Source organism: Dunckerocampus dactyliophorus, chromosome 6 (genome assembly GCF_027744805.1).
Source record: "Dunckerocampus dactyliophorus isolate RoL2022-P2 chromosome 6, RoL_Ddac_1.1, whole genome shotgun sequence".
NCBI classification, from domain to species: domain Eukaryota; kingdom Metazoa; phylum Chordata; class Actinopteri; order Syngnathiformes; family Syngnathidae; genus Dunckerocampus; species Dunckerocampus dactyliophorus.
Genome location: NC_072824.1, coordinates 20016908 through 20234569, shown reverse-complemented (window position 1 = coordinate 20234569; position 217662 = coordinate 20016908). Strand labels below are relative to the sequence as shown.

General features: G+C 40.6%; 13 protein-coding genes across 29 annotated transcripts; 6 read left to right on the top strand and 7 right to left on the bottom strand.

Annotated features, from left to right (window-relative positions):
- Positions 1-2182: 2182 nt before the first annotated feature.
- kdm4c (lysine (K)-specific demethylase 4C) lies at positions 2183-46418 on the bottom strand. Of its 9 annotated transcripts, none has more exons than XM_054778185.1 (22): positions 46273-46418; positions 42062-42228; positions 41808-41983; positions 35447-35561; positions 34950-35143; positions 30720-30769; positions 30383-30486; positions 30006-30143; positions 29588-29781; positions 29220-29452; positions 27313-29141; positions 27117-27228; positions 26009-26193; positions 24170-24413; positions 19260-19336; positions 18892-18947; positions 18665-18773; positions 8767-8961; positions 8043-8213; positions 6816-6935; positions 3804-3896; positions 2183-3171 (listed from the first exon to the last, which is right to left on the bottom strand). In XM_054778185.1, the coding sequence occupies exons 2-22, from the start codon at positions 42203-42205 to the stop codon at positions 2998-3000; spliced, it is 4713 nt and encodes a 1570-aa protein (XP_054634160.1). In that variant the 5' UTR covers positions 42206-42228; positions 46273-46418; the 3' UTR covers positions 2183-2997. The 9 variants fall into 9 exon arrangements, with proteins under 9 accessions (XP_054634160.1, XP_054634162.1, XP_054634161.1 ...); XM_054778187.1 differs by having other exon boundaries at positions 27117-27207; XM_054778186.1 differs by having other exon boundaries at positions 29220-29449.
- Positions 46419-47742: 1324 nt separating this feature from the next.
- On the top strand, positions 47743-72181 carry ecpas (Ecm29 proteasome adaptor and scaffold). 2 transcript variants are annotated; one of them, XM_054779789.1, is made up of 48 exons: positions 47743-47832; positions 48524-48654; positions 49439-49555; positions 49653-49771; positions 50352-50501; positions 50626-50803; positions 50874-51013; positions 51149-51227; positions 51299-51418; positions 51508-51593; positions 51696-51771; positions 52761-52810; positions 52902-52968; positions 53050-53172; positions 55616-55719; positions 55801-55924; positions 56029-56109; positions 56177-56393; positions 56485-56576; positions 56674-56808; positions 56891-57059; positions 57471-57643; positions 57790-57891; positions 58022-58145; positions 58961-59106; positions 59234-59288; positions 59391-59505; positions 59579-59647; positions 59717-59834; positions 60007-60174; positions 60256-60335; positions 60440-60545; positions 60765-60812; positions 60899-61017; positions 62002-62218; positions 62382-62471; positions 63762-63828; positions 63916-64007; positions 64448-64514; positions 64596-64793; positions 64875-65086; positions 65167-65210; positions 65602-65794; positions 65890-66037; positions 67899-68004; positions 68067-68155; positions 68253-68324; positions 71641-72181. In XM_054779789.1, the coding sequence occupies exons 1-48, from the start codon at positions 47811-47813 to the stop codon at positions 71778-71780; spliced, it is 5538 nt and encodes a 1845-aa protein (XP_054635764.1). In that variant the 5' UTR covers positions 47743-47810; the 3' UTR covers positions 71781-72181. The 2 variants fall into 2 exon arrangements, with proteins under 2 accessions (XP_054635764.1, XP_054635763.1); XM_054779788.1 differs by lacking the exon at positions 47743-47832 and adding an exon at positions 47969-48087.
- Positions 72182-73099: 918 nt separating this feature from the next.
- smc2 (structural maintenance of chromosomes 2) lies at positions 73100-86624 on the bottom strand. Its single transcript, XM_054779170.1, has 25 exons — positions 86299-86624; positions 86064-86213; positions 85130-85252; positions 85007-85045; positions 84278-84388; positions 83748-83792; positions 82660-82893; positions 81354-81503; positions 81025-81258; positions 80769-80928; positions 80574-80691; positions 78526-78664; positions 78328-78447; positions 77377-77581; positions 76909-77044; positions 76712-76836; positions 76437-76630; positions 76149-76292; positions 75359-75433; positions 75159-75278; positions 74889-75089; positions 74522-74638; positions 73772-73932; positions 73562-73709; positions 73100-73482 (listed from the first exon to the last, which is right to left on the bottom strand). The coding sequence occupies exons 1-25, from the start codon at positions 86464-86466 to the stop codon at positions 73309-73311; spliced, it is 3591 nt and encodes a 1196-aa protein (XP_054635145.1). The 5' UTR covers positions 86467-86624; the 3' UTR covers positions 73100-73308.
- An 896-nt stretch (positions 86625-87520) lies between these two features.
- Positions 87521-95825, bottom strand: exoc1l (exocyst complex component 1 like). The gene is made up of 4 exons (XM_054779613.1): positions 95768-95825; positions 90986-91148; positions 90481-90662; positions 87521-87790 (listed from the first exon to the last, which is right to left on the bottom strand). The coding sequence occupies exons 1-4, from the start codon at positions 95771-95773 to the stop codon at positions 87521-87523; spliced, it is 621 nt and encodes a 206-aa protein (XP_054635588.1). The 5' UTR covers positions 95774-95825.
- A 2316-nt stretch (positions 95826-98141) lies between these two features.
- LOC129182479 (circadian locomoter output cycles protein kaput-like) lies at positions 98142-121634 on the top strand. Of its 3 annotated transcripts, none has more exons than XM_054778658.1 (24): positions 98142-98305; positions 102059-102139; positions 102498-102633; positions 103620-103708; positions 105287-105346; positions 105450-105598; positions 105998-106089; positions 106173-106262; positions 106606-106726; positions 108698-108811; positions 110486-110604; positions 110680-110762; positions 110836-110942; positions 111052-111199; positions 111355-111430; positions 111748-111886; positions 112687-112784; positions 112890-113060; positions 113203-113361; positions 115198-115377; positions 116763-116956; positions 117041-117170; positions 117312-117449; positions 118414-121634. In XM_054778658.1, the coding sequence occupies exons 4-24, from the start codon at positions 103692-103694 to the stop codon at positions 118681-118683; spliced, it is 2655 nt and encodes an 884-aa protein (XP_054634633.1). In that variant the 5' UTR covers positions 98142-98305; positions 102059-102139; positions 102498-102633; positions 103620-103691; the 3' UTR covers positions 118684-121634. The 3 variants fall into 3 exon arrangements, with proteins under 3 accessions (XP_054634633.1, XP_054634632.1, XP_054634634.1); XM_054778657.1 differs by having other exon boundaries at positions 102059-102147; XM_054778659.1 differs by lacking the exon at positions 102059-102139.
- kitb (KIT proto-oncogene, receptor tyrosine kinase b) lies at positions 121121-140390 on the bottom strand. Of its 2 annotated transcripts, none has more exons than XM_054778655.1 (21): positions 140203-140390; positions 137837-138112; positions 137474-137758; positions 136170-136309; positions 135182-135350; positions 133735-133924; positions 133541-133656; positions 133354-133468; positions 132684-132871; positions 132231-132337; positions 130966-131092; positions 130759-130863; positions 130568-130678; positions 129911-130049; positions 129752-129819; positions 129569-129660; positions 129278-129400; positions 127715-127826; positions 127507-127606; positions 127252-127357; positions 121121-124182 (listed from the first exon to the last, which is right to left on the bottom strand). In XM_054778655.1, exons 1-21 carry the CDS (start codon positions 140270-140272, stop codon positions 124039-124041), a joined length of 2883 nt encoding a protein of 960 aa, XP_054634630.1. In that variant the 5' UTR covers positions 140273-140390; the 3' UTR covers positions 121121-124038. The 2 variants fall into 2 exon arrangements, with proteins under 2 accessions (XP_054634630.1, XP_054634631.1); XM_054778656.1 differs by having other exon boundaries at positions 129752-129816.
- Positions 140391-151330: 10940 nt separating this feature from the next.
- fip1l1b (FIP1 like 1b (S. cerevisiae)) lies at positions 151331-161979 on the top strand. 4 transcript variants are annotated; one of them, XM_054779649.1, is made up of 16 exons: positions 151332-151605; positions 151909-151960; positions 152274-152388; positions 152460-152578; positions 152751-152815; positions 152908-153018; positions 154905-155035; positions 155173-155291; positions 155544-155597; positions 156098-156197; positions 156275-156431; positions 156542-156623; positions 158918-158970; positions 159092-159293; positions 159864-160010; positions 160220-161978. In XM_054779649.1, exons 1-16 carry the CDS (start codon positions 151527-151529, stop codon positions 160359-160361), a joined length of 1728 nt encoding a protein of 575 aa, XP_054635624.1. In that variant the 5' UTR covers positions 151332-151526; the 3' UTR covers positions 160362-161978. The 4 variants fall into 4 exon arrangements, with proteins under 4 accessions (XP_054635626.1, XP_054635624.1, XP_054635623.1 ...); XM_054779648.1 differs by having other exon boundaries at positions 160217-161977; XM_054779651.1 differs by lacking the exon at positions 155544-155597 and having other exon boundaries at positions 151331-151605; positions 160220-161979.
- Positions 161980-169476: 7497 nt separating this feature from the next.
- Positions 169477-172312, top strand: LOC129182958 (uncharacterized). The gene is made up of 6 exons (XM_054779652.1): positions 169477-169684; positions 169756-169901; positions 170270-170331; positions 170445-170558; positions 171802-171900; positions 172060-172312. Exons 1-6 carry the CDS (start codon positions 169577-169579, stop codon positions 172221-172223), a joined length of 693 nt encoding a protein of 230 aa, XP_054635627.1. The 5' UTR covers positions 169477-169576; the 3' UTR covers positions 172224-172312.
- A 5748-nt stretch (positions 172313-178060) lies between these two features.
- On the bottom strand, positions 178061-186560 carry chic2 (cysteine-rich hydrophobic domain 2). Its single transcript, XM_054780267.1, has 6 exons — positions 186203-186560; positions 184572-184626; positions 183454-183609; positions 183313-183369; positions 183052-183111; positions 178061-181349 (listed from the first exon to the last, which is right to left on the bottom strand). Exons 1-6 carry the CDS (start codon positions 186334-186336, stop codon positions 181299-181301), a joined length of 513 nt encoding a protein of 170 aa, XP_054636242.1. The 5' UTR covers positions 186337-186560; the 3' UTR covers positions 178061-181298.
- rhbdd2 (rhomboid domain containing 2) lies at positions 186362-190882 on the top strand. The gene is made up of 3 exons (XM_054779022.1): positions 186362-186445; positions 187404-187449; positions 187790-190882. The coding sequence occupies exons 1-3, from the start codon at positions 186362-186364 to the stop codon at positions 188632-188634; spliced, it is 975 nt and encodes a 324-aa protein (XP_054634997.1). The 3' UTR covers positions 188635-190882.
- LOC129183147 (OCIA domain-containing protein 1) lies at positions 190125-193205 on the bottom strand. Its single transcript, XM_054780064.1, has 8 exons — positions 193013-193205; positions 192770-192854; positions 192595-192648; positions 192462-192509; positions 192190-192319; positions 191948-192105; positions 190387-190548; positions 190125-190300 (listed from the first exon to the last, which is right to left on the bottom strand). Exons 1-8 carry the CDS (start codon positions 193064-193066, stop codon positions 190263-190265), a joined length of 729 nt encoding a protein of 242 aa, XP_054636039.1. The 5' UTR covers positions 193067-193205; the 3' UTR covers positions 190125-190262.
- Positions 193206-194807: 1602 nt separating this feature from the next.
- Positions 194808-206715, top strand: LOC129183146 (sodium-dependent phosphate transport protein 2B-like). 2 transcript variants are annotated; one of them, XM_054780062.1, is made up of 13 exons: positions 194808-195085; positions 196973-197009; positions 197119-197187; positions 199544-199672; positions 199747-199890; positions 199967-200078; positions 200343-200535; positions 204241-204336; positions 204405-204525; positions 204589-204756; positions 204841-204957; positions 205595-205719; positions 205796-206715. In XM_054780062.1, exons 1-13 carry the CDS (start codon positions 195053-195055, stop codon positions 206318-206320), a joined length of 1869 nt encoding a protein of 622 aa, XP_054636037.1. In that variant the 5' UTR covers positions 194808-195052; the 3' UTR covers positions 206321-206715. The 2 variants fall into 2 exon arrangements, with proteins under 2 accessions (XP_054636037.1, XP_054636036.1); XM_054780061.1 differs by having other exon boundaries at positions 197077-197187.
- A 5019-nt stretch (positions 206716-211734) lies between these two features.
- bglapl (bone gamma-carboxyglutamate (gla) protein, like) lies at positions 211735-213754 on the bottom strand. Its single transcript, XM_054779550.1, has 4 exons — positions 213601-213754; positions 212649-212972; positions 212262-212355; positions 211735-212183 (listed from the first exon to the last, which is right to left on the bottom strand). The coding sequence occupies exons 1-4, from the start codon at positions 213659-213661 to the stop codon at positions 212081-212083; spliced, it is 582 nt and encodes a 193-aa protein (XP_054635525.1). The 5' UTR covers positions 213662-213754; the 3' UTR covers positions 211735-212080.
- Positions 213755-217662: the final 3908 nt, after the last annotated feature.

Sequence of the window (217662 nt, the reverse complement as noted above, 5' to 3'; positions counted from 1 at the left end):
TCCACGCCATTCCACCACTTACTTTCACTTTTTTACTTTCAGAGTTCAGGATCAGACTCAGAGTTTGGTGAAGCTTCCACCTGCAATACCCCCCCTGACAATAAGGGATCAAAGCTTTCAAAGCTAAAGCGACATCTACAAACCAATCATCCTGCGTGGGGGCGTATTTGGTCATTTGGCGGCCCAGGGCAAACGTGAGTATGTAAATGTGAGTATGTAATTTAGGCCAGCCATCTTGTGTTCGCACAAATCTCCCGGGGGGTGTCGTACATTATAGCGATCTAATTTATCTTATCTGTTATGGATTGTGTAAAACTAAGACATGAATAACATCAAATTAAAAGCACAAAATGAATGCCGACCCACCATCCACCAGTTCAAGTTCCAGCCAAGTTTTTCCAGAGAGATTATTACATCGCTGTTTGACGTGTGATAACAGGCAGTGTGCTAGCATGAATTAACTTGAGACAAATGTGCACATTAGCACTCAATAAGTCATCAAAACTTACCTTTATGCATTCCCACATAGTATTAGCATTTGACACCAAATATGAGGTGAAAGAAAAATGGTAAAAATACAGTAGTAGTCTATCTGTGTGGCAAGAGATAAAGTTAGCACACACACAATGGACAAGCGTCAAGTGAGATGGATGTAACAGAGAAAATCCGGCCACTTTTCAAAATAAAACATTAAAAAAAAATGAAATAATGGAAATTATTTGTTCTTTCTGTGCGGCCCGGTACCAAATGATCGTTGGGTTGGGGATCACTGATTTAGGCCACTGTTTTCCTGCTTTTGAAATCGTTTACAGTTGTCTGCAAGCTTAAGTTCAAGCGGCAGCGTGTGCTCTTGAAAGGATGCAGTAGATGGCAAACGTCCTGCTTAGCAACATCAGATATTGACATTAAAACGCAAGTCCCCACTAGCAAACAAGCCTGGGGGAGACTTCTGTCGTTTTTGTGGGTGAATCAATTTGTTAGCAGGCAATTTTCTGGTTCACTGGAATGAAAGAGTGATTTATTGAACAGATGGGTCGCTCCCATTTGCATTCCGGGGTAGCTTTACCTCAAAATGAAATGGGGTTTTGCTTGGCTTATGTTTCATCCCTCATAAAGTTTGGTGGAATTCAACTGTATAGTTTTGGCTTAGAACTTATGTTTAAGCAAATAAGAAAACCCAACAATTCTGATAAAACTTAAGAGTGACCATACATCAGGGCATACGCTGTAACCTGTAATTGTTTCATTTTATCCACGACGCACGGTGGCCTAGTAGTTGGCATGTTGGTCGCACAGTCAGAAGACCGGGCATCTCTTTGCGGAGTTTGCATGCTCCCTCCATGCATGGGTTTTCTCCGGGTACACTTCCTCCCACATTCCAAAAACATGCATGTTAGGCTAATTGGCCACAGGTATGAATGTGAGTGTGAATGGTTTGTCTACAGGTATATGTGCCCTACGATTGGCTGGCGACCAGTCCAGGGTGCACACCGCCTCTTGCCCAAAAGTCAGCTGGGAAAGGCTCCAGCATACCCCCGTGACCCTCGTGAGGACAAGCTGCATAGAAAATGGATGTTTTATCTGTATAAGCGTCAAACAATCTACTATATGTGCTTGGGTGCCTTTTTTAGCGAGTAAACACTGGGAATGAATACAAATAAAGGAAGTGGTATAAAATATTGACTATGAACGATAATAAAGAGCATGCGAACATCCTTCCTTTTTTACATCCCAGACAGTGCAGTGGGTAGGTTAACTTGTGTGTCACATACTGTGAGCACTGACTTGCCATCATGGGTGAGGTAGTTGTCTGGATTACTGGATTATTGTCTCAGGTGGACTCTGACTACTTACAAGACATGTGCCAGCTTGTATGTTAAAAGTTTCTATTAAATACTTTGGAAGCATCTGGCGGGCGGATACGGCCCCCGGCCTGCAATTTGCCCACCCCTGCCAAGGCTGCCATCCGTCCACTTTTCCATTATTTGAAAATAATTGTGGACTTCACGGACTGTCTTGTGGGTCATTCATGACCGCAGCACCACTAAACGGTTGTGATGTCACTCAGTTTGTGTGTGTATTGATCTGTAGTTCAACACAATCCACAAAATTATGTTTTTCTTATAAAAAAAACCCCAAAACAAAAAGCTCCCACACTTTGGAGACACATGTTCTTAAAAAAAAAAAAAAAAAAGTCATTGGCAATTAAAAAAACATTTTATTTTCCTTACAGCAGTTAGCAATAATTCAACTATAGCAAGCACAAAAATAAATACAAATTTTAAATAATTTCATTCAACAGAGTAGCGTTCCACTTTTTAATTGGGCGCATGCAGCCATGGCTTCCTGTCTTGCCTCTTTGTCATTTGGAAGTCATTAGCAGTTATTGGTTTTCGTTCTCTGTCACGATCAAATCGGAAAAGAAACCCGATTCATATTTAATAAGTGGCAGACGAGAGGATCGGAGAGGAAGCCATGGTGGTGCGCTTGGAGAAGCAGCTAAGCGACAGTGTTAAACATGCGGGGAGAGATGCGGTGACACATGAGGAAAATACCAAAAGCAAGGTGCATTCATGTTCAAAATCAAAAATCATTGCAACTACCATGGGGGGGAAAATACATCTCTCATGTAAAAAGAAAACAGCGTGACAAATGGAAAGTCACAGTTTGTTGTTTTCTCCCTGATGGATGTAAAAGCACGAGGCAACAGAGGAGACAGTGTCCTCTGTGAACCTTTTCTCTGTAAAGTCCAGCTGTCCAATCAAAATCCACAAAATCACTGATGTAGAATTTACAAATGCATTAGAACCTCCAGCTAGAGCCAAAGCACCCTCCCGCTGCCTTGTTGCTGGTCACAGGGAAATAGTTTACAGCCCAAAAAATATATATTCCCAAGCACACACACACACACACACACACACACACACACACACACACAACTTCGCATCGACTGTGACTTCAGTGCATTCATTTGTCTCTGTCAGGCTACCATCACTTTTATTTCCCTTTGTGGGGGCATTCTTTGTGCTCCCATGTGCTTTTGGCTGTCGTACGGAGGTCCGGCAGGGCCACATAGTCTTTCTGGAAGCGGGAATTGGGCGTTCGCTGCCGTTTCCTCTCCCCTTGCGTGGTGAAGAAGGCGTCTTGGAAACGCATGCTAGACGCTGTGGACTGGCAGTGAGAGAAAGGTTTAAGTCACTTGGCATGTCTTTGGAGATAAAAGTAGAGCAGAATCTCTAACATGGAACACAAGCCCACTTTCAATTTGTTTGCATTTTAAATTGTCCCCATAGAAAATAATAGAGGTGTTTTAAAAGTGTACAAAATATGTTCATCACTGTTAGTATTAAGATATAAAAGCAATATAAGACTCAAGTGTTAAGAACCTTTAATTACAAAGGTACAATGTGAAGGCAATTTGCTGCACATATGCGCCTTCCACATCGCACTTTTTAAAACTCTTACTTGTGTAAAAAGAAGCTAACCAATGTTAAACATAAAAACAACAAAACTCAGATACCTTTGACACTGGAGTCTTACTGCTTTGAATGCAAGTCAATTTACTTCATATCGTTTCTGGTGTATATTATTTACTGTCCCTTCTTTGGGAGTATGTGTTGCAACAAGCCAAAGAAAAAGCAAAACACACACCCTGAATGAATTCTTTCATGCCTGCAGGACTGAAATGACTATGACAACTGAAGCGGCATATTGTTCCCTCTAAACTTCGGTCACATTGCACAAGCGCATTTGACTTCCACTGTTCCACTGTATTTTTTTTGCGCTCTAAATGTAATACTTACAAGTCTACGCTTCACCTTTTTAGGCAGGTCTTCGTCCAACGTATAGATATCGTCTCTCTTTGCTAGCACCTGAGAGCCATCCTCAAACTCCACCTGAGACATACACACACGCCCACAGTGGTCATTTAGGGGTGAAAAAAATGCACTAAACTCCAAGGTGGAAAGATGGTGGTCTGCATATCAACACAAAGGATGCCACACTTCAAAACTATTTCATTTCAAAGTCCAAATGGATTCATTTATTAACAAGTATACACTGCACTGCACTACTCAGCATGTTTACTTGTGCCATCACTATTTTACTGCAGCTTCCATGGCCATTATAGTACAGTAGTACCTCGCATAACATAAACCTCCTTTTATATAAATTCCACTGACCATAAAGAATTTATGTAAAGTTTTTGCTTCGTATTACAGAAGAAATTCCATATAACATAATGCCTCAAGTCATGCAAGTTCAGACTAACACTTGGTGACGCCTTCTGACACATCACGCTCTCATTAGCTGATTTTTGGGGCACCGCCTACACTCTCATCTCATTGGCTGAGTTATACAGCACGTACGTGAGTTTGTGTATCCCTTCAAACTCCTTCCTCTTCGTAGTCCCCCTGAAACTAACTTAAACAATTAAGTTAAGTTACAAATTAAAATTTTGCACACAGCATTATCGTGTAGTGCGTGTGCGTTTGACTGTGAGACCAGCTGACTCTTAGACTCTTTGAGTCGCGTTTCGACTCAGGCTTCCTCCTCCTTCCTGCCTCCACTTGTGCTCCTGATCAAGACATCTCGTGAACGGTAAGACTGTTTCTGTTTTTTCAGTTTTATTCATTTACAGTAATCTTATTTATTACCTTATTTTATATTGGAATGTTACTCTACTATGTTTATGCTAACATTTTCTTATATTTTCCCACCATATTTGGTGGACTTTGAATATTTCGAAGTGCCAAAGGGGTGAGTTTGGGAAGATCTTGGAACAGATTAGGCTATTTACATGTATTTTACGCTTCGTATAACATAAAAACCCTATAACATAAAGGTTCTCGGAACGGATTATTTACGTTGTAGGGGCGTCTACTGTACTTCAGAACACTGCGTCAACCTTACTGCATAACCCAACTTTACTTCAGCTTTCATGGCCATCACTTCATAACACAATTTTACTGCAGCTTCCATGGCCATCACTTCATAATACTACTTTACTAAAGCTTTCAAGGCCATTACATTATTTCATAACACTGCATCCACCTTACTGCTGCTCTCATGGCCATACCATCATAACATTACCTTATTGCAGCTTTCATGGCCATCACTTCATAACCCAACTTTACTGCAGCTTTCATGGCCATCACTTCATAACCCAACTTTACTGCACCTTCCATGGCCATCACTTAATTACACTACTTTACTGCAACTTTCATGGCCATTACAGTACTTAACACTGAATCAACCTTACTGCAGCTTTCATGACCATCACTTCATAACACTACTTTACTGCAGCTTGCAAGGCCATTACACTATTTCATAACACTGCATCCACCTAACTGCTGCTCTCATGGCCATACCATCATAACACTACCTTATTGCAGCTTTCATGGCCATCACTTCATAACACTATTTTACTGCAGCTTTCATGGCCATCACTTCATAACACTGCTTTACTGCAGCTTTCAGGGCCATCACTTCATAACACTACTTTACTGCAGCTTTCATGGCCAACACTTCATTACACTACTTTACTGCAGCTTTCATGGCCATCACTTCATAACACAATTTTACTGCAGCTTCCATGGCCATCACTTCAAAACACTATTTTACTGCAGCTTCTATGGCTATTATAGTACTTCAGAACACTGCATCAACCTTATTGCAGCTTTCATGGCCATCACTTCATAACACTACTTTACTGCAGCTTTCATGGCCATTACAGTACTTAACACTGCATCAACCTTACTGCAGCTGTTATGGTCATCACTTCATAACACTACTTTACTGCAGCTTTCAAGGTCATTACTTCATAACACTGCATCAACCTTACTGCAGCTTTCATAACCATCACTTTATAACCCAGCTTTCAAGGCCATTGCTTCATAATACTACATTACTGCATCTTTCAGGGGCATCACTTCACTACACTACAATACTGTAGCTTTCATGGCCGTCACTTCATAAGACTACATTAATGCAACTTTCCTGACTTTGACGGTGGATTGCCTCTTGTTCTTGTGTATGTTTAGTGTTCAAAGTGGCATTGTCATTATTAAGTAGCGGTATGAGTGCTCATATTGATTATGCAAGTCCGGGTCCTAGGGGCGGGAACAGGTAACAAGAGAAAATACTTTTGTCTATGCACATTTTTATTTCCATTTGCACTAAAAGTTAATGGGTTTTTTTGCTTAAGCATATGCGCCATCTATCCACAAAATTTCATTTAAAACCTTGCCATAGTTTTTGCATTATTGTACTTACAAAGTAACCATCAGGGGTTATAACAGTCACCACAAAACAGATTAAACGGTCTATGTCACTGATGTTTTAAAAAGTCCTTGAATGAACTCCTTTAAAAGAACCTCAACTTATGTGAGCAAGTACGTCACAGATGCATTAGTGCATAAGTAATGGTTGACGCCCGGCTCGACTAAATAAAGCTTTAAGTGGAGGCTGCATGACTCTGAGCTTGGTGAATATTTCAGAGAGTTTGAATAATGCACATGGTCACATCCTTCTCTCATTCGCGCATCTCGCTCTCTTCCCATCAGCTCTCACTCAGCGCTCACGGCCACCACAACTTCAGCACTTCCCTTTCATATCTAGCTGGTGTCTTTTCTCTCCTGCAGCCATTCTCATATGGACCTGAAAACTGTTGACAGTCACGATGGTTCGGATGTCGAGGGAGTTCAGCAACTTTGCAGCCACCGCCTTGCTTTTACGCGGACACAACTTTTGCATTTAGCCTACATTTGCAAAGAACAGGAAACTGTGTCAGTGGGTCACCTGTGTGGGCATCATACCTGGTACATGTAGGACACGTTGGATCCCAAATATTTGGCACCGTAAAAAAGTCCATCGGGCCACTTCACTTGAACAGCTTCCCCAACTTCTGGAGGACCCATGTTGACACAATCTCTGCTCTATGAATACAAACAATAATAATAGTGAGTCTGTGGGAATGCAGAGAATAAGTGTTGCCGGTTTTTGACAGTTGTCCCTCTCCAATTTGCGGTTCAAAATTCCACGGCTTCACTCTGTCACGGTTCTTCAAAATAAACAAATTAATATCAATCACTCTTTCATGGTTGAATATGGCTTATTATTGGTAAAACAAAAATAAAATAATAAGGCATACACTGGTCACTCGGTGTCAGTAATGTTACTGTAGCGATGGGTGTACAGTCGTCCCTCGTTTATCACGGTTATTTGGTTCCTGACCCAACCGCTATAAGTGAATGGGAGGAGAACTTTTTTCCACTATGCCATGTTGAACATGCCATTGCTGACTCCATTCAGTGTGAAGGTAATCTAATGTAATGTAATGTAATGTAATGTCTCATCAACGTAACATTATTAATGCCTGGTGACCAGAATACTACATATAACTTGGCTTTTAATGTTAAATATTGTTTTACTAATAATAGTCCACAGTCAAGCACAAACAGCAGCCATTTATTAATTAATTTTAGAAAAAAACGCGATACAGTGAGGGAGCCTTTAAACCACAATGAAGCTACGACTGTATTGTGTAGTTCTGAGCTGCTGTTTAGAGTGTGGGCTACAGAGGGCAGTGACATTCTGCATGCTGGGTTAGAGCTAGCTTTTACGAAATACAGTGTACAGTAAGTCTTGTAAGATATAGTGTCCTGTGTACATTTCAAATAAAAAGGCTCCTTAAGTCATTTTTACACTCATATCGCCGTTAAGACTGGGCCCGTGAGCGTTTATGGTGGCAAAAGTTGGTCCCTTAAATGCATTATTTCTATTTCCTTTATTTTTGGGGGGGAAAGGTGATTGAAAACTGTTGGTCAACCAGCATTCTGAAACAGATGTGTTTGACATTGGAGGTTCCATTGCATTAGCAAAGGCACATTTTGGACTAGCCTGTGATTATGTCCCCTCACAGGGCTGTACCTACACATAACCAAAAATGTTCTGGCTTCCTCACTTTTTTTTTAGCCTCCCATAGATTTACTAGAAGAGAGAGGCGACCTTTCCATTGTGGCCTTAATTAAACACATCCTCACCACTATATCCTCGGGGTAGGTATCATTGGAGAAGGAGCCATCATCAAACATGACCTCGTAGAACATCTGGGAGGTGATCTGTGTGACCTTGGAGCTGTAGTAGCGCAGGTTCTTGTGCTTGGAGATGACCGTCTGACCAAGTGAGATGGGTGCTTGAGACGCCCGCTGCTTCTAATGAAAGACAAAGAGCAAAGAGCAGCAATTAGATGTGAATAAAAGGTGATTACACTATGTAATCTAAATGCCTCTGCTACTCTACACTTCTTTTGCATTTGACGGGTTAATTTGAGGTCTCATACTAATTTAAGCCTCAGGGCAAATAACCAAAAACAGTAGTTTGTTGGACCTAGTGAGATAAATTCCTATGAAAATGACTTTATCAGCGCATTAAATAAACTTCCCTAACTCAAGTTCAACTGTTAGACCTGCACAGAGAAGCTCCATATTCTCTTACAGTATCACACCCCTCACATTTCAGCAGTCATTAATATATGTTCTCAGAGGACAATTCTTCAGCTTGTATTATACTGTTACTGTAAAATGGTTGCTGAAATGTGAGGTGTATTCACTTATTAGAGATACCGTACACTCTTTTTGGTAGCATGGTCATGTGCCCCAATACTTTTGTCCAAATGCAATTCACATTACTACTATGGTGCATTACCACGTCCATGCTGAATGAGCACAAGACAGCTGCAGGAAACACCACAGGCCTATAACTTACAGCCGAAGAGCTCCGCGACTGGTGTCTATGGCAGGTGATTGACACCACATACGGCCAATCATCAGGCTCCATGACAACCCCGGCAGCATGGCCACAGGTCACATGAAAAGAGGTGGGGCACCGGCCGCACGAGCATTGGATGCACGCACCCGCCTGCCGCTTGCCTGCCCAGCGCTTACGACAATAGATGCACTTCTGTGAACACACACAGACCACAACATTGACTGACATGGAGCAGCTCACTCCACTAATTATTTACCTTGAAATGTCACTATGCAATAAAATTATGCATTGGGTCTGCCAAACAGAATTTTTCTAGTTCGGGCCCCAGCCTTCAGTACAATGCAGCAGTCATTTTGACAAATTAAAACAGTATATACACTCCTGATCTAAATTTTAAGACCGGCTGGAAAAAATGCGACAATTTACATTTTGCATTGTTGGATCGTAAGGCGGTTCTAAGTAGAGCTTCAAAATGCAAAAAGAAGAAATGGGAGTAAGACAAAAAAAATCAGAATAAATAAATAGGCTGTTCATCAGCTGATCAAAAGTTTAAGACAAGAGATTTAAAAAAAAAAAAACGAAACCCCGCTAAAATAGAAATAAAATTCTCAAAAGAGAACTCAGTAATGAGCAGCTGTTCCATACTTGTTAATCGCCTCAAAAATTTGATTTGGGCATGCTTGATGTTCCCAGGAGGATAGTGGGAATGTTGCTTCAGGTGGTGAAGATGGCTTCAAGGACGGCATACACTGTCTGCAACTGATGTCCATTTTTGTAAACTTCCCTTGCCATCCATCCCCAAATGTTCTCAACTGGATTTAGATCAGAGGAACACACAGGATGGTCCAAAAGAGTGACGTTATTCCTCTGGAAGAAGTCCTTTGTCAGGCGGATATTGTGAACTGGAGCATTACCCTGTTGAAAAACCCAGTCATTACCACACAGACGAGGGCCTTCAGTCATGAGGGATACCCCCGCAACATCTCCACATAGCCAGATGCCGTTTCACGCCCCTGCACCACCTGACGCTCCATTGTTCCACTGAAGGAAAAAACACCCCAGATCATGATGGCACCCCCCTCCACTGTGTGGAAAACATCTCAGGTGGGATCTCCTTGTCATGCCAAACTTTAGAAAGCCATCACGACCGTCGAGCTTACTTTTTTTTTTGCATCAGAGAACAAAACTTTCTTCCACCTTTCAATGTCCCTTCGAGAGGCCTTGCTTATGCAGCTCAAAGGGAAAGCTTTTTTGCCTTTGCCATCAAGGGATCATGACAGTGTGCATACCTGACAGACAATGACATTGAATTCCCATTTTTGCCAAGATTTTGGCTATTTAAGGTTGTGGTCTTAAACTTTTGATCAGCTGATGAACAGCCTATTTTAGTTCAATGGTTGTTAATAAGTTGCTTACTCAAGACTTGTTGTCTCATTCCCATTTCTTGCTTTTGCATTTCGAAGCTCTACTTAGAACCTTTTTAATCAGAAGTGTAGTGGGGCAGGTACTGATTTCCATGAAACTTTATACGGGGGTGGTGCGTGGCCTTAAAAAGAACATACTATATTTTGGTGAGGACTGGGATAGAAGGTGAAGATAAGCGTAATTAGACAGCCTTTCAGTTGAGAAGCAATCACTCTCTCCCACATAAACTACCACCGAACTTGCTCTCATAAATTTTAAAGAATGGCTTTTTTTCATTATTTTCTTAATTTTGACAAAAAGTTCCATGTCTGAAATAACTTCACTTACATGCATATCCAGTGTTCAAAATTTATAGTTATTAGAATTAGTTATTAGAATGTTATGCTAGAAGTCACCACCATCCTTTAGAATTGTAGAAAAGATTACATTTCCCTAAACTTGTCTGGTATAAATCATTCAATGTAAAAAAAAAAAAAAAAAAAAAAAAAAAAAAAAAAAGAACATACACAACTTCTTACAGACTTTTGTCACTTTCTTGTCATTTAAGACAACCATTCAACTATAAAAATTCACAGAAACAAAAAATTGGCGTATGAATAGAGTTTAGTATGAATAGTCCGTTCGTTATAGTATTGCTATCACAAAAAAATCTCCAGGAGGACTAAGACTTTTGCACAGTGCTATGTTTGCATCATTCAATATAAAAAAAAAATGCTGAAATATATATTGTTTTTCAAGGCAAAATGTAATTGCATATATGGACATAATAGTTTGGGTTAAACTATTATGTTAAACTTAGCTAAACTTCAACCAAACAGAACATGGAATGGGGAAGGAATGTTTTCATGTAATGTTAGTATCCTCAAAGTATGAAATCTGTTCAGACCTGATAAACATTAAAACAGCCAAGTAAGTCTTCCAACAATTCACGGTTTTGACAGTTCATGTTGTTTTCCACAAACGTGATTAACAACCAAGTTTGCAGTGACGGGGTTAGTACTATTTTAATTTATTTGAGTTTACAAAGCAAAAAAGCATCTTTTCATTCCTATCTTAAAACTCACTGTTTTGGAGTCCTTCGGTTGCACCTAAACATCATCAACTGTGTGGTCTTTGGAATGGGGTAAAAGCCTGCTCTGCATTTCCATGTGGGAGTGCTCGATTATGAGTTTAAGAAAAAAAACAAATTAAAACACAATAAAGTGAGTCAGCCTGTGGTCAAGCCTCGGATGTCTAACGTCATTTAAAACCACAGTGTACATAAACAAATGGAGGAGCAGGACAGATCCAAGCAGCAGCGTTGTCCACACACAAACATCTTGTTCCAGTGCTATGATACTAGAAGGAAGGCCCCAAATATGCCCAATCAGATGACATCATCTGAGGTTTTGGCACTGCAGTGTTTATGTTGTGGACGGACATGTCCTGCGCACAAACGCTACCACCATGCATCCAAGCGCAAACACACACAGTGTGGTGCACTAAACAGTCCATCAAGTCCAAAAACATCATTGTGGCGTTTCCGCTCTTGTCAAATCATTTACTCTCCCACTAAAAGGGGAAAAATGATGACATCCTTCCATTATAACCCCCACTATCTGCCTCCGTTAGCATGCCTCCCATCAAAGTCCATTTCCTTCAGAAGCATCTACACTGTGTCTTTAGCTGCACTCTCATATCACTTGGAATGCGACATACTCACTAATTCATTTCTAGGGAATCCTTATATAAATATCCATGAGTTTCGACAGTAAAGAATTAAAGACATTCTATACAGACTCGAAAGCATTTGGCGGTAGATTAACCCCAATGGGAATTAGATGGGTGGTAATTATGTAAATGATACGTCACATCATGTTATTAAAATCATGGAGCTACATGATCAGTGTGCATACAAAAGTAAGAGATATTAGAATACGAAAAAGGACAAGAATGCAATACTGTAATAATGATTTGTTTCAACGTTTAAACAACATTGGAGCTACACAGGCAGTATTTTCAGCAGCGTAACAATTGTAAAACACTCAGCCCTTAAAGGAAAACTGCACTTTTTTTGGAATTTTGCCCATCATCCACAAGCCTCATGTGAACTGTGAGCACACGTCTTTCCCTTTTCTGCGCATTCTAAAGAGAGAAAAACAGCTAACCTGAGAGAGTTAACAATGCACCTCATGGGACACACCTATTTCAACTACAAAGCCCTCTAAAACTACAACAACATTGTATGGTTTTATATGCATGCTGTGACAATGCAGTAATCGGTACATTCACAATAATATGTAATACTTACAGTATTTTTCCATATTTTTTTCATTTTAAACATTACTGGAACTTCTTTCCTGGCTGCATTGATTTCACATAGCCCATAGGAACTAGCGCTACTTCCGTCAACAGCAGCGTGTCAAGTGCGTGTTTGTTTGCGACTACTAATCATGGCAGACTTCTTGAGGGCAGCCACTGACAACTTCTTTTGAACAAATGAGGATCCAGAACCTGATCTTTTTGAGCCTGAATATGCGAGCTACAGGTTTAAGAAGCTGAGCTCGCAAGAAGAGAGTGAAACTTCGTAGCAGATGGGGGGCAAGTCATTACACCGGCATGACTTGGTGGTGTACTTTAATTGTGGAGCTTGCCAAGCCATGCCAACAGAAATTGAGGGTTTCTGCTGCACTGAGTGGCATACAATGATACCATCAATGGAAAGGCTTTGTGTATATATGATGAGGAGGACATTGACATATGTAAATAGAACATTGTTGCTGTTTTTTGGAGAGGTTTTTAGGGCTTTATTGTCGAAATAGGTGTGTCCTGTTACATGCATTGTGAGCTCTCACATGCTAGCTATTTTTAGCTGTTTCTCTCTCTTTAGACTGTGCAGAAAAGAGAAAGACCTGTGTGGTCATGTTTCATATAAAGATTGTGGATGATGGGCAAATTTTCTTTTTAAAAAGTGCAGTTTTCCTTTAATGATAAAAGATGATTGTTAGTTGAAAAGTTTGTTGAAAGTGATTGTCATACAAGTGTAAAACAAAGTCAAGAACTCAAGTGGCAATGTTCGTCTTTGAATGGGAGTCAAGAAACATCTTGTGTATGTTCTTCTCTTTAACCTCTTCATTTGGAAGAATTGTACAATAAAAGGTCTCAAAAAGCGACATGTGCAGAATAAATCCTGTGACGTTTACTAAACTGTGGTAAGTGTAAGCCTTCGGCAATATCTTGCATGAGGATGGTTCAAAAGTCAAGATGCTTTAGAGACCTATTTTTGATATTTGATTCATGTGAAAAGGTATATATTAAACTTTCTGCAAAGGCTCTGAAATGCCTGCTGTGTCTATTTAAATAAATCAGTTGACTGATGCTTTTACTTTTAAAAGACTGTATAAATTTGAAAGCATCAGCTCTGCCTATTTATTGCAGTACAAACAGTATTGTGTCTTACTTTTTGTAACGGTAGCCCAAAAAGTTATATAAATGCTTCATTCCAAATGCTCAACGTTTTTCTTATTAATGCAGCCTCCTTAGCTTTGCACATGTATTTCTGATCTGAGACGTCCGCTGCCTGCGTGCTTGATGACTAACTTGGCCTACATTTCCTCAAGCCTTTTCCCACACCTCCTCTATTATGGACGTCCGTGTGCTGACGTGCCGGCCAGACTGTCTCGTCTACCTATTGAGGCCAGCGTGACAAGATTCTGACTGGCATGCAAACCAATCATGTGTCTGCAAGAGGGCCGTGTTTTGTGTTTGTGTACGTGCAGAAGTGTATCAGCGTGAAGTAATTGTTGGAAAAACAATCTGCATGAGACCACGAATAGTGTGAGAACATTAACATACTTTTATGTTTTAGCGTCCATATAGGAACCTAAGCCTCTTCTCGCAATGCTCGTGCCCTCTCTGGGGTGTGTTCGGGCGCCCGTGTTGAGCCATGCGTTAAGAACATTCCCACCGTAAATTATGGATGTGTGCGCGCCTGTGTGAGTGTGTGTTGTGGTAAAAAGTCAATTATGAATGTAGTGGGCCGCTGCAGGGGCAACGGGTCCAGTGCTGGCCTGAAAGCACGTGGCTTGTGGAGGATGTTGAGGAGGAGGATGTAGAGGAGAATGTAGAAGCTGAACAAAGGAAAGGTATAACATCCATAGATACACACACACACACACACAATAAATGAACAGCTTCATGTTGATGATGCACTGGCTTGTAATGAGGACAACAGCATCTGCCTCATTGCCATGGCAACATTACTTTTTGTGTTCAATAGCGATGGTGAACAATTTCCCTAATTATATTTGTACCAGTGCTTCTTTTTGTGTTTGTGTGTTATTCCTGAACTAGCATCAGCGCTAACATTATGTTCTGTGCTTCAACGCCACGAGCTTCAACGATCAAAGAAAGTTTATTTAAAGACATAATGTGATGACATTAAAATGTTTTACAGAACAGAGAGGGGATAAGTAAAAAGGCCTAAGATTTTAAGTGACATTTGCACAAAGCTAAAGCACAGGAAGATACACAAAATAAAGCCCAATAAACATGATCAGGACAACAAATACACTGTAAAAAAAAAAAAACATATTATAAGAAATACTTTCTGCATAATTAATTTTTCTCATTCATTTTTGTATATTTTATGTGTATTATATATATCAGTATCAGGGTTTCCGCTACATGCAATTGATCGTGGCGCACCGCGACGACAAAATAAAAGTCGCCACACCTTAATTTGTTTTAAACTTGAAAACAATGTTAAGTAATATATTGTATGAATGGATATACAGAGGTGTGAAAAAGTGTTTTGCCCCCTTCCTGATTTTTTTTGCATGTTTGTCACAGCTACATGTTTCAGAACAAGCAAATTTAAATATTAGTCAATGACAATACAACTGAACACAAAACGCAGTTTTTAAATGAACCTTTTTATTATTAAGGCAGAAAAAAAATCCAAACCTACATGGCCCTGTGTAAAAAAGTGATTACCCCCTAAACATAATAACTGGTTGAGCCACCCTTAGCAGCAACAGCAGCAACAACTGCAATCAAGCATTTGTTATAACTTGCAATGAGTCTCTTACAGCGCTGTGGAGGAATTTTGGCACACTCACCTTTGCTAATTTGTTGTAATTCAGCCACATTTGAGGGTTTTCCAGCATGAATCGCCTTTAAGGTCATGGCACAGCATCTCAATAGGATTCAGGTCAGGACAAAGTCACTCCAAAGTCTTTTTTTTTCCGCCAGATGGACTTGCTGGTGTGTTTTGGATCATTGTCCTGCTGCAGAACCCAAGTTGGTTTCAGCTTGAGGTCACGAACAGATGGCCGGACATTCTCCTTCAGGATTTTTTGGTAGACAGCAGAATTCATGGTTCCATTTATCACAGCAAGACTTCCAGGTCCTGAAGCAGCAAAACCGCCTGAGACCATCACACTACCACCACCATATTTTACTGTTGGTATGTTGTTCTTTTTCTGAAATGTGGCGTTACTTTTACACCAGATGTAACGGGACACACACCTTCCAAAAAGTTTAACTTTTGTCTCGTCAGACCACAGAATATTTTTCCGAACGTCTTGGGGATCATCAAGATATTTTCTGGCAAAATTGAGATGAGCCGTAATGTTATTTATGTTCAGTAGTGATTTTCATCATGGAACTCTGCCATGCAGGCTGTTTTTGCCCAGTGTCTTTCTTACGGTGGAGTCAAGAACACTGACCTTAACTGAGGCAAGTGAGACCTGCCGTTGTTTGGATGTTGTTGTGGCGTCTTTTGTGACCTCTTGGATGAGTTGTCGCTACGCTCTCAGGGATAATTTTGGTTGGCCGGCCAATCCTGGGAAGGTTCACCTGTGCTCCATGTTTTCGCCATTTATGGATAATTGCTCTCACTGTGGTTCGCTGGAGTCCCAAAGCTTTACAAATGGCTTACAAACCTTTTCCAGACTGATGGATCTCCATTAATCTCAGTTATGTTTTAATAATTATTTTCCACACAGGGCCATGTAGGTTTGGATTTTTTTCTCCCGTAACAATAAGTTTATTTTAAAAACTGCATTTTATGTTCAGTTATGTTGCTCTTAAATAATATTTGTTTGATGATCAGAATCATTTCATATTATGCAAAAAAATAAATCAGGATGGGGGCAAACACTTTCACACCACTGTATATGCTATATACAATCATGGAAAAAAACAATTATTAGACCACCCTTGTTTCTTCAGTTTGTTGTTCATTTTAATGCCTGATACAACTGAAGGTACATTTGTTTGGACAAACATAACAATGACAACAAAAATAGCTCGTAAGTGGTACATTTTTTGGCAGTACAATGCTATAGCTGTTCATGTAAGAACTGAAGTGATTTTGGTTATTATTAAGAAAACCATGGAAGTTGTTAGATATCAGCTCTTAAATTAAACTCTCATGAGCTATATTTGTTATCATCATTATGTTTGTCCAAACAAATGTACCTTTAGGCATTAAAATGGATCAATAAACTGAAGGAAAAAGGGTGGTCTAATCATTTTTTCCATGACTGTAGATACATAGTCAAACCTGTCTATAGCGGCCACTAAAGGGAAACGGCAAAAGTGGCCGCTATAGGCAGGTGGCCGTTATAGACAGGTTGGCGGCCATTTTGAATTTGTGCGCGCACATATTAACATGTCTGTGATTAGAAGCTTGTTGTGTTTGCAGATACATATAATTATACTGTTACATGTTGACCAGTAGAGGGCACTGTAGGACTGCGGATAAAAGAACAAATAGGCTTGTTATTGTTCTACACCACCCACAGAACAAAGCTGTGCTACTATATATACAGCAGAGTGTCATTACAGCTTTAGTTCATCAGGAAGTGACAGGAAGTGACTGGAAGTGACGGTGCAACGTCACGAGCAGGAGAGCTAGGCTGAGTGCTAGCTGTGAGTGTCGAGAGAGTTGGGAAGTGTGTGGATGTTGGCGTGGATGTAAAGTCCTGCAGTGTTCTCCGCTGTTAATAAAGCGATTAAAGTGCATCTGCGACATGAGTCTCTCCTTCCCCACAATAAGGGGCATTACAGTATTGACCAGCGTACATTGTCTCACACCAGGAAATAAACGGTGTCACTGTCTGCAACAAGCTCCAAAGAAAACGGCTTTTTTTTAATGTCGAACAACTGACAGTTTGTGTGGATCTTGTGAATGATTGTGACTGAGCTAGGTCTCAGTAATTAAAGTCTACACACGATGGCTTCATTGATTAAAAAACAAAACTTTTTAGTGCATGAAGCTTCTGTTTGAGTCGGTATTTTGGCCGCTATATGCGGTCAGATATTGACCAAGGGATACAAAATGGGTGGCCACTGGCCGCATTAGACAGGTGACCGCTATACACAGGGTCTATAACACGTAAATTTTCTGTGGGGATTTTTCAGTGGCCACTATGGGCAGGTGGCTGTTATATACAGGTGGCCGCTAAGACAGGTTTGACTGTATATAGCTTAGAATTTACTCACGTATTGACCACTATTAATTTGAATAAGTAAGTGATAAACAAAATTATTTATCATAATTTTAAAAAATTGCAGACGCAGCAGCGGTACGACCATGCAGCCCACTACACAGCTTCAAAATATCCTAGGGGAAACCCTGAATATTTAATGGTATGACATTTATTATTTATTTTATTATGTCCTGTTAGAAGTTATTTAACAGCAACGCATGTCCAACAGTGTTATTCCCTTACATGAGTGGATGTCATGTTCTGACAGACAATATACTGTAAGTGCTGAATTTAAATATACAGTACTTAGTGAACATTTAGCTAACAAACATCTCATCTCTTATTATATTGAACAGAGAGATCAGTGCACGTTCAAAGAGGCTGCTGTTGCTTTTTCAGGCTTCTGATTGGCTAAACAGCACTTGATAGCCCGTAAATGCATTTTTATGTATTTGTTATGTATTTATCTATTATTAAATTGTTATACCCCAAGCACTTAAGTTTGTTTGCTTTATGTTTGTATACAATAATAGTTATTTGTGAGACTATAATGCAAGCTGAAACGAGCAGGCAGGGTTCATCTTGCTTATCGACTTGAGTTAGTAAGTACCTCACCACTACTTTGCTTTGTGCTGAGCAATCATGGTGCCTAAAGCATAGTGCTAACTATGGTGCTAATATGTCAGGTCTTCTGAGACACACTCAGGCTCTCTCATTAACCAAACACACACATACATACGCACGCACACCAGATGCACAGATGCATGCTCTCACACACACATTTGCACATGGGCAACTTCACACACAAACCCTTCTCGCACCCACCAGTGTTTAATTATCTCGCTTTGATGCGGGCATGTTCATCTCACGTCGTTAATTGGAGCTGTGAACACTTCATTAATTATACGGAGCCTGTCCTTAAGGAGCTGGGGAATCGTGGCACTGGATGCGGGTATGTGGCACCGGATGTGGGTATGTGAGTAAGAGCTGCTCACCAGTTTGTAGCGCTGCATGGGGATCATACTGGTGTCAATGGGACCCCGCTTGGCTTCGTTGCTGAACCTCGCCTCTGGCAGTGCTACTGCACACATGATGTGAGCCCACCTAAACACACACACATATATACACTGACATGACTAAGACACTCAAACATTTGTCCATGCTCTGGGGATCACAGATGACTTTTCCGAGCTAATCACGGAACAAAAAGATGTGTTCTCACTTGTCATTTTGAGTTTTCTTCAGTGCCCCGCCTCTGAGGTTACACAAACAGCATTCCTGAGAAAATATTAAGAGAGACGAGAAAGTAAATGAAGGTTTTAACGAGGCTGCTTTCATGTGTATCTCTGGGTCTGGTTCATAGGAAAATTATTTTTGCACTGATGGAGTCACTTTCAAAAGGCTTAAAGAGTTACTGTTTTTGCTCAGCGCATATCAAAAAAGGAGCACTCGCTGTGATTTACGGCTTATAATGTCAGGTAGCACACGGTATAAACAACTAGCAACATCTTTGTAACAGGAACAGCAACCGGTATTACAGTCTTAAAAATTGCTATTGCAAATAACTCACAAAGAAATAAGTGTGCTTACCGCTGTGGAGATGCCCTCTGCACAGCGATCACAGGACCACTGTTCACTGGCGTCGTCTGCAGCAACACCATAGCAACCTAAAAGGAAGTTGCAATTGTTAAAATTACAAAATACAGGCTGGGCAAAAGTGCAGATCGGTTTCGGAGTGTTTTGGCAAGGTTTGTGGAATGCTGCGGTGTTGAAGGAGGATATTTCAATCATTTACAATATTAAACTGCCTTCAATAAATTTTATTGAAATAAATAATGGTAAATATAATAAAATTTAAACTTTTTAAAGTGTATCATCCCTGTATAAAAAAACCTGCATCATATTTTATGACTCACATTTGCTCTGAAGGGCTCTTCAAACTAGTAATATATCATTTCAGGGGACTTTTTGTAGCCAGTTTTTTGTAGTTTTGTAGTTTTTTGTACAATTTGTAGCCAGTTAAGGACAATAATGTGCCTCAAAGTTGACTATAATACTCCCATAAAGCGAAATTCTCTCAAATGGCTTTAAAACATGAAGTGATAACTCAAAATAGTGTACCTTCAAATTCCCTGTGACCCTTTCAGTGTATGCATTTCTGTTTTGGAGCGGAAATCGGCATAAATGGAGTTGTGTGTTTTATAAACACTTGATAGTAAGGATGCCCCAATCCAAACTTCAGGATCGGCTGCCGATCCGCTGTATTTTGAAGGTCAGATAATATCGGCTTCCGCCGCGAGATTGGGCTGATCCGGCTGCCGTGTCACATTCGTAACTCTGAGCCACACTCCAACGTGGCAGGTGCAGTAATGCGCCTCAAAGCTGGTTGCCACTCGACTCCCGCCACCCGCAAGAAGAAGAAAACGCAACACCACCATGCAGACATGTCCACGGAGTACCATGGTGAAGTTAGTTTCACGTTTGAACATTCGGCTCTGTAGCTACAGCGGTAGTTCCCCCTCACTGTGTCCGGGCTGCGGTGTCATTGTACAGGGATCTCGCACGCAGTGGCAGAGCTACGTGGTGGCCACCCTTTGGTCACTCTCCGGCCACCGCACTGGCCATCTAGATATTTCAGGTATAAATTAATTATTGCCACCACTATGTAAGTAATGGTTTCACCTTGGCCCAGTGGCAGAGCTCTCTGGCTACCCCAGTGGCAACCCCCACGGCTGGGGAGCAATTTTGACAAACGCGGCTCTGTGGTGCAGAACATTAGATCAGCCTAACCGCCGTCCCGCTTGGATGCATTTCACTACAGCACACAACATTCTGTGTGGAGGAGCTGTCGATAAAACCGCGTCCTGCATGAACTGCAAGCGGTAAGTTTTCCATGATTACTTTGGTCGTTCCGGTCCAGTTTTCTCACTATATTAACTTTGACTTAAATTCTGAAGTCTGATTCAGCACACAAATCTGTTAATAATGGAAGCTCTCTGTAGCAGCATGAGTGGGCATGTAAACCAAGGAGTCAGTGTTAAAACAGGAGTACTGATCGGCATATACTTCCGTATTATGCCCTGCGTGGGTTTGGCCGCCATGATGGGGAGCAGAATGCAGAAACTATGCATTGAAAACATGTCCTAGGCACACTGCTCAGCTATTAATTGCACTAATAGACGGTCCAAAAGCAGTGGCGGAGCTACAGGGTGGCCAGAGGTGGCCATGGCCACTAGTGGTCACTCTCCGGCCACCCCACTGGCCATCTAGACAATTCAAATATCAATTTATTGCCACCCATATGTGAGTAATGGTCTCACATTGGCCACCCCCAATGAAAAATTCCTGGCTCCGCTGCTGCTCGCACGAGAAGTGCTGCTCTAACCGCTGGTTGTTTACACTACGGACCGTCAATAAATTACTATTGCGCTAAAGAAAGTTTGTTGAAAAATGTCATATTCTAAATCACATCACAAATTGATCTATAACCATGTCAAATGACCAGTCCTGCCCTATAGGTTTTTTGCACGCCCATTTTTTCCAAGTTTATCCTTTATTGGATGGACTTTATTTTATTAGATGTACCTTTTCTTGGATTAGGCACCTGACTCAGAGTTGTTTGTTTTTTTTGTTTGTTACAAAAGCCAACCAATATTATTGGTCATGCTGTGTAACAAAAAAGTAAATTCGGCAATACTTTGGTTGCATTATTTTTCATGCCTTGAAGAGCTATTTTCAGAAACATTTTCAATTCCACAAATTCATGTTTGTAACAAAAGCTTATTATTTTTTTAAAAAGGGTCGGTACCAGATCGGATCGGATAGGCAAGGCATTAAAAAGAAATCAAATCACAAGCCAAATAATGTGGATCGGGACATCCTTACTTGATAGCAAGTAGAAATTCAACTGCCAGACACAAAGGCTGAACAAAATACACATTGTTTCCACAGATATTGCACATGAAATGTCTTCATTCTATGCAATGAAAGCAGCCCTTAGAGGAACTATGGATCAATGACATCACTCTTGTACTGTATACTTAAAAGCAGCAATGTGATAATTTGGCCTTAAAAAGCCTTGTTTGTAATCATTACTAAATGTCTCATGATCAAGTAATTTAAGTCTCTGATAATATTAGTGGACCAACCTGGACACCTTTCGTGTTATGATAGCGCTTGTGTCAATGCTAATGTTGCTGACTTGTGTGTACTGCTCTGTACAAACGTTGCTACACACAAAAACGCTAACAAGTTGCTTTATCAGAGAGTACAGTATCTGAAAAATGAGTACAGACGGCGGTTGATGGATTGTGTCAAAGTTGTGAAATGTCCGGAGGTTATATCCCTTCTCTCCCGTACTTCGTTATTTTCAGTAAATGCGTATTTGGTAGTGCAGTCGGTGTTAAAAGTCAAAAATAATTTTTTTTCAACAGTCGCCATATTTGCTTAAATATGAGCCCTCTTCTTAATTTTTTTTCGACAGTCGCCATATTTGCTTAAATATGAGCCCTCTTCTTCTACTGCTGAGTCATTGTGATGACACCCCTGCCGAGTGGAGGATGTAGTGCATGAACAGGCATTTCTCTAGTTTAACTCAATGGTTTATATTATTTGAGTGATGTTTGGAGGGTCAAATGAAAAGCTCTGGCGGACCAAATGCGGCACACAGGCCGCCTATTAAAGACCACTGCTGTAGAGCGTTTTATTGCTTTAATGTTTTACATTTTATTAATGGTTGTATGAGGGGCATCTGCAACCCTCCCTTAAATCTTCACTGTTGTTACAGAGATTGTTTTATTAAGGTATAAATATTGCAGTGGTTAACTTTTATACTTGCTTTGCTATCAAGAATGTTAAACCATTACTTGCCATGCACACGAGTCAGACAGTTTGACCCTGGAACTAATACAGTTTTCTATTTCCATCACTTTTAAATGGGAAAGTTTGTTTTGAAAGCCAAACAGTTCAGTTAAACCTTAAAGGTTCTTCCATCACAGCATATTTTACCACCAATGATTTGTAAATTACACATCTTGCTAAATGAGGATTCATGGGGCTTAAAAAATAGCAGCCTTGACTGGAAATTTATACAAAAATGCCAAGAACAAAAGCTGGGAATAACTGAGCCTCGATATGTTTTTCTTTGTCTGATGTGTTTGCAATCTACATATCAAAGCACTCTTTGCGTGACAAACCCCAAATGCCCCCCAAACTCATTGCTGCCACAGTATGCTGGGACAATATGCTTCCATTCATGCAGCTAGGCCTTTGTAACCCATATGGCATGGCTGACTGACACAGCAAAAACATAAACAGTATGAAAGCAGCCACTTTGTGTGAATGTTGTTTTCTTTTGTTTTGATAAATGTCCTTGGTTAGACATAACAGAACAAATGTGTCATGAAGATGGTGGTCTCTAAAAAGAAAAACTATTTGTGATATAAAAGTTAGGCAAACGTGATCTCATTCAAAGCAAGCCGCAGATTACAATTTAACCACCAGAGACATAAAAAATATGGGAGGGAGGTTTTTTATTTGATTTGCATCAAACACAACTTTGTGTACAACTGCTCATCTCTGCTCTTTTCTGCTGTTATCCATCACCAAACCATATGTCCAATCCCACCTGCCATTCCTTCCTGGAGTTCACATAACAGGCGTGAGAGAGAAAGCAGCATCAACATGTGCTTACAGATGGCCTCTACAAGCAAACTTGTGGTTTTGTCATCAGTGTCAGATGACACAGACTACAGTCCTACTCTGCAACCTCGCACGCATGGAGCAACTACACATGTGTAGAATACATACAGTGTGCAGCGGGTAGGTTCACCTACACACTGCATAAATAACACTTACAACACCCTCTAGAATAAAACATGAAGTGTGATCAACCCTAGTGGCACAGCAAGGATTGAAAGCGACTTAAGGATAAGCTATGTCATTTTTGAAGCGGGGGATTCTGAGCCAAGGACGAACATTTAGGGATCTTAAAAGTGTGCGCGTGTGCGTTTACCAAATAAGGGCTTAAGATTTTTTTTTAATGTGTGTGGATTTGGGGAAGAATTAGATGGCAGTTTATGTGTGTGAATGAGGGATTTTAATGTACTGTGCCTTGTCTCTGTGTTACGACAAGGGTTATAGAAAGACTGCGCAGGTCTCTCACAGTGCGTGTGAAGGCTTCTGGAAAAGACTTGGAGCTATTGGGCAGGAGGTATGTGAGGCATGCACAGAGGATGCACCCTCGTTTCGTTGACGAGGGAAATAAACTTTAAATCCACAGAGAAAGGGGGTGGAACTTTGAGAAGAAAGGATTCAGAGCTTAAACCCACTGACCCTCTAAGAAGTAAGCATAAGATGGAGAAAGCAAATAATGTGTCTCAGTGGAGTCAGTGTCAAACAAACGCTATAAAGTCTTGAAATGATTAACTGTATTTTCAGCACCACTTTCTTTCTGAAATGAAACAATGTTATAAACAGTACCCGACTTGGAACATACGTACTCGCATGTACTTGAAGGCAGCATCCCTGGCAGTAGAGCAGGGGGGAGGTGCCATCTTCCTGCAGCAGAGGGTTGGTGGGAGTTGGAGGACAGTTTTGCTCACGAAAAGAAAAACAGATCTCCGGTATCAGGGGCTTGGTTTTCCTTGGACCCAGGTAACAATGTGCAGGGCCTTTGTTAGGAGACAAGGACTCTGACGTGTCCTCTGCTGTATTGGGCCTACTGTCCTCTGCTTTGTCTTCCCCCTTGAAGAGGAAATTAAATTGTGATTTTCTGGTTTTCCACAGAAGGGAGTAGTGAATGAAAAAAATGATTACCCTCCATCATTGCAATAAAATGTTATTTTAGCAGGTGCCAAATAATGGTAATGGTTCTTCAATGAAATAATTACAAGAGCTAAACAATGTGATGATCATCACTGATGAAAAAATATAATTCGCTGTCCATTTGATTTGTGGCTTATTATCTGGAAATCTCATAATGCATTAATTTAGCATCAATATAAAGACTGTACAAAGAACCCATTTAAAATCGGTATGATTCCTCTAAGTAAGCCATCTTGGTTAGTGAAGCCTCACTGTGTAGAGAGCTGATGAACTACATTAACATTAACTACAGCTTAGTTTCAGCTTAAACAGTAAATACAATATCTTTTTTAAATCCGTTCCCTAACTTCACGTTCGGCCCTGCATCAGTTATTGTTGTATCGCCAGTTGTCAAAAGTACAATGTTGTAAGCTTTTCTCTGATTTGTTTATGATTTCATTTTTACAAATGAATTGTTGGATTCTTTATCATTTGTTTTTATATATCCCATATCTTCTTAAAAAGTAGGCTATGCTCCAATTGACGCCATGCCTCAATAAATCACCAGGTACATTGTCCACTTGATCCAATATTCACATTTCCCTGAATTTAGACTACAGTATAAAGACTTAATCTATTCTATTAATGCTTAGCCTCAAATAAAAGCCTCCAAATAAAAACCTCCAAATTAAAAAATTATATATCCATTTATAAGATTATTAGCAATCATTTTAAAAATACATGTTTAGAGATAAAGACCTCCTCTATGATAAACACCTTATCACAACAACAAAAGAACACCATGCCATTATTTAAGCACATATGCTATGTAATGCATACGTTATGGCAATTCAGGAACTATCCATTCATCCATCCATCCATCCATTTTCGATGTCGCTTATCCTCATTGGGTCGCGGGTATGCTGGAGGCGAGAGGTGAGGTACAACCTGGACTGGTCGCCAGCCAATCGTAGGGCACATAGAGATATACATTTTGGAATGAAACCCAGACATGGGGAGAACATGCATCATGCAAACTCCACACAGAGATTCGAACCTTTCTCAATCTTGGTGTGGCCAACATGCAAACCACTAGGCCACCGTGCGGCCCCAATTCAGGAACTGGCAGGAACCAAATATTAGGTTTAGGTCACAAAGTGAAAAGATTTAAGTAAACCTGCAGTACTGCATTATAACCTTTACAATTTTTATTCTAATAAGCAGTGTATTAGATACCTATGAATGTCATTTTTACAATGTCCATGCATGCTTCAGTGCCGACTAAAGGTTATATCCAACTTACTGTGCCAAATAAATCCTGTCTGTAAGGGGCTTTAGAGGTAAAACTATTAAGTCAGACACAAAGTGATGTGTCTGTGTGTATTGATTTCTCTATTATCAGCTAAGTGACTAAAGCTGACTAAAGCACACCAGCTATATTTAAGATGTGTTACTGCATGGTGGCCATCTTGCAATCAATTCACACATTAACGGATACACACAAGGTCATATTTTTAGGCAGACCTCCAGCTCACCTGATAGTAGGGCATGAAGAGTGTGCATACAGCACAATGTGGCTGCACGGTGGCAGCGTGGGCGTTGTACTCCCTCTCGTCTGTGAAGCAACTCTTCCTGTTCTGCCACAGGTAGATCAGCGGCTTTGCCCACGCCTCCATCTCTGGCTCCTCCTCTTCCTCCTCGAGGCTTGCTTCAGGGGGCTCTAGGTGTGGGCATAATAACATCAACATCATCATGCTGCGGCTATTTATTCAGTTTGAGCGTGTGAGTTTGTATAAAAACAACTTGCTGCTAAATCGCATCTAATCCATCACAGGAGATGACAAATCTTGTCAGTGCAATGGCAAACATTTACAGAAAAAGACAAAATAGCCTAAAACGATAGCGAGCTTGTCACTGTCGTCATAAAAAAAGCTTCTCAGTCATGGTGATTTCATGGTTAAAAAAGTGAAGATGGTGGCTGAGTGATTGATCCTTCAACACTAATGTGGAGATGAAGGATGTGATTGTGCGCCTCCACACTCGATCATCTAAGGCCCTCCGGCTTGTAAACCATAAAAACAAATGGAGTATCTATCACTATGGTATTTTATTATAATGGCCAGAGAGGTAAATCTTTTTCACTTAATGTGCACATTGACGTCAAAAGAATCATTTGGGGGGAACATAAAACGTGAAAAATGAGAAGCAGTGAGCAGTGAAATGGTTCAGCGGTTGTAAAAAGCAACACAAATGCTACCTGACATTGCTTTGGTTTCTTGTTCTGTATATTTTGACAAAGTCACTTTAGTTCAATACACAACTCATGTAATTTTCTTCATAGCCTCACTACCTAAACAGAGAAAATGGCGTGTGCTATTATGTCTGTGATGTTGAATAATGATTTCTGGTCATCAAATCCAACTTGTCTTCCGGTTCACTGTCACACATGAAAGAAAGGCAAATGATCATGGTTTCGGGCTTGGTGCTACCCGCTATGCAACACAAACCATACTTTATTTTGTTTTTATGCTGAATGAGAATAGCCCTTGGCTTGCATGTCACTGTTTGTCTCTCGTAAATGCTAAACCCCAACAGTATCTCTTGATGAACTGTGATTGAGTGAGTGTGTGAGTGTGTACTGACCATCATCACTGGCAGCCTGGTGTTTCACCGCAGTGGGTACAGCCCTGGCAGTAGGTTTCCTGAGTGGGAGACGCCAGCTCTTAGTGGGCCTCTTTACAGACAGAGCAGGGTACTGACATGAACAGGAAGGTAGATGAGTGCAAATGCATACTTTGTATAGGAGGACTTGAAGACGACACTTTGATAGAACACTCACAGCACAAACCTCCCCTGGTTCCAAGCTTGAGTAATCACACTCAAAGCTACTTGGATCACTTTGCTCCTCATCAGACGAGTCACTGTTGCTTTCCCCGTTGGCACTACTTGGGTTCTCGTCCCCTTCAATGTCTGACTCCCCTTCCTCCATATGAGAAACCCCATCCCGTTCTCCCTCCATGAGCAGAGGTGAAACAACACCATCAGAGGACACAATGTCACCTGTCTGCACCCGTCGTCCCACTTCACTGCTTGGAAAATCTTCACCAAACTCCACATCCTCAGCAGCACCGACTGAAGCTAGTGAAGTGGGCTTTAGCTGAGCCCAGGTGAGAGGTCCACCATCCCCCTTTTGGCTCTCATGAAGGTCTTCACCTGGGTCGTCCAGATGTGTGACCTTTTTGCACTGGGATTCGGCCCACAAAGTGTAAGGTATGGGGACATGGGTGAAGACGGAAGGTTGATCTGAATGGAGACTTTGGGTGAGAACAGCAGGATTCTGTGAGTTGAAGTTATTCCAAATGCTGCTGGGGTCATCTTTGAGCTCTGTGTGTGGGCTAGGGGGTGTACAGTAAGAAGGACAGTCGGGTTGTTGTAATTCAGAGCGATTGTGCTGTGGACGCGATGGGTTATTTGACATATCAGTCAAAAGAGGGCCAACACTGCTTTGGCTGGATGCAATTTCAGCTTGCACTGGCTTGTGATCATTAGTTGCTACCTCCGTTAAAATGGAATGCTGCTCTATTTGGGGTTCAACGCTCTGAGCTAGCTGATAAGAGGTGCCAATTTCTCCAAAATTCACCACCGTGTGCTTTTTTGCATCAGTTTGTGACATGAACTGACTTTCACTGACACCACCAGTTGTTTTGAGGGTGTCATTGCTACATAGATTACTTTCAAACCTTGAAACTGCTATGCTTTCTAATCTGCCTGCAGAGTCGGAATGCCAGTTGTTGGTATGTTCTTTACAATTCCGTGAAACAGTTTCTTCCTGCTGGGCTTCATGGGAGGAAGGACAGCCTTCTGATGTCTCCCGCTGCAGCACAGGTGCAAACCGGTGGGTGCACGTGCTTGATTTTGCGACATCAGGTAGCCCGTCGTCAGCTGGTGTGAGGGAGGGCATCTCTTGGGTCAATATTGGCGGTAGAGGGCTGATACCAAACGTATCTGCTGGCTCTGGAGTGAGGTGGGGCATTTCCACTGCACTCCTTTGTAGCAATGGAGGACAAACGTCCTCCTCTGTGTTTTCTAACACACAGTCCTGTCCTAAAGAGGAGGAAAAGACATGTGATGCAGAAGTGTCTGCCTCTACTAGTTTAGGGTCTACTTCTGTAGTGCATTGCGGATGGATATGTTTTTGGCCAAAGGTGTGTGATTTTTCTGACGCTTTGTCAATGCTGCTGTTAGTGTTTGGTTCTAGGCTACTTAAGGGGTTTGATATCTGAACATCAGACTCAAGGGGACACAAGCCCATTCCTGTTTCAGTGGAGGTACTTGAGGAGGTGAGTTCAGTGTTCTCCAGGGGAGGGTCCCTAGTAGAACGGTCCTGAGAAATTAAGAGGTCTTGAGGTTCAGGAGGGCAACATGTCGACTTGTTAATTCCTTTGGGAATTTGAGTTGGCTCTGACCAATCTCCAAGTCCTTCAAGAGACCTATCCTCCGAACTTGAGAGGTGTTGAGTGTCACTGTCTGTGTCAGTCTCTGCCTTCAAGTCCTGTTTTGCTGAGGAAGTAGGGCTGGACTGAGCTTTTTGGGGGTCCATAGTAGAAAAGCCCAAACTGTTGCTCTCTACTCTGTTTACCTTGACGACACACATCTGCCTGCAGCGACCTGTGGATGGAACAGGTTGAATAAAATTCAAATATATCAAACTAAAACATATTGTGGTATAAAGAGTTGGTGTTTTACCAGGAAGCTGAAAAGAGTTGTGGCAGTGTTTTGTCTTCCTTCCTCCATTTTTCTCATCCTCCTCCTCTGACTTTTCTGACAGGCAAGCTGTTTCTTCGACAGACCGTCGCAGTTTGGGCCCAGGTGGACCACAAAGGCCTTTCCTCTTGCTGCTGCACAAAGAACTGTCATCCAGGGCAACGGGCTCCTCTGTAGTTCGCAGTCGCTTTGAACGCATTCGAAAGTGGCAGCTGCTGTATGAGAAATGAAAACAATAAAACATGACAATTCAACTCAGGGTCCAATCATTCATTTAAATGAATACAAACCCCAAAATTGTCCGCTGCAATCTAACAAAATAACAAACAAATACGAGAATAGGACAATACCTTTTATTGGAGGATTTTGTCCTGCAGCGCCTCTGCAACCAACTCTGCAGCTCAGGTGTTGTACTGGGAGTGGCTCGTGTGTGGTCAATGGCTGTTGAATCTTTGCCCAGCATCCAGCTGGCATAGCGGTCTGGCTGAAAACGCTTTACAAATGGCTCCATGGATATTTTGACCATATCCTTACTGCAAGTACACTTGAACGGGAAAAACAGGGACTTTGACTGAAGTGATGTAAAACTAGCATATTTATTTAAATAAATATATATTAAATAAATTGTCAGGTGCATAAAAACACCATATAGCCAATAGACACCTAGTACTCTCTGCAGCTGAGTAAATAATCACTTCCAGCTATTATAAGCGGAAATAATAATTTTGAAACATGAATCATAAAAACTTCAAAACCGTTGATTGATACCTGTGTAGCATTTTTGCCATAGTCTATCCAGCGTACAGTTGCAAAGTTTGTCGACTCAGCACAGTTGAAACCATGATTGAAGCCAGCGTGGTAGCCATAAGGGAAGGTGACCATGAATTCTCCAGCCTCCTGCGTAATCTGAAGGTTTGAGAAACAGGGATATAAGAAAACACTGCTCTGTGTCTTTTTAATGACAAATGAAAGAAAAGAAATGCATGACGGAAAATAAGACATTGCTGCATTCTGTCAAAATAGGCGTGGCTCGTGTCAGTGGGATGGAAAGCTGTTTTCTTAAAGTTCATAAATAATACAAATTTAAATGGCAAGAAGAGGAGCACAGAGTATTTTTGTTTCAACAAAGGAGGTGAAGGGCCCACCTTATCAAAAGGAATGCCATACTTCTTCAGCACAGAGGGAGAGATTAGAGTCATCTTGTGACGGAGAAAAGCCTCACATCCCTTGAAGCTATTAGGAAAGAAACCTGATAAAACACACACAACAATTAAAAGGACAATTTCAAAAAAGAATGCATTACCACTTAAAATATAAAAAAGACAAGTGGGTTACATCACAGTAGGTAACTATCACTATCACAGTAGTAGTAGCATTCAAATTAGTATTTTTCTTTCTTTTACGTACATATTAAAACTGTTCTTCAATATTTACTTTCCCTACTTAATTTATAAAGACCATACATTTGAAATGACAATTTACCAGTAGCTAAGCGTTCCAGTCTTTTCCCATGCTCTGGGGGAATGGCATACCTGTTAGGCAAAAGAGAGACGTTAAGCCACTGTTAAATCACTTTTACTGGACAGCCATTATTACTTGTATACCTTACGTGTGGCTCAGGCAGCTAACCCAAGACTGCCATCTAGTGGAAGGTACAGTAAATGAATACATGCAGTAACAATTGCCTCGCTTTATCCTGCTTTTTTTTGGTTGGAAAAAAAATCCCTTAATGTATAAAGTCACACCCGTTTTAGATGTGTGGGATATCCATCATCATATCCCTTGTCAGCTTAACAGAACAGTGAGTGACAGGTTAGAAGCTGAGGTGACCTCAGTAAATGCACCATGCAGAGATGGTGTAAACTGTAAAGGATTCTGCACTGGTGAGAGCGTATATCTTTAAGCTGCTTCCATCCAGGGATGATGCACTGTACCTCCCTCTGTGTGTGTGTGTGTGTGTGTGTGTGTATCACTGTCTGGCTGTGACACTGATCCCTGCAGGGTTGGAGAGCCTACCCTGCTCTAATGAGAAGAACTTCCTCCCAGGCACAGACTGAGAGAAATGGAGCAACAATGCTGACAAAGAAAAACTTATTTTTCCTCAACCACCTGCAATCCTGTTATTTCACTTAATCATTTGAAACTTTGCTTCTTTAAACCCTGCTTCTCCTATTAATCATACACCTATGCACTCTGCTCCCTCTGAACTTGAGGATACATCATCAGTTGAAAAAATGTAATACCTGACTGACTTGTTATTATTATATAAAAGCAACTTTAGGCACACCTGAAAGTCTAATAAAATAGTTTCAACTGTATAGCCGTGCAATAATTGTACAGTATAAACCAATGAGTCGGGAAAAGCTACTACCCCACAGTATTTGGATGACTAACACTCCAACAAATGCCTCTATTCAATTGATCACTAGGTCACCTATAGTTACCTTGTGCTGGGTCAACAAAAGCAAATAACCTCCAGGATCTGTAATTAGCGCTGGGGTCTGTAGGCAACCTCCTGATGTTTTTTTTCTCCCATCAAGTCCTGGAAGGAGCTACATTTGAAGTATCACGAGTTATCGGCATCCAGCAGCTTTATCTACCTCCGCAGGTGCTTTAAAATGCTGGTTGTGCTACTCAGCTGTTGGTGTGAAACTCGTGCATCTTACACACAACGTACTGTTATTTACAGTATAATGATCTGATTAGCAATATTATTGCTGCCTGAGCAGTTTGCTTCTTACCGCTATTACAAAATCAATTATGTGCTGTTGTGTTGTGCAGTAAACTTAATAAATGACCATGTGTTCAAAAAGCACTACAGTTTGTTTTCCTTTTCAGTTTCTTATACACTCCGAGTCATTATTAAAGTTTTAAAAAATAAAAAATATATACAGGTGGTCCTTGTTTTTCAATGTTCTGTGTTGCGATGTTTCGGGGTTACGAATGTACTGCCATAATTTATTAATACTGTTCAAAAAGAAAAAGAGAATGAGTTCTGTGTGCACAGCGGAAGAATACATACGCAGAGTAATACATAGGCGGAGTGTAGGCCTGTCATGATACTCAGTAAATCAATTAACCACATGATAAATAAAAAGTAACTTGATAATTGTGCCAGCCTCAATATATTGACATATGCACTCCTCTCTATCTGCCAAACAGGCTGAATGACAAGAGGGTTTACTCTGACCATCTATCTCAACACCTGGGCGCGTTGGTTCTATAGCGGAATAAACAGAATGGATGAACCCTCCGGTCAGTCATTCAGTCTCTTTGTCCCAGTGAATGGAGGCGGGGCTGCTGGCGAGTGCACACACAGTGGTGCAAGTGAGGCGTAAAGCCGCGTTGACACTTCCACGCATTTTGCCTTTGCATTGTCCCGTAATTTGCCGGGGCAATGCGTGTCATTTATTTATGTATTTATGGCACACCTGAAAAGCGTGAAGACCAGTTTCCAAACAGTTTGCATTCTGTTTACAAAATTTGTGACCGAAAATGGTGCGCATTGGCACAAAAAGACGATGCGGCCGCATGACTTATTTACACCTTGTCAAGTATTTACATCCACTGCACAACGCGCATTGTTGCAGCATGGGTATGCATCGTCACCGCCACTTCCCGTATGCGTGCAGCAGTCCTGGCAATATTTGGTCCCACTGTGTATCCTGTGTGACACCACGCAACAGCAGGCATGACCTCTATAGCTTCATTAATTTGCGTTCCTGTTAAGGAATAGTACCCAATGTTCAGTATTTACTGAAGTGCGAAGCCGCACGGTGGTCAAGTGGTTAGCATGTTAGCCACACATTCACAGTCTGGAGATCGGGAAGACCTGGGTTCGAATCTCCTTTGGGCATTTTCTGTGTGGAGTTTGCATGTTCTCCCTGTGCGTGCGTGGGTTTTCTCCGGGTACTTCGGTTTCCACCCACATTCCAAAAACATGCATGTTAGGTTAATTGGCGACTCTAAATTGTCCATAGGTATGAATGTGAGTGTGAATGGTTGTTTGTCTATATGTGCCCTGCAATTGGCTGGCGAACAGTCCAGGGTGTACCCCGCCTGTCGCCCGAAGTCGGGCGGTATGCTGGGGGTATGCTGGAGCCTATCCAGCATACCCCCGTGACCCTAATGAGGAGAAGCTGTACAGAAAATGGATGGATGGAGACTTGATCCTCCGTTTTATTTATTGTTTTTATTGTTGTGAGTGGCTTTTATTGGAGTGGGTTTTATTTCCGTCTATTTTTTGTGCAATTTCAAGTGCAATTTCTGCTAAAAGAGACAGAGTCCATTGTATTTTCATTGGGGGGTTTTGTCTGTTTAATTTATTATGTTGTTTGTTTCATTTATTTTATTTAAAAGCTCTTGACATTCCAATTGCAGTGTTAAACACTCTTGAGAAATTAAAGTTTATTGCTTTTGATATCGTGTACCCGCATTATTATGCAATATATTATCACTACATTATTTTAAAAATTGTTTAAAATAATGTTGACAATAATATCGTTTAGCTGCAATAATTTTTAAGACAATTATCGTCCAGCAAAATTTGTTATCGTGACAGGCCTAGTGGAGTGATATGCAGTCGCGCTCGCTACACTGAGGAAGGACAACTTCACTTTTGTTCTTTTTAGGTAACTTTTTAACTTTAACTTCCATTATGTCTCCCAAGCGTGAGGAAGACTCTTCTGGGGGCAGCAAACCAAAGAAAAGGAAAGTGGAAAGTGAAGTGACATTAGGCATTGTAAAATGCTCAGTGTAGAGGTGGAGATATCAACATTGGTTGCATGCCCGGTCCAAGCCCCTAAAACGCAGCGAGCGTCATCAACGACAAAGACGGTATTCTTGAACATACAGTATGAAAGGTTCTTCTAATCATTATTACTTCCTCCTCCCAGTAAGCCTGTGTATCCCTATCTTGGAAAGCCCTTTTGAGGGTGCAAGAAAACCACAGGAATTAAAGTAAGCTGTGTTCTTTTTTTTGTTTTGTTTTACTGTTTTGTTTAATTCTTAGATTGAATCTTTTTATTACTTAGGCGTTAACTTATCTATAAGTTCCGACTTACCGTACACTAAGACTCAATTTACATCAAAGTGGTAGGAACAGAACTCGTTCATAGATCGAAGACCAGCTTTATAATGAGTTTTCACATTTAAAGTTTACAAACTAATCACCATCTTTTAATTAACACTTCATCCTCTTTGCGGTTCAGGTAACTAGTGCATTTAAGGTACATTAAAATAATGACTTCAGCTGAACTGATGAATAAAGCGCAATGCCACTCCACAACCAATGTAATTTCACCAGTTTTCCTTGATCCACTGGTCTTACAAACAGAAATGTGATACAACAGCAGCAATCTGATCAATAGTTATAGTGTTTATCAAAACTACAATGGCTAGCCTCTTTATTTTGACTAACAAATCTCTTTGAATGCAATGACCTTAGTTTATTTATTTCTATTATGTACCCCGAATTGTAATCCAAGTCCAATAATTGCCTTGACTGGTCAATAATGAAAACAAGCACTGTGGCTTGCCCTGGGCTAAGTCCTTATGTGAGAGTATTTAAGTGGGGAACACTTTGTTGTTATGCTCACTTTGTTGGAAAAGGGTTGTTGGTAAAGTATATTTGTGGTATTTCTGCCGAGGGGGTTGTAAAAAAAAAAAAAATTTTAAATTGTCCATCCACTGCACATAAACAGCGATACTAACCAGGATTTTGGCTCGCCAAAGTGAAGGTAGTTGATGCTGTAGAGGTCCATATCCTCCGTGTGCCAGGAGAAGGTGGTTTTCCACATGCCAAAGTACAGATATGGAGTGTTGACACCTTGGATCGACACACCACAGTCCTCTTCAATGACATCCAAGATCGAGTTCAGGTGGCCAATGTTCCATTCCTCCACATCCTAAATGTTGAAACATAGGGAGATTGGCATTGGAAATGGAATGCAATAAAAATGTTGCCTACTACAATAATGCCTCATGCTGCATAGGTCACACAATTGGCAATGCAAACAAAATACTTGGGAACGATATGCTCCCTAAAATAGGACGAAACATCAGAGTTCGAACTGCTGCATTAAGCAAGACACAGAGCAGGCATTGGCAAGGAGCAATAAAGATGCAGCATTTTAAACTGAACAAGGCATCAGATGAGAAGAAATTGCACCAAGAAAAAAAAACAATATGATAATTAAAAAGAAGCTTACCTCATCGTAGAGGCTGCCGCCAACATCAGCACCATATATGGGTGAAACAAATGTGAGGTTCTTCCAGTATTTACGCTCCAGATCTTCGTAATTTAAGTAGCGAGGTGTGCAGTACCTGTGCAGTTAAAAGAATACACCTTCATGAATCTGGACCTGGCCCCTGGATAGTTAATGACTGATGTCAGTGTTTGGGGGGGCTTGTTATGGCCGCGGAGCTCTAAGCAGCCGCTTAAGTCATATACTGTATAGCAGCGATCCACAACTTTTCTCATCGACCCAAGGGCAGGTGGGGAGTACAAAAATACATATATATACATACATATACACACACACACATATACATATACATATATATACACACACACACACAACCATATTTACTGTATATATATATATATATATATATATATATATATATATATATATATATATATATATATATATATATATACTGTACATATATATACATACATACATACATACATACATACATACATACATACATATACACACCTGATCAAAATCTTAAGACCAGATGAAAAACTACTAGAATTTGCATTTTGCACATTTGGATCTTAATGAGGTTTTAAGTACAGTTACAATATGCAAAAACAAGAAGGGGGAGTGAGACAAAAAGCACTTTGCAAAAGTCATCCATCCCCAAATGTTCTCTATGGGATTTAAATGAGGGGAACATGCAGGATGGTCCAAAAGAGTGATGTTATTCTCCCTGAAGAAGTCCTTGGTCTAAACAGGCAGTTTTGTGGCGTCGAAGGAGAGGAGGTCTTTGAATACCTTTTTTGTTTTTTAAACCCTTTTCCCGCAGATGCCGTCTGATGGTTACTGTGCTGCCGTCGGCACCAGTAAGGGCCTTAATGTGAGTCGAAGACCGCCTTGTGTCTTGATGGACAGCCAATCGAATCCTCCGGCTCAGCACAGGTGTGATTTTTTTGGTCTACCACTTGGCTTTTTTGTTCTATAATGCTCAGGATCTTTTCAAAAAACTTAAACAAAAAACTGATTTACTGCACCCAACCTCAGCAGCAATGGCACGCTGCGAGAGGCCTTGCTGATGCAGCTTGACAATCCGTCAACGTTCAAAAAGAGAAAGCTTCTCAGTTTTAGGCATCAGGAGGGCATGACAGTGTGAATGCCTGACAGAAAATGACAATTTGGAGCAGATTTAGGCTTTTATAGCCTGTGGTCTTAAACTTTTGATCAGGGGATAAACAGTCTATTTCAGTTTAATTGTTGTTTTCGAAAAATTACTTTTTCAAAATGGAGGAAAAGGCTTCTTGAGACGTCATCTGTACTTCTGTGTAGAAGGTGTCGGACGTTTCGCTCCTCATCCGAAGAGCTTCGTCAGCAAACTAATAAGTGCTGGTAGCTTAGGCCTTAAATACAGTAAGAGTGGGCGGAATTGGTGTGCCAACACCCTCCTCCTATTGGTTCGTTACACTAAGCCTGCATTCCTCATCTTTACAGTGGTATAATCCTATCCTGTTATTCACACCTACGATAAAAGGGAAGTGTCGCTCCCTGAATTGGGTATGAACGACTCTGATACTGGCTTGTTAGCATCTATTGTTCTGGCTCGGCCCTGCCTTCACCTCATTTGCAAGACTAAGAGCTGTGGGTTTTGGTCTCAGTAACCTGCTGAACACAGGGTCCAAATTGAACCTCAAACCACCATTCCGATTCAATGATGGGTTCTGTTGTTTGACAAAAATAGCTTCCTTTACTCCTCTTTCAAACCATCTGTTTTCTTTGGCCAAAATCTTTACCTCGCTGTCCTGAAAAGAGTGATTGGTAGCTTTCAGGTGTAGATGTACTGCTGATTGAGGACCACTAGCATTGTCCCTGCGATGTTGATAAAGCCTTTTTTGGAGCATTTGCTTAGTTTCCCCAATGTAGTGCTCTTTGCATTCCTCATCTTTACAGTGGATGGAATAGACCACATTGCTCTGTTTCTGGTTTGGAGCCTTGTCTTTAGGATGCACTAATTTTTGTCTCAGGGTATTTACTGGTTTGAAATAGGTAGGAATTTTGTGTTGCCATAAGATCCTCTGGAGTTTTTCGGAGACCCCCGCTACATAAGGGACTACCACTCCTCTCCTTTTAGCTTCTGTGGGCTTTTGGGTTTCTTTCCCTACTCTCTTCTTTTGACATTTGTTAAAAGCCCACCGTGGGTACCCACAGGTTGAGAGCGCTCTCTGGACATGTTGTGTCTCCTTTTTCTTTCCCTCAGCACTAGTTGGTATTTGTTCCGCTCTATGTTGGAGGGTCCTAATAACCCCTAGTTTATGTTGTAGTGGATGGTTTGATTCAAAAAGCAGGTATTGGTCAGTGTGTGTGGCCTTTCTAAAGACCTCTGTAAGTAGCTGTCTGTCCTTTCCTATAATTACCTTGCAGTCTAAGAAGGCTAGTTGGTTTTCTTTAGTGTCCTCGCGAGTAAATTTGATATTGGTGTCCACCGCATTGATGTGATCTGTGAAAGACTGAATTTCTTGTTTTTTGATTATGACAAAGGTGTCATCCACGTATCTAAACCAGTGCCTTGGTTTTGTCCCTGAGAAGGATGTGAGAGCCTGTTTCTCCATCTCTTCCATGTACAGATTCGCCACTATGGGTGAGACTGGTGAGCCCATAGCACAACCATGAATTTGTCTGTAGAATTTCCCTCTAAACTGAAAATATGTGGTGTTAAGGCAAATTTCCAGTAATTGGCAGATGTGGTCAGCACTAAGTTTTGTTCTCCGATGCAGAGTTGAGTCCTCGAGCAGTCTCTTCCTCACCACCGAGACTGCTGCTGAGGTGGGGACAGATGTGAAAAGTGAAGTCACATCATAAGACACCAAAGTTTCCTCTGGCTCCAATCTGAGGTCTTTGATGCTCGCCACAAACCCTTTTGTGTTCTCTATATGATGATCAGTGTTGCCTACCAATGGGGATAAGACTGTTTTTACATATTTCGCTACATTGTACGTGGTAGAGTCAATGCTACAGACAATGGGTCTGAGGGGAAACCCTTCCTTGTGGATTTTTGGAAGGCCATAGATACATGGTGTAGCCTCCCCAGGGTATAACCTATGATACATCTGTCTGTCAATTAGTTCTTCCTTCTCTAACTTTTGGAGACAGTGTATGATTTCTTTCTTATACCTGCTGGATGGGTCCCTTTTAAGTTGCTCATATGTGCTGGCATCACTAATTAGACTTGTTATTTTTTCTTCGTAGTCCAATGTGTTGAGAACCACTGTGCATCTGCCCTTATCAGCTGGTAAGATGGTGATGCTCTCATCTTTCTGCAGAGCCGCTAATGCTTTCCTCTCACCTAACGTGATATTGGACGGTGGTGGTTTGGCACTACTGAGAAGGGCCGATATTCTCAGACGAAGGTCCCCTGCCTCTGTTCTAGAAAGGTTATTGTTCCTGATGGCCGATTCAGCTGCTGTGATATAGTCTACTGTGGGTATCGTTTTAGGAGTCACTGAGAAGTTGAGACCCTTGGTTAATACTGCCTTCTCTGTCTCCGAGAGGCTTCTGTCTGACAGATTTTTGATCCAATTTTCTTTAGTATTGGTCTGATTCCCCCCATCCTTAGTGTTTACGACAAGCTGTGGTCGATTTTCCAATAGAAGTTTCTGGAATTTTCCTTTATGCCTTTCTTTGGTTTTGCTATGGTGCTTCATATAACCTGATTTGGTAAATTCACAAACCTCCTGATAGGTTTCGTGCGTAAGCTTGGTTTGCAATCTCTGATAGAAGGTTTCTACTTCAGACTGTTTATTTTTTATCTCTATGTTAAGTCTCCTAATTCTCAAATTCTGTATTTTTCTGATGTAGTTTTGTTGCATTTTCCTTGCCAAGTGTCCTTGCTCAAGGGACGCTTGCCTCATGCATTTGGGGATTAACCTACTCTGCCTGCATCTAAGATTGAATCTGAGGTGGTTCCTTAAATCTTTCTTTCAAAATGCTTTTTGCCTCACTTCCTCTTCTTGTTTTTGCATATTGTAGAGCTACTTAATACATCATTATGATGCAAATGTGCAAAATGCAAATTCTAGCCATATATATATATATATATATATATATATATATATATATATATATATATATACACATACACACACACACACACACACACACACACACACACACACACACATACAGTATACTCATGTATACATATACACACACACACACATATATATATATACAGTATATATATACACTGTACATACATATACATACATATATATATATACACTGTATATATATATATATATACACTGTATATATATATATATATATATATATATATATACATATATACACACACACACACACACACACACACACACACACACACACACACACACACACACAGGTATTACGGCTGTCAAATGATTACAAATTTTAATCAGATTTAATCAATTCATTCATTTTCAAATGATTAATCACCATGTCACACTTATATTGTATGTATGTATGTATATGTTACCTTATATTACCTTATCGTATTACCTTTTATAGTCCAATGTATTTTAAACTAGCAAAGAGTACATTTGGAACACAGGAAGTAAACAAATGTATTGCAACTTATGTGAAAAGGGTTGGGGGTACGATTAAATAAACTTTGCTTCTTCCTACTCCTTTTTGGACATGTGGAACTGTGAATTGTACGATGTGATTTATTCCAATGTAACTTGTATGCATGTTCAAAATAAATTAATTAAACCATTACCGTGACCATTACCATGTCTGAAATATGCCCATTTTTACTGTATTTTATTGAAAGAAAGATAAATGACGGGGCAGGATTATATACAGTATATTTGCATGTATTAACAGCGCCAGATTAACTTCAAAGACACCACGCCATTTACCGTAAGTTGAATTCACACGTTTTAAGTGAATTTTCTGGGATTTCCGAGCACACTTAAATGCAGAAAATTGTACTTCTGCATAAATAGTTACAAAGTGAGTGATAAGAATATCCACTTACTGATTTCCATTGCATTTCCCCATACATGCATAACAAAGGCATTGTTGTGATGTTCGCAGTGTGAGTGAACGCATCTCGTGGTCTGCCTCGTGACATTGAGGAAGTGTTGTTGTAATGAATTGACTAGAGACGTGTTAGTTTGGAGTTGGAGACACATATATGGTGTTGGAATTGTGCTGCTGTTGATGTGTTAAGGTGAGAATATTGTATAATGTTATAAAAGAGCGTCAGACACTGTGTGACTCTGTGGGGAGCTACAATGTACCACCGTCTGCCGTCATAATAGAGAGCCGTGGCTTGCCATGATGCGTGTGCATTAATTACACAAAAAAAGTTAAAATAATTAACTAAATATATTAGTTACTGCCGTTCATGCACTATTTTTGACAGCCCTAATACATATGCATACATGCATATAGATACATAAATAGGCCAACATACTATAGATATACACACCCGCCCAGTCGTCCCTTGCCACATCGTGATTCCAATTATAAATCACTAAATAAATCATGCAGTTTCATAGTTATATCACAGCCTATTATTAGTCAAAAACATGCATTTTGAAGCAAATGTTACATATTTTTTGCTTAAATTAATCATTTTTAAAGATAAAAATGGTTAAATTCGCTGAAATACAAAAACAAGGAATTCAGAAGTTTTTATTCATGTCTTAAATGGCTTATTTTCTCTGATAATATCTACTATATTGGGTAATACGAGTGTAAAGGTGACTATATGGGTGTTATTTAATGTATAGAAGGCTCTCATAATGTTAAAAACCATATTTAGAAGATTGCAAACAGCTTTACTATGGCATAACTACAAAAATGTTCCATTTATAAATAAGGAATCTTACTTTGCGGAAATTCACTTTTCACAATCGGGTGTGGAACCAATTAACCGCGATAAATGAGGGATATAATGTATTTTATTGGACGGACAATATTTCTCTTTATCTTCAGGAATGTAAACAACATATTTGTAATTACATTTTAAAATTTGTATTTTTTTAGTATTTATTTAGTTTATGTCAGTGTTGTTTTATGTTTTACATACTTTTTTTATTCTGCAGCCATTTGCCATAATTATTTTGATGTTTGATCTATTTGTTGATCTGGGTAAGTTGCCTGCCACACGTTTGATTGATGATAACAGTATGAACTTTTTCTAAACGTGTGGCTACCCCACCTAGTGGGGAAGTTGGAGAAATGCAGTTTCAACAATCAAAAATGTCTTATGCAGAAAAATAATTAACATTTTTAGCACTTATTGAGATACATTACTTCATACTGTGAGTACTTGTAAGATGTTGTCACTAGTATACAATTGTCTCTACTGTACTGTACTTACATGTCACTGTTAGCTAGTCGCCTGAACTCCTGCACGCTGAGTGGCTTCTTTTGAATATTGTACTGAGTGAAGAGCCCTGACTGGCCGGCCACCATCTGCTGGATGGGCGCGTCAATCATCAAGTCATCTATGTCGTCATAGGTACGGCGAGGCTTCCAGCCTTTTGGAGGAATCACCTGAGGGACAAAAGAGAGGAATAAGGCACTGCTGATTTTAGGAAAAGTCAAGATGCAGACAAAGTAAGGGATTCCTACCTTAGCCAGACCTGCACGGTGTGCGCCCTGAGATTCCATATAAACTAGGTACTTGTTGAAGTCCTTGAACTCCTCCATGGTAGGCCTGAAAGTCATGATCTTGCAGGTGGGGTTTGCAGGGGTGCACACCTCTGCTTCCGCCATCCTGTCGCCTCATCAGACAGAGCCTGTAAAAGAATAAGAAAAAGGAATCATTTGTATTTTGCATTCTTTTCTGAATGTAAAACTATAATTTTTTTTTTTTTTTAAATGTTTTTGTTCATATTTTTGTTTGTCTGGAACACATCCATTGGATTTACATTATTTCCCATGGGAAACATTGTTTCGGTTTTCGAATGTTTTGGCTTTCGTCTGACCTTTTGGAACAAATTTGTGAGCTATATAATCTGAAGCGAAGTATAAAAATGTTAAAACTTTAAGTGTAAACTTAATGTTAACACTTTAAGATACCTCAGAGTTATTGGCGTGAGTCTGGAACCTGATGCTAATTTCCTTATTATCTGCCAAACCCTATTAAACTGGCAGCCTAACTTTCCAGGTTTCACTGACGTTGCAAGATGTTGAGCCGTACTAAAGTGACTGAGTGACACCAAGTCATTCAAGTCCCCGAAGACAAATGCAAAAGACCTAAGGATAATGGGGTATAATGGGTATACGGTGTTCTCTCATTTATGGCGGGGGATATGTTCCCAAATAGGCCGCAATAAGTAAAATCCGCAAAGTAGCCAACTTTATTTTTTTTTTACAATTATTACATACATATGTTTTAAGGCTGTAAAACCCCTCACCGTACACTTTAAACACTTTTCTCAGACAGGCATTAACATTTTCTTACATTTTAATTTTATTGCTCAACCTACAAAATTGGACAAAAGAAATTAAGTGACTCACGCGTATTTCAGTCCTCTGAACGTGCCTCTTCGTCCTGGCGCCGCTCGCTGAAGCGTTTTTTTGTATCTTTGTTAAAACATGTTGTGGCTGTATCCCTGTCCTCCTGAAACCGAAGTTTCATTTACAGTATTCCGTAATGGCGCTCTACAGCCGCGTAAGGTCTACCTTTGTTCAGCATGTCCACAAGTCCAACTTTTTTGTGCGATGGTTAGCATCTTCCTCAGCTTTTTGGGTGCAGAATGTTTCATCGACATTGTGTGTTTTGTCGGGGAGAAAACAGAGTTTGCAGCTGTTTGCTAGCGATCAGACAACAGAAAACACAATGACAATGGGCGGGTTCTGCCTTAGCCAGTAAGGACACAGAACACAATGGACGGGTTCTCCCTTGGCCAATCAGGACGCAGAACACTGCTTGTTCATACACTGCAAAAAAATAAAGAACTAAAATTGCACCAAAAAAAACGCGAAAGGTGAACCGCAATGGAGCGAGGGAACACTAATCAGCTGAGGACTGCAGTGGGAATAGCTCGGCAGCTCAGCGCTAAACAGGGTAAGGATCTGTCCCATCATAGTGTCTTTACTTCTAGGGGCATTTAAACTGAAAGCCCACTCTTCAGTGACCAAACCTCTCACTCACAGAAAGAATCAAAAGGCAATGTTTGCTGAGAAGCATGTTGTGAAGAGAACTGGTCCAAATTTCACTTCAGTAATGAAAGCAAGTTGAATTTATTTGGGTCTGATTGAAACCATCATGCTCTGTAGCAGGAGCAGGGCCTCTTATACAGCTACATGGCAGAGTGAATGCAAATGTTCATCAGAAACTTTTCAACCATATGTGGTACACGATCAGCCAGCAATTTTCATGAAGGACAAAGCCCCCATCACACAGCATAACAGTAAAAGCCGTTCCTTGAAACTGAAAGCTATGACATAATGAAAGTGCCAGCCCGGAGTCCTGCTCTAAACCCAATAAAAAACCTCTGACAAATCCTTGATGACAAAGCTATGGCCAAGAAGCCCACTACAGTTACTAAACTGTGAAAGAGACTGGAAGAAGAGCGGACAAAAATCACACCAGTGCTATGTGAGAGACGAATAATGTCCTGTCACACTAGATGCGCTGAAATCACTCAAGGCAAATGCCTATAACCCTTTCCAACTCATAGTTTCATTTCATTGTCATAACCCTTACAAAATGTAGTTGATATTTTTCCTTGCTGCAGTTATTAAGGTCCTTGAGTTTCTGAAAAATATATTTTTTTGTTGAAATGCCTAAGTTATTTTGTAAAACACTGTTTGCGTAGCATGGTATAATACAGCCAAGACAAAAATCCCTCAAATGTTGAGAAATGACGATAAATGACGAAAAAAAATGAGTACAGGAATCCCTCGTTTATCATGGTCAATTGATTCCAGACCCGTGATAAGTGAATTTACGCAAAGTAGGATTCCTTACTTATAAATGGAATATTTTCGTAGTTAGAGCATAGACCTGTTAACAACCTTCTAAATACGATTTTAACATCATGAGAGCCCTCTAGTCATGAAATAGCACCCCTATGGTCACCTTTACACTTGCATTACCCAATATAGTAAGCATAATAAGAATATATATGACATTTAAGGCTTGTGTGTGCCGCAGTAAATGTGCGGAGTTGAAGTGAGCTTTAGCGTTGAGTTTCATCTTGCTGTGGGTTACGGCCGCAACAGTAGCCCATGTTTTTATTAGGCGTTATTGTGCCTCTTCTGAGATATAATTCAAACCTGCAATAAAAACCCTTTTGTTCTGGCGATCAAGTCTGGTGATTTATATGCCACTCATCCTCATTAGAGTCGCGGGGTATGCTGGAGCCTATCCCAGCTGACTTTGGGTGAGACGCAGAGCACATATAGACAAGCATTCACACTCACATTCATACCAATGGACAATTTAGAGTCGCCAAATTAACCTGAAATGCATGTTATTGGAATGTGGGAGGAAACCTGAGAAACCGGAGACAACCCACACACGCACAGAACATGCAAACACAGAGATGCCAAGCGGAGATTTGAACTCAGGTCTTCTCAAGCTCCTGCCTGTACGGCCAACATGCTAACCAGTTGGCCAGAGCCCAGCCCAGAAATATATGTGTGTGTGTGTGTGTGTGTGTGTGTGTGTGTGTGTGTGTATATATATATATATATATATATTTTTTTTTTTATTATTTACATCACATCGTATCCTTTATCATATTGGCAGCCATAAATATAGCTATAAACATCACCCGCACCATCAGCTTTGTATTATTACCAAGTGGGCTTTCATAGAATGTAGTTCACGTTTTGACCACTAGGTAGCGATAGAGATCCCCATAAAATGGATTTGATGCCACACAATCCTTTCACGATGCCATGAAGAACCCTTCTTGATGTGCCCCATGGGCCCATCCCACTCCAAAATCTGACTTTACTTTCCGTACAAACAAAGAAACACAATGCCCCATTGCAACTTGTGTGATTTTAAACCGTGTGGCCGTTCTTGTCGCGCCGTAATGGCGTGAGACGTGATTATGTAACACATCTACAAGCTAATCCAAGATGTTATTTGAGCAAGAGCATCTGTTTTTTATACTTTTGGTTTACATCACTCGCCATTGTACTGTTAATGACTTGAAAAAATTAACTCGCGTTAGTCGAAACGCCATTCATGAAAATAGAAGACAAATACTAGATAACACATAAATGGCGTCTGTCACAAAACTTGGCTTTTAACATTGCATGAATGTGAGCGACACGGCTCGTCATTGTTGTCTAGCTAACTAGCCTACGTTTTGTTGTGATGCTAAGTAATGTCCGCGCAAATAGCTCTGCTCGCTAGCTCATTAAACACACGTTAGCGTTATTTTAAATGTGTGTTTATTGGAGGTTACTCAACAGTATTGCGGTGGCTGTTAAAGACGATTTCTAAAAACACAGCTAACTACTTAGCTAGCCACTCATGTTGCTAACTTCTGAATGCACACTGGGTTTAAATGTCCCAAGCAAGGTGGCCACACAAATAGGCCCACAAAAAACACTCTCTGTGTGGTTAAGTGCATTGCAAGTGATTACATTTTAAATCACCAGTGCATAAATACTTGTGTAGTCCAGTCGTGAATTAATAAACACAATGCAATTTGCCCACTGGCATTAGCCAACTTATCTAGCTTGCAATGCTAGCTGTTAGCTGTTGATGGAAGCGCAGGGAAATGCACAAGCCTGTGCAATTGTCTGCTCAAAGACCATGCAGAATAATCACAAGTGTGGAATATTTGGAGTTTCAAAAACAAGCGGTGCATTACCTTGATTTAGAAAGAATGAACCGTGTTGTTGTTGTTGTCCCTTTCCTTCCTTGTGCAGGCCAGCTGATTCACATAACTGCTGTTGGTACTGGTGGTGCTCGTCCACGATGTCCCGTGTTACGCCGACGTGACTACAGAGAAATGCAGACCCCTCTCGGGAGCGCGCATAAACACGAATCGTCACTATTTTTGGTTTGTTTTGAGAAAATTATTATTTTCACCATATAGCTGGAATCTCTTGAATCTTGAATCTTGAATTAAATGATTTCTTCAACACAACACAACGAAAAGACTAGAAGATTAAGTTGGACTAAAATTAATATATATATTTTTTCGGATTAATTTATTTCTAATTAGGTGATTCAGTTGTTTTGTTTTTGAAGCCACAAATTGGGTAGGGTTTTTTTTTCTTCATCAATAGTTTGTGGTTTGGTAACATACAGTTGGTTTTAAGATACTGAAAACAACACATATATGCAACAAATGCATGTGTGTAACCAGAAGGAGAAAAATTGCCACATTTTTAATAACCACATTTTTTGACAAACAAAATGTGGGATATTGTTTTCACACAAGTTAATTATTTAATGTTTTTCTCCGAGTCTCAGGAGGATATATTAGATATTAGAGGTGTTTCGGGACACTCAGTTCACGAGACAAGACAATACACAAGATTGGGTCTACAAGGACGAGACGAGATGAGATTTTAACATGACTTTTCAGAAAAGTACAAAAAAATCTATAAAAAATATATGACAATCTACTAATTTAATTTCTACTATGTTATACATTTGTCTGAACTCTGTGTGTATGCTATCAGCCCCGCCTCCACCCACCGAGGCAAAGAGACTGTTTGACTGACAAAAGGGCTCACTCCGTTCATGCAGTTGTTCTCTGGTACAAATGGTGCTGAAACCAATGCAGAGTGAAGCCTCTTCCTGTCTGTTTGGAGGTGAGGGACGAGGAAAACAGACATGCATGCACATGGCAATATATTGAGGCCAGCAAAATTGCCTAGTGTCCACGAGACATTTTTCTTCTGAATGAGAACTCTTTTCACATTTAAATCTCGCTATATTTTGTGACACGAGATCTTTTGACACCCCTATTAAATATACACAGAAAGCATACCAAACAATGTATCATAATGTAATACATTTGTATTATTTGTAATTATATGTATATATACAGGTTTCTTCATATATACAGATAAATATGCTCAGTTTTGAATACTTATATATATATTTTAATTACAGATATTATAAACTGTACTAACTTACATTAAAAGATGTTTTTCTGTTATATTACTATTATTATCATTGTAATACTTGTAGTAGAAACAAAATGGTGCGGTGCAGTTGTACTGACGCAATAATAAAATCAATACATCTAACCTGAGTGTTATTATTTAAGGTACCAAATGTGTGCAAATAAAAATGATTTCTGTGTATTTTTATTTTATTTGCGCACTAGTAGTGTTGTGGTGAGTGCAGTGACTCTTGGTGATCTGTAGGGGTCGCTAATGACTCCATGCAAACATGGCTGCCCAGGATGAACTCAGTAAGTTTCTGTCTGCCTTAACAGTGATTCACATCTCCTTTTATTTGTATTTTATGCTATTCTAACATGTATGTAAGTGTAAAAACGCTTCACGATAACCTCCGGTGTATTTAATTCGATTCAAATAATGGCAGGTGTAAAGATAAAAGCACAACTGCTAGCTTGCTAATTAGCCCTAGCTAGCTTACTGTCGTCACAAGGCCGTTTGCCCAGTCATGGTCAAACTGAATGAACCACAAACATCCATTAAGGAAGGTAACGGAGTGTGACTTTAACGAATGACAATATGTGAGACTTGGGATTGCATGTCGTGTTTGTTAGCTTTGACGTTTACAAGAGAAATACGGGAATTGGGTGGTTAGTTTGAGCTGTAGCTTGTCGGGGAGCTACGCCAAGCAACAGCAGGCATGGTTGGGAAATGGCTTTAGATATATACAGTACAGCAAATGATATCACCTAATGACAACACAAACTTGATTCCAATGTTGAATTTCTGGCTTACTTCACTGGCCTATTTGTTTTTATTTTCGTCGGATGAATCTGAAGGTCGTACAAACCTTTTTTTTTTTTGCATGTGGGTGGTTACACCCAGTGGCTCATAGAAGTGATGTGCTGATGTCAACTGAATATGATCCCCCTACTTTTCTGATGGCATCTAGAAAATGAGTTCTAATCTTTTGTTTTTTGACAGATCAACTGGAGCGCGTATTCCTGCGTCTGGGCCATGCAGAAACAGATGATCAGCTCCAGGATATCATCTCCAAATTTCTCCCCCCAGTTCTGCTTAAACTCTCCAGTGTGCAAGAGGGTGTGCGGAAGAAAGTAAGAAGTGTTTGGGTTTTTTTTTTATGCGTTTAGTCTAAATCGATTGCTATGTAATTTATTCCAGAAAAACATCTGAAACATGGCATTCCACCGTATAAACCACCTGCATAATCCAAACAGAATTTTCTCATAGGAAATAATGAAAACAGAAATATTCTGTTACAGGGTCAAACTGTCACCTTTGGGTTATGTATACACAATGTTTTAAGTAACATTTTAACGTTCTTAACTGTCATACAAGTCGAAACAAAAAACAATACACACATCTGTAGTTTATCATTGAATTATGGTTCCTGTGCTGAGGTCTGTGGACATTTGCTGACTACTCATGCGACAATATACATTATGAATTTTTTTAAATATTTTGCCCAAACTTTTTGGTGGAATTCCGAATTACACTGTCGAGCGGTTGCTCTCAACCTTTTTATGGGACGCCTATTAAGAATTTGATGAAAGCAATGGACCTCCTTCCCCAGAAATATTCACATAAACACAACTTTTCATGTTATTTATTGAGATATCATTGTCTCATATAAATAAAAGCAAGACTCTGTTATGCAAAGTTAGGGCCACTTATTATAAACCTTGACATTTTCATTTGATCCTCACGAAACCCATCACTGGACCTCTGCTCTAGAGGAACCTCAATTGAGTGCATGCTAAAACAGTCCACATTTCAATGAACACCACATTGTAGACCTCATAATACTCACTTTGTGCCATATGCTTTAAGTTTAGTAAGTAAATACATATTGATGACATTCAGTATCGCTCCTGCTAGGTAATGGAGCTTCTGGTCCACTTGAACAAGAGGATAAAAAGCCGACCTAAGATTCAGCTACCGGTAGAAACTCTACTGGTTCAGTACCAAGACCCTGCAGCAGCCTCATTTGTGACGGTATGGGCCTCATTTTAAACCATGTGGCTGTAGATATTACATTCTGATATTTAAAAGTGGCCGTTTGATTTTTTTTTTTGCCCTCTTTTCCACCCAGAATTTTACCATCATCTACATTAAAATGGGCTACCCACGCCTGGAGGTTGGAAAGCAATGTGAGTTGGCTCCCACTCTGCTGACTGCAATGGAAGGCAAGCCTCAACCGCAGCAGGACAGGTAAGGGGATTTTCAATTTTTTTAATGCTTTCCTGATACAGTGGAACCTCTAAGATGAAAAACACAGGGCATAGCTTGATCTCCTTTGCTGTCCAGTGTCAAACCATTGCACCAACACACTTAAATATTCGGATAGATGCTCACTGAGGTAAAGTCTTCAACCTGAGTGATTGGTTCACACCAACAGCTGAGTAGTGCCATCAACATTTTAAAGTGTAAGCAGAGATACAGTAGATAAAGCTGCTGGATGCCGACTACTCATTATACTTCAAATGCAGCTACTCCCATTTTATGGAGGTAATACAAAATAAATTAGGGGGTTTCCTAGATCCGCTGCTGTTAGTGCTTTTTTAGACCACACACCCGGCAATGATGGGTGACTCAGTGTTTAATTGAATTTAGTATTCACAGTATTTCATGGACATAGCAACCTTAGAGGTTCTGCTCTATATGCATGAAATTGTTCACCTAATCATGAACTGCACCGCTTGTGTCAATACTTTTTATTTGACCTTGAACCTTTTTTCCTTCCTCTTTTGACTGAATTATTATTTTGCATCTCTTCTCCATCCTCTCTTAGCCTAATGCACCTGCTGATTCCTACTCTTTACCATATGAAATATCCAGCAGAGGTCTCCAAGATTGCATCTCCTTTTAACTTAACTGAGCGGCCAAAGACAATACAGCTTCTGCTAGAGTTCATGTTGGACGTCTTGCTGATGCCTTACGGGTGAGTTGCAGCTGCAATTTTGGCAAGGATCCTGGTCTTGACTTTGAAAATGTGGCTTATTTATTCTCCTTCTTTTGTAATCCTTTAGTTAATAATCAAAGGTATGGACTTGCTATCTCTCTAGGTTTGTGCTGAATGAATCTCCCACTCGTCCTGCACCGTCTTCCTCCCAGGGAGGTTCTGCTGATGGGTCGTCAGGTTCATCTGGGCAGAGTCTTCCCCAGGCTCCCCCAGGGATGAATATTTACGCTGCTAAGAGGGTCATTGGAGAGGCCCAGTGGACTTCAGAGCAGCTAGAGCAGGTACAGTTGCTGTACTAGTCGTGATGCTCATCTTTTGTAGGAGGCTTCATTGTGTATTTGGCCTCTACAGTGTAAGCTGGGCGTAGTGAAGTTCATTGAGGCAAAGCAAGTGCCAGAAGTGGAAACGGTCGTTCACCTAGTGGTGGCATCCAGCGACACACGACATAGTGTGGCTACTGCTGCTGATCTGGAGCTGAAGAGCAAACAGAGGTCGGTGGTAACAGTCCAGATTAGCATTTTTTAAGCTACGAATGTGGATCAATACATTTGTCATGAGGCTGGATGTTCCTGACAGAATGCTGCGAATTTGCTGATTGTTTTTGTGCTTGTTTTGCTATCTTCCAGCATTATCGATTGGAACAATCCCTTGATAATCAACAAAATGTACAAAGTGTATTTGGGGGATGTTCCTCTCAAAACTAAGGTTTGTAAACACACTGCTGTGCTTGCCAGAGATGCTTCTGCATAAACATAATACTCTGACATGTTTTCTAGGGTGGCACTATGAAGCATGAGCTCAAACACGAACCTGTCAGCACGAGAGTCAAGTTAAAGATCCTGCCGCATCTTTTACGCTCGCGCCTTGCTGCAGAGTGTTTCCCGGCTAATATCCAAGTGGGTTTTACTGAGGAGCTCTTTCTAAATTGTATTTAGTTTTGCTTACAATTATTCTCCAATTACCTCCTCTTTCCTATGTTTTATAGGTTGTATATGATGGTTTGTTTGGAGCCAACACCAACAACAAACTGCTGTCTCTCACGTTGCAGTTTGTCCATCACATCTGCATGGTGTAAGAAACACACTCCTCTGTTATGTCACATTATATTTATTACAATTTTATATATAAATGTGCAAATTGAAATTTATTTTTTTTATTTTTCATTTGTTCCAGGTGCCCTGACACTAATAAGCCCTTAGGACTGATGCTGCTGAATGGACTTACTAAGCTTATTAATGAATACAAAGAGGTAAAACTATAAGCAGTTACATTCAGTCAGGAGGCTCTTTCACACATACCCCTTTTCCACCATAGCAAACTTTGGTGCTAGTGCCGGGCTAGGTCGGAGCCAGAGCCAAGGCGGTCCTAGATGGCTCTGGCTGTAAACTGATGCTACACCATTTTCACTTTCCATGTCCTATGGGAGCCGGGTCATTACATCATGGGTTATACCGCCAATCAGGAAACAACAAAAGACAGATCAGTGGGACCTGCGCAGTTAATTAATGTGTATTTATTTGGTCGAATAAAAGGACGAAAAGCAATAGGTTTTCTGGGGTGGGGGGATCATTGATAATAAACCCTCACCGCTATTATTGTGTGGATCGTTTGAGTAAAGAATAAATTTAATGTAAGGCCACATTTCTTGTCTCGTGAACGGAACTATAAAGCGGTGACCAAACATGTAGCAACAGAGCTCTGTTGCAGAGTTGAAATACTTGCTGCCCTCTAAAACCACCGGTATGTGAGAAAAACATAATGTCAATGTTATACGAGTGTGGATGAAAGGAATAAATATGGAATAAAATTAGAGTTTAGGAAGTTGCCGTCAGTTTGTGATTGAAGGTGTTTATTTTTCTCTTGTGTTGTTTTATGCACAAACGTGCAACCAAAATTTCATTTTTGATCATACGCCACATCGTTCACTACATTTGATGGACATTGTGGTCGGCAGTGCAGAATATGTTCGGACATTTGTGATATTGGACGGTAAAAACCTGGCATTTTCCATCTAACTGCAGCTGCTTGGGCTGTTAGTTTATAGGAAAAATCACATAAGGTTGAAATGCAGGGGACATGCAGCCAGATGGGGAGGTAATCCTGCTCCCACTTCATTATGCAGAAATTGTCAGGCCGACTTCATTACCCCATTCCGTGTCAATATAGTTTGTATGAAGGGGGCTATTTTCCTTTACTACTTTTTTACTCATCCTAAAGTATGTGCAATGTGTCTGGCAGGATCCAAAATTACTTTGTGTTGCATATTCTGCTGTTGGAAAGCTTTCAAGGTATGTTTAACACAATTTTGGTGCTTTTTTTTACTGAAACTTGGTTTGCCGTCTTGGTGTGCAATTTTACAATTGTTTGGGTTTTTTCTAGCCGTATGCCGCAGCTCTTCACAAAGGATATTGCTCTCGTGCAGCAGTTTTTTGAGTCCATGTGCAAGGTGGGTCAGAGTGTATACTACCCAACGATGCATAGGGCAGCACATAGTGGTGTCTAATGCTTGCTTGCTTTTACTCTTCAGGAGGAGCCTGATGTTCGCCTTGCCATCCAGGAGGCTTTGTCTATGATGGTTGGAGCGTATGCCAACCTACAGGGGGCACTACTGAACTTGATGGAGGCCTTGGTGGCTGCGTATATTGTGAAGGTGAATTTATCACATATCTTTGTTCCCTCAAAAGTCGAACCTGATCTGTTCCCTGTTGCTGGTTGACTTCCAAGTTGTTCTACTTACAAAACAATTTGATTTGGCAATTAATAGGTATTGGTGGTATTAAGGCTTGTGTGGTGTTGTCTAGTTATGATGGCATCTGTTTGGTAAAATCAATTTGTGTAATTTACTATTTATTAAACTATTGGTAATAATTTACTGAGCAGCCAGGTACATTTTATTAGTTTAATTTATTATATGTTTAACAGGGATTTTTACAAAACGATGAGATGCTTTACACCAGGTTTACTGTGGCCTGTTTTCTATGGCTACATTAGCGGTGAGGGATGCCGTCAAGTTGAGAAAGGAGTCCTATAGGGCCTTTTTGGCTCATGGAACTCCGGAGGCAGCTGACAGGTACCGCCAGCAGGCCAAGCGGTTTGCGGCTGTTGCTGTCGCCCAAGCAAAAACTCAGATGTGGGTGGAGTTTGGGGAAGCCATGGGGAAGAGCTTCTGAACTGCTTCAAAGAGATTCTGGACCACCATCTGCCGTCTCGGGAGATGGGAGCAGTACACTGTCAACACTGTGTATGGTGGGGATGGTGTACTGCTGACCTCGACTCAAGATGTTGTGGACAGGTGGAAAAAATACTTCCGAAAACCTCCTCACTCCTACCGACATCTTCCCATAAGGTAGCAGTGCCTGGGGACTCCACGGTGGAATCTCTTATGTTTGGGGTTGAGGTTGAGGCATCAGGGCCGGTGCCTCTGGATTGGCAAACCAGGGTGCTGATATGCCCCCGACCCTGGAGGGGATTGTGGCATCACACTCCTTAGTCGTCCTGGTAAGGTCTATTTAGGGGTTCTGGAGAGGAGGATCCACCAGATAGTTGAATCTTGAATTCAGGAGGAGCAATGTGGTGTTTGTCCTGGTCGTGGAACTGTGAACCAACTCTACACTCTTGGCACGGATCTTGAGGGTGCATGGGAGTTTGCCCAGTCAGTCCACATGTGTTTTGTGGACTTGGAGAAGGCATTTGACCGTGTTCCTCGAGGAATCCTGTGGGGACTACTCCAGGAGTATGGGATACCTACCGGACCACCTATTTCAGGTGGTTCACTCCCTGTATGATTGGTGTCAGAGCCTGGTCTGCCTTGCCGGCACTAAGTCGGACCTGTTTCCAGTGAGGGTTGGCATCCGCCAGGGCTGCCGTTTTGTCACCGATTGTGTTCCTAACTTTTATGGACAGAATGTCTGTGCGTAGCCACGGCAGTGGGGGGTGGCTGTTTGGTGGCTGCAGGATTGGGTCTCTACTTTTTGTTGATGATGTGGTCCTGTTGGCTTTATCGGGCCATGATCTTCAACTCTCGCTGGATCAGTTCGCACCGCAGTGTGAAGCGACTGGGTTGAGAATCAGCACCTCAAAGCCCGAGTCCATGGTTCTTGCCTGGAAAAGGGTGGAGTTCCATCTCGTGGTCAGGGATGATAACCTGCCCCAAGTGGAGGAGTTTAAGTACCACGGGTTCTTGCTCACGAGTGGGGAACGGATGGAACGCAAGATCAACAGGCGGATTGTATCTGCAGTGATAGTGACTCTGCATCGCCGTGTTGTGGTCAAGAGGGAGCTGAGCCAAAAGGCAAAGCTCTCAATTTACTGGTTAAAGTAGCCAGGGAGAGGGAAGTCTGGGCTAAGGCTGCTGCCCCCTCGACCCGACCGTAGATAAGTGGAAGAAGATGGATGAATAAATGGCGGGGCATTAAATGCACGTCTGAGTACATGGTTAAATTGCCAAAACGGATCTGACAATGATGCCTTAAAGGCATTTTGTCTAATATTTTTAAAGCCAGATTATAGCGTGATTTTAGTTTTAATGTTGTCATTTGCTTGGGACTAAGAAGAGAGACATTAATAAATATGATAATTTAATCATTGAATTAAAATAAAAAATGTGTGCAGGGTCATAAATGATAATATTCTAATGTGTTTGAAATGCTGTATATAATTCACAGTATTACACTTTCCAAAATCCCAATGTTGTGTTGTTGTTGTTGTTTTGTATGGTTATCACATTTTTCTTCTCTACCATCACTGGTACCCCCTCTGTGGTGGCTCACAAAAAGCAAAATACTTGGGATTTGCTGACGTGTCGTGATGTCATGCATGATGATAATTTGACTTTTGCAGCATAATTTACCCACAGCATTTTTGTCAAAATCCAAACTGTATGACTACTGGGTCATTTGACTTTGGAGGATTTCACTGTCTGCGATTGGCTGGCAACCAGTCCAGGGTATACCCTGCCTCTCGCCCAAAGTAAGCTGGGGTAGGCTCCAGCATACCCCTGGGACCCTACTGTGGACAAGCGGCATAGTGGATGGATGGATGGATTCCACTGTAGTGTTAAGAAACACATATTTTTCTTTATTATTGTTGTAAAGCCTGAGGTCCAAGTTCGCCAGGTCGCTATGAAGTTTGCCAGCACAGTGTTTGCTCGTGACCACGTGCCATCAAGGTACCTGCTGCTGCTTGCTGCTGGAGACCCGTAAGACCCAAAAATACTCAGTCATATCATGCTGACATACTATACTGTCATATCATAAATTCTATGTATTATGTACTCAAGACGTGATGAGGTGTGCGGGGAGGCTCAGAGAGTGTTGCGGACATTTTCAACTAAGAGTTCTGAGAAGGAGGGACCCAAGCCGATACCTTCCTTTCCTGAGATGGTGGCCTACATCCAGGAGAAGGTGAATGTCTGCACATCTTTCTTATTTCCCATATTTTATAACTGAGCATCTTGTTGTAATGGTCTAAAAATCTCTCGACTTTTTCCTGTTGTATTCATCATCAGGCATCTCAGAGAATCAAGACTCCGGCAAAATACATTGTTGGAACCTCCGCTATTCCTTTCAACCCATCTGCCTTTGGAGAGGTAAATATCCTTGAATCGCTAATCTTGACTATGACTTCTACTGCCATATGTTGCCTTTTTTCCCCAGATTGTGCTTTACCTCAGGATGTGTCTGGTGTACAGCGCCGGAGCCACACCGCTGTCCACTCAACTTGTAGACATGCAGGATGATGCGCCAGCCATCGGCCGCTATGTGGACATACTGCTGTCCTCTGAGCCTCAGTCTTCAGGGTCTAAGGGCACTGAAACCAATCCTGTTTATGTCTACGTGGATCTGCTACAACAGCTGCTGTCTGCTGTAGGAGGTAACAGCATGCACTTTTAAGTTGCCAAGTCCGGAAATAAGAGCACGCAATGTGTCTGTATTACATATTGTCACGCTTGATCTCTTAACAGGAATCCCTGTAATGTACTGTCTCCTGGAGGTGGTGTCTGTCTGCCCAGAGAAACTGGCTCCCAAATTTGCTGATAAAATTGACTGGATTAAGGTGACTCGTTGTCTGCACTCATTCATGAAACATTTGTTCTGATATGTTTGCCCAGCTGCCAATGCATCCAGCTTGTAACAGACATTTTCCTCACCAGAGTCTGATGAACACAAACAAAGAGGACATGAGGGAGCTTGCAGCCCAGCTGTATGCTGTGGTGGTCTCCACCATGACAGGCAATGACCTGCAGGCTGCTGTGCACAACCTGGTCAAAATCACCAAAGACAACCGCGTAAGCCACCTTCTCGCTGTTTAAAAATATATTTCAAGTCTTCTATGCCTAAAACTGTGATTGGGCTTTGTTTGAAACCCAGAGCCCTGAGACCCAGCATGGTGCCATCTTGGCTCTCGGCTACATGGTGGGAAGGTACATGAACAAAAGGAAAGCTGCCACATACAGTGCACCTGCCTGCAATGTGGAGAAGAAGAGCATCACATCTCAAGAAGATGATGACATTGTTGCCATGGCTACAAAAACAATTGGTATGCATATTTTGTATTGTGGACGCCATACACGGGAGGCGACATTGCCTCTTCTCCATTCATTTTCAATGGAACTTGCACGATAGGGCGATTATTGTGTGTCGCTGGGCTCGACGGTGACACGCGTCATTCATGCGTGTGAAAGTTTGTGTTATCGTGCACACGCTGGCTCATGTTCAACTTTTCATCGCCGTCACCCGGGTGAGGGCCAATGAGCTTGAGTTTCATTGATGGACCAATGGTTTGCTACGCGTTGGCGATGAGTTTCGCCAATCGCAGTCGTTTGTCGCCTCCCGTGTGTGACGCCCATTATGCTTGAGTAGAACAAAAACGTAGCAAGGTTTTGTTTGGGGAAAAATAGGTTTTTCCATTCTGACTCTTACATAGAAGTGTTTGTGTTTTCCATTTCAGGTTCTTTCCTGGACAGCAGTAGTGGACTGTTGGCAGTAGCAGCATGTACAGCTCTTGGAGAAATTGGTCGCAATGGTGCCCTGCTGATCCCTTCAGAGGGTGAAGGCCTCACTAAACTGTCCATTGTTGAAAACCTGCTTGCTCGCATCCCTTCTGGCAAAGAGAGTGCAAAGGTAGAATACAGTTAAAGTTTTTTGGAAAAAAAGCAGTATAAGCTACTCTAACAAATTCAAACCAAACATAAAAATAAGTTCTTCAGGTGAGCATCAGTGACTTTCCTCACCTTGCTTTTGGCCATTTCCCCATGTACTTGAGCTAGACAAAGGAGCGGTCAATCCAGACCTTGGGTTATTTACCAGTAGGCGATGGCGACTTCCCCCATCAGAAGAAGCTGTTACAAGGACTCATGGACTCAGTAGAGGTGTGCCATCATATTGTTTAGACACATTTGGATTGCTTATGTTAAATTGTTTAAAACAAACCCCTAGGCACTTGTCACAATGATTCTTACAAATGACATTTTTGTCGTTCCCCTCTGTTTATTTTCAAAGGCCAAACAAGTGGAGTTGCAGTTCACAGTGGGAGAGGCAATTACCAATGCTGCTTTAGGCACCAGCTCTGGAGCTGTAAGAGATCCATGGACCTGCACTGAAGACCAGTACAGCCCACCACTAAGTAAGAAGTATAGTTGGCATTTAGTCATACTTTGTCACTTAGTTTGTTTAAAGAGCTGTTTATACACTCCTGATCAAAAAGTTTAAGATTATTTGACTATAATTAGCCTGTTTCTGTTAAATGGCTAAATTGCTTACACAACATTTTTTTTGTCTCACTCCCATTTCTTATTTTTGCATTTTGAAGATATACTTTGAACCTCCTTAAGATTATTATTATTTCTTTGAAAATATGACATTTTCTCATGGAGTCAGTGTCATTCAGTAATTCAGTTTCATTTTGGTTGACTTAATTAGTGAAACGCCATTGTTTTACAGAACAACTTCTAAGACACATATACAGTATAGCAGGGGTCACCAACGTTTTTTCTTGCGAGAGCTACTTTTAGAAAATGAAAATGGCCACGAGCTACTCATTTTTGTAGAAATGATTTTCATACCTTATTTCAACCCAAACAGATCAAATATGATTGTTTACCAAAACATTCACAAAATGCTGGTATCCACAACTCACATTTTATGTTTCAGAATACTTTTCTTTCTAGTGTTCTCACATTATTAACTGAAAGCCTGAATGAAAAGCAGGCTTGCGGGCACCTCATGTGGTCATGGGGGGCTACCTGGTGCCCGCGGGCACTGTGTTGGTGACCCCTGCAGTATAGTATCATAAATAATGCTCTATGGGCTATATTGTGGACATCTACAGCCATGCTCATCTGTGTCAAGATTCACACCTTGTACTGCAATTTTTAATCTGTGCATTGACCGTTAGTGAATAACGTAAGCAACATTCGAAATGCATTCTTTCATTGCCAGATGTGAAAAACAATGATGTGGTTCCTTGGGTCCTCAACTCAGTCTTGTCCAAGTACATACCCAGCCAGAACCCTCATATCCGACAGGCAGCATGCATCTGGCTTCTCTCCCTGGTTAAGAAGCTCAGTCAACACAAGGACATCAAGGTATGTTATGTTAATTTAAGTGCATGGATAGTAGTGTTTCTGATCTGAAGTGTAGAAGTCATGGGTTGCATTAGTTGATTGGTTTTTCCACCAAGCATTGGTTCATGTTTTCTCTGTTATCCTGCAGTCCAATTTGAAGGAGATCCAGGTGGCATTCATCTCTGTTCTTTCAGATCCAGATGGTAAGAGATATATATAGATATATATAGTCCTACTTGTCACTAAACACCGGTCTGGGATTGTTGCAACATTACACCAAACAACAAATCTCTTCTGTGAATAAGAATTGAGTCAGGATGTGGCATCGAAAGGTCTTGGTCTGGTCTACGAGATGGGTGGGGAGGGAGACCAGCAGGAACTGGTGTCCACCCTGGTGGAAACACTCATGACCGGCAAAAGGTGAGTTGATTAAAATGAAGATAGACCTTATGGCAGGAAGCTCTAACATTAATGCTACATAATTTCCAAACAGAATAAAACATGCTGTCTCAGAAGACACAGAAGTGTTCCAAGGAGATGGTGTGGGCAAAACGCCTGATGGGTAAGTAATCTACTGTTCATCTTGTATTTATTGAGGCATATGTTGACCACCTCACATTGTTCCTGGCAGTCATAGCCTGTCCACATACAAGGAGCTCTGCTCTCTGGCCAGTGACCTGAACCAGCCTGATCTTGTCTACAAATTCATGAACCTGGCAAACCATCACGCCATGTGGAACTCCAGAAAGGTATCCGTCACCACTGCAAATAACCACAATAATAAACATATTTCTAAATGATTACTGCTTTGACATTGTCATTCAAAACAGAGCGTTATCTTATTATCTTACGATCATTATTATCTTAGAAATGTTTGTCTGTCCTTCCCGCAATCCCAACATGAGTTTTCCTTCTGTTCAGGGCGCTGCATTTGGCTTCCACATTATCGCAGCCAAGGCCGGGGAGCAGCTGGCTCCATTTCTCCCACAGCTGGTGCCACGGCTTTACCGCTACCAGTTTGACCCCAACCTGAGCATTCGCCAAGCCATGACCAGCATCTGGGATGCCTTAGTCACTGATAAGACTCTGGTAGGAGAGGGCTCGTGCCCATCCAAATAAAAACAAAAGCATGTGTATAGTCACATATGTATTTATTGTGGTGGGTTTCAGGTGGACAATTACCTGAAGGAGATCTTGCAAGATGTCATTTCCAACCTCACCAGCACCGCCTGGAGAGTGCGTGAGTCCAGGTAAAAACCGAAATGTGAAGTATGTGAGATGAAGACGAGCATGTCTTCAGTTCAGCCATTAACTATTGAAAGTAATGTGTGCTAATAAATGTAAATCCTTACAGCTGTCTGGCTCTCAATGACTTGATTCGAGGACGCCAAGCTGATGACCTCATCGACCATTTAGCTGAAATGTGGGAGACACTCTTCAGAGTTCTTGACGACATCAAGGTGAGAACCAATAGATGTGAATTTTACTTGCAAGGCACAAGGTTACTATGCTAGAGGATGAAAATGTATCCTGCATAGCAGATATATCACAAGTTACAAATACATAAATGAAAAAGATTGTATCATATTAGATTTTTATTATTGTTTATTTTATTATTTCAATTTTTTTATTTTATCAAAAAATTTAATGTATTAATAATTGCCATTATTGTCTTTCAGGAATCTGTGAGGAAGGCTGCAGATCTAACTCTGAAAACTCTCAGTAAGGTAAAGCTAACAGTCATTCCTGAATTTAATGTTCATGTTTATTAAAATGCAGTTAAAAGTAAGCCAGCATCACTCCTCTTATACAGGTGTGCACTCGTATGTGTGAGTCTACTGGTTCTACAGCTCAGAGAACTGTGGCAGCACTGCTGCCCACCTTGCTGGAGAAGGGCATTGTTAGCAATGTCTCTGAGGTTCGCTCTCTCAGGTACTGTCAGAGTTATTGTGTTGATGTTGTGGTGGAGTCTTTCATTTCTAAATAGGGGGTTGGGCGTTGATTCTCGAGCACTGACATTCCGATTCTCCTGAGATTAATAACATTTTTTAACTTCAATTCCTAGTTTTGATGCCCAGTCCACAGACTGGAAGAAATACTTGCAAATACCAACAAAGAAGAAGCATCAGGAAGTGTGTGTGTGTGTCCATTGCGACCATGGCGTGTGAGGCGGAGCTCCAAAATTTGGTTGAACTTCAGTTAAAAAAACAAAAAACGGAAGAAGACCATTCGGCTCAGGGCATCATTTGCAAAACAATTATATTGTGTGAAGTAAAGGACAGTTCACCACCAACATGATTAAATGAACACCTCTGCATTCATGGCATAGTGACCCCTATTTCACACGCTGCGCCAGTAAAATACATTTTGTCTGTCTTAAATTATACTGGTGCCAATACGGTGGGTCAACTCAAATATCCAGCTACTGTTAGCCCATGTAGTTTTTCATTGACAAACATTTAGTTATTTGTTGTTTGATATTCTGCACCCAGGTTAGTGGGAGCTCAGTAACATGTCTGCAGAATCAGACACTCCCCAAGACATTAACAACAGGACATGTGTAAATGTTTTTTCATTAGGTGTTCAAAAATTAACAAATTTTGTCCAAGTGTACTGCTGAAATAAACTTCATAACATTTATATCTAAGCTCAATCGTTTGATATTTATATACAGCAATGTGAGAAATACATAATAAACTTCCTAAAAAGTTCATATAATTAAAAAAAAAAATCATGGAGAAGTTCAGACATTTCATCCAAAAAGAACACTGGTTTGTGCCCGCATTTAAACCATGTAACCCTTTATGACCCAGCCTCTTAAAAGCGTCGAAATTGAGAATCGTTAGGAACCGGAATCGTTCAAATTCAAAGGATGCCCAACCCTATTTCAAAATTGGTGTTTTCTTCTTGTGTCAGCATCCAGACCCTGGTGAAGATCAGTAAGACAGCCGGCGCCCGACTAAAGCCCCACGCTTCCCGACTCATTCCAGCCTTGCTGGAGGCTCTCAGCACTTTGGAGCCTCAGGTCCTCAACTACCTCAGCCTAAGAGCCACAGAGCAGGAGAAGAGTGCCATGGATGCTGCCAGGCTGAGCGCTGCCAAGTCCTCTCCAATGATGGAAACCATTAATATGGTAGTAGAATATATTAATGCCACATCCATCCATCCATTTTCTATACCGCTTCATCCTCATTAGGGTCGCGGGGGCATGCTGGAGCCTATCCCAGCTGACTTCAGGCGACAGTTTGTTTTTATTTTCTAAATGATTTAACCATTTTTGTATGTGTTGTGTTCAGTGTCTACAGCACCTTGATGTTGCAGTGCTGCAGGAACTGGTTCCAAGGCTGTGTGAGCTGCTGAAGAGTGGAGTCGGCCTGGGCACCAAGGTAGAAACACACTGCACTGACTGACTTTTAGTGCTATGTCTACACGAACACGGATATTTAAAAAAAATACACATTTTCTCTTCTCCGGTGCTAAAAAAAATTCTCCATCCATACAGTGGCGTTTTCAAACAAGTTCTATTTGCACAAAAACGCATTCACATGCAGTCATGCGCATGCCAAAGTGACGGCGGTGCTGCAGTCATGGACTGTAAGGCGATTTTTACCAATCGGAAACATAAATGAAGACATTTCTACAGGCACAATAAGAAACATGGCAAAGATACATGTGGTCTAATGGCCTAGTAGAGTTATACTGTAGTAGTTTATTTCACATTTGTCTGCAAAATTTCTTAAATACAAAACTCATAAAATGTAACAGATGTTCCTTTTTAAAATCTAACAGATGTGAATAGGATCTGCATCCGAGGTACAACTCTCCAAACCCTTTCCTACTGCTGTGGTGCTGTCTTCGCTAAAATCATCTAGTATGTCTGGCTAATTGTCCTTGTCTTGCTGAATTGCCTCCGTGACAGTAGTTATGTAATACATGCATATATGTGGATGTATATATCAATTTCTATATCTATTTATCTGTCGATCTGTCTATCTATAGTGTATCTATATCTATCTAGTTGTAGCAGTATTGGAGAGCAAAGCACTCCGGTTTCCTCCCACATTCCAAAAACATGCATGTTAGGTTAATTGGTGACTCTAAATTGTCCATAGGTATGAATGTGAGTGTAAATAGTTGTTTGTCTATATGTGCCCTGCGATTGGCTGGCGACCAGTCCAGGGTATACCCCGCCTGTTGCCCGAAGTCAGCTGGGATAGGCTCCAGCATGCCCCCGCGACCCTTATGAGGAGAAGCGGCATACAAAATGGATGGATGGATGGAGAGCAAAACAGCAACAGCATCCTTAAAAGCCCATAATCAAAAGGACCTCAACATATGTTTAAAACTAGCAATGTGATGCTTGCCATTGAACACATAAAATTATCGATTGTGGAAATGACGGCATATACTTGTTTTGTCATCTGACGGCAAAAAGCCAAAAACTTGGAAGACTTCACCTTGGATGACCTTGGACCATTTTAAAGGAAAAAATCGACGTTTGCATGTTGACGAGAGGCCAAAACACATCTTTAAAAAAAAAAAAACGTTTTCATGTGGACATAGACTTAAGACTTAAGTCTCCTCTAATTCTGAGATCCTTCTGACAACCAATTACAAAGAGGCTGCATGTGGTTTACATTGTCTTCTTCTCACATGTGCATCATGTCTCTTCACAGGGCGGTTGTGCCAGTGTGATTGTTTCCCTTACAGTGCAATCTCCCCAGGACCTTGCTCCATACTCAGGTGCCACACCACTCTTATGTAGTGTAGAACGTCTGCTGATGTCGTCATGTCAGAAGCTAAATACTGTGATGTTTGTGTTGCTTTCAGGTAAACTGATGAGTGCTCTGCTTAGTGGCATCAATGACAGAAGCACTGTCATACAGAAAGCCTTTGCCTTTGCTCTTGGCCATCTAGTCAGGGTAAGGAACATTTGGGTATTTAACACCATACTAAAGAGCTTCCTTTCCGCCATGGTTTACTGTTCAATGCAGCTTAGTGTGGAACGCTAAACCTTGATTGGCTCGTGTTTCCACTGTGGTGTGATAACTGTGTCAATCGTGTAACATTATAGCGGTGTAACCTTTTCAATGAATAAGTGGAATGAAGCACAGTAAACAAGGGACAATCTGAGATATGCAGTTGAGAGGAACAAGTGGTTGATTGTTGTCAAAGGTTGATTGTTAGCAAACAACAGAGGAGGAGTTATGATGACAATTTTGAGATAATGTATACAGTAATATCCTTTTGACTTAAAAAAAAAAAAGAGATCATGTTATATTTACATCAATATGGTAATTGCAACCTGAACCTGAACTTGGTAAACTTTCATAAGCTCATTCCACTTGTGTTGCACCATCAGACGGCTAAAGACAGCAGTGTAGAAAAGCTGCTACTAAAGCTCTGTGGCTGGTACCTGGAGAAAGAAGGTAAGATGTCTGTTTAAGCAGCCACATGAAATGGCTACCTTCGGTAGTTTGTGACATTGAAACCCTATGATCTGTTACCAGAGTCAGTGTACAAGTCTTCATGCGCCCTGACCATGCATGCAGTCAGCCACTACAGCCCCGATGTGTTGAAGGCCCACGCAGGAGTGGCTCTCCCGCTGGCCTTCCTTGGCATGCACCAGGCACCCGGTGCAGATGAGGACAAAGGCGAGAGCCACGACGCCACCTTGTGGGCCGAGGTGTGGCAGGAGAACGTCCCCGGTGAGGAACATGAACACATGCACTTTTTGAACAAAGTAAAACATCAATGTAATAATCGATAGTATGTTTCTCTGGTACCAGGAAGCTTCGGAGGCATCCGACTCTACATGACGGAGCTTATCGCCATTACCCAAAAGGCACTGCAGTCCCAGTCTTGGAAGATGAAAGCTCAGGGCGCAGCTGCCATGGCAACCGTTGCCAAGGAACAGACTGGCTCGTTGGTGGCACCGCACCTCGGCTTGGTGCTGACAGCCTTGATGCAGGGCCTGGCGGGACGCACGTGGGCGGGCAAGGTAATGGCCGCCAACAAAATAAAAGGATAACAAAGTGATGACGAGTGGTCTGACTGTTGTTTCTTTCTTCTCCCCTACAGGAGGAGCTACTGAAAGCCATCGGATCAGTTGTGTCCAAATGCAGGTGTTCTGTTTTACCACTTTTACCACTTGTTTGTAATATTTAATCTTTTTATGTAGCTCAATATCACCATAATTACCATATGTTTTTCAAGTTAATGCTGTTTGCATTTACACAGCCAAAACATTAGGCACACCTGCACAAGCTAATGAGATCTAATACAAGAGCTGTAAGATAATTCTTACTTTTAAATGACACATTGCAAACAACCACAATAATAAAGCTATTGCTAGATGAATACCTCTCTGACCGTGTAAGTCAAAACTTAGTTTTGTTACTGTTGTAAAGGTAGAATAACGTATACAGCTGTTGGATTGTTCTTGTGTTCTTAATATTCTGGCCAGTGAGTGTATTTACACAAGCTCATTGCTGTTTTGTCTTGTACTTGTTGTAGCACCGAGTTACAGAAACCTTGCCCCGGGCAACCCACCATCTCTGAGGTCCTGGAGGTGGTCTTGAAGGAATGTCGTAAGGAGAGTGTTGTGTACAAAATGGCCGCCCTGCACTGTGCTGGCGACATCCTTCACAGCTGCCAGGAGGACCGTTTTAGCGATATGACCGAAATCCTTTTCCCTCTCATCAAGAAGGTAGTGTCCCCTAGTTGTGTGTATATCTTTATATTTTGTCAGAAAGTGTGGTGGTACATCGATTCCTTTTTTTTTTTTTTTTTACTTGTGAGCAGAGCTGTCCTGAGAGTGGCGCAGCGATGCCGAGGTCACAACAGGAGGATGATGACCTCACGATGAAGGAGAAAGAACTGCAGACTGAAGCTGTGCTGTGTGCTTTTGAAACCATGGGAAAGACTTGGCCGAAGAACCATCAGACACAGTGTAAGTTCGAAAGTTACACTGAAGCACCCACTATAAACAAGAACACTAGAATGGACAGAGATTGAATAGAATGTTTTGTGTTTGAATATATACAGCTTCAATTCAACTTTCTGAATGAGTGCTTCAGTGGAGGATTAAATAAAGTTATTATGCACAGTGGAACGTTTTTGAAGTTCATCAAAATCTCACTGGAAATATGGTGGAACCTTGGTTGTCGTCATTAATTATTTCCAAAAGGTCAGACAGACCGAACCATACGAAAAACAAGGCAATTTTTTCTGTAGGAAATATTCAAACCATGAATCCAATTAATCTGTTCCTGATACCCAAAGGTATTAACAAAAAATACATTTTATAGAGAACGATTGCAGTTTTTCATGCAGAAAACAATGCAAAATAATTATAAATGATGAATGGATGGAAGTTGTTTTTAATGTTCTTATTGAAAACTCCCGTACATCCTGGCGAGATCTAATTCCATAGAGTTTCTCACCTTGCTGGCTCTCGCAACTGTCCCTGCCCCCATGGTGAGTTATCGTGAGGAGATGGAACGTTTCTATGGGGAAGTATTTCCCTGGCGGCCCCCTCAACACTAACCCGCCCCCTCCCGAACTAAACATGTCAAAACGCCGGCGAAAACTTCTCTCTTACGGAGCGTGAATGGAAGCTAGCGGAGTTAGCTAGCAGAGCAAGCTAGTGCTGCTGTGTGTGTGTGCGACTCAACCGTGTTGTGTTTTACCGCTTTAATGTAAACTAGCATTTTACTGAGTTAAAAAGACAAGAGGCATGTTTATTCTTGTGCCCAGCTTATCTTAACTGTCAAGACACATTCTCAACACACACAACACACTTCTGGCTTTCAAAATAAGAGCAGCGTTTGCCACATATTGTTTAATTGTGTAAACAAAATAAAGGTGTCATAAAAATATCTCACATTAATAATGCGATTGGAATTGCATTGGTGACTGCACCATCCTTAATCACAGGCACGGGCAGAAGATTTTATAGTAATGTGTGCAGAAATGCATGGATGGATGCTGTGCAGAGGCTGACATCCCATTAGAAAAGTTAGCCGGGCTACATCCATTCCTCAATTACTGGGCAAATGTAAGAATTTTTGCATTTAATTAATGCACATTTTATTCACTAATCCAAAAAAGACACACTCTTAGCTGGTAAAATAAGTGTATAAGGTAAAAAACTGAAAGTTCTGTTTGGGAAATTAAAGTTTTGTTGTGCTGCATCTTGAGCACAAAGCCTGGATTGGTTGAGCCATTTTCGCAGAATACCCCCCTGAAGAGATGCAGCCACAACACTGAGACCCGCTGGGAAAAAGTGTCTCAAAGGCTGTTGTTAGCCAACAGAGGAGGAGTTTTAAGTCGTCAAACAAGCAGCTAAAAAACATTATCAATAAAATATGATGAATGAAGTATAATATTTCATGCACTGATATTAAAAACATGAAAACACACATCCAAAAATGGGTCCTGAAAAAGACTGCTGGTCTTATATTCAGACCAATACGAGACCACTGCTTTGAATATGTGTGTATGACTTGAATGTATGTTTGCTTCAAGTCAATTCCACGCTATAGTCTTACATTCTTCTTATTGAGGCCGCTCTGTTTTTTGAATGTGTCACATAAACCAAAAGACAGACATGCGAGTTGACAAACAACAAAGTTTGAGGCTACTTAAAGGTGTAGTTTTCCAAAAAGGATTGATGAAATTGGAAATGAAACAACTACTGTGTCATGTGACTTGACAGCTTCTGCTGTAGTATTATGCACTGATCACCAATACTGATGCTTTGTCTTTGTTGCTCACCTCACATAGTAATTCTAAGTGATGTGATTCTACAGTCCGTTTCCAGGTGGAGGTGTGCAGCCTCATGTGTGATAAGTTAAAGCTGAGCACATGGAAGGTCCAGCTTGCTGTTCTCCACTGCATGAAGGCCTACTTCCAAGGGTAAATTACCGTCACTGTGTTTTTTATTGCATATTATGTGTCTGACCAGTATTGTATTGCAGGTTATTGTTGTTAGAAAAGGACAGCAGTGACGTGAGGACACTGTCTGGCATCCTAACAGACACGTGTGCTGCTCTCACTCATCCTTTAGGTAAACTCCTCACAGTGTCATCAGTGTAGTTGTACCACTTCTGTTTCTACTATTCACCCCTTTCACATTTGTTTTGTTTCTTTGTCTTTTTCACCAGAGAACAAAAGTTATTCATCTGTTAGGACAGAGGCCCTTTCAGTAGTGGAGCTGATTGTGAGGAGAACTGGAGGTAAAGACATTTTTATTCTGTTTTTCAATGTTATAGGCTACATAGCAGGAAATGATAGCTATCCAGTGGACACAGCAAGGTTTGGGATGTTTCTTTTTCCCGGTCATGCATGGCCTCGGGTTGCAGAGTTTATAGATGTCAAGGTAATGATCTCATAAGCCAGGGTCGTTCAGCTGGCAGCCCACGGCCCAAATGAAATCAGACCGGCCCACAGTTTCAGTCCAAAGCTGAGGAGCGACTAACATTTTTACAGCAGCATCCTAAAAACAGCAGAGCAGGGCTGTCATTTAGAACAGTAGCTGTTGAAATGTTCAACATTTCTGGCAGAATTTTCGTGAAGTACAAGTAGTCGTGAACGCGCCGCAACCTATGTGCAAAAAATGGGGGCCGCGCATATCAAAGCATGTCTCATTCACATGAATGGGTTAACTTTTCCACCACCTTTGGGGTGAATTCTCAAGTAATTTCTGTAGACTTCTCCATCTCCCTTTTGAATTTCTGTTATTAACTAATCATAATGCTTAAAGCGGTGTCTTCTAGTCAGAAGTTCTCTTTCCCACACTGTCTGTGCCTTTTTTTCTAGTTTATGCCTCCTTCCTGGTCTTTCCATAGTCTCTTTCTGCAGCTGCGAGATAATATAAACTTAACCTTTCTTTTCTGTAATGAGAGCTTCTTTGCCGGAGTTCTCTACACCTTGTATGTCCCTTGCAAATAGGAATTGATGAAGTTAGGGTGATGTCTGCTGGTGCGTGGTGTCACGCAGGACACAGCATGAGCAAGTAATGCCACGACTGCTTCACGGATGCAGGAAGTGGTGGTGACGATGCAAACCCACGCGGCAACAATGCGCATCGTGCATACCATAAATACCATAAATAAAGTACAAATACAAGTACAAATTGTCAGAACTTGACAAGATGTAAATAAGTCGCGTGGGAGCATGGTTATTTTCACTGCAGACCCTTTTCAGTCACAAATTGCATGCCAAATGTACAGTTTGTGTAAACCGTACGCAAAGTAGTCTTCGACAAATCAAAAAACTCTGTCCTGAAAAGCAGCCCTGGGGAAATAGTTACCAGACAAGACAACATAGCAGATGGCTGGATGGACTACTTCAAGGAATTACTGAATGTGGAACAACAAGATTATGCAGTGCGCAGTCCATGGGAAGCTACTGGACTGACAAATATCTCTTCCCTTGAGGTTACAGAAACTCAATAACCATGGAAGAATTAGAAACCGCCATCAAGTTAACAGTGAATAACAAAGCCACTGGATCTGACACAATCCCAATAGAAACAATCAAAGCAGGTGGTGAACCAGTGTTAGAACTGTTCAACCATGCATAGAAAGCATAGGACACTACCGGAAGAGTGGATCCAGTCTATAATCTGCCCCATCTTCAAAACCAAGGGAGACCCACTGGAGTGCAAGAATTACATGGAAATTTCTCTCATGAGCCTTGTTGGAAAGTTGCACTAACACTAGAAGGAAGACAAACCCTAGACATAGAGCACCCTGTCAGAGAGCCAGTGTGGCTTCAGACTACGGAGAGGGACAGTGGACCAGATTGCAGCCTTGATGTATATCTGTTTCTTTGACCTAGAGAAAGCATTGGACGGGGTCCCAAGAGAGAACATGTGGAAAGTGACTTAAGAGTCCAGGATCAGCAAAGCATTTCTCATTGCCATCAAGAGCACTTAGCACTGAGAGGCACAAAGTACTTTACCATCCATATTGGTGTGCAACAGGGCGGTGTCCTATCACCCCTTCTGTTCACCCTTTATCTGAATCAAGTCGTGCTCAAAGTTGATAGATCAGACTACAAAGCAGAGCGGTTTGGATACACAGATGATATAGCACAAACGAGAAAGAGCCCAACAACACTCCAAACAATCATGGACCCGTGGGACAAGGAACTTGCAGCAGCAGTCCTCAAATTAAGCTACAGCAAGACAGTACATGAAAGTGATTGGGCAGCCAGAAGAAGGTGACATCACAATCAGTGGGCATGTACTGAGTTAGACTAAGACATTCACTTACTTGTGCAATAATCTTTCTTCAAGCAACTTAATGGAGGAGGAAATAAATAGTAGAATAGTCATATTCACCAAAACTCTGAATGTTTTAAATCCCCCCCTAAAAGAAAGGGAAATTCCCAAAGATGCCAGAGTGTGTATTTATTCTAAGGCCAGTACTACTGTATGGGAGTGAGACATGGGTGCTGACTAAAAAGCAAGCTCCAACCCACAGGTATGAGGTTGAGGGTGCTCAGACTTATTCATGGTGTCACAAGGTGAGCCGGAATTAGAAATGAAAAAAATCAGACGCTGCCTCGCTGTAGAACCATTACTGTCCATCATTGAGGGAAACCAACTACGTTGTCTGAGGATGCCAGACCCAAGAGACACCAAAAGAATGTACAATACAAGCCCAGTAAGGAACAGCCTTTTGGAGGACCAAATCAAAGAAATCACCCAACAAGAAGGAAAGAACTTTGACAAAGTGAAGACAGTAACCCTTGACTGAACTGACTGGATCAACCTGGTTAAGAGACTTTTGATTGACTGGCCAACTGGCTTACAGGCATCAGGGTGAGCAGCAGGAGACTACTAACAAACATTATTGGTCTTCTTCTATGACAGTGAGTTTGAAATAGCACTACGGAGTGTTGTTGCCATAAACATGAGTATTAATAGATGACACCTCGCTGCATTAAAAAAATCCCCTTCAGAATAAAAGTGCAAGATTAAGACCCGCGACCCACCAGTTGAGAATCACTTATTTTGAGGATGTTGGAGTAGCATTTTTAACACTGGGTTCTTAAAAACAGCACAGTTGAACCCCAAGATGACGTCAGAATGAAATTCCTGTACTCTGTATTAAATATGAAATGCATATTGTAAGCTGATGGGTCTTTTGGGGTACAAAAAGGGGGAAAAAAGTAGAAACAATAACTACTTTCAACTGTGATAACAACCGACAACATATGATTGGTGACATTTTACTGCTTTGAATGTGAGTTACTGTGTTTCTGTAACTTTGTGTATGTCTCACTAAAGGCCAAAGAAAAAGATGTGGGGTACATATTGCAGTTCCCTTTTTGTGCAACTTAGAGGTCTATTTTCCCTCAAATTTTGGTTAAATCCTGAATGTGTACGAGCTCAAGGGCTTTCTTCTGTATCTCCAATCACAGGAGTTGATTGCACATAGTATCATTGTCATTTCTAATGGGTCATGAATGGGGCTATTAAGTCATGATTGTTGCCTATTGACGTTGATGTCTGAAATATGGTTCTGTTTGTGTGTCCACCAGAGAGCGAACAGTGGGACTGTGTATCAGTGAAGAGTCGGGAGCAATTGCAGCGGTCTCTGTCAACACTTCAGTCGGACAGCAGGCCAGACCTGAGGGACAAGGCCCAGGAGCTGCGCCGGCACATCCAGAGCCAACCCTAACTAACACTAACTCTGCTGCAAAATTGCAAATATAAGTACAAATACAACAACAACACTTGCTAAAAGGCAAGACACTTTTTTGTAGTGTCCTTTATATTTGTTTCTTTGAAATGGACAGTTGTTATAATAATAATAATAATAAAGTAAATGGCATAAAGCAGAGTTGACACTGTAACTGTTTTACTACTGGTGTATGTTTGTGTACTTCTTAAATATCAGTCTTTTACCTTGGCTGATGTCTAAACGTTAAAAGATGACCGTACTTAACTATTTACTTTTTGCCTCATGACGAATGAGCAAGTTAATGGGGTTTTTTTTGTGTTCACAACTGAAACAAAGCTACATCCCTGTTTTAAGTAATGTTTTAGTTGTTTGAATTTAAATAAAAACCTCAACAGTTATTTCACATAGCGTCTGTTTTTTTTTTATATATACTGTGTAATTGTCATTTAATGATCATCTTAAATTCAGACTGAGTGGTGAGATGAGTGTTCATAAATGAATAGGCTATACAGCAGGAAATAATTTAGCTGACAGCAAGTTGTTTTTCCTGGGCATGGCCACTGTTTGCTAGGTAACTATCCCATTGGATGGGTGTCCAAACTATAGCCCTGGGGCCATTTGCTCATTTTTTATTGGTCTGTAGCACATTCTAGAAATTAAACCAAAAAAACCCTGCAACAATGAGTAAAAAAGAACAAAAATGTACTATTAGGTGCAAGTAATATGATTTGTCACCTATAGGACAGCTGGGATAGGCTCCAGCATACTCCCGCGACCCCAATAAGGATAAGCGGCATAGAAAGGAGATGGATGGCTTAAACGTCTCCCAGTCCTGTCATATTGTACCTGGCAGTCTACATTGTGGGCGGAATTCCTCCAGACTACACCCGATGTCCATTCCCCTCCCGCTCAAGTTTGACAAGTCGCCAATAAAAAGCGGCAGGTGCTTCACGGAAATTTGGCATTTTTTTTGGGCAAACACCGGTGACCTACCAGTTGAAAATCACTGTAACAATGACAAGGCAAGTATTAAAACCATAAAAAAACTAATTAAGAACTACTATAACAGTGAAAACATATCCACACGATTGGTCATTTAAACAGTAGTTTGCAGCTACACTTAATGCATTATGTGCTTACTCAGGCGGAAGAAAAAGTAGTTCCACCCAACCTGGGATCATTTAGACATTTAGAGATCTGGTATCAGAGGTATCGATATTTCACTATCAATCCGCACTTCACTAGATAGTAGGGAGTCCCTCAGACTGCAAAGAAAGCAATGATTACAATCTAAACATTTAACTTGACTTGTTTTATTAACATGAAAGCAAAGTATATAAAAACACATAAAAAAGAGCAAGAGTCATGACTGGAAAAGACAATGGAGTAGGAGGTACCAAAGAAAGAAGAGGTGAAACATACACAAAGTTTTAGGTGAAGAGCGCCATAGTAGTAACAGTTATGTTATTCAGCCTTTATTGTACAAAAAGACAAATGTACAAAATGTGTGACAAAGATGAACAAGCTACTTGATTCTCTTGTCTTTGGCTCGTGCCTTGTCGTGACCCTTGCGGGAGAGGTTGGCATCGCTCTGGCTGAGGGCACTGCGCGTCACGGTGGACATGCCATCCACGAACTTGGTCTTGAAGAGGACGTTGGCGTTAGTGAACATGCCATCCTTGAGGGACACCACCACAAACTGTTGGGGTGGAGAAGAAAATGTATAAAGAGGAAGGACTGCGAGTGTTTGCGTGTGTCTCTCTCTCACACACACACACCTGAGAGTGTCTAAAATGCGCGCGTAGCATCTGCCCAATGTTCTGTGTGTGCGAGAGGTCCAGTGCGGCGTCCACCTCGTCTAAGATGTAGATGGGAGCAGGCTTGAAGAGTAGCATGGCTAGGATGAGTGACAAGGCCACCAGAGATCTGCAGAGCACAACTTGGTGTTAAAGCTTCAGCGATCATCATCACCATCAGTTCCTGCTGACCTTTGCCCCCCGCTCAGCTCAGACAGGTTCTCCTTCCAGGTGTTGCCCAAGGCCACCTTGAACTCCAAGCCATCCAAGACACCGCAGCCCTGTGGGGGTGCTAGCTTAGCGGTGGCTCCTGGTAGTAAGGTGGAGAAAATGGAACCAAAGTCCTTGTTGACCTGGGGGGGGGCGGCAAACAGGACAATTTAGACCAGATCACACAATCACACACTCAACTGTAAGAGATAATAAAGGGAAACAACATGGGGCGGCACCGTCAATCATCTACAAAGTTTTCCCTCTATTTTCAATGTGGTCCTAATCCTTAATGTTCTGATGTGGCCATCTTTAATTTATTTGTAGAATGCCAATAAAAGTGGGGGTGGGCGGTTTAAGCTATGAGCCACAAATGGCCACCCCTGGTTTTTACCATATCACAGCTGATTAATTGCCTAATTGCGAAGAACAAGGGAAGGAATGTACAGTACATTCACGAGCCACAAAATGAGGTACACCTACACCACAGGTTGTCAACTGGAACACTTCAGGGGTTGTGAAAACATAAGACTTTGCATTTGCTGAAATTTAGTCCACCTTCTTCATCAACATAAGCTTTCTAGGGCTTTAAATGGATGCCTCGCACCTGCCGACATAGCTACACAATAGTACGATGCTGTCCTGTTCTTCTATGCCACTGCAATCATAACCATATTGTTAAAACCCAGCATTATTCCTACTATTTGTACAGTATTGGATGAGAGATGAGACCTTCTGCCAGGCCAAATTGAGAGCCTCATTCTTTTTCTGGTCCAGCTCCTCAATGGTCTGCAAGATCTTTGTCTTGTCACTCTCCACAATCCTCTTCTTCTTCATCAGGTCATTGTACTGCACACAAGACAGACATTTCATTAAAGTCAATCAAAGAGATCGTGGATACACACTATGTCACAAAAATGAGCACAGACCTCACTTTTCAGCAAGCATTTTATTAGTGTCTGAAGGGATAATACTATAGAAATAAAACATTGATATACTTTAGAGTAGTCAGTGTACAGCTTGCATAGCAGTATAGATTTACTAGCCACAGAAAATAAGTCAACACACAGTCTTTATTGTTATTGTTTTTTCCCCTTACCCTTTCCTCTGCTTCATTCAGCATGTTCATGGCCCGTTTGTTGACGTTCCTCTCGAGCTTGCTGGTGGTTTCCTGCAGCTTCTTGAGCCGCTGGCCGGCCTCGCGGGGGTTGTTGGTCTTAAAGTCATAAGAGGAGTTGGGCTGGCCGAAGAACTGGCGCTCAGACTGGATCCAATCATGCTCCTCCAGCATGCGAGTCACCTGGGAGTAGGTCACACTATTAGCATGCTGATGGAATTTAAATCATTAGACAAACTTGTTCATGTTTACCTCATCAGATGCATTCTGGCTGTCTTTGTGGTGTTTATTGATGTTGTGTTCTAGCTCCTTAATCTTCAGCTGAACTTCATTGTTTTGCTCTCGGATCTTATTGGCCTCCATGCTCTTACCCTGGGTCATTTACGACACACGTCATTGAACGCATTCAACAAGCACTGACATCTTCGTTTCAAGGCTTGTCAAGTTTTTACCTTCATTTCTTTAGACTGAGCCATGATGACTTCCTTTTGCTTGGTGAGTTCCTCCTGGGCCTTTCGTACTGCCTCCTGCACAGTAACACAGGATATGCCCAAATAAAGAGCAAGGCATGATACATTTCAAATCACATCAAATGTCACACAAAAAGGCCGCCACACTTGTACACCCACCACTTCACGGGGGAGAGCATTGTTTAAAAATCAAAAATCAAATCAGGCTTCGCCACATATCTTAAGGTAAAGCCTGGAGCCCTGCCAACTATCCATCAGTCACCTACAGACGTGAGAGTTGTAAGTTTGATCATTTTGTTTTTCAGCAAATAGGCTAACCTAGCAAGATGTTGCGGTTAAAATGTGAGTGACATGCCAATACTGTAGCTCACATAGCTATGCTAGTGTTGCTAACGTTAGTGTCCTCCTGGCCCCTCCTTAATATTACGTTGTCGTATGTGATATGTAGCATCTATTACGTTGGACAAGTGTAGAGTTTTGGATAAAGTGCACAATAATGCTTCTTGATGCCACACACTTTGGCATGGACAAACACAGCTCATTAACATGGAAGCTACAGACACACAAAACGGCGTGTTCTAAATTCTAGCATAAATGTTAAATTTTGGACAACATACCGGTACTTTTAACACACTATTGTGGGATCTCTGAGACTTATTGAAAACTGTATAATATGGGACCTATACTGTATGTCAGTTGTGTAAAGCTGTCCTTTCTTTTGAATTACTGAATCAATGAGGGGAAAAAAATGTCACGTTAAATGTTTGCGTACCTTGTTCTGAGACACGGTGCACGCCATGCTGTCAATCTGCTCCGTGATAGCCTTGGTGGCCTCGTCCACGGCTTGAATCTGCTGCTCATAGCCAGTCTGCTCCCTCTGCAGCTCCTCCAGTTCCAAGGCCACAGCGTCAGACTCCTGTCAACCAGGAAAATAGAGGCTCAGTTTAGATTAGCAGTGGATTGTGGTTCCAGATTGATGATGATCCAGACAAATGGTGGTGATGGTCTTTGTGTGTGTGTGTGTGTGTGTGTGTGTGTGTGTGTGTGTGTGTGTGTGTACCTGCTGCTTCTGTTTGAGCTTTTTGTTGAAGGCGTCTGCTTTGGCCTTGGCTGTGTTGAGCTTCTGCTGGGCAGCTTTCAGCTCCTTCTCCCTTTCTAATTCTGCATTCTTCATCTTGTCCTCCAGCACCTTGTACTTCTCCTCTGCACGCCTCTGCACATCCTTGGTAACCCGCAGAGTCTCCTCGCTTTCCTCTGATGATACAATTTAAATAAAGATATGAAAATAGGTTGCTTCTAGAAGGTGAATTATTACTACAGTCAAATTTTTCGGACCAATGGCTTTGCGCAGCCTCTCTAGCTCCTCCTGCTGCTGGTGGAAGGAGCTCTGCTGTAGCTTGGTTTGCAAAATCTGCTCTTCCTCCACCTTCAGCTCGTGCTGCTGCTTCAGCTGGCGGTGCCTTGAGGAAACAGAACATTTAGAAAACGAAACCACTAGACTTCCTCGCATGTACATTAACTGGTGTCAATACTTGTCAGCAGTTCCCTTCAGGCTGGCCAGTTGTTGCTCTGTATCCCTCAGCTGGGCTTCCTTTTCATTCAAGTCACTCTGAACCTGCTTCACCTCCTGCAGGCTGGCCAGCACGGATGCAGACTGTGAGCGGGCTCCTAGAGGAGGAAAAGAGGCCACATAGGTTAGCTAAATGGCCACAACTCTCAGTATATGAGCTCCAACACAGGGAATTTATCAAAAATATGCCTTTACAAAGATATTCATATTCATATTGAAAATAGCTTATTCATTTATTTACTGATATGTTTCATTATCACACTCAAAAGTAGAGCAAGCAATCTAACCCACAATCATGCAGAAATATATAAAACGTATTTGGACTTCCAGAAATAATAGCACTGTAAAGGAGTCCTTTGTTTGAGCACGAGCTTTTTGAATATCTTTTGAAAAACACCGTGCATGCCTTCTTCTTTCTTCTCCTTCTCACCTCCACTCAGAGTTCCTTGTGGGTCAAAGATGTCTCCTCCAAGGGTGACGGTCTTGGTCATCACCTGCTTGTCGAAAGCCACCCTCTTTGCGTTGTCCAGGGTGTCGCACACCATTGTGGAGCCAAACACGTACTCCATGGCTTTGCGTAGGTCAGACTCGTAGCCCACCAGGGACAGAGCTGTGTGGACATTGTCTTCTCCCACCTAGAAGCAGCGAGTGGAGATGTCGGTGAAGAAAGCAAAAACTGTGCCGTGAGACACGCTAAAAAAGAACCATGGAGGAGTTGCCTGTATTTACTTCTTTTATTCAAGAGAAGACTGAGGGCGGCAAGAAAGAGAATCTGCAGCAAAATGGAGATCCATCCATCCATCTTCTATTCCGCTTATCCTCACTAGGGTCGCGGGTACGCTGGAGCCTATCCCAGCTGACTTCGGGCGAGTGACAAGGCACACCCTGGACTGGTTGCAAGCCAATCGCAGGGCACATATAGACAAACAACCATTCACACTCACATTCATACCTATGGACAATTTAGAGTCACCAATTAACCTAACATGCATGTTTTTGGAATGTGGGAGGAAACTGGAGTACCCGGAGACAACCCACGCACACACGGGGAGAACAGGCAAACTCCACACAGAGATGCCCAAACGGAGAATCGAACGCAGATCTTCCTGATCTCCTGGCCACCGTGCGGCAAAATGGAGATCGTGGTGTATAATACTGCAGGGTTCAGAGCTAATATTAGCATGTGTTTTTAGTGTTGTCATTTCAAACAGCTTGGCACACTTGGAACCCAGGCTGACCAGGTACTAGAAATTGTAGTACATGTTCGTGCCATCAGAAAAGCATCAATAGCGATTTTACAGCCATGGAGAACCAAGTAGGTACCATCCAGTAGAAAGGGGACAACAGACTCATTAACACAAGACCGTTTTGCTTTTCTCACCAGATTCTTGGCAGCTCTGACCACTCTGTCACCCAGTGTTTTGGCTGAGATAGTGTTCAGTGGAATGATGGTGTACCTCCGCTGCAACTCTCCCTTCTCCAGCAGCTTTTTACCAGTCACCTAGCAAGCACAAAGATCCACAGAAAGACTGTCAATATGAAATGGCAATAAGTTAACACACATACATTGCACAATCACCTCTGTGTCGACAACAATGTTATACAGTCGTCCTCCAGCTACCACCTCCAGGGCGGTCGCGTAAGAGACATCGCTGACTGAGATCAAGTTCGCCAGCAGCCCCTTCACATTGCTGCGGTCCCATCCTCGTTCAGGGTCTCTGAAAGACATTTTGACAAAAGAAATAAAATATGTACTGTAGCACAGAGAACATTTGTCACGACATGCTGTATACAGTGTCTTATAATGAAGCATTATAAGACTTGCATGAACATTTTGGTGTGTGTGTGTGACACACACACACACACACACACACACAAACACACACACACAGTCAAATTAACACTATACCGCGTTAACGTAAATTCTTAATAACGGCACAATTTTTTTTAAACACACGATTAACGTGCACACATCCTGTTTGACACTGTAACATTAAACCTCAGAAATATAGAAACATGTGTCAATAACAGTTTTATATGAAAAAACCCAACATTTGAAAGTGTTGCCATTATGCATTTCGGCTGAGAAAACCATTTCATTGGAGGAGGTGGTCTAGTTGTTAGCATGTTGGCCACACAGTCACAGTCAGAAGATCGGAAAGACCTGGGTTCGAATCTCCGTTGGGCATTTCTGTGTGGAGTTTGCATGTGCTCCCCATGCATGTGTGCGTTTTCTGCGGGTACTCCGGTTTCCTCCCACATTCCAAAAACATGCATGTTAGGTTAATTGGCAACTCTAAATTGTCCATAGGTATGAATGTGAGTGTGAATGGTTGTTTGTCTATATGTGCCCTGCGATTGGCTGGCAACCAGTCCAGGGTGTACCCCGCCTGTTGCCCGAAGACAGCTGGGATAGGCTCCAGCATACCCCCGCGACTCTAATGAGAAGCGGTATAGAAAATGGATGGATGGAGGAGTGCATAGAAAGCATAGAAAATGGAGCTGCAATGCTGCTTCTATCCACCTGAGGGAGCCAGAGGACCCAAAGCAAAAACGTCATTGCAGCAGCCAAATGAATGCGTTGCTCAGAGGCAATGCCTTATGAGAAAACTTAAAAATGTTTTTTTTTTTTTATTTTAAAGTCATATTGGGACATGTTTGTATAGTTGCATATACACATTTTGAGTATTAAATTGCTGTGTGATGAATTTAGTACTGTTAGTAAAGTGTTCTTTGGAAAGATGACACGGCGAATCATACGGTTATGTTGTTATACTGCTATTTATACTGACCTTCCAATGGGTTGTTGTGTTTGGACTGATAGCTCATGATTAGCTCCTGCCAAAGATTAAGTTATCGTTTCCTCACTGACTCGCGAGCGGCACAGTATTTAAACAATTAAGTAGTAAAGGAGATGTCACAAGATTTGAATTATCACTGTATAAGGGTTCAAAGTTTAAGAAAAAAGTTGCGGCTTTATTTTTTGTAAGTTGACATTACTTATTTATCTAACACCCTATTTTCATTTCACTTAGTTGGGTGTTTTTGTTTACCTTCAATTGTGATGTTAGTCACAAATATAGTTTGTGAGATTACTTGCTTGGAGAGAATATTTGAGTGATGGACAGTTTTCCTCATCAATATCCACTTGTTGCACATCGTGTCTGTTTCTTATACATTGAGGTCCATTTTGTGTTGAGCTGTTTGAAATTAACAAAATGTATAATAAACATTTGTATAAAGCTAGCATATTGTCCAGTCCCATGGTGATAGGAGTATTAAAGACTTAAAAATGACCTAATGTACACTTCTTGATTTTTAAAAAATCCTATCGACGATGAATAAGTTAACGATGGAAAAATGCGATCAATTGCAATTAAATATTTTACTCAAGTGACAGCACTAATGTGTGTGTGTGTGTGTGTGTGTGTGTGTGTGTGTGTGTGTGTGTGTGTGTGTGTGTGTGTGGACCCAACCACAGGAATGAGTTAAAAAAAAATGTCTATTTTATGACTGTTTCATTTAAATCATGTATTTAATCTTTTTATTATTGTATTTAATATGAGGACCCGAGGATCATCTGTATATGGTTTTTAGTTTATTTATTTTACTGTACAGGTGACTTACTTGTAGTCAAACCGGAGGTTTGGGAAGCGAGACACAAGCCGCTCATAGGTCTCTTTAAGATGAGCAACCTCTCTGGACAGCTGTCTCCTCTTCTCCAGAAGACTTTCCTCCTTCCCATCTGCATGTACATGAAGACACAATCATCAAACTTCAACATAAAAACTGTAAAAAGACACTCTGACAAAGACACAGTACCTTCATATTTGAGTTTGGCAAGCTCAGCCTCCAATTTCTCTCTGCTGCTTCTTATAGCCTGCAAGCTGTCCTGGTCCTTCTTGTAGCCACTGTCCATCTTTTTCACCTCGGCCTGCTTGGTCTTCAGCTCAGCCTGGGTGTGCTTCAGCGTCATTTGTGCCTGGGGGAACACAACAAAGTGTAGAAGTCTTTGATTAGACAAGAGGTGGTGTTGAAAAACGATGGCTAGTTCTTTAAATGATCACATTGGCCTCACCTGCTTGGCCTCAGTGTCCGCCTTACTCATGTCATTCTTGCAGGCCATCATCTGACTGGCCAGCGTGGCCTCCTCTCCATCCTCATTGGTAGATAGGCCGGCAGACACGGCCTTAAAATGCTGCTCCGCTGCCTCGAGGTCTGCGCCGTCCTTCTGGCCTTCCTCCTTTAGAGCCTGAAGTTTCTCCATCAGCTTTGACACCTCTTTTTCCTTCACCACCAGCATCTTCTTGTCCTAAAGAAGGAAGGAACAGCTCAACATGAACTCGCCAAATGGTTATTGGCAGTATGTAGTAGCATTGCAGGTAACGTAGAGTGTGGTCCCAGTACCTCCTGCATATTCTTGACAAGCTCCTCCCTCTTCTTGGTTTCATCTTTGAGGTTCTGTTTTTTCAGATCGAGGGCACTTTGAGCTTTGGCATCCACACGCTGCACGTCGGCCAGTGTTTCCTCCAGAGATTTTAATACTCCATTCACTTCCTGAACATTAGCAAACACGGACATGTCTAATTAATGCAGTTGTCTTGAAGCTAGTGATGGGCGATAGAAACAATATGGAATAGAAACTACCGTATATAAATTTGGGCAAAAACAGAAATTTGTATTCTATCACGATAATGCATCAAGAGTGGCCATCATCAGAAAACTATACTTTGCAGAGTGTGTGGGGCAATTCCGGGACAGAGCAGTAATACTGTACTCCCAATTTGTTTTACCAAAACAAAAACACCTTGTTGAATACAAGCATTTTTGTGTCATGTAAGCAAAAATAGCAAACTAAATATACTGTCTACTGTACGTTTTGCACTTTTCTTAAATTTTTTTTTATTTTATTTTTTTTACTGTCTATGGCAGTGGTGTACAAACTTTTTTGCACTGAGGGCTGCATGAGGAAAAGATATAGGATGTGGGGGCCATTATAATACTTTTTATTTGGTAAAAGGCTAAAAAAAAAAAAAAAGTTTTATATGTATTTAAAGTAGGGTTGTCGAAAATAGCGCGTTAACAGCAGTAACTAATGTAAGCAATGTTACAAAACCAATCCATTGCATTGACGATATAGATCAAGATATCTTCTTTGGCATATCAGTACAACTCTTGACAATGTGGATGTCTAAAAGATGTCAAAATATCCATGGGACCTAGCCCACAGTATACTTGCTCATGCACAAGCACACCACGTAGCTGTTTCATATAATTAATGTGTTTGACCCAGTGTCAAGGGCGTATTATCTTCATGTCACTTCGTCCTTTGGTGCTTGCTGATCTAACATTTCATGGGGTTTGCTGAGATCTTACAAGACATCATTCGTGCCTGAATTTGTGTGCCAATTTAAATGCTTTTTTTTTTTTTAGCCCAAATTCTGGTCGGATTCCAAATGTTACAACCCGCACCAGACATTTTTTTGCAAGAAGATGAAAGGTGACATTACAGACAGAAAGGCAATGATGCCATAGCTTGACATCATCTCAAAACACTGACATAGTACCTGGGGACTGCTATGATATGCTGGGATTGATTAAAAAGCGTACAGGACTCAATTCATCTATTTACTTGGTATTTCAAGCAGTCACACACAATTTCTGAGGCCACTGCACTTCTACTATAGTACACGGATAACCTCCTTGAGGGTACCTGGTTTCTTTTGGCCTCCAGTTGTTCAATCTGGGCCGAGAGCTCCCGCACTTTGCTTTCGTTCTCGGTCAGGGCGGCTTGCATCTTAGCAATGTTGTCCTGCATCACTTTCAGATTCTCTGCAGACTTCAGCTTGGTCTCCTCAGCACACACAAACAACCAGGCCACGTACAAGCGTGACAGGTGTTGGATCTCACGCATCAGTTTTTGGTACTCCAGGTATGACGATCGCTCCTGCAGAGTAGAACTGGGTCATACTTCTTTTCCAAGACTGTTTTAAGCCATTTTGAAGCATTTTCCTTTTTTAAGAACATAAGGTCTGTGGTAAACCGAATCATTTGAAGGAAAGGCTTCTTGAGACGTCATCTGTACTTCTGTGAAGAAGGTGTCGGACGTTTCGCTCCTCATCCGAAGAGCTTCGTCAGCGAACTAACAAGTTCAAGAACAATAGATGCTAACGAGCCAGTATCAGAGTCGTTCATACCCAACTACAGGGAGCTACACTTCCCTTTGATCGGAGGTGCTAATGGCAGGAGAGGATTAGACCACAACTCCGCCCAGGCTTAGTGTAAGGAACCAATAGGAGGAGGGTGTTGGCACACCAATTCCGCCCACTCTTACTGTATTTAAGGCCTTGGCTACCAGCACTTGTTAGTTCGCTGACGAAGCTCTTCGGATGAGGAGTGAAACGTCCGACACCTTCTTCACAGAAGTACAGATGACATCTCAAGAAGCCTTTCCCTCGATGGATAACTCCTGTACGACTGAGAGCCTACACAGACTAATCATTTGAACATACAATCAAGACAAAAGAGATGCCATTATGCACTCTCCATCCACAGATGGAGAAAAAATTTAAGAAAACTTATACATATGTACAATCATGCAAAATGTTTTATCTTATTTCGCTATCTAACCAGCAAGCTAATTAGTCAGATAACTTGCTATTGTGACATAAATAGTTAACAATTTCAATTATCTTACATATGCAATAATAGCTACCAGTAAACTATTAATTATACTTATTTATATTTATAATGATTATACTTCATTTAAACATTTAAGGTTATAAATCAAACTGAGCCTACCTCTTGAAGTTTCTGCATGGTTGGTGTAATTTCTTCATCCAGAATCTAAAAAAAAAAAAAAAAAAAAAAAAAGCAAAAGCAAAATAAATGTTGTCGTCACATGCTATTTCTTATGAATCGTCTCCAATGAGAAATACAGTGGAACCTTGGTTGGTGTCATTAATCCATTCCAGAAGGTCCGACTAAAACCAAAACGTACACTAACCGAATACATTTTTCCCATGAGAAATCATGTAAATCCAATTAATCCATTCTAGACAGCCAAACGTGTTAACACAAAACAAGTTTTTATAGTTTTACTTTTATAGTTATTCATGCTGAAAAGTTAGTTAATAGGTTGCATTTTCTGATAAAAAAATACAATCAGAACACAGTTGGACTTTCGCAATGTATTAATAATAACAACATGCAAATTATAATGCTAACCGGAAAGTGAACGCAAACCCAGGCAAAATCTTTTACTACATTTTCGACTGAAACCAAAAACACGCTAACCAGGGCTCCACTTGAATGACAATAAAGAAACATACAGTGTGAATCTCTTTCAGTTTAGCTTCTTTCTTCTCAATTGTCTTCTGGGCACTAATCTTTTTACACTCATACATCCTGGTCCCTGCGGCCTCTTCGATCATGGAAAGGATCTGCATGAACACAATGGAGGTATCAGCAGAAGACTCCAAAAGAAGTAGCGACTGGTCCGATCTGATCCAGCACTGGTATTGGGTTCTTATACCAGCTCAATTTATGTATTGGAAATTGTTGATACACCTGCAGAAATTTCCAATCCATAAACCAAAAGAGTATCAGCGAACGTAGCTGTCGCCACACAGTCAGCTACATAACACAAAACGTCCGGGTCGCTACAATATCTTCCTTGCCTGTAGAGAGGAGTTTATTACAGCCTTGTATAAAATCAACAATAATGATAATCTAGCAACCCGGTAGTTTGTGTGTTCAGAGTTCTGTGTTGTGGCCATGAACGCGTCAGACTGAGTGTTTGTGTGTGTGTGTGTGTGTGTGTGTGTGTGTGTGTGTGTGTGTGGAGACCACTACGGTTGCTGATATTCTTCAAGCTACATTTGCTACATTCAAGCATTTCAGCTACATTTGCTGATATTCTTTTGCTGTGGTTGCACATTGACACAAACAGAGTTCTGGTATCCAAATTGTACCCGTATTGGCAGATTGGCAGGGATCAAATCGGAGGGGAAAAAAATGTGGATCGCTGCATCTCTACTTTGGATTTGTTCAGACATTACCTCTGGTGGCTTCATGTTTAGAATTTTGGTGATCCTTCCCTAAAGCGCAAGAAATAAAAACACGCATGTAAGTTTCTACTACGTTGACAGAAATAATATTGAACAAGTGCTCTCAAGACTGACCTGCATGATGAGGAAATGTGGGTTGTTGACATTGAGGCCAACAGAGCAGAACAGGTCCTGCACTCTGGTGTTGTTAGCATTGACGCCATTGATGAGGTACTTGTTTCGGCCACCGATTACAACCTTGAAGAAGAACATGGTTATTTACAGCAAAAGACATCCGTGGAGCACTCAATCACATACAGAGGGTATGTAATCATAGTTTTACATGCATAAAACAACTCTACATGCATTTAAATACATATAAATGATGAATGAAAGGGATAAATTAACATTTAAGGTAACTTTTACCATCAGTAAAGATGTGATTTTTTTTGACGTGCTGTCCCCAAAGACATGATGTGGCAGCAAGATGAACCACCACCTTACTGTTTTGACATGAGTTGTTTCTTGAATTCAATAGTGTTTCTCACCTCAATACTTTCTGGAACGGGTTAATTGGATTTACATGATTTCTTATGGGAAAAATGTATTTGAGTCAGATCTTCTGGAACAAATGAATGACGCAAACCAAGGTTCGACTGTATAATAAAAAAATAATAATAATGAAAAGGACAGCTGGACAGCCCTGACGTAAATAGATAAAGACAAGTATGTAAGACAAAAAACAATGAGCTAGAATTGTTGAACTACAAGCTGAAACTATTAATGCAGACACCCCTATTGAAAGCAACAGGCAAAAACGTTTGACAGACAGTACAAATCGCATGTGATAAAATACACACGTCACAAATGCCAATTCCGCAACTTTGCAGATTTAAAGAGGACATATTAAAGGAAATCTTGCATTATTATAATATATTATCAAATCATCATATGATATGTCATATCATAGCAGTGGTTTATTTAGTCTCATAAAATGTTACAATATTACAATACTGTAATATGGTTTACGTGACACTCCCAGTATAGTGTTGAGTTGTTTATTCCCCACCTGTCTGGTGACTGTGATCTCATCGTGTGTCTCAAACCCCAAAGGACTCTGGCTTTTGTTCGAGTTGTCAAATGTGATGGACACAGTGGCTTTGGTGATACCACCCTGTCCATTTTTGTAGACCAGGTCCTGAAGGTTGGAGGCTCGAACCTTTCTCAAATCAAACGGCGTGTTTATTAGCAAAATCACTTACAGGTCAAACGTCATTTTAAGAATTCAACTCAATGACACTTACGTGGGTAAGGTTGGAAATACCTAGGAGAAAACATATGGAGTCCAAAATGTTCGACTTGCCGCTCCCGTTCAGTCCAGTGATGGCGTTGAAGAGCGGGTCGAAGCCGTTGATCTCGGTCCGGTGTGCGTAGGATTTGAATCCTTCTATGATGATTGACTTGATGTGCATTTCAAAGCCGACCCCTGTCTCGTTCCTTCAGAGGACTGCTGACGGTATTTGAATTAATATTGGTGTCAGAATAAGTATGGGACCGAGCGACTTGTTTACAAGAGAAAGCACCGTGCTGCCTCTGTTCTTCTCACTTGAATTTTGGCGGTAGGAATTGAGCCGCTAGGCCCCCCTTCTCTGCGCCGGTAAAACGACAACGACTTTCAAGTTTCAGAAAACGACAAGCAATCACATAAAAAATACTAGCCCGAAAATATTATATATAATGGTATAAGAGTAAATCTACAAATATTAACGGATTTGATTTATATCTTCATTTGGCGATAACTTATTTGTTATCAGGCATATCTTAGGACAGCTTATGACTCTATCCAGTGTTGTGAATGACACCACCCACAGGATTCTAAAGAGATGTAATGAAACCGCTACTAACTTTTATAATTGACTCCTTTCTAGATTTTTAACAAGGTTATGTGAGGCCAAAACATTTTTCTTCCTCTGAAGATTTTCTCCTGAAATCCTCAAAAGTGAGTTTTTGTTTTAAATCAGACACTGTAAAAAATCCATGAAAATCAGTGTTGCTGCCAATCACTGACCCAGAGGGTTACAATCAAATACTCCTTGGAATGTATTTTATGGAAATAATTTGGGGGTTATTTTGAAGGAGTTTTCAATAAATACAAAAATGTATTTGCTATGTAAACATATTGGCCCTTGGGTTAAGAAATTGTTTTGTTGGTGCTACTACTTAAAGAGACATGCAGTATAAATAATTTCAAATAGTTTTAATTAATTTGCACAAAAGTGTATGCAACTTGTTTTAAACAAAGCAGTTAAAAGTACATTATACACTTAAAATAGTTATTTTGAAACCTGCATTTGCCATGAACATATAGTAAATTTAGCAGCATTCAAGTGCTAATTTTTAGAAGAAAAATTGCCAAAGCCTGAGTAATGCAACACAAGCGTACATTAATTGAGTAAACATGTTAGAGCATTACCTACCTAAACACACACACACGCACACACATACACAAGTCATTGTGCAGTTCCATTAGGCATCCAGGGGCACAGGACACATGGACAGACATACTAAGTTGAATGCATAGAAGCATATCTGTGATAGCACCACACAGTCTCCTCTGTTGGAGTAGAAGGACGTGGGCTTGATGTAGGCCCAGTCAAAGTTGTGCAGGTTCAGTGACCTCTGACAATACTGCTCGCTGAGAGCAACCAGCGAGCGCACAATAGCGTATTTGGCTGAGCAGCTGATGGCCCGCACTGTACGCACCTCGCCAAAGTGGAGCAGGAAACACGGGTCATCCTGCAGGAGAGACACAACCAGTTAGAAGGTCATTCAGTGTTCTGCATGGAAGCGATTGAGTGTTAATTGTAAGAGACTGTGCACTTTTTAAATAGAAATTTAAACACTCAATGTTTGCTGCAATATTATTTTCTTGATAACTGCAAAAAACGCATATATCTAGTGGTTGCTGATAGTGGTTTTATTTTTAGATGTCAGAAACTACAGCTGACATCATGAGGCAATCTGTAGATAATTTAAGATAATTTAATAAAATGAATTGACAGCAGTTTGATAAAAGGATCTTGTTGGACCCTCTGCAGCATCTCAAATGCTTCAGGCTTTGCTCATCATCTGAAACAAGATCAGTGACATTTAAAGAATTTCAACAAAACTCTGGTAACTGTGATTCTTGATAAGGGATAAGGCTGATGAGTTGGATCACAATAATCCCATAGACCCAGGTTTCTAAACCCAGGTCCAGGGGCCATTGTCCACGTGAAACCTGCTTTTTTTTCTACTGGACCGTGACAGATTCTCTAATAATAATATCCAAATATTGATATTATCAAGACCAGGGGCCCGCTGCACAAAACTAGGATAAGGAACTATGCCGGGATATCTTGGTTATCCTGGCTCGACTTATCCATGATCCAGTTGCACAAAAGTGGGATAGTGGAAAGTGGGATATGTTCTGACATAAATTACCATGGTGATTTATGCTGTGGAGTTAGCCTCCTCCAGACCAGGCTAATCTCATTCCTTATCTCAATCAATAGTCACCATACGGTAAATGGAAACCAATAATTAATCCACTGCCCACATATTGTTATCATATTCAATTACACTCACTGTCCTTATTTCAACATTTGTCATCATTCGTTTCAATCATTGTAGAGAAATTATTTTAGATGACGTCATTAGATTATTTATTAGATAATTTACATTCTCCCACAGCCTTAGCGCTCAAGAGGAAACCGGAAGTATACATACTGTTGAAGCTACCAGCAAGCAATGGTGATGTGCAAATAAAGCAAAAAGGTAATAGATATTACTGTACATCGCTGTTCCTGATTTGTTAAACAAGCAACAAACATAACATTAATTAACTATTTTGATTTTAATTATGATGGTTTCAGCAGAGCAAGGAGTGCGTATTTGTGAAGTATAGCAAATCTTCTCTGCAATACTTTGCCATGCTTTATGTCTGAGTCCTACTTTCCCAGGGGCCTGTTGCATAAAAGTAGGATTGATTAAGCCAGGTTGAAATTTTTTGCTTTGGTCCACTACTACCTTCACCGTGCTTCGTAGCTGCAACTGTCAGTCGGCAGTTGTGGCAGAGCAGAGTGAAACAATGTTGCCAATGCCTACTAAAATAATGTCTGGGAGTGAAAAAAGGAAAGAGAGAAAGGTGAAAGAAGAAAGGCAAACAAAAGGGTGTCAGTATGTGACCTGTTTTTTTTTTTTTTTTGTAGCCTAGCCAGTCTGCATGTCATGGAAATTAACCCGTTAGCAAAATGTCCACAATGAAGTAAGCTAGCAGAGTGTTAGCATATTGTTTTAGCCTACATCTAACTCCTTTTTAACCACCATTTAATCAGTTCAGGTAAATGTTTAGCAGTTGTCCCTCTCCCATTTACCAGATTTAACAACAAATGATTCATTAGCAGCCCATATCTCTCCATAATTTTACGCTTCCCTGTCCCAGTGGAGTAGGTGGGCTACACTGTGTTCAATGACATGTGGGGCAAAAAACCTTTCAAAATGCACATGCATTGTTTTGTGATGTGGTTAACTAGAAAAGTTTGTCGAGTCAGATTTTTTATTGCACTTTTCTTAGAATTTGTGTTAAAATCTCGTCTCGTCTCCAATCTCATGCATCGTCTAGTCTCGTGACACCCCTAGTAGCTAAGTGTGAAATTTTGATTCTTGCTTTCAATGGGGAAAAGTAGCGTCATCTGCTGGACACATCTAAACTTAAAAATGGAAAGCTCTTAGTCCAAATTGATATCTTAACATAAAGGAAATCTTAATATAAAGAACATTGCAAAAGTTTATGTTAACAAGAAACATCAAAAATTGTATTTTCAATGGTTTTCAATAGGACACTATTTGTTGTTAGGAACAAATGTGGCACTTGGCCAGTTTAGGCTAATTTAAGGAACAGAGATGACAATTGTAAATTAAAATAAAAGAATATCCATCCATCCCATACATTTTCTATAACGCTTCTCCTCTTTAGGGTCGCAGGGGCATGCTGGAGCCTATCCCAGCTGACTTCGGGCGACAGGCGGGGTACACCTTGGACTGGTCGCCAGCCAATCGTAGGGCACATATAGACAAACAACCATTCACACTCACATTCATACCTATGGACAATTTAGAGTCGCCAATTAACCTAACCTGCATGTTTTTGGATGTGGGAGGAAACCGGAGTACCCGGAGAAAACCCACGCAGGCACGGGGAGAACATTCAAACTCCACACAGAAATGCGAACCCAGGCCTTCCCGATCTCCAGACTGTTACTGTGTTGGCCAACATGCTAACCACTAGACCACCGTCTAGTATATATATACTATATACTATAGAACATCCTCTGACAAATTTGACCTACATACATTTAACACAGGGCTTGAAGGCTTTAAAAAACACAACTGAATGGCACAACTAATGCCAGACTATTTTAGGGGCGAACAAATCAACAACATACCACGTCAGGGTCCCGTCCATCCACCAGAGTCAGGTCTTGCAGGGACCAGGTTTCTGTCCTCCTGTAGCACTCCTGAATGCAGGAGCGCTTAGTGTGGTGTCCTCGCTTGGATCCGGATTTACCGGGTGTCTGTGTAACCTGGCATCGCACTATACACAACTGCACCAGCCTATTTTTGGCAACTGCAGAAACATGAAAACACACTTTGGTTACTTTATTTATCTACATACGTAACATGACTGCAAACACAATAATAAACGTCTCTGACCATGTCAATCAAAACTGGGATTTGTTATCTTTGTCAAGGCAGAATTGATGCTACAGCAACTGTAGTGGTCTAATGACATTGTGCAAGTGGTCATAACGTAAGGACTTGTCGGTATAGACCACAAGTGTGGACGAGCAATGTCTGGAAGGAATAAAGATTCATGCACATGTTGCAATGATTACTGTATTCACAGAGCATGTGAAAATTGGTGTTACAATGAACAACAAAGTTTCTTACCAGAGACACAAAGGAAATGTCTTCCAAGCTCTGGTTCCTCAATCTCAATAAATTCCACCAGTCTCTGTCTTGCAGGTCGGAATAGAACCCTTTGCATCTCCTCCCTCAGAAGAGACGACATCACCAGGGTAGGCAGAGGACCACAATCACGGCCGGATGAATCCTGTAAATGTGGCCAAAGGAATGTACATAGATGTAATGAATACACCTGACAGCAAGGGCAGGATGTTTTTTCCTTTCTGGTCAGTGTGTGAAATGAGTGCTTCTCCGAGAACACACACACAAGGATACGCACTCACATCTCCACTCTGCAGTAATCGGGTTGGATCATCCATATTATTCTTGCTACTTTACTATTCTGTCTTCATAAAAACTTGCCTGGGAGAGACTGAGCATAAAGGGAGCAATAAAGGCCAAAACCTTTTTAAGGCCCATTATGATGACATTCCTCACAATCAGGAGGATAGTTTCCTGCAAGATTTAAGTGGTTTACTCATATTGTCAGGATGCACTGTTATAAACACTGTGGAAAGAGCAGCAGCAGAATAGGATAAAAAAATAAAATAAAATATGAAATAAAGGTAAAAAAAATCATATAAATAGTAATCATATAAAATAAAAAAATATTTAGGAAAAATTATCCAGTTTAGCGCATTATTTGTACGCTGGGTAGGACTAAACCATTAATAAATGATTTTAATATTTAACAATAAAGTATAATAACAAATTATATTTTTGTCATTTGCTGTATATTTTTATTAATATATTAAAACATAAATATTAAAACATTAAAAATAAAAATGAATGACGTTAACGTGAGTGTGAACTGTAATAAAAAAATACAGTGCAGTATTATTGTTAGAATGGGTGAGAATACATAATAAAAAGAAATATAATAATGTAATAAAACAACAATGAATTATTATTTCTTATTAGATTTTGAATTATACTAAATTATATTCATTCAAAATAATAGAATTAATAATAATACATATAATATTCAGAATATATAATGTAAATATAATCAATTTTATGAAACAACGTGAATGACTCTTTACTGTCATTATTAAAACTGAGAAATGTGCAAGTCTAGTTTACAGCAGGGGTCACCCACGTTTTTCCTTGTGAGAGGAGGGGGCGCTACCTGGTGCCCGCGGGAAACACGTTGGTGACCCCTGGTTTACAGTATGTTAGACTATTAAGGCCCTTGGCACTAACAGAGGGTAATGGAATATGAAACATATGATACATGTATGGATTGCATACTTGGAATTGGACTTAAGGACAAAGTTGCTCACACTAGGAACTGTAAGGGTTTACACAAAATCCCATCACTTGCACACAAGCACTCACCCAAGGTTCCTCCTCCGGTCTTTCTGTCTCCCCTTCACTCCCATATTGACGTTACTGTATGGTATGGCACATTGCCCAATGTTTCTCTGTGATTAAACGCTTGTTGTGTGGGAAATGGATGTCCCACAGCACTTTGCATGTTTTCCATTAACCCTCTACTGTAGACATTGCTGGGGGGTGAAGCACTCAAATGGGTGGGGGAGTTTTACAAACATGCAAAGTATGGACAGATAATCAGCGGGAACATAACAGTACACACTGAGCATTTATTTAGTTGCACTTTAATATGAAATATGAGTCTGCATCGATGGGCAGGACCTTGCTGTGAGCAAATCCCAGCAGGATGAACCAGAGCAAAGGACTGATTTGATTTGTTGCCTCAACGCCATGTGGCTCCATTGGATTTGTCACATTTGTGAAAACAAAGACGGGTCGCTCCAGCACTAAGTGCTTTTATTATAGTTGTTGGTCTTGATGGTTTTTTGTTTGAAAGGCTTTTTGCCTCTGAGATGGAAAGATGAGCGGATAAAGACAGGAAGTAGCCAGCAAAGGATACACGTGTTGAATCTCATGAATAACATATGAGGTTTATTGTACTTACATATCTGGAGATTTAACCCCAGCAATTCATCCTGTCACTGTTATTTACATGGAGAGAGAGAACATCTGTGTGGTGGAATACACCAAAATGGCATTGATGTGTGTTAAATGGAAATATGAAGTTGGGACCAGAATATTAATTGATGAATTGATTGTTAAAAAGTTCTCTAGAGGTGCTGTTGGTTCAATCTCAAGTGTAAGTACACTAAGGGAAGTTGAGCTATAATTCAGCCACGCAGACCTTCACTATTATAGATAGCATTATGCTGCATCGATACAACACTGGCATGGAAACAGCAATTAAGACCATTGAAATGAATAATAATACTTAAAAATACAAAATTATTTGATTAGGGCAGTATAGTGGGGTAATCTGGGATCTGATCTCCATGGGAACATCTCTGTGTGGGGTTTGCACGATTTCACGGTGTGTGCATGGATGTACTCCGGCTTCCTTCACATCCCCAAAACCTGCATGTGAAGTTAATTGGAGACTCTAAATTGTCCATAGGTGTGAATGTGAGTGCGACTGTCTATATGTGTCCTTTGATTGACTGTTGAGTTTTGACCAGTCCAGGGTGTACCCCGTCTCGAACCCAAAGTCATCCCATGATCCCCATGAGGACAAGCGGTATAGTAAATGGATAGTGAGACTGAATTATTTGACTAACTGAAGGTTAATGGTAGAATTCCATTTTTACTGTATTTGACCATTTTGGAAACATCAGCATGTAAACATCAATATTAATGCGAAAAAAGTGTAACTGGTGACAGCTGCTCTCGCCAAGAAGAGATCACTGAAATTTGCAGACAAAGTGCAGACAAAAATATAACCTTAGACCCCCTTTGATCTTTGACTCAAAAATCAACAGAGAATCAAGCGAATCCTTGGCTCAACATTGAACAAGAGAGAGCACTAAAAAGTAAGTCCTATGTAAGGGTGCGCTCACACAGGGACAGTCGTATGACACTGAAATATTCAACTTGAATGACTTTGTGCCCTTTTTCAAATTCATCCATCCGTTTTTTATTCTACTTGTCTTCATTAGGGTTGCTTATGAACTGAAGTCTATCCCAGCTGACTTTGGGCAAGAGGCGGGGTTAGGCATGGGTATCGTTTACATATTATCGGTAAAAATGGGTACTTTTGAAATGGTGCTGTTGCTTAAATGGTGTCGGAAACGAGTACTTGGAAAAAAAAACATGCAAATGTTGCAGGTGGCTGAGTCTGCGTCTTCTGAGGTGAAATACAACCAAATATTCAAGCGTTTCGACCCAAGCCTCGAAAGGGGTCTCGCACAGGGCACTATTGAAGCTACAACCACCACTGCTCATGCATGAGCAAGCATAACGTACCACAGCCCACTTCTTCCAACCATGCTGGGGTCAGGGAAGTGTACTATACTCAAGCACAGAAGGGAGTGCTCACAACAGTCAAACATGACAGAAAAAGCGACATACTGTTGATCAACACAATTGTTCAGTTTCTTTTTTTAATCTTTATGCAACCACTTGTTGCTAAGCAGACGTGGTGCTTGTGTGCCCGAATCCAGTCAGTGAAAGGAAATTGGCATACTTTGGAAAGTGGGTTCTACGTGTGGACTGACGTGACCGTGGGGTTCAGAGTTGAGTTTTAGCTGGATGATTATTGATTATTGTTATTATGTTCGGGTTGATGGTCGAGTGGTTAGACACACAGTCAGGAGATCTGCAAGATCTGGGTTCGAATCTCCGTTGGGCATCTCTGTGTGGAGTTTGCGTGTTCTGCCCGTGCGTGCGTGGGTTTTCTCCGGGTACTCCTCCCACATTCCGAAAACATACATGTTAGGTTAATTGGTGACTCTAAATTGTCCATAGGTATGAATGTGAGTGTTTGTCTATATGTGCCCTGCGACTGACTGATGACCGGTCCACGGTGTACTTCGCTTCTCTCCTGAAGCTGGGATAGGCTCCAGCATACCCGTGACCCTAGTGAGGAGAAGCGGCACAGAAAATGGCATGTTCTTATTATTGTACCTGTTGGGAGATCATTCAAACCTGCAATAAAAGCCTGTTGTTCCGCTGATCAATTCTGGTGTGTGTGTGTGTGCCTCACAGAACATTACTGTAACATTACTGGTGACACCTAGTGACCAGCGTAGAATACTACATTTCATCAACGTCATTTCGATGCCTTATATTTGTATTTTAGTTAATTTAGCCATTATTAGAATACATAACATTTGCTTAAATATGCATATTTTGTGACTAATAACAGGCTGCAGTCAACCACAAAACAGTGATCATTAATTAATTTGTGGAAAACTGCAATAGAATGAGGGCGCGATGTTTCAACCGCAAAGTGGTGAGGGACGACTGTATACATTTTGCAGTTGAATCAGTATTCTGTATTAACCATAATATCAACTTTTTTTCAACACGGCGCCATCTTTTGCCTCTCGTGAGGCACTGTTGCATGTACTCCTGACATAAAATTGAATTCTGTTGATTCTTGTCAGCACAATCACAATTTTTTAGAGGATCTTCAAACTTTTAGTGAATATTTTCATGTAATGTAAGAAACAACACTTATATCACAACTATCATTCAACAAAAGAGCTCGCTGAGCTCGCATAGGTCAAAAGTCAAAATCATCGCACATGCCTGTCCATTTCTCATAGTTTTTTCTTTTTTATCTGAGTTTTGTCCACATAGAGAAAGAGTCATACTGAGTTAATTCGGCAGGTCACCTGTAAACAGAGATGTTTGCTGCTATCCTCACAAGGGAAGGGCCGGATGTTTGGCAATGACTCATCTTTAGTACATGAGTGTGTGTCCAGTGTGACTCACCTGCATGAATATATCTGTTTAGATGATTCAAGCACACACAACAGTGTCACTTCATAATTCACATTTCTTCTTTTTATCTGTGGAAATAAAATGTAGGCATTAATTAAATAATAATATGTTGGATACATATAACACCTTTCAAGATACTCAAAGCACTTCACAGTGCAACCCATTATTCATTCACTCCACAGTCACACTGGTGATGGTAAACTACATCTGTATCCACAGCTGCCCTGAGGTAGACTGATGGAGTTGTAGCTGTCAGTTTGTGCCTACGGCCCTCTCCGCCGATCACCACCAAATATTCATTTACATTTATACACCAGTGTGGGCGGCACGGGAGGCAAGGTTGGTGAAGTGTCTTGCGCCCACACAACAACACTGATTGGAATGGAGGAAGTGGGGTACGAATCACCAACTTGTAAGTGCTATTGTGACATTTTCTTAAAATCTGACCATACTAAATACTATTTTTACCTCCGCATAGCACAAAGCGCAAGCGCAGGTTACCGTACGTTTTTGCCTGCGTTCATCTGTTTTGTGTTCAAAATAACTTGAAAAGTTCTGAGTGGATTTGGATTAAATTTTCAGGAATTGTCGGAGATAGGATATGGAAGAACTGATTACATTTTGGGGGTGAGCCAAATTTCTAAATTTGTCCAAAATTCACCCTTTTCCTCTACAGCTACTTATTATTACCTGCTCTTACTGCCACATTTCTCAACCAATTCAAGCCATTCCGACATCAAACTGTGAGGCTACCTATACTTCCATAAAAAAAATTCTAAATTTCCCCAAAATTCACACTTTTCCTGATGTAACATATTACTACTTCCACATTTCTCAACCAATTCACCTCATTCCAGCATCAACTCAATTACCAAAGTCAGGACATTCATGCTATTCACCAAAGCACAAAAATTCCCAATTTTTTTTCTTCTGGAATCCAAAATGCCTTTGATCTAAAGAGTTCTAGCTACTTCCACATTTCTCAACTGACCGTTTCAAAGTCAAAATTCTCATTTAGCCTTCCCAGTACATTGCGCTATTATGCTGGGTGTTAGCATGCTAACATTAGCATGCTAGCATTTTTAAGCTATTTTCATGGGTAGACACAGTACATATATAAACACTTAGCACTATCATTCTAGGTGTTAGCATGATAACGTTAGCATCTTAACATTGCTATCATGTTAACATTAGCATAGTAGCATTTTTACCCAGATTCATAGGTAGACGCTATATATAAAGACTTAGCACTATCATGCTCGGTGTTAGCATGATAACGTGCTAATGTTAACATGTTAACAGTAGCTTAGTAGCTTTTCTAGCCATTTTCATAGCTAGACACACACATAACCACTAACCACTATTATGCTCGGTGTTAGCATGATAACATTAGCATGTTAGCATTGCTAGCATGCTTAGATCAACGATGTACTGTAAATATCTAAATAAAATAAATGTAGGACTAATATTTATGGTGTAAATCACAATATGGGGGGAACTATGATGCTTGGTGGAGGTCTGCGCTCTCTGAGTGCTTTTCTAGTTTGAGCCTGGATTGTGTGTGTCCACTGATGATGCATATGGGTGTGCTACATTCACCAATTATGTTGGTTAAGAGGACAGGAAGTTTTTAGGTTTTAAATACTTTCAATATGCAGAAATATACAATTGATAAAAATTGCACAGCTGGCGGTTGTCCTGTTCGGCCGGCGACCTAAAGTCGGTTTTGAGTTTTGTGCGATTCAGTTGGACACCCCTGACTTTCTTTGAATGTATAGTTTGTAGATGGTTTTTCCTTTACTCAGTAAAGCTGTGCCATGGGGTTGACCTATACCTCTTTTAGTGGTTAAGTTATAATTTTTCTTTAATTTGTGGACCACACATAAAACTGCATTAGGGATGATCCAAGCTTCCTTCTTGCGCCTTGTGGTCATATCTTTCAGGTTGACTGCGCGAAAGATCAAGTTCCATAACAATAAAGTGAGGAGAACCTCTATACAGGGAGTGGTGTAACGTCACAACCTGTAGAGCTTGTGATTGGATGTCGATTAAAAGGGGAAACCCCGCTCTCTCACACATAGGCAAAACCCCCTTGGTGACCCTCCAACATCACAACAAAAATACTGTACTGTATAAAGGAATTGTCACTGTTGACAAAACATTAGTCGCATAATAATGCATACTAATTATCGCATTGCGCAATATTGTGTATATGTTATATATTGCATGTACAGTATATATCTTGCACATTTACATTGTCAGAAAATAAAGTGAGACGAGTGGAGTCATTTGTGCAGATCTGTGGTCGGTCTTCTTCTGGGCTGTTTGTGTACAGTACTTGCCAAATAGTGCGCCCTACTGTCTGTATTGCGCATGACTGTACGTCGTAATATGAAGTAGGCCTCCTGTTTTCCTCCCCAAGCCGGAGTCCTCCTGGCCCCCGCCGCCGCCTCCGCTCTCCATGCAACGCTACGACCGAGCGAGAGCCGCACAACAAGCGAAGGCGTTTGCGCTGAAACACTCGACGAGGTGAGGCTGTTTTATTCCGTGCTGCGCGGTGGTTAAATGTTGTTTTGTACGGCGAGAGGGAGAGGGGCGCGGAAGCGGGTGGACTGCAGCGGAGGATCGGGGACTGTTTCCGCACGCTGGAGGGCGAGCAAGGCCCAGTGACCCACATTCTCCTCAGCAGCCTGTGTGTCTATGCGCGCGTCCGTCTGCCTCCCTGTCTGTGTGTGCGGGCGTGTACGCGCCCCTGTTTGTATATGTGTACGTACATCTGCCGCGTAAATGTTAACACCATTCATTATGTTACATATTTTCATGATAAATCGTCGGAGGCTTTTCTTGTTTCTTGTTTTAAACGGAAGCTCTCAGTGTTCCCTCGCAGAGAAGCCGCAGCGGTATTTTACGGAATAATTTGTTGCGTGACAGCTAGGGCTCGACGCCAGTTTTGCTCTGATATACTCAATTTTTGCGCTCAATTTTAAACTAAACACGGTATTTGTCATGTCGGCACGCGAATGTAACAGAAGGAGATGCGACGAAGGAAGAAGGTAGTGAGCTAAATTGTCAGTTTTCGGTAGCAAGCTTAGTTAGCATGCTATAGCTAGCTATGTGGGTTGCTCTCTCCCGGTTGTATAACGAACACCTGTGGCACATATGCTCATGGTTTATTCTCTTGGTTTATTCTCTTAATTTACAGCTATTTTCTCGCTTTAACGTGTACTATTTGCATCGTGGTGTACTGCTATTTAAGCGTGTAGTCAATGTAAAGTGGGCAGAGTGGCACAATGAAAAAAAGCTTAGACATGAGGATTACTGTACTGTAGGTCAGGGTAGTGCTTCCCACAGTAGAGCCACGGCAGGGTCATTAAGATGGTTGCACACAAACTTTCAGTATATGTCGCTAGTGGTGTGCTTAAAATCAGTGCAAAGCCAATTTAAGTTGTTCTTACACTTGCTGCACAATTATTGTAGCTTTTGTATTGCTTCCGTGGTAGAAGTGGTGTGAATTATTCATCATCTGCCAAGTGTGACAGTATAAATGTGAAGGAATGGTTTCAGCCTAATCGGAATTTAAAATGACGATATTTTCTAATGAAAATGTATCTGATTAAATACGCCTGAAGACGTCACTTTAAGATTGTGTGAAACTGCAACAGGCTTTTGTTGTTGTCCCCATTGTTACTCTATAGCAGAGGTCCCCAAACTTTTTTTTTCTTGTGAAAGCTACTTTTACAAAATGAAAATGACTGAGAGCTACTCATTTTTGTAACATTTATTTTTAGAGCTTATTTTAAACCCAAACAAACTGCATATACTTGTTTTACCAGAACAGTAACACATGGTATCCGCAACTCACATTTTGTATTAAAACATAAACAAAATGTTTTTGTCTTATCTGCATTTCGTATTTTAGAATGCATTTCTTTCTAGTGTGTCTCACATTATTAACTGAAAACCTCAATGAAAACTAGGCTTGTGGGTGCCTCATGTGGTCATGGGGGGCTACATTGGTGACCCCTGCTTTATAGTGTACTTCTACAATGGTTCGACATTTGGCTTTTAAAATGGGAGCATTTTGTAAAATTGGTATTGTCCCAAAGTACAGTTGTCATTAAGATGGTTGCACTCAAACTTTCACTATATGTCGTTAGTAGTATGCTTTAAGTCATTGCAAATTGCAGCTTTTAAAACAAGGGATTCCAGAGTTTCCCCTAGGTTTTGTTTTGAAGCTGTGGTGGTGGGCTTCATGGGAGGTGGACCGCTACCGCTGTGTCGTGCCGGTGCTGCGTCGCTGTGGCAGCAATTTTTTTTTTAAATATTTAAATTTACTGTCAGTAATAATGCCAGCACAAGGGTCCTGTTCACAGGCTTGAACAAGAAATGCACGAATTAACTTTAAATACCTTTCTCTCGGCCTTCCTCTCCGTATCAGTCCAGTGCCAACAGGGCAGAGAGTCGATTCCGGTGTATGTTTTTCAAAATAAAGCGTAGTGAAACATTATTGATATTTTATTTTTATGTCAAAGTAACTGTGGTCAATATGTAAATAAAAGTCTATACATGGTTCCAGCTTCATCAGCTTTTAAAATGTGAGCATTTATTTTTCAAAATGATTAAATATGATTGAAGATGGCCCCTTGCATTGTGTAAAGATAGTTTTGTGTTTCCCACAGGTCTGCACATAATTCATGGTGGTGGGAGTGAGGGGTTGGTGATATCATCGTGTAATTTGCATAATTAGCCATGATGCAGTGTGTGTGTGTAGACAAGAATAACAGAACTTTTTGGTTTGTGTCACAAGAAATGGGCGACATGATGAATGTTTTTAAACCTTATTTAACAACATAACATGCAGCTATTGACTTGGGGTGTTTTATTTAGTGCAGTGGTAGACACCCATGTGTGCACCTTATAGCACGCATGGGCAATTATAAAAACATTCGTGTTTTTTCATGGGTTCTGTATAACTGTGCGTTGATATTAAAGATAATGTACATGTCATTGTACATCTAATATATCACTATGATGATGCATTATAATGCACAAGCAAGTCAGCTGTGGTATGTGTGTATTGCATGCCAGCTCGTGTGGCTGTGCTATAGAACTGGTACACCCCTGCATGTGGTCAAGGGGAGACACAGCCGCCAATGCACTTTCAATCGCTTTGTCAACACGTGGTAACATAACACACAGTCATTGAAGAGCTACTGTCGTCCACAACTCAACCCAGAACGCAAAGATCCTAAGCTTACACAGCCAACTTCCCTCCCGCTCAGCAACGTCCCACATCACTCACCAAGCACCACCTCACAACAGCCAAGGGCTTTTGGTTCAATGGTTATGCTGCTGGACAGTGAATGTGTGGATGCTGGATTGAACCGTGCAGGGTACAGGGCTGGTCCGGGTATGAGGTGTGTTAAGAAGCAGAGTTACGACACCACCTGCTGTATAGAGATGTAACAACAGCCTACACAGACAATCTCATTATAATGTGTTTGTGAGCAAGTGTGAACCCGGCAAATTTAAAAAAAAAAAAAAAAAAAGGAGTGCAAAATGCTTTTGTGGCAGTGCAAATTTAATTATGGCGGACTGGCACAAATAAATGAACATATGGGAAACACTGTGGTTGCACTCAAACTTTCAGTTCACAAGTTCACTCGTATGCTTTTAATCAGGGGTGTTCAAACTTTTTCCACCGAGGGCCACATAAATGAAAGGATGCACCTTTTTTGCTCTATTTTTCTCATATTAGCTGTTTTTTTGTGTTTTTGTTTAATTTAATAAATAATAATAATAATAATTTAAAAAAAACAAGCTACAGGCTGCAAATGGCTCCCAGGCCGCACTGTGGACACCCCTGCTAAAACGTTAACTTTGCTGCTGTGTGCTTCAACAATTGTTGAAGTGTGTTTTTAGAACACGTAATTACCTTGCTTAGGTAGTCGAAGTGGAATGATTTCTTGATTAATCATTTGCAAAATGCTTCCATCTTAATCTGCCTTTAAGATGTAAGGTTTTTCTGTATGTCTTATCAAAATGATTGAATATGACTGAAGATATCACCTTAGATTGTGTGAAACTGGAACAGACCTTTTTGGTTTCCCATAATCTGATATGTTTTTTAGCGCAGAGGTTACTGTTTTTCTTCTGCATCAAGCAACCTTGTGCATTTCTCTCTGGCCTCTACAATTGGCATTCATAGCACACAGTGTGCACAGTTCCATGGTTTGTTTGTTTGCTTGAATGGGTTTTTTTTTGTCTGTGTGTGTGTTACAGGTGAGGTGTGGCTCACACAAAAAGATTTGTAAGCACTCTGAAGGATAGTCTCTGTAACAACAACCTCATAGGGGCATTCCAGTGAGTGAGTAAGTTGACAATTTTGAATCATCCTGTGTTTTTTTTTCTTCACATAACTGGGTCACAGTGCTCTAAAATATTCTCACAAGAATTTGGTCTATATGTGTGACAAATTACTCATTTCCAGTTTGGTCTCTCTGCATTGATGTACTACTGTACATGGAGTTATACATCAGGGCGTTTTGGGTTGGAGCCAAATTTTATACTCAGTAACTGAAATACTACCAAAAAAAGAAAGAAAGAAAAGAAAAAGGATTTTATATTGATATTCCCCTTGCTGTCGTTTGAATAATTGAATAAAAGCTGATCCCAGACTGACCTTATTACCCCGGTGTCTCGTCTCTGATTTGTCCTTTAGGTTTGGATGACCGCCATGGCTTTTCCGTGGTCTGGTGACCCCTGATGACTTCGGCATCAGCGCTGACCCCAAACCATTTCCTCCACCAACCCCTGAGAAAAGACATTAAATCACACCGTGCATAAGCTGCAGTGGGGTGAGTGTAACTGCACAAACATACACAAAATATTTTGAATGATAAATAGTTGGCCACATATGCTGATCTTTTCATAAAACTAAATGAAATATGCCTCAGAGTTTCTTAAAATCGTGGTCATACATGATGTGAGATCTCGCGAGACTTCAGTTAAAAGGATAGTTAGGATTTTTTTACATGAAGTTGGATGACATCCTCATCAGCAGTGGACTATTTTAACAGCGACTTACCCCCCCCATTTGGTCCTGCGAGTCCAGTTCTGGTCGGATTTCTGTAGTGTAATGTAGTTCTGCTTAGTTGCTGGGTCATTTAAGTGAAGAGTCTCTTGAACGCATATAGTTTTTAGAAGCCAAACTCTTTACTTAAATGACCCAACAACTAAGCAGAACTACGTTCCTCGTCACGGAAATTCGACCAGAAATGTACTCGCGGGACCGGGGGGGGGGGGGTAAGTCACTGTTGAAATAGTCCACTGCTGATAGGGATGTCATACAACTTAGTTTCAAAAAATTTGAACTTTCCCTTTTAAGCAAGCAGGAGCCGACACTCAGGCATTAAACTAGGTACTAAGGATGATGAAACTTTGTCACAGTGCTACTAACTGTCTGAAATTGTTGTCATTATTTCAGTTTCCATTAGTTCCTATCAGAAAAAATGTTTCTAAGTCCAAATACAGTAAATGAGAGGTCATAGATTGCAGGAAATGAACTTATGAGACTCCCAATGTTTTTTGTTTTTTTTTTCTGTACAAATGTGGCAAAAAACAAAAATAGACCAAAAGTCCAGCTTTTCAACAATCTAATGTTGATCAATTTGGTTTTATTTATTTTAACACTTATTCAATAAAGGATTTTATTGCTTGTATCAAATGTGTTGAAACTAAAAATTCTTCATTATTGCAGGCCATCTCTGTCCAATATGAATTAGACTGCTCTGTGGTTTTTAGTCCAATCCGTGTAATCTGTTTATTCGCACTTCCCTTCAAGGTGGACTTCCAAATGCCTACCTCACGCCTAAAGAGCAAGTCACCACAACCACAGCCCTGATCAGCAGCCACCATGACATCAAGCATAGGGTATGTTCCAGCAAGCACAAGCTGTGTGTCCCCACGTATCTTCAATGATACACAATACACACGTTATAGACATACAATAGCCATGGCAGAACACAGCTAGATACAGAGGTCAGCTAAACACTTAACAAGCATTACTTATTTTTTGTATTTTGTGTTCCCACGGCACTCCCAACATCCACACCTCATGTGATTACCATCTATTGGCACAAAGGACTTTTTCCATCAAGTCACACTAGATAGGACTGGATGACTTGATGGACTAGGATGAATGAAAATATTCCCAGGCAGCCTAATTTGTGCTAAGAAACAATTGAAAATGATGGGTGTGGTGGCAGAAGGCCTATACTTGCAACACATAAATAAAATCACCCACTTCAGTGGCACAATCCTAAGGAGCTGGTGTGAGTGATAGTTTGGAACGGTAGCAAGACAGTCGACATCGACAGACTTATTGGCTCATAATGGCTGCTGAAAAAATCATCCAAAGTGTGGAAGTATTTTGAAAAGGTTAAAGATGACTCTAAAAAGTGAAGTGCAAAAGTGAAGTGAAGTGCAACCTGTTTCACCAGCTTCTTATCACGCGACAAACACCAACGTCACTAAATCATTATTGAAAAATTAGAATTTAAAACCATCAACCAAAATCATTATTTAAAACTGGTTAGGCTGTTACGCCTACTTCATTTTATATCCCGACAGTGAATTTTAAGGCAAGAAATTAGGCTGCTAAATGAGAGTTTTGGCAAGTTGTTGCTTTTCAAGCCATGTTGTTCCTATTCTATGTGCACTTTTCTGATATTTGCCGACATTAAGTTGTATGACATCCCGATCAGCAGTGGACTATTTCAACAGCGACTTACCCCCCCATTGGGTCCTGCGGGTACATTTCTGGTCGGATTTTTATGACGAGGAACGTAGTTCTGCTTAGTTGCTGGGTCATTGTATTTAAAGAGTTTGGCTTCTCAAAACAATATGCATTCAAGAAAGTAATAGATTTGCATCATAAAAAAGCCTCCTCAAAAAATCTGACCTTACAAATCGCTCGGCATTATATTTGTCTCCTACCGTGTCCCTGCACACTGTCGCGTCTCCATTCGATTTGTGTTCTTCTTACTGTAAATATGTCTGAAACAAATAAACCAGACCATACCATACCTCTTTCCAATGTAAGTATCTTGGCACAATGTACCCCTTTTAAAAATACAATATGTTAAATTAAATCTAAATACATTACTGATCATCAGCAGTCATGGAAGGAATCCATTTGATTTGTTATATGATAGAAGGCCAGAAAGCCCAAGATGACGTGTTGGTTTTACAAATGCACTCATAAACTCCTTGGCAAGCACGACACATTCCTTCTATCTCTCTGTCTGTATCTCTCTGTTTTTGTGTGACCCAAAAATAAACTTGCCTCTGGCATGTAGGAATTCTCTCATTAGCCACCATCCACCATTAGCTATTATTAACAGTGCATATCTGCTTTCAAGCCACCAATAAGTGTGTGTAAATACACATGAAGACAACAAGAAGCAAGAGAAACTTGAATTAAGTGTGCTGTTTTTTCTCCTCGACCAGGGATGATTGTAGCATCTTTGATGGGTTGATGGAAGAAGATGAAAAGGACAAAGCAAAACGGTAGGTCAATTAGAAACATTAACGTTCTATTAATTCACCAGTTAATAAATAATGTTATGAAGAGTTTGGCATTTGTTTAATTTGCCCTGTTTTTCAATTGTAGCGTGTCCCGAAACAAGTCCGAAAAGAAGCGGAGAGACCAGTTCAATGTCCTCATCAAGGAACTTGGCACCATGTTGCCAGGCAACACCAGGAAGATGGACAAGTCCACTATCCTGCAGAAAAGTATCGACTTCCTGTGTAAACACAAAGGTCAGGGCGCTTCACTTCCCGTTTCTGCTTAGCCCGCCGTCACAGGGTGAAATGTTTCAACTTCTAAACTGATTTTGTCAGTGTCTGTTTTCTTTCATTATAAGATTTTTAACGGGATTATCACGTTTTATGACATTTGTTTTTTGTCAGTTATTACTCTTGAGTTTTGTTAACTTTACTCCCACAGTCTTGTAGTGTTATCTTCTTTACACTGTTGTCTAGTATTCTGTTTGTCTGCCATTTTTTCACACTAAGCCTTGTACAATTTTGTAAGCTGAAGTCTTGTAACATTTGTTTGTTTTATTTTGTTGTTTGTTTTTTTTTTTTTATTCCTGTCTCCTCACAAGTGCTCCTTCACTGGGTTTCCTCTCTCAAATACGTTTTCCCCTCTCACATTAGAAATCGCTGCCCAGTCCGAGTCCAGTGAGATCAGGCAGGACTGGAAGCCTCCATTTCTTAGCAATGAGGAGTTCACCCAGCTAATGTTGGAGGTCAGATATCTAACTTTATTTATGTTCTGAGTACATTTATTGGGTTGAAAGTACAAAGTGTGTTTTTCCCCTGACATTATCAGGCTTTGGATGGCTTCTTCATAGCAATAATGACTGATGGGAACATCCTCTATGTGTCAGAGAGTGTCACCTCATTACTGGAACATCTTCCTGTGAGTAGTCTTTTTTTTCCACCTTGGTACCATATCCACTGCCAGTCGCACATTCACACATTCGGAATGGCGGTTGTTCTCTCTCTCTCTCTCCTCTTTTTTCACACACTCTTGAAATCCCATTTTGCATTGATTGGGTATTTTGTGTCTTTGCATGTTCATTTTCCTCATTTTAACACAAGTTAGTGTACATTAGCAGCAGTAGCCTGTGCTGGCAACCACTAACTAGCAGGGAAGGACAGCATTTGCATATCTGACTGTTAGACACAGAATATTTCAATGTTTGTACTATTGCCAGAATGCACAGAATGCATCTAAAATGTTTTTTTTCTTTATTTCCCAGGCGGACCTGGTGGACCAGAACCTGTTAAATTTCCTGCCAGTTGGTGAACACTCAGAAGTGTATAAAGCCCTGTCCACACACCCAAACGACCTTGAGAGCCTTACGTCGGATTATTTAAAGAGTTAGTAACACAATTACTTTGTGTCATTGTTTGTTTACTAACATGATCACAGTTTATAGTGGCAATTAACTGTTTTTTGGGCAATATCAATAACCATTTTCTTGCCCGCTAAATCATGGATAGATAGATAGATAGAAACAGCAGTTCTTCATTTGTAAAATTCAAAACAAACATACATATATACATACAGCAGTTCTTCATTTGTAGAATTTAAAACGTCCACCAGGCCTTAAGTTCAACTTCTCCGTCTTCTTCGACTGAATGTCTCCCCCATTGCGAGCCATTCTCCACCTCCCAGCTTCCAAACCCCTACGAAATCTCAGACCTCATCTGCAACTCTGAACTCTCCACATGCCAGCTCGATCCCCTCCCCTCAGCTCTGGTCAAAGCCTGCCTGCCCTCTCTGCTCCCTCTCATCTCTGCCATCATCCACTCCTCACTAACCACTGGAACTGCTTCCTCTTCATTCAAAACTGCAGCTGTCACCCCGATATTCAAAAAAGCAAGTTTAGACCCCAACAACTACAATAACCTCCGCCCAATTTCAAACCTCCCGTTCATTTCCAAAATACTGGGAAAAAAAATGTTGCCTCTCAGCTCCACACTCATTTAACCCATAATACCCTCTATGAACAGTTCCAGTCTGGGTTACGTACTCAACACAGTACTGAAACCGCCCTCCTCAAGATCACAAACGACCTCCTCATGGTAGCAGATTCCGGCCTACTTACCATCCACATCCGCAATCTCTCACATGATCCTCCTCAATATCCTCCATCTGCATCAGCCCAACGCCCCTCAGCTGGTTTCATTCTTATCTCTCAGCCTCAAGCCCCACAGATTCCTGTCCTCCTTTGTTACTTCAGGCACGCCTCAAGGCTCTGTTCTGGGACCCCTCCTTTTCATCATCTATTTTCTCCCTCTCATCATTATCTTCCATAAATACAAAATCCATTTTTATTGCTTTGCAGATGACACCCACCTCTACATCTCTAGCAAACCAAATTCAATCCTTCTAAACAGTTCTTTTTACAGACCAGAGTTAGCTAGTTTTTCGTACCTAACAGTTTCGACTGCTCACTTGCTCACTCTGGATGTCCTTGATAGCCTGCTATCATTTCAATCCCACATCAATAACATTACCTGGTCTGCATATTTCCTTCTATGCAACATCAATTGCCTACACCCCTCCCTCAGCCATGCTACCTCGATTATCGTTCACAGCCTGTTTACTTCCCGTATTGATTGCAATTCTCCTCGTCGACCTCCCTCACAAATCCCTCCATAATCTTTCAATTGTCCTGAATTCAGCCACCCGCATCATCACTAGAACCCCTTCATTTCACCACATCACCTTCATCCTGCAGCACCTCCACTGGCTCCCCGTCACATCTTGAATTTAATTCAAAATCTTTCTATATACATTCAAGGCCATCCACAAGCTCGCCCACCCCTACCTCTCTAAGCTCCTCAACATTGCCACCTCCTCCTGCTCCCTCAGATCCTCCTCCTCCATTCACCTCAACGTCCCACCTGCTCGCCTCAGCAACATGGGTTGCAGAGCTTTCAGCTGCTCTGCTCCCAAACTTTGGAACTCTCTCCCACTGGGACATCCATTACATAGACTCTCTTCCTCTTTTCAAATCCACACTCAAAACCCACTTATTGAGGACATGTTACTCTCACTAACTTTAGAATTTACCATGACATTTTTATTTTATCTTATTTATTTTTTCATTTTATGTGTGCGCTGCTTTTATCTGTGTCTGTGTACAGTGTCCTTGGGTTCCTTCAAAGGCGCTTACAAATAAAATGCATTATTATAATTTATTCATAACGAAGAGAAATTCCCTCATTCATTCACGTTCATCCTTTCAAATGTTAGTCTTAATGACATTAATGTTGTTATCATATTTTGAAAGAATATAGTTGAAAGAAACAACTTTGAACAGCAAAGTTCTTTCCATCCAGGTAAGAACTACATGGAATTCTGTTGTCATATGCTCCGAGGGTCCATTGACCCGAAAGAATCTCCTGTCTATGAATACGTGAGCTTCATTGGGAACTTCAAGTCGCTCAACAATGGTATGCCACTTTCTTATTATAAGTCACTATTGCTAAATATATGTGTCACTTTACTTATCAAGCTTTAAGCATCTGTTTCATATAGCCGTCACTCGCTACATTGTTCGAGCATCGCTCCCTCACTCTATTGCGTTTTTGCAAAAATTAATCAAATAATAAATGATTGCTGTTTCATGGTTGACTATGGCCTATTATTAGTCAAATAATCTTGAAGACAAGTTACTGTATCTGTAGTATTCTGGTCACTGGGTGTCAGTAATGTTACATTGATGAGACATGACATTATATTACATTACCCTCACACTGCATAGAGTCAGCCATGGCATGTCCGACATGACCTAGTGAAAAAAGTTCTCCCATTCCGTGTTTATGTGGTAAGTTTTTGGCTTCTTACTTTGTCCTTCTTCCTCACTAGTGTTGGGCATGGTTTGAATTTGAACGATTACTGTTCCGATTCGTCATTTTGATTCCGGTTCCTAACAATCTTGATACCAATGCTTATTAAAAGGCAGGGTCATAAAAGTTTGCATGGTTTAACCAGAGTTCTTTTTGGATGAACTATCTGAACCTCTCAGTGAATTGTTTAATGATATGAACTTTGTAGCAGCTTTACTATGAATTTCTTACAGGGCTATTTTCAACCAGTATATACCGTAAATATCAAACCATTCAACATGAATGTAAAAGGTTATGAAGTTTTATTATAAATGAGTACACTTTCACGCACTTTTACTTTTGAGAAGTAGTATACTTTATTTGCTGCAATTTTTTGACACCCTTATTTTGTTAACAGGATGTAGCCTATAGCGCCCTATTTACGCCGAACTTCCACGTCAGCTAGCATCCTGAAACCCTGGGTTACATTGGCATGAGACAGACGTCATTATTGACTTCCCAGATCTTTGCTTAGAGAAAGTCCGACATAGTGCATCAAAGACAAGGTGCTATTTCTGCACCATGAATGTGTGACCATTAATCACGTTGCTCTTACACCCTCCTTTGTATGATATCATTATGTTGCACTGAGCCGACCGCTTTTTAATTTTTTTTAAATGACGTTAAGCCAGACTTTTTAGATGCTGCTTCTTCGTTGTTGTTTGTGGCTATTTCTTCAGGGTGGCAAAGTGGGAATCGAAACTAGTAATTGAAATAAAAACATTTGAACGATCCTGGGGAGTGTCGCAATATTAGTCCCGGTTCCCATCGATGGGCGAGACTCAGTGCCCAACCCTATTCCTCACGCCATTTGAAACCCTCTCTTAAGAGAGAAAATAACAAATTAGAGGCTAACTATTTAGCTTGCCAGCATGCTATGTCTAAAGCCGCGGCCATCTGGTGTCCCTGCAGTGGTCCCTGCTTGTGCATTACAGTTGCGCAATGTGGTGTAAACAAAGAATAATAGTAGTGTAAAGGTGACTATATGGGTGTTATTTCATGTCTGCAGGGCTCTAATAATGGTACAAATTGTATTTTAAAAGTCATAAACAGGTTTTCTATGCGCTAACTCCGAAAATATTCTATTTATTAATATTGAATCCTACTTTCCAGAAATTCACTTATTGCGGTCGAGTCTGGAACCAGTTAACCTCGCTAAAAACGAGGGACGATGGTAATTTGATTTATTCAGACTTAGCAACATCCAACAGGCTCGCTGTTTTCTTGTTTTCTTTCTAGTTCCCAATGTGACGAGAAATGGTCTGGCAGGGGTGTTACAGCGCTCTCTGCAGCCTGCCTTTGACGACCAAGTGTGCTTTGTGGCAACTGTACGGCTCACTAAACCTCAGTTTATCAAGGTGGACGCTGACACATTCACCCACAATCTCACTAGAATGGATCTTCATATGCTAAAGTGCTTTTTCTATTCATAGGAAATGTGTACAGTAGAAGAGCCCAATGAAGAATTTACATCTAGACACAGTCTGGAATGGAAGTTCCTCTTTCTCGATCACAGGTAAACAAACTTTTAAATGTGTGTAATGTATGTAAACCAGTTTCACCTTAGTAGTGACATTTCTTTTCTCCAGAGCTCCACCCATTATAGGCTACCTGCCATTTGAGGTTCTGGGAACTTCTGGGTACGACTATTACCATGTAGATGACCTGGAGACACTAGCCAAGTGCCATGAACACTGTGAGGGCTCACTTCTACTTTCACTCTAACTGCAGTGTTAAAATTGTTCAATTATGTGCTTCTCATAGTCGTGGTCTTGGCCCCTTTCCTTTGTCTCTTCCTCATTCAGTGATGCAGTATGGTAAAGGGAAGTCTTGTTACTACCGTTTCCTGACTAAAGGTCAACAGTGGATATGGCTGCAGACACACTACTACATCACCTATCACCAGTGGAACTCTCGCCCTGAGTTTATTGTCTGTACACACACAGTAGTCAGGTATTGCAAGCAAAAATTATTATCCAATATTTTGCTTTTACTAATGGCTGACTTTAATGAAGTCACTTTGTAACAATTAAAAGCCTCCCATACTGACTCTGAAATGTCTTCCTTCCTAATCTTAAAATAAAACAAAAAAACCCATCTTTCCGTAGCTATGCAGAAGTGAGGGCAGAACAGCGAAGGGAGCTGGGCATTGAAGAGTCCAACCCAGAGGTCACTATGGATAAGGTGAAAAATGCTTTTTATGCTGTCTTCTTCACCTTGCATATTTAAATTAATCACCAGCTTTATATTTCTACATTCCTTTATATATATTCTGATATGGAGGAAAGTTGCTGAAGGCGACTGAAACCTTGTGATGTGTTTACAAGGTTATGGCTAATTTTAGACTTTTAATGTCAACACTACCAGATTTATATTCAACTCTTAGCTTTGCTTAGCTCTTACCTTTGTCTTGTCAAATGCTTTGTTTATTGGCACAAAGCCCTTTGTTTTGTTCCTGTGCATAGATAATTTGACTTCAAAAGTATTTTTTATTTCCACAGAGTCAGGACTCTGGTTCAGAGCTGAACACATCCAGTCTCAAGGAGGCATTGGAGAGGTTTGACCACAGCCGGACACCCTCAACCTCTTCACGAAGTTCCCGCAAGTCTTCATCACATGTATCCGACAACACCTGCACTTGTAAGTGAACACACACAAAATTTGAGAAACATTGCTATTTAAATAGTAAACAAACAATAAAAGGGTAGTCCTGTCTACCTTTACTATCAAATTACAACATGTGTGAGAATAAAATGAGTATTTAGAGTATACTGTATAGTATATACTGTATATAATTAGTATATAGAATTTATTTGCTTAAGTCAGAGGTAAAGCTGTGTGTTTAGTTTGTGGAGAGATCGCCGTGTTTAAGAACTACAGTATAAATCGCCATCACAATACCAAACTTGCAGAGAAATTCAAAAATCAGACTGATGACAAACGGACATTGGAAGCATTGGAAGCTATCATGGCATGACTGCAAAGAGCAACATGACTTTAATGCTCTTATTAAAACCCAACAGAGACTAGATTGCTCTTACTGAACAGGAAAAAATAGTTTAAAGAAAACTGTAAATGGAAAATAGCTATAACAATTTGGATAAAGCTGATTTAATGCATGTCTTTTTGTTACATTTCTGAAAGTGTACATATTCTTTACTGTTTTAAAAAAAATTAAGATTGAATGATGTTTGTGCTAAGTTAATTTTCGATTGGTTAATCATCATATTTACTCTTACCAGTAGCATCTTCTCTAAACCATTATTTTTTATCTGCTTTTATAGAGAGAATTTTTCTTAAACATAATTTAACTCAGCCTGTTGGCCCTACAATATTTCTGTTTCTCATGTGGCCCCTTGGGAAGGGTAATTTCCCACACCTGAGTAACAGGTTAGTCCGTGACACAGAGAGTTAGTCAATGTAAATGTCTGAACCAACAGCCTCGAAGCTACATATGGACACAGCCACACCTCCACGACAGTCTCTGGCCTCAACCATGGAGGTGACGTCACAGCGCCGCTCATCCATAAGCAGCCAGGTGAGACTTGAGAATGACACGGCAACATAAAAGAACCCATAACATCACATATCTAATCTTACTAGGTGTTTTGAAGAAATAGTAAATGTTTGTCCATATTTGCAGTCCATGAGCTCTCAGACTACCGGCCAGAGTGTCACTCCAGCTATGATCACTCAGCAGCAGCAACAGCAGCAGCAGCAGCAACAGCAGCAGCAACAACAGCAGCAACAACAACAGCAGCAACAGCAGCAGCAGCAACAGCAGCAGCAACAACAGCTGCAGACAAATGTACAGGTTAGTCGTGACTATTATCTTTGGTGCTCATTTCTCTGTGAAAAATTTCAAATCAATAATAGTTACTGGCATGCATACATAGAGTACATACTCTATGAAAACCCTTATTTTGATGGACCCTTTTCTGTTCCCCTTCTTGCAGCCGGTGATGGAGTTCACAGCGCAGGTGAATGCTATGCAACACCTAAAGGAGCAGCTGGAACAAAGGACCAGAATGATACAGGCGAACATCCAGCGGCAGCAGGAGGAGCTAAGAAACATTCAGGAGCAGCTGCAGAGAGTCCAGGGGCAGGGAATACAGGTAAGGCCCCCACATAAGCTCCAAATGTCCCATCAGCATTTAGAAAAGTGGTATTATCAGCGCCGCCCTTTGCTTCTCATGGTATCTGAAGAATTTAATTTAGCTGGATTTATGCAAAATAAGATGCAGTAAATTGAGATACAATGTCACTCCTTCTTTAAATAGTGGCCTCAAATAGATGTCGTGTAAATATATGTAATAATATTGTATTGCAAAAATGAATTTGTACAATATAGTCCTGAATTACACATTTTCAAATGAGTAAATAAAAATGTCCCTAGGCACATACTGTACTAACATGACCCGTTTTTGTGTAAAACCTAATAAAAGTTGCCCTAATTGGCCCAAGTTTTTTTGACCTCGATATTTCATTTTATTACTTTATCTCTATCGCTAACACACACACACACACACACCCACACACACACACACACCCACACACACACACAAACCAGACAACAGCCAGAGGTCTGTGTTACGAAGCAGGAGTGCAGCTAATTGACATTTCTAAAAGACACTATTCGCCTCGTCAGATGATCGTCAAACTTCGTGAGACAAATGTTTCAATACTGCCCCGCAGATGGAAATAAAAAGGCAAAGACCCACAAGACATTCAACTGTGGAAAAGCGTGCTAATGTAGCAGTAAGTCAATTCACATTTCTCCCTCTAATATTCTCCATAGTAGCCAGACGAATGAGCAGCTCCGAACAGGAACAGGAAGTGGAAAGGAGAGTTGATTTGCGGTAATGAGCAGATTTGTTGCTTTTTGCACGGGGTTAATACATTTATACAAATGCAGTTAGAGTAACAGTCGCGCGATTAAGACCATGTTACCTGGTTTCCTTTTTAATTTAACTAGTGGCAGCAGGGTAAATGAACGACTTCACTGAGACGAATACCCCGGTTCAGTGAAAAACTCGGTCAATACTCGACTATCTTTCACCACCTGACTTCACCGTCAGCTTGATACTTTCGATCAACTGGAGCAAATAATTTCAACGACATGCATTGTTATTTGCTTTAATCTCCAAAATATTGCACAAACATACTCACATGGTTGAAACCCACCAATGTTTCTACTTCAGAGATGATCTGCTTGAGAGACAAAAGATGGTGTGTTTTCTGAATGAGCTTAAAATAGCATTCCTGTTTGTCGGACCCCGAAACTAAAATTCTCTTTACACTTATGTTGCACTAAAATAGGCTTTTTGCAGCATTTCTGGTTGTATTCTGGTTACAATGTGCTGCAAAAATTACTACTAAAGCATTTATTTAAAAAAAGGAATCCTACTTAGGGAAAATTCACTTGTCACGGTTGGGTTTGGAACCAGTTCATTGCGATAAACAAGGGATTACTGTAGACCTAAAATCAGTGGTGACAGCGACAATTCATGACAGCTGCACTGCCACCAGCAATGTTTCCTATAACTGGTAACCGCCACCCATTTTCTTCACCTCAGCTGCTCCATTAATGCAGAATCATTTTCATGTGCAGTCCATTTAAATATTCCCCACAATTGAGACATTTGACTTTACAACAATGAACCATTGATTTAAATTCAGTGCATGTTTCCTCGTCAGTGTGCAGATTGCTGTTAGTATAGCTTAAATGCGTGCTCCACAACACTGCTTTCTAAATTTAGGACATCACTTACTTGAACCAAGCCAGAATGTGATTTGTGCAGTTGCAATTTTGTCTGACCTAGAATCAGAATCATCTATTATGTATTAGTTCTCTTCTGAGGAAGCGATGGTAATAGTGGAGACAGAGGAGTATTCTCTCTAAATCCATTTATTACTTGCTTTACACAAACCAATGAGTTTGCTGTTTGCAGATGTTGTTGCAGCAGCAGGGTGGAGGAATGAATGTGCAGCTTCCCCAGGTGGCGCCGGTCCAGCAGACGACTGCTCTGAGCGGTCAGGTCCAGCAAACGGTGATCAACCCCGTCCATTCGGGAACGCAGCAGCTCACCATCCAGCAGCAGACAACTCCCACTCAACAAAGCCTTCAGCAGGTGGGACACTTACACAAACAACACAGGTTAAATGTACTGTAGTTACAGTATGTTGATGGTAGCACCCTTCATACTAGGCTTGTGTACATTAAGAATCATTTTATGGTGAGGTTTGACTGCATTCTTAAAAAAATGTGCACCACGGGATATACACCAGTAAATTAATGGGATGCTCTGGATCAATCAGTCAATTTCTGTGGAAAAGCATGTGATCGGCCGTTAAAATGCCTTTCAACGACGATCACAAAAGCTGATCACCTCTGACTAGAACTTCTGCAGCCTGCAGCCTGTTGCGATACCTGTGTGCAGTGTAATGTGTTGGTGTAACGTCTTGGAGAAGCGTCCCCGCCCACTTTCCTTCACACTGCTCAGGCGTGCCAAAGACAAAACAAATATGTCTGCCGTGTGGAACTTACCTGCCATATGTGAATGTGACAATGTGACAAATCACATTGGGCCCCCCCCGCCTTTTATTTTTTTTTACTTATTTTGTGGGCCTGGCAGTCGACGGTACCTTGGAATTGTCTTAACTTTTCCCCCTTATACGGCACCCCTGGCCAATAGCACTCATCATAAACTGTAAATCGAAAAATGTACAGTTAATCCATGTGATCAGTATCAGACGATTTCCCTCATGGAAGATGGGTATTGGGATCAGCAGTATAATGCCCTAGTAAATTATTCTTTTGACAATTGTACTGTAGATACATGTTATAGATATAGGGACGACAGATGAAAAATAGCCTTTTGGCTAATTCTGGTGCATTTGCAGGAATGCTATTTAATGTACACGGTGCCTGTCAAATAAACCAATAAAAAGAAAAACACACACATACAATCGTCTTAAACTGTTCAGTTATTTATTCAAAATATGGTCTTTTTTTAGGTTAAGAAAATGCTGTGACAGTGACTGTCTATTTGTGAGAATTTCTCTCTTCTGTTTATGTTGGAATATTGCCATCCACATAAACACAGCCAGTGCTACTGCTCAAAATAGTTACCATCATGTGGAAATAGCTCAGAAGAGGAAAATAACATTATTAATGTTTTGGTAGTCTCCCTTTTGTTTATGTTAATTTAGATTCTTATTTAATGATTGCACTGTAATCAATGTGTACTGCATGCATTGTGTGTTTGGGTTGCAAGAACAGACAAAACATATGTTTCTGATTTATTTTCTTAAAACAGAACTAGATTTAACTTCAATTCAATATCCAGCCTTGCAGAAGTATGCAAATTATGCAGCTCTAATTTTATCTGAATTTGGTCTTGAATGAGGACTCTCTCATGTGTTTTGCTGACTGCCTCTATGGCTGCCTATATGTTAAGAGACATTATAAAATGTAGACACTTTAAAATAGATCCCCATTGTTGCGTGTCTCCAGGCCCAACGGCAGCCGCAGCAGCCCCCCCAGGCACAGCCGCAGACCCAGAACTCTGTGCCTGCCCCGCTGTATAACACCATGATGATCTCCCAGCCGGGGCAGCCCAATGTGCTGCAGATCAGCACCAGCCTGCCGCAGAACAATACACCACAAGGCACCACCGTGGCCACTTTCACACAGGACCGACAGATCCGGTAGATGGGCAGTCATAACTAGCAGCATCTCAATCAAGGACATGTGCTCTTATTTTCTTTTCTCCGTTGTCCTTTTCCCACCAGGTTTCCAGCAGGGCAGCAGTTGGTGACCAAGCTTGTAACAGCTCCAATGGCTTGTGGTGCAGTCATGGTGCCCACCTCTATGTTCATGGGCCAGGTGGTTACCGCATACAACCCTTTTGGTGGGCAGCAGGTAAGAATGCAGCAGGATGATTCACATATTGAAATAGGCTGGTGTCCTCAATATCTGCATAAAGACATCAGAGGTCTCTTGCTGACATATCTGGAAAAAGTTTAGCTGAAGATCTTCTTCTATTGTCTTCCACATCTTTAGCAGGGAGGACAAACCCAGACTCTAACTCTCCAACCAGCACAACCTTCTCAAGGGCAGCCTGATGGCCCCAACCAGACAGCTGTAGTGGCGCAAAGCGGACAGCAGGGGCAACAGCAGCAACAACAGCAATTCCTACAGGTATCACAAGAGGGCAGCAAATGTATATGGTATAACTGGCAATTTTGTGAAGACCAATTATGCTGGGGGTTGCTGTGTTGTGATACATTGTTGCTGTGTTAAACTTTTTGTCCAATTTCACAGTATTCACACTGTCTTTTTTAGCATCAGATAAAATGTTGCCCAGTTAAAAGCATCATTATACATAAAGTCACAACCCCAATAGACTGACCTATTTGGTGACAAAACTCTGAAGGCCTTGTTATGCTACAGTGTAGTCACTATGCCCGCCCTCTTGACGGCCTCTTGATCCTGTTATGGGCTTCCCAGTGGGGTGTCTGACTTGCAATTCTTTGCGGAAACACTAGGGGCAGTTTTTTCTTGAGAATGAGCAAACACATTTCTTACTGACTAGCTGTTTACCTTCCTGCTTTGAGTCTCCCTCGTTTATAGTGGTTAATTGGTTCCAGACCGACCTTGATAAATGAATTTCCGCAATATGTTAATAAATGAAATATATATTTTTTTAACATTATAAAACTAGAAAAGCACTCAGAGAGCGCAGACCTGCGCCAAGCGCCATAGTTCCTCCCCGTATTGTGATTAACACCAAAATAATAATTCTACATTTTTTGGATCAGGCTTTGATATTTTGTAGAAGCTGTTGAGAACTTGTCCTGTATTTTTTTCCAAGTGCTCTGACCATTTTTTTTGTTGAGTAATACACACAAATATCGAAAATGGCCCCATCTCACAATGTTAAAGAATCTTAAACAAATTCCTGAATCCAGACAGTGATCTTGATCACCCCCAAAATTTTATCCATTCTTCCAGCTAGTACTGTTCTTCATTCATGATATTTTGAACTTTTACTTATTTCAGTGCAACAGTATAACTGAAGTGTGGCAGTATCTTGAACCTATCAGACAATATGCCAACACTAGCAAAAGTGCTAATATTTGTGTGTGTGTGTTTGTCCTCCTAGGGCACTCGTCTTCTCCATAGCAATCAGTCCACCCAGTTGATTTTGCAGGCAGCTTTCCCACTTCAGCAGCAGGGCACCTTCACCCAGGCAACACACCAACAACAACAACAACCACAACAAAGGCAACAGCAGCAGCAGCAACAGCAACAACAGCAGCAGCAACAGTCTCACCATCAGAGGCATCAGCAGCAGCTCAAACCTCAGCCTCAGAAACAGCAGAAAGCGCCGTCGTCACACAGGACTGACAGTGTCAGCAGCCAACCGCAGTAAGGTCTGGAGGGATACACACATTTTTGGGAGAGAAAAAAACAGGAAATAAAAGTCTAAGAGACTGCCGCATACATTTGTTTTGCTTGTGTGGCTCAAACTTTTCCTGTCAAAGATTTTTGGTCCTCTTTTCTCATGCTGAAAGGTGTGATCACGTGAGCACGACAAGCCTGTGAGTCCACAAGGAACTCATCAGTGATTTTCATCAGGCACAGAGGGACAAATTACCCCCAGCAACCCCCTACAGACCCCCAACCTCCTTCCCCATGTTTTCCCTTGGGAGGGAAGGGCTGGCGTTCCTGCGGAAGATGACCTTATTGCCACATTCTCTTGGAGATGTGTCAAAGTGGACTAACCTTGTACAAATTTCCTGTATGATATTAAGAAAACCATGTGTAAATACCCAATATAGCCTAACGGGAAACAGAAATGTAGTATTTTATATGATTGCATGGAAAGGATAACTGTGTAAGCTTTTATTAGTCGCTTTTGGAAAAAAAAAACGTTTTTACTTTGTTCCAAGTATTTCCTGGTGTGATGTCGAAGCCCCACCCCCAAATTCCCTTTTCTCACTTAAGGTCAGAATTGAGTTTTAAAAAATTCAGTTTGGGGGAAAAACGAGACGTGAGGGCTGATTTGTATCAGGTTTTTTTTTTTTTTTTGGAACTCAAGTGTTTTTAAGCACTATGACATTTTTTTTTCGTAACTCATTGACGCAAAACTTTTTGATTACAGTCCAACTGAAATGTTCACAGAACGATCACTGTAAGTACAAGAGGTGCGGTGATTCCAAGTGCCAATTATGTAGTTCATTTTGTTTGAATTCCCATCAGAAACCTCAAAGGCATGCATACATAAATCTATATTTTCCAACAAAGCCCTTACAATGCTCATGCACGTGTGTGTGTGTGTGTGTGTGTGTGTGTGTGTGTGTGTGTGTGTGTACAGTATATAGAAGGGATTATTTTGTCAGAGAGAGCCCTATACGTAACAAACAGTATATCCTCATGAAACTTTAGCACTTGATGTGGTTGTGTACAGTAAAACACTGTCAAGACCTAGTTGTTAGATGTTTAGGTGTGTGTGTGTGTGCGCACGCACGTGTGTGTGTGTGTGTGTTTTTGGAAAATTCTATCTTGTGTGCCTGTGTAATGTGAGTGTCTGTGGGCCCCGTGTGTCTTACAGTAATCGACTTAGTAAGGGTTCGGAGTTGCTAGATGGTACTTCTACTCTCAGGAATGTGGAAAGATTTTAAAATTTAGTTTCTGCCTCAGTCTGGAACCAGACCAGGAAGGGTTAAACGGTGATGCGGCAAAGACCTAGAGCAGGGCTTTCAAAGTGTGAGATTGTGCCAGAAGACCTTAGGAGTGGTATGGCGGCTTGAGAAAAATAAAGAAACATGTTTTTCCTATTTTCTACAATGAGAGAATAAACAGTCCGGAGTGAGCTGAAGATTCCACAAAATGCTCAGTGTCACACTTTGTAAAACAACTGACCTAGAGGCTAGATGAATACAAAGAAAGTCACAAGCAAGTGTGTTGTCTGATGAACCTTTTTTTTTTTTTTTAAACACAGGAACAGGGCAAAAAGGCTTCTTCAGTATGAAGCATTCTTTGTCTTGCTGCTTCGTCTTTTGCATCATCAGTTTAACCCTTCTCCTCCTTGTTGGGCCTCATAAAAATTTTCATGCAGTTCACATCAGATGTATCTCAGTTCTCAAACAGCAGTCTAAAGCAGGACCAGGTCCACATGGACTTCCTCACTACACTTGTAAGCCATATCAAAACGCAAAAGCCTCGGTTTGGAGTGTTGATGGTTGGTAAAGGCGTGATTCTTTTAGAATGTGTTATGTCTCCTAGCATGTGTGTGTGTGTGTGAGAATATAGTATCTCTTCTTCCTGATTCTTGTATCTCTTAGGGGGTGTCAGTATTGGTTGCCCCCACTGATAGCCAATCAGTTCTTGCGTTGCAGTATGAAGAAAATTGTAATATTCAAGAAACTTTCCTTGCCAGTTGGGCTCAGTGTTCTGGAAGCCCCAGTGTGGGACTGCTCCACTTGAATACGCGTGTGTGTGTGTGTGTGTCTTTCTGTGTGTATGCACGTGCGTATGATAAACGTGTCACTGTAAACCATATTATTTTCATATGGAAATGTATGAGTGAGAAGAATGGATGTTTGTTGGCAATGCAGCACATAGATCCCCTAGCCCCCCTCAAACACCTGGCAACCTCGCAGAGGTGTTGTTTAAAAAATGACTGACAGCTCATCACAGTAACACTTATCTCAAAAAAAGTTCTAATTGCAACTCTGGTCAGCCATCACATAGCTGACATAGATCATCTACTGTGTGTATGAGGCATCACTCTGAAGCGTGATGCTGACATGATCCTTTGCTTAGTGTGCGTCACTGATAAGCCAGCCCAAAGAATGTACAGTATAGGTGTGTTTTTTTTTGTTTGTTTGTTTGTTTTTTTAAAGACTAATGGATGTTGTTTATGTGAAAGAAGGAAAACAAGGGGAGACAAAGAACTTTGCAACAAAAAAAAAAACTAGAATATAATAATCTGATGAACAGGTTGTAAAAGAAGCTCTTGAGTATTATACTTATTTCTCAAAATCAGATTTTTTATTTTTAAGTCGAGATGTATATTTCCAATCACTGACAAGACAGCGAGTGCCCCCACTCTCCTCACCGATCACACAATTTGGTTAAAAAAAGGTTTCTGTACACAGAAGACAACCGTATTCAGTGTAAAACGGTGCTATTCTTTTCTGTACTTTATGTATGTATATCTCTTCTGCTCTTGAACTGTGCTCCTTTTAACTACCCCAAAGTCAAATGTAATATTAATAATCAATATTTTGAAGCAAAAAAATGGTATTATAACCGCCCCAACCCTCTCTCTCTCCGTTCTCTTGGTCAATTTGAAAATAAACACAGCTGCAAATATGATATGTGACAATGTGATGCCCTTGTGATTTATTTTTTGCACACCAAAAAATGTATTTCACAGTGATGATGACACAAGAATAAACTATAGACACATTAGACTTGCGTCTACTATCACAGGTACCTTCTTTATTATTACAAGTCAACCAACTGTATCAAAACTGCAGGAAACTCCAAATATACCCAGTCAAAATCTAAAGGCACATCTCTATTGTATTTACATTGCATACACATAATGTGACAAAAGAGGACTCACAATCGATCGTGCTAAATTGAAATGACCCTACAAATGCATACACATACAAATATACACATGTAGGATTTGGTAACAGACAGCATTGGTTTGTATTTGTGATTTTTCACTTGCTTGTGGCGTTAACTCAGGGAGACACTTCATCAAGGAATTATTAAGGCCAATTTGATGATTGTTGGTCCAGTACATTTGGATTTGTACAGTATCAAGCTGTCGCACATGTGAGGCTAACACATTACTATGCTGAATAAAAGCAACTTAAACCCAACTTTTCTTGTTTCTAGTCTGGATGCTAAGCTAAGGCAGCAAACAAGCAACACTGTGTATAATGTGAAAAGAGGTAATAGGTAAGTATATATGTTTACGTTGTCTATGCTAGGCTAAGTGAGGTAACAAACTGCTTTGGTGATTGAACTAAAAATGAGTGAGCTATCGGTTTCGGGTTTTGATGCTAAGCTAATGTAGCAAGCAAGCTGCTTTGCTGATTAAATAAACCGAATGACTTCGTGTTGTGTGTTTCTCGTCAAACCAAGAACATTCGAGTTCTTTCAGTGTTTCTTGTCTTAAGTTAAGGTAGCTAACAAGCTACCTTGGGTGGTGAACTAAAACAATCAGTGCGCTTTCAGTATTTCTGGCCATGATGCTAAGATAAGGTTACTATCATACTACTTTGGGGGAGTAAACAAAAATAATAAGTGAGCTTCTTGTGTTTCTGGTCTTGATGCTAAGTTTGCTAAGCACATGCTAAAAATACGTTAACTAAAATCAGCGTGCTTTCTGTATTTTTGTCAGTGATGCTGAGCTAAGGTGTAGCTAACAAGCCAATTTGGTATCTAAACCAAGCGCATTCGTGAACTATCTGTATTTCTGGCCAGGATGCTAAAATAGTTTGCTAACTTATTGAAGACCGTTTCGACACCTAAAGAAAAAAAAATATCCCAGTGGTAAATCATAATTATGAAATAAAAGTCAAAAGATAAAAGTCTAAATTCTGAGATAAGTCATAATTAGGAGACAAAAAGTTTAAAATTATGAGATAAAAAGTATCTCATCATTTCAACTGCAGATCTCATAATTGTGACTTTTTGTCTTGTAATTTCATCTCATAATTCTGACTTTTCTACCTCATCATTATGATTTTTCTCGTCATTTCGACTTTTTTGGTCATAATTATGACTTTTTATCTCATCATTTAGACATTTTATCTCATTATTGGCTTTTTATGTCATAATTAGGACTTTTTATTGCATATTTTCACCTTTTTGGCATATTGTCGACTTTCTTATCTCATAATTATGAATTTTTATTTCATAATCATGATTTACCATTGGATTATTTTTCTTCTTTCAGTGGCGGAAACAGGCTTCCATACTAACGAGCCACTTTGTGGAGTAAACAAAAATAATCAGTGAGTTTTGTGTTTCCAGTGTTACGCTTGCTATCAAGCAGCTGGCTCAGCCCCTATTCAGAGATTCTGTAGCTCAGTCTGACACAAGTTCAATGGAGTCAGCTAAAACTATTCACCCAAGCATTTTAAGATACTGGAGTCTGGAGCCGTCCGCACCACACTGCTTATGTTTATGTTGTAGTGCTGGACTCTGCTTTTTGTCGACATGCACCTGAAAGTAGTAACACACAGATCAATACAACATTTGACAGAAGGCATGACTGAAAGCAGTGCAGCTTATAAACACCTTGTACCACATAAAGCCGAGTGGCCTACATTTACTTTGAATGCACGTAACAATTTGGCTCCTGTCTGTTGAGAAATGGTATGTTTCCGAGTGTGTGTACATTGTATGTACTGTATGCGCATGTGTGCAACCTGTCTCAACAAGAATTTAGTAGAACTGAATACAAAATTAATACAGAAAACTGAAGTATTTAAAGGAAAACTGCACTTTTTTTTTTTTTAATTTTGCCCATCCACAATCCTTATGTGTGTTTCTCTTTTCTGTGCGTTCTGAAGATATAAAAACAGCTAAAAAGAGACAGCTAAGAATGCACGTCTTTGAAATTATGGCAAAATATAGCAAAATTTCCACACATTATGCTGCTGGACTCGCCATGTGCACATACACTGAACAATACCATGGTTTGACTATAACCTTTTTGTATGGCATTCTACTAAATTCATGTGAGAATTCATGTGTTTCAGACGTAGTCGAGGAAGACTTCAGCTGTGCTCTGCAGCAAAGGCTGGGTGGGTGCCGTGGTGCTGCACACTGAGCTCAGCCTGCGTGATGGCGCCCTCTGCTGCTCTGACGGACCTGAAGCGTTGTTCAACGTTAGGTAAACCTGAGGGATGACACACAAATCAGTTAAGGCTAGGTTATACTTTCCACTCGAATGAGCCGTGCGGAAAAGAGCCACTCCGTGCGGCGTCTGCTCCCTAACTGCAGGGGGCGGTATATTGTTTACTTGACTTCCAACATGGAGACACTTGCGCATGTACTTATTGAAGAAGAGGAATTGTGTTGTATTTATTTGATGCTGCGAGAGAAAAGGAAGAGAAGGTGGTCCACTCGTCGTTTAAATAGGAGTGCTGTAATCGCAGTGCGTCCTTCTTCCCGCCACAGGGGCCTGTACCCCGGCAGGAGAATGTGCTTACAAAAGGCATGCTGCACATGGCAAAAGAAAATAAAAAACCAAGCAACTTGACTTGAAACACAACTTGTTTCAGTGTTTCTTTATGCTTAAACTACCGTGCGTCATGTTTGGCTGCCTCATATGACTGTCGGTAATTCTGTACTTAACAGCTGCAAGGATCTGCTGCATGTCTGCCATTTTTTTCCGCGTGTCTCCGTCCACGTAGTTAGAAAAATTGGGAGGTGCGCGGAGCGGGAATTTTCCGCATGAAAAGGGCCGCTCGAGGGGGCGTGGGTGCAAAAATGTTGCGGATGCGGAAAGCACAAAACAGGCTTTAGAGTTTGACAAACATTTTCCGCTCCAGACCCAAATTAGAAACTTGCGCCCTCCTCATATGAAAGATCATTACAGTCACACTGAAAAGGGAAAAATTGTAATTATACATGTATATTTTTGAGAAAGGCCAATCTTCATTTCCACATGTGCAATTATGAGTTTATAGTTCGCCGTAGGAGAGGTAGTCAAAAAACTACACAGTGGTAAAGTCCGGAGGTGGTTGAGTTTCACCCTGAATTCCTTTTTGGGAATTTTGTCCATCATCCACAATCCTTATGTGAAACATGAACACATGTATTTCCCTTTTCTGTGCGTTCTAACGAGAGAAAACTAGTTAGTATGAGCCAGCGAACAATACACATCATGGGAGGTACCTATTTTGAGGCTAAAGCCCTAACAAAAAAACACCAATAGTGTTCCATTTCCATAACTGACCTATATTAACCATCTACTGCGATATTGTTATTGCAGCAGCTAACATAAAAAACTATATTTATCTGGTGGAGTAACACGACGCCTCGCTCGTCTCAGCATCACTCACAGCGCCTCAAGCCACTGCAGCGGGACAGACAGAAGAGTGGATACTACTGGCGCTCAATTTCGCTACGAAGACTCAATAAGATGCTCGTTTGCTGTTAGCATTTTTTACCTGAGGACTGGTTCACAAGTCTTGTGCTGGACGACACAGCCACAGCCATGTCGTCGCTGTTTCTATGCTGAACAGGAACAGTACCTCTGGAATGACCCAACGGGTCTACATTCGTGGACTTGGAAAAGGCATTCAAACTTTTCCCTCACAGTGTCCTGTGGGGAGCGCTTCGGCAGTATGGTTTCCATGGTACGCCACTACGTGCCATTCAGTCCTTGTACAACCGGAGCAGGAGCCAGCAATAAGTGAAGCTTAGCTAACGCCAAGACGTTGAGGGTGTCCAGTTTGGGGACTTAAGGATCTCATCTCTGCTGTTTGCGGGTGATGTGGTCCTGATGGCCTCATAAAGCTGTGACCTTCAGCATTTACTGGAGCGGTTCACAGCTGAGTGTGAAGCTTCTGAAATGAGACCCAGCACCTCCAAATCTGAGGCAATGGTTCTCGGTCAAGAAAAGGTGGATTGCAACTTTCAAGTTTCAAGTCTTGCCCCAGGTGGACAAGATCAAGTATCTTGGGATCTTGTTCATGAGCGATGGAAGGCTGGAGCGGGAGATCGTCAGACGAATTGGTGCAGTGTCTGCATAAATGCAGTCGCTGCACTGGCAGCATCACCGTCATGGTGAAGAGAGAACTGAGTCAGAAGGCAAAGCTCTTGATCTACGTCCCCACCCTTACCCATGGTCGCAAGGTTTGGGTAGTGACCGAAAGAACAAGGTTGTGGAGCTCAAGGAGTGGGTGGGGAGCGGAAAAGTAGAGCCGCTGCTCCTTCAAATCGAGATGAGACGCGGGCATTTAGTCTGGATGCCTCCTGGACACCTCCCTCCCCATGACATGCTGGACGGATTATTTCTCCCAGCTGGCCTGGGAATGCCTCAGTGACCCCGGTGAACCTGAAAGTGGCCGGAGACTGGGAAGTCTGGGTTTCCCTACTGTGCGTGACAGTCAGAAGAAGCCTAACCAAACAACCCGAAAAATAATTGAATTCATTGGACGAGATGACTAGCCTTTCCCAGCGGTGGAAGACACCGAGTGCTCTCTCCCTTACCTGAAAGTCCTGCTCGAGCGCCACCAATGTACTCTCACATCCAAAGTATCCTTAAAGAAGGCCTTTCATCCTCTTTAAGTTTCACGAGTGATATATGTTCTCTTGAAAAAGTAAGTCAAATATGTTTTTGTCTAAATGAAGGTGATTTTATGGTTCCTTTTTTCATATCATATAGCCAATGGCACTTATCATATATACATTGAAAAATTTATAATTAATCCATGTGATTGGTATCGGCAGATTTCAGTCCTGGATGATCGCTATTAGAATCGGCAGCATAAAACCCTGATCGGAGCATCCCTAGTTTTCAGTGTGGCCCTCGTTCACCGTAGCAAAATCTAGACGTTTTATTTTAATTTCTGCCAGTATGTTCTCAATTTCAGGCACTGGGGTCACATGACAGAAAAGTAATCTCACGTGGGACCAAGTACAAATCAAAGTGGCTCGATATTTACGACACTATATATTGCCCTGCATTGCAAACAGCCTCCTCTGACAAGTTCATGTGTCGAAAAACGGGTTAATGCGAAAGAACGTAACTTTTTATGTGAAGATTTAGCTGTGACGCTGGGTTTGGAAAACACTGAACTACATTATCCCCCCCAGCAAGAAACCAACAATCCCATACCACATCCTGACATTCTGAATACATTTAAATATAATGAACAAAGTGTCACAAGGTCCGGGCATGTGATGTACCCAGATATTAAAATACAATCCAAATCATTCATGTTTTTTTTCGACTTACATTCCTGGTATTTTCTGACAGAAGGAGTTCAGTTCTCTCCACCAGTTTTCTAAAAGAGGGTCTTTTCAAGGGGTCCTGATTCCAGCATGAGAGCATCATGTCATACCTGCAGGGATCAGACTCATCAGATTAATAGTTTTTGTAGTTATTACAAACCCATCATAAAAACATATTGTTAGATATTTTTCATCTGCATGTTTTTGTTATCAACATGAAAATAAATTCTAGACCTGTCATCATGGAAGACAAGCTTACATCTCAGTGGGAGCAAACTCAGGCTTGCTCATCCGGTGGCCCTCTTGAATCAGTCGGTAAAATGCTGAGCCCACCTGCATCCCGGGATAGGGACTGTTACCTGCATCACACGCACACACACATTTGGAATTTTGTATGATATGGTATGGTATGGGAATATACTGTATTTTTTTTACATTCTAAAACTGATCTAAATTTGAAAGTTTACCCAAAGAAAAGATTTCCCATAGCAGGATGCCGTACGACCAGACGTCACTCTCAAATGTGTAGACGCAATCGAAGATGCTCTCAGGAGACATCCACTTGATTGGAAGACGTGCCTGCAGGAACAGAGACAACATTACACTCAAAGTGTAGAGTGTGTGTTTTTTTGCCATTTGCTCCTCTAATCATTTCCCTAAATGATTCTAACTTATTGCTATCGAGGTCTAAAGATTTCCAATAGCTGATGAAATCAACACTAACACTATTTTTTCAAGATGTAGCCTGAACATTTTTGTGTACAGTGTATAATTGTAATATATAGATGATATATTTGTAATATATTTATACATCCATCCCTTCATTTTTTGTTCTGCTTGTCCTCGTTAGTGTCACGGGGGAGCTGGAGCCTATCTCAGCTGCCATCGGGCGATAGGGTACACCTTGGACTGTTTGCCAGCAAATCACAGGGAAACATACAAGCGCATCTCAATAAATTAGAATATCATGCAAAATGTATTTCATTTCAGGAGTTCCATTAAGACTAAGAGACCAATTAAACACTCAGGATGTTTTTGCAGTTCATTTTTTTGATCAGTGTGAACCAGTAGTTTACAATATTGAACTGCTCAATTTTTTTTAATTTTATGGATACTGAATTTGGGGTGTTTATTAGCTGTAAACTCTAATCATCAAAATTATTAAATTAAGAAATTCTTGATGCATTTTACTCCATGTACTGAATGTAATAAATATAAGAGTTTCACTTTCTGAATTGATCTACTGAAATTAATTTACTCTACAAAACGTTCAAATTTATCGATATGTGCTGGTGCAGGCAAGCATCCATTCACACTCACATTCACACCTATGGGCAATTTAGAGTCTCCATTTAACCTAACATGCATGTCTTTGGGATGTGGAGGAACCTGGAGTACCTGGAGAAAACCCACGCTCACACGGGGAGAACATGCAAACAGATATTCAAATCCTCAATTTCCTGATTGTGAGGCCAACATGCATACTGCCATAATTCTATAATTTTTATATATAAAAATATATATTATATATATATAATATATTTATATAATATATTATAAAATTATATATTATTAAAAATTATGCACAATAATTGTTCTACAAATTATTGCAGATAAACGATATTATTGTCACATTATTTTGAGACATTTTTTTCATTAATATAATGATAATATATGGCATAATAATGCGAGTACACCATATTGGTGTAAAAAAACATCTGTCCTCCAGGGTGAGCAAAAAAATAATTGAGAACCACTGCTATATAATAATAATAAGTAAAATAACAATAAGGTCAGTGCAAAACTGTTAACTGTATTTTGAATTACAGGGAAAAAAAATCAGGAAAAAAAAACTTCATCAAAAGTGAAAGAAGGTTATTTATTATTTTCATATATAAAGTACCGTAATGTACTATTTGATCCAAATAAACACGTGACCTGTGTTCTGTGCACAAATGCAGCACTTCCAAAGGAAGAAGAAGAAGAATGGAAAGAAAAAGGATGATGGAAGAGAGGATGTGTTTACTCACGTTGCCTCGGAGCACATAGCTAGAATCGGTGGTGATGTCCCGTGCCAAGCCAAAGTCACAGATCTTGGCCACCCTGCCGTGAGTCAGTAGAACATTCCTGGCTGCGAGGTCCCTGTGGATGCACTGCACGCCCACACATGTTCGCCCACACATGCACACACACCGACGGGCAAACAGCAACACGGATGTGAGTATTATTGACTTTGGAACTGGTTCTGCTAGTCACCAACAAACTGACTGTTTGATGCACCTTCTGTTGGATAAGATTGTGACGGCTTCCTGTAGACTTACGTTTTTAGAAGTGATGTACTCCATCCCTTTGGCCACCTGGTAGGAGAAGCTGAGGAGATCTTCAGCATCCAGAGAAAGCTCATCTACATCATCTAAAGGACATTAGGCACAAAATTACTTCTACAAGCTGTACTGTAGATGTGCAGTTTTGCTGCAATGCATGATGGGAAAATGTTTTCTTACCTGACTGGGAGGATCTTTCTTTCTCAGATGGACGCATTGGCATATATCCTGTACCAGTCACCTCTCTGCTGCACACACACATGCATATATAATTAGTATTACACAGTATATGTTGTAAAGCATCATTCCCACAATGAGTTGTACATGATTGTACCTCACCTTGTTGGCTGTGCGTGCTTGGAGACATTGCGATAGTAGCTGTCACCAATTTGGGAATTTAGGAAGGCCTCTCTTTTTCTGCGCAGGAAGTTGAGGAGGTCGCCATAGCAACAGTATTCAGTAATAACTAAAATTGGACCTGGGAGTGCAGAATTATAAATATGGAAATCTGACTGCAACGATACAAAAAAACACCATGCTCTGAGATGTGGATACTGTTTGTGATTAGAAGTAGTTCATTAGAGCGTTAGTTGACTATGTGAGAAAATACCAATATTTTATGTTAAAAAAAAGCATTATTCAATAGCTTTAATGGGTATTTTTCATGCCATCACCACCTTCAACTCTTTCTACTTATATGCTATCCATCAAAATGCTGCAGTGTGGTCGATGACAACGCCCAGACAGGTAGATATTATTGCTTCACTGCACTCAATCTACATCTTCATGTTAGGGCTGGCTGCCATTGACTTGACTGTTCAATATTGGATCGCTATTAAAAGCATAATAACCACCTTGCATTGCAGCAACCTCAAGCAGCCATAAAGAAATCAATAATTAAGTCATGCCAAAGCAAAGCAAAGCCAGAACGCTAGACTGAATGTAACTTTTTTGTTGTTTTTTTGGGCATCTAGCTTTTCAGATGGCTCGTCTCACCTCCTACGGTGCAGGCTCCCAGCAGGTTCACGATGTTCATGTGGTTGCCAAGATAACTAAGCACCTTCAGCTCTGACATCAGCGCCTCCTTCTCTGTGGCGTGAGCATTGGCTGCAGTGACATCATGAGGGGGATAACTGAAGCATCTTCTTAGGGTGTCACTTATTGATTAAACCTTTCATTGCGCTTACGTTTGAGCATCTTGACAGCAACAGTTGTAACCGTGTCCACCGAGCACAGGCCGTACGCTGTGGCTCTTACCACCTTGCCAAAAGCCCCAGAACCAAGAGTTTTTCCTGCGTGGTGACATAAATGATTGTAGTTTTTACAAGAAATGACAACACAGGAAGTAACACAAGAGGGCCTGCAGTGAAAACACAAAGCTTAACGTGCTATACCAAAGCGTAGCTTCTGTCGAGAAAACTCCCATTTGGAGTCATACGGAAGCTGGGTGGGGTCAAAGTAAATGTAGTTGTTGCCATGGATACTCTCGATGACCTTCCATTGGATTTGAAATTTTGGTTTCTGTTGAAAAGTGGAGAGGACGAGGTGGTGCTTAATAATAGAGACAACAGTTACATGTAGCTCTTCTACTAATGACTCCTCACCAGCCTTAACATTAGGTACACTTGCACAATCAGATCAGAATTAATACCTCTGCCAACAAGGTTATTGGTGACTTTAATTTAATGGAGACATAAAGTCATGGCCAAAAATTTTGGATTTTAGGATCAAATTCATGAGTGGCTTAAATTTTGTGCTTCAATAACTTTGCTGCTTCATTTTTCATTTCTGTGACCCCCACAAAAATTGCTTGTTTTTTCAGTATACAGTATGGCAGTCATGTAAAATGTGTCCTTAAAACATACTGAGGCAGCAGTTTTTGAAACACCAGAATTTAAGTCACCCTGAAAACTTTTGGCCATGACTATATTAAAAAAACATTTTCCCCACAGATTGAAATGTGTCTCAGTAACATGAAACATACAGTACTTTAGTCAAAATACCAAGAATTACAGTACACTTAACCCCCCCCCCCCCCCCCCCCCCCCCCCCCCCCCCAAAAACAGCCTTGTTAAGAGCAGCTGGGGGGTGGGGGGCTAGGACATGGTAGTGGCTCTGTTTAGTCACTTGCAAGAAAAGACAGGCGGATCTTCACTCAGGTTGCTTCCAAGTCATGAGCGGAGAACCTTGTTGTGAGGGAAGTCTAAACTATAGTACTACATAGTAGTACTACTTTTTCTTTTTTTTTACATTTTCTGACTTAGGCAGCTCACAAAAAATACTTGGTTGTGTAATTTCACACTTGGTTGCTCCACATGCGCTTTACATGCTGATGTAAGGCAGTAATCTTGTTCTCAAGAAGTCTGAGTCACTGCACTGGAATAAGAGCAAGATGTCACGCTGTTCCAGATGCGTGTCAATTTAATCTCTCTAATGGCTGACTGAGTCATTTCATCTTCATTACGATACATTTAGATGTTCAAAAAAGGATAAAGAATATTGTTTGCAGAAGCTCATCTGAGCAGGATGCTTGTGACTTTTTGGAGACATGACACATCAGCAGATGAATGAAACCTCTTTTGCTAGGAACCGTAGATGGGACGACGATGGGATTAAATCCATTCTAATGTGAAATAATGATGTGACATTAGGTTCTTACCTGCATGTATTTATAGAGCAGCACCACCAGGAAGAGGCAGAGGAAAGCGCCGGTGGCCACTATGCCAGTTAGAAGCGGGGTGAACAGTTTATGGGGGACGAGTCGCTCTAATAGGAGAACAAAGCCACAATGAGGAGGTACACACACACACACATCTTTACACACAACACAGGCTCAATATTGAGACACCGTATTAAAACAGACAGCTGCAGCAGTGGTGTTTGTTTTGTGTGTCCTGGATTAGCGAGCCAACACCATCTAATCCCAGCCTGCACTGTCAGCATAATCTAATCTCATTCAATCTGTAGCCAGTAACCACACACCTGGCCTCCGTGCACACTGGTGTCAAAGGGTTTGTTTGTGTGTATGCTTGTGGCAGGGATTTATGAGATAACCGCCTCTCTGCTGTCTGCTTTAAATGTGTGTGTGTTGGCGATATTAACGATGTGGTACCGCTGATGGAGAAGAGCGTGAAGGCTTCTTCTCCCTCCGTAGAGGCCACACACTCCAACGTATGGTAGTTGGTGTGCACTTTGCTGATGTTCAGCCGGCTCTCCACCTCACTCCTACTAAAGGTGGACTCTGTCACCATGGTGACTTCTACGGTTTCCCATTGGGTGGCATTGGGCAGTTGTGAGCACCTGTGGAGAGGTAATTAACAAGATCACTTATGCAACATTGTGTGCCCACTGATATACAGCAAATTATAAAGATCTCATAATGTACTATTTTTTAAGTCTCAGACGTCCCACAGTAGTGTATTTTAAGTGTGTTGCCCCAAAATCTAACCTTGATGCTGGAATTTAGACAGTCTAACAGTGGTTTGAGTAAGAAGCCCTATTGGGTCTTGTAGGTCTGCATGTATAGTGCTAATGAGCTGTGTTCCTCGAAAAACAGATCTTGGAGAGCATATTTTCTGCTCACACCAGACTCAGTTTAATCTCTCACTGCTCGGTACTAAAATCGATTCATTTCGCCTTTATACATAAATAAAGTTAGCTTAGCAGGTTTGAATAATATTTTTCTTGATTTTTCTCAAGCAATTGCGCCTCCCTTAAAGCCTTCTGCCACACACTTTGAAAAGCCATACTGTCAGTGCATGTAGGTGATATTAGCATAATACCTTATGTGAGGAAGATCACACAGGTACCAGCTGATTTTAGGAACTGGATGACCAGCAGCCACGCACTTCACCTGACCATCGACTGGCCCTTCCTGGGCAATGATGACTGGCTTGCCTTGTAAAATGAGTAGACAACATTATCAAAGATTGTCATTTAAACTGTGTTAATATTGAAAAATGGACTTACTATTGACATATACTTGAAAAAAATGTTCTAAGGATGCGTCTTCGTGACTGGCTAAGAATTTATAGATCCCACCTTCTGAGCCAAGAACTCTCACAAGTCTCAGCTCACTGGTGAACCTGAAAATGAATTTGATTCATTATTACATGCAGATGTGTGTACTTGTACTGGAATCCTATTACAGGTTACAGAGATACCTGTATTTGTGTTTGTGGATTGTGATGACGTGCTCTGTGGTGTTGAGGAGTCGTTTGTCGTTGTAAGACCAGAACAGGGAGCTGGGTGCCGGATAGGCATCAAACTCCACTCTGAGACTCAGGCTCTCCCCCTCTTGTACATCGGCCCGGATGGGACTTGGGTGGCCAAACATGGTAATGAACCCTTTATCTGTATAGAGATACTACATAGTTAACAAACACTGTTTTGTGTATTTGACACTGGAGCTGTTCACTTTCAAAGGAACAAGACCTGCGTGTTTACACTACTACTACACTGACTACACTACGCTACCCTCCTTGGTGTAGGGGGAAAACTATGACATCCAAATAAGGTGTGAAAGGTCAGGAGACACATGCTAGGAGAGCTAGCCTAGTAGCAGGATAAGATCATATTATCATGCGTGTGTTTATTTTGGTCACTTTTTGCCACATATCCTCAATGACACAGTTGTGGTGATGCTGCTGGACCAATGAGCGACAAATATCATGAGAATGTGTGTTGAGACTTTTGATCGCCACTGTACGTGATATCTGCTTGTCAATATTGGAATCCTGAGTATGAGAAACAGTACCAGGTAGTGCCTGCTTTTGCCATTGAAAACGTATCAAAGCAACAGCCATGTCAACTAGTGGAAAATGGAGGTTAGGGTCCAATTATATCACTCAGATGTCCTTTCTGTACTGCTCACAGCCTCTAAGGGGCACATTTGAATGGTCCATGCCAATATCAGCTATGATATGCTGTATGAAATTAATTTCTGTCGTTGGCATTTATGCTTGGTAGCAGCCTCTCTTAGAATTCACACACAATTTCCAAGGGAACTACAATTTATAGCCCAAAAGTTGCAGGTCAAATAAAATAAACCACACTATCACCTTATCTAGGCATGTTTAATGGATTGAACTGATTCAGTTTTATGTTAAATCTGCCTTTGACACAAGACTAATGAGTCCACTTTGTGGTGTACCAGAAAGTCTTCTCCTGTTTTGTTAGTAGACCGTTTCTGTTGTTTGTTTTGTCATTCTATACGCTCTTCAAACATGGCTCCCTCTGGCCGTGGTCTTGTTGGCAAGTCGTGTCTTGACATGCCCCAACTGGCTGAGAGTGGATGTCCCCCTCGGGCACTTTATTTGCATAACATGCAAAAGAAAGATCATTTTTAAGGCGTGTCAGTGTTATGTTTAGTAGATTTCTTTGTTAGGTAAGAAGTCAACAACAATTTAGGTTGCTTTTAGTGGCACACATTTCAGAGGATGACATCATTTCGACAGTTAACAGCTTTACCTTTATTACTGCGACATTAACCTTCTAATAGGTCCATTGAAGAAGGCAAATTGTATCATATGGCATCAATCTCGCTTTTATTAACAGGTAAGGTCATTTAAGAACACTCAAACTGTATATGCATGGACACGTAATTCTCACCACAGACATTCAGCTGTAGTCCTGTGGAGCTGCTGCCTCTCTCGTTGTGGGCTGAGCAGCGGTAGGTTCCCGAGTCTGATCGGTACACAGATGGAATCACGAGCCGGGAGGCCCGTTGATAACCATGAGACCCTGACAGGATGTGTGAGGTGTGGGATTCATCTGGATGCTACAGGGCAAAGGGGGCAGAGTTAAGCATTGCACTCTGCAGGGTTCAGAACTTTGTGACTAATTCAGAAGTACTGTAAACTGCAAGTCTTGACAGGGTCTGACACGTCTATAAACGGTCAGAAAAGTGTTTTTTCGACAACTTTTAGAGAAGCTGCCCTTTGCTGGCCTTTATTAACTTGTGTTCATTCCCAATCTAATAAAATTTCCTTCAGGCATGGCTGACTTGTCACATTAAGAAGAACGGGATGGACGTGACCTTTGGTCACAAAAATCAAATCACCCTTGCAGCCGAACAGCAGTTTTGTTACATTTGAAGAAACTCTCTCAAAGCATTCTTGAAGTTTCGTGTACTATTAATATGGGGTGTTCAAACATGAGAAACGGATGGAGGTATTTTTCGTGTTTGTCCTTTAGTTTTTCTAACTATTCATTGTTCATAATGATGTTGTAATGATGTTCTAACACTAATATGTGTGCCTAGAGGTTGTTTATGACCACCAAATGTGAGAAAAACCTAATCATCTCCCTCACTTGTTTGCTTGCTTCACTTTTGAGACTTTTCAAACAGTCGCTTTTGAAGTTCATCAATCATCATGAAGGAAAAACCTCTTTGCTCATAGACTCATACCCCATGGCCTGTAGCTCACATAGCTATGCTGGTCTTGCTAATGTTTGTGTCCTACAGTTACACTGTCCAGAGTTAAACACGACATGTTGTTTGTTGCCCTCTACCTGATATTTAGTTGTCCCTTACACACAAGTAACCCGTGTTGTTTAGGGGGGTAGCCACTTGCTGCCGTGATTGATTCCAACTCACCGCTGTTGAAGGGTAGTCCCACTTGACATTAAAGTCTGGGTTGACATTGGAGGAGCTGCAAGTAACTTCAAACTTCTCTCCCTTCCGCAAGATAACCTTGTCCTTCTGAGACAATGTGATGATCGGAAGCACCTCTGGAACTGGTTAAAAGGAAAAAATATACAAAATGAACAAATAAATGCATTAGGACCCCCTAAACATTTCTTTTCAGGCTCTGTAAATAATTAGGCTGGCTAATGTTCCCATTTAAAAGAATACATTTTACAAGCATAAACATAATTCATATGCATACAAATGAAACCAATTAAATAAAAGAGCCTCAAGAGTGTCATTGGAAAGAAATGAATTAACACACACACACACACATGTACTCTCACACATTTATATTTGCATATCCTCAATCTTAGGCAGACGTAAACAGCTTGATTAATTGCTATCAATAAATGTCACTGACGTCACTTTGGCTCTCGTGTTTGACAAAGGTTGTCTTAACTCTATTTAGCCCAAACACAACGTGCATGTGTCGTTACAAAGCTTTGTTTAATATGAGGCTCTCCTAATCTCCACGTCCTTCACCACACCCGACTCTGCGCTCCCTTTCTGCATCAGTCAAAAAGGAGACTAGCTTGTCTTTGTTTGGACATTGTGATGCACAGCGGGGACAAATAGAAACATGAAGGTCAACACTTCATTTGTCAGTGATGTTGAGAGTTGTACTGGCCTGTTTTATATGCTAGTGAGCTTCCCAATGACCACTTTATGTTCTGTCAATATTGTGAGAGGCTTGAATTTTTATTACCTCCACCAAGGTTATGTTTTAATTGCCTTTGTATGCATGTGTATACAGTACTATATATCTATGTATGTTACCAGCGCGACTCTAAAACTATGCATGTACCGGTAATTTGTATTTGAAGTATTTTCAGAAAAACTATGTCTCTAAAGTAGTATAAAACTCAAAAGATCAAAATATGAACTTGCGATAGTGCTTTTAGCTTTTTTTTGGAAGTTATTTCAAAAGAAAGACAACCTCTACAAGGTCTGTTAAGAAAAGAACAGCATGAGAACATATTGTCTGTTTTTATCAGCTGGTTTTATCAGGTTTTATTAATTGTCAATTTCACAGTGGCTAACCTCTTTTTACACTTAAATGTGTTAAAAAATGAACACAGGTGTGGCCAGTTGTGCTGCTAATGCCACGCTCGGCCTTGGGCCTCTGTGCTCTTGGTTCCAACATTTTCCCACCTGCACCCACTCAGTCTAACACCGTTAGTGCTCAAATGACAAACAAAGATGTTCTTTACCTTGCCGTACGTCCACAGTATACTGGCTGGATGTCACATTATCGCCACCTCTCTGGCCCACACACACGTAGCACCCCTCAAACTCCTTCCTTGCATTGCTAATGATAACGCCTTGCTCGCGGTGGGTCCAGTAATTCATGGCGGAGGGCAAAGGCTGCCTGTCACAGGTCTGCAAAGCCAACAGGGTGACTTCCGGGTCAGTCACGAGGCAGGGAATGGTGCAGTTCTCCCCAGCCCGCACCAGGATGACGTTGACCATGGTGCGCTGGAAGGCATTAACAGGATCTGCGCAGATAAAAGGAGGAGAGTTGACATGGGAGTCTATGAATGCATACTGTACTCTTCGTGGCCTATAACACCCACCTTTCACGTATACGTAGATGGAGCTACGTTCTCGTGTGCTGTTGTTGACGCACGCGTAGCGGCCCATGTGGTAGGCTTGCACTGCAGGCACCTTGACAACAGCCACGCCGCCCTCCTCCACCTCACCCTCCAGTCGGCGAGCTTTCTCCCTCTGCCACCTCAACCTGGATGGCACGCCAGGCATGGTTGCATTGTCATGGCAATAGAGCTCCAGCTTCCCCCTCTTGGGGACAACAATGTGGGGCCCACTGGGGGAGATGATGGGTTTGCACCACACTGGAACAGAAGACATGGAATTAGTCTTAAAGGTCCTATCCCTCCTTGGCTCCAGATAACACTTTTTTAAACCAAAAAATATAAGAACACTTAACAGATGGTATCAATAGTGACAAACAGATTGTCAAGTAAAATGTCTTCACAATTATGTGTAAATGGAATGTGATTTGTTTTTCGGCCTGAAAAGGGTAAGTGGCGTTAATGGCTGTCACTCACTCACGGCTCGTGCACAGACACATGCTCGTCATACATGCAGTCTCAGAGAAGCTCTTGACAATTACCTGGTCATGGTTGAACAGGAAGAGGGCGGGATATAGTATATTTGAATGCTAGCGCAACCACTGCAATCATGACAGACAGCACCTTTAAAAGGACTCTGCAACACGCTCCAAATCACGTTTTTTGAAAACAAACAATAGCACACCACCGAAAGCTAGCATATAGCTTTACCAATAGCGGTGTAAAAGAACAGATTGTACAAAAAAATTTCTATTTTATTCACAATTACAAATTATTACAATTACGAACTAAAATTTATGTTCGTACAAATAAAATGACTGGCGTTCATGGTTATCACTCATGGCTGCTGGTAAACGTACAAAAGCAGTCTCTCCCATTCGTCCTCAGCCGGGATAACTACATTTGGTTTTGGGTATGATTTGTAATAAACTTTCAGCTCTTAAAGGACAAATGCTGAAATAAAGTAAGAATGACCTTGATGCAGAACAGCAAGAAAGATAAAGAAATAAATCAAGCTGTTGCGATTTTGTTTCCGGGGCAGGTTGTACAATGCCCCACCAGATCCAGCAGAAGGCCCTGTAGCAAAAAGCCCCCAAACTATGAGACTATCTTGTCTGTGCTGTGTTGAGCAGCTGCCTAGCAGCGGGTGACCATGTGACTTGAGCAGGAAAAACAAACAACAAACAAACAGTAAGTTTCCATAGTAATTCAGTCAGACTGTCCTGTCTGTGCATTGTAGTAGAGAGACTAGCTGAGGGGCTATAAAATAATGCAATAGAATACAATGCAGAGCTTAATGTGATGATTAAATAGCATGCTTTGATTTGCACACAGCCTCCAAAGACATAGTGCTCAGTGGACTAATCAATAAGTATGAGCTGTCTACAGCTGAGTAATCATTACCGAAGGCCCCTAAAGTCATTCCATTAAGATGAATAAACATTTCCATCGTAGCTTTCTCTCTCCTTCTCCTCATGTATGTTTGCTCCTTTTTCAAGAACAGGATTTTCATGTGACTGTTGTGCCTTCGGGCCAAGCTCTACAGGATGGAGATGCAACAGTAACTCTGAAATGTCAATATCTGCTTTTTTGGGGAGGGGTTTGAAAAGGAAAATGTTTTGACCTTTACTGAAGAGGTGATGCAAGATGTTGTCAGCTTGTTTGTGCAACTCGACCATCTTTGCTCTGCTCAGTGCACACAAGCTATCATTTCGGGGCGCTGAATAATTGATTGCCTTCAAACTGACAACACACACACACCTGTTGCCTAGCAGGAGAAGAAACTACACCTCCACCCTTTCCCTCCCTAGCTACAAGGTGGTTATGCAAATGAGCCCTGATATGATCTGTAAACTTGAACTGACAGGTTGAGTTAAAGTCCAGCACATTTCCAGGAACGTTTATTTACTTCTGCAACTCAAACATTAGCTAAAACATCATTCTTATGTGGATCACATTTCACATTTATGATTTACTCTGTCTGTGTTTCTTTCCTGTGAGCAGGATTATGCAAAAGATACTTACTTAAGAACACATTAAGACGTGGTAAATTCCTACTGAGCTTTTATTCCAACTTTGTGAGCATTTTTGTAGGACATTTCACTAATTTCTCAGCAAATAATTCACACATGTTAATAACACAACTCGGGCATATGCAGGGAGTGGACATTTAAAGAGGTGTACATGCTGCATTGTTTGATCTTACACACTTATCAAGTCTAAATTATCCAATATGGCAATAATGAATTAAAAATGCATCCCAAAACGAGAGCAAAGCTTTACTGCAAGTACGCATAAATCACTATGCAAAGAATAAGTTAACTGTCAAGACAGCTCTTTGTGTTTCTTACCTGTCAGTGGCAGGAGAACCAAATGTGATGCAAAAATAATCCACAAGCATTTCATGCTGAAGTGTTTCATGTCGGCTCTCCACTTTATGTGCCTGACGCCATCCTGCACAGCAACAATGAAGACTACAGGTCCACAAAGAGTCACACTCTAATGAGCGTTTAAAGGAAGAGCTTTCTGTGATGGAGCCAGTTGGTCTTAAAGATACAGTACACTTCTCAGCCTCCTCCTTATCCTCTTTTCTCTCCTCCCTGCACGGGCACCTCCTCCCTATCCCGTATTGGTTGGAGGCAAGCCAAGGGAGATGAGAAGCGCATTCCTGGAAATTTACTTGACAATTTCCAGCCTTGCCGCATAATTAGAGAAAGAACAAACCAAAAATTGGTCTTGTCTTCTGCGCACTTATTTGGATGAGGTGTTAATGTCTTCTCACACTTTTTAGTTCTGCCTGCTGTGATGCTGAGGGCTCATGCTGTTGGTGATGCTGGCACTTCATTTGGTACCCCAATTTAATTTAAAAAACGAAACTTTGATAACAATAATAACGCTCTGTTTCTGTCAGAGAAGTATTCATTTGCTAACATGTTTACTACTGTGCTTGGAGTTTACAGTAGTGTACAACTGTTTGTAATGCCTTGCCTCTTTCATACAGCTAAACACAAGCTGAATATTTAAAGATATCCCATACATCAAGTTAGTTGTATGATCTATATTCGTTCATGTTAATATAGTTATCATTACATGTGATTACATGTTGTGAGATTGGAAGCCTACAGCAATAAAAAACTGGTTCCCCCTTGACTGTTTTTATTTGTTTCTTTGAGGGTTAAAGTTGTATTCGTGGAGTAGAAATACACTTACAGTCATAACATTAGGTACACCTGCATACTATAATCTAATGCGCTCCAATACCAAAGCTGTATACAAAATAATAAAAGTGATTTTTGCGGTATACATTTACCAATACCAAATGATGCAGCGTAGTTTCCTACACCACTGCAATAATAAAGAGAAATATTGTTAAATGAATAACTCTCTGACAATGTCAATCAAACAGATGTATGCACCGATGTATTTTCCATTGTAATAATTTTGATAGAGCTTTTGTTTTCTTATGAAAGGGGATCGTTTTCCAGTTTTATCCTATAATCCTGTTTCCTGTTTATCTAATCATGGTACAGCCATGGCGGGCACTTGTATTTATTTATTTGTTTAATTATTATTGACTATTTTATTGTCGTGTTATTTTAAAAAATGACAATATGGTGGCCGTTCAACAGTGTCTTTATTGAAGCAAAACTGGTTACTATCGTCCGCAACCAAAGTAAAAAAAACATAACATCAGCAATGCTAGCTGTTCCCTCAACAAGCAGCCGTCCTCCTCGACCCGGGCCAACACACACACACTAATTTCCACTGGTGATCGACGGTGCCCGCATGTAAATCTTGTGCTCAGCCAAATGTAACACACATAAAGATAACGGCTCTGTGATGGGGTTCAGACAACTCCAAACCTCTACACTACAACATCATCTGGAGCAGTTCAGAGTCAATATTTATCTAATAACATGGCAAAAACATACAACTTTTAAAGAAAATACATCTACTCACCAGAGATGTCCATTTCTCCTCCTCTGTAAGCCATCGTGGTCATAATGCAGCTTGTTCAACAATTTTGCTCGGATCAACCAATCAGAGGGCGGGAAAATACTGACGTTATTGTGGGCCAGCTAGATGGCCCAATGAGTCGAATCTGAAAGTGTAGCCAAGAGATGCTACAAAATGAAGATAATAGACTGCTGCGAATAAATTATTACAATTTCATGGAACAAATATTAGAATGTACGTCGTAAATGTAGGTCGGTGCTTTTGTGTTTAGGCCGAGAAGGCTTTGCTGGCTTTGACTGCACACCACTATTATAATAGTATACACAAGTCAAAGTGAAGCTGCCCCATCCTTGTCCCATCTACTGTCATTTGTGCTCACGCTAACAGATAATGGACATAAAAGGCCAAAGGCATGTGAAGTCTCTTGTTCTGCCTTAATTACAAACCAAACTTACATCACTTTCACTCTGCATCACTCTCCTGGGCCAAATGAGTTTTTATTGATACACAGAAGTCCTGGGCAGCCACTTCATTCGCTTGTTCTCCTGCTCTATATACTCTATACCTATGTGTGTGTGTGTGTGTGCGTGTGCGTGTGCGTGTGCGTGTGTGCGACTTGCTCCTGAGAAATATGTGAGCAGACAGTCAGACTGTTGTATTACATCTCCCTGTGGCTGTTTGTGCCTTTTCCAGCACATGATATGATTCTAAAAAATATAACAAAGAATGTTGCTTGTGCCCTGTGATTGTGTCTCATATTCAAATACATTTTTTGTCATATTTAATAATTTTATTTAGTAATATAATATTAGATGGAGTTTCACCTCATGGGTATTAGTATGGGATTATTTTAATGTTCTGTTTAACGAAATGAATCAGCTAAATTCTGTACATGTATCCATCAGCTCAACACCGCTCTTCCACAGTACTTCTGCCAAATGGACAGTTTTGAGTGGGCAAGGCGACAACAAGATTATAATTGTCACGCCCTGTAATTTTGCCCGCGTGACAGTGTGTTTATGTTTCCTTTTTATGCTTAGTTCCTGTGGTGTGACTCTTATTTTGTAATAATTTCCTGCCTTGCCTTGTTTTCTGTTTTACATGCTTTCTTTTTTTTTTTTTTTTTTTTTTTTTTTTTCCCCCTGTCCTGTCCAGCCTTTAAAGCAGATAGAATTGTAGACCTAAATGCCGTCAAGTGCTCAACAGATTTACTCTGCCAGAGAGAAGTGTGATATACACTTCCCCTGTCATACAAAATTTATTCGACCGTGATGCTTGTAATAAAGCAAATTTGGAGCGCCCGGACCGGAGCAGGAGGGGACAGAGAAGAAGAGAAAAGGAAACGGGGGGGGGGGGGGGGGGGGGGGGGGACAAAAACAAAAAAAAGAGAGACAAGAGACAAGGACAACAGCAGCAACAACAACAATTGTGACAGAACAACAGAAACATACCGAACGACATCAGCAAATAAATGTCCGTGACAACTATAAAGACGAACAAGGATAAAGGACAAATCAATATCAACAACCACAATGACAAAGCTGTCAATGACAATCAGACATAATAGCAGTCATGAAATGATGAACTATGACAGTGATCACAATGATAATACTGCATTGAAACAGTCGCACACAATAGCAGTCATGAAATGATGAATTATGATAGTGATCACCATGATACCGCATTGAAACAGTCACACATAACTGTAGTAATGAAATGATTATCCATGATAGTGAATAGAATCAAAGTTACTGTAATGCACATCATTGTAAAAAAAAATATATATACATATACACACATATATATATATATATATATATATATATATATATACATACATACATATATACATACACATACATACTGCATATATATACATATATATATGCAGTCATACTGCTGATATCACCGTCGCTGTAATAAAACCAACAACATAATAACACCCTGGTTAACTCAGTGAGTAATGTGGGGAAGTACGTATGTACTGTGAGTGTGCATATGTACAGGTATCTCTGTATGTGAGGAAGACTTCATATATATATAAAGGTGCAGGAATGTGTGGGCATGTAATTGTCACTGAGAATGCATGAAAGGAAAGGGGCCGCCTTCCACCTCCAAGAGAGCCCCGCCCCAAATTGCAAGGCCGGGCCCCGGCCGCCAGAAGGCCACCAGGCCCATAGGGGCAGGCAGCACAAAGATCAGTGCCCCAAGAGCCAGCCCAGAGAGCCCCCCCCCGGGAAGACCAGCAAGGGGCCGAAGAGAGGTAATCCCAGCCAAGGACACGGCGCCAGCGGGCCGGAGGACTGCCAACCCCCGAGACCAGCGAGAGATCACACCCCACAAAGGCAGACGGGTACCGGGGGCCACAAACCGGCAGGCCCAGAGACGCCACCACAACCGGAAAGAAGCCCGCCCGCGCCGGAAGCGCCAATTCCCGCCCACCGCCACCCCCACCCCCAGGGAGCGGAGCCCGGCCCGCCCCGGGCCAACCCCCGCCCGACCCCCGACACAGGGCCGCCCCGCCAAGGGATGCACATGCTTTCTGTTAATCACTCGCATCCGTTTCTAGTTTGAGTCACTTCCTTATTTAGTTTTTTTGTAGAAACATTGTCATTGGAATACACTTTTACTGCTCTTTGCTTGTATTCCTGCTGCTACACTACAGCAACTATAAACTTTCTACCTGCACTTGGTCCTGCTCTCTGCATCCTTGGGGTCGCCACACAACGCCGCAAAGCCAGACCGTGATAGAATGCTTCCACCGGAAGAGGACCTTGTGGATAGTGATTTCTGGACCTGTCTGCAAGGCGATGGAGGAAGAGTGCACCAAATTCACTCCAGAGGAGTTGGAGGATATGGTTTGGGGACCAGACGCCACGTTCATCCCTACGGCGTGCGTGTGTCCAGCACCTCCATGCATGCCTTCCCGGCTGACCTCTGGAGGGATCTCGCCAGCTTCACCGGGCTCATAATCCTGGCCAAACCCTGGAGGGTTCCCGCCAGCCTCACCGGGCTCACCGTCCTAGCCGCCCCCCGGAGGGGTCTTGCTGGTCCCGCCGGTTTCACCATCCCGACCGCCCCTCGGCGGGGTCCTGCCGCCGTCGCCGGACCTGCTATTCCCGCCATACCCCGGAGGGATTTTGCTGGCTCCGCCGGTATTGTCATCCCGGCCGTCCCCCGGAAGGGCGACCCACCACCTGTCCTCCCACCACCCATCCCTCTTTTTCATCTTTCATCTCTAGTTTGTGGAAGCATGGAAGCATCGTTGGAATACGCCTTTACAGCTCTTTAAAAAAAATTAATTGTTTTCCTGCACTTGGTACTGCTCTCTGCATCCTCGGGTCGCCACACAACGACACAAAGCCCGAACATGAGAATAATGGTATAATCTCAACGGGGGTTGGGGATTGGAGGTCAAAAAGGTAATTTCTTCATGTCTACGATTCTTCCTTACTGTTGCTTTAATGGTTACTTCAAAGTAAACCCTTGTCATTGTCCAGATGGGAGGTGTGTGCTGAATAATATTGTTCTTCCAAACAATGGTGAAGGTGTCAAAGTATACGATGCACCTGGTCTGAGCATATGTCAGTGTGGGGATGACGCGGCGTGTTCTTCATCACCGTGGTCCATACTGAGTTCACATGTCAGTGGAGTGGTTTATTTGCCTCTGCCTATTACATTATTCATCAGTGAGGTGAACGACTACAGCAAGATCTGGGCTGACTCACTCTGACTTAGCGTGTGTGTGTGTGTGTGTGCGCGTGTGTGTGTGTGTGTGAGGGTATGCGTGTGTGTGTGAGTCACTCAGTGCTTTTAGACAGATGAGGACAGCAGACTAGTGGAGGACAGCAGAGGTTTCATACTAGAAAAATAGCCCCTTCGATTAGATTACGTCATGAAAAGCATTTTCTTTCTCTCTCTTTCGTTCACCTTCCTCTCTCCTCTATGCCTCTCTTTTCTCCTTCCCCAATCCAACTGATGCACACACACATGCACAAATTCAATCATCAACAAATGGAGTTGACACCCTCGGGCGTCCACGTGGAGTCTGCCAGAGAGATACAGACACTAAAAAAACAAACCCTACCTCATGATGGTTTAGTGTTTCACTGACGAGCTAGGCTTTTATTCTGCTGCAATCCAACACTCTCCTGACTAAAGCGGATCTTTCCATCTTTCTCTGCTTTCATACAATACCGGAGGTGTAGTCGGGTGCTTTTTTTTTTTTTTTTAACATGATGCACCCTGTGGTTGTGTCACTTTTGGTTAAATTGTGGCATTTTACGCACTGGTTATGACCCACTGAGGAACAGTATTGCAGGTCAGAAAGTGTACAACACTGTTGACATTACAGTGAAACCTGTATAGTCCAGTGCTTTTGAGGTCGTACAATTTGGAATTTGACCAACAGTGGAAAAAGTGGCGTTTGATCCACCGCTGTGTTTGTATAGGGTTTGTAATGAAAACACTTCTCACCCTGATTACATTTATATCTAATTTCTATTTCAAATTTTTCCCATACGAAATAATATATTTTCTATTCCAAACACCCAAGAATATTTTACATGGCCTCAGCTCAAATGTCTGACGGGGTACTGTAAAAAAACCTGTTTACGACTAAATGTGTTTTTAAACATTATTAGAACCCTCTAGACATGAAATAACACCCCTATAGTAACCTTGACACTTGTATTACCCAATATAGTAGACATAATTAGAGAAAATAAGCCATTTAAGACATGAATTACACTTGTGCTCGCGTGTGTTGCAGTAAATGTGTTTCAGACGTGTGGAGGACAGGAAGTGATGTTTGGTGTTCAGAGTTGAGTTTTAGCCAGTTGCTCGGCTTGCACTGCCAGTGCAACATCATCATCGATTCATTTTCAGTGGATAGTAAATATATACAGTCGCTCCATGCTACATTGTGGTTCGAACGTCTGTCCATCACTCTATCACGTTTTTTCAAAATTAATTAATGATCGCTGTTTCGTGGTTGACTATGGTCTATTATTAGTCAAAAAATATTGAAAGACAAGTAGTATACAAGTAGTATACAAAGACATATGTAGTATTCTGGTCCCTAGGTGTCAGTAATGTTACATTAATGGCATATCCAACATGATTGAGTGAAAAAAGCCTCTCCTCCAATTCCATGTGGAAGTGGTACATTTTTAGCTTCTTACATAGTCCTTCTTCCCCACTCCACTTGAAACACTTTCTTAAGTTTGGAAAAAATAAATTGGAGGGTAACTAGTTAGCTTGGTAGCTTGTTATATGCTATGAGCGGTGACCGTCTCTTATGTTCCTGCAGTGATCCCGCAGCTTGTGCATTAGTATTGAGCAATGTGGCGTAAACAAAGAATAATAGGAGTGAAAAGGTGACTACAGGGGTTTAGAAAGTCATAAACAGATTTAGCTCTAACTACGAAAACAATCAGTTTATTAATATTGAATCCTACTTAGCGGAAATTCACTTATCGTGGTTGGGTTTATAACCATCCATCCATTCCTTTTCTACGCCTCTTATCCTCATAAGGGTCGCGGTGGTATGCTCAAGCCTATCCCAGCTGACTTTGGGCGGGAGGCGGGGTACACGCTGGACTGGTCGCTAGCCAATCGCAGGGCACATATAGACATATTCACACTCACATTCATACTGGTTCATCGCAATGAACGAGGGATGACTGTACTGCTACACAATTAAATCTAAGGGGTGCACTCACTTTTGTGAGATACTGTATTGCATTTCCTATAGGAAAAAGTGACCATGGACCTTGGAGCAGATTAGAGGTTCCACAGTATTTTATTATCAACATCTTAGCAGCACGTTATGAGCATATTTCCAACAGAAGCTGCTGCTGGAAATAAGCTGATCTGATCAACAGATGGATCTTTGTAGTGTGAAACAAAAAGAAAGAAACTGTCGTGTTGGGAAAACCATATGTGTTATCCAAAGACATGATATGTGGATTGTCAGCGTGCCAGTGTACCGGGTGCGCGTATCTGAGTACGCTATTGTCAGGCATGCATAACTATACTGACAGCCCTGTGATCACCCTCTGTCTAGATAAACATGATTAGCATCGATTTGGCTGTAATCTCGGCTTAAACCATCGAAAGCAGGGATGGGGTGTGGGCGGGGAGGGTAGAGAGGGGAAAGGAATGACGATGGAAAGAATGAAAACATGAAAGAGCACTGGTGGTCTAATGGTTAGCATGTTGGCCAACACAGTAACAGTCTGGAAATCGGGAAGACCTGGGTTCGATTCTCGATTCTCCCTTAGGCATTTCTGTGTGGAGTTTGCATGTTCTCCCCGTGCGTGGGTTTTCTCCGTTACTCCGGTTTTTCCACATCCAAAAACATGCATGTTAGGTTAATTGGCGACTCTAGATTGTCCATAGGTACTGTATGTGAGTGTGAATGGTTGTTTGTGTATATGTGCCCTGCGATTGGCTGGCGACCAGTCCAGGGTGTACCCCACATGTCGCCCAAAGTCAGCTGGGATAGACTCCAGCATACTCCCACGACCCTAATGAAGAGAAGCGGTATAGAAGATGGATGGAGTATATTTTGTGTTGAACTAACAAACTGCAATTGTGTAGAACAGGTTGACATTTTAATATGAAGTAAAGTCAGCGTCATTCTGTCACATTTGCTCTTGCCACTTCAGTATAATGTTTCTGAGGCTCATTAGATTGGGGAGTGTTTTCCTATCCCTCCCTACCAAATGATCACACATCTATCATAAGCCTTATTTTAGCTTAATTTGTTTGGGGTCAGGCTTTCTTAAATTCCATAATATGCGATAATTATATGAGATTCAAGAAGGGGAAGGCGGGGAGAGCATGAAATAATGAATAAGAAGACATGAAGCGAGAGAACATTTAGAAAAAGACAAAAGATTGAGAGATGAGAAGGGAGAGGCAAAGACAATGAAAGAAATGTAATTTGAAACACTGATCAGTTTATCTTCCTTGCCCCTCCCTCCAAGCATTGGGTGTGTGTGTGTACGTGTGTGTGTGTAATATGAACATAGATGCGCAGAATCGTACATTTAAATGAATGCAGCTGCATAGGTGGTTCTCCCATATATCATCACTCAATTAACAGTGTGTGACTATGTTGTCTTCATGTTTATTTCATCTCCACATCGCAGCAAGTGGGCATTGTGACCACATACAGTATAATCACCACAGAAAAGAGGTGCTAATAGCTAAAGTGGTGGAAGGAACAAGAGAGTGAGAGAATCTACAGATTTCAAAAGTCAATTAGTGACAAGCTAAAGTGGCCCCTCTTAACTGGTTGCAAGCCATAAATGCATTTACAATGCGTGTTGCATTACTGGGGCCAACATAACCACAAAGCGCAACAGCTTGTGAGACCGCTTGAGTGGTCTTGACCAGACAGCTTCTTCATACACTCACAGGAGACTATGGCTTTGGATGGAAATACTAAGATGAAAAATAAATACAGTGGTACCTCGGCTTTTGTAATTAATTTGTTCCAAGCGGTCTGATAAAAAAACCTAAAGGTAGAAAAAAATGAAGCATAAAAAATAAAAAAAATAAATAAAAAGTGAAAATAAAACAAAATAAAATAAAATAAAAAGTGAGTCACCAAAGTGTAGAGTGCTCTGTCTGAGCACTTGATTCTGCAGAATGATAGCGTACTGGCAGTGATGAGTGATCAGGAGAGGATGATGAAAAATTAAAAAACGAATAATGATAACATAAAGGTCGCACGGTGGAAAAGTGGTTAGCATGTTGGCCACACAGTTAGGAGGTTGGGAAGACCTGTGTTCGAATCTCCTCTGTGTCGAGGTTGCATGCTCTCCCTGTGCATGTGTGGGTTTTCTACGGGTACTCCGGTTTCCTCCCACATTCCAAAAACATGCATGTTAGATTAATTGGCGACTCTAAATTGTCCATAGGTATGAATGTGAGTGCGAATGGTTGTTTGTTTATATGTGACCTGCAGCCACCTCTTGTCCAAAGTCAGCTTGGAAAGGCTCCAGCATGCCCCCGTGCCCCTAGTGAAGATAAGCAGCATAGAAAATGGATGGATGGATGATAACATAAAGTAAATATTAATGTTATCCCATGACCCCATTGATTCCAATTGTATTAACATTTTCTTTAGTAAAAATTGCAGAATTTGCACATTTTCAGATCAAATACATGACATCTCCTCTGACTTATGTGCGCAAGCCCTGCCTAGTGCCTACGGTCTGAGTGTGCTCAGTGTGTGCACTGAGTTGTATCATGGCGCCTACCAGTTTGTGTTTTTTCAGCATGTTGCCAATATTATAATGCTGCAGAAACATGTATCATACACCACGACTTTCTACATACAGCCTGTGTGTTTTCTTTAATGTGAGTTTGACATCATTATTTTTGCTAATCAGAAAATAAAATACCAAGAAATGTCAGATGCAAAGGAGTCTCCAAAGGAGTCTGTGCCTCACCGGCCTTGAACCTCACCACACTTCACTGAGCACAGGGCAAACACACTACAGTACTTTGTTATGCTTAATTGTCCGAGAACCGAGCCAGTGTATGAAACCTGGGGCAACAGTTTCGACAAAATTTTTTGTCAAAAACCGAATCATACCAGAGCCAGTGGCGTTCAAAAGGTTTTGATTGTGCGTATTTAAAAAATTGTATGATGTGAAGGATGTGTACATTTTGTTCAATCCCTGGAGCAGAGGTTTTCAAAGTGTAAGGAATCAGAGGAGGCGTAGCATGAGAAAAAGGAAGAAAAACATCTTTTTAAACCTGCTAAGCTAACTTTAGATATGTCACAGACAAAATGAATTGGTTTTTAATTGCTACACAGACAGAGGAGAGAGTCTGCCGTTAGCATGTAATTCCACAAAATATGATCCGGAAGATGAAGGAGCGGGGGTGGTCCCAACTGTATTTGTTATGTGCTCTGAGGGGAGGCTCAATGTTTGACACCTTGAAAACACATACATAATACTACTACTACTACTAATAATAATAATAAATCATTTTATTTGTAATGCACTTTACATTTCAAAGAAATCTCAAAGTGCTACAGCATTTATGTGTTGATTTTATGATAAGTTACCAAATTGGATGTTTTATTGGTAAGCCAGTCTACTTAAAAGATGTCCCTCATTACTGGCATTGTGGGCTTTGATATTCACATTTATTTGTTTGATTTTTATGTTGTTTGTCACTCCCCATGAAGACAGTCTACAGCATCATGAAATTATGACAGTGCATACATTGTTTATTGAGTTTTCTCTAACTGCAAAAACAGTCCATCAAAAAAAGACACATCACAAAAACATAATCAGTCAATCAATACGTGATGATTTGGTACAACAGTACTAATTTATAGCACACCATTAAAAAGAAAAGGAAAAAAGTGAAAATAATCATAATTCACTATTGGTTTTAAGTTTTCCACATTAAAAACCATTCAAGGCGCAGTTTAGCGCATTTCCACCTCTAGGGGCGCTGTCTTTTCTGACCTATACTCTGCCAACAAGACTTTGACCTTGCAAAAGCGTTGTTAATCACTTCCGGTTTCCTCCTGCCTGGCTCGCAACAACGTTGGAGATGAATCTATGAAATCATAATTTTTCACATTCTCGCTTCCCGACTAAAGGGAGGAATACTACGCATATTTATCCACATAGAATATTTTCTTATCGTTGCTTGACTAACGCCGCTTTAAAGGTTTGCAAACATGTCTGCCGAAGAAGCGGACAAACCAGCCAGCACGGATGCTAACGCTGGGGATGAAGAGGAAGAATGGTTGTATGGAGGTAAAAGGCAGTTATGTTCTCTAACGTCATTTGTCCCATTAGTCAGGGGCGTCGATTTGTGTGACCTCTGCTTTGTCATTGCACAATTAACCAGTAAAGCCATCGCTACATTCATATTTGCTAAATAGTTAGCCTATCTCTGCTAGGCTAACCATGGCTATCTTAGCGCGACCCAAGTAAATACGTTTGAGTACGTGCTTAATCGTCGTTGAATGAAATGTTAAGTGTTTGCAACAGTGTTGGGCTTTCAGTGTATGATTCAATTGACACAAGTAAATTAATCACACGCTCACTTGTTTTCAGATGAGTCTGAGAGCAAAGACGAGGAAGAAGCCAAACCGAATGCAGCGGACAGGTATCTGAAAAGCATTTAAAACAGACAAAAATAAGACATTTATTGAAAGGGGAGTTCAGAACGACAACGCCCTCGCTGGTTGGTGGTCAATTCACTAATTAAATCAGTTACTTTTATTTCCCCAACTTTAGAGAGAAAGTCAATGTCGGAAAGTTTTGCATCTTTTTCCTCTGTAATACTCATTTTAAGCTTCAATGTAAACTTCAACGTTACAGATGCATTCTATAGGCATCGTGCGTTGTGTTAATGAGGTCTACTGCAACTCATAATGACATCAGTCAAAGTAAAGATAATTATAGCCGCCTGTCCACAGTGCACCTGCTGATGCATCCACTGAGGAAGCAGCCGCTACTGATGATGCTGATGATGATGCTGTTGCTCCTCCTCCTGATGCTGCACACGCTACGGGAAATGGCGTGGCTTCAGAGGTAGCCCCCTTTACATACTTACTGACAGGCGATAGTGATTGTAGTAGTGACTGACATATTTATGTTTTCAGTCACAGGCCACTGGGGAGGCTGCAGGCGATGATGTGGAGAGTGACAGCGACAGTGATGACGATGACGACGATGTCCGTGTCACCATTGGAGACATTAAAACTGGGGCTCCACAATACACGTATGCTTTTGAAATACTGTTTACATGTGCACACTAAAGTGTAATCTACTTTACAAACCTGTTTAGTATTGTTATACATGTGGGTTTTATTTGTCATTTATTTTTGATGTTTCCAATAGTTTCAGAACATAAAGCTTGTGACTGTGAGGGTTTGATTGTTTTTCTCTCTCAGACCATATGGCACCCCACCAGTTAATCTCAACATTAAAACACCTGGCTCCAGATCTTATGGACAAGGTAACTCTTTTCTTTAGCCTGTTGCTGGACTATAACTATAACAACATTGTTTGCGGAGAGACACATATAATCACTTATTTTTTTATTTCTAGTTAATGCAAAACTGAAAGGAGTCGATCTTGATGCTCCTGGCAACATCAATGGTGTTCCTGTGCTTGAAGTGGATATGGAGTTGTTTGAGGAGAAACCTTGGAGGAAACCGGGTATGTTTGCAAGTACAAATAACATCTCAGTAGTACACTGTAGTGACATATAAACACGCCACGTATTACTATTATTAGAAAGATTTATTACAGCAAACATTGTTTTTTGTTTTCACAGCTCTCAGTATGTGTTGTACATAATGGCTCTCTATGATGTACTGATATTTGAGTTGTCGTATGCTTATAACAACTCACTATGTTAATGTAATTCATCCACTTGGTTGTGACCTGCACACACTAATCACATTACATTCATAAACCAAGTTTGTTGATTTGAAAAAAGTCACAGCCGTCAGCTCTACTCTTCTGTGCATTGTTTGTTCTTGCTCATCTCCAATACAAAGTGGTCTAAAGAGGGAGTAGGTTTTTGTTCTGGCTGCAAATGGAGATACAGTCATCCCTCGCTACACTGCAATTCAAACATCGCTCCCTCGCTACCTGTATTGCGGTCTTTCAAAAATTAATTAACAAAAGATCGCTGTTTCGTGGTTGACTATGGCCTAATATTAGTCAATATTACTTAAAAAAATTTTGACTGACAAGTTATATGCAGTATTCTGGTGACTAGGCATCAGTATTGTTGCATTGAAGGGACACGACATTATATTAAATTGCCTTGCAGGGCTCCAGACTGAGACTACAATATGAGACATTGTGAGTGAATTTTTCATCTGCTCGCGCATGTGCGACCAAATAAAAGTATGTGTTGCGTATTGTCGTTGACAAGGGACGTCCCTTATTAGTCTGAGAATGAAAAATTGTCTGTGAAATGCGTAGTGTAGTAGCTTGCTACACTCTAAGCCTATCGATGCCAGTGTGTGTGATTGCTCACGTTTGACTCGCATTGAAGTTTCACTATTCTACCGTCTTTGTTTACACATTTTGCCTGGCTTTTTTTTTTAACCACAGTGACAGTAAAACTACAATGGCTGTCACATTCATGGGGTGCGTGCTAACGTTTTTAAAGTGTCACTTAACAACCTTGCTCTCTTGTCACCATTATAATAATTGCCTTGTCTTCAAAACACTAGTTGTGTGTCCAAGTTGTTCAACAAAAACATGTACTATGTCCAGCTTTAAAATAGTGATGCATTCACGGGATCTTAACAGCTCGTGAAATACCAGTAGCTTGCCGTCTCATCAGTTGAGTAGCTCACCAGAGGGCATTTCCTTCAACTCTTAGTATTTATTATAACTGTTCATTTCTGTTCAAATGCCTGCATCTGATGACAAATGACCACAATATACATCTTACTTTGTCTTTCTTTCCGTTTGAAACAGTAGCAGTAGCAGTAGTAACAGTAGTTTAGAATACGTAAATTAGAGAAGCTAACTAGTTAACTTGGTAGCTTGCTATGCTAGTGGCGGCTGTTTATGTCCCTGCGGTGATCTTGTAGCCTGCGCCATGTAATGTAAACAAAGAATAATAAGAGTGTAAAGGTGACTATAGAGGTGTTATTTCATGACTACAGGGCTCTAATATGTTAAAAACCATATTTACAAAGTCGTAAACAGGTTTTCTATGCTCTAACTACGAAAATATTCCATTTATTAATATTGAATCCTACTTTGCAGAAATTCACTTATTGTGGTCGGGTCTGGTGAACAAGGGATGACTGTACTTATTTTAAATAACACATTTCATAAATTGATATTTCTGGCCACATACTTGGAACAGTACACGCAGGAGATTATGTTAAAAAGTCAAAATCATCTTAACGTGGAGGTACACTATTTTCTTTTGGTTGATACTGAGGCCAGGCCCAGACATTTTTCCACAAGTACACACATGCATGTGAAGCTAAATTTACTCCAGCTATCTGACGTATGTGTCGTAGCCTATTTCTGACTTATGCAAAGATTATGGTCCTACTATGTGTGTGCAGGTGCGGATCTGTCTGACTACTTTAACTATGGCTTCAATGAGGACACGTGGAAGGCTTACTGTGAGAAACAGAAGCGACTGCGCATGGGCCTGGAAGTTTCTACTGTAGGCTCGGTGGCGAGTAAAATCACCGTAAGTGAGGGCCTATTAGTGTGTCTCATCTTTGTAGGGGTTTTTTAATGGCAATATCATTCATTTCTATATCATATGGTAAGTAAACAGGAAATAAAACCTCTTCTTTTTTTGTTTGTTGCATTATAATATCCAAGGTCCAGCAAGGCAGGACAGGCAATGAGAAGGATATATCCAGTCTTCCCATTCACACCTCCAAGCCCGACTTCACATCTCCAGTCAGTCTGTACAAGTCTGTCACCAGTCAGGTCACCAGGTAATGCCTCTGCTGATAGGCTGAAGGCATTTCAGTCTCGATGACAACAGAAAGCTAAAATCCCCATTTTGTTTTCCAAGGGGTGAAATGGAAACATAAAGTAGAAATAAGGTGTAACAGATTATAGCAAATGCATTAAACTACTATAGTACCAGACAGAAATTGTGATGGTTAAAAAAAGGAGAAGAAAAAGTTCACCAACGTATGTGTGTGTTGGTGTCTGTTACTCTCATCTCCTTTACACCCTGGTAGGATCTCCCCCACTCAGTGGACTGGCCCGTCTGCCCAGGACATGTCCTATTATACGTAAGTGGGCATGGCCTCGTCCCAACTAGGTGAAATGTAGATGATGTGAAATGTGTTTAAAAAAAATGGGGGGGTCTAGTGATTTTCTTTACTGAAAAATTACCCCATGCTCCTTTGGAGGCCTTTTTTTCTGTGTGTACTTGTATTCATTTGGAAATTGATTGTATGTAACGTAACATCATTTGTAAGCAACCTTGAATGGCATAGTCATGTCCAATTTTTTATATTGTACATTTTTGGTTAAGGATCACCTCTATGTACAGTCTATGTCCCTAATACAATACAGTATTTACTTGTTGCTCAGATGGATGAAAAGGCGAAAGTGAAAATAGGGCTTTTTAAGCAAGGCAGACAAATGATGTTTACATGCCACATTAAAATACAAGCCTGACAAAAAATATGACACACTTTTAGTTGAACCACAGAGTTTGCTGAGGAGTGATGGGTGTGCATCCCTCCTTGTTTTTTTTACTTGGAATATTGCTTTGTTCTTTTCCCAGGAAGTCAAGCGGTAGCATAGATGTAATTGGTGGACAGACAGCCACTATCAGCAGGGTGGAAGGGCGACGTAGGCACAACCTGGAAGGCAACAACATACAGGTATTTTAAACACACCCTGTTAGTCTAATCAAGAAACAGTAAATTAGCATTTATACACTGTTGCTGTCATGGTACAGGTGATCTCTGAACGCTCTACGTCAGAGGCAGAGTCTACCACTGCTAAGATGCCCACTTTCTTTCCTCCTGGTCCACTCCCTCCAAACATCCCGCCGCCTCCTTTCCTGCCCCCACCACCCAACGTCAGCTCTGCACCACCTCTTATCCCTCCACCCAGTAAGTTCTACGCAATCTTTCTCTACTAGCTGATCTTCTGCAAACATCTCTTGTATGGTATATTTACACCAGTTACCTTCTAATTTACTTCCTATTTTTGTCCCTCTCAGGGTTGCCCATCACTGTACCCCCTCCAGGGTTTCCTCCTCCGCCCAGTGGTCCCCCACCTTCTATCATCCCTACTATGGACAGGTAACGTTATGAGCTGCGTAGAGCTTGCAATGTGCAGTGAACAAGCTGCTACAGTAAATGGAATATACGTACACTTAAATGTATCGCTTAATATTTGTGATTTGAATAATGCACTACAGTATAAGGCACCAAAATGTGAAATTTGTATTATATGAATGCAACAAACCATAGACTAAACAAGACACAGTGTGTTCTGATCAGGGTTTTATGCTGCCGATTTTGATACCGATCATGAGATTGGTCGATACCGATCACAGGGATTAACTGTACCTTTTTCAATGTATTTATGATGGCACTCATCACCCTGCTATTGCCAATATGATCTGAAAAAAAGGAACCAAAAAAAGGAACCATAAAATCACCTTGATTTAGACATAAACATATTTTACTTATTTTTTGAAGAGAACACATGTCACTCTTAAAACTAACTAGGATGAAATGCCTGGAAACTTTCGATGTGAGAGTAGATAGTCTGATGGAGCTCTTCATGGCAGGACTTCCAGGTAACACACAGCGGGGCTCCAAGTAGGAGAGCAGCCGATGTCTCCCACCACTGAGAAAGGCTGGTCATCAAGTATGATGAATTTAATAATTTTTCAGATTATTTGCTTAGGCTTCTGACTGTCATATTTTTCATGGCTTTTGTTGCAAGATACAAATTTGACATCACTGTCACAAATGGCACCCTCTGCCAAGTTCTCATGGCAGACAGTGTTTATTGCCACACGCCTGTGTGGCCCTCCATTAAGCTTGATGTCAATTTTGCAGTTGGCGCTCCAAGTACCTTGAATCTTTCCCTCCTTCCTCAAGTCTCATTCTTTCTTGGCGATGTCAGTGTTGCGTTTTGTCAGTTACTCATTCATGTAGACATTTGTACCTTTAGCTTCGTTCCCCGTTTCAGCAGTTTGGTTTTGAATTTCCTGTTGGTGAACTTAATTTGAGTTGTCGTATGCTTATAACAACTCACTATGTTAATATAATTGACTATGGCCTAATATTAGTCAATATTAGCTAAAACATTTTGACAGACAAGTTATATGTAGTATTCTGGTCACGAGGCGTCGGTATTGTTACATTGAAGGGACATGACATTATATTAAATTGCCTTCCAAGGCTTAACGATGATGACCTGTGTGGTGGTGTTTCTGCCATACACTGCAATGCATGTATCGGTAGTGTTTATCTACATCCACCTCCTTTGATTGTACAAAATTTGTAATTTGTTCATTCATTTCATCTGGTTTTCCTCTGTTTTGGACTGCTCCGGCATTAGACCTGGGTAACTGGGTAACCCTGTGAGGACCACATCGTTCATTCGTGCATTCTGATCCATCTCTTCAGTTGTATTAATTTGCTCAATGATTTTTTCCTTAGCTTCTCTCTCTTCCTTAAGAGTGGCGCACAAGGCAGCATTATCATCCAGTAGTACTTTGATATCATTGTGTAATGCTCTATTTTCCTCTATAGCGTTTTTGACCTCCTTAAGAACGGTGCGCAAAGTAGCATTATTATCCTGTAGTACCTTGAAATCATCCTGTAGTACCTGGATTTCATTGCCCAGTTCTCTATTTTTCTCAAAGTTTTTGACCTCAACCTGTGATTTAACTTTTTCAATCTGTTTCCATGCCACAAAATATCGCATCCTTCTCATTAAACAGCCAGTATGGCACTCTTTCTGATAATGGTCCCGGTTTTACATCCTTCGGGGCACCACATGATATCAAACTCTTCTCATTAAACGGCCAGTATGGCCCTGTTTCTGATTGTGGACCCGGACTTCCAAGGCCGGTATCATTTAGCTTTTCGAATGACATTGTTGCTAAGCAACTGATTTGAACTTCATGAGTTAGTTGGTTATCTTGGCTTGCTAGCAGTTGTCAGCACTTGTACCTTGTTTATTTCAAAGAATCTGTACCTCTCGCCGGTCTGAGTTCTAGTTGATGGTGTCAGCAAACTGTTTTGATCCACAAGTGTAGCCAAAATAGTTCAAAACTCTCGTAGTAACAGCAGAGCCATAAACGTCCTTTCCAGTCAACAGCAAAGAAAAAAATGTGATGTGAATGCAGAGGATGATACTACCCCAGACATTACACTGCACACAGCGTTTTCTACAGGTTTCAGGCTGCAATAGTGCGAGCCTGAGGTGATCGGTTTTCATGATCGGCATTAGAAAGGCATTGATCAGCATGTGCCGATCACATACTCTTCCACGGAAATCGTCCCATACTGATCGGTGGCCGATCAATCAGAGCATCATTAACTATAACATGTTAACTCTTGCATTTCTACAACAGCCATGCCGGAGGTTATGATGGCCGCGCTATCCCTCCATATCCATTCCCTCAAGGTGGGTAGGCGTTATTATCAATCCTGCATAATTGACTCTTAAAATGAAACTCACATCCTTCCATTGTTTGTGTTGTTGCCAAATAAACATTCAAACAGATCTGACTTCTCTTTATTTTCAGGTGGCTACCCTCCCCCCATGTCCGGAGGTGTGCCTCCTGCCTGGCCTCCGTTAATGGATAACTCCAAACCGTGGGACTACTATTCTCGGCGGGACGACAAGCGCGACAAGGACAGAGAGCGGCCCCGAGAGAGGACGCATGAGCGGGATAGAGATCGAGAGAGGGAACGAGAGCACAGCCCCTCAGGGATTGGATACACCAGGTGAGGGAGGAAAATAGTAATAATAGTACATTGATTATACACAATATGAAAGGTTTATATCATAAGTCGCCCGAGAAGACATTTTGGACAATTATGTTTCTAACTTTCGGAACAGATTGGGGAACTACTCCCTTTTATGTTCCATCAAGATCTATGAAGGCATGCTTGAGTTTGATATAGAAGAACCTGAGAACCTCATCATTAAGAATCTTTGGGATAACTTAGAATTAGTTCGAATGTGAGCCAGCAGACCTTCTTTCAGGTCCAACATCAGTCACCTCACACCTCGCTAATGTCCTTTTGGATAAATGTGGAAAAAAACACAGACAAATATCTTGTACAAAGTAGAAAGAAGAAGAGTGGAAGGCGTTCTCGGGAAACAACCCCATGTGTGACAATATTAATGTCCCTAATTGTGTCAGTATCAATAGTATAATCTGCTCCTTTATTTCTTTATTGTGAAAATGGTTTGACTTGCAATCCAGGTCACCGTTTGTTTTTCTCAGTAATCTGATTGCACTAACAGACAGGCGCCAATGTGATATTTGACCACTGTTGTCCTTTCCACAGTGATGAGGAGCGATATCGTTACCGAGAATACCAAGAACGTGCTTATGGAGATCGTCATCGCGAGCGGACAAGCCGTGAGAAGGAAGACAGACACCGGGAGAGACGGCACCGAGAGAAAGATGAGGGACGCCACAAGTCCTCTCGCAGGTATGTCAGCATCTAAAGCTCGGCATCTAAACCGTCTCCCGCCCATTTCCTCTTACCGACTTGGCGCCACACTGCCACATTTTAGCCTTGTCCTCTCTCTCCTTTTGTCTAAATGTTATTGATTTCTCTGTCTCACATCTTTTGTGCCCTTCAACTGTGCACGTTGGTACCCCCTCGCCCCGCCTTCGCCCCGCTCCCTCTGGTAGCAGCAGCAGCAGGAGGCGGCACGACAGCGAAGAGGCTGACAGCCACCGGAGGCACAAACACAAGAAGAGCAAGAGGAGCAAGGAGGGCAAAGAGACCAGCGAGGACATGGGTGCAGACCAAGAGAATCAGGAGGCCATGGAGTGAACACAACCTCGTCTTTCCTCCCTCCTTCCCTCCCTCTCGCTGTCTCTCTGTCTCTTTGTCTCTTTGTCCAACCCACCATGTCACCCACTGAAGATGAGAAAGAGAAATGGAGGAGACAAGTGCAGACCAACAAAACTGGGACGTCACAATGATCCATGTCTCCTGTCACTTCTCTAACCATCAATCTCTGTTCTCCTGCCAATCTGTTGCTGTTTTTCCTCGCCACGAGAATGGATGCAGCAAAGCAGATGGTGAAGGAGTAGCCATTTTGCTGAATGTTAACATCAGCTCACCCGCCTTCTTTCCTTTCTCCTCCAACATATCTACTCTTTAGGCAGAACATGCTCATTTTGTTTCTTTCTCTTCATTTGTCAATTTGAATTTTGTTGTGTATGAAGACAGAATTGTCACTTAGTTCCAGAGTTTGTCAACTTCAATTAAAAAGACACATTTTTGATAAGTTGTCTTTTTGGAATAATGTATTTTGTCTTTAATTAGAATTAGTAGTTCTGTCTCAAACTTAGAATGTAGAATTTTAGTGTTAGAAAATGGCATTATTTAAATTAGCAATTTTATAACATCTGCAAACATAGTAAATGTAAGTGTAAGCCCAGTGATGGCCTTATTTTTTAAAGTTGAAGGCAGTCAAAGCAAAAAATGGGACATAGTTCAAGTAAACTTAAAGTTAACATTTTTTTTAAATGACAACACTCAACCAGCGGTTGTATGTATGTATGTATGTATGTGTGTGTGTGTGTGTGTGTGTATATATATATATATATATATATATATATATATATATATACAGACATGTATATAAATACACATACACTGTATATACTGTACTGTATGTACCAGCACATTTCAGTAAATTAGAATATTTTTGAAAATAATTTTTCAGTTCAATTCAAAAAGTGAAAAATTCTGTACATTTGCCACACACTGAATATTTCTTCATTTCTTAATCGTTTTGATGATTGTAGTTTACGATAAATAAAACCCCCCAAATTCAGTGTTTATTTTTAAATTCAGTATATTAAATTATAAATGATCAAAACGTTTAATACTGTGAACTACTGGTTTGTGCTCTAATCAGCAAATGAACAGCAAAAACTTCTGAGCCTTTAATTGCGCTTTTAGTCTGAGCTGAACGTTTGGATCGTATTGTCATTTATTGAGATGTGCTAGTGTACCCACACAAATAAATGCAACACCTTTGTTTTTGCTCTTTCATGAGCGGAAATTTCTAAACGCAGGGGTCACCAACGTGGTGCCCGCGGTTAATAATGAAAGAACAGTAGAAAGAAATGCATTCTGAAATACAAAATGTGAGTTGTGGACACCAGCATTTTGTTAATGTTCTGGTAAAACAAGCATATTTGCTTTGTTTGGGTTTAAAATAAACTAAAATAAATGTTACAAAAATGAGTAGCTCTCGGCCGTTTTAATTTTGTAAAAGTAGCTCTCACAAGGAAAAACGTTGGTGACCCCTGCTCTACTTTATATATATTTCATATATACAGCAGTGTGAAAAAGTGTTTGTCACCTTCCTGATTTCTTATTTTTTGCATGTTGTGTCACACTTAAATGTTTCAGATCATCAAACAAATTTAAGTATTAGTCAATGGCAACAAAACTGAACACAAAATGCAGTTTTTAAATGAAACTTATTAAGGGAGAAAAAAATTACAGCTACATGGCCCTGTGTGGAAAAGTGATTGCCCCCCCCCCCCCCCCCCCCCCCCCCCCCCCCGTTGCCCTCCCACAGAAAGAAAGTAATTTACATCTATCAGTTTGGAAAAGCCATTTCTAAAGCTTTGGGACTTCATCCATTTTCTATACCGCTTCATCCTCATTAGGGTCGTGGGGGCATGCTGGAGCCTATCCCAGCTGACTTCGGGCGACAGGCGGGGTACACCCTGGACTGGTTGCCAGCCAATCGCAGGGCACATATAGACAAACAACCATTCACACTCACATTCATACCTATGGACAATTTACAGTCCCCAATTAACCTAACATGCATGTTTTTGGGAATGTGGGAGGAAGCCGGAGTGCCCAGAGAAAACCCACGCGCACACGGGGAGAACATGCAAACTCCACACAGAAATGCCCAGGGGAGAATCGAACCCAGGTCTTCCCGATCTCCAGGCTGTTCCTGTATTGGCCAACGTGCGGCCCGCTTTGGGACTTCAGTGAACCATAATTAAATCCATTAACCAGAAATGGCGAAAGCATGGAACAGTGTTGAAACTTCCCAGGAGTGGCCGGCCAACCAAAATTACACCAAGAGCGCCTCACTTGCCCCAGTTAAGGTCGGTGTTCATGACTCCACTATAAGGAAGACACTGGGCAAAAATGGCCTGCATAGCAGAGTTCCAAGACCAAAACCACTGCTTAACATAAAGAAAATTAAGGCTCATCTCAATTTTGCCAGACAACATCTTGATGATCCCCAAGATTTTTTGGGAAAATACTCAGACAAAAGTTGAACTTTTTGGAGCATGTGTGTCCCATTACGTCTGGCGTATAAGTAACACTGCATTTCAGGAAAAAACATCATACCAACAGTAAAGTATGGTGGTGGTAGTGTGATGGCTGTTTTGCTGCTCCAGGACCTGGAAGACTTGCTGTGATAAATGGAACCATAAATTCTGTTGTCTACCAAAAAATCCTGAAGGAGAATGTCCGGCCATCTGTTTGTGACCTCAAGCTGAAACAAACTTTGGTTCTGCAGCGAGACAAAGACCCAAAACACACGAGCAAGTCAGCCTCTGAATGGCTGAAGAAAAACAATTTGAAGACTTTGGAGTGGCCTAGTCAAAGTCCTGACCTGAATCCTATTGAGATGCTGTGGAATGAACTTAAAAAGTCGGTTCATGCTCAAAAACCCTTCAATGTTGCTGAATTACAACAATACTGCAAAGATGAGTGGGCCAAAATTCCTCCACAGCGCTGTAAGAGACTCATTGTGATCACAAACGCTTGATTGCAGTTTTTGCTGCTAAGGGTGGTCCAACCAGTTATGTTTAGAGGGAAATGACTTTTTCACACAGGGCCGTGTAGGTTTGGATTTCTTTTTTTCCCCCTTAATAACAAAAAGTTTCATTTAAGAACTGCATTTGGTGGTCAGTTGTGTTGTCACTGACTAATATTTAAAGTAGTTTGATGATCTGAAACATTTAAGTTTGATAAACATGCAAAAAATAAGAAATCAGGAAGGGGGCAAACACTTTCACACCACTGTACTGTATACTGTGCAGTATATATATTTGACTCAGATGTGTTCATGTAAATATCCACTTGTGTTTGGACTCCATTGTTTACCAATGATTAGTTCATTTGGACATTTCCATATGTAGTGTATAAGACATGACATAACTAATACTAATATATAACAAAAATTATATATACGACACATAGATTTCAACACCAGAAATGTCAGGGAATTTGTGTAACGGATGCCAGCCTGTGAGGCTGTGCAAGTGTACGTTGGTAAAAACCTCACTCCCTCTGCCCTGAGGGCTGCGCTGAACGTGCGGTCCACAGTCCGGGCTTTCGGCCGTGTGGTCATCGCTCTCGTCTCCCATTGCAAAGGTCCTGTGTTCGAGCCCTGGAGCGGGCAGTGTGAAGCGGGGCGGGTTACCTTTGGACATACAGTACATATTCAATATGTTGAACTCCACAAGGCAGCCAGACTACTTGTGCTTTCATCCACTTCCGCATAGGAATGCATGACAAATTCACATGATGGGTAATACAGTATACAGTACATTATAGTCGTCTACAATCGTGCCATATTCAAGTTCAAACATTGAGAAAAAAGTATTTGTTTAGTTGGAATTCACATCTGACACAGTTAAGTTGAACCTTTGTTAGTCCTTGCTGCTTTGGCAAACTGCCAGTGCTGAACTGTGACGCGCACGTTTGCATACTAATGTTAAATACTTTATGTTCATTTGCACTAGTAAATGTTCCATGACTGACCTGTCCTGCAAGGGCAGATAGAAACATCAGCACTGAGGCCTTTTGTTTCAAAATGTTGAAAAAAATGAATGAATGCAGTGACCGCCTCCAATCGGTCTTCACTTAGTCGTCACAAGCAGCCTGTCTGTCACGCATGATAGGGAAGACTCTCATGCCAATTGACCAGTAGTACACAGCAAGCGCTGGTATCAAACTACTCTGTTACTTGATCTTTACTTATCCCTCTTACTAAGCACATTTTTGTTTTTAAATCTTCAATGAAGCTAATCGCCTCAACAAAGCTGCTCTGTGAAGTAGCGGCGGGATAAAAATTCCATCCATTCCTGGTGTAAGTCAAAGCTCAAATGAGCTCAAACAAAAAAAAAAAACTCCATCAGCCTGCTTCTTTTTGCTTCACTTAGCATCTGCTCCGAGACGAGTAAAAGCATTTGGAAGAGCTGATGAGGATGAAGTGTTTTGTTGTTTTCTTGGGTCTTCTGTCTGTGGGGCGTTCTGCTCCTTTATTGAGCTGTGACACTCTGCTCAAACCAATCAGCATCAGCAATGAACAAGTAAGTGCAAGTCTGCTTTCTTTTGCATATAGCCATTTGTTTAAGCTAACATCCTCCATGGCACTGACTGAAATCACGGAGGAAATCACTAACGCTATAGGCCACAGAAAGTGTGCAGCTGCAGTATTTATGGATCTCACAAAAGCCTTTGATACAATTAAACACGGCATCCTAACAACAAAATTAGAAAGGTTGGAAATCAGAGGATTAGTTTTGAATTGGGTTAAAAGTTAACTAGCAAACCGGAAGCAATTTGTGAAGCTAGGAGAATACACATCTGCAAGTTTAAATATTACGTGTGGAGTACCCCAGGGGTCTATTGGGACCAGAACTGTTCAGTTTGTCAATCAATAACATCTGTAAAGTGACGTAAGACTTCAAGTTGGTACGATTTGCAGATGATACTAATGCCTTTTGCTCCGGGCAAAGCACACAAGAGCTAATTAAAAAAGTCACTGAGGAAATGGCCATATTAAAAAGATTGTGTGATAAAAACAGACTATCCTTGAACTTAAGTAAAACTAAAATAATGCTACTTGGTAATAGCAGAAAGGACACGTACGACCAAATACAAATAGACGGAGTGGAAAATGAAAGGATGAACGAAAATCCATTTCTGGGGATTATGATAGATGAAAAAAATGATCTGGAAATCTCACATCAAAAATATACAACATAAGGTGGCGAGAAAGACTTCAATATTAAATAAAGCAAAATTTGTTCTTGATCAAAAATCACTCCACACTCTTTACTGTTCGTTGGTATTACCATATCTAACTTATTGTGTGGAGATATGGAGTAAAAGCAATCTTCACTTGCTAAATGTCCTGCCAAAAAGATCAGTGAGGATAATTCATAATGCAGCGTATAGAGAACATACAAATCCTTTATCTTTAAAATCAAAAATATTCAAATTAGCTGATTTAGTACATTTTCAAACCGCTAAAATAATGCATAAAGCTAACAATAACCTGTTACCCAAAAATGTCATACAGTACATTTCTACAAGAGAGGAGAAATACGATCTTAGGGAAAAAACAAACTTGAAACACTTACATGCGAGAAAAAAGCTAAAAACACACGGCATTTGAGTATGTGGAATTTAATTATGGAACAGACTGAGTAAGGAACTCAAACAATGCACCAAGATGAGGGAATTGAAAAAACAATACAAGCAGGTGGTGTTTGCAAAATACAAGGAAGAAGAGTCTTGAACTTGTTTTGTTGTGCTTGTCTCTATTTCTTATTTATTTATTATTATACGGATTATTATGTATATATTTTTTATTCTAATAATTGCATCATCAAATTGTTACATTACTTTATCATTATTGTATGTATTTTTAAAAAATCACATATGGAATACAGGAAGTGGATAAATGTACTGCACAAGATGTGGAACAGATGTTGGGTAGGATTAAATCGACTTTGCTTCTTTCTACTCCTTTTGGACATGTGGAATTGTGAATTGAATGATGTGATGTATTCCATTGTAACTTGCATGCATTTTCAGATCAGATGAAACACTTACCATTACCATTACCATTTGTACACAATTATTCCATTGGAATGCAAGAATGCAAATGTCTTGATGTCTTGTATTGATCCCGTTGTGCAATAGTTGCAAGTGAACGCCTGCTTTGAGTATAAAAATGCTGTAATGTGGAATGTCACACAGATGTTGGGCCGCTGGCTGTACATCGGAGGCAGCTCCGACCTCCCAGGAAGTCGATCTCTGGGCCTCCTGATGAACAACATCTGGCTGGACATCAGTGCCACCTCCCGCAGCAATGTGCTCAACATTGTCCAGGCTCAGAGAATGTATGATGCAATCACTACAACCACAATAATAAACATTGCTCAAGTAATACTGACCACTATTTCTAATATTGTGACTTACATTTCCCCACTGTCCAGCTATGGCGAGTGTTCAAGTTTAACATACAATGTGACAATGGAGAACAGCACCATGTTGATTGGTCAGTCAACACAAGCCTGAATCAAGTCCAACTGTCTATTAAAAAAAACACTATATTACTCTGTTATTACTACAGAATGTATCTTATATTACTGTGTGTGCTTTCACAGAGCATCCTTTCTACCTGAAGGAAGTCTATCTGAAGACAGATTGCCTAGACTGTCTGGTGGTCTATGAAGAAGTCAACTCCACCCAAGACTCTTTTAGGAGTCTTCTGCTTTTCAGTAAGACACACCCGTCCCTTGAATCATTGTTGCAGCACTGATTCCCACTCGGTTGTCTGTTGTTTGAGTGTTGCATGTCTTGCTTATTAATGCTTTGTTGATTATTGCTGATCTGGTGGTTCACTGTTGCCTGCCTTAGTGTGGTTTCGTTGGTGGTCGATTCTTGCTTGGTTGATGGATGATTGGTTGATTGTTGCTTGGTTGGTATGTGATTGTTTCCTGGTTGTTACTTGGTTGCCGTTTGATTGGACACCTTGACGATTTAGCCACCTTACGCCGACGTATGAAAAATTTGGCCAATACGCTGGCGTACGTCGTAGTACGTCTAAATCGTCCAAAAATTTTGTGCATGCATAAAACTTTTCCACGTATGTCAACGTATGATTCATATGTCCCGCATCCGCGGGCAATAAGTTATGCGATTGTTGACACCCGTTCACACACGTTATTTGTAAGTTACACACAAGTCGGAATACGTCAACATACAGTACCTTGAGACAAAACTGTGTCTTCTTGGCAAGCTTTGGCTGAGAGGAGACGGAGGCTGAAAAGACAAATACAAAACAGGAAAAACATTGGCAAATTGGAAAAAACAAAGACGATACAGAAAAAACAATAACAAAATGGAAAAAGAATATGACTACATTTGTGTATTTTTTTTATTATTGCTTCTCTTTGTATTTCCACACGTATTCCCTTTTAATTTTGGCACTCCTGTGATTCCATACTTGACCAGTATTAACACAGTACTAACAGTGTATCAAACCTAACGCTAACTTGGACAGTAACATGCTGTATCTCTCCATTCTTTTTGAATGTAAATACTCCTATGTGCTTTATGTTGACGTGATCAATAATGCTTGGTTAAAACGTGCATTGCTTCTCTCTGACAAAGCGCAAAAAAATAAAAAATAAATTTTAGTTCCATTCTCAGTGTCACAGTGCCCTCTACTGGTCAAGCTAAGATAGTTTTGTCTCAAGCTATGTTGACGTATTACGACTTGTGCATAACTTACAAATAACGTGCGTGAACGGGTGTCAACGATGGCATAACTTATTGCCCGTGGATGCGGGACGTATGAATCATACGTTGACATACGTCGAAAAGTTTTATGCAGGCACAACATTTTTGGACGACTTAGACGTATACCGGCATGCTGTTAACATCTACAAAACTTACCCATAACTTATTCGACGTACGCCAGCGTATTGGCCAGATTTTTCATACGTTGGCGTAAGCTGGCTAAATCGTCAAGGTGTGACAGGGCCTTTAGCTGATAAAGTATTATGTACTTGGATGCAACCAAATGGATGCACTGGCCAAGTTAATATATCATTTAGCATTTTATTCCTAACGCTCAGCTCAAAAAGTGAGCAAATGTAGCATTTTCTCTCGGCTGAAAATCTATATCACTTATAGAGAATTTCAGCGGATCATTGTGATCTCAAAGAAGCCTCTCGAATTATCTTGCGCCCAGGTCCACCATGTTCTCAATAAACGGACACTGAACTCGCTTCGCAGTACGCCCCTTTGGTTCAACCACTAGTTGAGTCGTTGAGTTGTGGCTGTTGATGATTTGATGGTTATTGGCTTGGATGATTGTTTCTTAGCTGATCGCTCTTTCTTGGTTGATTATAGCCTGGCTAATTGTTGAATGCTGTTTAGTTAATTGTTGCATTGTTTTCAATGTTGTTAATTAAAGCCTGGCTGATTGTTGCTAGTTTGATTGTTACTCAGTAGATGATGGCTGCTTGGTTGCTTTCCAGGCAGGCAACGGAGCGTCTCACCTGCTGATGTAGAGTTGCTGAGGAAACAAGCAAGGTGTCTTCAGATGCCCTCCCCACTCATGATGGACCCCAACAATGGTGAGAAGAGGCGTCAGGTCAAACATATACACACACTTGGTCACCCTATGTATATTGAGACACGATATTCTGCACAGAGCTCTGCCCAGACAACACTGAATCCTCAGATGGACTTGACGCCTTCAACTCATTGCTCGAAAGCAAGATGGCGCATGGGGTTGCAAGGCTTCTGGACAAACTTTTTGACTTCTTTGTCAACTGATTTACTTTGTATGGGTAAACACTTCTACAGTGCTATCTATAACAAATATCTACAAATCAAACCTATCTGTAGGGAGTGTCTTGCTATGATTTACTATTAAAGTTCACTCACAGAAAAGTCTTGATCTTTATACAATGTAGGCATGCACAGACCTACACTCAATATTAAGTACGCTCGTCTTTTCCAGGGGTACCCAAGGTTATGGCCTCTTTTAATAGACATTAGATTTTTAGTAGACCTTCGACTGCATCGCAAACACATGACGAAACATGCACAAACAACTCCCGGCGTGAGGGATTGAACTTTGATGCGTGCAGTTTATTGAGCTGGGAGCAGGTACGATCCATCAGTCTGGACGGAACAGCGCCGAGATCTTCACACACAGTAAGTAGACGTGCTAAGCTGCAATGTTCTTATTAATTCTTGCTGCGGTGCTTCTGGCTGCCGGGCAATCAGCTCCTCTGGCTGACTGTGGCACGCTGACCCAGCAGTTGCAAATCCAAGGACGGGATCAGGTAAGATGATTTGTTTTGGGGGTTTCATCCACAGTCTATGCATGTGATCATATGTCCTCTCTGTGCTGCAGTTCTTGGGCAGGTGGACGTATGCAGCGGAGAGCACTAACATTCCAGGATCCAAAATGCTTACGAAGATGTTTGTGGAGAATGTGTGGGGGGAAGTCTCACCTGCCAATGAAAGCGATTCCATCAGTGTGCGTCAACTTCAGAAAATGTACAGTAACTATGCTTGACTATGATATTATCCATAGCTTGGCCAAATTGTGCATAAATTGCTTTTTTTGTCGGTGAATGGCTGGAAATGATACAAGAATGTGACCAGTGAAAGGGTACGATTTTCTCATGAATTCAATAGTTCTTTACCCACACATAATAAAGATTAAAGGATTCCCTTGCCGGAATCTGTATAGTGTCCCAACTCTAAAAGAACTACTACCCTTTCTCACCAACACGTGCAGTGCATGCTTTGTTTGGGCATTTGATTTTGTGGAATGATAAGTGGGACTAAACTGACTAGTTAGTTAGGTGCATTGTTTGGCCGTAAGATAACCGAGATAACCCCCCACCCCCCACCAAAAAAAGGTTCGGCAGCTGCTACAGTGTGACTTCTAAGATGACCTTGGCAAACAACACTCTCACGATGGGTGAGTTGGACTTGTAAACATTCACATCGGCCTTGTTCCTGCTCATATTTTTGAACTTTGGGCTACAGAAAGTATGTAAACAAAGAGTCTTTGTGTTTGCGATTGGTTTCCAGCGTATCCTCTTGTTGCTTCTGAGGTTCTTCTGACGACCAGCTGCTCTGACTGCATGGTTCTCCTGTCCAATTATACCATCGGGGAAAGCACGTTCAGTGGGGTTCAGCTGATGAGTAAGGGCACATTCACACAGGCCATAGAATAAGAATAAGAATCATCCTACAAAATAATAAATTAATAAACAGCCAATTAAAGAAAACAATTTCATAGAGGTTTGAGTAAGGGCATAACATTTTAATGCATAATCTTTTCTTTGTATTATAATATTTTGGGAGGAAAGAATATTAAAATTTTTATTCCCTAGGTTCACCACGTTATTTTAACCACACATTTCTTGTAGTGAAGTATTTGGTAGTGTTTCCCTTTTAAGAAATCATCTTTAGAAACTTGTAAAACTTTTTTTTTGGTTATCAAGCCATTTTGGAAGGTTTCAATAAGTAGAGGTCAACGGAAAAACTAGCTTCTACAGTCAACTTGCTACAATCCGGCGTCACAATTTGGTGAATACAAATTAATGTATGATTGTAAATCTTGAGTAGAATTACAACAGACAAGCGAACAATGGCAATTGAAGAGAGATGGGGAGGGTTCTGGACCTGAATGTGATCTAATAATTACAACAGTTTATTGCAAGTGTTGATCAGAAAATCGGAGGAGAATGTCATCATCAAGCTAGCTATTTGCTATTTGCAGGTGGTCTCAAGCGTAGCCCCGTGCAAATCTAATGTACACAAAAACGACATTTGCTCCTTGCGACAATTGAAAATGCCATTTTTAATCTCACATTTATCTTAGCATAATCATATGTACACATAAAAAAATTATATTTAATATGTACAATATCAGTCAAAAGTTTGGAGACATTTTTGTGTCCAATGAGAAAGTGTCTCTAACATTTTGATGTGTACTGTATATCTCAGGCTGAAGTACTTTTAAAAGACTGACTCCTTTAAAGTAGAAAAAAAAGAACTAATATGTAATCTTTTTACAGCAGTTTTTTGGGAAGCTGACATTTTACAAACAAAAATAATACATAAAAATCAATGTTGCTGAAAATCATTGACCCACATCAGGGCCTAATATTAAAATACTCTTAGAAATGTATTTTAAAATGGGACAAAATATTAACATATACTTAAAAAAAAAACAACTTTTCAGTTTCCAGTTTTATATACTTGTACTTTGGTTATTATTATACTCATTATTCAGAGCTGATTGGCTGGGGTAAATCACGTGGTACCATTACCTTCAAATATTACAAATAATAAAAGAGAGTGACTGATCTCCACGGGATTAAGTGATGATAAAGTGTTATATTTGACATAATTCTAAACGCCATGTTCTTGCGTTTACTAGCCAGGCGACCCAAAGTGTTGGCTGCTGAGATGGACGAGTTTAAGAGACAGGTGGACTGCCTGAACTTACCCCCACCAGCCATCCTGGACTCAGAAAAAGGTCAGAACATTGAACTTTTGTATTATTTGTATAACGTGTTCACTCTGAGGCTGTGGATGTTAACTAATAGCTTTGAAATCAGAAAATCAGATTTGATTGATTGTTGTCTTCCCAGGAATGACTTTCGTTCAGCCACTCTTCTTTCTTTAAATTCCACAGGCTTTTGTCCAGACGACTCAAAAGACACAGAGACCACCGACCTGACCAGCATGATTGCTCATTCCGACTCAGAATATATGAAACTATTCGAGAAGCTGGTCAGCAGTGAAGCTGGAATAAAGACACTTTTGGGTTTGATTAGCCACTTTGAGCCACCTGCATAATCATCTCCTAAGAGTGACCCAGATACAATAAAAGATAATAACTTTGACAGCCAAAAGATATTGGTGAATAAATGCATGATTAATGATGAGCAGCTCAGTGACAAGACTTTGATTGAAAATACACTCCTGATCCAAATTTTAAGACCAGTTGACAAATTTGAAGATGAAAAACAAGAATTGACATTTTGCACTGTTGGATTCTAACGAGGTTCTAAGTACAGCTTCAAAATGCGGGCGGGCTAGTACCCTCAGCTGTGCGCCTGCTCCTGCACTTGCTTCGCGGACTTGGCCACGCCAGCCACCACCAGCTCCTGTCCTGGCTCCACGGCTCTGCTGCCCACCTGCAGGAGTGACGAACCTTTTTTACCTGCACTACACTCCCGTCTCTGCGTCCTGGGGCCACGACCATGCCTAGACGTGACCGGTAATTTCCTCCCCAGGAAACAACATATCCGTTGGGCCAAACGTGACAGGCTATTACTGGAGTAATAGAGCTTTGGATGAAAGCACACTCTATATGATTACAGTTCCCATGGCGACTGTTCATATACACGAAACCAGACAATGTATGAGGAATGCTTTAACATGTTTATTTCTGTCCTGGAAAACAATGCACCCCGTCTCTTGGTAATGGATTGATTTGCACTGCTAGCAAGCAGACAAGGTAATGGTCAGCTCGCGCATGCGTAATGCAAAACCGCACAGGCTTCAGCGCTGTGTTGCCAACTTGGAAACTTTGTTGCAAAATCTGGTGACATATTTTCTCAAGAGCGACAAATCTAGCTACTTTTTCTGGAGTTGTTGGAGGGATTTCTGGTATTTGAGGACTTAAAAGTGAAAGCACGCATTGATCCGTACTTTGTGTTGTCACTGAGCAGCAGCAGGTGCTCCTAAGACATCCACCCCACCCCCAAACCAGTCACAAGCCCCATGCTGTTAGCTCAGTGAAGCTCCACACATCTATGAATCACACGTGTGCGAGGCGCGATGTCCCCGGGGTGGATCTCAATCCTGTTTTACAGAGCGGGATCCAAAACGTAAATGTTTCTTAAATGTTCATTAAATTACTACTACAGTCAAACTTGTCTATAGCGGCCACTAGAGGGAGACTGCAAAAGCGGCCGCTATAGACAGGTGGCCTCTATAGACAGGTTGGCGGCCATTTTGAATGTTGACCAGTTGAAAAAAAAAAAAGGGGGGGGTGAAATGAATGTTGACCAGTAGAGGGCACTGTGGGACTGCGGATAAATGTTGTACAGCACTAGGCTTGTTATTATCTACCACCCACAGAACAAAGCTGTGCTAGTAATGTCTTTTGTCTTTTTTAATATTTTACTTTTTATACGGCAGAGTGTCATTACAGCTTTAGTTCATCAGGAAGTGACGGTGGGCGTCCCGAGCAGGAGAGCTAGGCTCAGTGCTAGCTGTGAGTTTGGAGAGAGTTGGGAAGTGTGTTTATGTTGGCGTGGATGTAAAGTCCTGCAGTGTTCTCCGCTGTTAATAAAGCCATTAAAGTGCATCGGCGACGTGAGTCTCTCCTTCCCCACAACAAGCGGCATTACAGTATTGACCAGTGCACACCAGGAAATAAACGGTGTCATTTCTTACAGGCATTGGCTGGACAGCTATGTAGTGGGGCTTGTTTAACCTTTGCCTTGTGGGCAAGCAGGAAGGAGAGACGATGCTGAGAGATGTGTGTGTGTTCTGAGCTGCTGTCTGGTGGCCGCGTTCAATAAATAAAGTTGGCAGAAGCAACAGGAGAAGTTTCCTTCTTTGCTTCGGAGCTGAATAACACTGACAAGTTAACAGACTAGTAGCGAACGGAAAAGAAGACGGCTTTTTTTGTGTCGAATACAGAAGATGAGGACTTTGATGGATTTGTGGATGAGGATTGATCAAAAATAACGTGAGTACATTCTAAAATACTTCAATTAAGTACAACCGAACTCAGTTTTGCCTCCGCTGCCGCATGCATGCTAGCGTGTTTTTTTTTTTATTGTAGCGTCGCTGGGAGTCCTGTTCCCAGCCTAATTTGCGGTAATGTTTTGGTGCAAATGCTCTTAAAGTTACATGTTTGACCAGGAAATAGCAAGCTCAAAAGAAGACGGCTTTTTTATGTGGAACAACTGACAGTTTGTGTGGATCTTGTGAATGATTGTGACTGAGCTAGGACTCAGTATTTAAAGTCTACACACAACGGCTTCATTGATTGAAAAATGAAACTTTTTCGTGCATGAAGCTTCTACTTGAGTTGGTAATTTGGCCGCTATATGCGGTCAGATATTGACCAAGGGAAACAAAATGGGTGGCCGCTGGCTGCGTTGGACAGGTGACTGCTATACACAGGGTCTATAACATGTAAATTTGCTGCGGGGGATTTTTCAGTGTCCGCTATAGGCAGGTGGCCGTTCTATACAGGTGGCCGCTAAGACAGGTTTGACTGTATTTTATTAGTATGAAGTGATCAAGTTTACTTGTAGTTCTAAATGTAATTAAGGTGTTTTACCCGCTTGTTTGTCTCTCCCATGAGGTTCTGTTTTTTTCGTCAAGTATCTGATAAAACATAATATGCAAATTAGCCAATGGCGTCATCTGGCGACTTCTAGGACAGCAAACAGCTACTTTTCTGGTTGGCAACAGTGCTCAGTCGCGTATTTTGACAGCGATCGTCGTTTGAGAAGTTTCTCCGAGCACAACATCAGCTTAATCGTTCGTAAAGAAGAGGTAAGTCTCAACGCAATTAGGAAAACCGATGTGAATTTCAAGCTGACAAACATAGACTTCTGTTAGCGTGGTGATCTTTTTCGCTTGTTAGCTAGCTAACGGAGAGAAGTTGTGTGAAAAAGTCCACCAGCTAAAGTTTGCCTTTAAACCTGTGTGCGGCTTTCTAGAGTCAGGAATAATAACATTGCTTGGGTGATGGTTATTATAATGGCGTATTGTCACGTCTTGCCGGCAAGATTTTAGAAGCTTAAAGAGCAGAACATTTCACGAGCAACCCATATTTTAGCGATGAAAAAATCAAAAGTGAGCGTACGCACTCGGTAGGAGACTCCGTGCGGACGTCCTTAAAAAATTTCATATGATATCTGGTGTATTTTCATTCGTATACATGTTTGTTAGGTAGATAACTTCATCATCTTCTATTTTATATCGGATTTATATTGAGTGTTGGACCACACCAAGTCAATTCATGCTAGGAAAATTAAGTACAATTTAAAGTCAATTTCAAACTCATGGACGGGACCTATAAGAAGATAAAATGTATATGGAATAACTTCAGCGTCATATGGAATATTAATTTACTTGAATATCTATCTGCAGTTGAAATGTCATTAAAATTGTGTATTCTGTGTTTTTTTATTCTAAATACGACACGTCGCGTTTGCATTGTGGTGAGTGGGGGGTGAAAAGGAATACACTGCACTGCAGTGTGAGGCATATACATGAAAAATATGACACTTGAATTTCTTCCTTGGACTTTTTGATCATAAAAAGACATTTAAATGGCCACTCTGTTGACTTTTAAAACAGATTTTCACAGCCTAAGTTATTATATATTTTGTAGTACTGTTGTCTGTGGGTCGAACACAGCTTTTGGCTCGACTGTTAAAGCAATGAGGACCGAAGGCACTATTTTCCGGTATAAAATCCGCTCTAACTTCTTTAATATTTGGGTTAGAGAAGTGAATGAGGTATCAAATTAAAGTTCAAGTGATGCTTTGTCATATCAAATTAATCCCAGACTTTAGTTTACACATGTCAAAATGTTGTAACATTGCTAAATTCAGATATTTGTGAATGAAGTAGTCATCTCCATTGTTAGCACGTGCCTAAAAATATCTCCAGCTATACACTAGGTCCCCAGCTTACGAACATCCGACTTGCGAACATTCGCGGATTGGAACACAAGCCGACTGGTCTATATTTTATTTTATTTTGCCTTCTAGTCGCTCCATCAGTATTTATACTGCTACATGCTTGACCAGTAGAGGGCACTGTGACACTGCTAATGGGACCAACAGACGCTGGGCAGAGAAAGCTAAATGGAAAGCTAAATTGTAGCTGATTGATACAACCCGGACAGAGCGTGTGATTAAAGTTTATGAAGAGTTAATAGGCCTGCTTAATTCTACACCACCCACAGACCACTACCTCTTTTAGAAGAGTCTAACGATGACCACCATTTGTCCTTTTTCAATAACTTCTCCTAATCCTCCTCCACAACGACGTATGCTCGACCACTCCTCTTCAAAGCTAAATAACAATTTAATAATTTAATAATAACTAACTAATTTAATAATAACAATTTAATAATTTATCATTACGTATTATTATATCACTTTTATTATTGTTTTTTTCATTAATTATCTTCGTTTAATATTACCACTGCATCCAAACTCATATTTACATACATACACATATACTGTATATGTATACACGTACATGTAGTACCTATATCATTGGTAATATTACCTTTTCCCCTACTTAAGAACGATTCGACTTAAGAATGGGTGTCTGGAACCAATTGTGTTCGTAAGTTGGGGACCTAGTGTACTCATAAATGCATGAAATTGTTCATGGTTGCATGTTCTTTAGATTCCGCACGGCACGGATTCAGACAGACATCAGTACTGCACTAATGCACGAGTAAGTATTACTGTATTTTCTAGTTTTTGTGTCCTCAACTTATCCCATGCCTATTCTACATCTTTGTTCATGTCTATTCCATAACCCTGTTAGACTTTTATAGCATTTCTATCTATAAAATATTGAGGACTGAGGCATCCTAAATCCTCATTATTATCAACATTAGTACAACGTTGCTCTAATGTTTTTGTTTTTCTCTAATAGACTGTAATATTTCTTACACGCTGTGTCTGTTAATTTGTCTTTATATAGTACTTTTTGTGTGCTTCTTTACTTTCTTGTGTTAGAAGTCTCCTATATAATGTGTTTTTCTTCTCACAGGCATTTTGCAATCCCTTTGTCATCCATGGCTGACTTCTGTTCTTTTGCATATTCTCTTAATGGACAGAGGACTTCTTGCAGATATGTCACTCTTTTTGACCATCCTGCGTGTTCCCCTGATCTAATTCCATTTGGGAACATTTGGAGATGGATGGCAAGGGAAGTTTATAAAAATGGACATCAGTTCCAGACAGTGGATGCCCTGCGTGAAGCCATCTTCACCGCCTGGAACAGCATTCCCACTATCCTCCTGGAAACACTGGCATCAAACGAGCCCAAAACAACAGGTCCTCATTTTCTTTTTTGAACATTTTATATCTATTTTAAGGGAGTTTCAGGTTTTTTTTTTAGGGTCTTAAACTTTTGATCAGCTGATGGCAACAGCCTGTTTCACCAACATTTTTTTGTTTCACTCCCGTTTCTTGTTTTTGCATTTTGAAGTTCTACTTAGAACCTCCTTAAGATCCAACAGTGCAAAATGTACATGCAATTTTTCAACTGGTCTTAAAAGTGTTGCCCAGGAGTGTTCATTAGTTTGCAGCCTGCAGTGATGTAGCTAATGCGGTGATCCCCAACCACTGTGCTATGGCACATGTGTGCCCTGCGAGATTATCAGGCTTGCCTCAGTAAATTATCCAATTTCACTTAATTGAATAATTTTTTAAATTGAAATAATGTGTCTTTGTTCATCTATCTAAGCCGGTGACATATAGTAGCTCTACCTCCAGTAGATAGCAGTAGATACATAATTAACCTGTGGATGCACTTGTGAGGTGGTGTGCCTTGGCCCACTAGCGGATGGGAGCACTGATCTAATGAAGCAGCTCAGCTCAGGTTTACTAATCAAACTCAGATACACTAAGAAGGACGCCCCATAGCCTGCTTTATTGGTAATTTATTACTGCACATACACCTGCATATGGGTCATATATACATACATCTTTCTTCCCAACAACACACAAGCATTACATTCATTTCCTGGCATTGTGTCGCTTCTTGCTGTTTATTTCTGAGACTTCACCAAGGGGTTACAAAAGTTTAGACATACTTTGTCTTGCTATTAAATGAGAAGGTGTCTTCAGACTTTTGACTGGTACTGTATGCCATGAGGAGGCGGATCTCGGTAAGATCACTGTCTAACCACACACACACACACACACACACACACTAATAAGAAAATTGTTTCTGCGCAGGCTTCAAATCACAGTCTGAGATCAACATTTGCATCATGTGTGTCCGCGCTTCACAAATATCTGCATATTATGGCCTCACGCCTTTGTTTATAGACAGCTAAATAAGATCCAACACATAGAAAAGTCACGACCCAGTGATAATGTGCACTTACGCTCAAATTACTGTATTGACCTGAATATACGATGGCATGATTCCCCTAAAAGCAGTCCGCAAAACAAAGGTTGTGTTATATTTGGGGTCTAGAGATATTTATGCAAACCAACAGGTGGCACGAGACAGAGCTTTTCTTCCTGTCACTCACACACACCAGCTGCAGAGATCAGCTGGGGGAAAAAAAGTGTGTCAAAAGGTTGGGCAACAAGTTGTGTGCTATGATGATGTGATGATGCTAATTTTAAGACCGTCATCATCAAACTGTTAAGCAGCAACCAGTTATTTCACTGATATTGTTTTCCAAAAATTCCTTTAAAAAGAGGGGCGTCTTATATCCGGGTCAATACGGCAATTCATATTTTGAGTTTAAGTGAAGTCATGTGTTCTTTAAGCTCCAGTGACAAAAAGAAATATCAACTGTTATTTTTTTAAATATTGACATGTCCAAAATTCTTCATAACCTTTCTCTACACGTGCATGTCCAGTTTTCTAAATGTATAGATCTAGACTGAATAGGCTAGATCAGGGATGTTTCAAGTGCAAACCGGGCGCCGTTTACAGCACGCGGCTGTTTTTTCATCGGCCCTCTGCACATTCTAAAAAGACATTTAAACAAGAAAACTAAAAGAAAACCCAACAAAGATGGAAAAAAAGGACATTAATTTTACGAGAATATAGATGAAATATTGGGAGAATAAAGTCATAAAATGAAGAGTAAAAATAATAAAGTTGAAATATATGAAAAAATGTTGCAATATGAGAAACAAACAAAACAAAGAAAAATGTTGCAATTTTTTGGAAAATTATGTTGGTAAAAAAGTTTTTATATATAATAGGATCAAAATATTATGAGAATAAAGTCATAATATTACTTGAAAAAAATGTAAAAGAGTACTTGTAAAAATAAAAAACAGCAAAAAAGTATAACATAAGGAGAAAAAGTTCATTCTAATAACCCTCTTTGTCACCAACAACAAAGCTGAGATGCAGGCTGTTGTTTTTCTTTAAAGATAAAAAACATTTAAAAAATGTAGAAAAGGGCCCCCAATCCTTTGATTTTTCAGTATGCGGCCCTTGATGGAAAACGTTTGGACTCCTCTGGCCGAGATTATGTGAGAATTTACAGGATCCCTTGTCTGCTAAGATAACGGATATACGTTTTCAAACTGTGATTAAAAAAAACAACTTGAGTGTCACTTCCTTGTGTCATTTCCAGCCAAAAGTTACCCATTCAACCATTACAAATTCACTTAAACTCAAAATTTGGCCATCACTCATTTTAACTGTATGGGAATGTGCAGAACATATCAAGCACATTACATGAAACAACACAAAATAGTTCTCTGGTAATATAAGTTCACTTCCTTCATTCAACTAGAACAGTTGTCGGGGAATATACTACATGTGTATGTATATATACATATATGTATATATATATTAAACAAATATTCAAGTAATGTGGTATAATAACCTTAGAGAGTACCCTGACTGTGCTACATTTTTATTGTTGATCGATGATAGTCCCCTGAGTGTGACCCACATATATAGGCCGCTTTGTTTCACATAGGGATGGGAATAACAATAATTAAGAATTCAGATGAGTGATGAATTGTGTTTTGAAGTAATTGAGGCACAATGAAGTGCATTACTTGGCTGCCACCAGCAGAGACGCTGTTGATTCAGTCTCTGTTTGTGGTCTAAAGGTGGCTTGGCACATTATTCTGCTCAATACAACACTGGCATGGACATAGGTGTGGGGACCATTCAGAGATCCTAACATAATATTTTTTTAAATAATCGATTCATTTTACTCGGTAGATTAAGAATAACGTCGCCAAACGCCCATCTCTACTCCATACTGTGTCAAATCCAAACATTGAGACAAAATATGTCCTAGTCATTTTTAATGTGTAATGAAAATGTGAAATGTAACAAAAGTTGATGAGTGTTGGACTAAACCATTATTTAAACTACAAAATAAAACAATTACTGTCATGTTACTTTTCGTCGTATTTTCTGATCTGGGCCACACTCGTAGCTGTGTATCTCCCCTGGGATAGGATAATATGAAGGAGGACAAAAAGACAATCGTGTGCTTTTACTTTAAGGTTGACACATGACCAGATAGAGACTTAAAATGAAGAAATATGGCATACATGTCAAGCTGTTTGTTGGCAAAAAACCACAAGGTTGCCTTTCAAATAAAATCTGTGATGTGATGTCACCCAAAACAGTAAAAAAAAAAAAAATCTATTTGTCCTCCTTGTTGAGCCAAAGTAGTTCATCCATTCAGACTGATTGTCTCTGGGTGCAGGTCATGTTGACGGTGGTTCCTTACAGTGGTGCTCCTTGTAAGACTGCTACACTCTTCAATTATGAGCTTTTTGGAGTCTAATATTTAGTAGTCCTCCACAATCTCCTGTTTAAAAAAACAAACAAAAAAGCACTGGGGTGTATTTGGTGGTTTGGTGGACAGTATCTGAGCTGCCAACAGTGTTCCTTTCACCATGTGTTCACTCTGTGCTTCAGTCTGTAGAACTGTTTCCAGCTGTAAAATCTAAAAGGATGGGTGTGAATCCCCCCCTCCAGAATCACCAATTAGGACTCTTGTAAACAAAAAAGCTTGGTAATGGTGGGAGAAGTGGTCCATAAAAGAAAATAAGAGGGTGGATGTTGTACCCTGTCAACACAAAAATCCTTTCGGAGTGATTCAGGAGGGACTTTAGTTCGTTAGTCGGCATCTTCAGGGCAGACGGGCTAGTCGGGTCTGAAGATGGGGATCTTTGGGAGGAATTCTATTAGGATTACCTGAGTGGGACAAGAGAAAGAGATAGCAAGGTGAGAAAACCAGACTCGGGTGGTTATTGGATGCCAACTTACAAAAAACATAACATCGCCCCTCAAGTTGTACAATTCACAATTCAAACTAAATTATCAAGTAAAAACTCACACAGAAGGTCAAAGTTTGCTGCCATGTTAATGTTTGCGTCACTCCAGACCTCAGTTCAGTGAGCATCACATCAACTCTGTGTGCATGTCTTTTGTTTTTTTCTTTGGCTTTTGTGGCAACACTCAAAAAGCCTCAACAAAGGGTGGTAAGAGAAGAATATACACAGGAAGTAAAGTAATGTCACCGTAACACATTGTCACTCAAATTAAAGTGGAGCATTTACAATGTTTTTACACTGTTAACTTCTTTTTACACTTGTTTGACAGGAATATTAAAGAGTGACGTGTGTGATATCACCAAACCTTGCAAGAGCTCGGCATCAAAGGTGTGTGTTTTGATTTTTCTTTGGCTTTTCACAGCACTTATGCCAAAAGAAGAAGCAGCTTCAACAAAGAATGTGGCAAAATTAAGGTACAGTGTTTTTTTTTGCAACACTTATGATGGGCCTCAACAATTTGTGTTAAGAAAAGAACACAAAGAGAAAAATCTACACAGAAAGTTACGAAACGTAAGGAGACTGTGGCTATATGCGTCGTCACTTGGTATTGGAATTAAGGTAGAGCATTTTGTTTTTATGTTTTGATCTTCAGGATCGGACAGTATCGGCTTCCCCCACGAGATCGCCGTAAAACGTTTGTAACTCTGGGCCACACTCTAACATGATAGGTGCGGCAATGCGCCTCAAAGCTGGTTGCGACTCAACTCCCGCCACCCGCAGGAAAAAGCAACGCTACCATGCAGACGTGTCTGCGGTATACCCTGGTGAAGTTAGTGCCTCGTTGGATGTTGGCTAATCGGCTCCATAGCTACAGCGGTAGTTCCCCTGACTGTGCCCGGACTACTGTGTCATTGTGCGAGGAGCTTGCATGGAAAGTGCTGCTCTAACTGCTGGTTGCTTATAGTAGAGACCGTCAATAAATTACTATTGTGTTGAAGAGAGTGTGTTCAAAAAAATTTCATTAATTCTAAATCACAGCACAAATTGATCAATAACCATGTCAAATGATAACTCCTACCCTAAAAGTATTTTATATGCCCATTTTTTTTAAATCAATTTTATGTTTTATTGGAACTGACTCATGGAGGTTTGTCATAAATGCCAAACAATATTGTTGGTCATGCTGTGTGATAAAAAAGTCAATTCTGCAATTCACTTAAGTTACATTATTTTCAATGCTTTGAAGAGCTGTTTTCATAACCACATTCAATTCCACAAAATCATGTTCCTAACAAAAGGCTTATTAAAAAAAAAAAAAAAAAAAAAAAAAAAGAGAGTATCTCTATCGGATCGGATCAGCAAGACTTTTAAAAAATCGGATTAGAAGCCCAAAAATGTGGATCGGGACATCCCTAATTTTAATATCAGTCGTGATTAACTTACTTTTACACCTGCACGACTGTTTAAAATACCAAATGTTGCTTAAAACCTTGTCTACAGAATGGATTGTCTTTAACCTCAGATGTTCAGACTGCATCTGTCATTTTATTTTAAATAAGTCAAATCAACAACAATCAAAGTAGGAACTATCAAAATGTGGCTTTTCATTTGCCAGCACTTACATATTCCATCATGTTGTTGGATTGACACTTCCTTTTGCTCAGTCTCCAATGCAAACACAACTGTAAATAGACAGAAAAGAAAAGGATGATGAAAACATACAACAAAGAGCACTCAGTAGACAGCAAACCTCCGCCAAGGCCCAACAATCAGAACAAATAGCAGCTAATATTACGCTGCATGGAAGAGGAATGCAGCAGGTAACAGGTGAGCTCTTCAACACGTCTATAAACAAGACACACAAATCACACAAACAAACAGACCTTGTGGTAGAGTCTACTGTTCTCCCACTCTAGAAGCTTCTCTATAGATCTTCTTGTCTGGAAGCCAAGATAGAAAAAAGCTCTCATGGTTATGTCTGTCACAGTTGCAAATGTAGTGTGGTGTGTGTGTGCGTGCCTCACCCTCTTGCTGAGACAAATGACAGGCCACAAACTGAAGCCAAGTGTGCAACAGCAGCAGAGGCAGCCGCACAGGAGCCACCTCACGTTCACCGGCAGAGTCTTCCTCAGACAACTGTTCACGCGGTTGATGCTTGCTTTGAATTCTTCTGGTGCTACCTGAGAGAGCATGTATGTGGTTAGATAAGTCATAGTCATCGCACTTTGGGATCGCGACCGACCAGTTGAGAATCACTACTCTGAAGTATATACAAGTTACAAGGTAGCTAAAAAAAAAAAGTGCAGTCGTCCGTTGCTACATCGCGGTTCGTACATGGCACCCTCAAAGTAATTCATTAACAAATGCTTGCTGTTTTGTGGTTGAATATGGCCTATTATTAGTAAAAAAAAAAAAAAAAAAAAGAAGCATATTTAACATTACGTTACATTGGCCACTAGGTGGCAGTGTTTGGAGACACAAGGGCCAGACGTAAACGCTAGAAAAGGTTTAATTAATTTCACAACAGGCACAAAAGTAATAACATAATAATCCTAATAATAACACAGGCTATGGTGTGGGCCATACCCCACGACAAGCTAAAACTCAACTCTGAACCTCCGACGTCATCTGTCTGGCCGCCATTAAGGTCTGCTAGGGAACACAGCAGTTTTATTTACGTCGTAACTGGCTTATTTACTCTCATCATTTAAAGCCGCCATTACAATACATGGATGAGACAATAGCCACTGCGGGAAGTTGCTGTCCAGAAAAAAAACAAGGAACTCCTAACGTGGGAGTCTGTTATCTTATTTATGTCTAATATGGCTTATTTTCTCTGAAAATGACGAAATGGGTGCTGTTTCATGTGTAGAGGACTCCAATAATGGTAATAATGTTTTCTATGCCATAACCATGAAAAGATTCCATTTATTAATATCAAATACTACTTTGTGGAAATTCACTTATCGCTGAGCTAATTAGCCGCGATAAACGAGGGACGACTGTCTATGCAAGTTTCATTTCTACAGTACTGTATTGTCGCTTGAGAAGATATACTGTAGTAAAAATAGGGGTGAAGGGGTGTAATCACTATTCATGCCGTATTCATGAACACTGCATTCCATATCCATGTTTCACTTACCTTGCCTGTAAGTGCTGAAGGGAATTCCGATTCAAATTTGTTACTAAGCCCAAACCTGCGGGGTTAAGAGGGACATCAAAATGGAGATGTAAACATCGGTGGTCTTAAAGTGACATTTGTCATGATCATGAAAAAAATACAGTGGAAGGTCTGGGGTCATAGAATTAGGTTTTAAAGAAAAATATCCCTCTAAACTAGTACAAAAAATTACTCTCTGAAATGCAGACATCTGCTTAAAAAGTCACGCTTTTCTTTAGCGTCATGTGGCTTCTTCCTGAAGGAGAGGCCGGTTAAGACTGTTATGTTAAAATTGACTGTCCAGTTAAAAATGTTATCTGATGGTGACAATTTGACCCTGGAACAGATGACTTCTTTTTCTATGAAGTTCTATGGGGAATAGCTGTTTCCATATTGGGGGTCAACCTTTAATGTTTCAGTGTAGAGGTAGTCCTCGATTTATGATGTCTGGTGGTGACAAACACACTCTAATAAATTCATTTAAAATTAGTTTTGGCCCGTAAATACGAGACTCGCTGGAGAATTAGTTACAGGGCGCGCAGCGAAAGAATACAGTTCAAGTCTCACACGCAGCTACACCGAGGAAGCATAACATCACTTATTAATGAACTTTTTGCACATCATTATGTCTCCCAAGCGTTAGGTAGCCTCTTCTGGTGGCAGTGTACCAAGGAAAAGGAAAGCCATCACTACGGAAGTGAAAAAGAACATCATAAAACGCTCAGATGAGACACGCCCACCAATACTGGCAACACTTTTGCTCTAAAAAGCTCGACAGTCGTGACCATCATTAAATATAAAAATTCAGATCCTCTGCTCCTATGAAAGACATGGTAATAATCAAGCAGCATAGGGGCCTCGTTGTTGAGATGGAAAGGTTGCTAGTGCTTTGACCGGAAGACCAGAATCAACACTGTATCCCAGTGAACCTTATCTTGATTCCAGAGAAGGCTGAGATTGCTTGAAACCTTCAAAACTAAAAAGGGGGGTGACAGTGAAGTGTTTATCGCCAGCACGGGGTATTACTGTTTCATGTAATGCTTGTGTTTGTATTACTGTATTTTATATCCATCGTGTGTTTTGCGTACAACATAAGTGACTTAAGTGTTAATATTAGGTAGTAATATTGTTACCCGAGGACAACTGGTACTAACTCAGCAGAATTGTATTGAACCAAGTTTAACACTTTATCTTTACATATTACTTGCTATTTATAGCCATGATCTTTAATGTGACGGTAATTTGAGGTTACTTTCGAGTGAACAAAATGGGAAAATTAGGAGGATTAAGTGTACCACCACTGTGTCTAATGCTACGAGACTATCTATGGCTGTGCTCTGGTCTTACATTCTGAAATAAAGTCATGATTCGGTTTTTTAAATTGCTGACAAAAGTATGAACAAGCGTGAAGAGAGACAATTAGACGAAAAACAATGTATATATGTAAAAGTAGCATAAACTCTTATAGTTAGCATGTGGCTAACAGAGGGGCTACATTGAGCCATAGAAGGAGGATAATCAAGTTAGCACTCAGCTAGCACCGACCCGCTAATCGTCAGGCGACAACGTTACAAGTCTCCCCCTAATGGCAGCGAGCCTCGTCAGCTACTTACACGGTGACGTGTCCGGAGCCTCGCACCACCACCGGGTCCGGAGCGTACTTGAGAAGCTGTTCCTCCGCGGCCCTGTCCTCGTCCTCTTCTTCCTCCTCCTCTTCCTCGTAGATCTCGTCAAAGTCCTCCATCATCGCACCACGTCCCCGCCGAACCGCGATGCTCCCCGGTCGAGACGCCGGGTCAGACACGATGCCGCCCGGGATTGCTCCTAGCAAACCTGGTCGGATGGAGAATAAACAAGTAGAGAAGAAAGCGAGGCGTCCCAAACCCGATATTTCACATCTTCCAGGAGCAGGCTCACAAACAAAACATCAACATCCGCGGCAGTCGCTGTACGACACCGGAAACGCGACATCACTTGTATGTTTTCTGCCGGAGATACATTGCAAATACCTCTTTAATTGTCACTCTAACAAACTACAGACTCGTGTTGGTTTTTGCACAGCAATAAGGGAAATATGTTGTTAAAAGTAAATCGATGATTTATGTCACACCGCCATATTAGCTTTTTGTCTTATTTTGAAACGATTTACTAGAAATGATGCTATACACAGATAAATACTTTACTTTCTATGTCGCTCGTCCTAATTAGGGTCCCGGGTACTTTAAGAGAAATTCACAACATTGAAATTCACTGATATTTTTTTTAAAATATGAACGCATCTTGGTTTTATGAGCGCCATGAGTTAAAAAAAAATCAGGACTGTGAGAAAATGCGTCGAGTCTAATCAGTTTCCAAGTTTCTTTTTTGTCTTATTTCGAAAGGCTTGACTTTTTTGATTTAATACATACACACAGTAACAAAAAACATTAATGTTATTGGTGTTGTTAATCTACGCAAGAAATATCAAAATTGGGACTGTACAGCTACGGTTACAGTTATTATTATTATACAGTTACGGTTATTTGCCTAATGGTTGTTTTATTTGGAAAGGCTTTACCGGAAATTACATACAGCTTCTCATCAGGTTTTTTTTTTTACGTTACGGTTATTTAGCTACTGTTTGTTTTATTTTGAAAGGCCTGACCGGAAATTATTTAGGACCAAACTACGGTATTCAGGTTATTAATTTATCACATTGTTGTTGTTAATTTACGCAAGAATCTTTAAAGTTAAGAAGGTATGAGAAAATATATCGCCGTATTATTATTATTATTATTATTATTATTATTATTATTAGGATTATTGAAATACTAGACCGGAAGTAGGACTGGAACCAAAACACGAAGCAACAGTCGTGAAGGTGTGTAGCCATACAAGTGTTTTTTTTTTTTTATTGAACATTGTTAACATAGCTGAGAATTATGTTTGTATTAGTCGGTGATTGTTGAAAATATATGCACTGTGCTTACAGTCTTTTAGATACGTCAAGAACGGTACTTCCTGGTCTACTGAAGTGCTGCCATAATTTGGTTAAATCCAGTTATTTTTGCTGTCGTTTAAAATCATGACCACGAGCACTTTAAAAACGATTATACAAGTTTTCAGAGACGTGGTTCCTGTCGTTACGAGCGGGATGTTCTTGATCATCCTCACGTCGTGTGCTTTGTTTGGCATCCTAACCTATTTAGACTTTTCTCCAGGGAGCCTGAGCGTTGGTTCCAGTGTTTTTCTCAATGGACATATACACAGGCTCTTCACCTACCCTTTCTACCACAGAAGCCTCAGCCAGCTGCTCCTCAGCATCTGCACCGTTGTGTTCCTCAGTGGTAGTTTGGAGAAAGGAGTTGGCACTGTTCGCTTCCTGTTTGTGTGCATCCTGATGTCCACCATCACTGGTTTGTTGTACGCCTTCCTGGATGTCCTGCAGGATAGCCAAGCGCCCACAGAGGGCTTAGTACCTGTGGCCCTGGCCTGTGTGGCCCTCACCACCACGCACACAAAAATGACTAAAGGATTCCTTTGTGGGGTCAGTTTCCCCACCATGGCTCTTCCGTGGGTGTTTGTCCTAATCACCAACATCGTTATTCCTCATACTGTTCTCCCATGCTGCATCATTGCCACTCTCATTGGATGGGCCCATGGAAGAGGATGGTTCTCCCTTTTGGACATCTCTGAGGCCAGGGCAGGTCTTGTGGAGAAGAATGCACCTTTCCGCTTGTTGAGGAGCATCAGCATGGTAGTGTTTGTCCCAGCGTCCACAGAGGAGAGGAGGCAAACACTGCTCCCTCAAATAAACCCAACACCGGGCTCCTACCCAGTGCAGGCCTACGCACCAGTATCAAGCACCAACATGGCTGCTGGAAGCACAGACAAGATGTATGAGGGTTGGAGAAACTCTGCCGGTGCTGTATCTGGTCCAGCACACCTCCCTCATCTTCATGGTTCTGCACCAGGCTTCGGTGGACACATTTTAGAACAGAATATTGGTCAAAGCTGCAAACAAAACCATCACGCTCATAGTCATGGTCATCTTTACGTTAAGTAGTTTTCTCATCGCTGTCCTTTTTTGTTTCTCAGTTGAGGCAGATGGCCACCTAGATAGAGTCTTGGTTCTGTTGGAGGTTTCTTCTTTGTGTTAGTTTTTCTGTGCACTATAAGCATGCATTATACAAGTGATGCTAATAATCACCGTCACCCTGTGACTGGAATAAAAATGTCACTTCACGTCAATATTTGTTTCAGTAAAATGTAGCTTAAATAGAGCTGGTCAGTTCCTGAATCACCTGGGTTAACGATTCGAATCTTTCAAAATCCATCCACCAGAGACTCGGATGGTTATGTTGAATTGGTTCATTTGAGGCTTTGACTCTTAAGTATAAGATAAATACAGTAAAGAGGCGCCCGTGTTCAATATGTGGCTCATATACAGTATTTTATACACATGCTACATTGATGAATATATTCATATTTTGTTATGTTACAACTGATTTGTGCATTTTACATTTTGTTAAATTTGTTATTGGTGATTGTGTTTGTTTTTTTTGGTGTGCGGAATTTTTAATTAAATGTAATGTGGTGTCAGGGCCAGCAAAGCCTTGTCTAGTGGCCTAAACACTTATCAGAATTACTGACCTATATTTACAACTTCAATTCTAGTATTTGTTCCATGAAACCATTTATTCCCAGCAGTCTTCATTCAGTGGCACGTCTCTTTGCTGCACTGCCTCCAATACATGTATGTTAAGTGACCTTTTATGTCCAATCAGTTTTCAGCTTCTGTGTTCGCCTCACAGGGCCAGCTAGCAGGAGTAGAGTAACATCGGCATTTTTTTGTTCTCTGATTAGTTGATGTCTGACAGCCTATTCCTAACAATAAGTCACTAGTGTGCTTTAACACATGACATGAACAGCGCAGCGCTTAATGGATGCTGTTCTGTCACGGCGACAGACACAGCGTTGCTCATCTTCTATGTGTGTTATATGAACAAATAAGTGAGTTTATACTGTATGCGTGTTTAATATATACACGTCATTTTGGGAAAGGGTTTATTTGCCACTTTCACTGGAAGGCTTCCAGACCAGTGCTTATGTGTGGTGGCATTTTATTTCATTTGTTTTTCTCACAGTATTAGATACATATTGATTCTGAACTGTTCTAGATGTTGTAGTGTAGAGGTTTGGAGACTATATATTCAAAGATAAAGGCTTAACTGGGTTTCTCGCTTTAGTAATAATGGAATTCATTCCCAAATCTATAACACTACGCATTGTTATATTTCCTTTTTGTATGTTATTTTTTTCTGTATTATTGATGATTTGTATAATTGTGATAGTGGTGGTATTAAGAGGTGGATTGGGACGCTTAAGTCCCAACTGAGGGCCCAGGTACCAAATGCACAGCCCACCACTTATGTAATGTGCATGCGCATGTGATCACTTTAGTGAGTGACTCAGAGTAGCCAGAAGCCATAAAATGAACCAAACATCACTAACACTAAATTCCAATGGCTGACAATCCACAAAAGAGACACTATGGTGTGCACATAAGCACTTTGGTTTAATGGATACTTTTGCAAAGACATATTAATGGCTGCTCAGATGACATTTGAGTCCCTTTGGATCAGGAAGGCCACTGAGTGTCACAGGATTAGTGTTCTACATGGAAAACAGGACTCATTCCTCCCAGGTGTCTCCATAGATGTTTTTCTTCACTGTAACAGGAAACACACATGATACAATGTCTTTTATGAAAAATATTCCAGGTCATATTTGAGACATTTGTTCAGAGACAGCCCACCGCTTTTTGTTGGTCTTTCCTGCTCCTTTTCGGGTGGCGTTTTAAGGAGCGTCTCTGCCTTTTGAGTGAGCGTGACTTCATAATTCTCTCGGTTTTTGATCCGCAAGTCCTCATAGAGGATGGCTTTCCTCTTGGGTACATCCTCTTCCATGTACGTCTGGACTGCAGGGGACAGTGAGGCAGAGATGAAGGTTAGTAGTTAGTGGACAACTGAATGCATTGGGGAAACTCCGGTTTCTTTATTTTATAAATATTATTTCTAAAATTGCAACTTTATTCCTTGTTTTGTTTGTCACATAACAAGTTTTTTCCTGAAATTTTCCATGTTTATATTTTTATCTTAATATGATTTTTATTCTCGGAAAATTAGCCCCTCCCCCCCCCTTCTTTTGCTGTTTTTTTCTTTTTTAGTTTGGTTTATTTGTATTTTTAGAATGTGCCAAGGGGCAATAAAAAATAACAAAAGCACAAAAATAACTTTTTTCATCTTGTCATTATGGGGTATTGCGTGTAAAATAGGAAAAGTGGGAAATGAATTTATTCCATTTTGGAATACGGCTGTACCATAACAAAATGTGGAAAAAGTGAAGTGCTGTGAATACTTTCCAGAGGCACTGTATGTAATTCCAATACATAATCGTGTCAACAGTATCGAACACTATTTGCGTTCCTAGTCTGAAAAAGATAGCTCATCTTATATTCAGACAACAGGTGGTACCAAAAGATTTCTCTCCAAATGTCAGAACTTTCCTGTCACGGTCACACACACACAATCAGTGATGTGGAGAGGTCTACCAGTTATTTCACCGATTTAAAATAGATTTTTCCAAAAACAGGTCTTAAAAAATGCCTACATATGCATTATATACACATACACACTCGGGTCATTGCTCTGCCTAACCCCACTCTTCATTGCTACTTCAAGGGATAGTTCGGATTTTTTGACATGAAGTTGTATGACATCCCCCATCAGCGACTTAGCCCCCCACTTGGTCTCCTAAGTCCAGTTCTGGTCAGATTTCCGTGATGAAGAACGAAGTTCCGCTTAGTTGTTGGGGACAATTAAGTAAAGAGTTTGGCTTTTCAAAACAATATGCGTTCAAAAGATTAATACATTTGCATCACAAAAATGCCCTCTCTCTCTCTCTCAAAAAAAATCAGACCTCACAAAATGCTTGCCGTTGTATCTGAAAGAAGATGCGAGATGCGAGGGATACGGCGGGAGACAGATATAATGCCAAGCGTTTTTTTGAGGTTTGAGTTTTTTTGAGAAAGCATTTTTGTGATGCAAATGTATCTTTTGAACGCATATTGTTTTGAGAAGTCAAACTCTTTACTTAATTGTCCCCAGCACATAAGTGGAACTACGTTCTTCATCACAGAAATCTGACCAGAACTGGACTTAGGAGACCAAGTGGGGGGGGTAAATCGCTGTTATTGGACTACAATGCTGATGGGGATGTTATAAAACTTCATTTCAAAAAATCTGAACTATCCCTTTAACACATAAATACGAGCTATAGGTAAAATAAACAATGATAAATATTTGTCACAGTGTTACCTGGTGCATTAAAGTCTGCATTCCTCATCTGAGAGGGTGTTTCTGGATTAAAACCATGTTCTGGTTCTGATGTCTGGGTCTTGCCCTCTGCTGGCTGGAACATGGTGTCAAAGTTCTGGCTGTTAGGGTCGCTCAGCTCTGATTGAGGACTGTTGGGACTAGGGCGGAAAATCAGAACACGATATTACAGTAGGACGTAAGAGTGTAGAATGACACAGTGGTGTGGAGTGGGTGGTACACACGACTGTGGAAGCAGTCCTCTTTGCCCTCTCAGGGCATCTGCCAGAGGAGAGTTCTCCAACTTCTTGAACTTCTCCTGACACGTTTTCATGTAGGAAATCCTCCCTGCCATGTAGCCACAGAAGCCAGCAACTGGCAGGCACAAACAAGGGGATGCATCCATAAAAAAACAATGCTGCATTCACAGACTGCTGGGAAATATCCCACTTAGAACAAAAAACTAACAAACTTGAGTATTTGTTTCATACAGTGGGGGTTTTGTTTACAAACTTACAGGCCACCTTGGGCAAAGCTCCAAACCTTGGAGATGCAGAGAGAAACCCTGATGTATAAACGGAAAAGAGATCTTTTTAATCATGTCTTCATGTTCTTTAAATAGCCTCCACATTGTGCGTGTGCGTGTTTACCTCTGGAAACAAAGGCTTGAGTGATAGCCATGCTCACCACAGCAAAGGGCAACTCTAGAAGAGAAGCATCATTTTTACTTTTCTTATGACATCAATAAAATGATGTAGCGCCTCCGGGTTGTGTAAGTGTACCTAATGTTGTGGCATTGTTTCTCGCACATTGACATGAACTTACCTCTGTAATATAAACTCTCCTGGCGACACTCTTTTAACAGTTTCCTCTCCTCCTCCGTTGGAATGTAGCCCAAACCCAAGGGTACCTGTGGCCGAGCAACCATAGATACTTAATGATATTTAATGTCAAGCAACACCGAGACCGCATTAAAGACAAACTGGTGAAGTTTAAACAAGCAGGTGCTTCAGCTAATAGTCATTTCAAGCTAGCTCACGCCTTAGCACACGCTTGGATAATGCTAACCTGTGCTCCTCGCCGCTCCACTTCCTCCTTAAAACCCGCAGAAGAAGAAGACATGTCGCAAAAACAACAACACCTTTTGTAGCCTTCAATGCATTAGAAATAACATAAAGTAACCCACTATAAGAGGAGTATCATATAGCATACGTCCTCTGTGTGACGTAACCCGGAAATGAAAAGGTGACTTTAGTAGAGTAGGGTCGCCGTACACGGCAAAGAAAAAAATAGTGGCTGAATAGAGAACAGACCAACAAGAAATGAAATAGAGTATGAACATTTTTTTAAAGCTATGTGTGTGAATAATAAAAAATGGAGTTCAATAATTCAACAGGCGCTTTTCCTTTGGAAGGTTTCAAAATGGTTCACGGTTCCCCCGTAGCGACTTTACTGCTAAATACAGTACTGTACAGTGATGCAGTGCGTTATCGTAATGAACTCATGTAAACAAAAACAGCAGCATAGTTCTTAAAAGCGTAATTATTATTGCTTGTTACAAGCTCCAAAAAAGTATTAAAAAGGTTGTTATTTTATTATTTGGTGTTAATACAACACACACACAAACACAGTAGACAGTAGACATAATGGAGGCATCGGGGATGAGTACAGAAACAAAATAATATTGTACAAAATAAAATATTCATAATAAGATTATGAAAACACCAAAGAAAAAAAACCTACTATTTTTACTGTACTATAGTGTATCTCATAAATTTGAGACACTATCGACAAAATAAAAAGAAACAAAATAAAGGTTGAAAACATTTTTTTCTATTATTTTTGGTTTTATTAGTGTAAAAACAAGGCATAAAATGAAATACATTGATAATATATAGCACATAAAATACATTAATATTTTGTGTTAAACTAAGAAATGCAGTTGTGTTGTACAATTATTAGTAATAAAAGATTAAAATAAAATATCCATTAAATAAAAAAAAGAAAAAGAAAAATGAAAGCAGAATTTTTAAAACACGAATAATAATAATAATAATTTAAAAAGCATCTGGAAAGAAAACCGAATGTATGTACAAAAGTAAAATTCAACTATTGTGTTGGTTTTAATCTGCAACTACAATTACAATAAATTAAAAAACTATATATATATACAGGAGAGAATAAATTAAGTTCCCGTTATGGCATTATAATTAGTATAATAAATTAAATTGTTATTTAAAAATAATAAAAATGAATCCATTGTAGCAATAGCATTGTACAGCACCTAGATGTCGCCATTACGCTGTTTCGTAATGGCGACATCTAGGCGGTATTGCTAATCGCTATTTCGCAAAAGCATTGCTAAAGGCCAAAAAAAGTATATTTTTAATAGTTTTACAGAATGTCTACATGTTTCAATGTCAAGATAAAGGGAACACGAATAATATAACACTAAGTTTGAAGGAAAACATGGAAATGAATTGAGGTAAAAAGCAGTTTGTGCATGGAAGATACTTGACATCACCACATTCCTCAGAACAATACACAAGTCCAACACTCAAGGCCTAAACCGTGGATTGCTTAGCTCACTCTTATGGTTGTATACAAGTTACTCTAACTATCATTAGAAACTTTGTTTGACTTAGAGCTCTATATGTGACCAAGTGGGATTTAATTTCCAAGTCTAAATTTAGCACATTGGCGCGTTAACCAATGGGTAGATCAATAGTTTGTCACAGTGATCACACACACACACACACACACATACTGTGTCAAGTGGAGCCTGAATGACACATTTCACATCCTGTCCTTTCGGAAAAAGACACACACACACACACACACACACACACAAACAATAGGATAGTCAGACAGTGTTTGTGCCAATTCCAGCGCAAACATCCAGGTATACAACAATGTCACCTAGATTGCAACACGACCTGCAGCAGAGATTACAGAGACTCACCAAGGTTTGAGAGGTGTGTTCATCTTATCTGTGAGAGGTCAAACCTTTTTAGAGATGTGACGGCTTCCGCTGGCCTCAACGGACCCTCCTTCACCTTTTCCACTCCACCTGTGTGGAGGCGACATTTGTCAATCTGAAGGCGGCACATGGAGAGCATGGATGTGCTGAATGTACCTGGGGTGAGCATATTATTGTTATCATTATGGACCTGCTCGCTTTGCTATTGCACATCTTAATATTGCTTAAAATAGTTCTGCCATTTTTCGTGCAATTAGTTCCGAATACATAGTTCGAAAACTCCCCGCACATGTTATATTGCTGGATTTGAGTCATATTTATATTTGGTGACATTCGGTGCAACCATGTCAACATTACCTATGAAAAAAGTGGAAAATGGGTCAGTAGATTAGGTACACTTACTGAGGCTGTGTCGCCTTTGTCATGCCCTGACGGTCAAGCATATGGTCAGGCAGAAACACGTTTAGTATCTCATTTTATTGACATATGTCTGCATTTTCTCAATGGAGAAAACGTTTTTTGGTCAAATGTTTGGTTTTTGTTCGGTTGCCATCAGAAGAGGTGAGGAGTTTCCCGAGATTCCACAATTTTGAACGTCTAATTCATTCATTCATTTAAATGAATGGAGAATTTGTTCGTTTGGTTGTAATTTTGTTTTTGATTCAAATCATTCTAAGATGAAAATGTTCAGTTTGTTCAGGGCATGATGGATGTCAAAAGTTCCTGTTTTTTTTCTGTAATTTCACATTATTCATTACATCATTTCCCTTTGAGCCTCAGAATTTTTACTACTTCCACATTTCCCAATCAATTCAATCAATTCCAATGTCGAAATGTTCAAGTCATTCAGGCACTTTTGATACTGAGTGCTATCTCGTCAGGTGCCAGTATGCTAATTGCTGGCATGCTCATATTTTAGTCAATATTATCATACTAAACTGCAAATATGCAAAATCACTATAGAACTGCACTTATTGTACTTAGCTCTTGTTAGGTACTACTAGCATTTTAGCATTTTGTATATTGGAAATGAAGTGCTTGGATAATACCGTTATATCCACGCAGGTTACTAGAATGCTAACGCTTAGCCTGCTAGCTATCAGCATTGACATTTTTGGGTGATTTTCCCCAAATCAAACTAGGTGTTAGTACTTTATGTACCTATTTTGCTAGCTTTAGCATTTTTGCATTTTGCATATCACATTGAGATTTAGCACTTTAGCAACCAGTTATCGCAGCAACAAGATGTTTTCATGCTATCACAATATATCCCTGGAGGTTCTTAGCATTCTAGCAACCAACTAGTTGTTAGCATCGTTGGTATTTTAACTGAAAAAATAGTTGGCAATGGCCAAAAGCCACCAAGTCATTCACTCAGATAGCAAGCCCAAGCAGGCCGGGAATTTTTGTTGTTATTATTATTACTGTTATTTTTATTATTATTATCACAATTTTTATAGCATGTCTTCAGGGGCCAACCAGGTCCCTCAGTATGCCAGCGGTTCCTAGTTATTATTATTATTATTATTATTATACCTGTATATAAAAAAGATTTACACTAATTATGATCTAGATAATAATGATTGAAATGATTATTTTTTTAATCGGTTAAAACATTTTTATATAGCTTAGTACAGTTTGTTATATTTAATTTGCTCTATGCTTTCTCTATTTCATCAGTAAGTAAGTGAACGGCAGCAAATATTTAAACAGCAAATGGATTAAAGATTACTTCGTGTGACTGGAGCACTTTTTTTTCCAGCAATCCATTCTGCTTCATTTCCGTGTTGTACTGTGCTGCTAATGGAATTTTACTGCGGCCATGAGACCACGTGATGAAATGATCAATAGATGTAAGGGGGGAAATGTGACAGTGGAGTTATTGTATTGGATTTAGGATACATACAGTATATATACAACACACTAAATATATTAGCAATATTGTTTTATTTTATGTTGTTTTGACTGGATGCTTTTTCCATTGTTTCTATTATTTCATTTTCTGTTTTTTAATTTTTGTCTGATCCTTTTCTGCTCTTCTTTTTCAGCCTGTGGAGGATCAAAATGAGAGCAATAAAAGCAAAGGTAACTTTTGTGTATGGTAATTTGTTGTGAAAACAATATATAGTATTTCATGTTTATGTTTGAATAGAGAATAAAGGGAGTCCTGCACACTCCACCCTGGCTCTGATAGATGGGGAGCCAGAAGAAGCAGACCCATGGGACCTTCCTGAGCTGCAGGACACGGGGGTGCCATGGTCAGGTGAGGAGGACTTTTAGATAGTATATTTCAAATCACTGACACTAATTGAAATGCTGAAAGCCTAAAACTGGCACCGTGCAGTTTTGTCATAGACGTGTCATAGACAAACTGCATATGTTGGGTGCGTCCCCCCCAGCTGATATGGCGTCATATAATGATGAATTAATGACACGCATAACATAAAAATATTGATAAGACTTGTCGTAAATGTGAGTCGCAGATGCGTAAAGAATGGAATGGCATGTATGAATGGCTGACACGTCATTATGTTAATTACAAAAATAGCGTTTGAATTATTTTAGGGTTAGGATTAGGTTACATATTATATTATTACATAATATAATATAGAACATATGTTATCATTTAACCTATTTTTGCATGATTTACCATAATGCAGTTGCGTGGAACTGGTTGACGTTGGTGTATCGATGAAAATAACTGATTCTTCTCAATTGTATTTATTTATTATGTTGCTTCTTGTGACATTTTTTTATTTGAATTTATTTCTCTTGTGCTATTGTCTATACTGTCTGTTGTTGTTGTGTTTCATGCTGTTCTCATTTGAAGCGTCTTTGGGTACCTTGGTATTAGTTATTATTATTATGACAAAATGAGCTGGAAATCTGATATAAAACGTACACACAACATACAGTGGGAAAAAACACTTCAGTACTGAACAAAACAAAATAGATTCTGAACCAGAAATCACTAATTCATTCGCTTTATTTATTTAATATCATTTATATACTTCATATGTTTTTATTTTCTCCTTTGTCAACTATATTATTGATATTATTACCATTGAATTGCATTGAATCTATCTGTTAACAAGTTATCCATAAGCTCAAACAACTGTATTATTATTATTATTATTATTATTTTAGTATTAGTATTATAATCCATCCATCCATTTTCTATGCTGCTAGTACTCACTAGAGTCGGGGGGGGGCATGCTGGAGCCTATCCCAACTGAGTTGTGGGCGAGAGGCAGCGTACACCCTGGACTGTGCTCCAGCCAATCGCAGGGCACATATAATAAAAAAAAGAAAAAACAAACATTGCTTTTACTTAAATTATGCCAACCAGTTCCATGCAAGCATACTTTGAATTAAAAATGAAAGTTAACTTTGGATCAATTTGATATTTATTTGCTTGACTTACAAAATACAGTCGCATGAGGTTAGACATAAGTTTTAGGTAAAGCAGTTTTTTTTTCCGGTCACAGCATTAAGCCATGCTTCAAAATGTATGCATAATTGTGAGAAAATGAAGGAGTATGTTGACAAAAATGCAGTACAAGTGTAATACAATGGTAGTAGAAGTGAAAAAGTATTTCGGATTTATATGTTATAGGCAGTGTTTTTATATATTTTTACTATTAGGGATGCTCTGGTCGATTGGCCACCGATCAATATCGTTGGATTTCCGTAAAAAAAACACATGATTGACATAGGCCTCAGTTTGACTATTCTTGCATTTTCTTTTTTTCAAAATATTTTTATTATGAAGTCTTATAACATAACAAACACAACCCCCTGTACATTGCACCACATAAGAATAAAAGGTATAAAAGGTAAGAAAAAAAAAATCCAGCAGTGCCAAGCAAGCAGTTACATGGCGTTAAGTAGATGGCCCGTGCCCCCTTCTTCTAGCTAACGGTATTCTTGCATCTTTGTTAGCAGCTAGAAGTTAGTAAGAGCTAGCTTCTGGTCGTCGGACTCCAAATGTGACTTTTTAACACAGTGACATTTTGTTTTTAAAACAAACAAACAATGCGGTGAGTCCCACGGGGAAGCCACAAGTGAACATCACGTCCATGGGGCACGTGCTAACTTTTTCAAGTGTCACGAAACAACTTTACTCTCTTGTTGTCATTATACAAATGATGTCTTGTCCTCAAAACTGTATTTGTGAGTGGTCGTTGAATGAGCATAAACACATCGTGTGTCCAGCCTTATGGTGGTGATACCATGGCAGGGATCTCTCTTCTGTTCATTTGGAGCTAAAAAATAATTATTGAACAGTTTACTTCCCAAGTATTTGTATTTCTCCAAAACATGGGTCAAATTAAATTCAGGTTTGTGTCAAATAGTACAAAAATTGTTTCACACAAATAAAGGCAAAAAAAAATAAAAAATTCGCCCAAATGTTTATTTTTTAATATTTACCTATTTGCCGGGGGCACTTGTCTAACGCCGGCCCTGACCAACACCCCTCATCATGAATCATTTGTAAAATGTACAGTTAATCCATGTGATTGGTATCGGCCGATGTCACTCTGATCAGAGCATCCCTAATGACTATTATTTGCATGCACTAACCATAAAGTTAATCATAAGTTGCTTGCATGTGTCAGCGTTGGACACCCAAGGGAAGGTGCTGAGGGTGGTGGTGTCAGTGGTGAAACTAGTCGTGCTGCTGGGCCTCCTCTACATGTTCATCTGCTCCTTGGACATCCTCAGCTCGGCCTTCCAGCTTGTTGGAGGTAAGACATAAATACAGGATATGATGTTCCAACAAAGCACCGGAAAAAGCCATTCCTCCACTTTGTCTGTGCAGGTAAAGCAGCAGGTGATATCTTCCAGGACAATTCTGTCTTGTCCAACCCTCTGGCTGGTCTGGTCATTGGTGTCCTTGTTACTTTGCTGGTTCAAAGCTCATCCACATCGTCCTCCATTGTTGTCAGCATGGTCTCATCTGGATGTGAGCACAAACATTCACATAACAGCGCAGAAGACCCGCAGAGATGATGGTGAAGAATTGTACTTTTTTTGTGCAGTGCTAACAGTCCAGCTGGCCGTTCCAATCATCATGGGCACCAACATCGGCACCTCGGTCACCAACACACTTGTGGCCATGACGCAGGCTGGCGACCGCAGCGTCTTTCGCAGGTAACAATTTGAGGCCTAAGGTGTGTTGGAATTGGAGTGTGAACAATGTGAGCACAAGGCCACTGATAATATGTCTTTAGTGCTGCAGCAAGTAGCCCAATAAATCAACTGATTTGTCATAAAAGAGACACAGTAGTTATCACGTCAACAGGACCGCACTGATATACACTCAAAGTAGTAACATATGTTGCTACCAACTGACAGATCAAAGTTCATCGCTATTTTCATTTACTGTATCTAAATGGATTTTTATGGCATGCGCAGGGCATTTGCAGGGGCCACAGTGCACGACTTTTTCAACTGGCTCTCTGTGCTGGTGCTGCTGCCTCTAGAGGTCGCCACCGGGTACTTGTACGTGGTCACCAAGCTCATCATTGACTCCTTCCAAATCCAGAGCGGGGATCCTCCCGACCTGTTGAATGTCATCACGGATGTCCTGACAGACTCCATCATACAGGTCAATAAAAGGGACACAGCATACACAGGGGGGAATTTAGTCATTTGGGGGCTCGAGGCAAACCTACACTGCAAAAACAAAATTTTAATTAAGTAAAAAAGTCCCATTTTAAACAACCATTTCTTATTTTTTTTCCTAAAAAGAAAAAAATATCTTGTTTAGCAATTTTCACTTGAGAAAAATAATCTTGTATTAAGAAAGTACAGCCAGCCATTTCTTATGAAGATATATTTTTTTAAATTAGTTCATTTTTCTAATAACAAGCTAAAAACGTAATTTGGAATATTCTTCAGCAACAGTATACAACAATATACAACAATATTTGCCTTAAATTAAGAGCAAAAACTGCCTCCCTAACTTTCTAAATTTAAGGACGGACTCACACACAGAAAATATATCTAAAGATTTGCTGATTTCGGAACAACAATGCAATTTTTATTCAAGAAAAGTAATCTTATATTAAGAAAGTATCGCTAGCCAATTCTTCTGAGATTATTTTTTGCCAGAAATGAGCTCTTTTTTGTAATAACAAGATAAAAACCTTATTTTGATTTTTCTTCAACAACAGATTAAGAATATTTGCCTCAAATTAAGAATAAATCTGGTTTCTAAGCTTTCTAAATTTAAGAATGGACTCACACACAGAAAATATACCTAAAGATTTGCTGATTTTGGACCAATGTGAAGGCTGCATAGCAAATTTCATAGAGCGTACCGAGATTTATTAAATGAAATTAATTATTAAATTAATTAATTTATTAAATTAAATTTATTATTAAATTAAATCTAGTCATAATATTTGTATGAATGTGTAAAATTATTAAACTTACTTCAAGAAAATATTACTCTCTTTTTGTGTGGTTTATAAATGTAAAAACGAGTGATTTTACATGCAATTCATGCCAAAAAAAGAATTCTGTTTGTGTTTATGACAATAGGTGTTTCTAAATCAAGTGAATCGTAGATACAAGCACACTCTTTTTCAATCAAAAACTTCCATCCATATCATTTGCTTCCTGCTTGTTGAACAGAAGTGTGGCCGAGTGGTTAGCATGTTAGCCCCACAATCAGCCAGGCAACCTGGGTTCAAATCCCCGTTGGAAGACATCTGTATGGAACTCACACACTCCCCCCCGTGTACTGGCTTCCTTCCATATTCATGTTAAGTGGAGACTACGTCTAGTACGTCTACATCTAGAATATGTCAAATTTTTTTTGCTTAAACCGAGCCTCATAAAAGCAAATTTTGTCTCAATTTAAGAATCTTGTAAGAGCATTTGGCGTACTTCTTACCTCGTAATAAGAACATTTGACTTAAATCTAGCTAAGTGACTAAGAACAACTTGCTTATTTTAGGACTCATTATATTCTTAAAAGTCACAAGAAAAATATTCTAGTTATAAGAATTCTAGCCAAGCAACTTTTGCTTACCCCATTGGCAAAATTTTTTGCTTGAAATAAGAAAAGTTGTCTTATTTTAATATAATTTGGGCTTCTTTCACATATGGCTGTTTTTGCAGTGTAGTCATTGGGGGCCTTCACATCCTTTTTTTTGGTTTATTTTTATTTATTTATTAATTTTTTAATTTGTACAAAATGTAATTGAGGCCACTTTTTTTTCCTGCTTTTGAAATCTGTTCCAGTTGTCCGTCAGCTTAAGTTGCTAGTTACATAGCCATGTTTATATACCCCCCCAAGAAAGATTTGAAATGTTAATGTTTATCATCTTCTAAAAAGTGTGAATATGACAAAATACTCATATTTCCTGAACTAGATAAAATCCTTAAACTCCTCCTGGAGGATTATTATTACCTAACAAGTCAATCATCTCAACGTTTTTACTGTAACTGATAAGAACATCAAGCGATATTTAACATATTTTACCGCTTTAATACTCACATGTTTGTGATGAACGCGCCACTCTCAGCTTCATCTTCTAGCGGTGCTGCTGTACTCGAGCCTACGTTTGTTGTGACTGTGAAAAAGGTTGACACCTTCTGTAGTTTTGATTAAAAAAAAAAAAATTTCCACTCGCCTTCGCCCCTTCTCCACTCTACTGGGGTAACTCCACGCCAGCAAGCTTGCTTGCTTCGCTCCCGTCTTCCGGACATGCGTGGTAACATGGAATAGTCCATTGCATGAGAAGGGAGGGGCAGCGATCGAAACACTAAAAGATTATGCATTTTGATGTAGTTTTCAGCACATGAATTAAGATTTAACTATGTACTTTAAAATTGAAAAAAATCAATAATCAGTTTTTAGAATTGCCTGTGTTTGCCTAATGGCAGGTCTGCCCCTGAGTATACACGTCATGGTCTAGGTTACTTCTAAACCAACTTACATACACTTGTGTAATTCAACATGGACAAAAAGGAGTAGGAAGAAGCAGAGCTTACTTTATCCAACCTCTCCTCCATGTCTCAGCAGTTACTGATCGTTTGTTCACTTCCATGTTCCAGATGACCAGTTTTTTAAAGAAAAGAAAAGGAAAAGGATGTTTAATATTAATAATTAATATTACACGTCACTAATAATATAATGCCTCACTATTAATTAATTAAGTCCAGGATAGTAAAGTTTATTTAGTCATAATATAATAATAAATAACGGACAGCCTGTTTCAAATAATTTAGCAGGATTTTCTAATGTAATTAATGGAAAACTAAGATAAAACTTTGATTATCTTTATGTTTTAAGTCACATTTCAGCATTCTTTACTGTCATACAAATGTAACCAGAAATGTTACTATTATGATGTAAAGAGAAACAAAAAAGCAAGGAACCACATTTGCTCACTTCAGCCGTATGTTTCTCTGCCTTATTTGCTTTGGTTCATATGGTTCCCCTCCTTGCTGTTTTGTCATAATACGAAAGGTTATGAACTTATTTTTGCACATGTACAAGTTAAGAATGTTTAAATGTTCTCCCAGCCAACCAGCAAAAATGTAGCAAAAACACTGGAAAATGATTAAATGTGTAAGAAAAGAAAAGTCAATTATACTCATGCGTATATATACAGGTATATATATATTTTGCCGTGTAATGTTTTTTTTAAAGTTGCAAATGTAACGATAATTGTAGTTAAAATTCACAATACCAGAGTATTGGGTATTGATGAGTGCTCTCTAAACAATTCAGACAGCAGAACCTGAGGTTCTGAGCTAAACTCTTTACAATCAAATACACAGTAAGAACAGAAAACACAACCCTAAAATGCTCCCATGAATTAAACACATTCACCACCATGAGGCGCTAACCTCACCAGCCTGGGGAACCTCATTTTATTTATTTTGCACCAAACTGTGTTGCAGCTATAAATGTTACAATGACACTCAGTAGTTTTTTGCAACTTTAGAGGCATTCGACTTCAGAAATTCCACCGTATATTTGATCTGCTGTGATCGATAACAAATAACAAAGGCTTTTTTTTAAAATCCGCTGACATCATGTTTGTTCATACCAGTAACATCTTACTCCTTTATTACATGTATTTAAAAAAATCGAACCTTTTGGAAATACACATCAGAAGATGTAAGTTAATGATACTGCAATGTCCACAGGTGGAATCAATCTAATAGTGCTTCTATTGGAATGTATTTATTGGAATATGCAGAGGATATCTTGTGGGATACTTTGTGGTCTTCAATAATAATGCATTTCTTCTTCTTAAAGCAAAACTGTGCATGTCGTTTTCTTTGGAAACAGCTGGACAAGTCTGTCTTAAGTGAAATCGCCACAGGAGACCCAGCAGCCCGGAACAGGAGTCTCATCAAGAAATGGTGCCAAACCTACACCAACACGGTAGGATCGAACACACAAAAATCACCATGCAATAGTTGAAATGTTCTAAAAGTGTTGCTGACATTCAGAGCACCGTGAATGTGACAGTCCCTGGTCCGGAGAACTGCACCTCTCCTTCGGCGTGTTGGTTTGATGGCAACTACACCTTCACGCTGAAGAACATCTCACAGACGTACAACGTCAGGAAATGTAAGCGTGCCGTTGCACATACGGATACATGTATCACAATGTGATTTCTTCTTGTGTCGTCAGGTGAGCACTTGTTCGTAGACGTGAACCTGTCTGACCTTGTGGTGGGTCTGATCCTCCTGGCGCTTTCTCTGCTGGTGCTGTGCTCCTGTCTGCTGCTCATTGTCAAGCTGCTCAACTCCATGCTGAAGGGTCAAGTGGCTTCGGTCATCAAGAAAATACTCAACACAGGTGAGTGGATACGCGAGGTCTGCTTTCACGCTGACAACAGACTCCATGTGGACTAAGGCTGTGTGCACATGTGTGTGGTTACAGATTTCCCATTCCCGTTTGGGTGGGTCACAGGTTACATTGCCATCTTAGTCGGAGCTGGAATGACGTTCATCGTGCAGAGCAGCTCGGTTTTTACCTCCGCTATCACTCCGCTTGTTGGTGAGGATTCACCCACGCAACCGCACATCTGTTAAGCCCTCCAGCTACACATTTCCATCCATTCACCCATCCATCCTTGCACTCATTATAAATCCACCAGCACCAGCCCTGATGCCCATCCATTCATCCATCCATGCGTCGCTCATCTATCCACCCATTTATCCATCTGGTCAGCCATCCAAGCGTGCATTCATCTACCCGATCATACATTCACCCACACGTTCAACCATCATTCATCCACGAATCCATCTACATATCACTCATCCATCCGTGAATTTAGGCATTCACCCGACCACCACATGTATCCGTCATCTATCCATTCACCCATTCATCCAACAAACCATCCATCCCTCTCTGTGTCCACCAATTATTTCATCCTTGCCTGCATCCATTCACCCGATCCCCACACATGAATCCCTCCACACATCAGTCATCTATGCATTCACCCATTCATCCAACCATGCATCAATCATAAATCCATTCTCCTAGTCATCCAACAAACTATCCGTTATCTTTCTTTCCAACTTGAGCATCCATACGCCAGTCAGCTAACCACCAGTCCATACATCTTTCGATCTTTCCCTTATTGATCGATTAGATAAGTGACGAGTGTCACGCGTCACCTTCATACATACAGGCATTGGTGTGATCAGCATACAGAGAGCCTATCCGTTGTCTCTGGGCTCCAACATTGGCACCACCACCACAGCCATCCTGGCAGCCATGGCCAGTCCAGGAGATACACTGGGTAACGCTCTGCAGGTCTGTTCTTCTATACAAACACACAATATTGGTGATTTGCTTCCATGCTAATAAAGTCTTGTTCTGTTTCCTCCAGATTGCACTCGTGCACTTCCTGTTCAACATCTCTGGCATCATTTTGTGGTATCCAATCCCATTCACCCGACTCCCCATCCGATTGGCCAAAGGCTTGGGCAACATCACGGCCTCTTACCGCTGGTTCGCCGGTGTATACATCATTTTCTGCTTCTTCCTCCTGCCGCTCCTCGTCTTCAGCCTGTCACTTGCAGGGTGGCAGGTCTTGGTGGGTGTGGCCTGCCCACTGTTGGCCCTGCTCGTAGCCATCATAGCGGTCAACGTGCTGCAAAAAAGGAAGCCTGGGTGTCTGCCTGCGAGGTTGAGGTCGTGGGACTTCCTCCCGCTTTGGGCTCACTCTCTGGAACCTTGGGACAAAGTGGTGGGTGCGATCACTGCCAAATGCTGCTGCTGCTGCAAATGCTGCCACATCGACGACGACAAACAGCGAGACCACAAGCAGATAGAAGTGTATGATAACCCTGCGATGTGTGAAGAGAAAGCGGCGGAAAACGACATAAACATTCTGAAAATGACCAAACTTTGAGTTGTGTTGAATGCAAAGAGGCACTTTATTGCACAGTATTTATGTCTTCTCTAGATTACTTAAAGTCACGGCTGGATAATGGAGTAACTGTGAGATTATCAAGAGTTTATGACAATAATCTGCATTTTTCATGCTGTCAACTAATCACTGAGACAAAAAGCATCTACTACAGTCTAAATTATAAACCATATCTATGTGCAGCCTTCATTCTTTCATTTCCAAAAAGAAATCCCAGTGCTTCTTCATTGTCATCAGCCTTCACCTTTTGGATCTTATAGATTTTGTTCACTGTAAAAAAAAATACAATAAAACATCATTTTAAGGTGTACAAATGATTTTGTAATTGTAAAAAAAGTGATTATATTCAAAGAATATATTGTTTTTCATGATATGAATGTACATCGAAATAAAGTTTTTAAACATGAAAAGTCCTGCTATTATGCAGCGTGTGCTTTTTCATGATGTTCTAAAAGTATCATGTGTCCATCAAGCCTTTTTTAGAAGGAGTCTACTGCTCCACTTTTGAGAGAAGAGGAGCTAAAACTGTCGCTTTTGAATTTCTGGGTTCTTCAGCAAATGTTCTCATAACCCCACCTCTGACCCGCCCCTACCTAGATGAGCCCGCCCCGTCTATATGCCCACCACTTCACAGAGGACAGCTTTGGTTAAAAAACAAAAAAGGCTTTGCTACACATCTTCAATTGCAGCCTGGAGCTCTGGCAATTATCCATCAGTCAGCTACAGACTTGGCAGCTTTAAGTTTGATCATTTTGTTTTTCTTCAGCGACTAATATAATGATGTTCACGCTGTAGCCCACAACGTTGGACAAGTACAACGCTACAGTGTATATGTAAAAAGTAGATCACATACTCAGAGACAGGCGTGGACAAACACAGCTGTTTAACATTAAAGCTACAGACACACAAAACATGTTCCCAGTAGGGCTTCCTAAAAGCGCTTTTAAACATGTTTAAATTCCAGATATCAAGGCTAGAGTTTGGCCAACACACTTCCAATACACTACAGTATTGTGGGCCCTCGGACATGCATTTAATATTGTATGTATATAAAAATAATATGGGCCTTTAACTATACATGTAAAGCTTGACATACAACCTCACATGTCCTGTCACGTTATGTGCTGCTAACATACGTGTGATTGTTCATTTGTCAATATAGACACACCCACGCACACACATTTCCTGGACTTTGGATGGTGTCCTTTCAAATACTGGTGAGGCAGCAGCACGTGTGACTGTGACGGTGTGTAACAGGTGTCTACAGCTGTCTAAAGTTAACGCTAATCTTATCCATTGTCGTAATTCACCTTGTTTCACACTCAAATGCAATCAAATGCATCTCAGTCATTGCTGATGTTGTTAATGTATTAGGATGAATTGTCTATTTCTTTGTCAGTCAAAAAGTTGTTTTTTTTTGTGCTTCTTTCTTTTTTTCATTACAGGTATGAACGCCGCTACAGGCCGAACCTGGCCCTTTAAGAAGAATTGCATTGTGGGAAGTTGAGTGTCTATGTCTTCCGTCTCTCGTCTGTCTGCACCACCCATTTTTTTCTGCGTCCTGGTTAGCTATGGACCATTGTCAGTCAATCTCCTGTGTCATTGCTAGCTTGCTAGCTTGCTAGCTTGTCAATGAATCTTCAGTGGAACGGCGCCAGGACGAAAAGGCACGGTCACAGGAGTGAAATATGTGTGAATGACGTAATAATTTCTTGTGTTGATCATTAAGGTTGATCAGTCAAATTCAAACAAAGGTTTGAACTTTTTTGAGAGTGTTTAAACGAGAGAGAAACGTCAGAAAATGCCATTGTCTGACTAAAGTGTATAAAGTGTATGTTGAGGGGTGTTACATTCTTAAAAATATATATAATAATTGTAAACAAAAATGAAGTTGGCTACTTCGCGGATTTTACTTATCCCCGCGATAAAGGAGGGAACACTGTAATACAAGTATCATGTAAAATATCTTAACATTAAACGATATATAATATATAATAAATAAATAACCTAAGTATACAATATCAAAACTATGATATTTACTACAGGCTATTAGTATTAGTATTAGTTTATTGATTGTTATTTACATATGTATACACGTACATGTGTATAATAATATGCACAAAATTTAAAACATAATTTTAAATATAGAATGAAATACAGTCAAACTTGTCTACAGCGGCCACTAGAAGGAGTCTGCAAAAGTGGCCGCTATAGACAGGTGGTGTCTATAGACAGGTTGGCGTCCAGTTTGATTGTTGACCAGTAGAGAAAAAAAAGAAAAAAAAGGAGAAAAAAATAATAATAATAATGTTGACCAGTAGAGGGCACTGCGGACTGCGGATAAAAGTTGTACAGCACTACTAGGCTTGTTATTATCATGGTTCATGGTTTTAATCCTGAACATGCATGAGTCAAACAGTAGCACATCACATAGTACAATTCACAATTTTGCATGTCCAAAAAGGAGTAGGAAGAAGCAAAGCTTATTTAATCCTACCCCTCATCAGTTTCACATCACTTGCAATACATTTATTCACCTCTTGTTCTTCCAAGTGTACTTTGTAGGTCTACATGACAATGTAGTGCAATCATAGCCAAGGTTTTTACTTACTAAAAGGAAGCTAGAGGCTTAATAATAACTGATAGAATATATCCACGACCCACAGAACAAAGCTGTGCTAGTAATGTCTTACGCTTGTTTTTAATATTTTACTTTTTACAGCTTTAGTTCATCAGGAAGTGACGGGAAGTGACGGTGGGCGTCCCGAGCAGGAGAGCTAGGCTCAGTGCTAGCTGTGAGTTTCGAGAGAGTTGGGAAGTGTGTTTATGTTGGCGTGGATGTAAAGTCCTGCAGTGTTCTCCGCTGTTAATAAAGCCATTAAAGTGCATCGGCGACGTGAGTCTCTCCTTCCCCACAACAAGCGGCATTACAGTATTGACCAGTGCACACCAGGAAATAAACGGTGTCATTTCTTACAGGCATTGGCTGGACAGCTATGTCTTGTTGGGGCTTGTTTAACCTTTGCCTTGTGGGCAAGCAGGAAGGAGAGACGATGCTGAGAGATGTGTGTGTGTTCTGAGCTGCTGTCTGGTGGCCGCGTTCAATAAATAAAGTTGGCAGAAGCAACAGGAGAAGTTTCCTTCTTTGCTTCGGAACTGAATAACACTGACAAGTTAACAGACTAGTAGCGAACGGAAAAGAAGACGGCTTTTTTTGTGTCGAATACAGAAGATGAGGACTTTGATGGATTTGTGGATGAGGATTGATGAAAAATAACGTGAGTACATTCTAAAATACTTCAGTTAGTAAGTACAACCGAACTCAGTTTTGCTCCCGCTGCCGCATGCATGCTAGCGTATGTTTTTTTTTTTTTTATTGTAGCGTCGCTGGGAGCACGTCCTGTTCCCAGCCTAATTTGCGGTAATGTTTTGGTGCAAATGCTCTTAAAGTTACATGTTTGACCAGGAAATAGCAAGCTCAAAAGAAGACGGCTTTTTTATGTGGAACAACTGACAGTTTGTGTGGATCTTGTGAATGATTGTGACTGAGCTAGGACTCAGTAATTAAAGTCTACACACGACGCCTTCATTGATTGAAAAACGAAACTTTTTCGTGCATGAAGCTTCTAATTGAGTTGGTAATTTGGCCGCTATATGCAGTCAGATATTGACCAAGGGATACAAAATGGGTGGCCGCTGGCCGCGTTAGACAGGTGACTGCTATACACAGGGTCTATAACATGTAAATTTGGTGGGGGGGATTTTTCAGTGGCTGCCATAGGCAGGTGGCCGTTCTATAAAGGTGGCCGCTAAGACAGGTTTGACTATACATTCTTATTCTTATTCTTATTCATTTATTTTGCTAATAGTATAGTTTATTTTGAACGTGGAAAACAATTTACGTAGCAGTACATGAATGGATGTTTACACTTGCACAAGTCAACATGTCCAAAAAAGAGCAGGAAAAAGCAGTTTGTTGTTTGTTTCAGCAGTTCTAACATTATGTAGTGAGTGGATAATCACGAGTATAATCCAAATAAAACTGATATTAACAAACAATAATAAGTAAATAAACACAGAGCTCTGACTTTGCATCGTATGATGCACAGATGACTACAGAGCTGGTCCAGAGAAAAGGAATACACTGTCATTAACACACATGGATGGATAAAGAAATGTACAGTATGTTCACGGGCAAACTGACCTGAAAACAAATAACGATGAACTAGAGAGTCGAAATTGCGCTTGAATGCCTGAAATGCAGAACTGCAAATGCAGAAGCTTAACTAAAATATTGTAGAATGGTTGAATTTTGAAATGTAGGATGACTGTAGGCATATTTTGGAAGATGAGCTGAAGCTGTACTGAACTGGTGTTGAAATGTATGAATGTTCAACTGGAACGTGAATGTCTAAATTTGTTGAATGAAGGTAAAATGAGTGGAAGTGTAGAAAGAATTGGGAGTAGAATGAATGTAAAAATCTGGAGTCTATGCGGAATTGTGCTGAAATGTAAAATGAACAGAGGAAGAGTTTGAATGACTTTGAATGACGTTTTCATCATTGGAACGTTTTGAATTTGTTGAAAAATGTAGGAACTGTGGATGTTTGAAAAACATTTTGTGGAAATTTTAGAAACACGGAGAAGAGAGCACACATTGCGTGAATAAGTGGAACATTTTTGTGTTGAAATATTTGGAATGCGTTGAAAAATGTGGACTGTGGAAGCGTCCGAAAAACGAGTGTGAATGCGAGTCACACACAATAAACAACACAGTAGTGAAGTTGATAGTTTGTATCTTTTGAATTAGAAAGTAAAAAGGAAGAATTCGTAATGACGATATCAGTCAGTGTGGTTCAGCATTCTTCTTCTTCCTTGTCAACATCAGCTGCTTGCTTCTTCAAATGGCTCGTATCAGTACCATGTTTGAGTTCTTCGATCCCTTCCATCATTTAATCCCATTTACATCTGTGCTGAATGTGTTGTTCCTGCATACAAATGTTCGAAGATACATTCTACTCATTCTATATTCTACTCATTTCCTGTGTACTAGTTTTTATAAGTTCCTTTGTTTAGTAGTAAATAGTAAATATGGTAAATTAACCAAGGCATGGACTTTGCCTATAGTGTACAATATACAGTATTCCAACGCTTGAAGCTTATTGAAAGGTTATTAAATATTTCCTACTGAACCCGGTCAACTCCGAGGTATGAACAAATGATTATACAGCCTTTCATATAATGCTGATACCAAAGTTAATTATTTGTGTCATATCACAGTCGTATGGGATATTTATTAATCACATGTCTGATAGATGCTGACACGTGGCGGTGAAAAAGAGCACAGCAGAGCAAAGTCACCATTTGGACAAACAAAATAATTTATTTCTTTCAAATCCAGAGGCAATGTGTGGTTACGTCCACTGCAGATTATTCATGCACACACATATGTCACACACGCTGTACAAAGCCACTACAGTACACCTACGAGCTCATGGCTAGAGTAAGAAGAAGTTTGGTATAAATAAATACATCGGTACCACCATTCATCGTGCTATAGTAAGGGGCGTGACGATTAATTTCAACATGTGAGGGCTACTGTGTACTCCTTGTGCACCTCTCTGGAGGTCCTTGGAGAGGCCTAAAACCGCACACTTGTGCAAAAAATTTGTGACCTCCGTTTTGGGACTGACTGTGAATAAAAGAGAGAAAAACAACACTGTTCGTGTGTGAGCGTCCTGCTTAGAAGGGAGGGGGTCCGTAGTAGGCGGTGTAGGCCGCCACGATGCCCTGTGTTTCGGCCATCTCGTCGCAGGCCATGTTCTGCTCGCACACCTCTCTCAGGCTGCGTGAGAAGACGGGAGACTTTGCGTTACATTGATGCTTTTAAGAGAAGGGAAGCCAAGTACGAGACACTTCTTACCTCTCAACCTGGAAAGGGGAGAGGACTCCTGAGGCCTGGCGTCTTCTCCTCAACATAACAGCAGCCAGGTCTCGCTTCATGACCACGTGAGAGTCTGTGGAGAATAACATGATAAACGTAAGACATAAGAAGTCAAGGTGGTGTATATTCACATGCAAACATAATCTACGTATGCTCATATGGAGCATACGTAGTCCTTGCTGGTGCTGGACTAGCAAATAACAATAGCAGTCTATGCATCTCAAATCTTTACACCAAGTACCACCTCCAAAACATTTTTTCAACCTCCACTAACCATCATGGTTTTCTGGAGTACCACCATTTAGCCCACATACAATCAGTGGTACTCGTGCCACAGTTTGAGAATCAAAGGTTTAGATGGTTTACCTTCAGTACTGGCTGATTCGGATGAAGAGGAGGAAGAATCAGATGAAGAGTCGGAGTTAGAATCAGAATCAGAATCAGAATCGGAATCTGAGTCTGAATCAGATGAGTCTGAGGATGAGTTCGAGTCAGATGAGTCTGAGGATGAGTCCGAGTTGCTTGCAGAGTCTCCGTTGTCACCGTTGTCACCGTTGTCACCGTTGGCTCCGTTGTCACCGTTGTCACCGTTGTCACCGTTGTCCCCATTCACACCGTTGTCACCGGTGTCAGCGACCCCGTGGTCGGTGTGGTCACCGTCGTGATCCACGTAAACCTCATATTCAACAACTGGTGAGAGGACAAACAACACAAGGCATGAGAAGAGGTTCCTTCAAGCATTGACGTTGATGTTCTCGGACAGGGGTCGGGAAACATGAAAGACACATATTTGAAAATGCATCAAGCATATCATTTTTTTTAACACTAAATGCGTGCATTTTTAAGCAAGGCCAACAATTTTAGAATATAATAAGCTTCTGAATTTATTTTTTTAAATAATATTGCTATACTGAAGCTAACCGATAATAAATGAAATACTTTTCAGCATTAATGCGACTTCTGGTGCTGCATGGTTGCACTGCATCATCGGGGTTTGCTGCGCAGCATTCGCTAGCTGACTATTTGATCGGAGGAGGGAAGTTTACTTTTTGACCTCTCATTAATCAATAATCGAGTTTTGGTGTCTGACCCAGAAAATATCGGAAGGACAGCTGGCCAGCTGCATTGCGGTAGAAAATGGATGGATGGATTAAAATGCATAATAAAGTTGTATATTTTGAACGTTACATTTAACACTGATTTCTGTAATGTTTTACTTTAAAATGCCAGCGAAAAAATGAATAATTTTATTGTCTTAAGAAAATTCTGAGAGCCATATCTGGCTCTCGAGCCATAGGTTCCCTAGGATGTTCCTTACCTCCTGTGGACCAGCACACTGAGAGGAGAGCGCAGAGGGCGAGGATGGTGAGAGTCTTCATGGTGTCTTCCTTAGATGTCTTCTCTTGGTGCTTTGGCCGAGCTGGTTGGTTCTTCTGCTTCTACCGTCCAGAAGCGAGGTCCATTATATACTGTTATCTGCGGCCTCTGTCAGACAATGAGGTGGTCCTCTGATTGGCTGGAGAATCACATGTCAACTCTTGCACTTGTCAAGGGGGACTGCCACAGAAACTCCTACTCACTCCTGGCACCCGCTCCAAGAATTCACTCAGCCCAGCGCAGCCCTAAAATGTTCTTGGCCTGCTGCTTTAGGGTCCATGTGCTGTCTGGGAACTGGTGAGTGTTTTCATCAAATTAATGTTACATAATGATGTTACCTCTTTGACATTCAGTGGTTGCAACAAGATGAGCTAAAGCCCAAATAAATCACTGCTACAGTCGTCATGTACTCACATACAGTACCGGACAAAAGTCCTAGGCAGCAGCTTTGCTGTCTAAATGATGTTATTTAAAAAAGTAAAACAGTAAACAGCAGGACAGATAAAGGAAATTGCAACAATGGTGTTTTTGTCTCATTTTTGGTGTATTTTTCATACGATTTCACGCACAGTGTACTTGCATTGGCTGCTGTACTAGTATAACTATGTGCAGAAAAGCCCAGTGTCATGCATAGTCTAGTAAAGTTAGTCAAATAAAAATGGAAATTACATGTAAAATGTTAACATACGGTATATCATTTCATATTAGATACATTCTTTTTTGCATTTTGTGTTTCTATTTTTCTCAGTAAAGCCATATTAAATGTTCTAAATGTGTTAGTGTTGCATTTGTATTCTTAATTGATGGGTCAGGGCCCAAAAGGGGGTTGCAGCAGCTCCTGAAAAATTACATGAAAAGATGAATATACAGCTGATGTATGACTTTTTTGGTTTTTATAATTTGAAATGAATATTAAAATGCTAAATGCAGAGAAATAAATGAAATGTCTAATTTAGCTGTTTATTTTAATCTTCAGTTTTACTTTATTGTTTTTTTTATGCATGTTCCTCCTCATTTCCTTAATAATGTGCTCTGAAATTTGCAATTTGCACATGTAATTTCAGTTTTTAAAAAATTACAGACTATTAAAAATTCATTTCCTTCATTTGGGTTCTATAAAATTGGGTGGATGAGTTAATGACCATAAGACCAGTTGAGAGCTCTTGCTCGAAAAGTTACCCGTACCCCGTAGAATGGTGCAAAATTCTTTCCAAATATTTGGACTACATTCCCCCCCCAAAAAATCACTCTGAGTAAATAATTGGAGCACTTTGGGCTGAAATGAAAGGGGCTGAAAAAAAGAGCTTTATAATGTTTTGTTTTGTCTTTTCTGATTGTTTTCTAATAAAAAACCCGAGAAGTAGTAATATAGTGGAAAAATTCAGAATTTTACACCTCCAAATTTGAACATAAGCTTGGAATTTGAACAGTCGTAATGCACTGCATGTGTTTGGCACAGCTCGTCATTATCCGTAATCGTGATGAAGGAAAATCCTCATTGGGTAACTACTGTACTTATGTATTCACTCTTCACGCTCTGTGATTGGCCAGTCACACACAGCGACCGCCCCTCCCTAGACAGACTCGCTACAGCCAGAGAGAGGAGCTCACATTCTCTATTTCGCTGTATTTCGGTTTGTATGATATTTAAAGGTAGTTGGTAGAATTGTTTCGTTACGTACGCGGTGCATTAGACAAGACAGAGCTGTACACGGCTCGTGTTGCGTCGGTCACTGCCGGTGTTTTGTTTTTTCCCATCTGCTTGCTTCTAATTTGGCTGGTCATGTAAAGTCAGTTGGAAAACTTTGCTCGTCACGATGCTTTTGAGAAAACTACGAATAGAACAATGCTGACAGATTATTTCCCTGTTGTAGTGGTGTACTCGCTCATCCCGAGAGGAAACCGGGTTTTCCTGGGGTCCTGCTGGAGGGCCATCAAGCTGCTCTCGCATTCAAATTCTCCTTAAAGACCACCAGTGCTTTTGAAAAAATCAAATACGTTTTTGTCTAAATTGTATGGTTCCCATTTCATATCATATAGCCCAGGGGTCACCAACGTGCATGGTACCCGATGGCACGAGGGAGCCCCCCCAAGCCTGCTTTTCATTCAGGTTTTCAGTTGATAATGTGAGAACACTAGAAAGAAAGGAGTTTGTTAATGTTCTGGTAAAACAAGCACATTTGTTTGTTTGGGTTGAAATACGCTATGAAAATAAACGTTGCAAAAATTAGTAGTAGTTGTAAAAGCAGCTCTCACAAGATTTTTTATGTTGGTTGCTCGGAGTATGCTGAAGTTTGTTGTTTAAACATGCTGCTACTGGTGAACTTGACTTTTTCTGCTGGCTTTGTGCAATGAGAAATATGTTAGTACATGTGACCTTCCAATTACTAAACGATAATACAAGTAAATTCATCTGTTTCATGTTTATTTTAATTGTGGATCATGACAAATATGCTTTGTTTTAGTAGTACACAGTGAGTAAAAAGAAGTTATATGTCAAAAAAAATTATGCATGAAAAAACTGACAAACTATTGATAAAAAAAGAGGCATCAAGATGCACCGATAATCGTTTTATCATCGCATTACAGGCCTCTGAATCGTAATCGCATCAAATTGTGAAGTGGACAGAGATTCCCACCCCTAATTGGTATCGGCCGATTGCACTCATGGATGATCGGTATAGGTATCGGCAGCATTAAAACTCTGATCGCAGCATCTCTACTTTTCAGTAATCCTCCCTCTCCAATCCCCATATTTGTTATGCATCCACACAAGTTGTCGTTTTTAATTCTTCTAATAATGCTTTACAAACTTTATACAAACTTGCACCATACTGTATGTCGCATGCACATGTGTTTCAGTCCTCTCCCTTGGTCACAGGATTCACAATAATACAATAACACGTCCATAAAAGTCCAAATTAGCGTTGCTACTGATGTGTAAAATCCATGTATAGAATGTGATTGTATTTTAATAGAGCCCCTCCAGGGTCAAGGATGGCAGCTGTGCTATTGCTATCATCTTACCGCACTCCTTGGCCCCCACATGCCATCCATGTCCCACCCACACAAACCCCAAACTACAGTCTGAGCGGACCACAAGCTACTAATCGAGTGACATGGACCAGCGGTCAGGCTCATTATGTGACAGGGCTTAATTAGAGTGTTGCAGCATCCCGCCACAGCCGCGGGCAGGCACTATTTAGGGACCAGAACCTGGCAGGGGCCAACGCTTGGCAATTCCAAGCAAACACATACAAGCCAAGGCTTCATGGTATCATGCATACATACAGCTAAATATAAGTAAACCCTATGTGTTGGATGAAAGTGATATGTATGTGGCTTTGGATGTGACATACAGTTCAAGTGTGGATGAAGATGTGGGTCACATCCTATGAAAACAACTAATCTAAACTGTATGGCAACGTACATTTAAATGTTGGTTTTAGAAGTACATTTTATGGAGGCCTTTATGCCTCAGAGAGTCCCAAGCAGCCAACAAAGTGTCATCCATCATCTGTGTTCATCGTGAAGGCTGACCTTGAAGTCCTTGTTTCCTAGTCTAGCGTTATTCCTGGTGTCCGACATTTTTCTTGGACAGCAAGCCTTGTAATTTCAATGTCTAGTCCTGTGCTCATTTTTTGTGGATGCATTTCACAAAACAATTGCCGCAAATGTTCCTAAAAAGACAGGAAGGACATTGTCTGTGGATGGCTTCTTTCTTTGAGGATGAAGCCAAGCAGACAGTGAGGGATGTTGCAGACAGAGAGGTAAACATGTTTGCTTGAGGATCAATCAAAGACGTCTCTTGTTGCAAAAAACACAACTTTTCCGAGGGGTCGATTTTCGCCCGTTTTTTCAGTGCGGCATTGTCGCGAAATCGCATTTTTTCAAGTTGCTGAAACGACACTTTTCCAGCCCGTGAGGTGGGCCAAACCCCCCAAACATTCATCGGGGGTCCCGACACGACTCAAAGATGGCAAAAAACCCAACTTTTCCGAGG

What these genes read in the sequence shown, in the direction of transcription:
- LOC129182479 (XM_054778659.1), top strand. An exon ending in TGTACACACACAGTAGTCAG is followed by an intron (nt 111,200 to 111,354) that starts GTATTGCAAGCA and finishes ATCTTTCCGTAG; the next exon opens with CTATGCAGAAGTGAGGGCAG. An exon ending in TCCAGGGGCAGGGAATACAG is followed by an intron (nt 113,362 to 115,197) that starts GTAAGGCCCCCA and finishes TGCTGTTTGCAG; the next exon opens with ATGTTGTTGCAGCAGCAGGG.
- fip1l1b (XM_054779648.1), top strand. Translation starts at nt 151,527, where the DNA reads ATGTCTGCCGAAGAAGCGGACAAACCAGCCAGCACGGATGCTAACGCT. An exon ending in CGGTGGCGAGTAAAATCACC is followed by an intron (nt 155,036 to 155,172) that starts GTAAGTGAGGGC and finishes ATAATATCCAAG; the next exon opens with GTCCAGCAAGGCAGGACAGG. An exon ending in ATCATCCCTACTATGGACAG is followed by an intron (nt 156,624 to 158,917) that starts GTAACGTTATGA and finishes TTTCTACAACAG; the next exon opens with CCATGCCGGAGGTTATGATG.
- chic2 (XM_054780267.1), bottom strand. Translation starts at nt 186,336, where the DNA reads ATGATGGAGGACTTTGACGAGATCTACGAGGAAGAGGAGGAGGAAGAA. An exon ending in CTTCAGCACTTACAGGCAAG is followed by an intron (nt 183,610 to 184,571) that starts GTAAGTGAAACA and finishes ATGCTCTCTCAG; the next exon opens with GTAGCACCAGAAGAATTCAA. An exon ending in TCATTTGTCTCAGCAAGAGG is followed by an intron (nt 183,370 to 183,453) that starts GTGAGGCACGCA and finishes CTTGGCTTCCAG; the next exon opens with ACAAGAAGATCTATAGAGAA.
- LOC129183147 (XM_054780064.1), bottom strand. Translation starts at nt 193,066, where the DNA reads ATGTCTTCTTCTTCTGCGGGTTTTAAGGAGGAAGTGGAGCGGCGAGGA. An exon ending in TCAAGCCTTTGTTTCCAGAG is followed by an intron (nt 192,510 to 192,594) that starts GTAAACACGCAC and finishes TTTATACATCAG; the next exon opens with GGTTTCTCTCTGCATCTCCA. An exon ending in GGAAAGACCAACAAAAAGCG is followed by an intron (nt 190,301 to 190,386) that starts GTGGGCTGTCTC and finishes TTCCTGTTACAG; the next exon opens with TGAAGAAAAACATCTATGGA.
- LOC129182958 (XM_054779652.1), top strand. Translation starts at nt 169,577, where the DNA reads ATGTTCTTATTAATTCTTGCTGCGGTGCTTCTGGCTGCCGGGCAATCA. An exon ending in AAACAACACTCTCACGATGG is followed by an intron (nt 170,332 to 170,444) that starts GTGAGTTGGACT and finishes ATTGGTTTCCAG; the next exon opens with CGTATCCTCTTGTTGCTTCT. An exon ending in CAGTGGGGTTCAGCTGATGA is followed by an intron (nt 170,559 to 171,801) that starts GTAAGGGCACAT and finishes TGCGTTTACTAG; the next exon opens with CCAGGCGACCCAAAGTGTTG.
- ecpas (XM_054779788.1), top strand. Translation starts at nt 48,048, where the DNA reads ATGGTCAAACTGAATGAACCACAAACATCCATTAAGGAAG. An exon ending in AAGAGGGTGTGCGGAAGAAA is followed by an intron (nt 48,655 to 49,438) that starts GTAAGAAGTGTT and finishes CGCTCCTGCTAG; the next exon opens with GTAATGGAGCTTCTGGTCCA. An exon ending in ACCCATCTGCCTTTGGAGAG is followed by an intron (nt 56,110 to 56,176) that starts GTAAATATCCTT and finishes TTTTTTCCCCAG; the next exon opens with ATTGTGCTTTACCTCAGGAT.
- smc2 (XM_054779170.1), bottom strand. Translation starts at nt 86,466, where the DNA reads ATGCACATCAAGTCAATCATCATAGAAGGATTCAAATCCTACGCACAC. An exon ending in AGCTCAAACAGAAGCAGCAG is followed by an intron (nt 76,293 to 76,436) that starts GTACACACACAC and finishes CCTGGTTGACAG; the next exon opens with GAGTCTGACGCTGTGGCCTT. An exon ending in GCCAGAATGCATCTGATGAG is followed by an intron (nt 75,090 to 75,158) that starts GTAAACATGAAC and finishes ACCTACTCCCAG; the next exon opens with GTGACTCGCATGCTGGAGGA.
- bglapl (XM_054779550.1), bottom strand. Translation starts at nt 213,661, where the DNA reads ATGAAGACTCTCACCATCCTCGCCCTCTGCGCTCTCCTCTCAGTGTGC. An exon ending in AGTGTGCTGGTCCACAGGAG is followed by an intron (nt 212,973 to 213,600) that starts GTAAGGAACATC and finishes TCCTCTCACCAG; the next exon opens with TTGTTGAATATGAGGTTTAC. An exon ending in CGAATCAGCCAGTACTGAAG is followed by an intron (nt 212,356 to 212,648) that starts GTAAACCATCTA and finishes TATTCTCCACAG; the next exon opens with ACTCTCACGTGGTCATGAAG.
- exoc1l (XM_054779613.1), bottom strand. An exon ending in ACATTTCCTTTGTGTCTCTG is followed by an intron (nt 90,663 to 90,985) that starts GTAAGAAACTTT and finishes ATGTTTCTGCAG; the next exon opens with TTGCCAAAAATAGGCTGGTG. An exon ending in ATGGACGGGACCCTGACGTG is followed by an intron (nt 87,791 to 90,480) that starts GTATGTTGTTGA and finishes TCTCTCCTGCAG; the next exon opens with GATGACCCGTGTTTCCTGCT.
- rhbdd2 (XM_054779022.1), top strand. Translation starts at nt 186,362, where the DNA reads ATGCTCCCCGGTCGAGACGCCGGGTCAGACACGATGCCGCCCGGGATT. An exon ending in GTCGGATGGAGAATAAACAA is followed by an intron (nt 186,446 to 187,403) that starts GTAGAGAAGAAA and finishes TTGAAATACTAG; the next exon opens with ACCGGAAGTAGGACTGGAAC. An exon ending in ACGAAGCAACAGTCGTGAAG is followed by an intron (nt 187,450 to 187,789) that starts GTGTGTAGCCAT and finishes ACTTTTCTCCAG; the next exon opens with GGAGCCTGAGCGTTGGTTCC.
- kdm4c (XM_054778183.1), bottom strand. Translation starts at nt 42,205, where the DNA reads ATGGCGGAAGCAGAGGTGTGCACCCCTGCAAACCCCACCTGCAAGATC. An exon ending in CCATGCAGCGCTACAAACTG is followed by an intron (nt 8,962 to 18,664) that starts GTGAGCAGCTCT and finishes GTGTGTTCACAG; the next exon opens with AAGTGCATCTATTGTCGTAA. An exon ending in AAAAGGTGAAGCGTAGACTT is followed by an intron (nt 3,172 to 3,803) that starts GTAAGTATTACA and finishes TCTCACTGCCAG; the next exon opens with TCCACAGCGTCTAGCATGCG.
- kitb (XM_054778655.1), bottom strand. Translation starts at nt 140,272, where the DNA reads ATGAAACACTTCAGCATGAAATGCTTGTGGATTATTTTTGCATCACAT. An exon ending in CATCTACGTATACGTGAAAG is followed by an intron (nt 137,759 to 137,836) that starts GTGGGTGTTATA and finishes TTATCTGCGCAG; the next exon opens with ATCCTGTTAATGCCTTCCAG. An exon ending in TGTGATCTTCCTCACATAAG is followed by an intron (nt 132,872 to 133,353) that starts GTATTATGCTAA and finishes ACCTCTCCACAG; the next exon opens with GTGCTCACAACTGCCCAATG.
- LOC129183146 (XM_054780061.1), top strand. Translation starts at nt 195,053, where the DNA reads ATGGAGAGCATGGATGTGCTGAATGTACCTGGG. An exon ending in ATGTGCTGAATGTACCTGGG is followed by an intron (nt 195,086 to 196,972) that starts GTGAGCATATTA and finishes CTTCTTTTTCAG; the next exon opens with CCTGTGGAGGATCAAAATGA. An exon ending in CAGCATGGTCTCATCTGGAT is followed by an intron (nt 199,891 to 199,966) that starts GTGAGCACAAAC and finishes TTTTTTGTGCAG; the next exon opens with TGCTAACAGTCCAGCTGGCC.